General features: G+C 45.9%; 2 protein-coding genes across 2 annotated transcripts; one reads left to right on the forward strand and one right to left on the reverse strand.

Moving 5' to 3' along the window:
• Positions 1-33,574: 33,574 nt before the first annotated feature.
• CCDC69 (coiled-coil domain containing 69) lies at positions 33,575-197,467 on the forward strand. The gene is made up of 9 exons (XM_086931280.1): positions 33,575-33,797; positions 113,406-113,466; positions 154,398-154,498; positions 166,517-166,604; positions 171,040-171,113; positions 190,656-190,757; positions 191,619-191,738; positions 195,230-195,327; positions 196,470-197,467. Exons 1-9 carry the CDS (start codon positions 33,747-33,749, stop codon positions 196,642-196,644), a joined length of 870 nt encoding a protein of 289 aa, XP_086787406.1. The 5' UTR covers positions 33,575-33,746; the 3' UTR covers positions 196,645-197,467.
• Positions 197,468-207,152: 9,685 nt separating this feature from the next.
• LOC147702615 (platelet-derived growth factor receptor-like protein) lies at positions 207,153-267,123 on the reverse strand. The gene is made up of 6 exons (XM_086931281.1): positions 266,792-267,123; positions 240,464-240,785; positions 234,701-234,852; positions 232,363-232,656; positions 223,847-223,986; positions 207,153-209,128 (listed from the first exon to the last, which is right to left on the reverse strand). The coding sequence occupies exons 1-6, from the start codon at positions 266,841-266,843 to the stop codon at positions 208,877-208,879; spliced, it is 1,212 nt and encodes a 403-aa protein (XP_086787407.1). The 5' UTR covers positions 266,844-267,123; the 3' UTR covers positions 207,153-208,876.
• Between the last annotated feature and the right edge of the window lie 21,235 nt (positions 267,124-288,358).

A 288,358-nucleotide genomic window follows, 5' to 3' on the forward strand; every position in this document is an offset into this window, starting at 1 on the left:
CGGCCGTGGATCGGACCCACGAGGTTATCATGCCCGAGGGCAGGTGTCCTGAGGGGACGTAGGACGTGCAATGGTGGTGTGTGGTGCTTGTATGACTGGCTCGGGCTTGGTCGAGCCGGGGGAGAGCGGCCCGTCATGTGGCCTGTCCAACATGCGTCCCCCCCAGCTGAAGGCGGGGAGAGTTACCCATCCTCTTGGGGACTCTCTTCGTCGAGGCGGAAAAACCGGGACAGGCCATCCGCGTTGGCGTGGTCAGACCCAGGCCGGTGTTCAACGGTAAAGTCCATACCTTGCAAGGAGATGGACCAGCGTAGCAGTTTTGGGTTTTCCCCCCGCATATGCATCAACCACTGCAGGGGTCGGTGGTCAGTCTGCACCCGGAAGTGGGTGCCAAAAAGGTAGGGTCGGAGCTTCTTGAGGGCCCATACCACAGCGAAGGCTTCCCTCTCTATGGTGCTCCAGCGTTGCTCCCGTGGTAGGAGTCTCCGGCTGATGAAGGCCACCGGTTGATCAAGGCCTTCGGTGTTCACCTGGGACAGGACCGCCCCAATGCCCTGGTCGGAGGCATCCGTCTGGACGACGAACTCCCGGCTGTAGTCTGGGGCCTGGAGTACAGGAGCGGAACACATGGCGGCCTTTAGCTGTTCGAAGGCCGCTTGACACTCTGGGGTCCAGTTCACCTTCTTGGGCTGATTTTTCGACGTGAGTTCGGTGAGGGGCCCCACGATGGTACCATAGTCTTTCACGAACCTTCGGTAGTAGCCCGTGAGGCCCAGGAAGGCTCGCACCTCAGTTTGAGTGTTAGGGGGTTGCCAGTTCTGGATGGCGGCAATTTTCAGTTGAAGAGGGGCCACTAGACCGCTTCCCACTTGGTGTCCGAGGTAGGTCACTGACCCTTGTCCAATTTGACATTTGCTGGCCTTGATCGTGAGGCCAGCTCGCTGAAGGGCTTGCAACACGGCTTGGAGGTGGTGGAGGTGCTCGGTCCAGTGGTGGCTGTACACAGCGATGTCGTCCAGGTAGGCGGCGCTGAACTCTTCGAGCCCCGCCAGGACCTGATTGACGAGCCGTTGGAACGTCGCTGGGGCATTTTTCATGCCGAAGGGCATGACCGTGAAGTGATAGTGGCCATCGGGGGTGGAGAAGGCAGAACGTTCTTGTGCTCGGGGTGTGAGGCCGATCTGCCAATATCCTGCCGTTAGATCGAAGATGCTGAGGTAGCGGGCAGCACCCATTCGGTCGACCAGTTCATCTGCCCGGGGGATGGGGTGTGCGTCCGTTCTGGTGACTTCATTCAGGCCCCGGTAGTCGACACAGAACCGGAGTTCGGGTGTGGTTCCGGGGGCGGCTGCTTTGGGGACCAGTACGACCGGGCTGGCCCATGGACTGTCGGAGGGCTCGATGACCCCGAGCGTGAGCATCTTAGTTACTTCCGCCTGGATGCAGGCCCGTACCCGATCAGGTACGCGGTAGGCCCGGTGGCGGATAGGAGGGCTGTCTCCGGTGTCCACATCGTGCACACACCAGGAAGTGACACCTGGGGTGAGGGAGAACAGGCTGGCAAACCGTGATAAGAGGGCTTGGCACTCTTGGCGTTGTTCCTGGGAGAGGGTCTCCGAGAGTCGGACCCCATCCACGGAGCCGTCTTGCTCCTGGGTCCGCAAGAGGTCAGGGAGAGGCTCGGAGTCGTCCTCAACCCCGTTGTCTGTGGCCATCAAGAGGCTGAGTTCTGTTCGTGCAAAGTGGGGTTTCAGTCTGTTGGTGTGGAGGACTCGGAGCGGATTCCGGGCGGACTCCATATCGATCAGATAGGTGGCGGGTCCCTTGCGCTCGATTACTTTGAAGGGTCCCGTCCATTTGTCTTGGAGAGCGCACGGTTCTGTGGGGGACATTACCCAGACCTGTTGCCCCGGCTCGAATTCAATAGATGAGGCGTTCTGGTCATACCATCTCTTCATGTCCTCTTGACTGGCCTCTAGGTTGGCTTTCGCTAGGTCTCTGAACCGCTGGGACTGGTTGCGGAGGGTGAGGAGGTACCGGAAGACATCTGGAGGACTCTTGGCCGGAGGCAACTCCCAGCCTTCTTTGATCAGGCTGAGTGGCCCCCGTACGGGGTGCCCATAGAGCAGCTCGAATGGGCTGAAGCCTAGGGACTTCTGTGGGACCTCCCGGTAGGCGAAGAGGAGGCACGGCAGCAGCACGTCCCACTGGCGACGGAGGGGTTCTTCCAATCCCCCGATCATCCCTTTTAGAGTGCGATTGAACCGCTCAACAAGTCCGTTTCCTTGGGGGTGATAGGGGGTCGTGAAGCGGTAGGTGACCCCACACTGTTGCCAGAGGGACTTCATGTATTTGGAAATAAAGTTCGTGCCTCTGTCACTGACGACTTCTCGGGGGAACCCCACACGGGAGAAGATCCCCATCAGGGCCCTGCCGACCACTGGGGCTGTGACGGTCCGGAGAGGAATAGCCTCAGGGTAGCGGGTGGCGTGGTCCACTAGTACTAGGATGAAGCGATGGCCTTGTCTTGTACGTGGGTCTAGGGGTCCCACAATGTCTATTCCGACCCTCTCAAATGGGGTCGTGACTACGGGAAAGGGTTGCAGGGGGGCCTTTAATTTGCGGCCGCTCTTCCCACTGGCTTGGCACGTGGGGCAAGATCGGCAATGCTGGTGCACATCGTTTCTCATTTTTGGCCAGAAGAAGTGGGTCACTAGGCGGCTGTAGGTTTTATCTTGTCCCAGGTGCCCTGCCAGGGGGACATCGTGGGCCAGATTTAGCAGGAAGTCTCTAAAGCGGAGTGGCACCACTAGTACTCGGTTGGCCCCCAGCTCGGCGATTCGTTGCTCGCTGTACAGTAGGTCATTGTCCCAGTAGACCCAATGAGTTCCGGAGGTATCCCCTGCGCTTTGGGCGAGCGCTTGTTGTCGGAGTCCCTCAAGGGAGGGACAGGTCTTCTGCTCCTGACGAAATTGTTCTTGTGTGGGCCCCCCTTCTTGAGCCCACTGGTCGAGATTAGCAAGGTCGGAAGGTTGAGCAGGTTCGAGGGGGATGCCCTGGTCGGGGGTCTCGGCGGGGGCGACCGGAGGCGGAGGCGCCGGCCATTCTGGTTCTTCCGGGTGGTGGTTGGCACGGGCGGCCATAGACCGGGTGGTGACGCACGCCCAGTCTGGGACGCCCAACATCCCCAAGTGTTCTTTTCGCTCCACGGCTGCCCACGGGGAGCTTTCCAGGTCATTTCCGAGGAGGCAGTCCACGGGGGCGTCGTCTCGGACCGTTACTTTCAACATGCCGGAGACCCCTCCCCACTCAAAGGGGACGCAGGCCATCCGACACAGACTCTCCGAGTTGTCGGCTGATCGTACAGGGCAGAGAATGTTCGGTAGATATTGTTCTGGGGTCACCAGATGACAGCGGACGGCTGTCACACTGGCCCCGGTGTCTCGAAGGGCTTCGGCCCGTTGTCCATTGATGCTCACCCATTGGCTGTACTTCTGGGTGTTAGCGGGTAGGGGGACCCGCGGGACCATGTCTCTTCCCCCTAAGCACGCGAGAGTCATGGCGGCTGGCTCCCACCCTTGATACTCTTGCTCGTCTGTCTCTGGTTCCTCGGAGATCTGTTCTTCCCCTAGTGCCGCGGCGGCCACCTGGCGGGGTCTTGGGCTCGGATACTGCGGGCAGCTTGGGTCATTTGCATAGTGGCCTACTCGTTGGCATCGGTGACATGTAACATTGGCTCTGTATCCCGGTCGCGCCGGGGTGCTGCCCCGGTTGGCCGGGGGGGTGGTGCTGGTAGTGGGGGCGGCCGGAGTGTTGTCTCTTCCTCGTCCTTGGCCCCCTCCTCCTCCTCTGGATCGGTGGTAACCATTGTTGTTCCTGTTCTGCTCGTAGGACCCATTCCGGCCCACTCGGGTGATCTCCCACCGGTCAGCTTCGGCTGCGAGCTGCCGGGGATCGGTTAACTTGCTGTCGAGGAGGTGTTGGCGTAGTTCAATGAAGCAGTTGTTGGACAGATGCTCCCATACCATCAGATTGAACAACTGCTCGTAGGTCGTGACGTTGTTCCCTCTGATCCAGCCTTCGAAGGCTCGGCTGAAGTACGTTACATAGTCCACCCAAGTTGTACCTGGAATGCGTGTGCAGTCTCGGAACCTCTGACGGTACATCTCGGGCGTGAGGCCATAGCGAGTGAGGAGGGCCGCTTTCATATGGTCGTAGGAGGTCATCTGGTGGTCTGGGAGCTGTAACAGAGTATCGCGGCCCTCATTGAGGAATTTGCCCCATAGGCCGGCTCCCCAGTCGGCTCTATCGATCCGGTGCGCAGTCATCGCGATTTCATATGCCTTAAACCATTGCTGGATGTCGTCTTCTCGAAAATATTCTCGGACCACATCCTTGGGGATGTGCACTTTTTTGTCCGTGGTCCCGGGGGTGGACGGTCTGTCGGGCACCCCTAATTCTTTATTCTGTTTGCGCAGGTTGATCTCGGCTAGGTTCCGCTCGTGCTCGTACGTTAGTCTTTTTTCCTCGAGCTCCCTTTGCCTCTGTTTCTCCTCTCTTTCTTCTCGGAGGCGAAGGTGCTCTAAGTTTATTTTTTGCTCGGCCAATTTGAGTTCTATGTCCATCTTGAGTCGGGCCATTTCAAGTTCGTGTAGTCGGGCTTTTTCTCTTTCTTGGATCTCGTCTTGCGAGAGACCCGTTCTTTGCTCTTCAGGGGCCGTGTTGGTCTTTTTCGCGGTGCTTTGCTCCGGGGCTTCGACATCCCCGGTCTCTGCCCAAGATTCTAGGGCATGCTTAAAATCGTCCTTGGTACTTAGTCCGGTGGTAGCGATACCTAGTTCGATGCAGAACTGCTTTAGTTCACGATGGCTGTATTCCTCTAGCTTTTCCATTTGGAACTTCTCAGTTGATCCGCTCTCTTTAGTCGACATTGTTGTTCGTTGTGGGGTGAGCTACTCTCTGTACGTTATGCGGTGATTCGGATCGCGCCGCTGGCCACCAATGTTAGACGGACCGGGAGGGTCGGCCGAGATTACGGGGAGAGGTCTCCAGGGAGAGCCGTCTCCAACGACTGTACAGATAAGTAACTTCCCCCCCACAGACGGACACCACACAAGATTGAAGGTTAACGAGACTTTATATGCACTTCTTAGGTTACGTTGATATAATACAAGGAGGTCTGGACTCAGGGGTCCCCTCGGTTCTGATCTCTGGTTGAGGAAAAGGGTAGCGGGACAGTCTTAGTTACCAATGAGTTCAATAGCTCTCAATCCTCGAGCTCGGCGTGGTTGCTGATCGGGCCGTGGAGGAGCCAAGCAGGTCCCGAGATGGATGAAGGTTGGTCGGCGGGCCGTGGAGAAGCCAAGCAGATCCCGATATGGATGAAGGATGGTCGACGGGCCGTGGAGAAGCCAAGCAGGTCCCGATGCAGATGACAGTTACAACGGTCCGCGGCCTCGCCAGCAGATCCGGACGACGGTGAAGGATGAAGGTTACGACGGCTGTGGCAGCGCCAACAGGCAGGAGGATGGTGCACAGGACAGAGCTACGGCAGCGCCAGTAGTCCGTTCAGGATGAGTTCTTCTTTCGTCTCTCGACTCCAAGATACAACTGCCTTCCTGTTCTGGAGCTGCCCCAGTTATAGGGCTGGCGTGCTTTGATGTCCGGACCCTCGCACTTGGAGGTCGGGAGGTCCGGGATGAGGGAGTCCAGACACCCAGCAGGGGGGTGGAGCCAGCGCCCGGGGAGGCGATGGGCGAGCGGCACTGGCCGGGGGAGAACCATCGACACCTCTTTCTCCCATTGACTGGCCAAGTAGCTCGCTCGCCTCCTGGGTGGAGGGTGGTGCCGGAATGTCTGAGGCCGGGCTAGGCCCAGGGTTGAGGTCGATCGGGGGCCAGGCGGCCTCGTGGCGAAGTGTCCAAGATGGCGGCCCGGGCTGGGCGCGTGGGTCGGCCGTGGATCGGACCCACGAGGTTATCATGCCCGAGGGCAGGTGTCCTGAGGGGACGTAGGACGTGCAATGGTGGTGTGTGGTGCTTGTATGACTGGCTCGGGCTTGGTCGAGCCGGGGGAGAGCGGCCCGTCATGTGGCCTGTCCAACATGGCCTGTCCAACATTACAGTAGGTTGTGAGTAGTTGCGCTTGATTGGTTGGGGCGTCCGCTCCTTGCTGCTCCCCTCACAGAGGGCCAGCTGCCTCAAGGAAGCTCCCAAGACACGTGTTCAGCTGTTCTTTGTTTCAACTCCTGTGTGTCAGTGCACCGTGTAAGCGCACAAGCATACCCTGCTCTCTCTGGAACACTCACACTGCTGAGTCACACTCACTTTGAAGTCACTCTGCAGTCACTCTGCAGTCACTCTCACTCTGCAGTCACTCTCACTCTGCAGTAACTCTCACTCTGCAGTCACTCTGCAGTCACTCTCACACTGCAGTCACTCTGCAGTCACTCTCACACTGCAGTCACTCTGCAGTCACTCTCACTGCAGTCACTCTGCAGTCACTGTCACTCTGCAGTCACTCTGCAGTCACTGTCACTCTGCAGTCACCCTACATTCACTCTCACTCTGCAGTCACTCTCAAGTCACTCTCACTCTGCAGTCACTCTCACTCTGCAGTGACTCTCACTCTGCAGTCACTCTCACTCTGCAGTCAATCTGCATGTACTCTACTCACACTCTGCACTCACACTCTGCACTCACACTCTGCACTCACTCTCACTCTGCACTCACTCACACTCTGCACTCACTCACACTCTGCACTCACACTCTGCACACTCACTCGCACACTCACTCTGCACTCACTCTGCACTCACTCTCACTCTGCACTCACTCTGTAATTACTCTCTCTGCATTCACTCTGCACTCACTCTGCAAAAACTCTCACTCTGCACTCACTCTGCACTCACTCTACACTCACTCTGCACTCACACTCACTCTGCACTCACACTCACACTCACTCTGCACTCTGCACTCACACTCACTCTGCACTCACACTGCAGTCACACTCACTCTGCACTCACACCCTGCCGTCCCACTCTGCGCTCACTCTGAAGTCACACTCAATCTGCTCTCACTCTGCACTCACTCTGCACTCTGCACTCACATTCACTCTGCACTCACACTCACTCTGCACTCACACTGCACTCACACTCACTCGGCGCTCACACTGCAGTCACACTCACTCTGCGCTCACACTGCAGTCACACTCACTCTGCACTCACTCTGCACTCACTCTGCGCTCACTCTGCGCTCACTCTGAACTCACGCTGCAGTCACACTCACTCTGCAGTCACTCTCTCTGCATTAACTCTGCGCTCACTCTCACTCTGCAGTCACTCTCACTCTGCAGTCACTCTCACTCTGCAGTCACTCTACAGTCACTCTCACACTGCAGTCACTCTACAGTCACTCTCACTGCAGTCACTCTACAGTCACTCTCACACTGCAGTCACTCTACAGTCACTCTCACACTGCAGTCACTCTACAGTCACTCTCACTGCAGTCACTCTGCAGTAACTCTCACTCTGCAGTCACTCTCACACTGCAGTCACTCTGCAGTCACTCTCACACTGCAGTCACTCTGCAGTCACTCTCACTGCAGTCACTCTGCAGTCACTGTCACTCTGCAGTCACTCTGCAGTCACTGTCACTCTGCAGTCACTCTACATTCACTCTCACTCTGCAGTCACTCTCAAGTCACTCTCACTCTGCAGTCCCTCTCACTCTGCAGTGACTCTCACTCTGCAGTCACTCTCACTCTGCAGTCAATCTGCATGTAATCTACTCACACTCTGCACTCACACTCTGCACTCACACTCTGCACTCACTCTCACTCTGCACTCACTCTCACTCTGCACTCACTCTCACTCTGCACTCACTCACACTCTGCACACTCACTCGCACACTCACTCTGCACTCACTCTGCACTCACTCTCACTCTGCACTCACTCTGTAATTACTCTCTCTGCATTCACTCTGCACTCACTCTGCAAAAACTCTCACTCTGCACTCACTCTACACTCACTCTGCACTCACTCTGTACTCACACTCACTCTGCACTCACACTCACACTCACTCTGCACTCTGCACTCACACTCACTCTGCACTCACACTGCAGTCACACTCACTCTGCACTCACACTGCCGTCCCACTCTGCGCTCACTCTGCGCTCACTCTGCAGTCACACTCAATCTGCACTCACTCTGCACTCACATTCACTCTGCACTCACACTCACTCTGCACTCACACTGCACTCACACTCACTCTGCGCTCACACTGCAGTCACACTCACTCTGCGCTCACACTGCAGTCACACTCACTCTGCACTCACTCTGCACTCACTCTGCGCTCACTCTGAACTCACTCTGAACTCACGCTGCAGTCACACTCACTCTGCAGTCACTCTCTCTGCATTAACTCTGCGCTCACTCTCACTCTGCAGTCACTCTCACTCTGCAGTCACTCTCACTCTGCAGTCACTCTACAGTCACTCTCACACTGCAGTCACTCTACAGTCACTCTCACTGCAGTCACTCTACAGTCACTCTCACACTGCAGTCACTCTCACTGCAGTCACTCTGCAGTCACTGTCACTCTGCAGTCACTGTCACTCTGCAGTCACTCTGCAGTCACTGTCACTCTGCAGTCACTCTCACTCTGCAGTCACTCTCACTCTGCAGTCACTCTCACTCTGCAGTCACTCTCACTCTGCAGTCACACTCACTCTGCAGTCACTCTGCACTCACTATGCACACACTCTGCTCACACTCACACTCTGCACTCACACTCTGCACTCACACTCTGCACTCACACTCTGCACTCACTCTCTGCACTCACTCTCTGCACTCACTCTCTGCACATACTCTGCACATACTCTGCACTCACTCTGCACTCACTCTCATTCTGCACTCACTCTGTAGTCACTCTCTCTGCATTCACTCTGCACTCACTCTGTAGTCACTCTCACTCTGCACTCACTCTACACTCACTCTGTACTCACACTCACTCTGCACTCACAATCACACTCACTCTGCACTCACACTCACTCTGCACTCACATTGCAGTCACACTCACTCTACGCTCACACTGCCGTCACACTCACTCTGCGCTCACACTGCAGTCACACTCACTCTGCACTCACTCTGCACTCACTCTGCGCTCACTCTGAACTCACTCTGAACTCACGCTGCAGTCACACTCACTCTGCAGTCACTCTCTCTGCATTAACTCTGCGCTCACTCTCACTCTGCAGTCACTCTCACTCTGCAGTCACTCTCACTCTGCAGTCACTCTACAGTCACTCTCACACTGCAGTCACTCTACAGTCACTCTCACTGCAGTCACTCTACAGTCACTCTCACACTGCAGTCACTCTCACTGCAGTCACTCTGCAGTCACTGTCACTCTGCAGTCACTGTCACTCTGCAGTCACTCTGCAGTCACTGTCACTCTGCAGTCACTCTCACTCTGCAGTCACTCTCACTCTGCAGTCATTCTCACTCTGCAGTCACACTCACTCTGCAGTCACTCTGCACTCACTATGCACACACTCTGCTCACACTCACACTCTGCACTCACACTCTGCACTCACACTCTGCACTCACACTCTGCACTCACTCTCTGCACTCACTCTCTGCACTCACTCTCTGCACATACTCTGCACATACTCTGCACTCACTCTGCACTCACTCTCATTCTGCACTCACTCTGTAGTCACTCTCTCTGCATTCACTCTGCACTCACTCTGTAGTCACTCTCACTCTGCACTCACTCTACACTCACTCTGTACTCACACTCACTCTGCACTCACAATCACACTCACTCTGCACTCACACTCACTCTGCACTCACATTGCAGTCACACTCACTCTACGCTCACACTGCCGTCACACTCACTCTGCACTCACTCTGCGCTCACTATGCGCTCACTCTGCAGTCACACTCACTCTGCAGTAACTCTGCACTCACTCTGCACACACTCTGCTCACACTCACACTCTGCATTCACACTCTGCACTCACACTCTGCACTCACACTCTGCACTCACACTCTGCACTCACACTCTGCACTCACACTCTGCACTCACACTCTGCACTCACTCTGCACTCACTCTGCACTCACTCTCACTCTGCACTCACTCTGTAGTCACTCTCTCTGCATTCACTCTGCACTCACTCTGTAGTCACTCTCACTCTCACTCTGCACTCACTCTACACTCACTCTGCACTCAACCTCACTCTGCACTCACAATCACACTCACTCTTACTCTGCACTCACTCTGCACTCTGCACTCACACTCACTCTGCACTCACACTCACTCTGCACTCACACTGCACTCTGCACTCACACTGCACTCACACTCACTCTGCGCTCACACTGCAGTCAAACTCACTCTGCGCTCACACTGCAGTCACACTCACTCTGCGCTCACTCTGCACTCACTCTACGCTCACTCTGCACTCACTCTGTGCTCACGCTGCACTCACACTCACACTCACTCTGCACTCTGCACTCACACTCACTCTGCACTCACACTGCAGTCACACTCACTCTGCACTCACACTGCCGTCCCACTCTGCGCTCACTCTGCGCTCACTCTGCAGTCACACTCAATCTGCACTCACTCTGCACTCACATTCACTCTGCACTCACACTCACTCTGCACTCACACTGCACTCACACTCACTCTGCGCTCACACTGCAGTCACACTCACTCTGCGCTCACACTGCAGTCACACTCACTCTGCACTCACTCTGCACTCACTCTGCGCTCACTCTGCGCTCACTCTGAACTCACTCTGAACTCACGCTGCAGTCACACTCACTCTGCAGTCACTCTCTCTGCATTAACTCTGCGCTCACTCTCACTCTGCAGTCACTCTCACTCTGCAGTCACTCTCACTCTGCAGTCACTCTACAGTCACTCTCACACTGCAGTCACTCTACAGTCACTCTCACTGCAGTCACTCTACAGTCACTCTCACACTGCAGTCACTCTCACTGCAGTCACTCTGCAGTCACTGTCACTCTGCAGTCACTGTCACTCTGCAGTCACTCTGCAGTCACTGTCACTCTGCAGTCACTCTCACTCTGCAGTCACTCTCACTCTGCAGTCACTCTCACTCTGCAGTCACTCTCACTCTGCAGTCACACTCACTCTGCAGTCACTCTGCACTCACTATGCACACACTCTGCTCACACTCACACTCTGCACTCACACTCTGCACTCACACTCTGCACTCACACTCTGCACTCACTCTCTGCACTCACTCTCTGCACTCACTCTCTGCACTCACTCTCTGCACATACTCTGCACATACTCTGCACTCACTCTGCACTCACTCTCATTCTGCACTCACTCTGTAGTCACTCTCTCTGCATTCACTCTGCACTCACTCTGTAGTCACTCTCACTCTGCACTCACTCTACACTCACTCTGTACTCACACTCACTCTGCACTCACAATCACACTCACTCTGCACTCACACTCACTCTGCACTCACATTGCAGTCACACTCACTCTACGCTCACACTGCCGTCACACTCACTCTGCGCTCACACTGCAGTCACACTCACTCTGCACTCACTCTGCACTCACTCTGCGCTCACTCTGAACTCACTCTGAACTCACGCTGCAGTCACACTCACTCTGCAGTCACTCTCTCTGCATTAACTCTGCTCTCACTCTCACTCTGCAGTCACTCTCACTCTGCAGTCACTCTCACTCTGCAGTCACTCTACAGTCACTCTCACACTGCAGTCACTCTACAGTCACTCTCACTGCAGTCACTCTACAGTCACTCTCACACTGCAGTCACTCTCACTGCAGTCACTCTGCAGTCACTCTCACTCTGCAGTCACTCTCACTCTGCAGTCACTCTCACTCTGCAGTCATTCTCACTCTGCAGTCACACTCACTCTGCAGTCACTCTGCACTCACTATGCACACACTCTGCTCACACTCACACTCTGCACTCACACTCTGCACTCACACTCTGCACTCACACTCTGCACTCACTCTCTGCACTCACTCTCTGCACTCACTCTCTGCACATACTCTGCACATACTCTGCACTCACTCTGCACTCACTCTCATTCTGCACTCACTCTGTAGTCACTCTCTCTGCATTCACTCTGCACTCACTCTGTAGTCACTCTCACTCTGCACTCACTCTACACTCACTCTGTACTCACACTCACTCTGCACTCACAATCACACTCACTCTGCACTCACACTCACTCTGCACTCACATTGCAGTCACACTCACTCTACGCTCACACTGCCGTCACACTCACTCTGCACTCACTCTGCGCTCACTATGCGCTCACTCTGCAGTCACACTCACTCTGCAGTAACTCTGCACTCACTCTGCACACACTCTGCTCACACTCACACTCTGCATTCACACTCTGCACTCACACTCTGCACTCACACTCTGCACTCACACTCTGCACTCACACTCTGCACTCACACTCTGCACTCACACTCTGCACTCACACTCTGCACTCACACTCTGCACTCACACTCTGCACTCACTCTCACTCTGCACTCACTCTGTAGTCACTCTCTCTGCATTCACTCTGCACTCACTCTGTAGTCACTCTCACTCTCACTCTGCACTCACTCTACACTCACTCTGCACTCAACCTCACTCTGCACTCACAATCACACTCACTCTTACTCTGCACTCACTCTGCACTCTGCACTCACACTCACTCTGCACTCACACTGCACTCTGCACTCACACTGCACTCTGCACTCACACTGCACTCACACTCACTCTGCGCTCACACTGCAGTCAAACTCACTCTGCGCTCACACTGCAGTCACACTCACTCTGCGCTCACTCTGCACTCACTCTACGCTCACTCTGCACTCACTCTGTGCTCACGCTGCACTCACACTCACTCTGCACTTACTCTGAAGTCACTCTCTCTGCATTCACTCTGCACTCACTCTGCAGTCACTCTCACTCTGCACTCACTCTGCACTCACTCTCACTCTGCACTCACTCTCACTCACACTCACTCTGCACTCACTCTCACTCTGCACTCACACTCACTCTGCACTCACACTCACTCTGCACTCACTGTCACTCTGCACTCCCACTGCAGTCACGCTCACTCTGCACTCACTCTGCCCTCTCTGCAGTCACACTCCCTCTGCACTCACACTCACTCTGCACTCACTCTGCACTCACTCTGCACTCACCCTGCACTCACTCTGCACTCACTCTGCAGTCTCACTCAATCTGCAGTCACACTCACTCTGCACTCACTCTGCACTTACACTCACTCTGCACTCACTCTGCACTCTGCACTAACACTGCACTCTGCACTCACACTGCACTCACACTCACTCTGCGCTCATGTTAGACGGAGACCCGGAGGGTCAGCCGAGCACAGGGGAGAGGCCTCCGGTGAGGGCCGTCTCCAGCGATCGTACAGACAAGTAACTTCCCCCCCACAGATGGACACCACACCAAGATGAGTTCAACACACTTTATATACGAATCTTGAAGCAAGGTGATACGGTACAGTAGGGTCAGGACACGAGGGTCTTCTCAATTCTAGTCTCTGTAGGGGAGAGGGGTAGCGGGTCAGTCTCAGTACTGGTCCGGGACAGGTGCGGCAAGAGGGAAGCTCACAATCCTCGAGCTTGGGGATCCGCAAAGATGGGCCGCGGCAGCGCCAGCAGGCTTAGGTCGATAGTTAACAGCAAGGAGGGCCGCGGCAGCGCCAGCAGGCTACGATGATGGTTCACTTGCGAGGAGGGCCGCGGCAGCGCCAGCAGGCCAGGATGATGGTTCACAACGAGGAAGGCCGCGAGCAGCGCCAGCAGGCTACGAAGATGGTGCACGGCGAGAAAGGCCGCGGCAGCGCCAGCAGGTCAAGACGATGGTTCACGTTGCAGAGGGCCGCGGCAGCGCCAGCAGGCTTCGGAGATGGTTCACAAGAAAGGGCCGCGGCAGCGCCAGCAGGCCTTCAAGGATGAGTTCCTCACGGTGTCTCTCGACTCCAAGATACAACAGCCTTCCTGCTCTGGAGCTGCCCCAGTTATAGGTCTGGCGCCCTTTGATGTCCGGACCCTCGCACTTGGAGGTCGGGAGGTCCGGGATGAGGGAGTCCAGACACCCAGCAGGGGGGTGGAGCCAGCGCCCGGGGAGGCCGGGGGCAATTGACACCTGGCGGAGGGGAGCCATTGACACTCCTTCTCCCATTGACCCGCCAAGTGGTCTCTTCACCCCCTGGGTGGATGGTGGTGCCTCGATGTCGGGGCCTGGCCAAGCCCAGGGTTGGGGTCGAGCCGAGGCCATGCGGCCTTGTCAGGTAGTGTCCAAAGATGGCGGCTGGGCCGGGGCAGTGGTGCTGACGGGGGGCCCGGGCCAGCCGGTACTGGGGTGTTCGGGGCTGGAGCTCCGTTGTGGACAGGTCGTGGGTTGCCCCAGCGGGTTGCCGGGATGGTTCTTGTCGGGGATACAGGGAGAGCAGGGGTTCGGTCCTCGCCATGCGGGGAGGGAGCGGGCCTTCCACGAGGCCTGTCCAACAGCTCACAATGCAGTCACACTCACTCTGTGCTCATACTGCAGTCACACTCACTCTGCGCTCACTCTGCACTCACTCTGCGCTCACTCTGCACTCACTCTGCGCTCACTCTGCAGTCACACTCACTCTGCACTCACACTCACTCTGCACTCACTCTGCACTCACTCTCACTCTGCACTCACTCTGCACTCACACTCACTCTGCACTCACTCTGCACTCACACTCACTCTGCACTCACTCTGCACTCACTATCACTCTGCACTCACTCTGCACTCACTCTGCACTCACTCTGCACTCACTCTGCACTCACTCTGCGCTCACTCTGCGCTCACTCTGCACTCACTCTCACTCTGCACTCACTCTCACTCTGCACTCACTCTGCACTAACTCTGCACTCACTCTCACTCCGCACTCACTTTGCAGTCACTCTCTCTTCATTCACTCTGCGCTCACTCTGCAGTCACTCTCACTCTGCACTTACTCTCCCTCTGCACTCACACTCATTCTGCACTCTGCACTCACACTGCACTCTGCACTCACACTGCACTCACACTCACTCTGCGCTCACACTGCAGTCACACTCACTCTGCGCTCACTCTGCACTCACTCTGCACTCACTCTGCGCTCACTCTGCGCTCACTCTGCGCTCACTCTGCAATTACACTCACTCTGCACTCACACTCACTCTGCACTCACTCTGCACTCACTCTGCACTCACACTCACTCTGCACTTGCACTCACTCTGCACTCACTCTCACTCTGCACTCACACTCACTCTGTACTCACTCTGCACTCGCACTCACTCTGCACTCACTCTGCTCTCACTCTGCACTCTGCACTCACTCTGAACTCTGCACTCACTCTGAACTCTGCACTCACTCTGCACTCTGCACTCACTCTGCACTCTGAACTCACACTCTGCACACTCACTCTGCACTCTCACTCTGCACTCTCACTCTGCACTCACTCTGCACTCTCACTCTGCACTCTCACTCTGCACACTCACTCTGCACACTCACTCTGCACTCACTCTGCACTCAGTCTCTCTGCATTCACTCTGCACTCACTCTCACTGCACTCACATTCAATCTGCACTCACTCTGCACTCACTCTGCACTCACTCTGCACTCACACTCACTCTGCACTCACACTCACTCTGCACTCACACTCACTCGCACTCTGCACTCCCACTGCAGTCACGCTCACTCTGCACTCACTCTGCACTCTCTGCAATCACACTCACTCTGCAATCACTCTGCACTCACTCTCACTCTGCACTCACTCTCACTCTGCACTCACTCTGCACTCACTCTGCAGTCACACTCACTCTGCACTCACTCTGCACTCACTCTGCAGTCACACTCACTCTGCAGTCAAACTCACTCTGCACTTACTCTGCACTCACTCTCACTCTGCACTCACTCTGCACTCACACTCACTTACACTCACTCTGCACTCACTCTGCACTCACACTCTGCCTGTCACAGCGGCCCGCCCTCTCCGACCAGACAATCAAGGCTTGAGGGTAGTCGCAGTGCGGAGCCTCGCGCTCTTCACTCTTCTAGAATTCACCCGGTCCCGCTGGTCGCTGGTGCATGCGCTCCACGAAGTTCACGTGAACCAACGTACAGCAACGCTGCTGTGTTCACCCCATAGCCCCGAGAGCGACTGCCTGACACCGTGACTGCTAAAAGCAGCCCTTCGTCCGCACCCTCGGGCTCCTGAGGAGCGCACCCCGCCACCCATTTTTGCAGAGAGCTCATATCTCTGCCAAGCCCGCCAAGGAGGTCGTGACCCCCGCAGTGATTACACCAACCCAGTAGGCGGTGCTGAAACGGCCTGCAGGCTCTACGAAGGGTGAGCCTAAAGTTAAATTTTGATACAGAAGAGGTATTTGACGTGCGTAGGAGTGTGGCTCATTTAGGACGGAGTAACTAAGACACATTGAAAAAGAAAGCAAATTGCATATTTTTAACTCAAAATTAGTGTGTAGTTTTCCTCCTAAAGTGACTGTGGCATTATGTGTACCTGAATGCCGTCTTTTGATCCAGAGCTATTATGTTTTCCGGGTCCATTCTTAATTGAGTTTGTTTGGTTTTTATTCTGATGAAACTGACAGTTTAAACCCCGAGCAGGTGCGCTTTGCGCTCCAGAGACGAGCGTTACGATCACACCCAGACAGGAACAAGCAGCACTGAAAGTGATCGCTTTCGCGATGGCTATTGTTAAAAAAAAAACGCCGGAGAGTGGTGCGAGCGCGCGCGCCACTGCCAGCATATGTCTTCAATTATCTCCGCCGTGACTGCCGAGATAATTGAAGATATATGGCCTTCTGGTGCGCGTAACAGACACAAATAGGCCATAAGCAGAGCTATACGACCGCTATGGCCTATTGCGTGTTCTGTTTCTAAAGCACACGCACGCAAAGGCCAATAGCAATGCACCTAGGAAAAAACACGCACAAGCAGCGTGGAATTCCTAGGTACATTTTGAGAAGCCCTCAGAAAAGGACTGGTGAATACATCTCTGTTAGACAAATCTACTAAGTTTGGTATAAAAGGTCACTCATCAGCAAGGCAAATCTCACATACTACAAACATCGAAATATCACACATAAGCAGACTGTAAACTTGCCAGCCCTGCACCACAACATTCACAGGCAGGTGTGCATGTGGACACAGGCACACATACACACTCACACACATATTGAAGTTGTTTTTTTATTTACTTACCTGCCCATATTTTTGCCCCTGGCACACAGCTACTTTTTCGGTTTAAGCTGTTCCCTGCTCCTCTTTTCTTCACCTGGTCCAACCTGATGTGATGCTGTTTATTGCTAAGGATCCTTCTTCTGAAGGGATCTTTCCATAGTATTCTTGGATCATGATATTAAAAGAATGTAATTACTTACGTAAATATTGAGTGCTGACAATGCAGGACTCTATTTATTAGAAATTCAGCAATCACAGATGTTTTATACACCAGCGAAAATATCCTCCATTCTCCTGCAAGCATCGTCATACGACTCAAGAGATTTGCCCAGGGCTGGTACCTGGTTGGTTTTATACTAGCATGACTGGTATTTTAATGTACCGGACAGTACAACATTAGAAATGCTACCTAATGCTGCTTTTCCTCCCCTTATAAATATGGAAAGGGGCGACCATTCGGTCCCCCCGAACGTATGGTAGAGTACCACGATCCCCCCGGGAAGCCATCTTGGGCGGGAGGCGAGTCTCGGCTGGTATGCCCGAAGCGGCGTAGCCGGGGCGCGCCTTTTTCCCGCCCTGGAGTGGGTTGTCCTAGACACTGACGCGGCCGGCCACGCCCTCGGAGGCAGGCGGGGGCGGGTTTACGCCCGCCCTGAAGACGGATAAAAGGAGCAGCAAGCCAAGAAAGCATCCTCTTGTTCCTGTGCTCTGAAGCTGCACCTCCCCGCTGCACGTGAGCTCGAGACGGAACGAAGAGCCAATTTTGAGCGTTGTAATCTTTCTTTTTGTCTTACAGATACTCCGTCTGAGAATGCCCAAGAAAGTCGGAAAGCGGGTCGGTACCGATCAGATGCTCTGCATGCTCATGAAGGAGGTAGCCGATTTGAAGAAGCAGATGGCGGCTAAGGACGGGGAGGGAGGACCGAAACGGCCTTTGCCGGGAGTAGTCCCCGGTGGGAGAGGCAAGAGGTCCAGAAGGGGGGCACTTAGGGGGGAAACCCCGGTTCCCGATACCCCACTTGAGGAGCTAACCCCGGTGCCGAAGGAGGGGAATCCGATCCCCGTGGTGGTCACTCCCGTGACCGGGGAAGATATGCCTCCCGAGTTAGCGGCACAATTGGCAGCGTGGTTGGGAAAAGATAGCGAGGGCACCTCGGCTGACGACGCCCGGGCAGTAATGAGACAACTGCGGGAATCTAGGGAGGCTGCGAAGGCACCATCTTCTGTTACCCCGCCGGTTCCGGCGGCGGAAAATGCAACATGCCCAGGTTCGGCGGCAAATGCAGCTTCTGGTTCAGGTAAGCGGCCATTGCCGATCGCGGGGGAGGGGTCTGTACCTTCACGAAGGGAGAAGGTGGCTCAGCATGTTCCACTGGAAATTAAGGAAAAGATTTGGGCGAATAAGTATGTGAACATTTTTTCTTTGCTTACCGACCATTATGAGATGGAGCATGTTAAGAGCCAAAAGGAGCTCATGCATCCGAGTGTTTGGCGCGCCAAAATGGCCGCCTTTAAGGTTGACGAAAACATTGGTACTTGGGGCAGAACGTGGGGCATTTTTACCTCCATCATGGGCGAGCGCAGGCCCGAGTTGCTGACCGAGTTGCCTATTTATCAATCACGTATCATGGAGTATTCCGTAGCGTATGGGGGCAATCAGTGGTTCTGCTATGACAATATTTTTAGAAAAGCTAAAGAACACGACCCAATTCTGACTTGGGATTGTTACGACTCCGTTTCATGGCAAAAAATGGAGAGTTCAGGAATGTTGAAAGTACCATTGTTAGGAAGTAACGGGGTGAATCTTCCCGCCAATACTCTGGGACACCCTTTCGGACGGGTGCAGGTAACGAGTATCACTCGAAGCCGAGTGGCAACGCAGGTAAAAGGGGGATTTGTTGGAATTTTAACAGAGGAAAATGTACGAGGCCCCAGGGGTCATGCAAGTTCAGACATGAATGTGGGGGGTGTGGGCAGCCATCCCATCCTGAGTCCATGTGCAGAGCCAAAACGGGTGATAACGGTGGTAGGGGAAGCGCCAAACAGGTCTGAAATAGTCAGAGGGGCGCCTTTACCTACTCCGATTGATACCATGGCAATGATTCCTTGGCTCAACGAATACCCGGATCATGCTTCCGCTGGGGTGTTGCGAAACGGGTTTTCATATGGTTTCCGCATCCCAGTGGGGGATTTTCAGGGTGTAGCAAAATGTAAGAATCAACTGTCGGTCTTGCAGCATACGGCCGTGGTACAGGTAAAGATTGGGAAGGAGGTTACTCGAGGTCGAGTCGCCGGTCCATTTGATTTGCCACCGGTTGCTAACTTTGTTTGTTCCCCTTTAGGGGTGGTCCCCAAGAAGGACCCGGGTGAGTTTCGGCTGATACATAACTTGTCAGCCCCACGTGGTCTTTCCGTGAATGATGCGATAGACCCGGAAGTGTGTTCGGTGCGGTACGCATCTTTCGATGAGGCCGTCGCCATGTTGAATCGCCTGGGGCCCGGGGCGCTGATGGCAAAATCAGACATCGAGTCAGCGTTCCGGTTGCTCCCGGTACACCCAGACGATCAGCGTCTCCTTGGTTTCATGTTTCAGGGTCGCTATTACATGGATAGATGTATGCCAATGGGATGCTCTATATCTTGCGCCTATTTTGAAAAGTTCAGTTGTTTTCTGCAATGGGTCTTCACAAAGAAGACGGGTTTTCAACATGTTATGCATTATCTCGATGACTTTCTGTTCCTGGGGGCAGCCGGGGATCCAGAATGTGGACAGGCTTTAAATGAATTTTGTGTCTTAATGAACCATTTTGGTGTGCCATTGGCGCCAGGTAAGACTGTGGGTCCCTCGACTTGCCTCGAGTTTCTGGGGATCGAGCTCGACTCGGAGGAAGGTTGTTTTCGATTACCAAGAGAAAAAGTGTTAAAATTCAGGGCATCCCTTGAAACGTGTATTAGTGAGACTAAGGTTAAACTGCATCAATTGCAACAAATGGTGGGCCAGTTGAATTTTGCCCTGAGAGTAATGCCGATGGCCCGCCCCTTTTCCCGCTCGATTGCACAAGCCATGGTCGGCCTGAAGGAGGGTCATCACCGCACGAGGCTCTCGGCAGAGGTTCGCCAGGACATGCGCATTTGGTTGACATTTCTGGCGGATTTCAATGGTCGAATTGTCTGGAACAAACCGGCGGTGTCCTCCGAGGAGCTGGGGCTGTGGACAGATTCGGCAGGGAGTATTGGTTTTGGTGCCATATTCGGCACACAATGGTCGGCTCAAAAATGGCCGTCATGGTGGCACGAGTCCGGGCTGACGAGTAACATTGCTTTTCTCGAACTTTTCCCTATTTTGGTGGCCCGGAAAACTTGGCCCGAGGGGTTCCGGGATCACTCTGTGGTGTTCTGGTCTGATAACATGACCGTGGTTGAGTGTATCAATAGTCAGGCAGCACGATGCAAATGGATTCTGAGACTGCTCAAAGAAATTGTGTTATTGTGTATGCAATTGAATGTGCTATTTAAGGCAAGACATGTGCCGGGGGTAATGAACCAAGCGGCTGATGCGCTTTCTCGTTTCCGTATGCAGGCCTTCTGGGGTTTTCTGCCCACAGCGGACCCGGTGGCGGCACCATTTCCCGAAGCTCTCTGGTCTCTCGGTGCCCCGAACTACAAAACCTCGTGGGAGAGAGTTTAGCACCCAGGACGAGGAAGGCATATGAAGGGGCGTTCCGTTCCTATTGGGCCTTTTTGGGGGCTGCTAGGGGGGAGCTTTGGGGCCAGGAAGAGTTTGTAGTAAAATTTCTGCTGTCTTTACATCAGGCAGGCAAATCAGTGGCTACGGCCCAGAGGCATCGGGCCGCCATTTCCTTTATGGCAAGGGCTCATGGGATCCAGGACCCGACAGCGTCTTTCGTTGTGCAGAAAGCGCTACGTGGGTGGCAACGCCTTGAGGGTCGCAGAGTAGATGAGAGGCACCCGATAGGTCTGGATAGGTTGGCCCTGTTATTATCCGTACTCCCTGCAACGTGTTCATCCCAGTATGAAACAGTGTTATTCCGAGCCGCTTTTGCGCTAGCATTCCATGGGGCTATGCGGGTAAGCGAACTAGTGGCGAAGAACAAGCAGGATACAATGGGGGGACTGTGCCGAGAGCACATTCAGGTCAAGGGGGAGACGATGACTGTCTCGTTTGTCAGGTCCAAAACCGATCAGGGTGCGATTGGGGACTGCATAATCATACAAAGGATCCCCGGGTCTTCCATGTGCCCTGTTGTTTGCGTAGAGGAATATTTAGCGCTGAGGGTGGCATCATGGGAGGGGACCTTGTTGAGACACGCTGACGCCACCCCACTGACGAGGTTTCAGTTCCAGCGGGTGCTTGCGATGTCGATTTCGGCCGCGGGCTTGAACCCCGGCGAGTTCGGGACCCATTCCTTTCGGATAGGGGCTGCTACTGAGGCTACAGCCAGGGGTCTGAGTGTGGAGGAAGTAAAACGTGTGGGGCGTTGGTCCTCGAACTGTTATAAAAGGTATGTGCGGTTGCACATGTTGTGAAGCTGTAATGATGTACTCACGCTTCTTGTTTTTGTTTGGTTTTCAGTTGCGCAAGCTTACGAGGCGGGGCGGACTGTGCAGTCGACCCGACACCTGGGGACCAGCGGTCAGACATCACCGGCTGCGAAAAAGCAGGTGTGGGTCGTGGGCCACTCATACGTGAGGCGTGCCGCGGACGTATTCAAAGCAGGTGACATGATTCACGTGGCTGGGGAATACGGGTACAGGGTGTCCTTCTACGGAAAGGGCGGGCTCTGTATTGACCAGTTTCAATCCTTTTTCGAGGGTTTGTTAGGGCGGACAAGGTCACCGCCGTCTATAATCATAGTCCATCTTGGGGGCAACGATTTGGTGGCCACTGGTAGACGACTTCTTCTTGAGGCAATGCTTTCCACAGTAAGTTGGTTGGCAAGAAGAGTTCCAGGGTGCACAATTGCATGGTCCCATATGATCCCACGGAAAGTGTGGCGGGGGGCTATTTCGGTTTCTGCTTTGAATCATTCAGTAAGGAAAAAAAATAACAAAGTGAGTAGATTGTTTCGTTCAAGTACACTGCATTCTGTTTCGCATGCTTGTATCAAAGGGGACAGTATGTATTTGGGGGATGGGGTTCATTTGTCCCGGGTGGGGAATGAGTTACTCATAGGAGACCTCATAGCTTGGTTAAAGAGTTTAAAACATGACCTTTAGGCAGGAGTGGTTGTGGGGGGTCCGGATAGCCGGTCAACTATCCGGCCTGTGGCGGTAAGGTCATGATCGGTGAGCAGTAATTGGAAGATCCCTATGGGGGGGCGTCACCCATTACGGATGGGAGCGCTCGGGGGAGGTGGCCATTGGCCCCTCAACGGTGAGGCGGTCCCGTCTAAGGATGGGCCGCCGGAAGGAAAGGAAAGGTGGTCAAGGCCCCTTCCTGGATAGGAGGGGCTACGGGCCCTCCTGGGGAATTTCCCGGGGCCAGGACATCTGCGACGGCAGATGGGTAAGTTGTGTGGGGTTCGGGAGGGGGTTTACGCTACCTTTTAGACACCTCACACGAGTCCTCGGACGACCGTTAAATGGCGTCGAGTTCATTGGGGCCCCCGTCAAGTCCAAGGGAAATTGGTAGATGCACTTGAGGTACGCCTCTGTGCGGTCGCTCCCCTCACAAGTGAGGGTGGTATTTCTGGTTTAGGGATCTGACACCGGTTACGACCTTGCCGTTGGCCCTTAACGTTAGGATGTACAATTTCAAGTCAAATGTTTTGTAGGATGTTAGTTCGGCTAGGAGAACCTTTGTATTAGAGATCTGTTAAGGCTAGCCAAACATCGTAATGTGGAAATGAAATTGTACATAATATGAAACTGTTATTTTAATGTTTTGATTTTGTTTCATATTTTAATAAATACGGCCGGGAGGGTCACTCCCTCCTGCCTTCCAAAAGTTCAGAACCGTTTCCGGTTTCCCATCCTTGGGGATTGTGTTGAGAGGGGGTGGCGGGTATCTCGGCCATATGGAAAGGGGCGACCATTCGGTCCCCCCGAACGTATGGTAGAGTACCACGATCCCCCCGGGAAGCCATCTTGGGCGGAAGGCGAGTCTCGGCTGGTATGCCCGAAGCGGCGTAGCCGGGGCGCGCCTTTTTCCCGCCCTGGAGTGGGTTGTCCTAGACACTGACGCGGCCGGCCACGCCCTCGGAGGCAGGCGGGGGCGGGTTTACGCCTGCCCTGAAGACGGATAAAAGGAGCAGCAAGCCAAGAAAGCATCCTCTTGTTCCTGTGCTCTGAAGCTGCACCTCCCCGCTGCACGTGAGCTCGAGACGGAACGAAGAGCCAATTTTGACCCACCCACCAGCCCCTGAGGACAGCTAGTTGTTTTTGAATAAAGTTTTGGTGTGGTAACTCTATTTCTTGCAGGTTGTGATGATTGTCGTGATAATTTTTTGAATATGCAATAAAGAATGGTCATTTTCAGTATGTTTTTCAGCTAAAGTAATTTTGCACTAGTGTTGATCAGTAATCAGGCTTGTAATAAGTTATGATTGTTTTGTAATTTAGTAAGTTAGGTAGAATTGTCGTATTTATTTTGGTCGGGCGGTAAGGTCATGATCGGTGAGCAGTAATTGGAAGATCCCTATGGGGGGGCGTCACCAATTACGGATGGGAGCGCTCGGGGGAGGTGGCCATTGGCCCCTTAACGGTGAGGCGGTCCCGTCTAAGGATGGGCCGCCGGAAGGAAAGGAAAGGTGGTCAAGGCCCCTTCCTGGATAGGAGGGGCTACGGGCCCTCCTGGGGAATTTCCCGGGGCCAGGACATCTGCGACGGCAGATGGGTAAGTTGTGTGGGGTTCGGGAGGGGGTTTACGCTACCTTTTAGACACCTCACACGAGTCCTCGGACGACCGTTAAATGGCGTCGAGTTCATTGGGGCCCCCGTCAAGTCCAAGGGAAATTGGTAGATGCACTTGAGGTACGCCTCTGTGCGGTCGCTCCCCTCACAAGTGAGGGTGGTATTTCTGGTTTAGGGATCTGACACCGGTTACGACCTTGCCGTTGGCCCTTAACGTTAGGATGTACAATTTCAAGTCAAATGTTTTGTAGGATGTTAGTTCGGCTAGGAGAACCTTTGTATTAGAGATCTGTTAAGGCTAGCCAAACATCGTAATGTGGAAATGAAATTGTACATAATATGAAACTGTTATTTTAATGTTTTGATTTTGTTTCATATTTTAATAAATACGGCCGGGAGGGTCACTCCCTCCCACCTTCCAAAAGTTCAGAACCGTTTCCGGTTTCCCATCCTTGGGGATTGTGTTGAGAGGGGGTGGCGGGTATCTCGTCCATATGTACTTTGAACAGTGAATGTAAGAAGAAAACACTTTTAAAAATGTGTCTTACAAACTGCCCTAATGAACCCTGATTGATAATTGAAGTAAACAAAGAGAGAAAGGCCACGTTGATAATCAATACAGAAGATTTCCTATTAAGTTCTACTGAAAAACATGTCCAGGGTTTTGCAGAATGTTAAAAATTAACAGATAGACTGTATTTTTTTCTGGGAAAGGTGAGACTGGCCCTTAGGATAATCAAGCACTGCCCTATAGGCTGGTCTGATAGGTCCGTGTATGGGCTAGTGTTAGACGGACCGGGAGGGTCGGCCGAGGATAAGGGGAGAGGTCTCTTTATAGGCAATTCTTTAAGTTTACGATGGAATGGTACAAGGAGGTCTGGACTCAGGGGTCCCCTCGATTCTGGTCTCTGGTTTGGGAAAAGGGTAGCGGGACAGTCTTGTTACCAAAAAGATGGAAATAGCTCTCAATCCTCGAGCTCGGCGTTCTAGATGATCGGGCCGCGGCGGAGCCAGCAGGTCCCGAGATGGACGAAGGAAACGACGGTCCGCGGCGGAGCCTGCAGGTCCCGATGAAGATGATGGTTACAAACGGTCCGCGGCCACGCCAGCAGGTCCCGACGACGATGAAGGATATGAAGGTTACGAAGGTTGCGGCAGCGCCAGCAGGCAAGACGATGGTGCACGAGACAGAGCTATGGCAGCGCCAGTAGTCCGTCAAGGATGAGTTCTTCTCTGCGTCTCTCGACTCCAAGATACAACTGCCTTCCTGCTCTGGAGCTGCCCCAGTTATAGGGCTGGTGTTCTTTGATGTCCGGACCCTCGCACTTGGAGGTCGGGAGGTCCGGGATGAGGGAGTCCAGACACCCAGCAGGGGGGTGGAGCCAGCGCCCGGGGAGGCGATGGGCGAGCGGCACTTGGCGGGGGAGAGCCATCGACACCTCTTTCCCCCATTGACTTGCCAAGTAGCCCGCTCACCTCCTGGGTGGATGGTGGTGCCGGGATGTCTGAGGCCGGGCCAGGCCCAGGGTTGAGGTCGATCGGGGGCCAGGCGGCCTCGTGGTGGAGTGTCCAAGATGGCGCCCAGGATGGGCGCGCAGGCCGGCAGTGGATCGGGCCCACGAGGTCGACATGTTCGAGGGTAGGGGTCCCTGAGGGGACGGAGGACGTGTAATGGTGGTGTGTGGTACCGGCGTGACCGGGCTCGGGCCTGGTCGGGCCGGGGGAGAGCGGCCCTTCATGTGGCCTGTCCAACATGCGTCCCCCCAGCTGAAGGCGGGGAGAGTTACCCATCCTCTTGGGGACTCTCCTCGTCGAGGCGGAAGAACCGGGACAGGCCATCCGCGTTGGCGTGATCTGGCCCAGGCCGGTGTTCAACCGTGAAGTCCATCCCTTGAAGGGAGATGGACCAACGTAGTAACTTCGGGTTTTCCCCCCGCATCTGCATCAGCCACTGCAGGGGTCGGTGGTCGGTCTGCACCCGAAAGTGTGTGCCAAAGAGGTAGGGCCGGAGTTTCTTGAGGGCCCATACCACGGCGAAGGCCTCCCTCTCGATGGTGCTCCAGCGTTGTTCTCGTGGTAGGAGTCGCCTGCTGATGAAGGCCACTGGCTGATCAAGGCCTTCGGTGTTCACTTGAGACAGGACTGCCCCAATGCCATGGTCGGAGGCATCCGTCTGGACGACGAACTCCCGGCTGTAGTCGGGGGCCTGGAGCACAGGGGCGGAACACATGGCGGCTTTCAATTGTTCGAATGCTGTTTGACACTCTGGGGTCCAGTTGACTTTCTTGGGTTGATTTTTTGACGTGAGTTCTGTGAGGGGCCCCACTATAGTACCATAGTCTTTCACGAACCTTCGGTAATAGCCCGTGAGGCCCAGGAAGGCTCGTACCTCGGTCTGGGTGATGGGGAGCTGCCAGGACTGGATGGCGGCAATTTTGAGCTGCAGAGGGGCCACCAGGCCGCTTCCCACCTGGTGCCCGAGGTAGGTTACAGTCCCTTGACCAATTTGACATTTGCTGGCCTTGATCGTGAGGCCAGCTCGCTGAAGGGCTTGTAGCACTGCTCGGAGGTGGTGGAGGTGCTCGGACCAATGGTGGCTGTATACAGCGATGTCGTCTAGGTAGGCGGCGCTGAACCCTTCGAGCCCCGCCAGGACCTGATTGACGAGCCGCTGAAAGGTTGCTGGGGCATTCTTCATGCCGAAGGGCATGACCTTGAAATGGTAATGGCCATCGGGGGTGGAAAAGGCAGAACGTTCTTGGGCCCGGGGTGTGAGGCCGATTTGCCAGTAGCCCGCCGTCAGGTCGAAAATACTGAGGTAGCGGGCAGCTCCCATGCGGTCGATTAGTTCATCTGCCCGGGGGATGGGATGTGCGTCTGTTCTGGTGACCGCATTCAAGCCCCGGTAGTCGACGCAGAACCGGAGTTCCGGTGTGGTGCCAGGGGCGGCCGCTTTGGGGACCAGTACTACAGGACTGGCCCAGGGGCTGTCTGAGGGCTCGATGACCCCGAGCGTGAGCATTTTTGCTACCTCTTCCTGGATGCAGGCCCGTACCCGATCTGGCACGCGGTAGGCCCGGTGGCGGATAGGGGGGCTGTCCCCCGTGTCCACATCGTGCACACACCAGGAAGTGACACCGGGGGCGAGGGAGAACAGGCTGGCGAACTGTGACAGGAGGACTCGACACTCCTGGCGTTGCTCTCGGGTGAGGGCCTCCGAGAGTCGGACCCCATCCACGGAGCCGTCTTTCTCCCGAGTCCGTAGAAGGTCAGGGAGGGGCTCAGAGTCCTCTTCAGCCCCATTGTCTGTGGCCATCAGGAGGCTGAGTTCTGACCGCACAAAGTGGGGTTTCAGTCTGTTAGCGTGGAGGACCCGGAGGGGGTTCCGGGAAGATTCCATGTCGATGAGATAGGTGGCAGGACCCTTGCGCTCGACTACTTTGAAGGGCCCTGTCCACTTGTCTTGCAGGGCGCAGGGTTCGGTGGGGGACATCACCCATACCTGTTGCCCAGGTTCAAATTCGATGGAGGAGGCATTCCGGTCATACCACTTTTTCATGTCCTCTTGACTGGCCTCTAGGTTGGCTTTTGCCAGCTCTCTGAACCGCCGGGTCTGGTTGCGGAGGGTTAGGAGGTACCGGAAGACATCTGGTGGGTTCTTTAGAGGGGGCATCTCCCAGCCTTCCTTGACTAGGCTGAGCGGGCCCCGCACTGGGTGTCCATATAGCAGTTCAAACGGGCTGAAGCCCAGGGACTTCTGGGGAACCTCTCGATATGCGAAGAGGAGGCACGGCAGCAGCACGTCCCACTGGCGACGGAGGGGCTCTTCCAACCCCCCGATCATCCCTTTGAGCGTGCGGTTGAACCGCTCAACGAGTCCGTTTCCTTGAGGGTGATAGGGGGTCGTGAATCGGTAGGTAACCCCGCACTGTTGCCAGAGGGACTTCATATATTTAGAAATAAAGTTCGTGCCTCTGTCGCTGACGACTTCTCGGGGGAAGCCCACACGGGAGAAGATCCCCATTAGGGCCCAGCCGACTACCGGGGCTGTCACAGTTCGCAGGGGAACAGCCTCGGGGTAGCGGGTGGCGTGGTCCACTAGCACCAGGATGAATCGATGGCCTTGTTTTGTGCGCGGGTCCAGGGGCCCCACGATGTCTATCCCGACCCTCTCGAACGGGGTGGTGACCACGGGAAAAGGTTGCAGGGGGGCTTTTAGTTTGCGGCCGCTCTTTCCACTGGCTTGGCACGTGGGGCAAGATCGGCAATGCTGGTGTACATCGTTCCTCATTTTGGGCCAGAAGAAGTGGGTCACCAGATGACTGTAGGTTTTATCTTGACCCAGGTGTCCCGCCAGGGGGACATCGTGGGCCAGGTTTAGCAGAAAGTCTCTAAAACGGAGGGGCACCACTAGTACTCGGCTGGCCCCCAGCTCCGCGATTCTTTGCTCACTGTACAGCAGATCATTGTCCCAGTAGACCCAGTGAGTTCCGGAGGTATCCCCTGCGCTTTGGGCGAGCGCTTGCTGGCGGAGTCCCTCGAGGGAGGGACAGGTCTTCTGTTCTTGGCGAAATTGTTCTTGCGTGGGCCCCCCCTCTTGAGGCCACTGGTCGAGGTTAGCGAGGTCTGGAGGTTGAGCTGGTTCTGGGGGGACGTCACGGTCGGTGGTTTCGGCTGGGGCGACCGGAGGCGGTGGCGCCGGCCATTCGGGTTCCTCTGGGCGGGGGTTGGCACGGGCGGCCATGGACCGGGTGGTGACGCACGCCCAGTCCGGGACGCCTAACATCCCCAGGTGTTCTTTCCGTTCTACGGCTGCCCACGGAGAGCTTTCAAGGTCATTCCCCAGGAGGCAGTCTACGGGGGCATCGTCTCGGACCGTTACCTTCAACATGCCGGAGACCCCTCCCCATTCGAAGGGGACGCAGGCCATCCGACACAGACTTTCCGAGTTATCGGCTGAACGTACAGGGCAGAGAATGTTTGGTAGATATTGTTCTGGGGTCACCAGGTGACAGCGGACGGCTGTTACACTGGCCCCGGTGTCACGAAGGGCTTCGGCCCGGCGTCCATTGATGCTCACCCATTGGCTGTACTTCTGGGTGTTAGCGGGTAGGGGGACCCGCGGGACCATGTCTCTCCCCCCTAAGCAGGCTAGAGCCATGGCGGCTGGCTCCCATTCTTGGTGTTCCTGTTCATATTCCTCTTGTTCCTCTGAGATCTGTTCCTCCCCCAGAGCAGCAGCGGCTACTTGGCGGGGTCTTGGGCTCTGGTACTGGGGGCAGCTTGGGTCGTTTGCATAGTGGCCGACTCGTTGGCATCGATGGCACGTAACATTGGCTCGGTATCCCGGTCGCGCCGGGGTGCTGCCCCGGTTGGCCGGGGGGGTGGTGCTGGTAGCGGGGGCGACCGGAGCGTTGTCTCTTCCGCGTCCTTGGCCTCCTCCTCCTCCTCGGGGACGGTGCTGACCATTCTTGTTCCGGTTCTGTTCGTAGGACCCATTTCGGCCCACTCTGGTGATTTCCCACCGGTCAGCTTCGGCTGCGAGCTGCCGGGGATCCGTTAACTTGCTGTCGAGGAGGTGCTGGCGGAGTTCAATGAAGCAATTGTTCGACAGATGCTCCCATACCATAAGATTGAACAGTTGTTCGTAGGTTGTGACCTTGCTTCCTTTGATCCAGCCCTCGAAGGCTCGGCTGAAGTAGTTTACATAGTCCACCCAAGTTGTACCCGGGATGCGGGTGCAGTCTCGGAACCTCTGACGGTACATCTCGGGTGTGAGGCCATAGCGGGTGAGGAGTGCAGCTTTCATATGGTCATAGGAGGTCATCTGGTGGTCCGGGAGTTGCAGCAGGGCGTCGCGGCCCTCATTGAGGAATCTCCCCCATAGACCGGCTCCCCAATCGCTTCTATCGATCCGGTGTGCAGTCATAGCGATTTCATAGGCCTTAAACCATTGCTGGATGTCGTCCTCTCGGAAGTATTCTCGAACGACATCCTTGGGGATGTGTACCTTTTTCTCTGTTGCCCCTGGGGGGTGGGGTTGCTCGGACACCCCTACTTCTTTATTCTGCTTGCGTAGGTCGATTTCAGCTAGTTTCCGCTCATGTTCATATGCCAGTTTCTTTTCCTCGAGCTCCCTTTGTCTCTGTTTCTCCTCTCTTTCTTCTCGGAGACGCAGGTGCTCTAAGTTGATTTTTTGTTCGGCCAACTTAAGTTCAACGTCCATTTTGAGCCGGGCCATTTCCAGCTCGTGTAGTCGGGTTTTTTCTCGTTCCTGGATCTCGTCTTGCGAGAGACCCGTTCTTCGCTCTTCAGGGGCCGTGGTGGTTTTTGCTGCGATGCTTTGATCGGGGGTTCCGGCAGCCTCGGTTTCTGCCCAAGATTCTAGGGCATGTTTAAAATCGTCTTTGGTACTTAGTCCGGTGGTAGCGATACCTAGTTCGATGCAGAACTGCTTTAGTTCACGATGGCTGTACTCGTCCAATTTCTCCATCTGGAATTTCTCGGTTGATCCGCTTTCTTTAGTTGTCATCGTGATTCGCCGTGGGGTGAGCTACTCTCTGTACGGTTATGCGGTGATTCGGATCGCGCCGCTGGCCACCAATGTTAGACGGACCGGGAGGGTCGGCCGAGGATAAGGGGAGAGGTCTCCGGGGAGAGCCGTCTCCAGCGATCGTACAGACAAGTAACTTCCCCCCCACAGACGGACACCACACAAGGTTAAAGTTCAACGAGACTTTATAGGCAATTCTTTAAGTTTACGATGGAATGGTACAAGGAGGTCTGGACTCAGGGGTCCCCTCGATTCTGGTCTCTGGTTTGGGAAAAGGGTAGCGGGACAGTCTTGTTACCAAAAAGATGGAAATAGCTCTCAATCCTCGAGCTCGGCGTTCTAGATGATCGGGCCGCGGCGGAGCCAGCAGGTCCCGAGATGGACGAAGGAAACGACGGTCCGCGGCGGAGCCTGCAGGTCCCGATGAAGATGATGGTTACAAACGGTCCACGGCCACGCCAGCAGGTCCCGACGACGATGAAGGATATGAAGGTTACGAAGGTTGCGGCAGCGCCAGCAGGCAAGACGATGGTGCACGAGACAGAGCTATGGCAGCGCCAGTAGTCCGTCAAGGATGAGTTCTTCTCTGCGTCTCTCGACTCCAAGATACAACTGCCTTCCTGCTCTGGAGCTGCCCCAGTTATAGGGCTGGTGTTCTTTGATGTCCGGACCCTCGCACTTGGAGGTCGGGAGGTCCGGGATGAGGGAGTCCAGACACCCAGCAGGGGGGTGGAGCCAGCGCCCGGGGAGGCGATGGGCGAGCGGCACTTGGCGGGGGAGAGCCATCGACACCTCTTTCCCCCATTGACTTGCCAAGTAGCCCGCTCACCTCCTGGGTGGATGGTGGTGCCGGGATGTCTGAGGCCGGGCCAGGCCCAGGGTTGAGGTCGATCGGGGGCCAGGCGGCCTCGTGGTGGAGTGTCCAAGATGGCGCCCAGGATGGGCGCGCAGGCCGGCAGTGGATCGGGCCCACGAGGTCGACATGTTCGAGGGTAGGGGTCCCTGAGGGGACGGAGGACGTGTAATGGTGGTGTGTGGTACCGGCGTGACCGGGCTCGGGCCTGGTCGGGCCGGGGGAGAGCGGCCCTTCATGTGGCCTGTCCAACAGCTAGTTTGTGGGACTTTTTTATGCTCAGCTGGGCCAGTTTTTACTGTTGATTACCCAGATATTAAAACAAGCATTTACAACAGCAAGCTAAAATCCATGAAGCCCTCTATAACTTGCAAAATATTTATACAGGGTGTCTTTACAAGTTCAAAACTGTTCGATTTGTAAACCTGGGTCACATTTGGAGCTAATCCACTAATGTTTGGAACATGGCTGTTATTCTGTCCCAGTCCGACCCTGCAAAGGTGGTCCAGAATACGGCGGCAAGGTTGGTTCTCAATGTTCCATCTAGAACTCCCTCCCGCCCTCTACTAGCCAAGCTTCATTGGTTGCCAGTGCGGCAACGTACAAAGTTCAAAATCCTTTGTACTATTCATAGATGCCTGACAGGAAAGGGCCCTAAATATTTGACCAGAGCCTTTCAACCCTATGTGCCAGGCCGATCACTTCGATCGAGTAATCTTCATTTACTTCAGGTCCCCAAAATAAAAAAATCCCGTCAAGGAGGTCGTGCTCTGGCACATACAGGCCCTGCTCTCTGGAATTCCCTTCCCCTTGCACTTAAACTAATCACCAATCACTTATCCTTTCGTAAAACTCTCAAGACCCATCTTTTCAGCACTAATTAATCTAGTTTATGATTTCTTACCTCTGTAATGATCAGACACAGGTCCAATCCCCCTTTCCAACATGAGCGCGGAGATACCCCTTCGGGGATTTATTCAGGCGCTATAGAAGCATATAATAATAATAATAATAACCTTAATTACACTCTTAAAGACTGGCATTGGCTTCCACATCACCCATTCCATCCTAATGACTGACACGGAGTGCCACACAGGACTCGAGTCGGAGTACTATGCGGGTGGACGGCGTCACCCCACTTATTTTACAGGGTGGACGCCGTCCCCCCTTCCTAAAAGTGCCATGAAGTATTCAAGGTACTTTCAGGGTACGACAATAACAATCAAGTGTTCCATTTACATTTTGCACTTGACTAGATGTCTGCCACCATATTGCGATGGGTTGTGGCTAGCTGCCAGGTTATATCAGGTTCCAAGTGCAGCGGAACTCCCTGTAATAACAGGGGACTACTTTTGTGACGTCTCTTCCTGTTGTGACGTCACTTCCTATGACGCCACCTAACTTGGGTGTCCCCCCACTTCTTTTTTTAGGACTTGTGCCCCGGTGCCACATAAACTTCAAAAGCTTCTGTGTCACAAACAAATCAGTAATAACCAGGGCTCGAGTCGGGGTACCGCGCGGTGGCACGGCGTCCCCCCACTTATTTTTCCGGGAGCTTGATAACTGGAGCAAATGGAGCTACACATTCAGTCTTTGGCATCTCTGGGGCGAGATCGGAGCCATCTCAGAACTCTGCTCACTAGCTGGCTTCTCTGATGCAATCACATCTAAGGGGTGAGCGAGGGGAGGCATTGAGTCTGATGGTGCAAGCCACCTTTCGTGATGTCACTTCCTGTCGTGGCGTCAGTGTCCCCCTACTTCTTTTTTTTGGACTTGTGCCCTGGTAATGACCAGCCGCCCCATCTCCACCTGGCAGAAACATTCATCACCTCCGATCCGAAGTGACAAAACCCCTCCAAAAGCATCAGTAGCTGCAGAGTTGCCAAAAAAAGAAAAAAACTCGAAAAGCTACCTATATTTTCCAACCTAGAAAACAGAGCAACAAACCGTCAGCCATTAACCTTGACCCTGCTTAACATTCAGTTACTGTGTATGGCAGTACACAGACAGCCTTTGGGACGCGCTGCTCTTCTGGTGTTTACGGTGCAGAAGTTCATGACTTTGTCAGGTTCCGGGTGGGGCGCGGGGACTGATCTAAAAAGTCAGCCAGACTTGGAAAGTGCATGAAGTGGTGGAGTTCGTGCGGTGGGGCTAATGGAGCAGCATCTTTCCCTGCACCCCGAGTAACAACACCCCTCGAAGCCCGGCCGGCATGGGGTGCAAGGGCAGCAAAATGAGAGGCTGTCTGCGACCGCGGAGGAAGGTAACGGGCGGGAAATCCGCATCTTTTTTGTTTGTTTTTAGTTTCCTTTTTAAAAGTTTCGCACAAGTTGAGGAAGTGGCTGTGGATGGGGGCGGCTACGGAGGGGTGACGGAAGCCCTAGGGAGGGTATGGGGGGCTAAAGGACCGGGGGATGAGAGGAGGGCGCCGAGCCGTGCTGGTGGGGAAGGGTTATCTAGTGGAGATGTTTCCGTTATGCAGAGTCGGGGGTCGACGGATAGGGGCTCAGCAAAGATCCGATGTTAGACAGCAGAGTGGACTTTTCGTGCAGTTTAATTCTTTGTCTCGCATAAAAATACATTTTACTCGATTAACGTAACGGGAGAAGTTTGAATCGGTGCCTCTTCCAAAACACACGATCCTCCCCCACACTCCGCTGCGGTGCGAGGGCACGCACTGGCGTGGCTTCTGATAACCCCTGCCTCCTCCACGCCCCCGGATCCTACCTCCTGTCACTGATGTCAGGATCTGTCAAGCCTCCCTTTCTGTCGCGCATCCTTAAAATAGCCGGGGGGACCCTTTCTTCTGTCGAGCGCGCGGCTTTCTTCAGAACATCACAGCGACCGGAGGGAGGGCCCTGCCCTCCCCCTTAAAAGCACAACAATAGGGACTGACCCCGTGTCTTGTTTCTGGCTCCGAGAGTATATATTTTGACTATATACTGCATCAAAACAATTCCTGGAAGCCCCCAACGTCTCCTTGGAGTGTTGGCAATAACACCCGGGTAACCTGTTCCAGGGTAGTGCATAACTGTAGTGCCTGTAGTGTGTGTACACATAACAGCACGTGAAGGGGGACTTTTCAGTAATGTAGACAACAGTTGCTGAGAGCCCCTTCCATTTATTACAAGTCAGCAGTGGCTGGAATATCCCTTTTTTGTGTCTTTGGTGGATGAAATAAGACACCCATGTACTTACTCTTTAGTGCATCTCAATAACAGATTTAGTTCACCTGCTTCATCCAGCGTGTGGCTACAATAGGTGAAGGCCCAGGGTCACTTGAGTGAATTCTATAATAATAATGCACGAGGGCCCATGTCACCACAGTAGTGCTCGCCAATGATGGATGGAGCGAGCGCCTCTTTCTTCTCCACAGCGGAAAAGCGCCTTTTTCTTTGTTTTCATCAGTTCATGGAGAAATCGGTTTCAGTGTCTGACAGTAGCTTGAGGTCACTCTTCTGTAATCCATGACAGCATCCCTTGGGAACCTCCTTTCCCTTCTTGAGTTGAGGGAAGTGTTGGACAGGCCACATGAAGGGCCGCTCTCCCCCGGCTCACCCGGGCCCAAGCCCAGCCACGCTAGAGACTACACACCCCCATTGCACGTCCTCCGTCCCCTCAGGGACCCCTGCCCTCGAGCATGTTAACCTCGTGGGTCCGGTCCACTGCCGGCCCACGCGCCCAGCCCGGGCCGCCATCTTGGACACTCCACCACGAGGCCGCCTGGCCCCCGATCGACCTCAACCCTGGGCCTGGCCGGTCTCAGACATTCCGGCACCACCCTCCACCCGGGAGGTGAGCGGGCTACTTGGCAAGTCAATGGGAGAAAGAGGTGCCGATGGCTCTCCCCCGCCCAGTGCCGCTCGCCCATCGCCTCCCCGAGCGCTGGCTCCACCCCCCTGCTGGGTGTCTGGACTCCCTCATCCCGGACCTCCCGACCTCCAAGTGCGAGGGTCCGGACATCAAAGCACACCAGCCCTATAACTGGGGCAGCTCCAGAGCAGGAAGGCAGTTGTATCTTGGAGTCGAGAGACGTAAAGAGGAACTCATCCTGGACGGACTACTGGCGCTGCCGTAGCTCTGTCTTGTGCACCATCGTCCTGCCTGTTGGCGCTGCCACAGCCGTCGTAACCTTCATCTTCGTTATCACCGGGACCTGCAGGCTCCGCCGCGGACCGTCGTCCTTTCTTCATCCATCTCGGGACCTGCTTGGCTCCTCCACGGCCCGATCATCCACCACGCCGAGCTCGAGGATTGAGAGCTATTTTGAACTTACTGGTAACTAAGACTGTCCCGCTACCCTTTTCCTCAGCCAGAGATCAGAACCGAGGGGACCCCTGAGTCCAGACCTCCTTGTATCGTACCATCGTAACCTAAGAATTGCATATAAAGTCTCGTTAACCTTCAACCTTGTGTGGTGTCCGTCTGTGGGGGGGAAGTTACCTTTCTGTACAGTCGTCGGAGACGGCTCTCCCTGGAGACCTCTCCCCGTAATCTCGGCCGACCCTCCCGGTCCGTCTAACATTGGTGGCCAGCGGCGCGATCCGAATCACCGCATAACGTACAGAGAGTAGCTCACCCCACAACGAACCACAATGACAACTAAAGAAAGCGGATCAACTGAGAAGTTCCAAATGGAAAAACTAGAGGAGTACAGCCATCGTGAACTGAAGCAGTTCTGCATCGAACTAGGTATCGCTACCACCGGACTAAGCACCAAGGACGATTTTAAGCATGCCCTAGAATCTTGGGCAGAGACCGGGGATGTCGAAGCCCCCGAGCAAAGCACCGCGAAAAATACCAACACGGCCCCGGAAGGGCCAAGAACCAGTCTCTCGCAAGACGAGATCCAAGAAAGAGAAAAAACCCGACTACACGAACTAGAAATGGCCCGACTCAAGATGGACGTAGAACTCAAGTTGGCCGAACAAAAAATAAACTTAGAGCACCTGCGTCTCCGAGAAGAAAGAGAGGAGAAACAGAGGCAAAGGGAGCTCGAGGAAAAGAAACTGGCGTACGAGCACGAACGGAATCTAGCCGAGATCAACCTGCGCAAACAAAATAAAGAGTTAGGGGTGCCCGACAGACCGCACACCCCAGGGACCACGGAGAAAAAAGTACACATCCCCAAGGATGTTGTCCGAGAATATTTTCGAGAAGACGACATCCAGCAATGGTTTAAGGCCTACGAAATCGCGATGACTGCGCACCGGATCGACAGAAACGATTGGGGAGCCGGCCTATGGGGCAAATTCCTCAATGAGGGTCGCGATACCCTGTTACAGCTCCCAGACCACCAGATGACCTCCTACGACCATATGAAAGCGGCCCTCCTCACCCGCTATGGCCTCACGCCCGAAATGTACCGACAGAGGTTCAGAGACTGCACACGCATCCCGGGTACAACTTGGGTGGACTATGTAACGTACTTTAGCCGAGCCTTCGAAGGCTGGATCAGAGGGAACAACGTCACGACCTACGAGCAGCTGTTCAATCTGATGGTATGGGAGCACCTGTCCAACAATTGCTTCATTGAACTACGCCAACACCTCCTCGACAGCAAGTTAACCGATCCCCGGCAGCTCGCAGCCGAAGCTGACAGGTGGGAGATCACCAGAGTGGGCCGGAATGGATCCTACGAGCAGAACAGGAACAACAATGGTCACCACCGACCCAGAGGAGGAGGAGGGGGCCAAGGACGAGGAAGAGACAACACTCCGGCCGCCCCCGCTACCAGCACCACCCCCCCGGCCAACCGGGGCAGCACCCCGGCACGACCGGGGTATAGAGCCAACGTTACATGTCACCGATGCCAACGAGTCGGCCACTATGCGAACGACCCAAACTGCCCGCAGTATCAGAGTCCGAAACCCCGCCAGGTGGCCGCCGCGGCACTAGGGGAAGAACAGATCCCCGAGGAGCCAGAAACAGACGAGCAAGAGTATCAAGAGTGGGAGCCAGCCGCCATGACTCTCGCGTGCTTAGGGGGAAGAGACATGGTCCCGCGGGTCCCCCTACCCGCTAACACCCAGAAGTACAGCCAGTGGGTGAGCATCAATGGACAACGGGCTGAAGCCCTTCGGGACACCGGGGCCAGTGTGACAGCCGTCCGCTGTCATCTGGTGACCCCAGAACAATATCTGCCGAACATTCTCTGCCCTGTGCGATCAGCCGACAACTCAGAGAGTCTGTGTCGGATGGCCTGCGTCCCCTTTGAGTGGGGGGGGGTCTCCGGCATGTTGAAAGTGACGGTCCGAGACGACGCCCCCGTGGACTGCCTCCTCGGAAATGACCTGGAAAGCTCCCCGTGGGCAGCCGTGGAGCGAAAAGAACACTTGGGGATGTTGGGCGTCCCGGACTGGGCCTGCGTCACCACCCGGTCCATGGCCACCCGTGCCAACCATCCCCCAGAAGAACCAGAATGGCCGGCGCCACCGCCTCCGGTCGCCCCAGCCGAGACCACCGACCATGACATCCCCCTCGAGCTTGCTCAACCCTCCGACCTCGCTAACCTTGACCAGTGGGCTCAAGAAGGGGGACCCACACAAGAACAATTTCGTCAGGAACAGAAGACCTGTCCCTCCCTCGAGGGACTCCGACAACAAGCGCTCGCCCAAAGCGCCGGGGATACCTCCGGAACGCATTGGGTATACTGGGACAATGACCTGTTGTACAGCGAGCAACGAATCGCCGAGCTGGGGGCCAACCGAGTACTAGTAGTACCCCTCCGCTTCAGAGACTTCCTGCTGAATCTGGCCCACGATGTCCCCCTGGCAGGGCACCTGGGACAAGATAAAACCTACAGCCGCCTGGTGACCCACTTCTTCTGGCCCAAAATGAGAAACGATGTGCACCAGCATTGCCGATCTTGCCCCACGTGCCAAGCTAGTGGGAAGAGCGGCCGCAAACTAAAGGCCCCCCTGCAACCCTTTCCAGTAGTCACGACCCCATTTGAGAGGGTCGGAATAGACATTGTGGGACCCCTGGACCCGCGTACAAGACAAGGTCATCGCTTCATCCTGGTACTAGTGGACCACGCCACCCGCTACCCTGAGGCTATCCCTCTCCGGACCGTGACAGCCCCAGTGGTCGGCCGGGCCCTGATGGGGATCTTCTCCCGTGTGGGGTTCCCCCGAGAAGTCGTCAGCGACAGAGGCACGAACTTTATCTCGAAATACATGAAGTCCCTCTGGCAACAGTGTGGGGTCACCTACCGCTTCACGACCCCCTATCACCCCCAAGGAAACGGACTTGTTGAGCGGTTCAATCGCACGCTAAAAGGGATGATCGGGGGATTGGAAGAACCCCTCCGTCGCCAGTGGGACGTGCTGCTGCCGTGCCTCCTCTTCGCCTACCGGGAAGTCCCACAGAAGTCCCTAGGCTTCAGCCCTTTCGAACTACTATATGGGCACCCAGTGCGGGGGCCGCTCAGTCTGATCAAAGAAGGCTGGGAGATGCCTCCGGCCAAGAGTCCCCCAGATGTCTTCCGGTACCTCCTCACCCTCCGCAACCAGTCCCGGCGGTTCAGAGACCTAGCAAAAGCCAACCTAGAGGCCAGTCACGAGGACATGAAGAAATGGTATGACCAAAACGCCTCATCAATTGAATTCGAGCCGGGGCAACAGGTATGGGTGATGTCCCCCACAGAGCCATGCGCTCTCCAAGACAAATGGACGGGACCCTTCAAAGTAATCGAGCGCAAGGGTCCTGCCACCTATCTGATCGATATGGAGTCCTCCCGGAATCCGCTCCGAGTCCTCCACACCAACCGGCTGAAGCCCCACTTTGCACGAACAGAACTCAGTCTACTGATGGCCACAGACAATGGGGTTGAAGACGACTCCGAGCCTCTCCCTGACCTCTTGCGGGCCCAAGAGCGAGACGGCTCCATGGATGGGGTCAGACTCTCGGAGACCCTCACCAGAGAACAACGCCAAGAGTGCCAAGCCCTCCTGTCACAGTTCGCCAGTCTGTTCTCCCTCACCCCCGGTGTCACTTCCTGGTGTGTGCACGATGTGGACACCGGAGACAGCCCTCCTATCCGCCACCGGGCCTACCGCGTACCTGATCGAGTACGGGCCTGCATCCAGGCGGAAGTAGCTAAGATGCTCACGCTCGGGGTCATCAAGCCCTCGGACAGTCCATGGGCCAGCCCGGTCGTACTGGTCCCCAAAGCAGCCGCCCCCGGAACCACACCAGAACTCCGGTTCTGCGTCGACTACCGGGGCCTGAATGAAGTCACCAAGACGGACGCACATCCCATCCCCCGGGCAGATGAACTGGTCGACCGAATGGGAGCTGCCCGCTACCTCAGCATCTTCGACCTGACGGCAGGTTATTGGCAGATCGGCCTCACACCCCGAGCACAAGAACGGTCTGCCTTTTCCACCCCCGATGGCCACTATCATTTTACGGTCATGCCCTTCGGCATGAAAAATGCACCAGCAACTTTCCAACGGCTCGTCAACCAGGTCCTGGCGGGGCTCGAAGAGTTCAGCGCCGCCTACCTGGACGACATCGCTGTGTACAGCCACCATTGGACCGAGCACCTCCACCACCTCCGAGCAGTACTGCAAGCCCTTCAGCGAGCTGGCCTTACGATCAAGGCCAGCAAATGCCAAATCGGACAAGGGTCTGTGACCTACCTCGGACACCAGGTGGGAAGCGGCCTAGTGGCCCCTCTACAGCTGAAAATTGCCGCCATCCAGAACTGGCAGCCCCCTATCACACAAACCGAGGTGCGAGCCTTCCTGGGCCTCACGGGCTACTACCGAAGGTTCGTGAAAGACTATGGTACAATAGTGGGGCCTCTCACCGAGCTCACATCGAAGAATTCGCCCAAGAAGGTGAACTGGACCCTAGAGTGTCAAGCGGCCTTTGAACAGCTGAAGGCCGCCATGTGTTCCGCTCCTGTGCTCCAGGCCCCAGACTATAGCCGGGAGTTCGTCGTCCAGACGGACGCCTCTGACCAGGGCATTGGGGCCGTGCTGTCTCAAGTGAACAGCGAAGGCCTTGATCAACCGGTGGCCTTCATCAGTCGAAGACTCCTACCACGAGAGCAACGCTGGAGCACCATCGAGAGGGAAGCCTTCGCTGTGGTATGGGCCCTCAAGAAACTCCGACCCTACCTTTTTGGTACCCACTTTCGGGTACAAACGGACCACCGACCCCTGCAGTGGTTGATGCATATGCGGGGGGAAAACCCAAAATTGCTACGCTGGTCCATCTCTTTGCAAGGTATGGACTTCACCGTCGAACACCGGCCTGGGTCCGACCACGCCAACGCAGATGGCCTGTCCCGGTTTTTCCGCCTCGACGAGGAGAGTCCCCAAGAGGATGGGTAACTCTCCCCGCCTTCAGCTGGGGGGGACGCATGTTGGACAGGCCACATGAAGGGCCGCTCTCCCCCGGCTCACCCGGGCCCAAGCCCAGCCACGCTAGAGACTACACACCCCCATTGCACGTCCTCCGTCCCCTCAGGGACCCCTGCCCTCGAGCATGTTAACCTCGTGGGTCCGGTCCACTGCCGGCCCACGCGCCCAGCCCGGGCCGCCATCTTGGACACTCCACCACGAGGCCGCCTGGCCCCCGATCGACCTCAACCCTGGGCCTGGCCGGTCTCAGACATTCCGGCACCACCCTCCACCCGGGAGGTGAGCGGGCTACTTGGCAAGTCAATGGGAGAAAGAGGTGCCGATGGCTCTCCCCCGCCCAGTGCCGCTCGCCCATCGCCTCCCCGAGCGCTGGCTCCACCCCCCTGCTGGGTGTCTGGACTCCCTCATCCCGGACCTCCCGACCTCCAAGTGCGAGGGTCCGGACATCAAAGCACACCAGCCCTATAACTGGGGCAGCTCCAGAGCAGGAAGGCAGTTGTATCTTGGAGTCGAGAGACGTAAAGAGGAACTCATCCTGGACGGACTACTGGCGCTGCCGTAGCTCTGTCTTGTGCACCATCGTCCTGCCTGTTGGCGCTGCCACAGCCGTCGTAACCTTCATCTTCGTCATCACCGGGACCTGCAGGCTCCGCCGCGGACCGTCGTCCTTTCTTCATCCATCTCGGGACCTGCTTGGCTCCTCCACGGCCCGATCATCCACCACGCCGAGCTCGAGGATTGAGAGCTATTTTGAACTTACTGGTAACTAAGACTGTCCCGCTACCCTTTTCCTCAGCCAGAGATCAGAACCGAGGGGACCCCTGAGTCCAGACCTCCTTGTATCGTACCATCGTAACCTAAGAATTGCATATAAAGTCTCGTTAACCTTCAACCTTGTGTGGTGTCCGTCTGTGGGGGGGAAGTTACCTTTCTGTACAGTCGTCGGAGACGGCTCTCCCTGGAGACCTCTCCCCGTAATCTCGGCCGACCCTCCCGGTCCGTCTAACAGGAAGTCATTTGTTTCTTTCCTTAATAATATCAATGACCTGCTACCTGGTATGGTCAGGTCCATTGGACTCTTGTAGGGCTGGAGGAAGACATTATGTGCAATTGCTGACTAAATTATGGGGTCAGAAAAAAAAAATATGAAGCATGTAATTCATCACTGTCCGCATAGCAATCACTATGACTTCACCATCTGCCATTTTAACCTGCAGAACTGTCTGGGCAGAGCTAGCACCCCATTAACAGCAGCTTAGCCATAATTATGCAGAAAACACAGTGGCTGCAAACCCGCATCATTTCAGTAGCCCTGGGTATGGTGGATGCATTGCTTTCTGGCTCCCTGTGGACGTCGAAAGTTCTTTCACTAGTTTGTAGGATGGGGGCAGAGGGAATGTAAATAGATAGCAGGGCAGGATTCCCTGGACTGCCTGCACAAAAACACAACAAGCCTTCTGGTTCTAAGTCGCACGCCTTCACGGACCGCCTTTGTGAGCTAATGTAGTAACCACATGCCCCAGTGCCATACTTAACACTTTGAAATTTTACTTTTTATTCAACAGTTTGCTCTTTATCAAAATTATGCATTTTGCGTTACTTTTTGAAACAGGTGTGCACCTTGCATGAAACATCGCGAAAGATGATAGTGGGAGACTTTTTCGCAGAAAAACTGTTGCAAAGAAAACATTTCTGTTCAATCCCCCTCTTGTGTCAGAATCTTGCGTGAATTTTTCATGCAAATTACACGGCCAGTCAAAAAAACAAAAGATACACAAGATACCCAACCCACATTTCGCTCTGAAAGTTTAATTTCACAACCTTTCAATGAAACTATGTTACAGTTCGCCAAAAAATGCAGTCTTTTATTGGAGAAAAGGCCTAGGTTGCTGTATGTGTCACGCATGTCATGGCGCTCCTTCCACGTATGCAAAGACTTTTTCCTACCACTAAACCTCAGGCATCTTCTTGTGCGAGATTTTATCTTTTTCGATGAAAATCTGCTTTAATGAATATTGTTTCCCAGGTATGAAGTGTTATGACAGCATTTGATTGCGGTGAGACTGGTCTCCAAGGTGTGAGACTCACCTGACCAGCCAGACTGTGCTCACACTGAGTCTGAGTGTGCACATCCTGAAGTACACAAAACTCACTGAGTGTTTGGTAATCCCCATGATCGTGTTGAAATAGTAGGAAAAAAGACAAACGTGATTGTCATGCTTCTCATGGAAACAGATTTAATGTAATGCTCGTTTATTAATGTGCCTTAACATTATCACAAACAGCGCTTTGTCACTGACTTACCTTCTTTGATTTCTTTCTTGAATTAACAATTCTTCAGTGTTGTATGGATTATAGCTGACGAATAACCCCAGGTAGCACTTTCCAGGCTGGGAAATTGAATTCTTAGTGTTGCAGCTTTGTAGCAATTTAAATGTAAATACCAGGTGTTACTAGCTCTGTGGTACTCTTTTTATCATCTTCGGGAGTGGCATCAAGACAGTGTGCCTTTGTGTACGTGCTTACGTCACCCCTGGGGAATTCCACACTTTATTTCCAAGAAGTGAGAGGCACATAGAGGCACATATATAAGCAATAGACGAGCAGCTCTCTACAAGAATATGCCTGCCCTAATGTACTCTTTTACGTACTCTTACATGCCTTTCTGAATTGGACCCGGAACATAAAAAATTGAAATATTCAGAAAATATTTACGTACATTTATATCTACAGGTAGTACAAACCGGGACGACTGTGCTCTCTTTGCACTTTTACCTATAGGATCTTGTGTGTTTAGGGGCTGATTCTCAAAGTTTTTTTAAAAATACATGAAGTGTTCTCCTGTGGTACTAATTCAGGTAGTCACTGATGCTTTTGTGAATCGGTCCCTCTGGGTGGGGCGGAGGCTTGCTCTGGCTGCATTTGAGGAAAGCTTGCCCTACTGCTGAACATGCCCAGTATATGAGAGAAAACCCTTTTGCTGCTTGTGAACTTTGAGGATCAGGGTTTCGGTAATGCTGCTCATGGTGTGGGTGGATATATTTTAGTCCATGGATAATCTTGCTATGTGTAGAAAACTTGCCTCCCCTACATCCTTGGGCAGTGGAAATAATGACTGTCTGCTGATCATGCAATGTGTGAAGAAAGCTTTAATGCTAGCCGCGCTGTGTGCGTGGGACACCTGCCTATACTGTTTGTCTTGCTCTGCAGAGGAAGCACGTGATGCTCTTAACAGTGAGATGTGTGGGGGAATTTTCCCTATGACTTCAATTGTACTGTGCAATATAAACTTGCTGCACCGCTGCTTAACCTATGCGCAGAAGAATGTCCACACTTTTCCTACCCATCGTGGCAGGTCCTGCAGGAATACCCGCAGCGAACACCGCCAACCAAAATAACTATACTGCACCAACATGTTTTCCCTGCGGTGATGCTGCCAGGTAACGTTTGGAGAAGTTTCAACAGGGAAAATCATGGGTCCATGCTAAAAAGCTACTTGACCTCGTGTAGCCACCCAAGAATGGATTTACCTAGAATCTTAGATTGAGGACTTCTGTATTTGTTGTGAAGGTCTGGAAGCATGAGGCAAGGTTTGGATTTGCCTACCACCCATGGTTGCTACCAGGGTCTCCAGAAGGGCTTGGTAGCCATGCATCTTGAATAGTACAGGGAGTACAACTCTTGTCCAAAATTACCGGGATTTAAAGACAATAAGATGCCTGGGGCCTATCCACCCGGGATATCTTTACAACATAAGTGCAAAAGGGGTAAACAGTCAAAATATCGAGTTTTTAATTTCGACCTACACTTATATCGAGTTGCTAATATCGATGGGACAGAATATCGATGTCCAGAATATCGATGGCCAGAATATCGACCCTAAGGTAAGTAATATCGAAATTACTAATATCGATAGCATATATATCGATGTAAGTAATTTCGATTTACTAATATGTGTTAGAAATATAAGTTAAGTATTTAAATTAATAGTTATAATATGTGTTTAATATGTTTTTATAATTTAAAAATATATAAGAGTAAATAATATGTTTTACTACCACAGCGGGTTGTGGGTTTATAGGGGAATAGGGTGGGAAGTAATTTATTTGTAATTAAATAATTAATTTTTCAATGATTAATTTATTTTGCAATTAAATATTAATTGGCAATGATTTATTTTAATTGATTAATTGATTAATTAATTGATAATTTATGTGTATTTTTAACTAAATTATATGTTTTACTACTGGAGCGGGTTGTGGGTTTATAGGGGAATAGGGTGGGAAGTAATTTATTTGTAATATTAATTAATTTTGGGTAAAGGGGTATTTTTAGGGTTCAGGGTCAGTTTTCAGTTTTTGGGTAAAGGGGTATTTTTAGGGTTCAGGGTCAGTTTTCAGTTTTTGGGTAAAGGGGTATTTTTTGGGTTCAGGGTCAGTTTTCAGTTCTTTGGTAAAGGGGTATTTTTAGGGTTCAGGGTCAGTTTTCAGTTCTTTGGTAAAGGGGTATTTTTAGGGTTCAGGGTCAGTTTTCAGTTTATGGGTAAAGGGGTATTTTTAGGGTTCAGGGTCAGTTTTCAGTTTTTGGGTAAAGGGGTATTTTTAGGGTTCAGGGTCAGTTTTCAGTTTTTGGGTAAAGGGGTATTTTTAGGGTTCAGGGTCAGTTTTCAGTTTTTGGGTAAAGGGGTATTTTTAGGGTTCAGGGTCAGTTTTCAGTTTTTGGGTAAAGGGTATTTTTAGGGTTCAGGGTCAGTTTTCAGTTCTTTGGTAAAGGGGTATTTTTAGGGTTCAGGGTCAGTTTTCAGTTTATGGGTAAAGGGGTATTTTTAGGGTTCAGGGTCAGTTTTAGGTTTTTGGGTAAAGGGGTATTTTTAGTGTTCAGGGTCAGTTTTCCCTACTGTTGCACCCACTGGAGTGGGAATAGTAATTATTGTTAAGTAATTATATATTATATATGATTTATTAATTTTTTTTATTAAATATGTATTATTATTTTTTTTAACAAATATTACATATATTTAAATATGTTTAAGTAATTATTATGTATTATTTACAGTTTTTTTATGTTATTTTAAATAAATAAAAAATCGATATATTTAACAACGATATTTTTTACATCGATATTAAATTTTCGATATTTTGGTACTTACCATGTTGTACATAGGGCGTCGATATTTTTGCTATCGATATAATTACGCCGATATTTGTGTAGGTCGAAATTCTGTCTGTCGAAATTTTGTCATAGATCCTGCAAAAGGTGCTTTTCTAGCATAGGCGTCCATTAAAATTGGTCAATACTTAAATAAATAATCCCCTTGCTTCAGCAGGGAATCATAGTGAGATGGTGGTTGCAAGGTGCGAGTGAGATTTCTTGACAATCACAAGCCTTTTACCCCTAAAAAAACAGGACTATGTCAAGAGCTGGTGAAGAGTGAGTGGGGCTACTTCGATGCTAGAGAGCTGTGGGGCATTAAAGCTCCCAGAAGGAGGAAGGCTGATACTCCAAGTGTATGATTCATATAGAAACCATAACCTCACCATGAATCAATAAAAGTATCTGGGTAGTACTGCGTAACTGACAGCAGGGCTAGTCAATATTCCTAGTTAATAGAACTCGAACTCACAAACTTAAATAAATAGAGGAGTTCAAAATGAAGGCAAAGTTCTATAATTAACATTATTAATTCACTCAACGTTTTGTAATTCTATTAACAGAAGGATTGTAAATGTTCACCTGTACTTCTTTGTAGTCAACTGTCGTCTCAGACTTGCAGCATGGGCTGCATTCTCAGTACTGAGACCCTCGAAGCCCTCTTAACATGTATTTGACTCAACACATTTTAGGACTTAATCGGAGGAAATCCTTCCAATGAGCAGAGTTCAGCGCCTAGCATATCTGCCCCAGAGATCTGACGTGCACTATCTGGGGGTTCAAAGCCTCAAAGACAGGAAGGGCCAACTCAACCATTTATGTCCTGCTGTTTAAAAATGTGAGTTTAGTAATTAAACTTGTTATAAACCACATCCAGGTGATGCTGTTTCGCCTGTGTGTCCAAGGCACTTTTATGAACCCCTATGTTTAAAGGAATAAATCAAAATATACACATCTCGCTTAGAATTGAATTCTTTGTTGTATAAAAGAGCTAGAGAGATGCTGGCAATAGATATCTAATTTGGGCACTTGATATGGAAACCGTGTAATCAACAGGATGCAGGCTCCAGTTCTGAAGGTCGATGGTGTGTTACAATGAATTCATTTTCAGTTAATTAATCTTCAGGTCGCAGGTTCTCAGTGCCTGAAAGAAGTAGTGTGCGAGTTCTCAATGTTATATTTATTTTCTGTTTATTTGCCGAACAATTAATTTATATGTCAGCAGGAGTATCTTAAACTTGAGATGAAGTAGACAGAACAGAACCATGTATCCAGATTGCAGTAGAATCCAAATTACAAAAGCCACAATGTGATGGGCAAGCCTTAGTAACGCTGCTTAAATGACAATACGTTTAAACCCATATTTGCCCATTATAGGTGGTTCCACTCCCTGTATCACAATCCAGGACAGTAAGGAGTGCTTGATTCTCAAAGGATGAAAAATGGATGGGGTGTCAGACAGAGAATGAACAACACTTGCTTTAGAAGTGGTGGCTGGTGGCATTTTAATATTGGTGAGGAGTAAAAGGTGAAGATGAGTTTCTCATAGCGAGCAAGCAAAACGAGTGAACCTGACTGACACAAGAAGGGTTGGGGGGAGTTTGCCACCGCCTGGAGAACAGTTTTTTTTTTAAATAGTGAAAAATGTACATATTAAAGCACATTTGAATAAAGAGTGCAGTGTGGCTGGACATCACCCCAGAGCTGTCACCTGCTCGTGCCGCCAAAGGCATTCTGTCACTTTAGCCTCCCGACTTGAAAACTCCCACATTTCAGCTTGGCACTTGTAACAAAAGCAAACTTCAGCCAAACTCAACCATCCACGTGGCCAGTCCTCTCACACCATGCATGCCACCTGCCAGGGCCTGCCCTAGCTGACCATTAGACTACCCACCTGATGATCGGGTGTACCTGTCAGTTTGTTACTCAACTCTTCAAGGGCACATGCACCAGTTTATTCTCACTCTCTTCATAACAACAAAGACACCAGTGACCTAGTCAATACATTCAATCACCCAGATCCAAAATCATAAACACTTATGCAATGGGAATATCCAATTATTTACGCTACTTCTTTTCGCTAAATTAAAAAAATATCTTTCTTTCTTAAATGTTCATTCTAAGCTGAGGGAAATACCATTTTTCATTAGTTTGGAAGAGTAACATCAGGGCAGCCGTTTACAGATGTCAGAAAAATTATCTTTATTATAAACATCATCATTCAGCCATAGCTTGAGTATACATGCTCTGCTTCCTTCAAGCTACATTTCTGTAATGCAAACACTATATATATATATATATACATGCATAGACTGTAGCCTTAAGTGATGCTTGCTCTGATCGCATGCTCTAAAGTCTAAATTGAATTCAAACAGCTGATCCCTTAGAAGTCAATATTTATTTTTTGTTTTTTAAAGTAATGGTAACACACTGAATAAAACAATGGGCATGTTGTGCTTTCAAACAGAGGCTAAAGGTCTGAAACCACAAATAACACAAATGATTACTGAATCAGGCCTTCACCATTACTACACTGTGTAACGGAAGATGCTGTAGAAAATGATTTTCATGTTTTGCTTGAACACGTGCCACTGTGCCTCTCAAATTAGGCTATTCCCAGTAAATGCTCATTCTGGAGAGCTTTTAATACAGCACAAACTCGACCCGAAGTATTTTTTATTTTTTTTGCAGATTTATATAGCGCGAACTTGACCCCGAAGGTATTGGAGCGCTTTACATGAGCACCGGTTACGCAACACAAGGACATATTCATTTTCTTTCGGTAGGCACGGGGAGATTAAGTGATTTGCCCAGAATCACAGGATGTGGACACCAACCGAGGCTTGAACCTTGGTTTCCAGCACCAAAGTCGGCAGTCTAGCCAACGGACCACATCCTCTCCCCATTGGAGGGATTTACTTGAGAGCTAGTTCTATTACACAATGTCACATTCATTTGAATTGACATGGGAGATTATGTGATTTGCTGAAAATCACAAGATGTAAAGCTGACACCGAGACTCGAACCTGGTTCCCCAGTGCCAAAGTCGGCAGCTCTGACCATATTCCACAGCCTTTCCCTGATGAAAGAAAACAAAAACGACACTAATTTAGAAGCCTGTAATTCTGGCACAAACACAGAAATGCAAATTGGATGCCTTTAATTGATCTGATAGTCATCAGTTTACAGAGCGCTGCTATTGAGAGGAAAATCTCAGTGTAAAACAGAAACTCTCTTTGAATTACCATTTGCCCTACAGGTTTAGTTGGTATTACATGGCTGTGTTATACCGAGACAGCTGTTTATAGTGATCGATAGGTTGTGCTATAGAATGTGCGACTACAGATAAATGATCTGCGATGACGAGTTTGACTGGGTAGACTTGAGGAGGCGCACATTTGGTATTCGAACTACTGCCTGCCCTCTCACACACGTGTGTCTAACCTGTATTAAACTGTGGATACTAAGTTATATGTACTTGAGATTTGGTGCACCACATGAACTGTCAGGGAGCTTCATCAGCAGTTGGTTTACATATTAATATAAATATTTGTGGTAGTTTCAAATACATTGTATTAACCTTGCAAGTTCGGCCACCGGCTAAATCTTTTTTTATATTCATTAGCCACTCTTCTATATTTTCTTCATATTTATTCTGACCATTCAAGGTGATTGCTTACAATAGTTGTCCACGGCCAGCATACGGTCATAAAAACGAGAAGCCCCCCAGGCCTTGTGTCGGACACGTCATATAAGAACAGGACTGCTCCCAGGGCCGGACTGGGAACCACAACGGCCCTGGCAAAGTGCACCCCCCCCCCACACTGGGGGGGTTGGAGGTGCCACCGAGCTCTTTGCCGGGACGGTTGTCGGTCGATTTTGGTACAGGCGACGGCCCTGTAACAAAAATGTCACTCTGGGGCCCGAAACCGGCCCGTGTGGCCCACTGGGGGGTTGCCCGGTGCCCGCTATGGCCAGTCCGGCCCTGACTGCTCCCTCTGACCTCGTGCACAATGCCGTCACAGGTGCTGGGCATGAGGGGGAAAAGCAGTGTAATCACATAACATGATCAATTACTGTGTAGCTATGAAATAAAGCCACACAGTTATTGGTCCTGTCCTTTCATCCCGCCCCAGCGATAACTTGAACGCTTGGACCCACGGGGGACAGGCTAGCCTGTTCAGAGCCAATCCAGGTTTTGTTCTTATGCTTTGAAATATTTAAAGCAGCATGTGAGCACAGCAAGGATTGTTCTGAGTGGGTGGACCCAGGTCTCCAAAGGCCTTTCGCTACTGGAGTTTAAATATTCGGGATATGGTTTCCTCTAAAAAGAAAGAAAAAGACATTTACCTTAACTACTTGGATTATCATACTATGGGGAAGCGTGCAAATTGACTCGAATGGAAATTACACAACTTTAATACATAAGGAACTGGCATACCAGACTTCTTTCTATACTTATCATAAGCCCTGAGGAAGTCCCTGGATGGGACGAAACGCGTTGGCGGTTTCAAAAGTTTTTATGATGAAAAATAAAGGATGAACTGAAATACAACATCGACTCGTCATTCAAATAATCTTGCATCGTTGGATTATTCAAATAGTTATATTGTGTGTATAAAGTGTGCTGGGCTATCTTATTTGTTTACATTTGGGTTAGCGGTTTTGACTAGCTTCCCAAACCTTTGGGGATATAGGGAATTGTGCCTCCAGCCCGGTTTTGCACCTTTTTTGCTTCTCTGCCACTGAAAAGGGAGTTTAGGATTTGTGCGGGTTTCAATGTTTTTGATTCCCATTTGTGTGTACCAAATATGGTTGATAGAAGACCTGGACTGTTTTCTCTGTAATACTGGATGACACAACTTCACAGAGGCACAGTATGATTCCCTGTCAATAGAGGAAACATATTAGTATTTGATAATAAAAGAAGGGTTCTTTATAATACGTAAGTGCTGTAGAAATACCTGATGTGGTTTAGCCAGTTGAGAGGAGGTGCGCTGTAACTAGCCTGGAAATGTGCCCGATAACCAAGATGATTAACGCTCCTCTCCCCCTGAAGGTTGAATCGTAATTGTTGAACCAAAAAGGGGAAATCTGAACCCAGGTCAGGAGCCGGTTCGTTCACCAAAGCTAAATCACAGTCGGTAAATGGAATAGGTTCCAAGCAGGGATTAGTACAAGGAAGTGGGTTGAGGGAGACCAAGGGAACCAACAACGTGTGGTAACAGAATTATGGGTGCAAACCATAACGTCGAGCTAAGCAGTCAAAACAACCGGTCTTGCCAGACCCGGTGTGCTGCATCCACAAACTCTTTATAGGGCTTTGCAGGACCTGCCAGTCACCTGCCTGTCCTCTGCGGGCTGGGGCAACTTGTTTCAGACCCGAACCTGAAAGCTAGCATTTTCCAAGACTGTAGTCTCCAGTGCCCCTTTCTCCTTCTCCTCCATGTGGTATTTCCAATGCTCTCATATGTGATATTTTACCCTGAAACCTGGCAGGAGGTTGAGATGGTAAAACGGCATTATGGCATTGCCGAACAACACACTTCTTAATCCGTCTTTACACACAACCTTTTTGTTGTACATAATTTGCAGTTTTGGTCACAGCGATTTAGTCATACACATTTTTTTATGTGCTGAAGGTGAAATTAACATCTAGGCTTATAGGGTCTAAAGTACATTTCATTATAATTTAATAAATAATGTTGTTTCTTAAATTGGAAGGTAGACCACAGGAACCTGCCTGCAATTAGCTTCCACCACTGGACTCATCATCAATAGAAAATGTATCATCTAACAATTGGCAGAATAGGCTTTTGCCATGAAAGTACCAGTGAAATAGACACATTTTCACATTTTAGTCTGAAAGTCAGGTGTGTTTTGGGGATGAGGGACAGCTGGGAAGTATGAACACACGAAGGCAGGGCATTGAGCGCTTTCCTTACTTCATCCTTTGAAACCATAACATTTGAAGGAATTTGCTTACTTTCACCCGCGGTTTCACTCCATTTTACTCCCCAATTAAAAATACGCAGAGGAGCTGCCAAATAAAGGAATGTGGGTGTCTTCCTTGATCTACTCTTTTCCATAACAACAAAACGATTTTGACTTTGTGTATTTATGAATTTCCAAGATGATGATCACAAAAATTCAAAGATCTCCAGGCCCGGAAGGGCGAGAAGCACAGTTTTTATTTTTTTAATTTTAAATAATTTTTTATTTGGAGATATGACATATGCAAAAATCATACATAAGAAAAAAGGAACATAATTAACTTAACATACAGCCATGCCATAGGTCCTATTTTCAGATTTATACCCCCCCAACCACCCACCCACCCCCGGTGGATCACTACAGGGCAGGTAGAACAAAAAAACAAAACAAGGATATACATACATAATTCACTTTTATCAGGCTACCTTGGACCTTAATGCTCAGAATTCAACCAATTAGTTAAGGAACCCCAAATCTGTTCTCCCTCCCTCCGGGCCCTAACTCCTCTTCTCTTAAATACAGATATTTCCCATTTATACACATTTAGAAATTTACTAAACCATTCATGTGGAGTCGGGGGAACTGGATTCAGCCAAACTATAGCTAGGCATAGTCTCAACACAGCCATAGCGACAAAAAGTAACTTTCGGTCCGGATCGGACCTATTTTGATCGGCTATACCCAACATAATAACCTGGGGTGTCAATAATATTGTATAACAGAACACTTGTCCCAGACGCTGTTCTATTTTACATAGCAATGGAGCCAAAGGGGGGCAGGTGGCAAACATATGAATACTGTCAGCCACAAGTTCTCCACATCGGGAACAGTTTACCCCCAACGCCCCACCCCATTGATAAATACGAGAAGGGGTTATATACAAGTTGAGCCAAGTCTTAAAACATTGAACCTGGAGGTTGGCAGAAATAGTAGCAGATTGACTTTAAACTAGAGAATCCTCGCAGAGACCTTGTTCCGCATGTAACCCAACCTGCCACCGATTAAAATGCTTGGTTAAATCATCACTTCTCTTAGCATTAACCAATTTATAAATAGTGGATATAGTCGATTGGTTCCCATTGATCAATTCAACTAATTGAATACGAATCCAAGTAACAGTTCTTTTGCAGAAAAAGTCTCTGATCTGTAAGAATTTAAAAAATTGCCTATTGCCTATCCCAAAATAATGCTTTATGTATTCAAAGGTCATGAGCCCGGACTCAGAGAAAATATCCCCTATTACAATAACCCCTTGAGCTGACCACTCTTTAAAATGCCCATCCCGAAAAATTTCTGGGAGGAGAGTATTCCCTGCACAAGGAGAATATAAATGGATTCTACCAATATTAAACATTTTCCGAACTGTCGCCCAAACTTTAAAGGCACCAAGCAGAACCTTAAACCTCACCCGCTTAAAATAGGCAAAGTCAATATGTCTAAACAAAAGTCCCAGAGCCTCTTTCCCATAAATTAAATGATAAATTGAAGTGTCTGAACGATCCACATCTCCTATATCCAGTAAATCAGCAATCTGTCTCAACGTTATAGACCAATAATATAACTGAAAATTGGGTACTGTCCAGCCCCCCCTCTCTCTGGGGAGAGTCATAAATTTCAAAGCCCTTCTTGGGCGTTTTCCGGCCCATAAAAACCAAGAAGTAATCCGATCTAACTTTTTAAACCAAGTTTGATCAATCAACAAAGGGATGGCTCTGAGAAAATATAAGATCTTGGGTAAAAAAATCATTTTTATGACATTGCATCTGCCCATCAACGTCAACTGTAGATTATTGATCCGACGAGCATCAACCTTTAATTTACGTATCAAGGGATTCAGATTGATATCTACTACCTCCTCAGGTTTAGGACTAATCTCTACCCCCAGATATTTGGACTTACTAACTACACGAGGGTCAGCCAGATTGATTTTGTCGTTACATATTATTTGATTTTTTGCTTCGTTTAAGTGATAACCAGATATTGCACCGAACTGTGATGTAATTATTTGGATTTCTTGCAATGCTGCCTGCGGGGAATCAGTCAAAATGGCTAAATCATCAGCATAGCCAAGGATTTTGGTGTCCCCGCCCTTGGCCCACACCAGACGGATTAATACATCATAAAAAATGTTTTTAATTTAAGGATCGATATAGATTGCAAATAATAAAGGGGAGCAGGGTTACCCCTGCCTTGTTCCTCTGAGTATATTTATTGTTGCCAATTGAATTCCCATAACCGAAATTTGAGCTGTTGGGAGTATATACATGCTCTGAATAGCACGAATAAATGTCTCCCAAGACCATAGTGCCTCAATGTAGCCCATAAAAAAGGCCAGGAGACCCTATCAAAAGCTTTCTCCGCATCAAGCAGAATTAAAGCCATAGGGTCTCCTGTAACCTTGGTATAATCACAGTTTTTAAATGTGGATGCTACTCCGCAGTAGCTGTTGCAGCCACATCAGTCCGGGGTGAGCATAACTCGCTTAATTCCTTGTAGTGTAATGATGTATAAATACCCCCAAAGTTTGTGAGATTATGCGGAATCACGTGAGAAGAGTAATCCTGCATTTAGCGCTATTTGGTTAGCTCAAAAATGTCCCTTGTGTCCAAAATGGATGCGAGTGGCATTTTTGTGCTAAGAAATAGCCCTAAAAGCAGCAGAACCTGCATAGCGAGCATGAACAGACACTCGTGTTCGCTAAATGCGCACTTAGTGTAGGGTTTCCCCCCAGTGTACTCCTAGTATTTAGCAGTAGTTTCCTAGCGCAAAATGCACCCTAATGTACAAAATGGAAGCAAAAATGCTGAAAATAGTGCTAAATTCTACAGAACATAAGCAGCAGCTCAAACAGCCACTTACGCTTGCTAAGTAAGCTTCTGCATTAGGATTTCCCCCCCCAAATTACTCTTAAATTCCCAAGCATGCATAAACTCGTTATCGGTAATTCTGTGCCCAAGAATAACACGGAATTACCGAAATTACACCGATTACTGTGGCGTAATTGAAATTCTGCCCATGCCTAGTCTTAATGCTAGCTAATCAGTTCTATTGTTTTCTTCTGCCATGTTGGCAGGGTTGGCCAGAACGTTCTGTAGTACCTATTAAGCATGGGCGGAAAATCCGTTACGCTCACGGTTTTTGCGGATTTTCGGTAAATTCGCAATCCGCGAACGCTCGCAAATTTACCGAAAATCCGCAAATTCGCACGCAGCGGATTTTTTTTTCTTGGTGATACAATTTTGCGGCGTGCGGTGTAAGTTCACAATTGCGAACTGGTACAAAACCCTTGCGAACTGGCAGAAATCCTTGCGAACACAAAAAAAGCATTCAGCAGGTTCAAAAGTTCAAACTCATCATTAGTAACCATTCCCTGTAGTGCTTCCTGACAAGGGCCCCTCCAGAGTTCAGTTGCTAGTTGCAACAATTGTATGACCCTGCTCTGACCCTCACAGCAGGCTCATAGAATAGCTACAAGTAGGCCACAAAGGTCCTGGAAAAAAAAATTGCACTGCAACAGAAAGCAAATTACAGATAAGGAAGCAGGTGCCAGACTGGAATTTTAAAACAGTGACACATTAATAAATCAACCCCAAATTAATTCATGTCAGGTGAAGCAGGCAGGTGTGCTTGCTTTTCCCCCCCATAATCTACAGTGATGATGAACCAGAGGGTGGCATTGATGTACCAGAGGGTGGCATGGGTGAAACAGAGGGTGGCAGGGGTGAAACAGAGGGTGCTGGGAACCTGTGATGATGAACCAGACGTAGAAACAACATAATCGTGACCGTTGCGAGCCGACATGTAAGTTCGCAATTGCGAACTGGTACAAAACCCTCGCGAGCTGGCAGAAATCCTTGCGAACTGGCAGAATTCCTTGCGAACACAAAAAAAGCATTCAGCAGGTTCAAAAGTTCAAACTCATCATTAGTAACCATTCCCTGTAGTGCTTCCTGACAAGGGCCCCTCCAGAGTTCAGTTGCTAGTTGCAACAATTGTATGACCCTGCTCTGACCCTCACAGCAGGCTCATAGAATAGCTACAAGTAGGCCACAAAGGTCCTGGAAAAAAAATTGCACTGCAACAGAAAGCAAATTACAGATAAGGAAGCAGGCGCCAGACTGGAATTTTAAAACAGTGACACATTAATAAATCAACCCCAAATTAATTCATGTTAGTTGAAGCAGGCAGGTGTGCTTGCTTTTCCCCCCCCCCATAATCTACAGTGATGATGAACCAGAGGGTGGCATTGATGTACCAGAGGGTGGCATGGGTGAAACAGAGGGTGGCAGGGGTGAAACAGAGGGTGCTGGGAACCTGTGATGATGAACCAGACGTAGAAACAACATAATTGTGACGTTGCGAACCGACATGTGAGTTCGCAATTGCGAACTGGTTCAAAACCCTCGCGAACTGGCAGAAATCCTTGCGAACTGGCAGAAATCCTTGCGAACACAAAAAAAAATCAGCAAATTCGCGAGAATTCGCGGATTTTGCGGATTGCGAGTTCGCAAATTCGCGAACGCCAGATTCACAAAATTTGCCCATGCTTAGTACCTATCTCTGCGTCTCGAATGCTACTGATTCCCGGCGAAACCCAAACACAACCACTGCTGCCCCCAACTTTGAGGTCAAATCGGCATACCAAAACATTCTTTAGGAGAAGAGGGAGTTATTTTTACACCCTTTAAAAATCTTCATCCTTTCTCTTACCTTCTTAATTTCTGTATGGCTCTTCCTTTCACTAATATTCTCCCCTGGGCTCTTTTCCTGTCTGTTGCCTTTTTGTGTGCTATTCTGCCTCTCTCTGATTCTCTTTGTTTTTAACTCTACAAACTTACTTTCTATTCCCCCCTTCCTGCCTCTATTAATTTCTCTTACATCTTCCACTAGTCTCCTCCTTACTTTCCATTGCTCCCCTCATGCCTCCCCTCTCATACTTCCATAAAGTTATCTTGTTCCATCCTTTCTCTCTTTCCCCCTTTCTTCTGGAGTTTCCTGTCTCCATCTATTTCTGCTACTTTGTCTCATCCCATATCTACCCCTTTTCTCACTTTGTAACGTGTAGGGTTTCAGGAAGTTCATAAAAGAGATAAATAGAGATGATTATATGAATGTAAACCACCAGGAATCGCACGCGGTGCACATTATTCCTTAGTTTTTAGATAGTCTGTGCTGTTACAGAAAGGGCTCCATCAATACACAAATCAGCCAAGAATGCCCCAAAAGGAGCAATCCAGCCCCATCTCTTAGGGCACATCACGACTTTTAGTGAGTCGCCAGAAGTGGGATGTGCACGTCCAAACGTAGTTCACTAGGTCTGCAGTTCACTGAGTCCTAGAACGTAGGCTGTGACTCCATGATGAGGCCAAAAATGACCGGAACATGCCTGGGGTTGTCTTCATGTACACAGGAGAGGTGGATTCCCAGTTCGGGCTGGACTTTCCTCTGAGTAGCAGGGCCAGAACTGGTTTAATAGTGTGTGTCTCTCGCTGCACTCTCACAGTGAGAGAAAAATCATGGGCTGGAATGCGTCCCACGGTAATTACCAGAGGCGGAGATTACTTCGACCAAGCCATCCATCACTTTTTAATCCTGCGCCTTACACAAAGAGGATCAAGCTCCCTTCCACTGCTAATAACAGCTAGCTCAGATTTTATGTACTCCTATTTTAAGTGATGCAATATTGGTCAGGCGCCGGTGGAAATGTTTATGAGTTGACTGATATTCATAACTTCCCACATTACTAGGTGTGGCTCACTCTTATCATAATTACTGAGCGAGTGAATAATCCAAGGATGGCCTTTATGCCAGGGTATTCCCAGTCTGCTGCACCGACACAGCCTCCCCCCCCCCCCATCTCCTACCTGAACATTCCTCATACCAAGGGGTGGGTCATCTCCCCGTGCACTCCTTATAAAGCATATTTATTCTAGGGCTTTGTTGGGTGTGGATCAGACCAGTGAAGGAGCTGGAACCCTGTAAGGCTCTTGGGCTTGTTTGCAGTCACAAACCCTAACAACAGATGTCTTGTTTGCAATGCCTTCTTGTTACGTAGATAGTAGCCAGGAAACTAGACCTCGTACGCTTGACCATTAGATTGCTGATGCACATTCTCACATTTAGGCACTTTGTAGGCCATGGGGTTTTTCATTATAGAATTCATTTTGCTGAGTAGGACAACGTTTGCCAAGCTTTGCAGGTTCATGCCTGCCTGGGCAAAGATGTAAGACACGATTTCCATCAAGGGTAGATCTGGCCCTCAAACTGACTGGATATTTCGGATCTGAGTTCTAATCGTGGTGTTCCTCCATTTGTCTACGTGGTGTAATCTGTTGGGGCAAAACTTCTCTGTTTCTGGAGGAACACAGAACAACCCCACCTGGTAGTTTACCCAATAGCTTCTGTTGTAAAGTTTAGGTTTTGTGGACAATTTGTACAGGAAACTCAGTGGGGGCTTCAGCATACTGAGTTGCAGTGTATGTAAATGAAGCCCTTTTCAAATAAGTTGATTACAAAAGTATAGAAACAAAAGGTGTAAAAAAAAAAAGGCACACAACATGTATTTCTTGGTTTTTGTAAAGGTGTAGGGGAAAAGTTTTTAACATTTTGCTATCACTTTTCGGTTGTCTTGTTTATACTAGGGTTTCGTTTTTTACTTTACATTTGCTCTTTTCTTCTGCTTTAGTCAGTTTACTATTTTATTTTTCTTTATTTTATACATATTTTCTTAGGAATAACCTTTGTATTCTTTACTTTTTCTCTTCGTTTGTCCCTTCAGCCCCTTTTACCTCCTAGTGTCTTCCTCCATTCACACTCGTCTCTTGCTTCGCATCTCTTTTTCTTCCTTTTGTATTTGTTCTCTCACCAAATGCTATTGGTTGGTTGGTGAATTATTGCCTTCTATGAAGTGCTTGCATTTCTATGCATGATGGACTTTTTTACATCTCAAAATTATAATGAATAACTACATGTAAATTATGTATCTTATATAAATACATTGTATATAGAAAATAACTTTTTCGATTTGTTTCTTTATTGGAGCAAATTTGTTATGCTTTAGTCAGGACTCAAGATGAAAGTCACACCTACTGGCCTTGCCAGTGCTTGTTTTCCATAGTCTGAGACTTTGCATTGTTTTCCTCCATGGACTAACCCTCTGGCTCCCTGTAAGCAAGCCTTTGGTCTCAGCTCACCAACCAGCAGCTATGTTGGATTTTTTTTTAACTTTCAAGGTGCATTTTTCTTTTGTAATTTTTGGTAAAACACAACGTATTAACATACTTGACTGCGTTTTAGACGTTGAGCCCAACCTGTGTTCATTTTGTAATCTAATATAGTGTTATTGGACTTTTTTGTTCTATAGATTTTTTCTAGCCCACCCCTTCTGCCTGCACTACTGCAAATGTGGGCTTGCAGAGCCAGAGAACATTGAAAGAGTGGGTCAGACAAACATACTATTGCAATCGAGCAAGATTATATTTCATTGTCTGACATCTTTGTCTCATAAACTGATATTTTCTATGCAGACACGCAGCAAAATCCAAAGCAGTCTAAAAAGCTACCCACGAGTGCTCGGACACTGCCCCAGTTTGCAATTGATTCAAATTTATTTCAAACACTATATGATATTTCGGATCATATCTCAGCCCAGGGTGATGCTAGGGCCTTATGGTTCCCTCTAAGCATCATGACTTCACCTGCAGTTTTTACTAGTCGGCTAATACAAGACCTGCCTTCTTTGAACGTATAGCACTTAGTTGACATGGCGTTTATTAAGTTCTGTTTACTGTCATGCAGTAGGCGTACAAACAGTGTATATATTCGGCTATCCAGCCGAAAAATTGTAAATGTATATAGTAGGGTCCACATTCGGAGTAGCGTAGCCTGGTTCTTATTCAGAAGTCTCTATTTTTAGAGTTCTGCAGTTAGTCTAGACGCTTAGACTCACCTTTTGGCATTCGACTACAGAGGGGTATATATCATGTCTATCCTATGTAAACTTTGAAGCACAGATGCCAGGAGTGCTCCATGCTTTGTTTACTCTGGTAACCTTCCAAGCTGCAGAGCATGGCAAAAGCACGAATAGGTGATAACATCTCTTTATACAAAAATACATCATTTATAAACAGCTGCTGATACTTTATAGACAAACTGGGCGGGGTCACCTGAATATTACCTGCCTACCCCCTGAGGAAATAAGACCTGGATCTCAAAACAGGCTAAAGATGGCTCATCGAGCCAAATGTATGGCAAAAAAAGGAGCATGTTAAGAAACATATTGCAAAGTCTTTGAAACTATAAGAACCCGATAAATACTTTAGTACAGCCTCCAGACCCGCCAAACAGTTTCCCAGAAATATTTCGCCCTGCTACACAGCATTCTATCTCAGCCAGGACAGTTCCGTGTAACAGAAGAGATTGATTTTGGTGGACCCAATACCTTCCACTGAACTAACAGCTGGCCAGGAGACTGCAGTCGAGGTCCTTGGCATGCCCATGTAGTGGCTGCAGTCTGAAGTCCTTCATTTAGTTCCTGCCTTCATGCAGAGCATGCCACCAGGCTGGCAACAGATCAATGTGGTCACAAGTGAGGAAGTCTGTCGTGAAAAACAAGCCAGTGGGGATCCACCTATTGACTCCGGGCTCTGAGGAATTGTTCCTGCACACTGGCTTCTTCCTCGGTGGACCTCAGTGTATCCAGGGTCAAAGGTTAAAGCTTCTGCTAAGGACAAACACGCGCAGTATTGTTTCCACTCTTTACCTATGCGTCCCCCCTCTATCTGCAATGCAGTCACTTTTAATTAGTAATGCCTTTACTATTAACTGCCATTGTCTGTCATCACTTTACACATCTATGTATTCTATTAACTTACACTGTAAAATACGTTATCCAGGTGTGCCTTGATTACTCCTAACCCCCCCACCTTGCCGGCGGCCCTCATGGGGCCACACCTACAGCCTGTGCTGCACTTGTTTGTGGCAGGGTGCCCCCTAAATCTTACAAACACCCAAATATGGGCTGGAGAAGAAAGGGTTAAAGGTCATTATTTTTCTTTTCTCACACAAAGTAACATGTAACTTGCGGATGCGCGGATTGTTCTGGTAAATAGGTCCTTTTAACAGGCTGTTTTTCCAAGAAGTGTTCATTGAGGCCCATTAGCAGCGAATCTGGCATTCACATCTGATAGGTTATCTCTCCCCAGTGAGTGAGAGGGCAGAGATAAGCTATCTCTGGGCTGTTTAACCATGGTTGCCTAAAAGAAACCAAAGCAGAAAGCCAAGAACCAAATATTTTTTTTGCCTTTTACAACTCTGCGCTTTGACACTATGACGCGGATTACCAACATGGATTTTTCCCACTCATCAGCAAGCTGCATTGTGGGGCTTGCAGTCTGCAAAGTGATGTTGGATAACAAGCCAACATTGCATGGCGGTGCAGCCCTGCCAAGTTTCCCAGGCCCATGCCTGGTGATGTGCTACTCCAGCCCAGGTTTTTTTTTCTTGGATTCTGGGGCTTGTTGTCTAATTTATTCCATTGTAAAGCAGGACTGCCAGTCTCATAATTGAAAGAAAAGAACCTGGACTGGAGGAGCACATCACGCATGGACGTAGGAAACTGGGCAGGTAAGGAGAGGTTATTCATGACATGTAGCCCCTTACTAGGTATGTGTGACAGTTTTGCACAGTTCTATAATCCATTTCAAAAACTGTTTGTTTCACACATAAAAGTAAACTCTGCTCACATATTTTTTGAGGTTTCTCTCATTTACTATCAGTCAAAGAGAAATCCCTGGGTGCACATTAATCTGAAGATAATATTATCCTTTCACACACAGTTCATACATGCCAACTTAAACACAAGGAGAATTATAAAATCACTCTATAATACCCTAGAGTCAATTTCCACACCAAAATGTTGAAAGTTCACAATCTTATTTTAATGAGAATATAAAAAGAATTATACACACAGTGACAAGTTAAAATTTCAAAGAACAATCTTTGAAAGTAAGATAAAACCAATTATAATAGTTCATTACATATAACCAATATGCGAAAAATTCAATATAATCCTAAATAAAGGAGAAACATAAACACAGCAACTTTATAGACATATAATTCATTAAGAAACAATTTAAAAAATACAAAGCAAGAATACAGACTTTTACTCAAAAACAACCCCCTCTATTCGTTGTGGCCTATTGCTGATTTTACCACTTCCGATATCTGATCCAAAGGTCATTCATAAATGCGAGGGTGACGTCAACAGTAGCATTAGTGCATGTCTATCAGTTGCTCACTTGACCCTATTTGGATTCAATGTTGAAACACAGTGCGTCGATGCGTTTCGGTGCAAACAACAGACCGATACTGTAGCACCTTCTTCGGGACTTCTGTAATTAGGGGTCACCAGCTGAATAATATATGTAATTCGCCCTCTCCCAAGGGAGACGGGCAAACTAGCTTGCGTAGGTAGTTCTATGATCCTTTCCGGGCTTCCCAGGTTAAAGGTAAGGTTGATCCTTTTTATGTACGTGGGGGTCAACAAATATCCAACCTCTTCTCTGTTTTTCAAGTCTTAGGTTTACTTGTATTGGTATCTTAAAATTTTATAAAACCCTTCTTGAACGGGCATATGACGCTTTTGGTTCCGTCTGTGAACTGGATATGTTCTCGCGGATTGCTCCTTCGCGTGTCTGCCTCGTTCTTCTCTCATTTACTCACATCCTGCATTAAAATAAGTCTTGGCAATGTGGATCGTTTGTTTTTCTTATGTGGAGTAGAACATTTTATACCGAGCTTCACTGTACAATAATGGTACACCATGGATAGGTGCAGCACTTTTCCTAATACAAATACTTCTTTATGGGTAGTAGGCAGCAGCAGAAAGAGCATCACCCGATTCTCTCACACAATCAGTGCAGGTAGAACAGAGGTAGAGAACACACTAAAGAATAAAGGAGTAGTGCTAAATGTCTGTTGTTTAATTTTCGTAAACCGACATAAACATATTAGATGCACTAAACTCCTGCAAGAAATATTCAAGCCTGTAATAGAATTACTATACATTCATGTATAAGGGTGAAGAATGCTCACCTAATGTGGTATGTTTTATTAGTGGTTCCATATATTGGACTGGGAAGCATTCAGGAGTACCAGTGTTGACTGGTTGTAGAGTTTCCTAGTAATGGGTTTCCTAGTTTGAGTGAGGTTATGTAACTTATGTCAACATTTATGCACTCCCTTTGTTACACTGTCAGACCTATATTAAAATTGTGTGTGGATAAACTAGAAATGTGTTCACTGTGGCCTCGACCACATGATTAAAAACAGGAGCTCTGAGCAACAGACCTTGCTTCTTTTTTCCATCCACACGTTTTGGTCATTGGATATTGCTCCTTTGAGATCAAGCTGTTTCCCAAAAATATTGGTATCTCATATCAAATACTGTGAAACAACCCCTGCTTCCTAGGGCATGCTCACCCACCTCTGAAGGTGGATGGGCGATGGGGCAGACCTTGAATCAGGCCATTGGCAATGTTGCCTGTATGCAGCATGTTTCCCAACTTGCACTATGAAACGGATCAGCCCATGCTGTCTAGCCATAGTCGCAATTGACTGGATTTGGGTAGCGGGAGTGCGCAGGCCTTGAGATTAAACTGTACGTCCAACATCAGGTAATCTTCTGCCTCGCTGTAATAGAGCAGTGGTAATGAGGCCTGACTGCTGGGTCCCATAATTCCTTATAGGCCCATCTGTGTTGCTCCTGTCTGGAAAGCAGTGCAGGCTTAAAAGAATAAGTCTTGGGCCAGCCTGGACCTCCTGCTTTTTCTGTGAATGTCAGTGACGACTGTCACTTTATTATAGTTGAGCTGTGAACTTTTAAATGAAAAAGTGTATTTTGTACTATTTCACTTTATCACTTTGGATTATATCACTGCTCTGAGCTGCCTTTAGTATCTGCTGTGACAATTTTATTAATACATAAAATTAATAAAGATGCAAGTCAATTGTCTTGTTACCTCCTAGATAAGACTTTCGTTTTTATATATGGAGCAATATTATGGTCTATTATAGCATACTTAAGAGAGGCTGTTGTACAGTGTGCATCCGGAACTATTTCAAGATGCTCTCAAATATGCTGATCATGGAAAAGGAGGCACAATGAAGGAAATAGATTGCCTATGATCACTGTTTGGTGAAGCTTGTAAGTTGGGCTTGAAACCAGGTTTCCTGATTAGCCACTGGGCATTTAAGGTCCTGGATGGACATCACATTCATCCCCCCTTCTTCCCTGATGAAAATGTTATTAGTGACCAAAACGGCAAGTCAGTTGTCTTATGCCTCCTATACAATGCTTTTTACAGTTATCATAGCTGGAGCAAGATTTTGGTCTATTAAGCCATAAACAAGAGTGTTTTTTACAGTGAAAACCCTGAGGTAAATTATTTCAATTTGCTCTCAAATGTGATGTTCACTGAAAAGGAAGCAGAGGGGAAAAAGCAATTGCTCTAGGACACACAATTTGGTCAGCCTGGGAAGCTGCGATTGAAACCAGGGTCTCTGGGCGAGGGCCCCACCATTCGTTTTATCCTGCGTCCAATAAACGTTTCTGACTGATCTTGACCTGTTCTGCAAGGGTTTTAAAATGATCCCTTTAATTTGTTTGATATCATGAGGCTACAGCAGTGGAAACGCTCCTCGTCATATAAAAGCTACACCTTGGGTAAAAACAACGCACGCATCCCTCCTTCAGAGGACAGGTGCACCTAGTGACGCATCTGCACTAGCACACACACATCGGACACAGCCGTGCAAGCGCTAGTTCCTAGCAGGCATTGGACAGCATGGCTAAAGCAAAGGAAGCTTGTTCTCTCATAGAAGGCAACATGTGCAATCTTTTTTCCTCTGAACAGATCAAGCTTTGCAAAGTTGGACAAGCTTTCATCCCTCACAGAACATACATTGTCAAGGCATGAGTGACATGTAGATTACTAACGGATCTCTGGAACTAGTGCTTAACTCACTGAGAGGAATGTATAGGTGGATATGACCATGCGAGTATGCATGTTCTGACACCCTTCTCACTTAGGTGCTGTTCCTCATTAGCACCCTGAGAATTCTGCTGCTGTTACTCTGAGTCCTGTTTCTATTGATTCTTTGTTTTTCCACATAAAGAGAAAGTGCAGAAATCTAGGTCATAATTCCTTAGATCAGCCTCCTCACAGCCTAGTTAGCTATGCTCCAAACAGGATTGCAGGTGCTAACCGCTTCTAAATGGTGTTGAATGCGTGCGCATCAGGCCGTGTGCTATCCCAGCTCAGTGCTCCACCGTTTCAAAATGCTGAGGCCCGCCAGTACCTACCCCTCCGAAGGCACTCTGAAAGCTGAAACTGACACCAATTGGTCAGATATTCCACATCATGCTAATGCATGTATTGCCCCTTTCACCTTTATGGCTTCCAAGAGCAGGTCTTGTGTGAAGCTCATAATCATTTATTTTCACTAGGATAGCGCTAGTGACTAGTCCTTTTAAAGACTAGTGCCTTGGACTGTTAGCAGGATGTCTCTTAGGGCCACATGTACAAAGATTCTCATTTGCAATTTCCCAATAGCTATTTTTTGTGATTCGCTATTAGGAAATCGGAAACAGCTATACAGTACAGTGTGTTTAACACAGTTTGTGATTCCCAGTGGGTCGCAATTGACCTACCTCATTAATATTTATGAGGTAGGTCACAATTTGCAACATTGGGAAATGCTAAAAAACACAGGGTGGGTGGCCTGCTGGGGACAGCAGACCACCATGTGTCTGTTTGCTTTTAAATAAAGCAAGATTATTTTAAGGCAGCCCTTTTTCTTTAAAGAAAAATTGGATGCTCTTCAAAAACTAAAACTAAAAGTTTTCTTTAATATTTTTAAGAGTAGGCAGTGGTGTGTGGGACCATTGCCTGCTCTTAAAAAACATTGTTTGCATTCATTCACAAACAGGAAGATGTCCCTTGGCAGCCCCTTCATAATTGCGAATGGGTTATTACCAACTTAAAGTTTATGGTAAAATGCAAATGTTTTGTGACTGTATTTTGGCCGCAAAACATTCATACATACCCTTACGAGTCGCTGTTAGGAAGGGACACCCTCAACACGCCCCTTCCCAGTACCGAATCGCAAACCCATTTGGTGATTCGATTATAGGTTACTGAATCGTAAATTAGGGTTTAGTACCTGTGAAAGGGCTTTTTTGCGGTCGCAAACCGTTTGCAACAGGCTAATAGCTTTGTAAATGTGGCCCTTAGTTCGGAATGGCATGCTAATGGAGTCTCTGCTGTCCTGGACACTGTAGCTTAGATCTCTCCTGTGTACAAGAACACAGCAAGGGTTCACTTGAAAATACCATGGCAGGTGTTTATAAAGGACCAATGTTACTGAGAAAATAGGTGAAAATAGCCTTTGTGAGACAGGCAGTCATCAAAAGGTACTGACAGATTGCAGACGCATCCCAATAATCCCCACAAGGTAATCTTAGCCCAATTGTTTTGGCAGGGTAGAGTAGAGTGGGTAGTGTAATTTAGCTCTGTGTGGCAGCTGAATTTTTGTAGGGATTTGTGGGGATTTTTTACGTTTTCGAAAAGGCTGGCACTTGGTTAGTGCCTCTGGTTCTCAGCCAGTTGTGGCTAGCTGGAAACAAACGTTTGTCCCTCTGTTGTTGGTATGACTAGTATATCAAAGTGAAATTTGCCTCTGGTTGAAATGGGCTGACCTATTGTCTCATGCTGTATACAGTAGTGGGCGGAGAAGTATGAATTAGACAAATGGCTGAAGAGGGCTGACTGAAATGCCTATAAGCATAATACATAGACCTAAAAAGGATTTCAAAATTCTATACATTCTTAAACGAGTTTTGAAAGAATTTAGATAAAACAAGTACAACATTTACCTAATCCCATGTGTCTTCCCTAAAGGCTGAATATTGAAGTTCCCTAATGTTTATATTTCACATAGAGAACACAGTCGGCAATCACAAGTTATAGGCAGTGCTTAGCTGTGAGTATAGATGACATTTCCATTTTAACAGTGCTGGCACCCCTTGGCTTCCACATCTTTCTGAGTATATGCAATGGGACTGAAGGGTATCCAGCCCACTATGTTCTTTTTTTACATGGGCCCAGTATTATCATCTGTATCTCCATGCGTGCTAGCATAGGCCCAAGACCTACACACAAGCAAGCTTGCTGTAGCAGCAGCTGCATTGAATGAACACAAAATACACGCCATTTAAATAAATCGGATGTGGCTGAGGCCTGAGAGAAAGCTACGGCCACAACTGTATGCCCTAAAAAATCCAGAGATCCAAACCAAAGATTCGTGGACAAAGCCAACTGACCTGACCTTACCAAGTGTGCAACGCTTTTATTTACTTTTTTTTGCAAAGCAGATCAAATATAAAAACAATTTTCAAAAAAACATATGCTTGTTTGCAGAAAAATAAATGAGAAAAAAATTATCCCATTGCCCGACTAAATTAAAAAACACTGTGTTCTAATCTCTTAGCTGTACTGGACGCTATCAGGTCAGTTGATCAGGACAAGGCCACTGCTATGATCCTACTTGACCTGTCGGCGGCTTTTGATACTGTCTCTCATAGTTGGCTGATTGGGAAACTTCACAAAATTGAACTCCACTCTAAACCTCTTCAGTGGTTTGGATCCTTTTCAAAAGAACAGCTTGCAATCAGTCCAGTAAAGCGCTTTTAGACCCTGCCCTTATCTATCCAGATGCGGATTCCCTCATGGCTCCTCTTTTTTAACATTTATGTTTCCTCTTTGGCAAAACTGGTAAGGAAATGGGGCTTTGAGATTTCCTTAATCATGGTTGACACTCAACCGGTCCTTTCCATGGTAGAGAAATATGAGGAAACTTGGGACAATCTAACCAATTGTCTTTCAGAAATAGAAGACTAGATGAACGAGCATTGTCTGAAACTTAATGCTGAGAAATCCGAGATTTTACTATTCACGGGAGCCCACAGAATATAGGACTCCTCTTGGTGGCCCACATCTCTAGGAGAGACACTGATACCCAAGAAATCAGCCAAAAATCATCTGGAGATCCTCACTGATGACTCATTTTCAAAGAATCAGCAAATTAAGGCCACTTGCGGAAAATGCTTTGATATCCTCAAATTACTGAGATGAGTGTTCCGATGGATACAGGTCGACTGGCATAAAAGAATAGTTCAGGCCCTATTAACCAGCAGGTTGGGTTATGGTAATGCCCTATATGTGGGTATGGCCGATCATCCTTTTACCAGACATCAAGTTATTCAGTATGCAGCCACAAAACTGAGCTGCAATCTAGATAGGTACAGGCCGGCATCAGCCTGCTTGGAAACTCCATATTAAGCTTCTTTGTCATGCATACTGTAGTGTAGTTCCTATATTCCCAATAGGCTCTGCGCATTGGAAGAACATAAACAGCAGTGTAGACGTAGGACTGAGGTCATTTAGGTCTCTACTGACTATGTTAGACTTAATTAGTTTGACCAGCTAGCTCAGAGGTCACTAGAAACTTTCTCGAATGAATAGGGAGGGGTTAGCGTCCCTGATTTAGACAAGAAGGGAGTAGCTTCTGACAACAATATAACCTGACAACTTTGCTCCCCCAGAATAAGGAGTATATCTCCAGAGTCGTGTGAAAACAATAAACAGCTATTTCACTCAGTCAATTGTGCATGCTTAATTTCACCAGGGTGCAGAGAAATAGAAAGACGGGCGTTTTCAATAAAAGGTGTTATTTTATTGAGCAGTCTTTTTTCTCATGCAAGAGAAATGAATTGCCACAATTGCAATACTTATCATGAAGTAAAGTGCGTACAGTAAAAGGAGTATTATTAAATATTACTGTAAAAGCATTGATATGGTTTCTTAGCCATAAGATACTTTAAAACTGATAAAATATTTACCTACATAAAACATTGACTAACGAACTCAACTGGTGCTTCTAAGATACGCCTACCCCGGTGTACCTGACCTAAGCGTAATACGTGGAAAGGAGTAAGTAAGTTGCAGTTTGAAGTTAAGTTGGGTTTTTGCCAAGAATCTGAATCAAGAATTCTCTCTAAGGTTTGAATCAGCTCCGCACCTTGGTTATAGAATGAAGGAGGTCTTGTATCTCGTTTCTCAGGACTCGATCTCCCAGTAACCCCAAGGATGACTGGAAACCCCGGAGCTGGATTTCTCGGCGTGAGAAAAGGCAGCTTTTCCAGTGTGTCAAAGGGGAGGGGCGGCTTCCTTCTGCTCTCGCATCAGCTGGGCTTCGGATACGTAGATAGCTGCTCTGCTCCACATCACTGTGTGTTGCTTAAGGCACTCAGCCCATGTAGCCTTGCGCGTGCCAAGGCTAAACGTATAAAAAATTGTTAGAACTGGTGGCCGCTCATTTTGAAATTTGGCAGCAGCCCACTGGAAAATCTTACCCTACATCTCTGCCAACTGATGACCATCTGCAGTTTAGGGGAAAAAAATTCACTTGGCTTTTCAAAGATTAAAACATTTTGGAAGCTGAGGTCCAAACTAACAGTCAGTTCTCACAGTTGGAAAGATAAGGAGCTCTCTAGCTCCATGATATCCCTTAGGGGATGAGTGTTTGTGCTTTAGAAATGGAAATAAATGAATTAAAATAAATAAAATAGATATGTTTTTTCTTTAAAAAATTAATAGATCTCTCACTATTTATTTTCAAAATTTTCACCCCAAAAATCTAATAAAAAATATGTTACACGAAAGTCGTAGACATAGTTTAATAAAAAATGTATTAAATAGGTTTTAAGTATAACAATAATAATAAACATTGTATTATGTGTTTTATTACCAACTCGAACCCCACCTACCCTGTAGCAAGGAGAGGAGGCAATAGAGAAGCTAAATATAGGAGATTAGAAACACGCTTTATTGTAGAATTGGATACCAAAACACCAGGGGGTCTGAATACCAGCGAAGAGTTATACACCTGCTTAGAACTGCTTAGAACTTAACTAGACGATTAGGAATGAATTATGCTGTATATAAAATCATAACATCAAATAGCTCTTACTAATAATTTTTCTCAATATTTGTGATACAGTTTGAGATAGATATTTAATCTAGAAATTGGTATGATCACTTGATGAACGATTATAGATGAACTTATGTTGTTGTGAAAACCTGCAAAATATACATTTGGAGTTTTAGATGATTTTCCACTGTTGCTTAAATAGGGAGAAAAATCCCATTGCACTTAGGCACTTTATAGTAACCCAATTGATTACGTTGGTAAAGACGCACATTTGCACTTTATAATCTTGCCACTTTTAATGGAACACTGCAGACAGAGCAGATTTATGAGGTAGTTAACCATGCCTTTTTATCAAATCGAGTTGTTTGTAATATGAATTCTGACATTTATGTATTTCTTTGTCTCAAAAGCCCTTGGCAGTCGTATGTCACTTTCAATTGTTGATCCTGAACTGTAGCGCAGTCATGTGATCAAGGCAGTGGGTGGCCGAAATGCGTTAATACAGATGTGTGTGTATATATATATATATATATATATATATATATGTTAGACGGACCGGGAGGGTCGGCCGAGATTACGGGGAGAGGTCTCCGGGGAGAGCCGTCTCCAACGACTGTACAGACAAGTAACTTCCCCCCCACAGACGGACACCACACAAGATTGAAGGTTAACGAGACTTTATATGCAATTCTTAGGTTACGATGATATGATACAAGGAGGTCTGGACTCAGGGGTCCCCTCGGTTCTAGTCTCTGGCTGAGGAAAGGGGTAGCGGGACAGTCTTTGTTACCAATGAGTGGAAAATAGCTCTCAATCCTCGAGCTCGGCGTTCTAGATGATCGGGCCGCGGCGGAGCCAGGCAGGTCCCGAGATGGACGAAGGAAGGGCGACGGTCCGCGGCGGAGCCTGCAGGTCCCGGTGAAGATGACGGTTACAACGGTCCGCGGCCACGCCAGCAGGTCCCGACGACGATGATGGATTTGAAGGTTGCGAAGGCTGTGGCAGCGCCAACAGGCAGGACGATGGTGCACAGGACAGAGCTACGGCAGCGCCAGTAGTCCGTCAAGGATGAGTTCCTCTTTACGTCTCTCGACTCCAAGATACAACTGCCTTCCTGCTCTGGAGCTGCCCCAGTTATAGGACTGGCGTGCTTTGATGTCCGGACCCTCGCACTTGGAGGTCGGGAGGTCCGGGATGAGGGAGTCCAGACACCCAGCAGGGGGGTGGAGCCAGCGCCCGGGGAGGCGATGGGCGAGCGGCACTTGGCGGGGGAGAGCCATCGGCACCTCTTTCTCCCATTGACTTGCCAAGTAGCCCGCTCACCTCCTGGGTGGAGGGTGGTGCCGGAATGTCTGAGGCCGGGCTAGGCCCAGGGTTGAGGTCGATCGGGGGCCAGGCGGCCTCGTGGTGAAGTGTCCAAGATGGCGGCCCAGGCTGGGCGCGTGGGCCGGCAGTGGATCGGACCCACGAGGTTAACGTGCTCGAGGGCAGGGGCCCTGAGAGGACGGAGGACGTGCAATGGTGGTGTGTGGTACTTGCGTGACGGGACTCAGGCCTGGTTGGGCCGGGGGAGAGCGGCCCTTCATGTGGCCTGTCCAACATGCGTCCCCCCCAGCTGAAGGCGGGGAGAGTTACCCATCCTCTTGGGGACTCTCCTCGTCGAGGCGGAAAAACCGGGACAGGCCATCCGCGTTGGCGTGATCTGGCCCAGGCCGGTGTTCGACTGTGAAGTCCATACCTTGCAAGGAGATGGACCAGCGTAGCAACTTTGGGTTTTCCCCCCGCATATGCATCAGCCACTGCAGGGGTCGGTGGTCGGTCTGCACCCGAAAGTGGGTGCCAAAAAGGTAGGGCCGGAGCTTCTTGAGGGCCCATACCACAGCGAAGGCTTCCCTCTCTATGGTGCTCCAGCGTTGCTCCCGTGGTAGGAGTCTCCGGCTGATGAAGGCCACCGGTTGATCAAGGCCTTCGGTGTTCACTTGAGACAGGACCGCCCCAATGCCCTGGTCGGAGGCGTCCGTCTGGACGACGAACTCCCGGCTGTAGTCTGGGGCCTGGAGCACAGGAGCGGAACACATGGCGGCCTTCAATTGTTCGAATGCAGTTTGACACTCTGGGGTCCAGTTGACTTTCTTGGGCTGATTCTTTGACGTGAGTTCTGTGAGGGGCCCCACTATGGTACCATAGTCTTTCACGAACCTTCGGTAATAGCCCGTGAGGCCCAGGAAGGCTCGTACCTCGGTTTGGGTGATGGGGGGCTGCCAGTCCTGGATGGCGGCAATTTTCAGCTGTAGAGGGGCCACTAGGCCGCTTCCCACCTGGTGTCCGAGGTAGGTCACAGACCCTTGCCCAATTTGACACTTGCTGGCCTTGATCGTGAGGCCAGCTCGCTGAAGGGCTTGCAGCACTGCTCGGAGGTGGTGGAGGTGCTCGGTCCAATGGTGGCTGTATACAGCGATGTCGTCTAGGTAGGCGGCGCTGAATCCTTCGAGCCCCGCCAGGACCTGATTGACGAGCCGTTGGAATGTTGCTGGGGCATTCTTCATGCCGAAGGGCATGACCGTGAAATGGTAATGGCCATCGGGGGTGGAGAAGGCAGAACGTTCTTGCGCTCGGGGTGTGAGGCCGATCTGCCAATAGCCTGCTGTCAGGTCGAAGATGCTGAGGTAGCGGGCAGCTCCCATTCGGTCGACCAGTTCATCTGCCCGGGGGATGGGATGTGCGTCTGTTCTGGTGACCGCATTCAAGCCCCGGTAGTCGACGCAGAACCGGAGTTCTGGTGTGGTGCCGGGGGCAGCTGCTTTGGGGACCAGTACGACAGGGCTGGCCCAGGGACTGTCTGAGGGCTCGATGACCCCGAGCGTGAGCATCTTGGCTACTTCTGCCTGGATGCAGGCCCGTACCCGATCTGGCACGCGGTAGGCCCGGTGGCGGATAGGGGGGCTGTCCCCGGTGTCCACATCGTGCACACACCAGGAAGTGACACCTGGGGTGAGGGAGAACAGGCTGGCGAACTGTGACAGGAGGGCTTGACACTCTTGGCGTTGTTCTCTGGTGAGGGTCTCCGAGAGTCGGACCCCATCCACGGAGCCGTCTTGCTCCTGAGTCCGTAGGAGGTCAGGGAGAGGCTCGGAGTCTTCTTCAACCCCATTGTCTGTGGCCATCAGGAGGCTGAGCTCTGTTCGTACAAAGTGGGGCTTTAGTCTGTTAGCGTGGAGGACCCGGAGAGGGTTCCGGGAGGATTCCATGTCGATGAGATAGGTGGCAGGACCCTTGCGCTTGATTACTTTGAAGGGCCCCGTCCATTTGTCTTGTAGAGCGCATGGCTCCGTGGGGGACATTACCCATACCTGTTGGCCAGGTTCGAATTCAATGGATGAGGCATTCTGGTCATACCATTTTTTCATGTCCTCTTGACTGGCCTCTAGGTTGGCTTTCGCTAGTTCTCTGAACCGCCGGGTCTGGTTGCGGAGGGTGAGGAGGTACCGGAAGACATCTGGAGGGTTTTTTAACGGAGGCATCTCCCAGCCCTCTTTGACTAGGCTGAGCGGCCCCCGCACTGGGTGTCCATATAGCAGTTCAAATGGGCTGAAGCCTAGGGATTTCTGAGGGACCTCTCGGTAGGCGAAGAGGAGGCACGGCAGCAGCACATCCCACTGGCGACGGAGGGGCTCTTCCAACCGCCCGATCATCCCCTTTAGCGTGCGGTTGAACCGCTCAACAAGTCCGTTCCCTTGGGGGTGATAGGGGGTCGTGAATCGGTAGGTGACCCCGCACTGCTGCCAGAGGGATTTCATGTATTTAGAGATAAAGTTCGTGCCTCTGTCGCTGACGACTTCTCGGGGGAAGCCCACACGGGAGAAGATCCCCATCAGAGCCCGGCCGACTACCGGGGCTGTCACAGTCCGCAGAGGAACAGCCTCAGGGTAGCGGGTGGCGTGGTCCACTAGCACCAAGATGAATCGATGGCCTTGTTTTGTGCGCGGGTCCAGGGGCCCCACAATGTCTATTCCGACCCTCTCAAATGGGGTAGTGACCACAGGGAAAGGTTGCAGGGGGGCCTTTAGTTTGCGGCCGCTCTTTCCACTGGCTTGGCACGTGGGGCAAGATCGGCAATGCTGGTGCACATCGTTCCTCATTTTGGGCCAGAAGAAGTGGGTCACTAGGCGACTGTAAGTTTTATCTTGTCCCAGGTGCCCTGCCAGGGGGACATCGTGGGCCAGGTTTAGCAGAAAGTCTCTAAAGCGGAGGGGCACCACTAATACTCTGTTGGCCCCCAGCTCGGCGATTCTTTGCTCGCTGTACAGCAGATCATTGTCCCAGTAGACCCAATGAGTTCCGGAGGTATCCCCTGCGCTTTGGGCGAGCGCTTGCTGGCGGAGTCCCTCGAGGGAGGGACAGGTCTTCTGTTCTTGGCGAAATTGTTCTTGCGTGGGCCCCCCCTCTTGAGGCCACTGGTCGAGGTTAGCGAGGTCGGAGGGTTGAGCTGGTTCGGAGGGGATGTCATGGTCGGTGGTTTCGGCTGGGGCGACCGGAGGCGGTGGCGCCGGCCATTCGGGTTCTTCTGGGCGGTGGTTGGCACGGGCGGCCATGGACCGGGTGGTGACGCACGCCCAGTCTGGGACGCCTAACATCCCCAGGTGTTCTTTTCGCTCCACGGCTGCCCACGGAGAGCTTTCAAGGTCATTTCCAAGGAGGCAGTCTACGGGGGCGTCGTCTCGGACTGTTACTTTCAACATGCCGGAGACCCCTCCCCATTCGAAAGGGACGCAGGCCATCCGACACAAACTTTCCGAGTTATCGGCTGATCGTACAGGGCAGAGAATGTTCGGTAAATACTGTTCTGGGGCCACCAGGTGACAGCGGACGGCTGTTACACTGGCCCCGGTGTCACGAAGGGCTTCGGCCCGGCGCCCATTGATGCTCACCCATTGGCTGTACTTCTGGGTGTTAGCGGGTAGGGGGACCCGCGGGACCATGTCTTTCCCCCCTAAGCATGCCAGAGCCATGGCGGCTGGCTCCCACTCTTGATGCTCTTGTTCGTATTCTTCCTGCTCCTCGGAGATCTGTTCTTCCCCTAGGGCCGCAGCGGCCACTTGGCAGGGTCTTGGGCTCTGGTACTGTGGGCAGTTTGGGTCGTTTGCGTAGTGGCCGACTCGTTGGCATCGGTGACACGTGACATTGGCTCTGTACCCCGGTCGCGCCGGGGTGCTGCCCCGGTTGGCCGGGGGGGTGGTGCTGGTTGCGGGGGCGGCCGGAGCGTTGTCTCTTCCTCGTCCTTGGCCCCCTCCTCCTCCTCTGGGTCGGTGCTGACCATTGTTGTTCCGGTTCTGTTCGTAGAACCCATTCCGGCCCACTCTGGTGATTTCCCACCGGTCAGCTTCCGCTGCGAGCTGCCGGGGATCTGTTAACTTGCTGTCGAGGAGGTGCTGGCGGAGTTCAATGAAGCAATTGTTCGACAGATGCTCCCATACCATCAGATTGAACAGTTGTTCGTAGGTCGTGACATTGCTTCCTCTGATCCAGCCCTCGAAGGCTCGGCTAAAGTAGGTTACGTAGTCCACCCAAGTGGTACCCGGGATGCGGGTGCAGTCTCGGAACCTCTGACGGTACATCTCGGGTGTGAGGCCATAGCGGGTGAGGAGGGCCGCTTTCATATGGTCATAGGAGGTCATCTGGTGGTCCGGGAGTTGTAGCAGGGTATCGCGGCCCTCATTGAGGAATCTCCCCCATAGACCGGCTCCCCAATCGCTTCTATCGATCCGGTGTGCAGTCATAGCGATTTCATAGGCCTTAAACCATTGCTGGATGTCGTCTTCTCGGAAATATTCTCGGACAACATCCTTGGGGATGTGTACCTTTTTCTCTGTGGCCCCTGAGGTGTGGGGTCGCTCGGGCACCCCTGCTTCTTTATTCTGCTTGCGCAGGTTGATCTCGGCTAGGTTCCGTTCGTGTTCGTACGCCAGTTTCTTTTCCTCGAGCTCCCTTTGTCTCTGTTTCTCTTCTCTTTCTTCTCGGAGACGCAGGTGCTCTAAGTTGATTTTTTGTTCGGCCAGCTTGAGTTCAATGTCCATCTTGAGTCGGGCCATTTCCAGCTCGTGTAGTCGGGTTCTTTCTCTTTCCTGGATCTCGTCTTGCGAGAGACCCGTTCTTTGCCCTTCAGGGGCCGTGGTTGTTTTTTCTGCGGTGCTTTGATCGGGGGTTCTGACAGCCCCGGTCTCTGCCCAAGATTCTAGGGCATGCTTGAAATCATCTTTGGTGCTTAGTCCGGTGGTAGCGATACCCAGTTCGATGCAGAATTGTTTTAGTTCACGATGGCTGTACTCCTCTAGTTTCTCCATTTGGAACTTCTCGGTTGATCCGCTTTCTTTAGTTGTCATTGCGATTTCGTCGTGGGGTGAGCTACTCTCTGTACGTTATGCGGTGATTCGAATCGCGCCGCTGGCCACCAATGTTAGACGGACCGGGAGGGTCGGCCGAGATTACGGGGAGAGGTCTCCGGGGAGAGCCGTCTCCAACGACTGTACAGACAAGTAACTTCCCCCCCACAGACGGACACCACACAAGATTGAAGGTTAACGAGACTTTATATGCAATTCTTAGGTTACGATGATATGATACAAGGAGGTCTGGACTCAGGGGTCCCCTCGGTTCTAGTCTCTGGCTGAGGAAAGGGGTAGCGGGACAGTCTTTGTTACCAATGAGTGGAAAATAGCTCTCAATCCTCGAGCTCGGCGTTCTAGATGATCGGGCCGCGGCGGAGCCAGGCAGGTCCCGAGATGGACGAAGGAAGGGCGACGGTCCGCGGCGGAGCCTGCAGGTCCCGGTGAAGATGACGGTTACAACGGTCCGCGGCCACGCCAGCAGGTCCCGACGACGATGATGGATTTGAAGGTTGCGAAGGCTGTGGCAGCGCCAACAGGCAGGACGATGGTGCACAGGACAGAGCTACGGCAGCGCCAGTAGTCCGTCAAGGATGAGTTCCTCTTTACGTCTCTCGACTCCAAGATACAACTGCCTTCCTGCTCTGGAGCTGCCCCAGTTATAGGGCTGGCGTGCTTTGATGTCCGGACCCTCGCACTTGGAGGTCGGGAGGTCCGGGATGAGGGAGTCCAGACACCCAGCAGGGGGGTGGAGCCAGCGCCCGGGGAGGCGATGGGCGAGCGGCACTTGGCGGGGGAGAGCCATCGGCACCTCTTTCTCCCATTGACTTGCCAAGTAGCCCGCTCACCTCCTGGGTGGAGGGTGGTGCCGGAATGTCTGAGGCCGGGCTAGGCCCAGGGTTGAGGTCGATCGGGGGCCAGGCGGCCTCGTGGTGAAGTGTCCAAGATGGCGGCCCAGGCTGGGCGCGTGGGCCGGCAGTGGATCGGACCCACGAGGTTAACGTGCTCGAGGGCAGGGGCCCTGAGAGGACGGAGGACGTGCAATGGTGGTGTGTGGTACTTGCGTGACGGGACTCAGGCCTGGTTGGGCCGGGGGAGAGCGGCCCTTCATGTGGCCTGTCCAACAATATATAACGAAACAATTAGAAAAGCTATTAATCTCTGGTATAGAACTGGCTTATTAACAAAGGATGAATTTAAGTTCTTAAATGTATCACATCCCATCACTCCACTTTTTTATTTGTTACCCAAAATTCACAAATGCACTTCCCCTGTCCCGGGTCGTCCCATCATCTCCGCTCAGGGCAGCATGAATGAAAACATTTCTAAGTATGTGGATTTTTTTCTTCAATCACATATGTTTTCTCTTCCTTCCTTTTTGAAAGACACTACAGATTTTTTGGTTAAGGTCAGTCAAATCACTTGGGGTCCTGATTTTTGTTTCCTGGTGATGGATATTGAGGCACTTTACACCAGCATCAACCATCACCAGGGCCTAGAGCAGTTAAATATTTCCTGGATGGACGAGAGGCAGCATTGAGAGATCACAACCTCATGCTGTTGGAAATGATACGTTTATGCCTCTCCAATAATTATTTCCAATTTGGAAAGGATTTTTACCATCATGAACGCGGGGTGGCCATGGGTTCATGCTTCTCCCCCAGCTACTCATGTCTCCATGTTGGCTGGTGGGAGAGGCATGTCCTGGGGGTCACCCATGCACATTGGCTTCCCCATCTAGCGCATTATTGGTGCTTTATTGATGATATTTTTATCGTCTTGCGGGGCACCAAAGAACAGGCTGCTTCATTTGTTGATGACATTAATGTCAATGACAGGAATTTAAAATGTACTGCAAATATAACATCTGTTTCCGCTGAATTTTTGGATGTCCAAGTCTATATTGATCATGACACCATACACACCAAACTCCACAGGAAGAGCACTGCGGGTAATTCGATCTTGCATGCCCGCAGTGCTCATCCTCCACACGCTATCAACAGCATCCCTTTGGGTGAATTCATCCGGATCAAACGTATTTGCAGTAGTCCTGATGTCTTAGACAAATGCTTAACGGAATCCAGGATAAGGTTCCTAAAACGTGGCTACAGCAAAGTCATTTTGGACCAGGCTCTTGCCAAGGTACTTGCTCGCCCTCGTGAGGAACTCTTAATCTCTAGAAACAATGAGATTCCTGAATCCAACGAACAGGGCTCTGTTCGTTTTATCACCAACTTTTGTTCCCAAACATCCAAGATCGGCAATATCATCAGATCGGGGTGGCCAATTGTATTAACTGATGTGATTCTGGCTCCATTTTTACCTAAATCACCAGCTATTACTTTCAGGAGGGCTCCGTCTATGAAAGATTCACTGGATCGAACCCAACCTGAACATTCACCCAAAACCAATTGGCTTAACAGACCAGGTTTTTTCAGGTGCACCTCCTGTCGTGCCTGCACTTTTGCAGTCAACGGTACACATTATGCTTCGGCTTTCAATGACAGGTTGATTCCAATACGTGAACATCTGACATGTCGCAGTGACTTTGTAGTTTACCAGCTAACCTGCACATGCTCTTTATCTTATATTGGAAGCACCAAATTACCAGCGAATCAGCGCATTTTGCAGCACATCAGGGCCATAGTCAACTCTGATATGAACTATCCAGTGGCTCGCCACTTTAAAGCGGTGCATGATAAGAAATTAAAAGATCTCACATACACCCTATTGTGTTCTGTAGCCAATCCGGGCAGAGGTGGTGACCGCGAAAAATTGTTACGCCAAAGGGAAGCATATTTCATATTGCTGCTTGATACCCGGTCCCCTGCAGGATTAAATGCGTTTGATGAATTACATCACCTTCTATAAATTGTGTGTATTTTGCCTTAGCCTGTATGAACGTAGTTTTCTTTCTTATTTGATTTGTTTCCATGGTGATTTGCTGTTGCTGACTATTACTCTCAAATTTGAAATATCAAAATGTGAAATTGCTTCTGTTTTGTTCTCTCTTGTAGGTTTCCGAATTGAGTTTTCTGTAGCCTGATAATTTTTTCATTTGATCATGAAATTGTTTTTAAGCATTTGCACTTTAGCACTGTGGCACTTTGTTGACACTCAGACATATTATGCATTAGTGATAGGAATGTTGACAACCAGCCCAGGGAGCATAACTTGTTTGTTTTATCGTTTTTAGAATGTTTCTATGCATTAGCATTAGATTTCCAGGGCACTTGCTGTATTTACATTTTGCTATGTTGAAACTTAAGATTTGTTCCACATTTTGGTTTATGTATATAAACCTAGATGAGACCAACAGAATCAATTTATTTCAGTTGATTCACTCCCTGAATGTGTTTGTCAGTCTGATTATGTGACGCCATCCTTATATGTCATTTGAGCACTATGCTCTAACTGTGTCTTTATGTTCACTTATCAAAAACATCATTGTTTTGCACTATTGCTTTCACTGTGAATTGGTGGCCCATTTGCTTTGTTGCAACCCTTGCGTCCTGTTTTTTTAGGCGCTAGGGCTTTTAATTTCAATTTAATGCACTGCCTACTCCTGACGCGTCATGTGATCAAGCTCCGCCTGCGGAGCGAAACGCGTCAGGGAGGGCACTTGCTCTTTTCACTTTGCTGGAATAAAGATGGATTACTGGCACAGGAACTTGTGATGTGGCTTTTTGGTGTTTGCTACGATCGAGTAAGAACACCCATCATTGGAGTAGAGGTCTACGCCTGTTGAAACCGCTACATTTGGCGGTCAGGAGTCTTCGTTCAATATATATATATATATATATATATATATATATATATATATAGTAACCCATTTGTTTAAAAACATTTTTTTTATTACATTCTGGGGGAACCCTCCTAAACTCTACCATTTTTTCTAATCATACCACTCTATTCCCTTACCCACCCTTAAACCCTAAAAATACCCTTAACACCCTATGCCCGTACCCTCCCCTAAACCCCAAAGACACCCTTACCGCCCTATACCTCTACCCATCCCTAAACCCTAAAAAATACCCTTACTACCCAATAAACCCTAAAACACCCTTACCATTCTATACCCCAATTCATCACTACCCCCTAAAAATACCCTTACCAGCCTATAACCCTATCCAACCCTAAACCATAAATATTCCCTTACCATCCTATAGTATTACCCACCCTAAACCCTAAAACAACCTTACCGCCTAATACCCTTACCTACCCCTAAACCCTAAAAACACCCTCACCACCCATTACCCATACCCATCGCTTAACACTAAAAATACGCTTAATACCCTCTACCCACCCACCCCAAAGCCTAAAATACCCTTACCCATACCCATTCCCACCTTTAATCCCTAAATTAAATTTTATACACACACACACACATACTCTTATCTTAATATACTTAACTTTCGTTATAAAAGCATGCATGGTAAAGGCATATTCATGGTAAAGGCATTGTGTGGTAGAGGATGCATGGTAAAAGCATCCTGTTATAAAGACAGCTTTGTAAAGGTGTTCTCTCTCCACACCCCCCAAAGCCCCATGAAGAAACCCTTAAATATATTACCAGAAATTGTGAGTGTTACCCATTCTTTTCTCATTCTGGAACGGGAGCTAATCAAGCTATGTGTGGAAGAAAATCTATGACCGTTTCCAGGCTGGGAAGGTGTCAGGAATGAGTTTGTGAATACCAACAAGCTCATTGCTTGCCGGCCGTCCATAAAATCTCACGGTAAACCATGCATCGATCCTACCTCACTCCACCTCTTTAATTAGGTTTAATACTGTCTAAATGTATGTCGTCATGTGGTGCAATTCTACAATCATAAAACCATTCCCGCCTGGCAGCGATCCTTTTATGGAAACAAAAGTTTACTGGCCTAACTGGCTTTGAGAGTTAAACGTATAATATTTATTTGTGCACTTTAGCATTTGTGACACACTAGGTGCCATCCACGTGGCCCCTTAGCAGGGTTGATGACTGCCAGGTGTGCAGAGGGTCTGGAGATTTAAGAAGATCCAGAGACAGGCATTGGGACAGAGTGCAGAAGGAGAAAGTCCTTCTCCGTGGTAAAAACACAGGAGCAGTGTAGAGGGCAGTGCACGAGTCTGCCCAGGCATGGCGAAAGACTCCTAGAAGAATTGTACACAAGCCACCTTACCAAAGGGGAGGAGAAAGGAGTGTCACAAGGGGAAGGGAGGATGGTAAATACTACTGATAGTCGAGAGGAGCTGGAGAAAGGACTGTGCATTGGGAGAGAATGGGCCCGTAAGACAGGTTCAAAGACAACAAATAGAAAGGGATACATTTAAATGCCACACTTTGACCACCATGCTGTAGTTATTCACGTACAGCGTGCTCTACTTCAGATATTAATATCACACGTAGACCACCCCAGACACACAGACCGAGGGATAACTCACAGCGTTAGTGATAAATGAGTTTTTGTGAGCAACAGCTCATCATTTTTTAACCCCAATGTTTTTTTCTAGGAAAGTATGTATACTGATTTGTGAACAATATGATCCAGGTCCTGTGAAAAATGAGATATTTTCTCAGGTACAGTCCCACACATGAGGGAACATATCCCCGGTACATAACACACAGCCCACAACATGGCATTACTGCATGTCTGCAAGCTGATTGCAAGATCGGCAGATGATATACATTGCCCATCAGAGGTGTCAGTTTGTCTCAAATATTCCTCTTACTGTGTGGTGTTTAATAGGCTGTGCTTCATAGGCATATTTGCTTATTTATGATAGTGTTTTTGAGAGCACTAAACTGAGTGTTTGGCCATCTTAGAGGGAGTGCACAGATGAAGGACTAACAGGAGGCAATATGAGTAGAAACTAAAACCCCTGTCAACCTTGCAGTTTAGATTTTGTGAAACCACCTCACATAAATACATATGAACATTGATGGCTCAGAGGATTATGGTTTTCATTTAAATTCTTTATTTTTTTCTACAAAAATTAATTTTTCTATATAACCCCTGCAGGAAAGTAGGATCTATTTTCATGGTCACCCCTACTTTTTGCTGGTGTCATGTTTTACTGACTAGTCTGTCTGTGATCCTGCTTATCAGGACCCAAGACTCTCTGCTTCTTCCCTAAATGGGACATGGTGAGAACTTACACTCCAAATGGGCTACTGGTGCACCCTGATAAGTTGCTAGTGTATTGTACTAAGGTACCCAGGGCATAGGTACACCAAGGGTCTACCATGGGCTGAAGCATGTATTATGCCACCCATGATAGACCACTCAAACTGTGACTGCATGCCTGCCACTGCAGCCTGTGTAAGCTGATGCTAGCAACATACGACAGATATACACTTCCTTATATCTGAGGTCACTGCACTTAAAACCTTCAAGTCACTCCTATGACAGGCCTTTCAATCCTGTTGCTCAGTTCTAAGTGTGAGGGTGCCCCTGCATGAGCAGGACACCCCTACAGCCTTCGGGGTCCATTCTCCCGGATTCTAAGTGCATCAGCTATTAAGATACATAGAGTGGCCATGTTTCATTACGTGACGCCAATTTCTAAATTTGCTGTAACGAACCCTGTCGTGTTTGGTATCAGTAAAGCTCCTCCGAGAGGCCCTCGGTGCTCCTGGTACCAGTCTGATAGACCCGGACACCAACTATGTCTGCCGCCAACCAGAGACACCATTCTACCCTCCTGCTGCTTAGCCAAGCTTGAGCAGAGGAAGACAGGACAACCTGTCACAGGGAGGTGTGACCACCTTCCAGACAGGACCTAGTGTATTGGGACAGGGTGGGGGCACTTGCGAGCTCCCCTCAGACTGATTGAAGGGCACATTCATTCCACTGCTCACATTCAGGGAACTACTTTGTATTTTTATTTCAGCAGTCCTGTGTGTGCAGGTTTTTTCTTACTATCTTTCTTATGTGCTGCTTCCATCCTCAAAATACCACCCTGCTGCCACCCCTTCACTCCCCCGTGAGCTCCATGTTGCTCCCTCCAACCCAAGCTCCTCTGTTGTTTCCACAACCCAGGCTTTTTTGCCCCTCCTCCTCCCCAGTCTCCTCTATTGCCATCTCCCACATGTTATCTTCTTTCCAACTGGCTCTCCCTACCTGCCACTCCATCCCCTGCCCTTTCCATCCAGATGCAAAATATGTTCTTTTTATGTTCATCCTTTGGAGAGCCCAGCACCTGCTGTGTGCTGCTGGTCGCCCTCTATTAAAAAAGTGCTTTATCTAAGGATCACATATTTTAGCATTTCAAGTGGCACTGCCGTTATGGACTGGTAAATAAAAATAGAAAATGGCGGATAAATGGCAACCTTCTCACTCAATATGCTCAAGCATGTGTGGTGATGCCTGCACGTTAATACGTCATCATAATAGTCTGCCATCGCGTCTTGACGCCCAAGCACACGTACAGGTTAATGCTGCACCGGATCCACAAAAACATTAAAAAACCGAAAGGTAGAAAAGGCTAGAACTGTTGGCTTTGCCACTGCTTATTTTTCTGAACTTAATACAAGTAGATGCATTAAGTTGAAGGTAGGCCTGATAATTAGAATTCAGTTGTGTGCGCTCAAATGGTAACCATGTATAAGTGTATCAGTGAGATTAGCATACAGACGCTAACACGGCCCCCCTCCCCCTCTCCACCTGAAACAAAAACTAGCAACAAGAGCGACCAAAGTAGGTGGTTTATGCTTCCCGTCTACTTGGGGTTAATGCTATTTCCTTTGTCAATTGTCGACCTACATAGCAATTTCTAAATTTCACATTGCACTATAAGGCGCGCCTCCTGTCTGCCGCCCCAGCTAAAATAATTTAACGGTGACTGGAAAAAACGAAAACAATAGATGCAGGTGCAAGCAGTGGGAGTACATCTCACACTGAAACATGAACGTGTAAGCAGCTTCCCACAAACACAACCGTGCAACACGACAGGCCCCTCGTCCATCAGTAGCACAGTGTGGGCGGCATAGGTGACTGTTACTCTATCTGTTTTCTTGTGCATTTGCTTATCTCCAATGCCCCCCTTTTCTGGTGTACTTTATTGCTGAAATTCCTTATTATATTTAATAGGAGAAGGGTTTTCCTCATATTGAACATTCACCAAATGTAGATTCAGCAACTTTGGGTCTTCAGCAATGTTCCCTCTAATATTTTTCCTCTGTGTGCGGCAGTGTAAGGTCTATGTGCGCCGCAGCCAAGGCTATGTGCGCCAGTAACCAGACCGCGCGTGTGGGTGCAGCGCCAAATATCACTCCAAACTTGCTTAAAAAAGTGAAAAGACAGTGCATTTTCTCACGAACAGATCCAAGTGAATGTTGTTAAGGCAGGTTTGAAACCGTCCCACATGTCAATTTGAAACCTTGGCAGCTATGTTGCTGCCTTTCTTTTCCTAATAGACCTGGGCTGTGGGTTGATTGTGTGCATTTGTTCAAGTTTTCATGTTAATTTCAGCTCATGATGGGCGCTGCGATTAACATGAAAACTTTAACAAATGCAGTTTCAGGGCTGGGTTAGGGTAGGGCCGCAACAGGCTTTCAACTAACGCATTTTAATGCTAGTGTCCACATCACAGCATTAAAATGCATTAGTCCCGTATTCTAGCGCCCCTCTGACAATACTGCGATTTAAGTACACTGCCAATGGGGCAGCACCAGTACGCTAAAATTGTGTAACATATGAGCATGCAACTGCAGCTTCAAATTTAAAATGATATGCGTCAGAGATAGAATATTAAGGAACAGCGCTGCGCAGGCCTGGCCGCTATCAATTTTAGGCAACAATAAAAATGTCATGATAACTCCGGTGAATAATGTTCTTCCTAGAGATAGCTGGAGTTTTGTCAAGTGGAAGTTTTGACTCATAGAAAGGTAGCTCAGAGGATTAATGTGCCTGCTGCCAATAACATGTACCATGCAGATCATAAAGTGCACATAAAGTAAATGGGTCAGTGGGTTACTGCTTTTGTCAGTGAGATCCTTTTGATACTTGCAGTTTATATGTCAAAATCCTAAAATAGAACATTAAGCAATTAACTTTCATATTTTCCCCAGTCTGATTACCTTATTGTTGCAGAAAGGGTTAATTTGAATAGAAATAAATTCTGGTTATTAGAGAACCCGCAATCATGATATTACATTCTAATTTCAATGTGCTTCTCCAAACCAATCACTATTAAACTATACTGCCTACTAGTATGGATATCATGTCACTCCTACACATTGTAGTCCTTTGTCTCATGTAACATTTCCTATACAAAGATTTACACACATATGAATAATTGTCTCCGTGTCAGAAGTGTGATGTAAAGTGCTCTGCCACCCTTCACTGGTATGAGCAGCGCTGTAAATCAATTTAAATTCATCTGAGCGAGAGTATGGTTATGGAGACTTGAGGGGCACTGTTAAAGGGTGGTAGTGAGGGAATCGGTGGCGGAGGGAGCCACTGAGAGGGCACCAACAAACATTGTTGCACAGTGCTCCACCAGCGCTCATTCCGCCATTGCCCTTGAGGCCGTCCGCCTCACCCATTGGTCCCTCCATTGGCCCTGTTTCAGCAGTAGTAGGTGTAACTCACCAGGGGTCGACAATGCATGATTTGCAAGCACACCAAACTAAGTTCACAATCTTCACAGTCGCTCTGCTTCATGCTCAAGCACTTTTATTTTGTGCTGCCTGCTTTGGGGCCACTGGAATTATGCACCAGTGGAGGACAAAATTATGCCACAGTGTTAACTAAATTATGCAGCAAAAAAGAGGCTGGAATGTAATGCAGTATATTTTATGATACTTTATAATTTTTACTGACGCTAACAGTCTCTGGAAAAATGTTGCCTTATTAGTAGTAGCACAAGTGTAACATATAAATCCAGCAGTGACAAAGGTGATCAGTCAACCTTTGCAAAGGGCCGTCCACTTTGCAGAAACACAATTCCCATATTTTAGCAACATCTGATCCATTTGAGCTACAAACGATTTATTAGTTAAAATCGTCAAATTCTGCAGCACATGATGCATTATGCTGTATATATTGCAGAACCAGAATTATATAGCAAACGTTTGCAAACTAGGATATTTTGCCATTCATGCTTAACTGCTCTTGTGGAAAAAGGGAGAAGTGCTGATGACAGAAATTGCATGGCTCGGAGACAAATGGTTTTAGTCCTTCCAAGTACCATGTATCAGGCGTTACACTAACGCATTTCAGTTTGGTGCTCCGCATTACCGTACTGAAACGAATTGTCAGGCATATGCATAGTCAGCGTGTCAGCATCTGTCACTGTACTGAAGGCTGCCTAAAAGTGTGGCAGCTCGCAGCGCGCCTACCGTGGTGGGCGCAGGCAGGCTTGGAGCTCGCCTGAAGGCTAATACTCACTGCTTCAATGTAGCAGAAATAATTCATTATACTGTGTCTTGGTGCCGCAGGGAGGATGTCACATCCTGCTGCCAGCAGGAGTTGAGTTTGTTGAAAACTATGCAGGTGGCGCCAAATTCAAGCTTGGCGATCTCAGCATCGCGCTGCCTACTGCAGCTCACAGTAGCCCGAGCCACAGACTGTGTACTGTCAGCTCCCTGTCGAATTCAATTACTCATTACCGCAGCCAAGGAAGACCGAGAGGAGTGAGAGACACTGGTGCTGTGGCAACCTCAACAGCCCCACCACTAAGCAGCCCTTTAGCCCTGCTACGTACCATGTCTTCGGCAGTGCTCATCTCCCGTCACCTATACAGTCCTGCATTACATTCAGGAGCTGCACTGGAGACTGAATACTGCAGTGCCCCGGGAGAAGGAGCTGCGGAGCCTGCTGTCTGAGGTACAACACACACGTTTGTCTGATGTCCCCCTTCATCCCCCTTCATCCCCCTGACATTCCCCCTTTGTTTGTGTGCCCCCCCTTCTTACATTAGGCGCTTGCCAGACTGCCAGCTTGTATTATGGTGCTCATTGGGTGCTGGCAGTAGTTGTGTATTCAAGCTTGTGTGCAAATATGGCAAAACAGGCATGCGGCTACTGCAAGGTGTCCCGCTAATTGCACAGTGTGATATGGCTAATGATTTGGAGATCGCAGCATGGTTATGTCTGCCTGTGAGTTGTAGGACTCACTGTCCATCCTCGACGACACTGGGGGAGGGCTGGGGACCGGCGGTAAACCTGAATTGCTGCAGCTGCAGTGACTCAGGCCTGAGCCTGCAAGTTCCTCCAGCCTTGGCAGAGACTGCATCACTACCTCCAATGGTGCGGCACCACCACCGCAGTCTGAATTGACTCCCATCTGCGGCCGCAGCCTAATTAAATTAAAGTATCTAGCCTGTAAGTGGCAGAGCACGATCAGGCAGCTGCAGGCGGCGTTGCCTCCTGGTGCTCAGAAGGTGACAAAGGTGGCTCAACTGGCACCCTGTAATGTGTATAACTAACTGAGTGTTTCATGTTGTTGGTGCCTCTCTGACATTGATTCCCTGTTGGCAGGTAACTCGCATAACGTCATAGAGGCCCAGGCCCAGACCCTACGCTCTACTGATTTTGCTGGGAAGGAGTGAACCACCACTAAGGCTGACAATCTCTGTATGGCAAAGGCTGGAAGCATAAGCCTCAAAACAACACACAACCGAGAACAACATCTCCTGAGCATGTGTGAAACGCCTTGATTTAATATATTGCAAAGGAGCTCTCTGACATTTTTATGATTCTAAGTATATGACTTAGACATGCCTCTGATAAATGGAAGTCGGTAAACAATTATTCCTAACGCTGTGCACCAGTTAATTCAGAGTTTCCCAATCCTTAAATGAATGTAATTTTTCATATTTATATGTTTCTCTCATCTTCATAACTTGATTTTGCTTGTAAGAAAGTATCACTCATACTCATTAACATATCACTCATAATTACTCTGAAATTATGAAAATGTCACACATGGCAATCTGCAACCTGGGCAGCTATGTGGTTTGCCCTTCAGCATATGCACCTGGAAGCAAATGTGTATTTATTTTTTATTTTTATTTTTATTTGAATAGTTTTATATAGCGCTAGCTAGACCCGGGGGTATCAGAGCGCTTTACATGAGGTTAAACAGTGTTACAAAGTTACATTAGTTACAAAAGCTTAGCATAGAATAAGGAAAAAACTGTGTTGCACAATTACATCCGTTGCTTTAGCATTAAATAACATAGAAAACAAGATCAATGGGGCATAGAGGGTAATGGGGGGGGGGACAAGTAAAGGGGATTGAATGCAGGTCGGGTCTCAGCAGACTGGTCAAGGAGAGAAGACTCAGGGGACACCAGAAAGTCAGAGTTAACAAACCGGTAGGGCTATTCGTGATGATCCACATCCAGAGCTGGAATTCCTCAGTGCCTCGGGTCACACGCAATTAGAAATGGAACGGGTCCGAGGAAGGGGGCGAAAAAGGTGCTAAACCGTGATCAACAAGAAGAGAGGGGTGAAAGGTGACTCAAAAGGAGGTTGATTTAGGACAATGGTAAATGCCGCGTTTGTAGGCTTTCTGCATTTCTTATCTTAAAAGAGCGCAGCTGTGGGGTGCCTTTGTTAACGTTTTCATGTTTATGGCAGCGTCCATGAGCTGCAATTAACATGAAAACTTTAAAAAAAAAAGAAAGGCACAGTCACACCCTACAGACCAGCTCTAGTAAGACAAGAAATGTAGCAAGTCTACAAACACAGCGTTTGCTTTTAGGTGATTCTAAAAGCACACGCTGTGTTTGGTGCCGCATTTCTGTTGTGGCTGTAGGGCATATTGTTGCTTTTGTTTAAAGCATTCATGTTAATCGCAGCTCGTGATGGGCTCTGCAATTAACACGAATGCTTTAAACAAAAGCACACAATGAGGGGGAAGCGCTTGTTAAATGCCTCTTCCTCAGCATGTAGGAAATGCCCGTTTTTCGCGTTGCTTCGGTAGCGCGAATGCTCAGAGAGTTGTGTGCGCGCCACAGACACAGCAGTGCGCGCTCGGGGGCACTGATATGCGCGTTCGCCCAGCCGCGCAGGTTCCAGGGAACACTGGTCTTCAGGCTTGTGGTCTCCGTTTTGGTTCTTCCGGTGAAGTAGAGCTCGATTGTTGTACACCCAGCGGAGGAGCTGTTCTTGAAATTCACTTCTTTGAAGGGGTGACAGAAACCGAGGGTTTGTGAAATCGCAAATTTAGGATCAAAGCCACATTTGCAGGATGGTGCCCACTGGAAATGAAGGAAGGTGTCTGCTTGCTCACCAAATTCCCCATTCCTGAACCACTGGTTCTGCCTTGTTGTCCCTCTAGTATACAGTGGACTTAGTTCAGAGCAGCATCCTGAGAGGTGGTGAGGCCTGTCAGCACATTGGAAGATTCCTTGAAGAGCCAGCAGCTCTGAATGATGGGGCGATGACAGGGTCCGCTGCATGTTTGTTGCACTTTCAAAGGTGGACACAGAGTGCTCCTTGATCAGACAATGCAAATCTAATTATTTGCACAGTTGTAGGCAGTGGAAATTTCAGGTCAGGATTAAAAGGCTCATTGGCCGAATTAGATGGGGGTTCCACTATTGTAATAGCAAGTAGTTGAGAAGGTTAAGCTTTTGATGCTTTTTCGCTATAAAAAAAGTCAAATAAATACATAAGGTGAATTGGTGTAGTTGAGATGGGCCCAATTATGAGAATGCTCACACTATACAAATAAAGCTGTCTCTAGGTGTCACACAGCTACATGCGGGGATATCTTGCCTTTAATTAGTTCTGTTGGTATTATATATATTGTCTTCTGCATTAGGAGTACACCTCATTAGAGAAATCGTTTATTTTCTGGGTGCGAGTGAAGTTCTTTGGTGAGTGGGAAGTGTGTTCATGGTAATGGAACTCTTGACCTGGACATTTTGTGATGGTTTCCCCATCCCTGAACCCGCTCGCCATCCAGCATGCCAATTGCAAGCGATTTGGTGTGAGATCCCCCCAAACTCTAGTCTCGACCCTCTGAAACTCCATGTCTTCCAACTAAGACCTGAGGGTTATTTTCTGAGTTTCAGGAAAGGATTGAAACCTTGAAACCAAAATGACATGTTTTGGCCTACTCAAACAAAGTATCTGGTGTACACCTAAGCTTTTAAAACGTTCCCCTCTTTCTGTGCTCCTGTTTTATTGTGGACTTCGTAGGTGTATATTTAAATATTAAGCTGTTAAAACACAATTTCAACTTTCAATATCATAAGTTACGACTTCATGGTCATTGGTTGTTCATGTGGTGCTACATTAACTCACGTTATGCTTCAGTGTAATACCTAAGAAAGCATTTCACTCGTGCTTTGAGCTCATCAGAGTGGGTTAGCAGTGCCAGGATGTAGGTAGTTAAATATTCCATGCACCATAATAACTCGGTCCTATTTTAATTAAGTCTGTACCGGAAGGAACTAGCTCTAGTTTTCACTATCAACAAGCAAAACACACAAATTCAGAAATATGTGTCATAGTTGCACCTCAGAAACCTTACATCAATGTTCTTCAGCAGAGTGCTTTGACTTCTATAGCCTTCTCTTGCATTGTGAACCATGTGGTGATATGTATCACCGCGATGAGGCATTAACTCTTCCTGTCTTCAGTCACTGCAAACCCTGATGTGATACAACATGTGCCTCTGCTCTGCTTCCCGCCAGTGTCCCGGAATAATGAACGTGAACTTCCCTCTTTCTATGCACTTTCAACCTAGTATTGATGTCAAGAAGTACTGAACTGTAAACAAAAGGCCCAAAATGAGCAAGCTTTGGTAAAACCAAACTGTATGGCTTGAACTTTGAGTCCTAACTAAAACGTTAATAAAGCCTGCTACAGGGTAAAAAAATAAACAAAAAACATCTTCTATATACAATACATCAGGAAATTAAAAAAAAAAGGTGTGTGATAATTCATTGTACCTCTTGAGATATATAAAATAGCCCATCATGCATTGCAATGCAGGCGCACTGAATAGGGAGTGGAATGATACACCAAACAACCAGTAGGTTTGTTGGTCTTAGTAAGATAGTTCCTGCGGGTTCAGGTTGCACGGATCTCACTCAGCTGTGAATAGTTAACTTGGCTGTTGGCGCTTGCAGTTTAGCCTTACCTGTGGCTGCTAACTCCTTAACTATTACTGTATCTATCCATCTGTCTTATCTGTTTTAAACCATTTCACCTAGGGACTTTCTTGTACTTCTGTGTGCACATTTAGTTTCTTGCCGTTAACATTTCAATAATTAAAAATAAAAGAAACTTAAACTACTCTTTAAGTATTGAACGAGAGTGTAATCAGTTTTACCATTCAGCATCTTTACCCTCTTCTCTCAGCCCGTTTCTTTTCATAACATTAGGAATAATTTGACAGAACTTTGTCCTCTTGAGCCGCTCTTATGTACACTTTCACTTTTATACAGCGTTGCTCTTTGATCCGCGCTGCCATATGCTTCCACTCCCCATTGCACTCTCCCTTGCACATTTACTTTCAACGCCATCCACATTGCTCTTTCTCCGTTTGCAACCCTCCTGCATCCTCTGTGTTGCTTTCTCCTGCGCCATCTGAGTTGCTTACACCTGTGCACCTGTGTTGATAGCCCCGAGCTGTATTCTTTCCCCGAGGGCCATTATTCCCACCAACCCCTTTTGTTGTTGTTGTTGTTTGTTTTTACCAATCCAACTTGGATCAGTAAACAAAACAAAACGAAAACGCGTGCTTTATTTTGCGAGCATGTGCATCTTTGGTGCTAGTGCCTACGAATTGACAGAATTGACCAAGTATGCCCCCCCCCCCGTTTATTAGCCATGCTGCATAGCAACATGTATGCTGAGCAACATATCTGAAACCCTTAGCAAACCCAATAGGTACCAAAGGTGATCTTTGTTGGCTTTGCCAATGCTTGTTTTATTATTGTGTTCGGTTACAGAACTGCACAGCTCACACTGTGATATTCTGCTTTCGAGACTAATCTGTCCTGCGCTTGCATCACTGTTGTCCCTTACCCACGGCCACTCAGACAGAGCACATTGCTCTTTACTGATAAAAAGAACAGCAGTTTCCAAAACAAAACATTGTTTACAACCGTTGTTATGCCGCCCCATCTTCCCTTTTATCAGCACTCCTGTGAGACGCACTGTGCTGCAGACCGTCATCCGGCTTGGCTTGTGCCTCTGGAGATGTGCTACCAGGGCTGCGAGCATGGAGTATTTTTAGGTTAAGCCTGGGCAGCGCATGCGCCGCTCTTCGAGGCATGCTGTATTGAGGTATAAAAATAGCGAAATTGTTGCTTTTGATTGATAGATAGGCTTAGTAGTCCCTCCTTGGTATCGCCTTGTCTGTATTTGTAACCTCCCATAAGGACTGGATTTTTACTTGTGTTGTTACACGGTCTGCTTTATCCAGTCTGTGCAAAAAGAACAATTGATGGACAGAATGCAGAACAATGTCCTACATTCACCCCAGTACAGAGATCTGGGCCTAAAACCATCGTTTTTTTGCTCCCCATGCAATTCCAGTTTGAACCCAGCCATATGCAAATCAGTCTTGACCCTGCACCTAATGGGAACAGTCCAGCCCGAAATGCCTGGCCAGGTCGTCCCTGGACTAGAAACCAGCATCTTCTGACAGGATAGCTTGACTCCAGTAGCATGGGGAGCACGGGACCCACGTCTGGGCATACCTGTCCCACTCGGGTGATAAATGCAAAAAGAAGTCCATCATCTCCTTGGGTTTGCTTCGTTCCCCTTAAGTTGGCAGGGTATGCCCAGACGTGGGTCCCTTGCTCACTTTGCCACTGGATTCATGCTAGCCTGGCTGATGAGGACTGTTAGCCCGAAACCTGTCCCAGGATGCTTGTTTCCGGTCCAGGGGATACATGGCTTGGCAGTTCGGGCTGGACTGAGGCACAGAGTCAAGTCTGATTTATATATTGCTGTGTCTGAACTGGGATGGCTAAAGAACGATGATGGATTCAACCCAGATCTGTGACTGGGGGTGAGTGTCTGAAAAGTTTCAGTACTCCGTCCATCATCTCCTTGTGTTTGCTTTTATCTAATCTGTGAGCACTATTTTCTTTAACCACTTAACCACGGTAGCAATTCCGCTGCGGTGCGGCGGTTTAGCGAAGTGGGCGGGCCGCGTCGGCCAATGGAGGTGCGCAGCACTAGGGAGGTAGTGCTCACCATGGCTGTTGGCCGACAAACGCATGGAAGGGGTTAATGATCTTCCACTATTCCACTCACAACGTGCTTTCCTACAAGGCAGCAACCCGACCGCTTAGTAATGGTTGCAGGCCGCTTTAACTATAGCAGCCGTGCTTTTTTATTAAATTTGCAGTGTGGTTTGCTTTAACTATAGCAGCCATGCTTCTTCATTAATTTTATTTTCCAGCACGGTCTGCGTTAACTTTAGGTGCAGCGCTACATTGTTTCTTTTTTTTTTGAGGTGGGGCTGAAAGCACCCCATACCACGCTTTCACTTTAATGGTGGTCGCATCCCCTTTCCTTAGAAGTGGCTCGCTGTAACCTGAATAAGGCGAGCAGCATCTAAAGGAAAGGGCGTGACCTCCATTACAGGCCCCCTGCATCATCTCCCCAAAATAATCTTCGCTATACTGCTGAGCAGCTGAGACAGCTAAATGGAACTTTAGGAGGGAATTGTCCCTATTCCATCTCCCTCTGTAAGCTAGCCCTTGACTGTTCTTATTGTCCGTTTAAGTTTCTGCCCTCTCTTCCCACCCCCCTTCCTGCCCAGAAAGTATATAATATGCTGCTATTAAATTGCAGTTCACTGCCCCTGTACACTGCGGATATCTCTCGTCTCCCAAAAGATTTTGGGCCAGAAGTGCTGTTTCTCACTGAAACTTGGCTCAATACAGCCTCAGAGCCCGATATTGTTCAAGCTCTCCCCCCCCCCGGGATATCTTATTCAGAGACTGGACAGACCGACAGGCAAGGGCGGCGGTATCGCCATCATTTATAAACATAACCTCACCTGCCGCTTGTTTGGGAGTCTGGTAGAAGACTGCGAGAACCTCCATTTTTCAATTGGGTTCACTCCCACCTCTCCCTTTCAGGTATTCTTATCTACCGTCCGCCCGTACCTAACGGCAAATTCTGCAAATCACTACTGGAAGCAGGGCTGGACTGGGAACAGAAACCGGCCCTGGCAAACAGCTTAGCCTCCCCCGTACTCCTCCCTGGGGTGAGGGGGAGTGAAGATGAGCAGTTTGTGTGGGCCGGTTTCTGACGATTTTGTTCTGGGGGCCGATAATGCTGACCCCCGGTAACAAAAATGGCCCCCAGGTGCCCAAAACCGTCCCCCACCCCAGCAGTTTACCGGGGAAATGGCCGGTGCCCGCTATGGCCAGTATGGCCCTGACTGGGAGCAGCTGCAAACCTTGCCAGCACTGCTGCTAATCTTACTCTGTTAGGAGATTTTAATCTGCATTTTGATGACCTCACTTTCCCAGCCGTAACAGAACTGTTCCAGGATCTTGCGGCATATCAGCTCACTCAGAAGGTTCTGTCCGCGACTCAAGTTAAAGAACACCTCCTTGACCCTATATTTTCAAATCAGGAGGATATATCTGGGAAATAGCCCATTCCCCTACCCTGGTCTGACCACTCCTTGATTCCGTTCTCAGGGAACCCTATAAGTATGGCTCTCCATACTCGACCTACGCGAGCTTTGTCCCATCTCTAGACTAAACTCCCCTTAGACAAGTGGGTCCTGGAACTGGAAAGGTCGAACCTAACCCCGAATATCAATCCGGCTGTCACCAATGAAAGTTTCAACAGCTGTTTAGAGGGCACTCTCGACCAGGTCGTTCCGAAAAAGCTGATTCAGATGAAAGGAAGGCTGATTAAGACGGCCTGGTATTCGACCAAACTTCGGGAGTTAAAACTGAACTGTAAAAAAATAGAAAAAGCATTGATCAAACGTCTTCTCCCCAGCAAGAAATTGGATTAAATGGAGGCAGTTAGTACCTATAAAGCAGAAATCAAAAGGGCTCAGTCTTCGTACTATGAGGAGAGGATTTCCCTTACTTCCAACTCTCCACGGGAAACCTTACGCATTCCGAAAAAATTACTTAAAGCCCCCCTCCCTCCAGACATTCCGGATGTGTAAGGACGTCGATGCAATGAACACGCAGACGATTTTTATCATAAAATCCAATCCATATACCTCTCCTTTCCCCCAGTTGATAACTACTCCAACCTCCATCAGGAGGATAGTAGTCTGTCAGATCTGGGACATTCCATGGAGGTCTCACCCCCTATTAACCATGAATCATTCCAGGCTATTTCAACACTGGTTAAGAGTGGATCGCCCTGTGATCTGGCTCCACCCAATGTTCTGAAGCAGGCAGCTAATATAGTTTCTCCAACCATTATTGACATGATCAATGCCTTGTTCTCCAGGGGTATAGTCCGTCCCCGGTGGAAAAGGGCTATGGTAAAATCGCTCCTGAAGAACCCTAATTTGGATCTGGACTCCTTGAGCAACTATCGTCCCATCTCGCTACTTCTAGGGATCAGCAAGATAGCGGAGAAATATGTTAACCTCACACTCTCTACTCACCTGGAATCTCATAAACTTCTCCACTCCTCTCAAACTGGCTTTCGACCGCGCCAAGGCACAGAAACTTCATTACTATCAGTAGTCGAGAAATCCAGAAAGATCCTTGATGCAAGAGGATCCTCTGCTGTGATTCTCTTAGACTTGAGCGCAGCTTTCGATATGCTTTACCACCAAATCTTGGTTCACCGACTTAGAGGTCTGGGGGAAACCGGTACAGCATTATTGTGGCTGCAGTCTTTCTTGGAGGAAAGATCTTTCCAGGTGTTTGAGGGTGAGGCAATCTCAAAAGTTCTGCCTCTTCATTGTGGAGTTCTTCAGGGATCATCCCTGAGCCCCACTCTTTTTAATGCTTACATGGCTCCACTGGCGGATATTGTGCTTCCTTTTGTGGTTCACATAGTTACCTTTGCTGATGACACTCAATTGGTTGTGTCACTGAATCATCCCGACCAGGTGTCTATGGGCCTTCGCCCCTGCATCGAGGAAGTCGCCAAGTGGACGAACCTCTCACATTTGAAATCGAATGGCGATAAGACCGAGCTTATGGTTCTTGGAGATCCTACCAATTTTAAAGCAAGCACTATGTGGCAAGTCTGTATGGGCCAGGCCCCTGTCCCTAAGACAGAGATAAAGAATCTGGGGTTCTGGCTGGACCAGGACCTTAGTATCAAAGTTCAGGCCAGGAAGGTTGCAGCCTCTTGTTATGGCATCCTCAGGATGCTCCATAAAGTGCTCTCCCTTCTTGCCTTCCTGGCTAGAAAGCTGATGATTCAGGCACTCGTTTTGTCTCGGATTGACTATGGAAACGCCTTATATTTAGGCGTGCCAAGCTCTGCAATTGTAAAACTTCAGATTGTGCAGAACTGTGCAGCAAGAATGCTCATGGGGATCCGGTGTCGCCACTCTGCAGGGCTGGCCTTGCAGTCCCTCCACTGGCTTCCTATTCAGGAAAGAATCTACTTCAAGGCCCTGTGCATTGCTCACAGGTCGTTTGGAGGGAATGGTCCTCCAATTAATCTCTCCTTGGTCCGGCCCTATCAGGCTAATAGGCAACTGCGTTCAGACTAGCTTTTTCTCGCAGATGTTCCCAGGATCAAAAAGGCCAGAAGCGGTGGGCGGCTTTTTTCTTACAATGCCGCCAGACTGTGGAACTCGCTTCCTCTGCCCTTGCGGAAGGAACACAACCATTTGGCATTCCGCCAACTGCTAAAGACTTGGCTTTTCCCCTAGGTGCTCCTTCTGCCTCTTTGAACTGCCTTCAGCGTTGGGATGCCTCCGGGTAGCTACGCGCTTTAGAAGTGCTATTTCATTCATTCATTCATTCAGTACAGTGGTCTTGTGTTTGCGAGAGTTTGAGCTACTGGCATTATAAATAACAATGCCTTTTGTATGTGTGTTGGTTTTCAAAACACATACATAAAAGGCATTGTTATTTACAATGCCAATTGCTTCAAGTCTTGCAAATGCGAGACCTATTGCATTGAAAAAGCGTGTTGTTTCTATTACCGTGCTGCAGCTTTTTGAAGCTCCGCTCATTTGTTCATTCAGTGCTACCAGTGTCGGGCCATGTCTGGGCAGTTACCCCGGCCCTTACAGTCTTCACATTTGGTTCCATGGGAACAACCTCATAGTTTCTCTCTCAGAGCTTTTTTCATTGTTAGTTAGCAAGACTTCTTCCTATTTCAGGTAAATTTTTACTTGGGACTAAGATTTCATGTCAGCACTGGGGAGCAAATAAATAGCTCCAAACAGAGCTTAGCATTCTCTCATTTCAAACTCATGCTCATTGTTAGGCTTACCACATAGAATTGTTTTCATTTTGTGGTTGCGGCCTGTGCTAACACACCCCTGGGCAGAATCTTCTGTCTAATGGGGTGTAAATTAATTTATTACCATGGTGCCCTTCATGCTGCATGCATATATGTGATGTTATTTTTCTGATTTTAATCACTTCAGCCTTCTCCCTTGTTACTCTAATCATATGTTAAATTAGCTTTTTGATAATGATCTTCTTTTTGACCACTCTGCTATCCTTTCAACCCTTCCATCTCACCCTTTGCATAAACTTTTCCTTCTGTCCCCTTCAAGCCCCTTCCGATCCTTTTTTTCCGCTACCACCTTAATGGAGAGTGGTTGGAGCTGGAACCAAGTCACCCTCCAGGCCAGAATGCAGTTTGGCTTTCTGTCAAGGAAGGAAGCATTGTTAGACTTCAAACCAGGGGCGTAACACAGGCCCCCGCAGGCCCCGCACTGCGGGGGGGCCTCGGGCCCCCCACGCTCCAGGGGGCCCCCCACGCTCAGCAGAGCCAGAAATCCCCTTGTCATCATTAATTAAATGGTGTGTGCACGCCCGTGCACGCACTATTGAATTAATGAAGACAAGAGGCTTGCTCGCTCCGCTTAGTGAGGGGGCCCCTGGAGCACCACGATCTCTCTTCTGGCTCTTGTCTTGATGCACTCCCGGGCCCCGGCCTCTGAGCTGAGGCCCTCCTCTTCATTCATTAAATGGTGCGCGGTGCGCGTTGCGCAGTTGTCTCCGCGACTGAGCACCTCGCGGCCTTCAGGGTGGGTGGGGCTGGAGTGGTGACTATAGTCAGACAGTCATGCGCATTGAGCAGCGCAACTAAAAGAGCGCGTGACCAGTGAGGCAAGGGCGGCATCCCGGCACTGAGACTACTAGAAGTACCTTGTGGCGCCGGCCCCTGCTTGCCTTGCTCCGTCTTCTGCTGCCCGCTCGTGCCTGCTGCCACTTAAGATGCAGCTGCAGGCTAGACCTCGGCTCAGGTGAGTCAGTCTGCCTGAGGCAGTAGTGGTCCGTGGCGAGGAGTCCGAGGCCAGGGTGGGATCGTGAGATCATTAGAATCAATCATAGCATCAAGGGGCCCAGCCGGGAATAAACGTAACACCAAATGTAGCACATGCCCCCGTGCTGCAAGGGATGGGGGCGCGCTCCAGGGAACCCCTCACTCTGTGGAGCCAGCAAGCCTCTTCAATCTTTATTAATTAAATGGTGTGCATGCTTTGTGCGATCATCCTTGTTTATACTGCCTGTCATTCTTTAATGTGCATCCCCTTTTATTATGGTGTGTTAACACCAATCTGCTGATTTTGGGGGGTTGAGGAGGTGTGGAGGGGGACAACCAAACAGGCAAAATTCGAAACTCTGGCGCCAATAAAAGTAAACACCAAGGACCGTGTATTTTAATCGCACAGCTAGTTTAGCGGTTCGAAGCACTGGACTGCTGCTATATGTGATCTTCTGTCACAGATTACTAGTATGGCGGCGCTACAAATGGCCGAGAGCACGTCCTCAACAGCCCCCAGGGTCATGTGCTCCGCTCCTATTAATCTCCCCCACAGACTCACACGTCATGCAACTGCCCCCAGAAATCCATTAGCACATAAAAGGCCAAGCAAAAACATTACTCAGCTGATTTTACGCTACTACACCTCTCCAACCAGCTTTCTCCCGCCTAAAAGCAACCTGCCTTAAACTTTAACACAGACTCCGACTGTGCAGCCCAGCCCTAGGAAATAACAGCCATCGCTAATCTAAACACGCACCACTCCCACCCTACAAAATAAAGCATTTAGCACACTCTGGTTTGATTCACCCGCACCTCAGAAACAATTCCAAACAACATTAATTTTCAAACACGAGTGCAAGACATCACTGCCCCAGATGGCGCACACACACCGCAGCATGCATTCACACAGTAGCGCAAGTCATGTACAGACTCCACATGGTCTTCAGTGCCCAGCTATCACTTACACTCCCCTAAATATGTAACTTTCCTGAAGCCCCCTACCCAGCGTGATAAGCACACGTGCCACCCAAACAGTATGAACACAGCCCAACCCCCTCATAGCCTACTATCCTGATACATCAATCACTTAAATAACATCTCACACGTTATATGTCCAGCACTCAGGCAAACACACCAGTCAACAAGCATTGGCATAGCTAATGGGTCTCACCTTTGGGGCCTTTTAAGTATTTAGTTTTGCAGCACAATATCCTTGCTGCAACAACATCAACTGTTGCATGGCTAAACACTTTTAAGTTCCCAAAGGCGATACCTAGTGGCTATGCCAATGCAAGCATTACACTGCAATAAGTCTTGCAACTGCGAGTTTTTGAGCTATTGGCATTGTATAAGGCAATTCTTTTAAAAAATTAAAAAAGGCATTGTCATTTACAATAGCAAAAGCAACACCTATTGCATTGCAGAGCGCGGTGTCCGTGAAGACGGCGCCGCGCTCATTAAAGGAATAAAAAAGTGTGGTGTCCCTGAAGCGAGGGCCGCGCTTTGGCTTTTGGCTGGATTAGAGATCAACTCCCGCTGGGCAGCTCCTATAAGGTGCTAGGTACTCCTGGTAGGCTGCCCGCTGGGCTGGTTCTGTGCCTTCGTGAGAGATGTACCTGCCCGAGTTATGGGTGTACTTGTCAGGCGTGCTATCACTGGGGTAGTACTGTTAGTACAGAGAGCATCTTCCGAGACATTTGGGTGCTCTTTCCCTATTGAGGGGGGCACTGAGGTATGTATCTGCTGTGTGGTTGTCTGCACCTCTGAGTGAGATGCTTCCATTAGCTGCAGTGGGGAACTGCTAGGTGTGGCTGCTTTTTGAGGGTGGTGCTGGTACCTGTTTCAGGGTTTTCTGTTAGGGGGGGGTAAGGAGCACTGGCTTCTGCTACAGATGTCATGCTACGGCAGGGTGCAGATAATTGTTGGGGGGTCTAGTGACTATTGTCACCTATGAGAGTGAGTTACTGGTACGTGTTTGGGTCTCCTGCTGGTGAAAGGATGGATAGATGAATGGATGAACAAATGGGTGGGTGAAAGGATGTGTGGGTGAAAGGATGAATGAATGAGTGGGTGAAAGGATGGGTGGGTGGGTGAAAGGATGGCTGAGTATTTGAAAGTCTGAAAGGGTGGATGATGGATGGATGGGTGAAAGGATTGCAGAGTAAATAAAAATTTGAGAATATGGATGGATGGACAGATGGATAGCAGAGTAAGAGGAAATCCGAGTTGATAGAAAGGTGGATGAAAAGGTGGCAGATTAAATAGAAATGTGAGCGGATAGATGGATGGTCTGGGTGGGTGGGCCGAAAGGGTGGCAGGTTAAATAAAAACCCGAGAGGATGGGTGGGTGAGTGAAAGGAGAGTAGAGTAAATGGAAATCTATGAAGATGGACCGATGAGTGGATGATGGATGGAGGGAGGGGTGAATGGATGGGTGTATGGCAGAGTAAATGCAAATCTGAGATGGATGAATGGCAGAATAAATGGAAACCATAGATGATGGATGGCAAAGTGAATAGAAATCTGAGAGGCTGTAAACATAGACAAAATGTCAATTGATAGATGAAAGGCTTTATTGATGAATGGGTCAGTCCATGGGTGGCTGTATGAATGAATGGATGGATGGATGAATGCATAGGTGATAGATGTGTGAACGGATGGGTGGATGGAATAGCCAGTGGCTGGAAGAAATGATGAAAGACTGAATGAGGGAAGAAAGAATGCATGGGTGATATAATGTAAAGATGAAATGATAGATAGAGGTTGAATGGTAGGGTGAAATAAAAGATGCTTGGATGGAAGAGACAAGGGAGCGTTTCTAGGGAGGGTTTGGCCCACTTGCTTTGGTTCAAAGTAGGAGTCAGTTAACTTTTTTGGCTATTCTCTAACATTTAAGTACACTTAATTATTTACGATGTTTTGATAAAATGGCACAATGGAAGTACAGAGTTGCTTCAGTGCGCTAGGGTGTAAGACCACAGTCAAGTGTTTAGTCCGAAAGTTTACATAGACGAGGGTGGAAAGGCAGGATGCTGCCACTCAATTTAGGCAGTATTCGGTCGAAATGCTTAACAAAAGAGAACAGTATGTCTCTGCTTTCAAAACATAAGGCTGTGTTTAGAGGAAAGGATACTCGTCACAAAGTGGTAAAAATACCATTCATCGTATTACAAGTGTCAAAAAGCTATAATGCACTTGTTACGTGGCAGCCGGGACATTGGCCGTCTTTATGACGGAGTAAAATGTCCGCCAAACTCCGAATAAGTCCCCTAACTTGCCGTGCTGACTTTACCTCGGATAGCCACACTCTACAACAGCGGCTGCTGCTCAAAGGCATAACTACACAGACATGCTCTCGCCCACTAAATGCATTTGTTCCGCCACAGACACCCACCCACGTGCTGTAATGTAAGTGGGCAGAAGTGCGTACATGCAGCGAGCACATGCAAGCACAATGGGCTGTGTGGTTTTTTTTTTTGTATTGAACTCTGACAGACCCTTTTCCTGCTCGTTGGTTGTAAGCATCTTGCGGAGGCCAACCAAGGTGGTGGACATAAAAAAAACAAACTGAAAAGGGAAGAAACGAACGGAAGCGGAAAGAAACTGCATGAATGTATGATAGAGCAACAGCTAGAAACTCAAGAGAAAGGGTGGAGAAAGAAGCAAGAGCAGCAGTGCATGGAAGAAAAGGTTGTGAGAACATCATGGAAAGCAGGACAGCAAAATAGAATACAAAGTGGAGATAGTGTGGTAGCAAATATTGGGGCTAGGGAAGAAAACAAGGGCATGAAAGACTCCGACAAAGAAGGAGCGCGGAGAGTAGACAGAGTGTAAGACATTCGGTAGGTAGACGAGCCAGAGTCTGGAGGGAGGAGAGGCAATGCTGAAAGTCTGAGCCAATGAGATAGCAATGCACATACCCGAAAAGAATGATCACCAACACTGCATACACTCTAGCACGAAAGCTCTATACCAACAATTTATGGACACTGCCAACAATGCATATACAAGCACGAAAACCCATCTAACAATGCAACACAAGCACTTAGAATCTATTTACTAAGGATGCTTATGCCCATGAACACTAGAATAGTAAACCTACATAGGAAAACACCAAGAACGTCTCTGCAAACACTGCATATACGAAAAGCTGCCCCTAAATAGATACTAAATGCTCGGTCCGCCAGTAAGGTGCATGCCAAAATGTAGACCTTTGCTAATAGCACTATAGGTAAGAGTAGAATTGATATTATCCTTTAGCAGTATATCTGTTCGAATGCGAAGGTCTATTCCTTCATATGCTCATGGTACATACAGAGGCCAGCCATCCCTAAACACCACCTTCAAGAGACAGTAGGGCTTTACACACTGCACAAAATCACACACTAGAGACTCCTTCATTGCACAAAAAACATCACTGGGGGAGGGAGGGTCACAACTGAAAACACCATGGGCTCTCACTTATTGAACATGAATACAGATATGGCGTACAGCAAGGAGGGAGCAACTGGACAGATGTCAAGGATTAGCTTTTAACAGTTAAAGTTTGCAAAAAAGGGGTAAAATTCAAATGAATGGATGATTTCGGGATCTTGTGTTTTTAGCCAATCCAAGGCCCATAAATCGAATTTGTTAATGACAAAAGTTTGCAACAACCTCTAATATTTTATGGGCCTGGCAATCGCACTCGTAATAGCATAAAATACTTTAAGTAATGCATAAAAATACCTGTGTGTAACTCACACACTGGTATGTTACCAGATAACGATTACGTCATTGCTTTAACTCAGCACAACTTTGCTTTTAGCAATATGTTTTCCAGCCTATATTTAACTGGCAAATAAAAGTGACTTGTACATTTTAGTTCATTTTATAAACTAGGTACCCAGTTAGCAATTTCACTATGGCAGTCATTATGAAAATGTTATACTATTTCAAACCCTACATTTGCTTTATGCCAGCATTCCTGCCCACCCTACTTTTCCTCTGACTAACAATCTAGTTCTGTGTTTCCGGGCCTCTTGTCTCAGCCCTGCATAAAAGATGCTCATGAATAATACTGTTTGGCAATGTCATGAGAGAGGGGTGTAGGTGGTAGGCTGACATGGGACAAGGAAATAGAGAAAGAGAAATTAGTGGAAACACCTTGCTAAAGGGACAAATAGAAAAAGTGATTATGAGCGAAAGAGAAATTAAGGATGTGAAATAGAAGATGGGTATATGAAAGAAAGACTGGAAGGAAAGAAGCATGAAAGGAAATAAGGGAGAAAAGGCAGGATGGAAGGGAGAAAGGAATGATGAAAGAATTAATGAATAGAGTAGTGGAAGAATTGATAGTGGGAATGTTGAAATGGTGGATAGGATGGTGAAAGATCAAATGGTTAAAGGGTGAATGAACTGAAGGGTGTAAAATAGATAGATTGGGAAGAATGAATAGTTTAAATAATGTGTGGATTATTCCATGGATATAATGATTGAAGAATGCATGAAATAAAGGCTATAAATATGTATATATGAAAGGACTACAGTCTTCTGATCGCATCCACCTGTCACTGTCAGGGTTGGTGAACAGCAGTGGGAGCATGTCCCACTATAAAAATGCAAACAGCACTGCGTCGTGGTCACACACATAGGAAAGCTCGCATTCTGAGATATAGTTGCCGTAGTAGTTTATTCAAAAGTTTATTCAAAAGACTGACGTGTTTTGACCGGAATGGTCTTTGTGGTGTTATTACTGATATTTATATGTGTTGATCGTCTTCATTGCTTAATTGTGCCTGCAAGAAAGTGTCACTCTTAGTCGTTGAAATGTCTAATTAGACTGAAATTATGAAGATGTCACACATGGCATGCAGATAATTCACCAATTCTACTTCTCTTAACTTTTGCACAATACTGAGTTATATCTTGTGTACTTCTCATGTATATTGTCAGTCGAGTTTTTATGGAATTGCAGGCTTGAGTTTATAGTTGTTCTTTGTTCTTCAGCCATAGTTAGTTCCTGAGACAATAAGAACCGACCTTGGCATTGTTGTGATTGCTGCTTCAGTTAAATAATCTGCTTTTGACAGTCTTTTTACAAATGGCATAGCATGTATGTTAAGAGCGTTTCCTACTTTCTCATTAGAACTTAGCGAGACAATAAAGAGGCATTTCATTTAAATGTTGGTGGTTTAAAATCAAAATATAATAGATTCCCGGGTGGTAGGGCAAAGTGGTTGGTGGTTGGTGGTTGGTGGTGGGACGGGCCGCCGCGTGGGCCCCCTCCATGTGCTTTGCAGGGGGGCCCCCTCAAGTTTCGTTACGCCACTGCTTCAAACCATTACCTTAGTGAATTCACATTATCCACTTTCAACCTGTCTAGCTGATGACATTTCTATTTTTCCCTTTCCTTCTTGTCTTCTCAAAGCGGCACCCCACTTAAATCTATGCACCTTGTAAAGCTAGGAATTTACCAGGGAAACCTACAATCAGTGTCCCTTGGTTTGCATTTGTAACTTTCTCCCTTCTTCAACTTCTTGAAAGGTCTGATACCCCCCCTTCCATAGAACACTCAGGCCTGCACACCCCAAGAACTTGGAGGAGACACCTGATTTCCTAAGCTCCGGCAACAAAAATCTCACGTTCTTTTACCTCCTGGTGATATTAAAGGCCTACTATAGAAAAACTAAGAATGTATGTAAACTCAAATGTTGTAGTGATTCATCTCTTTCCCTTTGCTGGTATAACTTTTTAAATCACATAGTGAGAGTTTTGGTGTTCCTCCTTCTGTGTGGGCTTGAAAGGGTACTCGGCGGGCCCATGCAGTACTTAGATGACTTCCAAATGAAGTATTGTCTTCTCCTAGGACCAATTCTCGAAGGAGCCGAGCTATCCAGTTAACGACAATATTCTAAGCTTTACAGCCCGTAACAGTTTCTAAGTCCTTATGAATTCTACCAGGTTGATGTAGCGATCTGATCTTTTCCTACAGCTCATTCAGTCACTGAGATGCTAAAGATTGACCTTGTGTATTACTTTAGAAGTTTTAATATCTATAACTTAAAGTATGCATTTTAAGTGTGATTTAGCATATAATGTAGGCTGTGGATGGCTCGAGCGAGGCTTTGAAATAGCAATTTCCTTGAGTTTTCCTGTCCTAGTTCAGGAGACTACAATACCTTGTCCTTTTGCTCCTTCTCTTCTTTTCACGTGCAAAATGGAAACATCTGAATCACTGCTGGAATCTCATTGCTTGCTTGTTCTAGCAGAGTAAGAATTGATATAGGTAATCTTATCTCGAGCCTCAAATCAAGACATATGTGGCATAATCAATCGGCTGCATACTCATTCTTTTATGCCACCCCAGGACCTGTATCGAGACAATTTACCTATGGCTTTCTGTAGAAATTCTAGTCTGTCTGTCCCCTTTTTCCCAGCTAACTCTTCTTGGCAAGAGAGGAAAACTCCGGCAAGTTGGTTTTAAAAAAAATCTTTTTATTGAAAATGTGTTGCCAATTTTACGTACAGGGCACGGCAATATGTTACATCAAAACTAAATATAGTATTTGTTTCACTTTTTCTTCTCCGTTAACTGTTCAGCCACAATACAATGAAGATGTAAATCAATCAACATACTTCAGATCTTTCTAGTACATACAGTCTCTTGTATATCGCACCAATTTATAATAATGATTACCCAACAGACAGAAAATGAAAAAATTAGAACTAAAAATGGGGTTAAAGGAAAAACAGCTAAGGAGCGAGACTCACATTTTATTGTCCAGTACACAATAAGCATATATAATTCTAATGCTATAATTCTAACATTTCAGTCCATGCTCCCTTCTTTCCATCGAGTAATGGTATTCCAGATCTGTTTACCAAGCTTCCTTCCCTTTTTCCCCTTCCTTGCATAAATCTCAGTCTCCAAGTTATATATTGTTAATAATTTGGCCAACCAGTGATGAAATGAAGGTGGCATAGGGTCCAGCCATGCAGATGCAATGCAGAGTCTCATAACTGACATAGCAACAAACAAGAGTTCCCCCCCCACCCTGCAGTTGCCCCTCATCCTCCTTCACTCCCAAGAGAATTATCGAGGGGGTTAAAAGAATATCAGTTCCTAATGTTCTATTTATAAAGCCCTTGATGCCTTTTTCGAGTAGTTGCAGGTGAGGGCATGCTGCAAAAACATGTAACAGATCTGCATTTAAACGTCCGCACCTAAAACAACTAGTTCCTGTTGTGCCTCCCCACTGAGCTATCTTTGCAGGTGTGTGGTAACAATGGTATATAGTTTTGTAGTGTTGTGCCTGGAGAGGCGCTGAGCACAGCAGTGTATATCCCTTTTCTAGAGACGTGTAAAAACTTTCCTCACTAATATCCAAACTGTTTTTCCATTTTTTTGCCCATTTTTCAGTATCATCCTCCTTTGAGATTATCAATTCAGCGTAAAATCTCTTTATTGTACAATCCTCCCCTGCTTGAATCACTTCCATAATTGGGTTTTTGCTGAATCCTGATGGTCCTCCCTTTTTGTTGTGCAAAAAACTCCTTATTTGTAGATATTTGTAAAATTGTCTATTGTCTAGAGCATACTTTGCCTGTAGTTCAGAAAACTGGTAGACCCCTTGCTGTCCTAACACATCTCCTACCCTTCTAACTCATTTCCTTTCCCATTCTGTAAATATAGGGCCAGCGAAAACCTCCTCTGGCAGATTTGGATTTTCTTTCAATCTAGTATAGAAATTATACCTCCCCAGCCCAAACCTTTTGGCGAAAGCTTTCCAAACTGCATGAGCCGCAATAAGCGTCTTGAACCGTGTCCTTTTGAAGTAACTAGGCTCCGTATATTTCAGCAGTACGTTCTCAGCTTCTGACCCCAATATCAGGCCATATATTGCCAATGAGCCAAACTCACTCCATCCTTCGGACTCTGCCCCTCCCACCAAGCCTACCATATATTGCAAAGCTGCTGCCCAATAATATAGCTTTAAATCTGGCAGTGCCCACCCACCCCTCTCTCGTGGAAGTGTCATAAACCTGAGTGCCCTCTTGGTTTTCCCCTTTGCCCAAATGAATCTATTAATCAAATATTCGATATTCTTAAACAGCTTGGCCTCAAATAATAGGGGTATTGCTCTGAAAAAATAAAGGAACTTAGGTAAAACCAGCATCTTTACTACGTTTGTCCGCCCCACGATAGATAGGTGTAAGTTATCTAATCTATCCAAGTCCTTCCGCACTTTATTAATTAGAGGTGTTATATTCTTTTCCACTAAGCTATCTAGGTCGGCCGAGATAGTCACCCCTAAGTATGTTCCTGCCTTAATCACTCGGCCATCTGTACAGATAGTGTGACAATTTTTAATTATCTGTGTCTTAGCAGTGTTAAGTTTATAGCCCGAAATCTCCCCAAACCTCAAGGCCTCAATTTCAACTTGGGCAATAGCCTCCGTTGGTGTCGGTGGAATCACTGCAACGTCATCGGCGTATGCTAATATTTTACACTGGCCAGTTCGTGTAAGTAATGGCGTTATTAATTCACACATCTCTATTCTACGGATCAGTGGGTCCATATACATGTCGAATAGCAGTGGGGAGCAAGGGCATCCTTGCCTCGTACCTCTCCTTATCCGAAATTGTCCTGTGGACCCCCCATTCTCCCGCACGGAGGCCACTGGGTCTACATATAGTGCCTGGATTGCTTTAACGAATCGTTTTTTTACACTTGATCTTTCCATTACATGCCACAGGTAGTCCCAGGAGACCCGATCAAATGCTTTTTCCGCGTCTAGCAACATGACCGCCATCGGGTCCCCTGAGACTTCTGTAGCATCAAATAAAGTTATCACCTTACGTGTGTGATGGGTAGTGCCCCTTCCAGGTATGAAGCCATGCTGGTTCTTACTCACGACTTTATCTATTATCCTAGCATATCTTGTTGGTAACACTTTAGAGAATGCCTTAGTATCCGTATTCATTAGGGTGATGGGCCTATATGATCCAGGTTCTTCCGAAGGCTTCCCTTTTTTCAAAATTATCACAATTTCCGCGCCCCCCCCAATGTCCAGGAATAGATTCACCTATCTGTGCCTGTGCAAGTTGTTTTTGAGGGTTCATTCTATCTTCAGAAGTATCAGTATCAATATTGATTTATTTAGCTAGATTCACTTCCTACATAGCCTCTAAAGTAGCTTGTTTTTCTCCCTATAATTTTTTCCCAGGTAGTAGACATGTTTCCCATTGCTCTGCAGTCTTTCCCCCCTCTTTTTCAATGTGGATTCCCCTCCCACGAACAATGATGTGTGTGTTCAAGACCAAAAGAAAAGTGTAGTGCAGCAGTGAAGAAAGGTATGTCCCTGGTAAAGAAAAAGTTCGTTTTAATAGAGTCCAGCCTGAGACCAAGACAGTTGTCATTGATTGAAGGTTTCTGATGGGCAATGCTTGTTGTATTTAGGGTAGATTATAATATGCGAGGCAGAAATAGGGTACCTGATGTGTTGCTACATGCATTCTGGAGTCTTATCTAATATGAAGCTCTCTTTGTGTTATGCGTGTTGTCATAATATTGTGTAGGGTATTGATCTTCAGAAGCAGGTTCACCACTGGACAGCTGTAATGTGCAGAAATGTGAGAACAAATTTAGTAAGTTATTTCGGCAAATTTCAAAATAAATTGTTGTACTGTTGTCTATATTTGCAGGATCTATAGGGCTAGCAGGAGCACAATGATGGCAGAGGCATTGGGGAGAATGACCTTTTGAATACAGTCCCTCCATTTGCCGCTCTTTCCTGATCTAGGGAACCATGAACACTTTATTTTGTCATAGGGCATAAGAAGGCAGGAGCTGCAGGGAAGCAGAGGCCATGCACAGTAATGGTTGAGGGTTACGGAAGAAAGGGACACAGGGATTAAAGTGCACAGGGAAACGAAGAGGAATACACAAGTATGGAACACAGGGGCTGTGTCAGGGGTCTTCATCATTGTGTCCATAACTGCTCCCCTGAATATCTCCATTGTTCAGGGACACATGGAGGTAGGTTGCACAGTGAGGTGCAGGCGCTCCTTACGAAGGGCACACTGTGTGTAACATAACGTCTAAAAATATCTGTTCAGATTTCAACTTCAGACATGTGTGCTTTATCACAAGGCATACATATGATCCAGAACAGGCCTCCAGAACTCCTCCCCCTTTTAAGAGGCAGGGACATGCTCTAGGACTGAGGAAGATCACAATTGCTGCGATCTGATTTTAAAGGGGAAGGTTGACAAAAGCAAATAGAACCTGCCAAATCGCATATAAATGAGGCTGGAGTACTGCAACCTCTGGGCTGGGGTTATTTTGGGTGTGACACTCCCAAATAAATACATTCTTGGCTTGGTAGATGTATCTGGTGGCCCTGATTTGGGTCTCCTCTATCTGTGTTAGCTGTTCTTGTTGTCCCGATTCCACCAAGAGGTTTTATCTTGTTAATTATTTTGAATCACAAATTTAAATATATATAGTGACTGGTTTACCAAAAAAACTAGTATATCTGCTCCCAAAGAAATACTCCTTGAATGGATGCAAATGTACTATTTTTTGTAATTCTCAGACATTGGCAGTAGTAGACTTCAGTCTCAGGTTTCCAGGTATACTATTGACAAACACCTGAAAATTAGGGTCCTGATTCAGGGTTTGGTTGACAGGGTGGCAGAGAACCTTTCGTCAGCTGCCTAGCCTTTACTCTGCTCTCCAAATTTGTAGACGTCCTCTGCCCATAGGGACATCTCTATGCATTGTTGGGAACTGCTGTCATAGTGGTGCCTGTTAGTGTAGGAAAAGCTTGATGGAAAAATCTGCCAAGCATGTCAAAAATAAATGCCTAAAGCGGGAGTTTGTTTTTGAAAAATAAACAATTATGACCCCCCACACTGTGGGAGTATTCTCCCACTCTGTGGTGGTCATTATTTTACTAAAATATTTTACTATTCCTCATTAGCAGTATATGTATTTTTTGTCTGGCAGTCCATTCTAAATAGGATGGATCATTGGATAGTTTACCTCTAAGAAGCCCCTACTGACCGTCACATATAGTTGTACACCGGTGGAGAATTGGTGTAAAACCTGCAGTCTGCCATTGCAACAGGATACTCTGTCTGCCAAACTGTAAACCAGCCCCATAGGACCACTTAATTTAAATGTATACTGACCCTGCTCCCCATGGGAGCAGTCAATCCCGAACCTTGGTGATCTTACCCAATCAACCTGCAGCCCACTGTTTTTTTATTTTGGAAATTTGATATTTTCCCCCCTCGATTTCACTGAAGAAGCTCTTCCGCTGTCTCTGGCCACCCCGTACAAGACCACTGAATTGCATTAGTATTGCCTCTGCAAACAGAACTTCCTGTAAGAGACTCCGTCACACCTGCTGGTGATTCCATGACCATCTGATCGCAATGGAGACTGATCTCTGAGCGAGTTGCCTAACTTCCAGTGCTGATGAAGGATGGTTTGTGGCATGAGGGATCATTCCATGATGAGAGACTGTGGGTGGAGCTTCTTTTTTTATTTGGTTGGTTGACTGCTTGCATCTTGATGCGATGTTCCCAAGCTGGAAGATGCTCCTCCCCCCAGCTCTGCCTCCCCTCCCCAATGATATTACTGCACCTGGTCATATTTCTAACAGATTGGGCGATCTCGGTTGTGCTCCAACTTGTATCCCTGGAATGTTATAACCAGACATGATATCAAGCTGCACCAGACAATGCATTAGGACTCGCTGCTGCAGACGCTCAAACCCTCCTGACCCTCTGCTACTAAACCTACACACACTCACACAATGCCCTAGATGAACACGCTCGCATTCCCTATGTGGCATATATATATATATATATATATATATATATATATATATATATATATATATATATATATATTTTATCTGCTGCAAGGACATTGGCAAGAAGGAAGACAAATGTGACAGCAAGTCTGTTTCAGCTTTCTTAATTGGTCACCAAGAGGCTGCATTTTAAATATCTTACAAGATTAAGACTCCTGTTGCAGTCCGGCGCATTTCCGACAAAGTCCGCCCATCATCCTAATGGCCCCTATGTGTCTCCTCTTGATTCAGTTTTATAGAGGGAAAATTGAAAGAGAGCTGCTGCTAAACAGTACGAACATGAATTTAATAGAACACTTACGTTTTTCTCCTTTTACTGAACCTGCAGTTTTAATTAAATGCATACCAAAAAGGTTACATCATATCTGGGAGACTTTGCATTGTATAACCTGAGAGCATTCGCCATGGGTCGTCTCTAACTTTGTCTCAGTTTAATTTAGATCCCTGCCTTCCTAGTGGTGTAAAGAATGTCCTGAAATAGCTTTATCAGCTACATCTTAGAAGGCCGGTGGTATAAACCTCTAGATGCAGTGTCTGGCCTGCCTGCTGGAGTGCTGTTTAATACGGTTTGAGAACATATTTTTTGAACGAATTATTGTAAATTAATTTGTTTCTAGAAATATGTAGTCATTACTGCCAGGCCCAACATCACATATTTTATAGATTTTCCAATTCAATTTATTTGAACATATTGAACGCAGTTAACAAATGTAATTCTTGAAAGACAGCTATGCACCAAGCATTGCCTTTTCCTGCAAATCTAGAGACCGAAGTGTAGGCGGGATGGTCGGAATCCTGGACTAGAAGCCCACCTTTCACATTGGGTCTAATTGTGTGATCCTTGGCAGACAACCTACGTCCCTGTACTTCACTGCCCTTAACTGTCTTTAACTGTAAACCTTTAGAACACAAGCAAATCGCCCTAGAATTAAGCTTATTGACATAGATTGACATATAGATGAATAGACCGCATATGGTTACATGTCATCTAGCGTTTGGTTTACAAGGGCGGTCCTTCCATGGCTCAGCTCACGCTTTCACTCAAGCCGAGCTCCTGACTCTGCTCTCCCTTTGAATTTGGTGGCTTGCCAAACTGTAACCTACATTACAATGTAGAAACGCGTACTGGTGCCCTTAGGATATTGTTCTCTGCAGATATGTGCACAAATGTATTCAGTGTTTCATTAATTTACTTGTAATTCTGGTGTGTATCACAGATACATAAATAAATGCAATAAAAGAGGAAATGGACTCTAACAGTAAGAATACATGGAGAAAGAACTACCAACTGACTGAAATGTACATATATTATCCAAAGGTACTTTAGTGACCCGGAACTGCTTGGATACCACCCGTTGTCTCACTGTGGCCAGGAAGTGTCTTTCTTTCATTCTGTCCCGCCACTCACAGCATGTAGTGTAATGTAACAAATGATCAGACTAGATATTATTGTCTTAATTTGCACCGGAAGGAATGTACAGAGTTTCATATGCGAGTTGCAGGTTTCCATATATATTATCATTCCATTTATACAGGCACTACTAAAGATTTCGGTGTCTGTTTGTTATGTTATGCATTGAATTTTTGGCTTCATAAACAAATGACCTCTCTTGGTATATGGGTTATATTTTTACTGTTCAGCGTTTAAACCCCAAAAACCCCTGTTTTTCTGCTTTATCTCCTCAGAAGAGGAAGACGAAAACGGACCAAAACGAACTAGATGTCCAAGAGTTGACAAATTTGAAGGGTGAGTGAAAGCTTCATTTATTTGGCACCAGTTTTCTTGTCAAGCAGTCGGTAATGTAAAAATCATTTATATATATATTTTGTTTTATGGCATAGGGCGATTTAAACATTCTTCCATTGAATAACTTTGGTTTAAGAGTCCTCGTCCTCGTCTTCGTCTTCATCTGAATTGTATTTTTTTCAATTTCCAAATTTTAATTTGAAAAAACTGTTGTAGCCGGCTGTCCTTTCTAAAACCTGAATAATAAATTAAATCAAAAGTTTGCTATTTGAACGTGTTGGCCCCTTCAGTGGTTCAGAGATAGAGTGGAACTTGGACGTAAAAAAGAAGTGGAAAGGGTAAGTGCAAAGTGTACGACCGGGGGTGGGTCCAGAATTGGCGGATGCTTATAAAGTAATATACTAAATCCTTTAAGGCCAGATGCATCAAAGGGTTTTTCCCATTCTGTGTCTATGGGAAAATGTGTTCATGCTTATGGCCCTTAGTTGTGTTAAAGTGTTCCACTTTAAGACTACTGGGATTAGGGGCGTAACAAAGGCTCCTGCAGCCCACACGGTGCGGGGGCCCCGAGCTGCAGGGGCCCCTTAAGCACACTGTACCCTTACACTCACAGACGCAGCGGCATCCGTGGCTTGACCTCGCTGCTCCAGCAAGCTCGGGGCTTGCAGAAGTCTTCTGGCAGCCTCACCCAACTTTTGCTAGAACAATGTTTCATTATTGCGCTTTTCAAACTCTGCCGCGCAGCCTCTGACTGTCAGCTTGACGTCATTGCTAGTAACGTCATATCCTTCTTTTGGAGTGTGGCGAGTTTGTTTTGCGAGCGGCTGGCTGCCTGGCTATTTTGAGGAGGTGCTGCAGAGAAGCGCTGTAAATAATCAAGGCGCAGGCTGTGGCGCTCTCAGAACTGCCTGCTGCAGTTTGCACCGTGCCTCTGGGGTGCTCCGTCCTGCTGATACTGTGGGCCTGCTGCTGTGCTGAAGGTAAGATGCTGCCGTACTGGGCAGAGTATGAGCGGGAATACTGCACACATGTCCGGGCATCTTCAAACATAAACAGAGGCACATGCACATCTGTAAGACAGTGTGTGAAGACAGAGCCGGATATTGAGCAGAGTCTACCTTACTGTAGAAGGAAGGGACATGGGACAAGATGAACCTGCGGGTCTCGTTTCTCGTGGTCTTCCTTGTTTAGCTATAAAAACAAGCATTAGAAATGCAATAGGTCTCGCAGCATTAGAGTTAGTGCTTTTAGAATTGTTTATATCTTTTTTGTTTTAAATCTTTTGCATTTTATTTTTTGTAGGCAATGCAAAAGATTTACAAATCAAAAAAGCAATAAGCAAATGTAAAATCTTTAAGTAAAAATCCTGCGAGACCTATTGCACTGTGTGAGGGTGAGGTGTTGAGGGTGAGTGAGGGTGGGGGTGAGTGAGGAGTTGAGTGTGAGTGAGGTGTTGAGGGTGAGTGAGGTGTTGAGGGTGAGTGAGGTGTTGAGGGTGAGTGTTAGTGAGAGTGAGTGAGGGTGAGAGTGTTATTGTGAGTTAGGGTGAGGTGTTGAGGGTGGATGAGGGTGAGGGTGAGGTGTTGAGGATGAGTGAGGATGAGTGAGGGTGTGCATTTGAAGGGGAGGCGTTGAAGGTGAGTGCGGATGATTGATAGTGAGTGTGAGTGAGGTGTTGAGGGTGAGGTGTTGAAGGTGAGGAGTTGAAGGCGAGGCGTTGAGGGTGAGTGAGGGTGAGGGTGAGTGAGGGTGAGGGTGAGTGAGGGTGAGTGAGGGTGAGTGAGGGTGAGGGTGAGTGAGGGTGAGGGTGAGTGAGGGTGATGTGTCGAGGGTGAGTGAGGGTGAGGCTGAGTTATTGTGAGTAAGTGTGAGGATGAGTGAGGGTGAGAGTTCGAGGGTGAGTGAGGGTGAGTGAGGGTGAGGGGTTGAGGGTGAGTGAGGGTGATGCTGAGGGGTTGAGGGTGAGTGAGGGGTTGAGGGTGAGTGAGGGTGAGGGATTGAGGGTGAGTGAGGGTGAGGGATTGAGGGTGAGTGAGGGTGAGGGGTTGAGGGTGAGTGATTGAGGATGAGTGAGGGTGAGGGGTTGAGGATGAGGGGTTGAGGGTGAGTGAGGGTGAGGGGTTGAGGGTGAGGGGTTGAGGGTGAGTGAGGGTGAGGGGTTGAGGGTGAGTGAGGGTGAGGGGTTGAGGGTGAGTGAGGGTGAGTGAGGGTGAGGGGTTGAGGGTGAGGGTGAGTGAGTGAAGGTGAAGGGTTGAGGGTGAGTGAGGGTGAGTGAGGGTGGGTGAGTGAGTGAGGGTGAGTGAGGGTGAGGGGTTGAGGGTGAGGGTGAGTGTGGGTGAGGGTGAGTGAGGATGAGTGAGGGTGAGTGAGGGTGAGGATGAGTGAGGGTGAGGATGAGTGAGGGTGAGTGATGGTGAGGGTGAGTGAGGGTGAGGGTGAGTGAGATCTTGGTCTGGAGGTAGGAGGCAATGGGTTGTTTTGCAAAAAAGCAGTTGAATGTTGACTGGAAGAGCGTGAATCTTAAGTCCAAATATTAAGTACATTCTCGTCGGTCAACAATGAGGATTTACAATTCAATATCCACCATGGGTTACGAGTGGCTTAGATTACAGCTCGGCGACTTTAAAATTCAGTACAAAGTATTAGATGTCCTTTGTCTGCTAAAATGCTAGGATGGACATTAAAATACAGAATCATTCGCTGAGACTGTTACAGAAAGACATTGACTATCACTGGAACAGAAGTTGAGGCACCTCTTTACTTGCTTAAGAATGCGTGACATAATACTAAAGAAACTGTTCAAATTTTTAAAGTACACTGACCTCAATAACACCTTAAACGCAGCCAAGTAGTAACATGCGCTCTTGCTAAGTCCATGTGCAATCTGTAATATACGTATATATTCAGGCCTATGAAATCGAGCTATGGTGAGGGTTTCAACAAATGAAACTATATGTACATCCGACAGTGCAAAATCACTAGAAACTAAGCTAAACAATAAAAAGGACAATACATAATCGGGTAGAATGCGGCAAAACATTACCTTTTAAATTATGTTTTGTTGGTGGAAGGCTAATGAAAAGGCAGTGTATTAAAAAATAATGCAGCATTATAGAGTAATTTGCGAGAAAGGCCATCTATGAGGATATTTACCCCGCACTACTCAAAGGCATGACCAATTTAATAATATCATGAAAACAACTACACGAGGCATCGGAGTGAGAACAGCCTCTAAAACAAGCTGCATTGTCGAGCCTATGGATATCGAGGCCCTTCGGCAAGGGAGATGCCACAGCCTGCTTCGGTAACTGAAGTCGATGATGCTGGATAAACACAGTGCGCAGCAACGCCTGTCGCCAGCCTATCAAATTACAGGGGAAAAGTGCTGTGTTCATCCTGCTCCTGGGAGGCCAGCATCGGACAGCTCGAAGTTAATATGACATGGAATCACTAATGCAAGGGCTCAAATAAGGATTATGTTCAAAGTACTGGCCCATCAGAAAATCAAAGAAAGAGTAATTCTGAAAACGAACGCCGTAACATCTGCGCACATTCTAGCTTTACCAGCGTTAAGGGCTGACCCCTGCTATGATGCAACCACAGCCAGAAAACTGAAACCAAGGGCGCCTCCTCTGCGCAGGGAACAAACAAAGCAACCCGGCTGGCTGTGGTGAGTCCGTGGACTCTGCTTCAAATCACCATAAAATGCCACGTGTTTTACAACTGAACATCCTTCATTCGAAATGTAGATAGCGAACTATGGTAGACCTTTAAGAGACGCAATGTCACTCTGCTTCTGCCAAGACCCGAAAAGCTAGCATCCCAATTTGTTTTCATTCACACTACCTATCTTAAGCTAGTGGAAATTAAGGAAAACAAGACGGACGGACGGAGGGGAGGGGGGAGGAGAAATGCGACACGAAGGGGAGGGGGCGGAGCGGGTTAAATTATACAAACAACAAGCTGGAGGGAAGAGAGGGGAGGGGGGAGGAGAAATGCGGCAGGCAGGCAGGGGAGGAGAGGAGGAGGGGGGAGGAGAGTAGGGGAGGCACGGGACTGAGTAGTCCGAAAAGAGGGTTTAAACCTCAGCGAAATCAATTTAAAATACAGGGCACTTACGTTTCAAATGGCAGCCCTGCCTTGAAATCGTGCAAATCATAATGCACTCAAGCTGCCAGTGATGACCAAGAAAAGAAACAACAAGCTTCTCAGCAGTGGCCGCAGGCTGCCAGTGGGAGGGAACGAGCGAACATATGGCGAGCGGCGGGAAGGGGAAGGGGCGGAACAGGGGAGGGGGCGGAACGGGGGAGGGGGCGGAGAGGGGACATGCACGCGCCCGTGACTTTTAAGGTCAATGCGCATGCGCATAAGCTTAATGCGCATGCGCATTGACCTTAAAAGTCACGGGCACTGCAAGGAATCGCCACGATTCCTTGCAGTGTGGATAAAGTGTGGATAACTCGCTATAGTCTCGCCTTGCTCGATGCGCATGCGCATCGACAGGCGAGACCTAAAAAGCTGACTTCGCTCTGTCCGAACAGGGAAGGCAATGGTGAAAAACAATGTGTGTATAAGTTTTGGAGCACAATAATAAGAGGCTTTCAGCAGTTATTACAAAATCTACATTTCCCTAAAAATATATATTTCTAGTTGTGTGTTAGAATATTACATCAGAACTATCGTCAGGCATAAATACTCTGTTTTAAATATCGCCCACAAAGATACTGCCATTATGTGTAATTTGTACTTGTAAAGAGCACTAATACCCCAACTGGGGTGTCCTGGCGCATACCGCTGTGAAACCCTTCCTGGCTTTTCCCTGTGAAATGTCCTCTCCTGGGTACCCCCAAGGTGAAGGCAGGCATCCCAGCGCTGTTGGGGCTGTTGTGGAGATTAAGCAAGCTACTGCCCAGAGTTGCAGAGTGGGACCCATGATTAGAATAGGCACTGAGGCGAGAATTATCAGGTCCGAGGAAATTGACCCCAAGACTTGCCGAGGCAGGAATTGAACCCTGGTCTCGGGCCAGCCCTCTGCATCAGGGTCTGCCGCTCTAACCATTGAGCCACACTTCTCCATGTGTCTTCTATTAACTCTCATGAGGCAATATTTTTGTAAATACGAATTAAATCGCTGTCAATTGCAGATTTCAGCAAACGAGGTCAGAAAGAAATATACGATAATAAAGCTTACAGCAGCATGATATACTACTGCTTTCAATACATAGTATCCCGTTCCAAAAACATGCAATATATAAAATAAATAAACGCATGCTATGGAGTTCTGGTGACAGTTACACACCACTGTGACAAAAGTCCCACTTTGGAATTACAAAACCAGGGGTGTGAGGTCACCCATGTCTAATTTCCTGCCATTGGAAGTCTAGCTGTACACCTAGCTGCATTCCCTGCTGTCACAAGGGGCATGGCAAACCGTCTACGTTTGAGCACAATTGCCAACAGTCCATTCCTGGAGCCTCAATCATCGAAAGATGTGAGTTATGGGACTCATGAAAGCCATTAAGGTACGGTTTTTCTCAGCCCCATGGAGCCTCAAAGACGTTCCTCTTCATTATCCAGGGATAAATAAGTATCCACATAGCACTATGATGTGTTTTCTTTTTAAAAAGCACGTTACCAGTTACGTTTCAATACTTAGTGAGACATGCTCTTTTTTATTATTTATGTTGTAGTTTACACCCATTGTAACTTTAATTTTCATTTAAACTTTTTTGTTTAAATTAAATGAATAAATAATAATTTAGATCTGATGTGGTGCTTTCCAGGCTCGAACCTTGGTTTCCCAGCTCCAAAGTCGGCAGTCTAGCCGTGAGACCACATGCTCTCCCCTACCTCTAAATAAAAGAAGTGATTTTGCTATGGGTGCCAAATAAGTCACGTTTGCTACTTGCGAATTGTAGCGTTGGCCTCAATGTGCTGAATTCCATCATATGTTACGTTTTCAACAAGAAATGGGGACACAGTGATCAGAATTGCCTTGTGAAGATTTGGTTTAAATGCGCCTGACTGTGGTAAACTGAGGAAATTCGGTGCATGTATCTCAACGGGAATTAGTTTGCAATAAATAAAAATATATTAAGCGCTGGGGCCCAACGTATTTCCGAGGAGCCCACCACGAGCGCTGCTGAGTACCAAGGCTGCGAAGTCTTGCCTCCACCTCATGGGTCTGACGCTCTGCTCTGTGCATGTTCCTTTTCATCCAAGCTTTTCCGCGTGTCACTGTTTTCTTATCTTACGCTTCCTCAGTTTCTCCCTTTTCTGCCTTTCTCTCTTTGCTGCTTTGGATCAAAGTCTGATGTTAAAAAAAACTGGCTCTCAAAATAAGTGATGGTGCCACGCCTGTAACCGCCGGTACAAATTAAGGACTGGTTATCAGGAAATGCACAATCTCTTTCCGATAAATCACTGGTGTGACGGGCCTCCATTTTTTATTCTCTTCACCTCACAGCACTAGACGCCTGAGTTAATGACCACATCCTGTGTCTTTGCTGGATTTTCCTGGGTATGGCCGGGTCGAGGAAAATGAGGCATAGTCAAATAAGGTAATTCCCTGAGGTTACACCATTTGGTCAAGCAGGAAATCCAGAAGCGATCCCAGGTTTTCTGGTTGTGGAATGGCGTCCTTTTCTCCAATTTTACATTACATGTTTGCTTTGCCTCCGCATTTTTGAGGAGCTAAATCAAAACATTATGCTAGGTGAAACACGTATTCAATAATAAATCAAATAGAAACAAGATTTTCAAGAAAATGGTAACTAAGGCAAGTAGTGGAGGAACAGAAACCACATAAAAAGTTTGGATTGCGATTCAAAGAGGCCCGCAAGTGACCCAAAGCCAGAAATCTGTCTCGAAGCTTGAGAGGCCCCTTTCCTTTCACAGTTGTCTTTAATGTGCACTGCACACTGCTCCTTCTTCTGACTGCTTCATACAAGGTGATGCGGAAGACGTGACCTGGGGGAGGAGGAAGTATAATAGAGTTTGGATGGGAAGGCAGCGACCCAATGATCAAGGCAAATAGGAAACACTAACAATGGAGAGGCTGGTACCATGGCAAGTAACATAGAAAACATAGTGAAAAAGCAGATGACACAGAGATATCTGTAACTAACTGCTGTGATGCTTTGCCGACCACCACGTTTGCAATGGTACTTACTGCAGTAGGCACTTTGTTGAAAGACAGTGAGATCAATTATGGTGTCTGGGCGCTTTGGTACCACCGAAGGGTGGAGAGGATAAAGTAGTAGCCTTCATGGGGTGCAGATGCAGCAATTAAGGCAAACTACACTGCAAGGACCAGGGGGGCTTCCAGTTCCACAATTTAATACAAAGGCAAACTGCATCATCGGCGATTTTGCAGCAACAGTCTCCTGCCTCAGTCACTTTCAGCAGCTGCACTTCCTCTATGTCTTGCGCAGTGAGGGGTGTGTGCCCTAAAACTACCAGGGAGCGCCCCCAAAACCCCAGAGAATGCCTGTCTCCAGCACTCACAGCAACCTCCCTTGTTTCGTTAAGTATTAGGGTTCTTGCAGTTGGAGCGCTCACACCAACCTGCAGCATGAGCACTTGACTGTGCTTGCAAGAGTGAGCACAGGGTACTGCTCTAGGCACTTACACAATTTGTAGCACAATATGCCCTACCAGTCAGTACTTCGCAGCACACTTCATCGGGAAGCTTGGGGAAACCTGCACTTGCAGCGGCGGCACTTAGAGCAGTATTAATAATCCACATTTGTAAAGTGCACAATCACCCGTAAGGGTCTCTAGGCGCTGGGGGCCGTCAGGAAGATTAAGTAAGCTATTGCCCAGAGTCACATGGTGCTGGGCTAATCTGTCGCCGGCCCTGGGGATCGAACCGTGATCCCCAGATTCCGGAGTCAGTCACCCTGGCCGCGGCGCCATTTACAGTACTTGTGTCAGCCTAGCACCTGTTGCATCAGGTGCTTCCTATGGCGTGTGGGCACCTGCAGCTGCCCTCTTACACTGCAGAGAGCCCCCCTCACCCAACACAACCCTTCAGGGGTCCTACATATGCACCATGGGAGAGTGCAAGCTGGATAACCTTGTAAAACAACACATGTGGTGCGCGCTGAGTGAACAATCAAAAAATAACGCGGTTACTCTGTAATGTGAGCGCTGGGATAAAGAGCGCAGATAGAGGGGTTTCACATGAGAAGCGATGATTAGCCTCCAAATTAGCTGATGAGGATCCTGTATATTTGCTGTATGACCTGCATGGCCAGACACATGTAATCACTCATAATGATCACGTCCGCTGAGGATCGTGTAAACAAACCTCTGTGCACTTCTTTTGACTTTCACTCACACACAAGACACTGTTTGTGTTTAAGGAGCGAGATTTATATTTATTTTTTTAGCATCTCTGTAAGACAGTGACATTTCAAATGCCATGCACATTCTGTCGGGTGGGGGCAAAGTTCATTTGTACGGCCATAAAGACCCCGTAAAAAAGCCCAGCGCACCCTTCTCGTGGCCCTCCATGACTCGCATGTGAGATGAAGATTACTGATAACTAATTGGTGGACGGTGGAAGGGGTGGCCGGGCTGCAGGGGGTTGGGGGGGGCCTTCATTGTGCTTTGCAGGGAGGCCCCCTCAAGTTTCATTACGCCACTGACTGGGATTGTGAATTCAGATTACCCCTCAAAAATGTTGGGACAAAATATTGCAGAGTATTTCCCCTCTGCATCGGAGCCTTGCTTTATCTCACCCCGGTTACTTTCCCCACATACATAACCCCTTCGCCTCAATTCTGCAGTGCTTTCAACGTAGGCCTCGCATTACCTCATTTGTCGGAGATCCCTTGCCATAGCAGCACTGTGTGTCAGTTGTCAAGTGCTGCATCAGAACCCACATCGAGCCGCAAAGAATGCATGACTCCAAACAAGAGTGGCCCACAGCATGTGCAGACTGGCCTGGTTCAGAAACCATGGCCGCATTGTGTTTCACGTGCCACCCCATGAGTGTGTCCATTTCTGCACCTTCCCATTCAGCACTGTTGTGCATGTGTAGGGTGGTGTGGCTTTACCCAGATACCATGTGGTCCAAGTGTTAATGCCCCCCCCCCCATTGCGTTGCTCTGGACAGGCCCCTGTAACTGTGGCTTCGAGTAAGCTGTGGGATTGGCCTCCCCTTGTATTATGAACTGTGTTTACTGGGGGATTGTACAGTAATGCACGAAGTGGTACTTTGTTCCCATCACTCTTCTACAACATCGTAACCAAGCCATGGATTATCCTGCACGAAGAGTAGAATTGTGTTCAGGCAGCGGGGTGCTGAGAGACTGTAGGAAAGACTGGAGGACACGATGAGTTGAATTGTAGCAGGAGTTTATTAGAGACACGTCCTGTTAAGTCCAGTGCATCAGTTCATAATACCACAATTCTAAACCCAGATCTCAGCATGTACATTCAAAAGATGCTGCACAAGGCATGTGCACAACAGCCAGAGACAGCCACGAGATGTCACAGGCAAAGCCATAGCCACGTGCCATCCCGTGGTCACAGATAACAATATGAGCAGTATACAACACACCTCCCTTCCTGTAAATAAAAAAAAACAAAAACAAAAAAAAAAAAAAACTATGCAGTAGTAAATCTTAACATATGACAAAATTCTAGTAGTGAACAAGAAAAGAAAATAATAACCTAAGCAAACCTAAAATTTTAATTCATGACAAAGTCCTTGTATCTCTCAGGGAGACGGTGAGGCCTCAGACATTTTTTTGAAACCACAGTGGAAGGAGAAGACCTTACATCCTCAGGGTTCCCATTCTCATTCAAAAGACATCCTGAAGATGTTCCCGCATTACCAGATTCAAAATCAAGAAAAACATTGCTGTCATCGCTTGACACGACACCCCCACTCAGCATACCTTGACCTTTAAACACAGAAACTCTGTTCAAGTTCCAAACACTTCCATCCTCAATTCTGACAGCATGCTTGAAAACTTCAATAACTTCCATGGGACCGGACCAAATTTGACCCCCTTTCGGGACACCTTCCTTTCTTTTAATACGGACAAAATCTCCAACTGAGATGACATGTTTGCTAACAGATCCCTGCTTTGCTTCCATCCTTTCCTTCATCTTATCCTTATATGCGCTGACTCTATCTCGAACCAACTCATAATCTACCCTTGAGGAAACTCCATTCTCACCTAAACTTTTTTTTAGCCACCATGGAGTTAAACGAGTACTGGGTTTACGACCCCTTAAAAGTTCAAATGGACTTACCAAAGTGACAGAGTTAGGAGATGTCCTATAAGACAGTAGCATAGACTGAAGGGCATTACGCCAGTTTAATTGACCTTTAACAGAAAGCTGGATCGCCTCCTTTACAACTCTGTTGAATCTTTCAACTTGGCCATTGGCTTCAGGGTGGAACACAGCAATCCTATTGTGCAAAATCCCACATTTGGTGATAAAGCCTTGAAAATCCTTACTAATAAACTGTGGTCCATTGTCCGTCACTATCTCTTCTGGGATTCCTTCCCTGCAAAATACATCATCCAAGAACTCTATTACGTTCTTGGTTGTTATCTCTTTGACCATTTTTACCTCTGGCCACTTTGAGAAGTAATCTATTAAGACCATTCCAAATCTCTCACGCTCAGGTAGAACAGAAAATGGACCAATGAAATCAAGACCTAATTTCTGCCACATTCTGGACACTTCTGGACAAAGTGTTCCACACAACCATCCACTCCTGGCCACCAAAAGAAATCTTTCACGCGTCTCCTGGTAAAAGAAATTCCTAAGTGCCCTTCATGGGCAATACTAATAATAGTATTTCTTAAAGCAAAAGGAGGAATGAATTTGTCACCTCGCATTAGAACCCCATTTTCAACCGCTAACTCATCTTGAATTTTGGCGTAACTCATCATATCGCCTGAAAACTTCCTTTGTTCAGGCCATCCTTGTAGAATGTAATTCTTAACCTGAGTCAATTCAACACTCTTCTCCATTTCTCTTGCCCAGGACTCTTTACTCAAATCAAACTTCTCCCCAAACACTAGCATGATGTCTTGCGAAGTGAACGCAACCTCACATTCGTCATTGTCAGGTGGAAGATCGCAGGGAGTGTGCAACCTAGACATACAGTCAGCATGAATGTTGGTTTTCCCCTTTACATACACCATCTCAAAATGAAAAGACTGTAGCCTGGATGCCAACCTGGCTAAGCGAGCTGATAAAGTTCGACCTCCACCTGGTGCCATCATGTAAATGAGAGGCTTATGGTCCGTCTTGATAACGAATTTTGTTCCCCACAAAAATGTTTTAAAGTGTTCGGCTGCCCAAACTGATGCCAATAGTTCTCTTTCAATAACTGAATAGTGTTTTTCAGCGTCCCTCAAAGCCCTTGAAGCATAGGCGATTACCCATTCTTTTCCGCAGTCATTCTGCATGAGCACGGCTCCTAGTCCTGTGCTACTTGCATCTACCATGATGGTACACTTTTTCCCAATGACAAAAGGTCTTAAACAAGGTGCATTCACAACATACGCTTTAAGATTCTGAAATGCCTCTGTCATAACATCAGACCATAAGAACCTTGCGTTCTTCTTTAGAAGTGGTCTAAAGGAATCAACTTTGGAAGAAAAATTTGGAATAAATTTAGCATAGAATTCTATTAATCCTAAAAAAGCTACCAATTGTTCCTTTGAAACGGGCACAGGAGCTTTAATGATGCTCTCTATGTGTTTTTGCTTAGGTCTGATCCCAGAACCACTTATGGAATGTCCCAAATATTCCACTTCTCTTTCTCTTATTTTACATTTATCAAGACGAAGAGTAAGACCTTTAGAAGACAAGGCGGAAATGACATTCCTTAAATTAATATCATGCTCCTCTACATTTTTCCCAAATACAAGAATATCGTCTTGAAAGGCGATTGCCCCTGTCAACCCTTCAAGTGTCTCTTTCATAAGTCTTTGGAAGACGGAGGCAGCACTAGCCAACCCAAAAGGCATGCGTTTGTATCTAAAGAGGCCTTCTGGCGTAATAAAAGCCGTCAAATTTTTGGAATCATCATCTAGAACTACTTGATGATAGGCGCTTGCCAAATCTATACACGAAAAAATCACAGCACCTCCCAATGTTGAAACCATCTCATGCAAATTTGGCAAGGGATGAGCATCCACCCAAATAGAGTTGTTTAAACTGCGAAGGTCAACACAGAGTCTCAACTCGCCGTTGGATTTGACCGAAATGACGATCGGGGAAACCCACGGGGAGGACTGAATGGGCTCAATGATGTCCTTGTCACATAAATCTTTGAGAAGCACCTTAAGTTTATCCCTGTAAGTAAGAGGGACGTTCCTGACTCTGTGCCGAACAGGAACAACACCATCGTTGAGTTTGATGGTATGTTTAAAACCCAAAAACTGACCGAGTTTTCCACTGAAAACACGAGGAAACTCAGACTTTAGATTATCAACCATAAGCTCACGATCTGGATCATTGGTGTTAGTAACAGAGTAAACAGGGGGATTAGCTCTAGGGTCTATCTTAATGCCCAATTGATCTTGATGTGGCCATCCTAACAAGGGTTGGCCAGACTTAGCGACGTATATTTTACCGTATGTGGATTCCCCTGAGAAGGTGATTTTCCCCCAAAAATAACCTACCAATTCAATCCTGTGTACGGTGTAACCCCCTGGAGAAATGTCGGATTCAAGTAGAATTTTGTTGGGCCAATTTTTTTTTACAACATCTAAACCCAATAATGTATACCATGCACAGGTGTCCACAAAAATGTTAATTGTTCTCCCCTCTATAATCACATCAGAGGATGGGAATTTACTTACACCTTCACTACCACAAATATTAATAACTGTATTAATATCATTTTCATTAGAATCGTATTCATCAAAATCTTGAACTATGTTAACTTTTTTCGTGGTAGATTTACAAAACTTTGTTAAATGCCCTTTCTTATTGCATTTCATACACATTTTATCAAGGGCAGGGCAAACTTTAGAATTTGCTAAATGGTTTGGACTTCCACATCTGAAACAAATCCACTGAGTGTTGCTCTTCTTATCACTTTTAGTGTACTTAAATTTTGAGTCACTCTTATTACTAGCAGAATCACTTCTAGAAGTAAATGGTTTCCTGAATTTCTCTCCTTCTTTGGAAACGCTAAAGACATCTCCCTTTTCATTCCCTCTTATCTCCTTTACGAATTTCTCGGAATGTTCAATCGACCTTGCAATGTCAATGGCTGCATTTAGAGACATATCCGAGGTTGTCCAAAGTCTTTCCTGGACCTTTTTATTATTTGTTCTCATCAGTATTTGGTCTCTTAGTACCTGTTCATAAGTTATGTGTTCAAAATCACATGTTACGGCAAGAGATCTGAGAGATGATACAAAGTCATCAATTGGCTCATCTGCAGATTGTTTGCGAGAATAGAAAATAAATCTCTCCATAACAACGTTCTTTTTCTTTCCAAATCTAATTTTTAGTTGTTCTGCTGCACATTCATATACATCTTTTTCTCCAGGATTAGTTAAAGCTGGAAGAGTTACAAATTCTTTTAATCCAATTCCACCTAGGCAATGTTTTAAAAGAGATAATTTCCTCTCAGGTTCACATTCAGTGCCATCCATAACCTCAACATAGGCTAGAAAAACAGGTTCCCATATTTCCCACTCCATGGGGGGGTCACCTTTATTAGCCAAAAACGAAGGAGGAGGAACAATTCCACTCATGTCAGAATTGTAAAACAATTACTTTGATGTGTAAAGAAATTATGTTCTGAAAGTCTAATCAAAAGTACTTTTAATATCAGGCAAATACCTTTGTATGGGGTCGAGTTGATAGACGATCGAGTTGATCGAGTTGAATGTATTTCAGGAGGCAGAACAACTTGAAAATAGAAAAAAACGGTGAAAAAAGAAACAATCCGATGATGGTTACCAACTTAAGATGGCCGCCGTAGAAATCGCTTTCTCTTTAGAGAAAATTGCCCTTGTCTTGGCAGCGTGTGACGTGAGGACGCCTTCGCGTGGTGCGCGCATGCGCACGTGACGTTAGAAGCTCGTAGAGTAGACAGAAGCGCGCGCTGGGAACTCGCGCTATGAGACAGTCTTCAGAGCCTGAAAAACGCTGAAAATGCGTTTAAATACCTTCGAAACAGAAGGACGAGTCGTCGGAGTAGCTGCGAAGGACCGCTTGCGTCGCTGCGAAGATCTTCAGATCGAGTAGGCCAGGGAAGTATTCGTTGAAAATTACCTTCCTTTCTTTTTTTTTAAAATTGTTGACGAAATTTTAAATAAGGTGATGAGAACGACCTTTCACCCTCGTCGCCAGTGTAGGAAAGACTGGAGGACACGATGAGTTGAATTGTAGCAGGAGTTTATTAGAGACACGTCCTGTTAAGTCCAGTGCATCAGTTCATAATACCACAATTCTAAACCCAGATCTCAGCATGTACATTCAAAAGATGCTGCACAAGGCATGTGCACAACAGCCAGAGACAGCCACGAGATGTCACAGGCAAAGCCATAGCCACGTGCCATCTCGTGGTCACAGATAACAATATGAGCAGTATACAACAGAGACCCTTCCGACAGAAGAGATCACAGGCTCTCTTGTTGGGTCTTGCCAGTGGATGTTGCCGTTCACCCTCTTCCTACATTGAGGAAAGTTTCGGACAACTCCAGGTTAAATATGTGCAACCCAGGCAGGGACTTGTTGGCTGGTAGAATATCTACGTCAGCTATAATTACAGTGCTTCTGTTCATTTGCTAACAGTTCATCTCATGCAAAAAAATATAAACACCGTTCTAACTTGCCTCTCGTAGACATCCCCAGATGAACGGTGGTGAACCCTTTATTCCGGTATTCACACAAAAGCGAGGGTGGATATACATACAGAGTTGTGGGTTTCTTGACGCTGCCTTGTCCAGGATTTCAGTAATGCTCCATAGGCCATACCAAGACACCGCGGTGGTTCAGAGAGCTGCAGTTGGAGAGGGCTGACCGGATGTGCAGAGCGGTCCCTGGCTTGTTTCATGCTGTCTGTGCAGTGCTTCAGTGTGTACTGCCGCCTTCACTCTGCTCTGATGCTGTGCCAACTACCCCCATCCCTTCACAGTGAGCTGCAGCTCGAAACCAGGGCTTGACATCTTATCTTCTAACTGCGTGAGAATGCTGTGCACACCCGTTTCTGCTTACCTCAACATCTGCCTGGCTACCTCCGAAAAGCCGAGCAAGAATCGTATTATCGTATTCTGTTTTGTGCATAGGTCTGTCGTGCTGCTGCATTCTGCACTCACCACATTTTATAGTGCCCACTTGCACTGTTTTTAGCGGGGTGAAACGGATATTGCAGTGTGGTCTAAAGTTTCACAAAGGTATATGTTGTATATTTATACTTTCTTCAATATGACTACTTGGTGTCTGTAGTCCTTTCTTAGTGTTCTTATTTTACCAGTCTTCCATACTACCTAAGAGTGTTCTATCTGTGATGTGAAGATTCCAGCCTTGGCAGTTGATGGTCTGGTCAGCTGTGAAGTTTACTGCTCTGCTGTCTTATCTTGTCTAACTTAATAAATATATCTTAATAATCTGAAGACGTGTCTTGCTACCTACCTAATCTACTTACAACAGTATATATTCGCGAGCGAATGTAAGCAAGTTCCAAACACCTTAGTTCAAGGAACACATTTGACGAATTTGGAGTTGAAGAAGCCTTTAATTAGGCCTTTAATTAGGCCAGCATAAATGTTATATGGCAGTTACTGGTGTACACACACGCCTTTGAAACCCCACAGCACTCTTCCTCAGAGAAAAATCTTTGAAAGAAAGACCTCGTGTGAGGTCCTCAAAGCGTACACATATGTCTGTGACATTAATGTATCTCTTGCGTTGGTCCATTTTTTGATCTCATGTATAATATTTGATGAAGCACAGGGTCGGAGGTGCTGGATATAGTGACAAACGCAGGGTGCGCAGACGATCAGCACTTTGATTGAGTAGCCAGAGGCTTTGAAGAATGTGTTAGAATGAAGTTTTATAACACAGTACATACAATTACCATGTACACATATTTACTGCAATAGTGGATGATTCCGCAGCTGTCTCCCAGCCTCCATGGATAAGTTATGTTTGACATCTTCTGCAGCTTAAAATCCTTGCTCTGCATAGAACAAGCATATGCATGACTCCCCGCCGATGATAATATGCAAGACGGGGGCTTCCACGCCATGTATGTGAGGCTTAAACAGGTGAGGCATCTCACTCTCCTTTACCTGAGCGAATATCTGGTCCATGTATCAGGTGTACGAAGGCACTGACGATAAAGTGAAGTTCAGAACCCTCCAAACGAACGTTTTATGAGCAGCATCGTTATAAAAATGAAAGGGTCTGCTAGGATTTTCTCATTGGGTGGCACATTCAATAGGGCTTGCACCTTCAACAACGTCCATTCGCCACATCACCTCCTAATCACCCAGTGCCCTCTCTCCACCTCTTACTTTGCAACATATTTCTCCTCTAAGGTCACAAACTTTATGGCCACCTTTTGACACACTCTTAGCAGTACTATCCCAGAGTCATATACGCCACTTTCAGCGGTCACTGACAACACTAGCCTGCCCTCGCTGAACTCATACCTGTACTGAAAAATGCAAGCCCTGCTCGCCCATCACCTAACCCTTTCATCCCAAAAACATCCCCCTCTCCTGCTCACTCAACAAACGCCCTCTCCTGCCTCAAGTCACTCTGCTTCTCTCTCAGACTCGGTTATTACCCTGCGATGCTTCACATTGTCCAACCCTTACTCCAGAAACCCACCCCAAATCCGTCCAGCAAACTATCACGACCCTACCTCTCTGAAAGTCTGAAACCCTTGGCTTTAACTGCCTCGCCACCTTTCTTACTTCTCTTAATCTATTTCCCCCTTCCAAACTGGCTGTAGAACTCGACATTCCTCTAACACCTCACTCTGTCCCATATCCAGCTTCATAACGTCTTCACACCATAAGGACCTATCATTCATTGGAATACTTCTTTGCCTCTCAGTTACTTTTGAAACTGTCACCCACACTGGTCTCTTCTCTGCATTCACCACACTAGCGATAACTAACCAAGCACTTACCTAGCTTTCCTTCTATGTCTCTAATCAGTGTTCATTGGCATGCTGTTTACCAGTGCCCTGCTCTATAACTTTCCAGTGGATGCTTCTCAAGGCTCAGATCTGGAACAGTTACACATGTCTCTGTTCTCTCTGTACTCCGCATCCCGTGGTGACATCATCTTTAGTTTATATGCTAATGCCACAAAATGTTCTCCTCCTTCCAACATCCCTTCTCTGGCTCCAGTCCAGATTCTCTGGCTCTCGCCAGTGGTGAATCACTCCTCTAACACAGAAGTTATTCCCTTCATTGCTAAATCGGAATCTTCACATCTGACAGTTCCATTTCTGTTTCCTCTCAACACACTCATTCCAACATATTCGGCCACAAACCCTGACATCCATTTCAATTCTACAGAGTCTCTACCATCCTACGTCACTTCCTAGCTGCCACCACCAGATCCCAATGTCCAGAAACGAACCCCACATTCACTTCCACTCCCTCCACCAAAACACTGCTTAGCACACATGTCTTGAGAAAGGTACAGCCTGCCTGGCCAGACTTCCTCTAAACACACTTCAATTCTGAGCTTTGACATAAGAACCCTTCATAACAAACAAAGTGCACCTCCAATACCCTATCATTATCGCCAAATTAGAAGGATATGTGAAAAAAAACTGGACAACATACACATTACTACTACAGGTTTTAAAAGCTATCAGTAAGCTATAACCCAGCTGCCTAGCTCAGATATTTTAGGGTACGTACCTATAACAACCTTTGCTCAACTAAGCTAAGATGTCCATTAAACTCCCTGGGCTGCTTCTTCATTCTGGTATTTTTAACTAATAGAGCCATACTGTTTGAATCGTCTGAACTGTGCTACAACTCTTATCGTTCTGCCTTAAATACCCACTCGTGCATGAAAGTGTCCACACGTAATGCCTACTAACCCCAACCCCCCAAGGCTCCATCCTTTGCCCAAGTGCAAGTATGTGGATGTGTGCAGTGATTTCAGCATCAAAGAAAAGAGCTGCAAATAGAGAGTTTGCATTTTTGAAGAAATCTGTTCCTTCGCAGAGATATTGTGTGTTAGAGGCGCCAATAAAATGAATGAATACAGTTTGATCTGAGTGTGTGAATCAATGAATGATTCTGGCTTATCTGTTTGGCACGGTCTTCAGAATCTGACTTTAGTGATGTGCTTGACCTGAAGGAACCGCAGAGTATTGGATTTTCCAAGGTTTAAAAGGATGATAACATCCCCTCATCAAAAATGGGTGGTGCCTCTTCCCATGCTAATATCAGGTAAAATAGGTTAGTCAAAGTAATGCTGAGTTCAGCCATAAATAGTTCCAGTGCTTTGATGCCATCGCCAAAAGTGAGAGGGAAAGGGGCGAGTTAGGCTAGGGCAACACTATATGCAGGGGTGAAGATGTCTCCCAGAGCACCCCTTTACCATCCTATTAGGATTGTCTTCATGTATTTGCTCATTGTGTGGACAAACTGATCAAGGGCTCTCTGTGTTTACTTAAATAGTAATCTATACACATTTCACTGTGGAAGTAACATACATATTTGTTTCAATTTAATGTCACTTAAATCACCTCCTGTTTAACAGACATGCTCATGTATGAACTAAAAGTAATGGGTGATCCTGATAATCAGCCTTACACTGGTGCACCTGTGATTGCACACCTACCTGGTGATGTTTTTATTCTGATGAGTGCAATAATCAAGGCACAGTGAAACAGTACAGTTGATTTTCGTAGCGCAGAGGAACATCCATTTCCAGCCCAGAACCGAGTCGTTAACAGTGGTCATCACCCAATCACAGGAAGTCCACATTGCATGTTATCACAGCTGAACAATAAAAGGTGCACTAAAGGAAAGCAAGCAGCAGCAGCGGGTAATGCAAGTCCTGCAAGAATTAATTCCAAAGATCAGTTTAGGGGCACCACTGATACATGGTGTAGCTAAAAACGGAGTTATGGCTCTGGTTCAAATGCGCAAAACAAATGAAACTCTCCAGTTATGGTCGCCAGCACACACAACACATGCCATAATTTACGTCGCCCACCATGTTTTCTTTACTGTTGGCAATTTGGTGTTTTGTGCATGGAAGTCAGTGAGAGTTGTGGTTTGTGTTCTTTGCCCTGGTGACCATAACTGGCAAATTTCATTGGGCTTGTCGATTTGGGTCAGAACCATAACTCAGGTTAAACTATGTTTTTTTTCAGGGAATTTCGCAATTTTTATGATGTACTTAATTTGTAACCCCTGCTGCACATGGCCTTCCTGTGTGCTCCATCGGGATTGGATGCAGAGCCTGGCCTTTCTCAACCCTGTCGCCCAATGTGCCCAACCTGCCACAGTTGAATAGCATTTGCTGCACACGACCGTTGGACATTTGCAGTTCGAGTTTGGTGGTCAACCTCTACAAAAAGCCATGCACACCAATGAGTTTGCTTGCATGGCCTGGTATATAACGAGCCCCTGTGTCATACCCACTATGGGTGGCCAACATATAGGCTGGCCCTTAAAGCATCGCCTGTGGGCAGGTATTCCTTTTTCGCTCTTTTTTTGGGGGGGGTGGGGGGATTTGTGAATCTAGAAAAGGATTTTTGGATCTGAATCAAGCTTAAGCCCTGGCTAACTTGAACCCAGGGCAAGCTTCATCGACCCATGATGCTCCCTTCATGGACTCTCCATGATTGGCAGCCGGTTCTGCGGTACTGATACATGTGCTGTGGACTCTGCTGCCATTTTAATTGTCTAGGATTGGTGGATCTCGAAACAGATTTGGGAATCCCGCACCTCAAGGAGTGGACATTTAAGGGTCCCTGCATTATTTTCTAAGATCCTGGAGAAGCACAGGAATCAACAAATGTTATTGTTTGTTGAAGTGAAGTATTTTCTTCACCCTTCTCAATGTGGCTTTAGCTGGTCACAGCATGGAATACATCTTGCTGGGAATCACAAAGGAACTTGCGCTACATCTTGATAGAGGTGGTGCAGCAGCGTTGATTTTACTTTATCTCAGTGCCGCATTTGACACTGTATCGCACTAGCTGCTTCTGCAAGGACTGGAGGCTATGAATGTTAGAGACTTGGCTTGACCTGGCTAGATTAATTTTTGCAAGATCAGATTTTTCAGGTTTTCACCACAAACCATACCTCCAGCTCACATCCTGTACCCTCAAGTGTACGCCAGGGGTTGGCTCTCAGTTCTTTGCTATTCAACATTTATGTACGTCCCCTGGCGGACATTGTGGAAAGTTGTGGTCTCTCTCTTTTTTTTCATATGCCGATGATACTCAGTTTATCTTTCTCCTTCCACCTAAGGAAGATCACAGCTCTGACACCCTGAATATTTGTCTTTTGAAGGTGGCTACCTGGATAAGCAACAACTCCCTTCAATTAAAGGGAGACAAGACAGAAGTTTTGTTAGTGGGCAATAACCCTCTTCTTTGGCAGCTCATCACTGGTCAGACATCCTTGGTACTCCTCCAGTCCCTGTTTCTGTAGTTACAAACTTGAGTTTTGGGCTTGATTATGAGCTTTCAATTAATCAAAAAAAATTCAAAGGTAGCCTCCACCTGTTCTGGTGTTTGACTGTGGCTTAGGAAAATTATTTGGTTACTGTCTGTTATTGCCCAAAAAATAGCAATTCAGGCATTGATTCTGTCTGGATTGGTCTTTGGTAACATTCTTCATCTTAGGGCCTCCAAGGCCTTACTCAAATGTCAGCAGAGTCTCCAGCATGCAACAACGAGATTCTTATTCTATTTCTTCAAAGATTTTTCCCTGTCCAATCTTCTTCGAGACCTCCTCTGGTTTCCGGTGGAAAAGGGTATCCACTTTAAAGCATTGTGCTGTATGCACAAAGGTATGTCAAACTATGATCCACAGTTTCTAAGATCATTGGTGATTATCCCATTCGATCTGGATCCCGAGGTCACCAGAATTAAATTCAGGACCTGTATGTTGAACATTGCGGCCTGGATGAGGGACAATCTCCTCCAGTTGAACTCTAATAGGACTGAGATCCTCCTGTTCGGGAAGGCGGAAGAACTATGGACTCCGGAGTAGTGGCCGGTGGAACTGGGGGAGTATCCCCACCCCACTAAGCAGGTCGGGAACCTGGGAATCCTGATGGACAGCAACCTTTCTTCTGAAGAGCATGTCAAATCACTGTCTAGCTCTTGTTTTGGCATTTTGAAAATGCTAAGGAAAGTCTTTCCTTGGATCCCTGTGGAGGCAGGAAAAACTCTCATTCAGGCGTTGATTGTGAGTAGGCTGGACTTCGGTAATTCCCTACTAGTCTGAGCCAGAGAAGATCTGTTCTCTAGGCTCCAGGTACTGCAGAATACTGCAGCCAGAATGGTTTTGAATAAACCGAGACATACTCCATCTCGTCCTCTGCTGCAGTCTCTGCATTGGTTACCTGTGTAGAAGAGAGCAGTCTTTAAAATTTTGATGTTGGTGTTTAAGGCTAGGCAGGGCCTGGGCCCGGCCTACCTAAAAAAGAAGGTAAGAGCATATGTGCCGGGGCGTCAACTAAGATCCAGCAACCAAAATCTTTTGGCCCCGTGCAAAATCAAGAAAGGGAGACTGGGCGGGCGGGCTTTTTCTTATCTAGTCCATTGGAATAGGCTACCGGAATCACTTTGTGGTTGCACCTCCCTGGCACACTTAAAAAAGAGCCTAAAGACCTGGATGTTTTAGTATGCCTTGGCCGTCCAACGGGCCTGCTTTTCTGTATTGCCGGGCGCCGAGAGATCCCCTTAGAGATGATTCGCCGCGCCATACAAATGTTAAATAAATAAATTGGTGACACACTACCATCCCAGCCTTTCTGTCTGACCAAACAATAGTAATTTCTTTGTAGTTCCCAGAATCATGAGAACCCGATAGCAAGGCCGGACTGGGAACCAAAACCGGCCCTGGCAAACTGCTCATCCGGTCCCCCTCCCCTGGAGGGCGAGGGGTGCAGCCGAGCTGTTTGCGAAGGCCCGTTTTGGCCCATTTTGTTGCAGGGGGCCAATATTGACGGTCCCCGGTAAAATAAATGGCCCCCTAGGGGCCCAATACCGGCCCTTACCCTGGCAGCCCACTGGGGACAAGCCCGGTGCCTGCTACAGCCAGTCCGGCCATGCCCGATAGGGCGGTCTGTTGTGACGTCATTCCAGCATTCCACGGCGGTGCGTGGAGCGGAACTGATGTCCTGTTGCTTATGTTTGTAGACTGACCCTCGTCGCCAAGAACATGTTGTAGCCACAACATGAGACAAAGTGGTGTGTCGATAACTAGCTTTATTAACATAAGCAACAGGACATCAGCGCGCCCGCTGCCTGCAGTCAGCCTGTGAGAACTGACAGCTCGCATCCGGCGCTCGGCATAGAACCTTCGGCATTCCAGCATTCCACGGCGGTGCGTGGAGCGGAATGACGTCACAACAGGGTCACTCTTTCTCTTGTCTGGATTCTAACTTCTGGAATGCACTACCTGTTTCTATGAGAACGTGTCACTACTTCAGTGTTTTTTTTAAGCTTCTATCTACCTGGCTATTCTTAATCTAATTCTGTTGTACCGTTCTGATGCCTTCCTTACACATGTATGGCAATGGGAAACCCTGTCTGGTAGGTTTGCGCTCTATAAAACTATATCATAAGAGCAACAACAAACCGCTGCCACCATGGAGAGACAGACACTGGGCCACTTCACTATGCAGAGGTTCTTTGAGGAGAATCTGGACATCTTCAGTGAAGCTGGCCCACTCTGTGCCAAATGAGAAGAGAATGCTGACTCCCCAAGTGTCCCCGTCCACCAGCCCTGCCTGGAGGTTATCGGCTCTGATTCCTCGGAGCCCAAACAGATGCCAGAAGAAGAAGAGGGTGAAGGCAGTTCATCCACCTCACTACAGAACAGCCCTCCCATCAAGATGATGCATGAGTACTGCTTACACACAAACTAACAAGCCACACAAATGGCAGCATGCCAGGGTGCAGCACTACACACACGGGTGTCGGCATATAGCCCAACACATAAGTCACCACTACTTCAAAGTGCACCACCACCTTTTGGGCTCCAGTCAAAATCAAGGTGAGGTGTCGGAGCCAAGATAGGATTCATCCAATACGCTTGTTCCCACCAGCCTACCTTGCTGCGGAAGCACGTAAAGAGACTTTGAAACTGAAATCCTTGTCCACGCCTCAACCACACGCAGTGCTGAAATCTCTGTCAGCCCGGAGATCCACTTCGACAGGCGACCCGAAAAATTCAAGTGGCCCACCCTTGTGAAGCTTCAGGAGAAACGTGACTGGAGACAAAAGACCATTGCCTTCCACCCCCAAACAGGGAACATTTCTGCTGGCGCCGGTGCAGTGGTGCCCACGAAATACAGGCTTGCTTTTGAGGACAGATTCAAGCCAGATCCCCCTTTGGGATCCCAGCTCCTGCGCCTAGGAAGGCGCCTATCAACAAGGCCACCAGCCTTCCACCTCCACCACCATCCAGACCATCACCACCCACAACCCCTCCTTTTTGCTTCCCTCTGGGGTCACCACAGTCCCTTTCGGCGACAGGCAGTCCTAGTACCTACTCTCCTGTAGAGGACGTTGATGCCTCCCTGTACACACACCTCACTGATGGTCCCTGGGAAGACTATGATGTACAACCCCCTGGGACCTCGACATTGAGCATATCTCAGTCACAACACCACTGCATACCATGGGGTCATCTTATGCACAGCTGCCTAGACATGCACATCACACCTGAAGAAGATGTCATCCTGATAGAGACACTCTCCAAGACGGAGCATTCCCTCCAATCCTACCCTTGATAAAGGGCATGCCAAAGGCTGCCCCAAAGACATTCAAGGGAATGGTAAAGTTCTGGGTTGTCACACCCATGACTGAGAAGAATTACAAACACCCTGTTACCGCTTGTATTTTAGAGGGCATGATCCCCAGATTCCCAGGTGTTTGGCACCACTTGTAACTGAACAGGTGCACAGGCCACAGGTGAACCCAGACTCCTCCCATATTCCAGATAAGGAGTTCAGGTGCATTCATGCTGCAGGCTCTATGACCACCCTCCCCAGTGTATAGGAAGAGGTGGAAAGAGATAGTGGCAGAGGGGAATCTCATTTCCTACACTAGTCTCCGTTATGCCCCTGATGCTGCCGCCACCTCACAAGCTGCTCAAATGGCCGCACACCGTGGCACAACTCAGATTGATCAAAAGTTACTGAAAATGCAGTTACACCTGTTACACGCAGTGGAAGGCCCTTGCAAAGGTTGACTAGTCCCCTTTCTGTTGCTAATTGCTGTATTTAAGTGTTAAACTGGTACTAATGAGGTGAAACATTTGCCTCTACGAAGTCATGTTATCACAAAAGGAGCCATATTACCCTAAATCATCTGCTTTGTCTTGCTGCATGATTAGGCAACTCTGCCACATAATTTGGGCCTCCTCTGCCACATAATTCCAGTAGCCCTGGATATAATTTAGGAAAGGCGTTTCCTACATTGGACAATAGATGGCTGTGAGGATGCTGTAGTCCACATGTTGCTGTGTACACAATGGTTTTCACGTCTTCTGGTAATGTGTACACATTTCATTCATGCAAAGTATTCTGCCTTCAGTTTATGTAAACCTCTCTTTCAACAGACCCAAAATACCATGGGTTGTGTGTATGACACGGTGGCCGCTGCCACGTAACTAAAGTAGGGGTGAGGGGGTGGATGGGACACAGAATAATAAAAACCCTTTTTTTAACATGTCGACGCCGTCAACCTCTGTGTCCTTCTCCGGCTCTTCTCCTGGCAGTCACTGGGGCGCAGGCTCCCCACCCAATCCCGGTGCTGCTCTCAAAAGCATGAGAGCAGCCTGGTTTGCTACTCAGGCAGTGCTGTTTTTCCAACACAGCTGTGCAACACAGCTGGGTTGGAGAATCCTAAGTTTCCCACTGGCCATTCGGCTACTACACAGCCGGGATATTTTCAAGAGAAAACTAAAGACCTGACTCTTTAACAGCTAATCTAGCTGCCTGTTTGATCCCCCTCTGCCTAGCGCCGGGACACTCTGCTGAGTAGCTGTGCGCTTTACGAAACAATATAACATAACATAAGTGTGCATGTCTGTTTGGCCTGCTGAGGGCGGCGTCCAAACCGACATGCGCACTTTACAGTGCACATCACTCCTCTGCCTGCCATGGTCCAGCTCCTCCCTACCCCGTCCTACACTGGCATCGGCTTAGTAAGTCAGCGGAAAATAAAATAACAGTATTGTTTTATTATCATTTTATTTTTCGCTGACTGACTGTACAAATGGGGTGACTCTCCTCCGCCATTACAGAGGAGCCACCCCTGGTTGACATTGCCATGGTTACGAGCCTTCATTTACGAATGGTACTTGTTGTAAAGATTTATAATACAGATGACAGGATACTTCTGGTTGGTTATAAGTAGATTTAATGTGAGACACAGCTGAGTACAATCCTCGCCAGCTGACCAGACCACACCAACTGACACTCATGGAATTCTCCAGGTAGAAGTCAGAACATACATAGGCATTGTGGTAGAGAGGGAACAAGAAAACACAAAGAAAGGACTAAGACAAAAGACAAGCACATTACATGAAGAATCAATGTACAACACATCTCCCTCCTTTATAGAAAAGAAAATAAATAAAGGAAAACACAGATTACAATACAAGAGACTGCAACAACAGCCACAAAGACAAAAGAGAATTCAGAGACACAGGATGAAAAGAGAAGAGTGAGATGAAACAAGACACTCGATCAAGACATGGGTACCACACTAGAAATCCGAAATATCATTACACTCCATCCCCCTCCCTTAGGGAAACCAAAACAAGGTTTAAAAGAAAGAAAATCTATCCAACAAGGAAGGAAGCTCACGCCCACAACCTCCCCAAACACCATAGGGTAAAGACCCTATTAATCAAAGGTAGGCATAAACATAGACCTTTGGGAGAGACACAACATACCACAGGATAGATAACCTGGGAACTAATATAGGTATTGATCACTCACCAACACCACACCCTTCATTGTAGGCTACACCGCATGACAGCACAGGATGGTTAACCTGGAGATTGACTAACTTCCAATAATATCTCTCCAAAGAAGGGTACAAAACAGAATTCAAACCCTGAAACCAAACCTACAGCATGCCCTACAAAGGGTATACCATGGGTACCAACAGGCCCCACACCCTTCCCAAAGAAGGGTACACCAATGTGTAAAAACACCGCCATAGGAAAGTACAACAACAACAAAATTCAATACACTTTCCTCGCTAACCCCAATAACACAGGGTTCGCACCCTGGAACTTATACACCAACATGACCTACATGGGGTATACCATGGGTACTAACTGGTCCCACACCCTTCCCAAAGAAGGGTACACCATTGGGTAAAATGCACCGCCATGTGAAAGTAGAGCCACAACAGCCCTCAAAACACTTTGCACACTGACCCCCAAAACGCATGTTTTACATAGGGTATACCAAGGGAACCAACAGGCCCCACACCCTCCCCAAGGGAGGGTACACCATTGGGTAAAATGCACCGCCATAGGAAAGTAGAGCCACACCAGCTCTTAAAACATATTCCACACTGACCCCCAAAACACTCAAAAGGGTTCTACATGGGGTATACCGTGGGTGCCAACAGGCCCCACACCCTCCCCAAAGGAGGGTACACCATTGGGTAAAAGACACCGCCATGGGAAAGTAGAAGTAGAGCCACACCAGCTCTCAAAACACATTCCACACTGACCCCCGAAACACTCAGAAGGGTACTACATAGGGTATACCATGGGTACTAACGGGCCCCACACCCTCCCCAAAGGAGGGTACACTATTGGGTAAAAGACACCGCCATGGGAAAATAGAAGTAGAGTTACACCAGCTCTCACAACACATTCCACACTGATCCCCAATACACTCAAAAGGCTGAACACAGCAGGAAAAACATATAAGCCCTCCTAAATAGAGTACATCAGAGGAGATGACCCTGCAGACTAGAATGGGGCACCAGATATCCTCATAATAAACAAAACAGGAAAACAGACCCAAAGAACCGTCATCACATAACTGGTGTTGAACTAGTTCAGGCATTCTCGTATCACAATCATGCAACAATTACTAACAAACTCAGTGACCTAACCACCAACAATACAACAAAACAGGGTGACAACAATTCATACACTCACACGCCCTACATAGAGTATCCCATGGGAACCAACCGGCCCCACCCCCTTCCCAAAGAAGGGTACACCATTGGGTAAAAGACACCGCCGTGGGGAAAGAACAGCCACACACTTTCCACATTGACCCCCAATATTCAAGCTACAACAAAAGTTGCACAAGGTTCACACCTTGGAATTTACACACCAACACGCTCTACATAGAATATACCATGGGAACCAACCGGCCCCACCCCCTCCCCAAAGGAGGGTACACCACCCCCTCCCCAAAGAAGGGTACACCAATGGGTAAAACACACCGCCATGGGAAAGAACAGCCACACACTTTCCACATTGACCCCTAAAATACAAGCTAATGAGCTACTTAACAACAAGACACAACAGCTCATAGTCCTGGTTCCTCTCAGAACCTCTCCCTGGTTCCTCTCAGAACCTCTCTGTAATAACTCGCTGTCACAAATCCTTAGACCTGGAAGATCTTGAAACTCTTCAGTCTCAAATTTACTTCTTGGAATCGTTCCAACAAGGATTCCTCACCTTGCTTCAGTGACATGCTTCAGGACTCACAGTCCTAATTCAGATTTTACTAAGTTTTGAAGTCACCATCAGAACAATTTCTTTCCCGGCCACATGACAGTAAACTTCGTCCTCTCCCAGCTGGACACTGAAATCCAAGACTTTTTTTTTTTTTAGTCCCGAGACACACATCGACCTTTTCCCGTAACTAACTCGGATTCTTCATCAACATTATGGACCTACAGTCCAGAGACTCACTTACAACTTGCTGACCGGAGTCTCTCATTTGGGACCATTGTCCCCTATTATAGACCTACCAACAAGAGACTCACTTGGGACTTGCCATCCCGAGTCTCCCCAGGAACCTTTTCCCGTTACCGAATTTATTGTCCAGCGACTCACCGTGGACTTGCTGTTTAGAGTCTTTCCAGGAACCTTTGTCCCCCCCCGTTGCGGACTTACAGTCCAAAGACTCACCTGAGACTTACTGTCTAGAGTCTCTCCAGGAACCATTGTCCCCATTGCGAACTAACTGTCCTGAGTCCCATTTGAGACTTTTGATCTCCGTCGCATACTTTTGTCCATGCTCTCCAACTTGGTACAGAAACATTACGCTCCATTTTACTTACGTCCTTTAGGATTTTCCGCATACTTTCCTCTTTGTTTTTTTTTCTTTTTATAAACTCCATGTACTATTAGATATTAACTTTTTCCTTAAGTTCTTAGACCTTTAAATCCTATAAACATTCCTGCACTGAAATGTCCTTCTGACAAAACTACAGGTTCCTTGTGATGGCACTCGTTTTGACTTCAGTCAAAGATAAATACTTAATTCATCCACAAGATGGCTCTGTTGTGAAGGAAATCTCACTAAGACGGTCACCGAATACACATTGAGGAGTACAGTTCTGCAGAATTATAAGACATTAACTCATTTGATGAATCAAGTCAAGACTAGAACATATGAGCTGGGTTACCTTTACTGTGTGTAAAGACTTTGAAACACAGTAAATTGTTACCGAATCAAGCTCAAACTAGTCAAATAATGACATGCGCTGACTCAGGAAAATGACAAGGCAAAGATGAAGAGCATGAAAACGGAGCTTTGATCCTCGCTCTCTATCAATGCCCATAAGACACGAAGAATATTTTGGATGTCGACTTCTTCTCACTCGCTTACCTATACCTCGGCATGAAGTTAGTAGCACGTAGTTGCTCAAAACACTCGGTTTTAGCGCTCCCAATTTGCGCCACACACGAGGAAATACTTAGAAACGTGCTTCTCCTCCGTTACGTTGTGCTCCCGTAGCCCCGTTGCCATGGAAACAGAAACACAGTAAACACAAAATGGATGCTCACGTCGCGTTGTGACGTCTCCTCTTGCGCGATGACACACTGAAGGCACCCAGGCTTCTTCGAGAAAGAGGCTGGATACGCAATCACGCCTAAGAGCAGGCAGCTTCGCTGAATCACACGGAGATTCCATCACGTCATCAGTTATGAAAGTGGCATGATGGAGAGCAGGTCGGCGCAGGGGCAAACAAACGGTTGCAGACAAACGGTACACGAAGGCAAACAAATTCCAAAGTTTAAGACTCACGGTAGAAGAACTTGGGGATTGCTTCATGTATTCCTTTCTCCGTTTACATCTGTAATTCACTCGTTTTTGGCAGCATGTAACCGCTTATTCACAGGAGAAAATTTCTTGAACCGATTTTCTTAAAGTTAATGGTTCCTTTCCATTCATGAAAAGAGTTACACAGCATTGGCAATTACCTTTCTTCATGGTTTTATCTGGTTATTTGGGATGTAGTTCATTTCAACTGTAATCGCCACTTTAGACAGGTTTCTTAAATTCTTTTCAAACTTGTAGGCAGTTCCTTTTTCCTTGCTTTCAGCTGCAGCTGGTTGTAAAGTAATTTAGTTTGACTTTTGCTGCCAGTTTAAACATGTTGCTTAAAATCACGAGGCGCCACAAAAACATCAGATTAAATTCGTGCCATTTCTGTAATTCGTGCCGTTTCTCTTGTTAAGCACTTTATTTTAAACAAACATGAAGCAGAGATGAAGTTCTTTGAACCGATTTCCTGCAGTTTACTATGAGTTTCTTTGCATTACCTTGCTCGTGGTTAAAACTGCAGCTATTACAAACTTGGTTCAGTTCAAGTCTTATTGCCACTTTAGACAAGATTCTTTTCACTAAAATTTCCGGTTGTTTTCGCCAATTCTCACTGCGCTGCGGCGGTTTTCTTCTATTCTTACTGCTCAACCAATCTTCCCGGTTACATTGCCGCTTTTATTTTCCCTCACCACACTTCTTGCCACTTTGAACACGGCGCTATACTGCCAGCGATAAGAAGGGTACTCTCAGTTCCTTACTTTTTCTAGTTTCATTTGAGTTTTTCTTCTTTTACCTTTATCTCCGGCTTAGATTGTCGCTGGTAGTAGATAGGAGGGTCGCAGTGGGTTCTTTTCTGCGAGGTGTAGCTCAGGCTGTGTTAGATGATTTCTTCTCTGGTCTGGTCAGCTTTAAACGTCGCCAAAATGTTGTAAAGATTTATAATACAGATGACAGGATACTTCTGGTTGGTTATAAGTAGATTTAATGTGAGACACAGCTGAGTACAATCCTCGCCAGCTGACCAGACCACACCAACTGACACTCATGGAATTCTCCAGGTAGAAGTCAGAACATACATAGGCATTGTGGTAGAGAGGGAACAAGAAAACACAAAGAAAGGACTAAGACAAAAGACAAGCACATTACATGAAGAATCAATGTACAACAGTACTCCCACTAAGGTGGTTACAACTGGGTCTCTCTTATCTCTAGTATAGAGTTGCTCCAGGAATGGGGGGAAAAAACATTTTAGGATTACATTTGTCGAGAGAGTATTTAAATGATTTACCAATCCTTATTGTGTAATCCGTGTTTATCGCTTTTCTTAACCCTTCTCTTATTCAGATCATCGGTTAGTATTACTCTATGCTATTTTTAGACTTCCAACAGGATTAAGGGTTTTCTTTGAAATAGCTTTATTGTATTGAGCATGCGTATGTTTTTTGATATATGTATATGTCTTGCACAGTTCGTAATTATACCGCATGGACGGCCGATTTGAGCAGGAAACTCTCAATTCAGTACAGGATAGGCAACAAAAGGAAAAAAAAACCCCATAATCTATTCAGGATTGTGATTTGGTGAATCACGCGCCCTGAAGAAAATAACAAGTAATGTTAACGCCACAACCTGACACAAACACCCTATACCCTGAAACAACCACAAAAGTGCATAGTATTCCTGTAAACTCTACTGAACACCCGGCTCCGCCATAAAATGTACACAAATTTAATACAAACATTCAAAAGGTGCAATACAGGATAATCAAAGTGAAAATGCATAAAGTCAATCCAATGACGGCTCTCAGTAAGAGGGTAATACATAAGAATAGGGAAAATCTAAAATATTTCAGCCCCCAAATGAACAGCAAAATCATGAATAAATTGGACACCATCCCTACATCGGAGAGTCATCTGGCTCACCCCAGAATTGAGTTTTTTTCTATAAGAAATATTCTAATAGACTAACATTGAATGTGCACATTTCATCATGGTGTGAGCAAAAGGATGACAATTCCTGCAAATCAGAACATTGAAATGAAGAACATCATACAGCCTTGCCACCTAAGCACTGTTTCCCTCCATGAATAAAGATCCACTCCCATCTATGCTTATGTCATCTGTAGATGTCTTCACAAACTAGTTACAAAACAACAGTGTACTATTGTGAATGAATGCAATTCAGCGAGCAGATAATAAAAACCTTGAATGAAAGTTACATTACTGAACGCATGCTACAGTCTTCTTCAAGAACAGTGAAATTCGAAAATAAACAAACATGACGCTTGAATTTGTCAGCAGAAAAGTAAACCGTGAATGCGCCATTTTAAAACCTCCATTTTGAATAAGATGGCTTTGAGACCCCGTTAGCTTAAGCCAGGAAAATGCACTTGAACATTCCTATCAAATGTATTTCAAAGGCAATGGCATCATATAATTGCACACCTATACATTCAAGTGTAGATCACCACTGCACATTTTTAATAATGCACAAATAATATGAAATGCACTAAAACCTCTACAAGCCTAACATCAGATTGAATGGTGGATATGCCATTGGTACACCACTGTGTCAAGAACAGTCAAGTAGACGGAGAACCCTGGTGTATTCTGACCAGTTGCCTCCACCATGTAGTAACAGAGACTATATTTCAACTTAACAGAAAGATAGCAGAAATTGATATTTGCTCTTACGACTGTAAACAAGGGCTGGAACAGATAAACACGAGGACATTCCTTTACATTCAGAGTGTAATCCACTTATTTATAGATACAAGATCCTTGTCACATCCATATCCCTCTTCACTTCCTTTTGGATTTGTCGAAAGGAGTAAACAAATCCTCCTCTTCCCAAGATTTATAAACAATCCTTGTGATGTAATTACCCATTATGATTAGGGCTCCCGTTTTTCTGGTATTTATTTTTTTGCCATTTCCGTCTGTATTTATCCATGTTTATTTTTTGGGTAATTTTTCTTTATTTATCCACTTTTATTTTTGCTACAAGCAAAAGACGACGCTAAAGCTAGTATTTTTCCACATTTATTTAAATTGACAATGCACACATGCGCTCAGTTGTTATGTGAGGCCACTGTCAATGTACGCTAGGAGAGACCTCGGAGGGCAATGGCTGCTTGCATGGATGAGGGAATCCATTTTGAGGAATTTCAATCAATTGCTTGGCTAGGGCTGTGCTGTAGGGGATTAGTGTTCTATTTGTCGACTGTAAGGATGAATGTACAGATCTCTAGGTAGCTGCCTCCCCTGCAGTGTTTCACAAACCAGTCAAAACATCCATGCCAAGCACTCACATTGCGCTGACTAGTTTCCAAGTGATCAGACCTTATTAGCATGGATTGTACAGGTTCCTGGATTACACAGTGGGGCCATCTCTCCCAAAAGGCGCACAACACCCATTTGGCTCAAAGGGCTCCAGTCCCCCCATCCTGATTTAAATGCAGGCAGTAGCAAGAACCTCTGGGGTAGTAGTGAACAGCCATGAGGGGCTAGAGAGCAGGGATTATACTAGTGAAGGTCGTCCAGCCTGTGGCTGGAGGAGATTCTTTTCCTTTGTGAGCTGCTGGACTGAGCAGTCTTGAGCAAAGCCTGCCTATTCGCTTTAATACTGACAGACACATTGGATAAGATCATAGCTCTACCAGGAAAGATATATTTTGATTTTAGTGACATGAGCATTAAGAGCAAAATAGTGAAAACTTAAGTTAATATTAAAGAAAAAGCTGGTCTACAACACTTTTGTTGTTAGAGAGCGTTTATGTGTACGTGCCTTTCTATCTGCAGAGTCTTTGTGCGTGTTACTATGGGTATTGAGACTGTCTTACTTTGCTTGGCTGCCTCTCTTTATTCCTGGACTTGGTGGTGAATCTGTGTCAAATGGTAATTGAGGACTGATTTATAGCATGTACTAGATAACTCATAGGCCCCCCCCACCCACCCCCCATCCCCTTGTGGTGGGTCAGCCTGGGCTGAGACAGCTTCCCGGGCGCACACACCGCCGCACCCGAGTACTTCACAGGTCTTCAAAAAGACCATTCACTTGTTAACAAGGCTTTGTTGTTTTTCTCACCCCTTCTTAGAGCCCCTGCATCTCCACTGCCCTCAAACTTTCCTTCAAAGCACGCTCCGGGATGATTTTGTTAAAGACTGGCATCGCAGCATTGCACGCATTCACAAATGCTTGATTTATTGTGTCTGGCATCACACGTGATGTAGATTGTCTTGTGCACCGAAGCCCGGCAAAATGAACTAGTATTTTACCATTTCTAAATATAAATACAGACAAAGGAAATATAGTTTTCTGTCTGCATTTATATGTATAAATCTGTAAAAACGGAAAACCGGGAGCCCTAATTATGATTAGTCCTGCCTTTTAAAAATGGGCATTAAGAAGCAGGGCAAGTAGCTGAGTTTGTTTCCCTATTCTGTATCATGAAGCCTCCGTTGGGGGCAATAGGCACATTTGAGAATGTCGCAGGTAAGACTTGAGCATTTAATAAGACCTCTGCGCTGGACTTGTGTATGGCTATAGAGTCTCACTGCTAGTCGAGGAATGCTTTGGTTTACAGTTTATATAGTCTGAGAAATATTTACAAGCTTGCATTATTATGGCTTTCAATAGGTTATCTTCATGCCCAGGAAAGCATGTGGATTCATAATTTAATTGAGTGTAGAAGCAAATGGAGAGCGTTCCAGACATACCATTCTTGGTTGTGTGTGTGTCACCAAACCCAATCAGTCTGTTGACCTGTATAAAGGACCGTAAGAAACTTTGATATACAAGGTTTAACCCAAGTAATGAGTGTTAGTCAGGGGTTTGGCATTGTCCCAGTAACCTATCTCTTGATTCCTAGATTTTGCAGATTAACTATTATGAGACTCCACCACCCAGTGCCATTACTTAAAATGCCATTACTTAAAATGAGGAATATTCTCTCCTTGCCCTGCTTAAATCATTGTTACTGTATTTGATGCCATACGACCTGTACTCTAAACTCTGTGATAACTGTTTAGTTGAAGCCTCGGTTGCTAGGTTATCAAAGACGGTACAAAAGGGGGTGGTGATGGACGGAGTATCTGAATCAATCAAACACTCACACCCAGTCAAAAGATCTGGGTTTAATCCATCACCGTTCTTTAGCCCACTCTGCCACCCCAGTTCAGACATGGCTATATGCAAATCAGTCTGACCCTGTGCCTCATGGGAACAGTCCAGCCCGAACTGCCAAGCCATGTCTTCCCTGGACCGGAAACAAGCTTCCGAGGACCAGTGTCTGGCATTCCAGCCGTCTTCAGCCCAGCTTGCTTGAATCCAGTGGCAAAGTGAGCAAGGGACTCACGTCTGAGCATACCCTGCCACACTTATGGCGGCCAAAAGCTGTACAAAAGGGGGTGGTGATGGACGGAGCATCTGAATCAATCAAACACTCACACCCAGTCAAAAGATCTGGATTTAATCCATCACTGTTCTTTAGCCCACTCTGCCACCCCAGTTCATACATGGCTATATGTATAGTTTATCAAAGAAGCATTCATTATTCCACTTTTGACGTCAGCTGTCGATCCTAAGGTCTTGAGCAACTTGTGGCATATATCTCTATTTCCCTTTTCTTCTACTATTCTGGAAACTGAATGGAATAATCAGTTATCTATAATTGTAGAAGAGCACAGCATTCTTGATCGAACATCAAATGGGGTTCCATCCTAAACACAGGACCAAGATAGTTCATATTGCAGTATCTACTGCAATTCAGAAGTTACTAAATAAAGGGGATAGTGCGGCGCTAATTGTTTAGTTCTGAGTGATGCATTTGACTCTTTTTCTCTGTCCACTCTTCTCCATCGCTTGTACTTGCTGGGTATCGGCAACTCTATACATGCTAGGCTTTCTTTTTTCTTTAGAGCACCACACTCGGAGTGTTTTTCTTTCTTCTCTCAGTTCCTCACGACATTGGTTGTGGTGTAATGCGCCTCATAAATCTTCACTAAGTCCCCTCTTTTTGTTATTTAGCTTACTGCTTGATCTTGTTTGCAGATTTGGCTCGTCATCGATGTCCTATGCACATCATTATTTCTTTTGCTGACCAGATTTACACAATCCCTGACCATGTTCGAACTTGTCTTTCCGTCGTTGTACCTTGGATGAAGACCAAAGTCCTTAAACTGAATGGACAAGACAGAAATGCTGCTGTTTGGCAGCACTTCCTGGATCTGCTCCACACGCTGGTTGCCTCCAAAATTGGGAGTAGCATGTACTCCCTCGTATTGTGCAAAAAATGTAGGCCTCAATTTTATTTCTCTCACACTTTTGTGAAGCAAATTAATTCCCTCTCCTCTTTGTACTGTTTACGAGTGCTGCAGAAAATTGAACTGGTGCTTCCACCTGATATCCATACATCTTTGGCTAAGGCGATCATTCTTTACTGCAAACTCTCTGTCTTGGTCTCCATGTATTTCTGATATTGCATATTCAGCTAATTCAGCATCTTGCAATCAGATTTGTGCTAAACCTACCCCATGCTGCCCTTTATCTGCTCATCCAGGACCAATCACTGGCTTCCTGTGGACAAACGTCTAATTTTTAAACGTTGGCGCCGAGCACCCTTTTCAGGGTACAGCCGCACCTTCTAAATATTCTTCATCATTATTAGTGCTCTCCACTGTATTATCATGGAGTACACGTTGTTGGTACCAGGATTTGATAGGGACTTTTCATCTCCTTCTCAAAGGACTGTTGCTTTGTAGTCATATACAGTCATGACATTAAAAAAAAATCCCACCTTTGAAGAAGGCTGTGCTCAAGAAGTGTTACCTGCCATAACCACAAACCATGCAGCCATATAGTACATCTAAAGAAGATAGCCCAAATAGAGGTGTTTCCTATAGTCGGAAAAAGCGTATACATTCTTTTTATGTGTGACTGTTGTAAAAAACTTTTATGAATCTATAATTTTGTGCATTATTAACAAATTAGATAAATACAATTTGTCCTAAATCCTAAACACACACACAGATTTAATGTGATTACCTTTAAAACTCGTTTTTTTTAATGATGTGTATTGGTGTGTTTTTTAATATATATAGATTAGGCCACATCTCTGTGAAAGACACCCTTTTGACTAAGATGGATGTCATATGTCACTCACTCTGTGCCCGCCCTACACCCATCCTATTCCCACAAGCTTCACAGTACACAGTCAAGCTGAAATATATTAGGATATTACCATTGTTATTTTCATTTTCTTCATGGTTAACTTTCTGTAGCTCGAAAGTTATTGGGAACATGTCGCCATGTTTACCATATCTTCAGTTTCTTCACTGAGACCTATTAATTCAAATAGTGTGACGCTGTAAATGTATCTTGATTGTTCAAACATGTCCGGAGGACATTAGCATAGAGGGTGGTAAATAATTATTCATGTGGTAGGATAATGCTTTGGTGTTAAGGTAATGTGATGATTATTCTTATGGTGCTCTGATTTACTGAAGAAATTAAACATTTGTGCACACCATAGAGATTCTGCAAGTATTGTGTATAAAAACCTCTTGATAATTGAGGGTGAGCCAGAGATTTGGAAAAGATTTACCTGTTTTGCTAGGGATGTTGTCCAATTCTTTTTTGATTTTGTTGCCCATTGAGACTTGGAATATTTTCAGATTTTTAGAAACTCTGTATTACTCTGCATTTGAGACCTTTCATTGCATTAATTCTGAATCACTAGTTTTTGAATTGTGTAATAAAACCCTTTAACTTTTCATTGAGCTAGAACTCAGATATTGATTAGGTTCATTTAATCCTAAATTAATAAGGTACTGTATTATGCTTGATTTTGGTGTCTCGGGAGGTGCTGTAATGCGGGAACACATTGTCTTATGAAATAGACATTTAACACTGTCTCTGGTCCAGTAAATTGTGGGAAATCTGATTGAGGTAACCTTTGAGGTGTCTCAATTTTGGGTTATCCTTTTGCTCTCACACTGTTATGCTCTTCGTAGCATTTCTTTCTGTATTATTTCACAGTACTGTTTTCATTTTATGCCGTGGACTAACTGTCACTACACCAGGCCAATGGGGTTGAAAAATTCAGTTTCTTTCAAATGCTACCCAGAATAAAAATCACTGGATGCTTGATTTCACTAGATGTTTTGTTAGTATTTTTGCAGATTTGTTTTGTTTTGTTTGGGTAGCCCTTGTGTGTTCTGGTTGCAGTGCTTATGCTACCAAACACAGTCTAATGAACACATACATAATGCTTTAGTAATGCTTGGTGCCTCACACAGCAAACCTGAGCCAGATCAATCAATCAGGGTTTTTAAAGCGCAACTACTCACCCGTAAATGTAAATGTAAATTGATACTTGTATAGCGCACTACTCACCCGCAAGGGTCTGAAGGCGCTTGTATGAATACCGCTGTGGAACCCATCCTGGCTTTCCCTGTGAGGCGTCCACTCCTGGGCACCCCCAAGGTGGAGGCCAGGCATCCTTAGCGTTGTGGGGGCCGTTGTGGAGATTAAGCAAGCTATTGCCCAGAGTTGCAGAGTGGGACTCCATGATTGGAATAGGCACCGAGGCGAGAATTATCAGGTCTGTGGAATTTTTTTAGCCCAAGACCCGCCGAGGCGGGGAATTGAACCCTGGTCCCGGGATAGACCTCTGCATCAGGGTCTCCCGCTCTAACCATTGAGCCACACTTCTCCACTCCCGTGAGGGTCTCAAAGCACTAGCGGGAAGGGGGCGGCTCCATTGTGTGCTGGGGTCACCTGAAGAGCCAGGTGACATTTGAAATATCACCCATACATTAAAATGAATATTGTCGTAGTGATCTTTGTCCATAACTTTGGGCTTGTGTTCTGATGCACAGTAGCTAGCCAGTATACCTTTTGATCTGGCAAATTCCCTCACCACTTGCAGTGGACAAATAAGTCATCCATTGAACCCAGGGAGGCTATTCTGGGAGGTCTACAGAAGTATTCAACTTTTTGTGGATGCTGCACCAAGCTATTCCTATGTGTTACTCAAAATGGAGACTCTGCTGCCAAGCCCGACAGCAACTCCTCCGAGGTTTGAGCCTAGTCTGTGGAGACCCACCCCAGGTAAATCCATCTTGGAGTAATGCTGCTCCAGTGTTCTTTGTCTGCTGCAGTGTATTTTCGCTGTGAGACAAGGCCATGTGTTTGCACTGGAGTCAAGAGACCCTGGTATGGCCACTCACTGTAATGCCCTTGGATTAAAGGGAGAGGGGAGCGTTTCTAAGCCAGAGAACAGATTTCACATTGTATTCTGTTGTCGGAGTATTTGGTGATTCCACATTTCTCCAGGTTGCGATGCCCATCAACTACCTTCTTCTGACATTCTATGATCTTTCGTGCCCTGTTAAACCCTCACTAAGAGCGGTAGGCTGAAACTCACCCCCTTAGGGACGAGGGTAGACCCATAAATATAGAAGCTGTACTTCGATGGAACACATGAACTCCTTTATAACTGTCCTCCATGATGTTTTCAAGCTTAGATCCAGCCTGTGTTGCCCACCTGACTCTCCATTCAGTCACTGACATAAACCCCAGGTTCCAACAAGTTGGCCTTTGAGCACATAATATTTTCAGTGCGCTCATCCAAGCGATGGAAAGTGCTTCCTCGGCCCCTTTGAAAAGAAACCACTTGGATCTACTCCCTTGAATCCCACCTTTGCCTGGCTCAAGATCACGTCCTCTTACCATGCTCACCCTGAAACAGAATATCCCGTCTGTACTTTTGAGTTTTGGTGTAAAGTAAACCACCAACCTACTGCGAGGTGTGCCTTTTCTACCCAAGTGAAATGAGAATGGCAGCTGACAGGGCTAACGGGCAACACTTCCCGCTGTTTCAGGGGCTCACATCTGCTCTTACCAACCTAAAATGCAACCCTATGCTGTTAATGATCCTACTGGCCTGGGCAGTCTTGTTCAGTGGCAGTTTGTCTGCCTCGGCTGGATGTTGTGACTGAACTGGCCCATGCAAGGGGACGCAGAGGAAACTGCTAAAAAGCGATTACAGGACACATAGGAATAATGGGATTTGTTTCACGCTGTGATTTGATGCTCTTTCCTGGGGATATTTATAAACTATGCAGTGGAGTGAGGATTTTACAGCCATTGCTGAAGGCGCGCAGAGCTCTACCAGGCTTTACCAGAGAGGAGAGAAAGATCCACACTGAGGTATTAGCACAGAAAAAGACAGTAATAAATTCACCACTTCTCCATCATTTGTAAACAGTACTCAGATATTCAGAATTTAGCTTCTGAATGTGAAAGCAGTAGGGGTTGGCTATTTAAGAAACAGGATTGTCTTAATTTTAATTCTTCCATCCTCACCATCCTGAGCTCAAACAAATTCTCTTGGTGAACATTCTGCTGCCCCGGTTATAGTATACAGCACCTTTGAGGACCTCTAAAGACCTCTAAAGACAGTTCATTCCTTGTCCTGCAATCTCTGGTATTAAAGACACTGCTCCAAGAGACCTGTGGTATTTGTGCACTTTCTAAGTGTTATTAACATTACATAACATGACAGGGCACTGCCAAAGAACGAGTGCTTTAGGTGGCACAGTGACTTCTGAGGCATTACCAACAAGAGACATCTTCAGTGGCGGCTCCTCCACTAAGGCGGAGGAGCATTGCCCCACTGCCAGGATGCAGCAAAAGAAAGGAAACAACATTATAATAATGGAATGTTATTATCATTTTAGTTTGTCCTCCTGCTGCGGCAGCGTGCGTGATAGGGCGGGGTTGCAGAGCAGGGAAGGAGTGGTAGAACACTCCTGTGCGCAATGACTGTTTGGCCGGACCTTTCGGGCCGCCCTAAACAGTCATGCGCACTTCCCTGTTCTCCATGCAGGCTGCATTACAACCTGCATGGAGAACATGCCAACTCCTCCAGCCCCTGGCTTGGTGCGAGTCACTGCGCTCAGACCAATCACAACACTGAACTCCAGCATAGTTATTAGCTTTGGGGTGGGAGCCTGGCTGCCTGCTTCTTTTTTTACCTGAAGTCAGACACAGGCGAGCAGGAGAGAAGATGCGGCAACCTGGCAGCAGCAAGGTAAGTGTTATTTTAATTAAAAAATGTTAATGCAGCCTGGGACCCCGTGTGTCCGACTCCCCTCCACCCAACCACGAGCCGTGCCGTCCGCAGCCTGCCCCTGCTCATCCTGCATCAGAAAGATCATCCTGGAGCACTATTCGGTAACCCCAGAGCAGAAAACTGTGCTCTGGTGATGGTTGATAGAAACAGAATTAACACCCTTTTTGTTGTGCATCTCTACATGTGCCAAAGGCCATGAATCGCCCAGGCATTAAGTATGAAAAACAAGTATTAATGCGATAGAGAAGAAACAAGCAGATTCTGCAGTGCCTGCTTTCTGATGTGTGTCTCTGTTTTGCAGATGGGTCATCTTCAGTCCACGTGGGGCCTGAGAACAATAATTCAGGCTCCCAAGAAAAGCACCAGCAGGAATGTGAACGCCTCCAAAAGGAACAGGAAGAGGTAAGAATACAGGCGAAGAAGAGCCCGTCACAGGTATGATAAATGTACCCTCACCCCTAATCAGAGAGATATCTTCATTGATCCTCATCAGGGCTGTTACCCAGCAATCTTTCAAGAAACACCCCAAAATCACTAGAAAGTGTGATTATGAGAACTCATTATATAAGTCATTGGTATTGAAGGGAGACCAGTTGGTTGGTCATGGTACTCAAATACTTTTGTATAAAGGATCCGCAGTGCTAACCGTGAAAGCATACTCGTTCTGTGATTTGTGGGCCTTTTTGTATCATGTATTGTGGCTGTAGTTGTAGAGTTGCTACCCGACTTTCTAACGAACGTTTTTGTCTCTGGTGAAGACGCCAGTTTCCATCTTTCTTTTTAGGGTCATAATCTCTACTAATCTTCGAGTTTTGTCTATGCTACATATTGGATCTTGTACTGAGTAATTCAGTCGAACTCATTGTACACATACAAAAAATGCACAAACATTGTTTTAAATACGTTGATCACTATACCTGGTTTAATTGTGTAGCTTTTACTGGAGCACTTGTCATCAGTCAAGTCACTGTTGTAGCACACACAATTACAAATATATATATTGTTCTGATGCAAAATGTTTTGTCACATCCCATGTTTTTCTTACTGTTTGGATCTGCCTCTAAATTGATCATACTTGACTAATTCTTCATTGTGCTCTTGATACAAATATTTGTATCGCTCCCCTGAACTCCATTTAAATAATGAAATATATCCATAGGAATCTCTGTTCTCTTTTGACATCCACATTTCCAGGCTCTGTACAATGTATTTTCAATGGGGTGAAGTAGTAGCTGCAGAGACATGTCATTTGCGAACTTGTAGCTCCTTGGGGTGGCCGGGCCTGCTCTTTCGCGTAGTAATCGCACTTGCCTTTCCTGGTGGCGCATCTTTGATGCAGAATGTTGTGAATGATGCCTCAATGGGCGAAGCCTAGCAACAGACATTATTGCTATTTACACGAGGATCGCAGTCTCCTTTGGGAGGATCTGCAGCTGACTGCATTTGTAGCATAGTTACCTCCTCCAGGTTGACCGCTGTTACATGCTCACCGCCTCCTGCAAGCAGGCATGAGATGCATCTGGCAGTTTCCTGGAGCTGTGTGGGCTGTGTGTATTTGAAATATTTTCTAATCTGGGTTCACCTGCTGTGCCAAGTATGTGTTCAGTGCTTTGACCATGCCCTGAAATGTGCCCTCAGTTCCAGTTTTTAGCAGCTTTAAGAGGATTTTAAGCACATTTTCCCACAGGAGGAGGTGTTTTATGGTCTCATCATGTCTTTACTTGCTGCCAGCAACCCTTGCCACCCATAAGCTCCACCACGCTGTGATAGTAAATGGGCTGTGTGGCCATACAGCCATTTTGCATCATCGTTCCTTTGATTTCAGTTTGTCTGGTTGCTGTGGGAGGCTCCTTCTACTCCCTACTGGCAAAAGTTATTTTATCATCTAAGTTTACATGCCAACATGTTTTCCCCAAAAGGGGCAGAATTTTTCAGGTTTTGAAACCAATCCCACCATTATTCTTCAGCTGGCAGTAATATTCCAGGTGTGGGCACCATCATGCCTTCGCGTGAATTCTCCCCGTATGTCACAAAAAACAAAACTTTCTATACCAGGGTCAGCAGTGCTTCATGGTGCAGCCTCCCATTCTGTGTCTGATAACTGTAAATGAAGCAAAACCTAGACGTCAATGACTTTATCACAATATTGTCACCTAGCCTTTTACAAAATCCTCTCACTTTGCAGTCAGAGAAATAAAAGTACTCACCAGTTTCCGAATAAGCAGCAATTTGTCAGAAGCCATAGCCTGACGTTGGACCTTTGTCTTTGAACTCACAGCAAATTTGACAAGATAAGCGCAAAATTTAAAGGCATCTTTATTAGTTATTAACCTTCTAAACTTCGGCATAATTATTTTGGGGGGTGCTGTACCACCCCTACTTCCAGCGCATCTGCCTGCTGACCATTCTTATGCACGATGTCTAGGTTACGCAGTTGTCCATAATAAAGCTGCTTTCCTCCCCTATCAACTGAAGTCACTCAACGCCTCTTTCCCCAGGCTGTGTCTCTGTGCTCAGGTCTGACAGTGCAGTTTGTGTGCTGCATTTGCTTTTGGCTCCTTTGTTCGAGTGCTACAGGTGAGGTGAGGGACCATCGTGAGACCTTTGGTCTGGAAAAGAAGACTACAACTGCCCTCCCTAAACCAAACCAAAGCATTATTAAAAAAATGATACAATGACAGACACCATTCTTGCGTTAGAGAATGTCCACATTCTCTGGCCATATATATTATACGTTATAAACACGACATCAAGTTGAAAAACATTTTTCATTATACACAAAATATATACACCATCTTTTGACTAATACAAACAATCTCCTACCAACTTAGTCTCACATTCCATTAAGAGTCTTGAATGACCACCCTCAGTTCCTAGTGGCATCGCATAATTCAATTTACTTGAGCCCGGGTAATTTTTTGAGTCCCTCAACAGATTGTTGTTTACAAGGCGAACTCTCCACTGACTCAAGCTAGAGGGAGCTAGGGCCAGCAAAGCAGCTGACCCCCCAAAAGAACCATGCCAGAGAAACCCAATAAAGGGAAACCTCATAGCACCCAATCAGGGGGCTAAGCCTGGGCAACTGGGGCATACCTTGGTCTAGGGCTATGGACCGTTGCGGTAGCAGATGTCCCCGGCCCTTCACTAATGATAGTTGCACCCTTGCCTCGAGTTATTCTAAAAAATCAATAATATTCTAAATCCGCCTTTGCTTAGATCTGTGATGCCCCGCATTGGCAACCTGCTTTGTGGTCAAAACATGACTTCTAAACCACCACAGGAATGGTTAGTTCCCTCACCAACCATTAATCCCCCCAGGGGCCACCACCTAATGATGTGCTAAATGCTGAATTGCGAAAGCCACCAAGTTTGCTACTGAAGGTTTGTTACCCGAGCAGACAGACTTCCTCCTTGTGTAAAAATGCCTCCTCCAAAGGCAATCATGGCAAATTGTCTCTAGCCATGCTGTGTCGAGCATTTGTTTTAACCTGTTGTTCAAACGCCTGACTGATTCGTTCAACCCCTTCACAGACCGCCCAAATCTCCAGACTCTCCTCGGGATGATGTGCAACCATGCTATGGCTATGCTCGGGAATCGTTTACACAACCATGAGATTTCCATCAGCAGGGCCTTGAACTGGGAACTTCTGCCCTCCGCAGCCAGATCATTGCCGCCTATATGAAGAATGATGAATGCCGGTGGCGGTAGCCCACAGGTTGCAACTTCCTTGACCGCCCCTTCCGACCAAGTGAAACTGAAGAACCACGTCTGCTGGCCATCTGCTCAAACGACTCCAGATGAAAGTTGACTTTGCACCACGCACAAAGAATGACCAAGAGCCCACACATTGGCAGTAGCCGTGTGCCCTAATATAGATAAATGGGGGAAAAACATTGTCATTACTCCAACGGTCCCATGAGCGCCCCTGTGCCTATAACATATTAAGCCGCACATGGCGTTTGTAGCAATCCGACTTCCACCTGCCAATCCTCTTAACTGCTTCTGCATTAAGCCCCACCCCAACAGCAGATATTGCTGCACCAATCTTAAAGGAATGTGGGCTGAAAATATCCTGGATGCCCAGTACTGTCAGAGCTTTGCGCATAACATAAGTAAACTGGTACTTTGTCAGAGGTACACCCGTATCATAAACCAGTAATGAAGCTGATGCCACCCTAGGACATATCTGCTAGAATGCATATACTGCTGTGACTGGACACCCTGAAAATCTACCACCTATCCTCAGAATCACTTGATCCCCTTTTCCTTGTTGGTCTGTTTTAGAGGGTGGTATGGTGACTACCAAATTGCCCTCTAGCAGGAGAGTTGACTTAGTAATATTCCACCGTGGATGTCCTACTTGGATCCCATCACAATTCCAGAGAGCCTAAAAGCCCTTTAGAACATGAGAGGCAAGGTTACCTCATCCCCAGCCCCGCGTACCGTGTCCAAGACCCTTATGATCTTCTCTAGTTTATCCACATCTATGGGGCACCTTTGATACGGGTGTACCCCTTCAACCTTTCCCATCCCTTCAAGGCCTGCTTACTCAAAAAGGAATGTGAATGATACAAGTCTCCCCCTAATTTGGCAAAGAGAGGACTTCCACTAAGTGCTGCCTAGCTGAGGCCACAGAACTACCCTGAAATATCTTCCATAACTGAGTAGGACGAAAATACTATGTAATAGTTTTTGGTTTTTCAACGTTGAAGGATATAGTGATACAAAATATTGTGCACCTTATCTTTGTTTCCTTGAAATTCGCTTTGCAAACTTTCAGTCAACAAAATGGCCGATGAAGATAATCCCGTGGCCAGTGAAGCTACAGGCTACAACGCCGTACAAGCATTAAACTTTACAGGTCTCCAAGAGACCGACGAGGATGCTATAAGCATTCCAGAAACTTTAAGGAAAGCCATCACTATAAAACTTATACGAAATGGCCTATCATCAATAGGTGGTAGGGTAGTTTTTCTGATAGAGGCACACAAATATCACCAGACAGAGGTATTCTATTCTTGGATAATCTTCCCTGAAGCAATTCCAAGAACAAAAGTGTTTCACTTCTACAAAGAAGATGAACCACCAGAGGAATACATTCCTTTTGAGGACATTGAAATTCCACTAACATACCAAGAGCATGCGCTCTGGTTTAAAGGGGCCCTAAAACATATAAATCACATTACCAGGCTCGGTCCACTAGGTAGACCAGGAGCAACATGGCCGGTATTAGCCAGCTATACACCACATCCTGCCATTGAAGAAATGTCAGATGCGAAACTATTAGTTCAACTCAAAGAGCTAATCAAAATCTATAGACAATTGGTTCAATATGTCATGTGGACTTTCATGGTTCAAACAGCAATAATGATTCCACAGCATCCCCCTTACCAGGGGGACACAAATAAAATTACACCACAGACTTCACACTCAGTCGTTGGTAAATTACCCGCAAAAAGGGAACAAATTCCCTTCTGCATAGCTTAAAGAATTACTCAAATAGAGGCAGTATTTCCTGGTACGACCCATCATGAGAAACACAGTATTCTAACAATCTGTTTACCAATGGGGATCGCACCACACCCGGAGGACTGCGACACTTGGGTTACAGTCTTTACTGCAATCTACACTAAAACACATGGTGTTCCTTTCTATGGCGGTAATACCTGACGTCCTGAAACAGATTCAAAATGAATACGGGGCAGAGCCCGTTCTAAATCTAGGTATGAAATTGCTGAAAGATTTCAAACAGGTCTCAACAATATTAGCTAATATTAAAGGTGAAGCAGCATCCGTGGCGATCCGCCAAAAGCTAAGAGAATTTGATGTAACTGAGCAACCACATGAACTGGCCAGAAAATTGAAAAATCCTATGAGGAATTAGGCAGAGACCGCTTGGGTGGGAAACCAGTTAAACCTCAACTGTCAGAAAGTCCTGAAAAGGTCTTTATGAAAAACACTCCTACTCCTCCTAAAAAGAAGTGGGAGGACACTAAACAGACTTCTAAAGAGAAACGTTCTCAATCCTGAGGTAGGTCTCCTCAAAAGGAGCCTTCTGAAAGGAGGTATAACCTCAGGAATAGGGATAATTTGAGAAAACCTGATAGATATTATTATACTGATACACGTTCCTCTCGTACCTTTCAGACTTCATCACAGAAATCCGAAAGAAGAGGACGGTCCGCAAACAAAGAAGAACGTGTGAAGTCCAAAGACGATCAATACGTTCCAAAAAATAAGAAAACTCAATTCACCAAAAAGAAGGTAGCAGGTCTAAAAATCAGACATGCTGATGATCTTGAGGACACAACTCAAGAACGGGGAATGGGCTCAAACGATGTTGGACAGCGCAGCAGAAGTCACCATAGCTCGCAAGAACTTAAAAGATCAGACCAAAATGTCACCGATTGATTGCTGAATTGCTCAGTCCAGATATGCAAGGCCACCAAGATTGGAAACAGTTCTGAAAAGTTGATGTTGCTTCCCAACCCTGACTCAAATCAAGTTTGGGGCCAGGCCTATGTCCACTACTTATTGCCCAATATAGCTCCGAAATCAGTACTGCCTGCTGCATCCATGAATAATCCAAAATCACGACTTGATCGCAAAAAATTGTGAAGAATGACAACCAATTCCTGTTTCAGGTCTGCTGGCAGGCGTGTTCTATAATGTTTTTCCTTCAATCTGGAAATAGTCTGAGCTAAGGAGTGTGAGAAGGGGTGGCCCTTTGGTATTATACGTAGAGCAGAATTGAGTATCAGTACTTGTAGCTGGTGTAAGGTGACCATCTGTACTCCCAAGCAAGACTCCAGTGAAGCTCTGAAAGCTTTTACTTTTTTTAATGGCAATCTACATTTCCCTTTAATGGAATTGATTTCTATCCCTAGGAAAATCAAGGTCAAAGCTGGCCAGCAGTCTTTTCAGGGGTACCCAAACTCAGACATTGAAGCCTTGAAGTTTGCTAGGAACTTGGCACACTTGTTGGGATCACCCAGCCCCAAGAATAGGAAGTCATACAAATAGTGAATGAGCAAAGCAAATCCAGATGCCTTAGTAAAGACCCCTTCCAGGAATGTGCTGAATTGTTCAAAATAAGCACAAGAGACTGAGCAGCCCATGTGCATACACCTGTCGTAGTAGAACTTCGCTTGGAAATGAAAGCCCAACAAATGAAAGCCATCAGGGTGGACTGGCAACAAACAAAATGCTGACTGTCTGCTTTTGCTAACAGGGCTCCTGGACCTAGCTATCGTAACAGTTCAAGAGCCCCATCTAGGTACGCATATTTGACAGAGGACAGGGCAGGGTTGATGGCGTTGTTAACAGAAGCCCCTCTAGGAGCTAGAAGATTGTGAATTAGCCTAAATTCCCTTGATCTTTTTTGGGACCCAACCGCAAGGGAGAGCAGGCGATATCTGGAAAAGTTGCTGTGGGTACATATTTACCCGGGTTCATAAACAGTAGTGAGAGTGAGGAGGGATTATCAAACACTGGGTACAGGACTCCTTTGTTTATGCCCACTTTTAGTTTGAACTTCTTAAAGCATTTGAACTCTGGGTGCTCTGCCGTCCCACAAAAGGAACAATTGTGCTTACATTTGCAAGACCCCTGTGGTCTGGACCATGCCTTCTTATTATATGCTCAACATGCCCCTTTCCACTCTTCCCCCTCCCGTCGCCTGACGAAATGTCATCTGGCCACTGCCCTCTGGCTTCTTCAACATCAACCAGTGCAACCATGCATTCACATCCGTTTGATCCCAAAACATCCCTGGGTTTGAAGCTTTCTTCAACCTGAAAGCTTTATCGTATTCCTCCCAGCAGGACCCTACCAAAGTCCTCATAAGCACCCACTATTTTGTTCATTTAGTAGGGATGTCTGTGGACCCAACTCAAGGTGTTTCTCAAGGAGAACCGACTGATAAATAGGAAAACCCTTAATCCTGTTCATTATTGTCTCCTCAACTTTGGCTTCTTCCATTTATGTGAACAGCCTTTAGATTCCTTGGTGTTCTCATCTGGTGGTTGAACCACCGTGAGTTCAAACACATAAACATATGCCCCTTTCCTTCTTTTTGCCTTCATGTCTTCAGATATGTGGACGCCTAACTGATCCCTAGGAGAAAGGACCTGATCATGGGCACTGCTGGTGTTAGCTGCTTCCTCATCTTTAGTCCCTGCTGCCGACCCTCAATTGCCGTGGATGCCCCGGCCAATGGTGTAGTGGGGAGACCAGCTCAGGCGTCCCAGGCTGTGTATTCACTGGTCCTAGCTGCTGGGTAGAAGCACTGAGGCCATTCTGGGAGACTGCCCCGCCCCAGGTTGAATTTGTGAATTACCCCCCCACCCCCCCACTGGGCAATTTTCGGCTGTCAATTGCACCCCCTCCCCTACCTTTACTGCTGGGCCTTGATTGCCTGGTTGTGAAAGCCATGGTGGCACCCTGGCTAAACTACTCACAAGGTCATTTCTATCTGAACTTGCCCCGGTCAGCCCCACTGTCTGCCGCCCTCTCTTCTAGCAGTCTGGCCTCAGTTGAAGACTGACTGGGCGTGGGGGATAGATACCCCTGCGTGTGTCTGGTCTGCCCATGTTGCCTCGCCTCCCTTCATTATTCCCGTCCTTGCTCTCTTTTTAACTGGTGGGAAGGCCGCACCCACCCGTACGGTATCAGTGGGTACTTCTGCACTGGGCCCTGGCTGTGGACCTGCCTCCTTCTGAAACAGGGAGGGCAGTGCAGGTTGAAGCAGGGCTAGTGCTTAATCTGAAGCAAACCTCACAATTCAGCATAACTCAGCCCCCAGCGCCATAACAAAGCCTACAGGATTATCTGAGCTGCAACCGAGAACAACAAAACTAGAATTTGAGGTGATGTTTAACAATTATGCCCTTAAGTCACCCCTAGCGCCGTACAAAAAACCTGGATGTTTATCTGAGTGTCAGCAAAGAATAACAAAGCAATTTCTCACTAATGCGAGTGCTTAGTGCCACCTACTGCCCAAATACGGAACCACCTACAACAACATAAAATAGATTGAACGTTATCAGAGCCCCACTCCCTGTGCAAAACAGATGATTAATATCAATAAAAATGCCACCTGTAGGAGAAGTCAAGAACCAATCCCACCCAACCAAGAGCCCAATCGTTGGACAATGCCAGGCGCCTGCTCCCCGTCCCCGCCTCCCCTACCCCATTCCTTTGCAACAGCGACCTCAAGAACCCGAGGAATCAGACGATGGGACCAGCCGAGCGCGGAATCCCCTGCAAATAATGGGGCCTGCCATCACCGCAGTCCCCAGGCAGAGGCAACCGTCCGGTCGAATGCAGATGGACAGGGAGACATGTCCAATTATGAAAAGAGCAGTCCCAGGAGGAAGCAGGCGATAAGCAGAGCAACGAGGTTGTTCAGACAAAAGAAACTACTCCGTGGTTTGTTTGGGGCCTCGTGCGACGGCAGTACTCCAGGGGCAGGCAGGCAGCAAGGTGATGTAAGATATTGGTTCATTTAACAATTTAAGCGTGTTGTAAACAGGGACAATTTTAGGATTGGGGGGGGGCAAACTGAAAGTGAATTTGTGAGACCCCTCTAATTTACATATAGCATGACCCATTAAGGGCTGTTTGCATCTCAATAGATGACCCTAAAGCTGCTTTATGCAGTCCCTCCCTCACGGCGAACAGCCTTTACAACGTGGGTATTACCACGCGCTACCATTACAACGCTGCTATTACAACGCAAGTCGTTACAACGACTTGCACTGGAGGGCGCTGTTGGATAGGGAATAGTTTAATTTTCTATTCCAACTCCTTCCCTACTGTAACGTGGGCTAGAGTTGGAATAGAAAATGAAACCCTCCCTCACAGTCCCCTACAAGATACAACCCTCCCTCACAGTCCCCTACAAGCAACTCTTTCACACCTCACAAATGGCTGAGGGAGTGAGGGTTGCTTATCTTGTGAGTGGGTAACCTACTGGGTCACTAAACTGCGGGACAATCGCCGCCCTGTAGTCAGGGTCGAACTGGCACATAAAATAGGCCTAGGCACAAAAATATAAGAGGCCCTCATTTGCAAACCACATTTCGTAAAATGTGTCCCACATTTGCCAATCAGGCCAGTTTTGAACTTGTAAAGACACACTGTATAGTTATTTTGCAAGGCATGGGAAGTTGCATGCATTTGTGATTGTTGTACTATCAGGAAAATTAACAGTATAAACCGGTCCACCTGGCCATAAAACAGGCCCACAAACTGCTAAATAGCTGGCCCACACACTGGACTGTCAGACCAGCCCAGCAGGCACTGCCTGGTTTTCCTATAGGCCAGACCAACACAGCCCATGGTGCCTCTTTACGGCCAGCAGGGCAGAACAAACCTGCAGACTCTGTCTCCTTGCAATATGAGGGTCTCCCTAACCCAGGTCTCACCACCCTGCACCATCTCTGTAAGGCTCAGAGGAGGGGGGCCTCCCATGGGCCCACTTGCAATGCTACTTCTCTCCTAATTGGACAGGCATGGGTCACGAGAAGACTGGTGTGCCATGACCTGGCTGTGTCGCACTCGTGCAGGGCTCCATGTGGATGGGCAGGGGCGTGGGGCCCTGGGCAACTGTCTATGACTAGCGCCGGCCCCGTTTGTCAAATAAGTGGCTGCACCACATGAGCCGAGCACTTGCCATACAAACGTACTCAAACATACTGCATCTCCCAATGTCCTACTTCATATGCCATGACACACGTCTGCCCACCCCATTATGCAGGGGCGATCTGGAGTGCCACGTGGGCTTAGGTGATAGGACCACTAAAAAATGACTCACACTCACTGCTGCTAGCAGTCAGAAGCCCATGTGCGGCCATGAGGCCCTTCATTTATATCCTCTGGCTGTGCCCGGCCTACGAGCGCAGTGTGGTACATCCATGTTAATTGGTCAAGCTCAGTAGCGGCCGGGTGGCTCACTACTTCCCTTTCCCACTTTGCTCCGAATCCACCTACTGGATGCTATACACAAAGTCCTTGAGTCTCTGATTTGGCTTTGGGTGGGGCGTACATCATATTGCTGACTTCGGGATCTGTCTGGCCCATCTTCAGGATTTTTTTCCCCCTTGGGACCTGGTTGTGTGCACATCACACCTGATCTGACCGTGAGATTGTTCATCAGGCGGTGGTTGTTGGTCATGGGGACTTTCTTTTGCCGTGAGTTCTCCAGGACCTCTTCCTTCTCATTTCTCTCCCTCCAGGAGTATCCACCTGCTTGAACCAGGAAATGTTCCGGGTTACTGTCACTTCTTTGTAGTCAGTCATTATTGTGGCTTCCACTTCTACACACTTGATTCGATTGGTGTCCTGAATTTCCGTCCTCGCCAGCGATCCTTCATGAGCAGCTGAACACCTCACCCTAGCCAGCAGTGGGCCGCTTTCCTTTTGATACTTGCCCTTGCATTGTTCTGTACCCGGCTATTCTGGGTCCCATGAGGATCATACTCAGGTAGGGTCCACTCGAGGGGTACTGGAATTGTATCGCGCCAATAGCCCCTTAGCAAGAGAGTACATGGGGGCATTGGGTGGGGCAGTGGGGAGTGCCTCTGTAGTCCCGCAAGAAATGATGTAGGCTGAGCTCCAGGCTCAGCCCTTCATGTACAGCAATCTGCGAAGCCTTGCTTAATGTCCGCATAAATGCTCCACCGCCCCATTCGCGTGTGGCCACTGCGGTGTGATTCTACGCCGCCATATGCCCAAGTGACCGAGCAGATCCTGGAACGGGTGGCTCACTACACCCAAGTACCAGTCACGTATCTATAAGGGCTGCACAGCTAACCGCTGGCCCCTCGAAGGCCAGTTCATTTCCACATAATAAACTGAACTATGTGCTGCGGTATTTGGCAGTTGATTAAAGCCCCATCACCCGCTGCAATACTGTAGTCAGTGCCTGCGAATCGACGCAATACCCTGTTTTTTGCAACCACAACAAACCTCCCCTTTTCTTACCACACTGCCTCACCTCCAGCAACTGAACAGAACACGTCTTACTACTTTATTTATTGATTCCACTATTTGTATGAAAGTAGCCATGTTGCGGCTAAAGCAGAGTTAAACATTTCTGAAGGACTCCCAAAGACTATATTTGGTCATTTGTTGCGGTAGTCTGCCACCAAGTGGACAGAAGTGGTACAGTGTAAGTATGACTTCCTAAATTCAAGTCGGCACCATACTTAGGAATGACACTTTTGCTGCTCGGTGTGAAACTCTCACAACACAAGTTGAAAAGTAATTTTTGTATTGAAGGTCAGTACTGCAAATGATTGCCTTTTGTTGATGCTGTTATTTCGACTTTTAAGTACATTCAAATGTTAAATCTTCATATGATCACTGATATTGTACGCTGCCCCGTGTTGACCTGTCGCCCTTTGCTTGTGTCTCAGGCGGCGAAGGAAAGAGAAGCAGAGATAGCGAGGCGCCTGACAGAGCAAGCCGAAGCCCTGAGAACGGACCATGAGAGCCAATGCAAGGGTAAAGATTGTCACCAAGGATTGGGAAGAGGATATCCGTGCACCCCGCCAGGGTCGGATTGGGAACACAATTAGGCCCGGGCACCAAAAGAAAAAGTGGCCCACCTTTGTTGATAATGACCTTTCATGAAACGTTGTGTAACTTTGGGAGAAATATCTGATAAATGAAGCGTTCTACGCTTGTGCGGTCGCTATCATTGGCCAAGACTAGACACACCACTAAACCTACCATTATTCCACTGCAACTCACCCTCCGGTCTCCTCACCTGGTCTTCAGGCCCATACATTTATCTACTTTGGATGCCTGAATGTGTTAGTCACCTATTGGTCCCTTAGTCAGTGCTCCCCCAAAGACCCCTGAATATGCTGTATTATATCAGGCCACGAGTCAGAGAACCATCCGCATCCATTGTGTCTGGAGGCTTCTTTTCAACTTCAAGGAACTAAGGGTCTTCCGCTTTTGGTTTTCACTCAGGAAACTCTTTGCAAGCAATGTCTTCGGAGATTACATACTACTTCATACTTGATGTCTTTTGTTTTGTGGGTAGAGACTTGATCTAATTCTGGAAAAGCTGCAGGAATTCACTCAAATGCCTTCCCTTCTCTCTATACCCCTTTCTTACTTGCTGTGTACACCTCTCTCATTCCGTTATCACTTTTTGTCCCACTCCAAGGGGCATATTATCAAGGGGGTTTATCTCCGCTTTTTTGGCTTTAAAAGCCAAGAAAGCGGAGATAAAATTATCTCCCTATTACCTAGCTGTCGCTCACACCAGTAAGCGACAGCTAGTAGGAGATATCGACCATCTTGGGCCCCACTTTGCATGTCAGTGATATTTATCACTAATGACCTGCAAAGTGGGCGTGCCAAGATGTTAGCGACTGGAAACAGTCGCTAACATCGCTATCTCCTATTACCAACTTTTGGAGATATTCGCGCTAAGCGCGAATATCTCCAAAAGCTAACACCTGCCCCGAGCAGTTCATAGCCATGTTATCCAATGGGGGGTGGATAACATGGCTAAGAGCATTAGCTCGGTAATGCATGAATATCGTTGACTTTTCAGCGATATTCATGCATTGCGGCCGATTTTTATCGCATTTGCGATAAACCTTGGTAATACCAAGGTTTATTTGCAATAAAAATCGCCGCAGCTTAGCGGTAAATCTTTGTCTCTAACCAAGCAATAGCGATAATTATCGCTATTGCTTGGTAATATGCCCCCTAGTTCTTCCCTTTTCTCTCATACTCTACTTCTTTTTCCTCTCCTTGGTGTCTCTCTTTCTACCTATGTGCTTCACTCAGTCTCTCATATTTCCGCACTCTCTTTTCCTTTCTTTCTCTCTGTCTACAAATCCCCCTGTCTATCCCACTCCTAACTCCCTTGTGGGCTCTGTTTTTTTTGAGATATTTGTATATCTCTCGGACCCTTATTCCTCATGTCATTTTGCATCTCTCCTTTAAGATTTATTTCATTTCTCTGTCTTGCAAACCTTTCCTTTTTCTCCTTTCTTGCTTTCTCCTATCAGCATCTTTCACATCCCTCTGTCCCATGAATTTCTTTGTACTATACTTAATGTTATATTCTTATGTGTCCCCTTTATTGCTTTGCAGCAGACAGTAACCGAAATTCCTCATGTGCCTGTAGGGAGTGTTTAAACCGAAGGAGAATCCACAGGTGGAATTTCCTTTACCATTCCATCCCTTTGATGAAGGAAATTCTACTGGTGGATTGTATTCTACATTTAGCATTACCTCCTGTAATGCCAGCCACCTCTCAAATAAGCCGTAGCCTAAGGGAGTGAATTAGGATAGGGCATATGGGTAGTAACCATCCGTCCTTTTTGCTCGTAGACCAGGAAATGTTTGCCACCCTCATCTGCTTTCCTCTCCTCTCCATTATTTCCTTTGCCATTCACTTTTTTGTAGTTTTATATAGAGCACACTCTACCCAAAGGTTTTGAAGTCATTTACATGTACACATTCGTTTTTTAACCACATCCGTGCGGTACGATTTACCGCCGGGTGCTGAGCCCTAATGGAAACGGGCGTGGTCATGTCGGAACGGCTCCGTCATGAGCACAGCTCAACCGATGCTCATGACGGAACCATTCCGTCATTAGCATCGAAAGGGTTAAGGAGAACATTGTGTGTACATTTTTGAAGGGATTAGATTGGCAAGTGTCCAAGGGAGAAGGTATAGTTGAAAAGTATCACTCCACAAAGTACTACTGGGGTTAGTCACATCCGGCTTTTTGTTTTGGAAAAGCAGAGAACCAGATTACGAAACTGTGGCCCTAGTGGTTTAAAAAATACAAGACAAAGACGTTGGACTAGATAAACAATTGATTGCTAAATATATTCGTTTAAACCAAGAAAAATCCAAAACAAGGAGAGATTACACATGTATGTTTACACTTGCTTTGTGTTGGCGATTAGGTTAGGATTCATAAGCCTGGGTATGTGGATAATGTCTTTCCAAGTTTGAAAAACCAATTAGAGTAGTCAATGCAAATATTGTCAGTGTGGTAATGAAAGAAAGATGGCTGTGTTTGGAATGTGAGATGTGTTGCTAAGTGCAGGGAGGAAGGAGTGAAAATTAGGGCTAGCAAATGCTCACACTCGTTGCTTGCAAAAACAACAATTAATGGACGGAATGTTGCACAATGGCAAAACATTCACCCCCAGTCACAGATCTGGGTTTAATCCATCGTTATTTTGCACACCAGACCACCCCAGCTCAGACATGGCCATATGCAAATCAGTCTTGACCCTGTGCCTCATGGGAACAGTCCAGCCCGAACTGCCAAGCCATGTCTTTCCTGGACCGGATACAAGCATCCTAGGACCGGTTTCTGGCTATCAGCCGTCATCAGCCAGGATAGCTTGAGCCCAGTGGCCTGGAGAGCATGGGACTCACGTCTGAGCATACCCATCCCACTCGGGGGTGACAAATGCAAAAACAACAATTGATGGACGGAATGTTGCACAATGGCAAAACATTCACCCCCAGTCACAGATCTGGGTTTAATCCATCGTTATTTTGCTCACCAGACCACCCCAGTTCAGACATGGCCATATGCAAATCAGTCTTGACCCTGTGCCTCATGGGAACAGTCCAGCCCGAACTACCAAGCCATGTCTTCCCTGGACCGGAATCAAGCATCCTAGGACCGGTTTCTGGCTATCAGCCGTCATCAGCCAGGATAGCTTGACTCCAGTGGCCTGGAGAGCATGGTACTCACGTCTGAGCATACCCATCCCACTCTGTCCATCACCTGTTGTTTTTGCATTAGTCACCCCGAGTGGGACGGGTATGCTCAGACGTGAGTCCCGTGCTCTCCATGCCACTGGAATCAAGCTATCCAGGCTGATGAGAGTTGAAAGCCCGAAACCGGTCCTTGGATGCTTGTTTCTAGTCCAGGGAGGACCTGGCTTGGCAGTTCGGGCTGGACTGTACCCATGGGGCACAGGGTCAAGACTGATTTACATATGGCTGGGTTCAAACTGGAATGGCATGGTGAGCAAAAAAACGATGAATTTAGGCCCAGATCTCTGTATTGGGGTGAATTTATGACATTGTTCTGCATTATGTCCATCACCTGTTGCTTTTGCATTAGTCACGCTCGTTGCTTGGCTGAATGCTAAACAGGGATGATCCTAATGATTTGGAATATCCAGGACACCGTGTAATGCTGCTGATGGCAATGGTATAGAGTAAAGTTCAACTATGGACACCGCAACAGCACAGGTAAATCAAAGAGGCGGTATTAGGGTACCTTCTGTGAAACTACGGGACTCGAAGTGAAGTTTTCTTGTCAGTTTACTTTTATTTTTTAAATAACTTAATAGCTTTCATAATTTCCTTTCTTTCTCATTAAGAGAAATAACACACCACATTCCTTTCTTTCAAAAGTCTTTGTATTTCATGATTTCATATAGAATGTTTATTCCACAGTGCGCTTCCGATTGCCTAGATAAAGTACAATTTTGTAGTTTGAGATTGTCAGTAGACCCACAGTCGGTATTGTTTTTATTTATAAGACATCAATTAAAACAAAATTTTTACCTTCTATTTGAGTTTCTCAATTACCAAAAACAATTTCTGCCTTCTTTAAATTGACAATCCAAATGATGTGAGTGTTTCTATCCATATGTCATCCGAAAGAGGATCGGAGGATACTTGAAGAGGTGGTGCTTGCAGTGTGCAAACCCTAACGGCAATGGCACAAGGGTTTTGGTTCTAACTGGGTCATCGCTGATAAAGTAGGTGAATAACTGAGCAGCCAAGATCCGGCGTTGCAAGTGTAGTCTGAGCGAAGAATAGATCCTGAGTCACCTCTGGATTTCACTCAATGACCCTAAATCGATGAACTGATGCCTTGTTCGCCCGGTCTAAACTCACTTGCTCTCTTGTGTTGTTTTGCCTCTGCAGAGCTTCAGCGGGTACATGATCAGGAGAAGGCCTCCATGGTGGAAGAGTTCCAAACAACGCAGGCGGCGCTCCAGGTCTCTGAGCTGCATCTCAATCCTAAATTATTCCTGAGGGAGATGGCGCTATTTAGCCGAGGGATATGTCGTAGAGGGGGGGGGTCCAGAGGTAAAAAGACATGTGAAGTTTCAATGGCGCAGTTTTTTAACCTTGGATGTGACCGTATTCTAAATGTAGTATGAGAAAAGTTCTGCTCGAAATGTACCATCAAGCTTTCCAGCAGAAGGTTAAACAAGTATACTCAGATTATTATTATTGTTACTTTGTGGCATTGTAGCGCTTGACTTTGGTTGCCAGCTGAGGCGTGCATTTTTGGTTTGAAGTGTGTTGGATGCTGTTTAACCAATGTGGTAAGGATTCGGTGGCACACAGGAAGCTGCCACTCTTGCTAAGATTCGTGCACATTCAGTCTGCCACTTAGGGCACTTGTGGCAGGAAGAATTGTAACCTAGATTGGGTAATGAATGCCTCTGTACCACTATCCATTGCATTAGTATAGTGCTACTGGGCTGGTTGTGTAAGCTGCCGCAAGGAACATAGTTGACTTGGGTCTCTTTTAGGTAGATTGGGTTGGTTTTATAATTATAAAAATTCCGGCTTTGGCCAATAGAGGCCAAAGTCTAGTTGAATGTCTGTCTCCAGGGAATCATCTATCAAGGACCACTCCACCGATAAAACAATCGGTGCTGCAGGTTCTATTGATGGACCCTGCTGCAAGAGCTGGCCATGCAAAGGTAACACCACAAATCATGTGCTGTTGTACAGGAGCATACATACATACATGCCTAGGGCTGTATGAAGTTTGAGGAGGAATTTAAGAGCACATTGAAGAATCCATCTGATAGGAGATGGTCAGTTGGAGCAGCTGTGAATTTCATTTGGGATGTGGTGATTAGTGGGAGCATCTATGGATTCTATTTGGTATGTGAGGGTTAGTGGTAGCAGCTATGAATTCTATCTAGTATGTGATGGTTAGTGGGAGCAGTTGTGGAGTCCATCTGGTATGTGATGGTTAGTGGGAACAGCTATTGATTCCATCTGGTATGTGATGGTTAGTGGGATTAACTGTGGACTCCATATGATCTATGATGGTTAGTGGTAGCAGCTATGGATTCTATGTAGTATTTGATGGTTTGTGGGAGCAGCTATGGATTCCATCTCGTATGTGATGGTTAGTAGGAACAGCTGTGGATTTCATCTGGTTTGTGATGGTTAGTGGGAGCAGCTATGTGGAGTCAAGTAATGATGCTGCAGCTAGAAAGAGTCTGCAACAAGAAAGAATCTTGAGATGCAGGCATGAGTGTTCCACCTGCCTTTGACGTGAAGGGTTTATGTTTGTAAGGAGGTTTGGGTACACAGTCAAAATATCGAGTCTTTTATGTCGACATACAGAAATGTCGACTTGTAAATATCGGATGTAAGAAATATTGATGTTTTGTATATCGATGTAAAAAATATCGATTTTGCTTAGTGTGTGAAATATCGAGGTAAGTAATGTTGAAATTAAAAATATCTATGTAAAATATAGTTTTAGAATGTGTTTTATGTTATTTTTTTAGTATAATATTGTTTTAAGATGTATATAATAACGTTTTATTTTTATAATTGTTTTAGGAGCGGGATGTTGGGTTTATAGTGTTTTAAAATATTTATAATTAATTATTCAAAATTTCAAATTTGAATAGGAAATTTACATTTGAATTTTTGAAATTATTAATACATTTTAGGAGCAGGATGTTGGGTTTTTAGGGGATAAGGGTGAGGAGTGTTTTAAAATATTTATATTTAATTAATAAAACTTAGAAAATAAATTAGGATATTCATTATATAAATTTAAAAAAAATTATTACATTTTAGGAGTGGGATGCTGTGTTTATAGGGGATAAGGGTGGGGAGTATTTTAAAATATTTATAATTTTTTAAATACATTTCGAAAGTTCAATACGAAATTCATTTAAGAAATTTTGAATTTAAATATTTTGGAGTTAGATGTTTGATTTATAGGGGAAAAGGTGGGGAGTGTTATACAAATTTGATATTAATTTAATTACAATTTAAAAAAAGTAGGAAATTAATTCAATTAATTTCTAATGTTATATAAACTTTTAGGAGTGGGATGTTGAGTTTATATGGGATAATATTTGAGAGTGTGTTTACATATATATAAATAAATATTTATATGTATTAAAATTCTTTTTTGTATTTAAAATTATAAAAATATGTAAATATTTTAGTAAGTATTTAAATTATTTTAATTTGGAGTGTGAATAGTAAATTAATTAGGTTTATTGTCTAGCACCTACGCCAATTTAATGTAAATTGGAGTGGGAATAGTAAATTAAAATGGTTCAGTGTCCGGCACCTACCCCAATTTAATGTAGATTGGAGTGGGAATAGTAAATTAATTAGGCTTATTGTCCAGCACCTACCTTAATTTAATGTAGATTGGAGTGGGAATAGTAAATTAATTAGGTTTAGTGTCCAGCACCTACCCCAATTTAATGTCGATTGGAGTGGGAATATTAAATTAATTAAGTTTATTGTCCAGCACCTACCTCAATTTAATTTATATTGGAGTGGGAATAGTAAATTAATTAGGTTTATTGTCCAGTACCTACTCCAATTTAATGTAAATTAGAGTGGGAATAGTAAATTAATTAGGTTCAGTGTCCAGCACCTACCTCAATTTAATGTAGATTAGAGTGGGAATAGTAAATTAATTAGGTTTAGTGTCCAGCATCTACCTCAATTTAATGTAGATTGGAGTGGGAATAGTACATTAATTAGGTTTATTGTCCAGCACCTACCCCAATTTAATGTAGATTGGAGTGGGAATAGTAAATTAATTAGGTTCAGTATCCAGCACCTACCCCAATTTATTGTAGATTGGAGAGGGAATAGTAAATTAATTAGGTTTATTGTCCAGCACCTACCTCAATTTAATGTAGATTGGAGTGGGAAGAGTAAATTAATTAGGTTTATTGTCCAGCACCTACCCCCAATTTAATGTAGATTGGAGTGGGAATAGTAAATTAATTAGGTTTATTGTCCAACACCTACCTCAATTTAATGTAGATTGGAGTAGGAATAGTACATTAATTAGGTTTTATTGTCCAGCATCTAACTCAATTTAATGTAGTTTGGAGTGGGAATAGTAAATTAATTAGGTTCAGTTTCCAGCACCTACCCTAATTTAATTTTGAGTGGAGTGGGAGTAGTTTTTTAATTAGGCTCAGTATGTAATATTTTTTATATTTACATATATAAAGTGTTTTATGTTTAATTTAAATTATATTGTAAGTCATATTTAAGTTATTAATTTATAAATGCTATAATATGTTATTATTATTATTGAAAGCAAATTGTATATATGTTCTAAATAAATGTACTTATTATGTTTTTTATTATGTTTACATTTTCAACTATATATTAAAAATAAAAAGAATAACTTTTAGAAATATTTGAAATAATAGTAATGTTAAGGTAGTAAAAAGAAATAATACATTTTATTTGCACATTTTTTATTATATAACTTAGTGTACATAAGTAAATCAAAATATTTGTGTCAAATAAATAGTAGAAATGTCATACTAATATACAAGTATATGTATTTCTTTATTTTATACAAATAATTTTTCATTTGTATAGATGTTGGAAAAAGTACATTATAGGACAATGAAAACAATATTGTGAATATAAATATATTTTACATGTGTTTATATTTTGTTCATATACTTTGCATTTGTATTCATTTTTACACATTTTTAATTAATACATATTTTGGTACATGTTTAACATATTAGTTTCACATTTAAATCAGGTTATATATTTTAACATAAATTCAAAAATATTTAATTACATGATATACTGTTCATATTTTAATATACAGTTTGTTCTATAATAACGTTTTTCAGAATTATAATATAAAAGACATGTATTTAGTTTATTAATATTGCATTATTAATATTAATAATTATTACATGTTATGATATTCATTTGGTACAAATAAATAAAATGTACACATTCATTTAGTACGTTTTTTTAACATACATATTTTTTATAATTATAATAAATATTATTAGGTAATACTATTTATTATTATAATTGTACAATATATGAATAAAATATTATATTTAAAAACAATATACAATTTCAAAATAATTAGAATAATGTTATTTTAATTTTAAAAATATTATTTAATGCAAAATAAATTATTTTGTCATTTATTTCACTTTTTTTGTTGACATCTTTATTTGGGTCTTTTATTTTGTAACCGCTCGTTGTCTTTTTGGGTTATTTGGGAAGATAGAAGCTCGCAGTTGGGAGCTGCTTCGCATCTGAGGAGGTAAGAGTTATTTTCTTTAAATCAAAACTGTTTTAAGTGTGTTTGGAAGGTAGTAGTGTTGTATTCAGGGTGTTTGGAGTTGCCCTTTAGAAGGTATGGTATTTGTAGTTGTTAATTTAAATATTCATTTTTATCGACGTATTTTGCATTTACGGCCTAGTTAGAATATGTGTTTTTGTATGTATTTACTTTACTTTTGTGTTAATGATGTATGTAATGGTGTTTTAAACTGTATTAGTTGAACTTTTGTGTGGGCGGAAATGTTTATGTTTCTCTATTAGGTTTTTGGAGAAAGAATTTCGTTTTATGGAGTTTTGCATTTTTTTACTAAAAGGAAGTGTATTTTAGTTGTTTAAACTAATATTTTACACTTCCTTTATTTTTCCGTTTTCCTGGAGCGATTTTTAGTCTTTTTTTAACATTTTCGGGTTTTTTATGGATATTGAATTATCGATTTGTTTTGGATGTTCGAGTTTTTGGCACAGTTGTATTTTTGCATTTTGTTGGGGGATCTATTTTTATATATTATGGATTTATAACTACCAGGATTATTTTGGAGGAGTTGGATTTTTGTATTACAGCAGTGCAAAAGGTGTGTTTTTTATTATATTTTATTGTGGGTGGGAAAATCCTTTACTTTTATATTGCTGTTGTTTTGTTGTTTAATTATTTTGTCTATATTAAAAAAAAATATGATATATGCGACAAAATAATAATTTTTTTATTAAAGAAAAAGTATATATTTATATTTAACCACCGTCTGCCTCTAATTTCCCCACGCCACATTACCATGGTGGGGGGACCCCGGCGGACGGGAAGACCGTCCACCGGTTTTCCGCCGGTAGGCAATCCGCCCGATTGCATACCGGGCGGAAAACCAATTTATATGGTGGCGGTGTATGGTAGACACCTCCATCCATATTACTATGAGGGCGGGGATGTGCCACTACGGAAAGACAGGTGTTTTTAACATTAGGGGCCCGTAGCGGGCCCCCAGGGATTCTGGGGAGTGGGGGTGCACATGGGGGGGTACCCATGGTACCCCCCAGCAGTTCCATGCACAACATGGCAGGCACCGCGCGATACCTGCCATGTTGTGCATTGAAGTGTACAGCAAGCCTACCTGGCATTGTGGCGGGCGGTGCTGACTGCACCGCCTGCCACAACGACAGGAATGCTGGATGCGCCCGCCACTGTAGCGGGCGCATCCTAATGTCCCCAATGGGACCCCCGCCCTTATCGCGGGCGGTCACGTTTTGCGTTGGGATGTCCGCCCGCCATCCTAATGTGCCCCTAAGTGTCGATTTTTGTAAATGTCTCCACAGAAATTGGTTGAAGTGGAAATAACATCCTTGTATAGATGTGTGAGGGTATATGTTGAGGATGGAGTTTATCATGGCTTGTTCAAAGTCAATCACTATTTTTTGGGGGAAAGAAGTCTGTTGTTTCTTACAATTTCTGTGTATGTTGAAGTTTGTTTGTTTGGTAACAAACATTATATAAAAGGAATGCAAGTGTTAAGGTAGTTTCCATGTACAGTATATAGTTGACAGAATGGCTTAGGGCATATGCTAATTGGCTTTCTTTTAATTTCTTTATATTGTTTGCTGTAGCAAACATAATTATCCTTTTATCTTTATTGTTGTTGTCATAGAAGATGAAATGTTCTACATTATGAGTTATGGTTAGTTTAGGGGGAATTATAACCTCTTGAAAAGTTTTAGGTGTAGGTATTGTTGGTCCTGTAGATTTCTTTGTTCTAGCTATAGTTCTTTTAATAGAAGATATTGTGGGTTATTGCCCTCTTGCTTCTCTAGGTACTTTAGGTAGTAGTTCTTTAAGGATTACACTTGTTGGTAGTTCTGAGGTGCTACTTAATTCTTTAATGTTTTCTAGAGTAGCTCTAACCTCTATTTCTGAGATATTTGGTGGATGGTTGTGCTCACTTGTATGTATTACACTTGTTTCCCTGGTTGTTGAACGCCCATAACATTTGTTTGAGTAATACTTAGAACACTTCCAGTTTACTTTAAGCCCTGTTTGTTTTTCCTGGGTATAAACATACCCCATATACCACAACAACAATTTCCCTTTCTGAGATGTAATGAATTTGGCATCTTCAGTCATTGTGGAGTTCTAAAATCTAGAAAAAATGTATATAAAATTATATGAAAATCTATTTTAGACCTTAGCTATGAGTAATAATATATGCAGTTTTAGTATATACTTACCAACTATAATTTAGTTGACTTTGAATGTAGATTTGTCCTTGTTTGGTGAATGCTGTTCTGTTTTTTAGTGGTCTGTGAAAATAAAGTTAAGTATATTTTAGTCTATGCTTACATTTATATGTGGTGTTGGCATTTTGTAGGACACAGTATTTTATAACTAATGTTTTACTTTTATATATTAAATATTTTCTACAAGTTATAAAAAAGTTGGAAAGCTATGTACAAAAGTTTATCTTAAACAATGTTATACAGTATGCATGAATAATAGTCAATGTACATTTATTATATACTTACCAACTGTTATTTAGTTGCAGTTGAATGTAGATGTTTTCCTAATTTGTTGCTGCTGTTCTTTTTTAAGTGTTCTGTGAAAAGAAAGTAGAGTATATTTAATGCTATGTTTTTTATTTATATGTGGTGGTGGCTTTTTTTAGGACTAAGTTTACATTCTCTATATTTTAGAAACATTTTATTAACATTTTTTACAAGATTTAAAAGTCTTATTGGAGTTGGTATGATGGTTAGACATTTTAGGTGTTTGGTTCTGTTTTAGTTATACTACAAAAATAAATAAATGCAAAGTATATTTACTTTTGCAATAAGCTGTTTTTGCAAGTTGGATATGTTCTTATTTTTTTATAGTTAGATCTGTTGTGGAAATCTAAAGAGATAAAACATATAATTTAGTTTTTTTAGTAAGCAATTAAAATGTAGGTTACATTTAAATTGACAGTTTATTTAAACATGTTTATTTACTTACTTTTTGTCATTTGTAGTTGGCTTTATTTTAGAAGAGTCTCTGAGGGTGTAGAAAATCTGGCAGAGTTTCTCCTTCCTGATTTTTTCATTGAAGGTGTAATAGTTTTCAGTTTAGTTCTTTATATAATGAGTATTTAATTCTTTGTATGTTATTGGTCAGATTTATTTATTTGTGTTTCTATTGGTTCAATTGATTTTCTTTTAGTTTGTTCATTATTTTAGTTGAATGTAAATTGGTAATGCCGAGAATTTGTATTTTTTATTGTTTGATGAAGGGCATTATGAAGGTATATTCTTTAAATAAAGGTATTTTATTTATTTTAAGTAGTGTAGATGTTGAGTGTATTTGTTTTTCATGTTTTTTGTTACTGTAGTAGCTTTTATTTAACTTATGTTGTATATATTGTGAAAGTTATGTTTGTTTCATATTTTAAATGTGATATCAGTGTATATGTTAATTATTTGAATTATAGTGTGGAAAATACTATTTTCCATGTATTTTTGAGTTGTCGATATTTTGTTATTGTCGATAATATTGATGTCTATATTTTTGTTCTCGATATTTTTGATATGTGCTATGTTTATTTAGAATCTTCGATATTTTGGTTTACGATATTTGTGTTAGCGATTTTTGTGTAGTCGATATCTTTGCATTACGATATTGTGTTATCGATATTTTTGTAGTTTTATAAATAAGTATAGAACGTCGATTTTTTTGTTATCGATATTTAGGACTCGATATTTGTGTATGTCGATTTTTTTCATTTTCAATAATATGTCAGTGATTCTGAGGGTTTTGGGGTCAAGGTTTTTATGAGGTTATGTGTTTGTTTCGGTTTCACAGGTGTATTCCTGGTTGGGTTAATCTTGTATGCAATATAGTGGACGGTTTTGAAAATTCTGAGATGCAGGTAGGGTCTGCAGGTTTCAGATCTCACTGGATCATTTGTCCATAACTACTGAACAATTAAGTTCCTCCATGAGCACCTAACATAAGCCCAGGCTAAGTGAGAACGTGAACATGGCCTTGGTCCAGAAGAGTTGGAACTTTAGAAGGAGAGCAGCCTCCTCCCCATATGGAGTTGGCGGAGCAGATTTTTTTTTTTTTGTATATTTTTATTAGCAAAACATAAAAAGGGGAGCAGTAATACATACAGATGAAATAATATGCATTGCATGGACCATGAGAGCAAAGCAGGCTTATCCGTTATGCAAATTATCTACACAGAATACATGAATGGACACATCAGTAGTCATAATCTCCACACGTCTGAGCAGTATCATTCTGAGGCACTATCATTGTCTGCAATATTTGGAGGCTCACAGATATTACCACGAAACTTATTCCAAGCCCCCCAAATTTTCTCCCATTTCTTGGGGCACCCCCGGTGCAGGAATACCGACTTCTCCGCCGCCATCATTTCGTCCATGTCCTTGCACCACTTACGGAGGGTAGGCAGTGTCTCTGAGCCCCACAGTAAGGCGATGTTACGTTTTGCCACCATCATGCCCAACATGACCCAATCCTGCTGACGCCGATTTAAGTCGTTTGGTTCCCACACATTCAACAAACAACGACGGGGCTCGAGCACAAGGGAAACCTCAATAGCCTGGGAAATTGTACGCATGACTGCCGTCCAGTATGCTGCTATGTGTTTGCAGTCCCATATGGTATGATAAAACGTCCCCTCATCCCCACAGTGTCGTAAGTAATATTTATGTGAGGTTGGCCCTATCTTGAATAACGCTGTTCTAGTATAATATGTACGATGTAATATTTTAAGTTGGACCAGTTGTAACCTCGAGGGGATGGCTGTTTCCCGGGGGGACGATGGGGCCTCATCCACTCAGACTCATCAAAGTCGCCCACGTCTCCGGCCCAGTTCCGTCTTAGTGTGGACGTCATATCAGGAAGGTTATTTATCAATTTCCGGTAGGTCAAGGAAGTGGCTTTATCTGGCATGTGTTCCGTCAGAAGCCTATCTTCTAGAGGGGAGAATTCTTGTAACTCGGTATCTGCCGGTATGACTGACTGGAGTGCATGTCTGATTTGGAGGTATCTGAATCTCTCGTTCTGAGTCATTTCGTACTGTGTTTGGAGGTGGGAGAATTCTACCATCTTACCTCTCTTCCAAAGGTCACCTACCACTGAAATGCCTATGTTATCCCAGTTGCGGAACCCCGCGCTGTTGCAGAGGGAGCCCAACCTATAGGAGTCCCATAAAGGTGTCATTAGTGTGATCATCCCAGTGCAGTTGAGGCGTCTATTCGCCTTATACCAAAGTTGTACCGAATGCCGCGTGGGCCCAATTAGGTCCGGGGGCATGCGGCGGCTATAGAGGTTACCCAACAACCCTCTGCTCTCCAAGCACTGTCTATCAGCTAGGTATGCTGGTTCAGTGTGCGGGGCATGCAACCAATAATTTATCTGTTTGAGATGGGCCGCCCAGTAGTATAATTCCACTTTGGGAAGCGCTATACCCTCATCATACCTGCTCTTTGTTAATTTAGCTTGTGCAATACACAATAGATTAGATACAGTAGAGGCAATAGTCTTAAAATAGGAGTCAGGAAGCAGAAATGGTGTATTCTCGAGGATATATAGAAAGCGCAGGAGCACCATCATTTTGTATAGCTCCGACTTACCCAGAAGTGTAAGAGGGAGAGTCCGCCATATCTTAACGTCACGCTTAAAGCGCTCTAACTGGGGACTAAGATTTAAAGTCAAAAATTTGTTTGGGTCTGATGTATTATAAATACCCAGGTATTTAAATACCGTCGTAGTAGTGCGCAGGGGGCAACTCGCGGGCAGAATGGGAGGAGGGCCGGTCAGGACATGTAGAACGGACTTGGACCAATTGATTCTATAACCAGACACTCTTCCAAACTTCTCACACACGTTCAGTAATTCTAGGATAGATTTCTTGGGGGAGGTGAGGTATAGCAAGATATCATCCGCATATAGGGATATGCGGTCTTCCCACGTGCTGGTCCAGGAAAGGCCCTTAATGGAGGGTTCCCATCGGATCCAAATTGCAAGTGGCTCCAGAAACAGCGCGAAGAGCAGCGGGGACAACGGGCATCCCTGCCGCGTACCCCTGCCAAGCGGAAAGTCACGGGAGACATGTCCATTGGCCGCAACATGTGCCAAGGGCTTATTGTAAAGGAGGCGAACCCAGGCACAGAATTTCGGACCGAAGCCCATGTGGCGAAGCACGGCAAACAAGTAAGGCCATTCCACAGTATCAAACACCATAGTGGCGTCCAAGGAGAGAATGACCGCAGGTTCCCGGATATACGACTGACGTTCCAGGACTGCGTAGAGCCTGCGCAAATTAAGTGCCTGCTTCGGTGTGGCATGAAGCCGGACTGGTCCGGGTGCACTAAAGAGGAGAGGTGAGGAGTCAGCTGTAGTGCCAGAAGTTTGGCCAGGATCTTTGGTTCTGCGTTTATCAGGGAGATGAAGCGATAGGACGCACAGTCCGTCACTGGTCTGCCAGGTTTATGGATCGCGACGATTGTGGTGAGTCGCTGGTCTTTTGGCAGTTCTCCTGTTTCAAGACTGTCAAGAAACATCCCAAGCAAGAAGGGAGCAGAGGTCTGTGCTGTCTTTTTATACAGTTCCACTGGGAATCTTTTAGGTCCCAGCGCCTTCCCCGACGCAAGTGAATAGGTTGCAGCCTGTAACTCCTCTGTGGTGATGTCTGCCTCCAACAGGAGTATTGCCTCAGGGGAAAGACGGGGAATAGATAGATCTTTGATATAGTCATATGCCTCCTCAGACGTGAAGGACGCCTGGGAGCCATATAATTATTCATAATGATTGGCCAGTATGTCCACTATACCATCTGGCTCAGAGGTCACGAAACCAGTGGGGGAAAGCAGTTGCGCTATGACCCTGTTCGCCCTTTCCTTCCTATCCAGCCAAGCCAGCATCTTTCCCGCTTTATCTCCCAGTTCGTATACCCTATGTCTAGTTGCTTGGAGGCGAGCCATCACATTCTCCCTCTGATACGCCACACACGCCGCCTGTTTAAGTTGGACCTCAAGGGTGGCTGCATCATCTGCTCTGTCATTGCGGCGGCTAATTCCTCCTCAAGGTTGTCTAACTCCGCCCTCTGCGCCCGCTTGTGACCTGTAATTGAGGCTATTGCTTGCCCACGTAGGGCTACCTTATAGGCTTCCCAGAGCCTGCTAGGGGAGACCACAGTGCCTGCATTCTCTTGAAAGAATAGTTTGGTAGTGGCTATGAGGTGCTTCATAATGGGGCGAACATGTAGAAATCCTGCATAAATCGGGAACATACGCTTTCTGGGAGCTTGATTATGTGTGTACTTGAGCAGCAACGGGGAGTGGTCCGATATACCCCTTGGGCGAATAAGTACCTCTTCTATTCCCGTCAGGCCGTCTGCTGAGGTTAGGAAATAGTCAATGCGAGTGTGGCAGTTGTGGACCCCGGAGTAAAAAGTGTACTGCCGCTCGTCAGGGTGTTTGTATCGCCAACTACCAGTAAGTCCCATAGCTTCCGTGAAACCAAGGAGACGTTGTCCACCCTGTTTCCCTGAACTGGTGGGAAATCTGTCCATCGTATCATTCATTATATCATTAAAGTCGCCCCCTATGAGCAGTGTTGCAGCTGGTAGTGCTAGTAGGAATGTTGTGAGGGCAGAGTGGGCTTGTGCATGTAGGGCCGGAGGGATATAGATAGAGACCAAATTAAATAAACGCCCTTCCCATTGACATGTCAGTGCTGCGAAGCGGCACTGGTCGTCAGTTCGCTTATGTTGTATTATCAGCGGAAAACTCTTTCTGATAAGTATCCCCGTACCTCTAGAACCCGAGGAAAACTCAGCGTGCGCCACCATTTGGTATCCCCATCTATCCATGGCCTTGACAGCCGAACCCATTAAGTGCTTTTCTTGTAGGAGCGCCACTGCGGGCCACAACTCTTCAAATTCTGGAGCACCAAACCCCTCTTCATTTTGTCTCCTAACCCTTGGACATTCCATGACATTACAGTTAAGGCTTAGATTCCTGTGAAACATGTTCCGCCATCAGTCTTTTCAAAGTGTGTCAAGTATGTAAAGCCACATATGCTACACATAGATCAATCATGAAAGGAGAGTATTGCCCCAAAAACATTGCGTTTAACCAAAAACAAAACATGTGTTCCCTTACACAAACTCCCACACCCCCCTCCCTTCCTCCCTGCCTAGCAAGCCTAGAACTACGCGACACCCCAACTCAGCAGAGTGCTTTAACCCACCCAAAATTGCAATACTTGCGTATCGGGGGTAATGAGTTCCGTAGGGCTCCGGCCCTTCTAAGATTTTAAGGCCTGCCTCAGTCCATAACCCTAGAACGGCACAGTCCGGAAAAGGTCACAGTGCCACCCAATGTGGCCTGGAACGCCGGTGCATCTGTAGAGTCTATTCTTCCTCCAATGGTGTCACCTGGCTCGATCCACGGCCACTGGGAGCCTGCTTCTCCGACTCTTCTTCTCTTCTCTGCTGCGACGGGAGCCATTTCCTCGCTCAGCACGGCCCACCGGACGCCACCCCCGAGCCAGTCCATAGCCATCTCTGGCGTATCAAAGAACTAGGTACGGTCTCCAGCCACCACTCTGAGCTTTGCAGGGAAAAGCATTGAATATGGTAGTTCCTTTTCACGAAGAGGTTTTTTGACGTCAAAGAAGCTTCGCCTATGCCTTGAAACAGCTGCAGTGTAATCAGGGAAGACGTTAACATTAGAGTTCAAAATGCGTATTGGAGGTGAAATGCGTCTCTGTCTCTAAAATTGAAGAGTCTGGCCAGTACTGGCCGAGGGCGTGCCCCCGGCTTTGGTCTTCCTCCTGGTAACCTGTGGGCACACTCCACCGAGAAGAAATGAGAGTCCCTTCGGTTGTAGTTTAGATTTAATCAGCTCCTCCACGTATAAGTCCATCGCCTGGGCGCCTTCCGATTCTGGAATGCCTATATTTCGGACTTTGTTCCGTCTTGCGCGTCCTTCTTGATCATCGAGCTTGTCAGCGAGCAGTTTGTTCTCTTTTTCAAGGTGAGCAACCGCAACCTGGACCTCTGAAGTATCCACTACCAACGATTTAGCCACCACCTCTACCTCTTTCACCCTGACCGCCATTTTGTGGAGGTCCGCACATAACAGGGATACATCAGTGGATATTGTGCCAACAGTAGTCTGGACGTTAGCAAGAGCTCGCATGACGTCCTCGAGCGTGATTTTTGAGGTTCCCTCTTCTGTATCTGGCGCCTTATGTTGTGTGGAGCGTCCTTCCGGTGCGGTGGGGGAGTTCTTACCATATGCATATTTTTCCAATTTTTGTTGTGTGGTCTGGTTTTTGGGACCCCTTCCCGCCATGGCTCAATCGATCGGGGGTGGTTCCTGGGGCCCAAGACCGCCCGCAGTAGGAGGTGCTGGTAGGCTGCTTCCAAGGTGACCAGGAGGACGTATCATCCTGTAAAAGTATAGCAATGTGCCTGTGTGCCTCTCCTCAGGAAACAAATTCCGGTAAAGGTATGGCATTGTCAAGGGATTGTACGCTGAAGATGGCAGTGTGACAGCAGGGCCCTGTCCCCTGCCAGCGCAACTAAGACCCTCCTGGATAGGTCCCAGAGCAACGTCAGTTCATGTAAGGGACCGAGTACTGCGATCCATCACCCACCTAGGCCCCGGCGCCAAAGATGGAGGGAGGGGGGGCGCAAGTCCACCGGACCCAATCCCCGGTAGAAACAGAGAGTAGAATATGGCACCGCACCTCTCCAAGTCGTCTGGCCGAAGCTGTGGGGCACAAGGCAGGGCGGAGCCGCTGGGGGGCAGCGCCGATCAATTCCTCGGCATTTGGTGGCGTTATTCCGAGAAGCATGTGGCAGCCGCGGCCTGGCCCGGCTCTCAAAATGGCCCCTTTCCGGCCGGTAGTTAGGTCAGTTGGCCCCAGGCAGCAGGGGCGTCGCGGATTGTAGAGCCCGTGAAGAGGACCTAGAGGCAGGAGGTCTTTAGGGGGAGCAGGAGGTGTGTCCAGAGTTCATAGCGCGGGGTTTGTGCTCGGATCGCAGCCGCGCACCGCTTCGCTTCACGGTGATCTCCGCGCCGGGCGCTTGCAGCACCACAGTCCCCAGTCTGGCCGCCGTACTCAGGCGTTCCTCTTCAAAGGGCGATTTCAGCCGTTGGGAAGAATGGATTTTCACCGGAGTTCTTCCGGGCGCCGCCACTCAGGCTCGGACGTCGGCTCCATCTGTCGGAGCCCTGCAATTGCCGGATATGTATGCGGATAGCTGTGATGGGCAAGGATAACCCCGGAGCTCAAAAACTAAGCGGCCATCTTAATCGGCCGTCAGGTACGCCCGCCAAAGGGGGAGCAGATTTTAATGTAAGCATGTAAAGTATGAAACAATTCATCTTGGTACTGAGCTCATTATTAACCTACTTATAACTCCAGTGACTGGACAAATCCTGCCATGGTGGTATTTGAGTATACCCGGGGCCTCTGTATGGTAATACGCCAAAGTAAAAGGCTGTACTAATTGTGTACGTCTCACGGATGTGCAGGGTACAAAAGTCATCAACTTTTTCCTGCATAGCACCGCCAAGTAAAAGAGACCAATTTGAGACCTGTGGATAACTTACCACCATCCTTCAGCAATCTGAACTGAGTACAGGTCATGGTTGTAGTGGGAAACTTAAAGAAATACTTGTTTACCTAACAAAAAATAAAACAATTAAAGGGTGAAAGCATGAAGAGACATAGGAAAAATATTTACATTCACAGACGCCCATGGTGTAAAGTATCACATGCGGAGCTGGAAAAATGTAATTGGTTGCAGACTGCATAGTTCTTCACGGTTCCCGAAGGCCTTGGAAAGGTTTTGCCAGACCTTTGTGCAGAGGCCTTTCACACTCCCACACACTGAGAGAATGTAGCTCAAGCAGTGGGGGGGGGGGGGGGTGGAGGTAGTTTAGAGGGAGCTGGTCTCTTTCTTCAGGGCCTCTATTATTGTTCATTGAGTTACTTAATTCATCCCATTACATTGCTTGCTACTTGCTCAGAGTTTGAGCTTGTTGGCCCAGCTCACAGAAAAAACATTTTCCACATTTCTTTACCCTGTGTTCACACTTATGGGCTCTGGACTTTCTTCTCTACCATTAGCCTTAAGCTAGGTCTTCTTGTCTGTGACACACCTTCTTACACATAGGATATGAAAACTTAGTGTTGCATCGAAACAACGCACCATTATTATTATTATTATTATTAAGGAAATTTCTAAAGCGCCTGGTTACGCGCACCGGCGTGTCCCCGCTCTGTGGTGAGAGAACAGTGAGGAGGCCAAAAGCCACTAATCAAGTGTAGAGCGGAACAAATGGGTTTTAAGAGCTCTACGGAACTTGGCCTCTGAAGGTTCAAGACGCAGCTCCATCGGGAGCCTGTTCCAGCTCTTAGCTGCAAGGTGTCTAAAAGATCTACCTCCCATTCGCACCTTCTTAATTTTGGGAACAACTACCAAGCCAACACCAGTGGATCTGAGTATCCGATTAGGTCTATAAGGTGTGATAAGACTCAATAAGGGGGTGGGCGCCTTGCCCCCAATAATGCCGTGACATATGCATAGCGCCTTAAAAGCAATCCTCTCCTTGACAGGAAGCCAGTGGAGAGTTTTCAAGGCGGCTTTGGAGGCTGCTCTTCTGGGGAGCCTCAATACCAGCCGGGCTGCGGCATTCTGTAACACCTGCAGGCGATTCAGACCTTTAACCGTGGTCCCCAGATAGAGAAGGTTAGCATAATCTAGTCGTGAGGTTACAAGGGCGTGCACCAGCATCCGCCTCGCACCAACAGGAAGCAAATCCAGAGTCTTCCGCAGATTTTTAAGGACGCCAACACATGTCCCAACCACACGGCCAATCTGGGGAGTGAATGAAAGGTCTGAATCAAACATTACCCCAAGATTTTTAGCCTGCTGACAAGGTACAGGAGTGGTGCCTAGGCATGCCGGCCACCATGCCGATGACCACACAGACGGACCACCCCCCCACCACGAGCACCTCAGTTTTGGCACCATTCAGCTTCAGGCAGTTGTTAGACATCCAGGAGGCAAGCTCCTGCACGCAGGCACTGAAGTTAGATGCCGCATCCTCAGGCGCTCGTGACAGCGAGATGACCAGCTGAGTGTGACACAATTTGCAGGCCATGGCTCTCCACGATGTTTGCTACGGGGGACACATATAGGTTAAACAGGGTTGGGCTCAAGGCAAAGCCCTGCGGCACTCCTTGATCCAAGTTGATCATACAGGAGTAATACTCCCCCTGTCTAACCTGAAAGCCCCTATTGGACAGAAAAGATTGGATCCACTTCAGCGCAGTCCCCATGACTCCACCCTTGTTCAGACACTGTAGAAAGGTGAAATGTGCTACAGTGTCGAACGCAGCACTCAAATCGAGTAAGATGAGGGCCATCGTCGGTCCTTCATCTACCCCTTGTCTGATGGTTTCAGTGGCCATAAGCAGCGCCGACTCAGTTGAGTGACAAGAGCGAAAGCCAAACTGAGTTGGATGAAGCACGTTTGCCTTCTCCACATGAGCCGTCAACTGAAGATAAGCCACCTTGTTGCATTCAGAAAAGCACTTATTTATGTAAGTAGATCCAGTAGACGTTGGTATTCTTAAGTAGGTATTTATTGGTTAAAATTGGTAAAAAGGAAGGTAAGAAGGAGGCCCCACCGGGAGCAGCATCCAGCTGCTCAGCCCACTCAATCAAACTGACTACACATTCAAACCATGCACACAGGAACATTCCAATGACATCACACACACAGGCTGAGCAGCAGGGAAAGAGATGATCAGGATATAACACACCTTCTCTGCCACTTTGGCCAAGTAGGGTAGGAGAGAAATAGGGCGGAGGTTTTCCAATCTTTCCCAGCTAACATTTAACTTTTTTTGAAGCGGAAGTACCACTGCTTGCTTCCATCTATCAGGTTCGGTATGAGTACTAAACGATAGATCCAGGACATCCCTAATATAGGGCTCCAGGATCTCGATACTCCCTGCGAGCAGCTTAGGCGACGCAGGGTCTCGGGGGGATCCTGAATTGATGGAGCGGCATATCTGTATCAGGCTATTTTCACCCACAACATCCTGTTCTATCTCTCTGAAATCATAGCCCCTTCTGTCTCCTCCTGAAAAAGCGGAGTATATAGCAGCCACCTTTTCAGAGAAGAAGGCAGCGATCCGATTACAAGATTCCGCTGAAACACTAGACGGATCAGCAGATGATCCATGGAAAGAAATTTCTTTATAGATTTTAAATAGCTCCTTAATAGAATTTTCAGCTTCCCCTATACTTCCTGCGAAATATTTGGCCTTGGAACGCCTGATTAAACTGTTATAGTCTCTCCGTTTAGCCCTATATTCCTGCTTAGCCTGATCAAGAAAGGCAACCCTCCATCGCCTTTCGTGTTGTTTACATTCCGCCTTCGCTCGGCGGAGTTAGTCGCTAAACCAGGGGGCGGATTTCTGAGGTCTGCTACCAGGGTTTTTTAAGCACAGCGGAGCGGTAGCTTCCAAAGCATCACTGATACGACATTCCAGTCTATCGGATGCAGAATTGGCATCCTAACCTCCAGGTCTACCTCCTTTGACCAGGGCAGTGTCGAACTTGGCTTTGGAGAAAGCTGCCCATTTCCGACAGGGGTATTTTGGGTTGGCCCGCTCTTGGGTGTTTGTTGCCGGAACACTTATAACAAAGGGTACTAAAAAGTGATCGGACCAGGGAATCGGTATAGGGGTATTTACCTCAATGTCCTCCCAGTTGGCAAAGATAGGGTCCAATAAGTGGCCCTTTTGATGGGTGGGGGCCTGAAATCTAAGGTGGAGTTGAAAAGCATGCAATTCCTGACAGAAATCAGTGGCTCCCTTGTCCCGTGGGTCGTCCAAATGCAAGTTAAGGTCACCCAATAGCAAAAACATGTCCCTACGTCGGGCCGCTTCCGTCATGCCTTCTATCAGACTGGTGGTAAAACGAGCGAAAGGGCCCGGAGAGCGATAAATCATGAAGCCCTTCACTGTGTTACCTGCATTAACCTTTATAGAGAAGGCTCCTGCCTCACTATCCACAGTAGTGAGTGGTACCAGTTGACAGCATAGCGGAAGTTTAGAGATCATCGCTATTCCACCACCTCTACCCACAGGTCTATCCAACCTTACCATGGTATAGCCTCCCAGAAGGGAGGCGACTACATCTGGCTCGGAGTTGGAATCAAGCCATGTCTCGGTGAGGAATAGAAGGTCAAATTTCATCTCCATGAGCAGATCATATATATCCAATTTATATAGATCTAACATTTAGTAGTCCGCTTTAAAGCCTTAGGTCTTCAGCCTTCTTAGTGTCTCTAGTACACCAAGTATATTTGCACTCTTTGCAGCTATTATCCTCTTCAGCCCTCAAGCTATGAAGGCAGGCCTTAGCGGTCTTGGGACATAGTGCGCGGAGTTGACATGAGCTCCACCGTATTAATGCCACATTTTGTCCAGGGGTTATGGCCCCTGCCCCCGTCCGGCCGCGGACGGGCGCAGACGGGCTTGCCTTTGGCGTGCCGCTTGCGCGCGTCCGCTGCGCTGACTTTTCTGCACAGGCAAGAAGAGATGTTGGAATGGGTTGAAAAACTGACTCTAAAAATCCATGGCTCTGTTGGCCTTGTCACAAAAAGGGAGACTTGTTTGGGCTGTTGCATATCCACAATGCCATCACAGTCCCAAGAGCTATAGCCTCGTAGGATTAGAGCTTGGCAAATGTTCTCTTTAAATAGTAATGAATTAAACTGCTGGACAAACCATTCAACCCACTCCTAAAGGAGGGACCTCCACCTTCCGAATCTAGTTCAGCCTGTGTACTTGTAAATGTCCCCCCACTTAACTGCAAATACATGCCCCTTGCAGGTAGCAAGGCCCAGTACACAGCTCTGCATCCCCTCCAAACCTTGTATAATCAGATGGAACTGCAATCATTTAGGGAAAGTGGTCAACTGTGAATTTTTATGGTTGCAAGATGGAGGACACAGACTCAAGAAAAAGGTTGTAACCATAAACTGCATCTCCCTCCTCACCTTCCAGCAGGAGTAATGAGCGGTCAGCTGTGTTTCACGTTGTGCTAAGGCCCCTCATCGGGCGCTTTATCGGTCAGAGGGCCTGAATTAACATTGGACTGCTTTTCCTTCAGGCTCAGCTGGATCAGCTGAATTCACAGGTCCTGTCCTTTCGGGAGAAGATGAAAAGGGTGGAGGAGTCGGTCCTGAATCAAGACTACAAGAGGCACATCCAGGTGAGCAGGTGAATGCATTCATGGCTGCATGTTGATGGCCATTAAGGTGAGCTGGCATGAGAAATCGTGTCAACAGGCACAGGATTTTAGGTTTGCATTCAGAAGAATAGACATGATCTTTCAGGAGAGTAGATGCATACATTCAGACAGGCTCTGGTACAGACACCAGTGCTTGCTTGACTCAGGAAATGAGCGTAACATCTTAGGTGGGAAAAATCTCAACTCTGACAAGAGCAAGTACATCTTAGATTAGCACCAGTATATTACATTCAGTACAGCTAAGGCAAGTGTGTGTCACACTTAAACCGGCATCGGAAGCACTTAAGCAAGTGTTGGCACAGCTCAGGCAGGCACCTCATCGCTCAGAGAAGAAAAGCTAGGTCAGTTGGCCCCAGTTTTGCAGCTCTTGTTGGTGTTCCAGCACATGGACCACAGAGGTTTGACAGTGAACTATGACCCGGAATCACAATTCTACTCTGCTATCCTCCTCCCATGTCCATAACAGAGAAAACACCCCCTGCAGAACTCCCTTCACTTCGAGTCCTGGGTTACACAAAAAGCTTTGTTAATGTACTGTGTTTGTAACTTTGAAAATGCCTGCAATTGTCTCTGGTGATGCACACCACTCCTGACCTAGCTCACTGTTTGTTATTCCAGAATGAATTCTGTCCTTTTCTGCAGTGCTTGATGGCTCTTGCACTCTTTTCTGTATGAACCTCAATCCTGGCCTTGAGTACATCTGTGTTACATCACACCAGCATAGCTCTGCCTGTGCACCTCAATCCAGACATTGAGGAGCCTCAGCCTCTGCAGCAAGGATCTTCCGCATCTCTGATCCCTTGCCTCTCTTTTCTCCCCCAGGAGTACGGAAGCCCGGGCCAGTTCTGGGAGCAGGAGCTGCAGAGCCTGCACTTTGTCATCGAGATGAAGAATGAGAAGCTGCATGCGCTGGAGAAGAAGCTGCTGAACCTCACCCTGGTGGTATGTGCGGGTTCCTTTCCTTACTCCCCCGGGTACCAGTGTCTGTGGAAATGCACCCCTTGAACCTCACCGGGGTGGTATGCATGGGTTCTTTACCTTAGACCCCTGGGTACCTGTGTCTGTGGAAATGCACCCCATGAACCTCACCATGGTGGTTCTTTTCCTTACACTCCTGGGTACCAGTGTCTGTGGAAATGCACCCTTGAACCTCACCCTGGTGGTACGCATGGGTTCTTTTTTTACACCCCTGGGAACCAGTGTTTTTGTAAATGTGCCACTTGAACCTCACCCTGGTGGTATGCATGAATTCTTTACCTTACACCCCTCAGTATCAGGTTCTTTTCCTTACACCCCCTGGGTACCAGTGTCTGTGGAATCTGCCCCTTGAACTTCACGCTAGTTTTACACAAGGGTTCCTTTCCTTACACCCCCTGGGTACCAGTGTCTGTGGAAATGCACCCCTTGAACCTCACCCGGGTGGTATGCATAGTTTCTTTACCTCACACCCCTGAGTATCCATGTCTGTGGAAATCTGACCCTTGAACCTCACCCTAGGGGTACACATGGGTTCTTTACCTTACACCCCTTAGTATCAGGTTCCTTTCCTTACATCCCCTGGGTACCAGTGTCTGCGGAAATCTGCCCCTTGAACCTCACCCTAGTTTTACGCAAGGGTTCCTTTTCTTACAACCCCTGGGTACCAGTGTCTGTAGAAATGCACCCCTTGAACCTCACCTGGGTGGTATGCATGGGTTCTTTACCTCACACCCCTGAGTATCAGTGTCTGTGGAAATCTGACCCTTGAACCTCACCCTGGTGGTATGCATGGGTTCCTTTCCTTACACCCCCTGGGTACCATTGTCTGTGGAAATGCTCCCCTTGAACCTCACCATGGTGGTACACATGGGTACCTTTCCTTACACCCCCTGAGTACCAGTGTCTGTGGAAATGCACCCCTTGAACCTTACCCGGGTGGTATGTATGGGTTCTTTACCTTCCACCCCTGAGTATCCGTGTCTGTGGAAATCTGACCCTTGAACCTCACCCTAGTAATACGCATGGGTTCCTTTCCTTACACCCCCGGGTACCAGTGTCTGTGGAAATGCACCCCTAGAACCTCACTGTGGTAATACACATGGGTTATTTTCCTTACACCCCCTGGGTACCAGTGTCTGTGGAAATGCACCCCTTGAACCTCACCCTAGTGGTATGCATGAGATGCTTACCTTACACACCCTGGGTACCAGTGGAAATGCACCCCTTGAACCTCACCCGGGTGGTATGCAAGAGTTCTTTTCCTTACACCCCCTGCGTACCAGTGTCTTTGGAAATGTGCCCCTTGAACCTCACCCTGGTGGTATGCGTAGCTGCTTTACCTTACACCCCCTGGGTACCAGTGTCTGAGGAAATGTGCCCCTCGCCTTCTCTACTCAAAGCTGCCGGAGGATGAACATCTCTTGGTGTGGATAGAAGGGTAAAGGCCAGGAAGGGGTCCATGGCCACTAATGTTCCATCATCCGCTGAGGCGACAGGTCAGAGGAGAACCACAGCCTCCAGGCTAAGCAGAGGTAAAACACATAGAAGTCGAGTACATTGAAATGCACAATGAGTGCACTAAGATTTCATTTAAAGTCACTTTGTTGGAGAAACTTGAACTCTTATCCTCAGCCGTTTCACGTTATACATGTAGTTATACGTAACTAACTCGGTAATGTATCCTGTATCCAAATTACCACAGTTCACCCCATAAGAAAGTGACAAAGGCTCTTGGGCTCCGTAGCCCCTCCCCGACCTCAATCTCACTCCATTAACCTAATGGCTCAACTATTCAAAAGAAGTTAGTGTCCTCTGTGAATTGTTATAGCCCTCCTTGTTGACTCCTTTGACTGGCACCAAAGCCGCCCCTTCCACTCACCCAAGGGGCAGCGTTGGCCTCAATCTATCTATGCCATTCCCCCGTTAGCTAAATCGATTATAAAACGCAAATGGCCCCTATCTGGCAATAACAGCCTTGTACTTTTCCCAAATATGATAGCACTCCTCTGCTTTTTGCCTAGGTTTGCATCATAGAAATACCATTTACATACTCACATAGAACATGTCTCTGTCGTCAGCGAGTTAATCATGCAGTTGCAAATCTAGTATATACCTTCCTCATTAGAACATGCCTCAGATCATAGCCTCTCTTAATGGTCGAGTGTCCACAACCTTAAAACAATAGGTGAGTTTCACCACCTCCACTAAAGGAAGTGAGCCTTGCTCTTGGGCATGCTTTTTCCCTCTGCTGGCCTTACCTGATGGAATGGCTGTAGCCATCAACGAGCAAGGAAAGCGCATTGTATCAGCTATCTACACCGCCACCCAATGGGCCATGGCTGAGAGAGGGAGGCACCACGGGCTCCTCTTGGAGTACCAGGAAGCAGCAAACCCTGGAGACTGCTTAGGTCTAAAGAAGAAGCCGTTTACAGAGGCAACCCAGGGGAACTCGCGTATTTGTCATCCTGCAGCTTGGCCTTGCAAAACTAGTTAAGCAAACAATCTTCAAATTCATGACCCTTCCCGACTACTCCCTAAACATGTTTACCCTCCCTTCTTGGACTTGTGACACCCTCCACTCGAATGAGGTCGTTTTCTACACCTCGAGGTTGAACTTAATGTCCAGATCTGAGTCGCCTGCATGGTCTCACAGTAAGCGTTTCTCACAAATGTGCAGACCACTCCTTCATCCTGATCCAAAACCATCTTTTCTGGCAGTTATACCCCCAGGAGACAGGACGGACTGTGTTCTACAAATATAATATCACACTAATACAAAATAAATCATTATCACAAGCATTCCTCATCTGGCAATACGAAACAAATGGGGTTTTCTTTTCTGCTCAATCTCTGCGGGTGTTGTACTCTGGTGTTCCTTTCGCTAAGGTCACTGTGTCACTTACTGCACCGTGACTGGCCAGCCTCGACACAATAGTGTGAGCCCCATAATTCGCAATGTGCCTTGTGCCACATGCACGTGCCTCATCAGTCCGCTTCAACAGGAAATGCAGTATTAAAATGACTGCAGTGCAAAGTAAAAAATCGAATAAAATGCTTGCATTCTATGGGAAATTTGTGCTATCTCCTTTAACACTCAGCTGCCTCACTCTTACATTAACAGTAGACTCCCGCGAACACCATCTGGCACACACGAGTCCCATAGGGCTCACATCCCTCTCCTATCTAGACATGAAAGACTTGACAATATGAAAATATAAATGCTAAATTATCCCAAAAAAAACAACATTCACCTAAGAAAAGTGGATGGCAGTTTTTTAAATACATTTATTTCCAATGTTGTGTATATTTGGGGGGGTGGGGGGAACACAGTATGAACTTTCTTCTTCATTAAATTTCCTACCACTCAAGACTGTATCAGACTTGCTGTGTCTGTGCTTTTGACATAAGCACTCAGCTCTTCCCTTTTATCTTCTCTTTCTGTGGGGCCATTGCAGATGGAGAGAAACCTGTCGCTGGAGGAGAAGGTGTCTGCTCTTCAACAGGACAATGAAAATTTGCATGTTCAGATCCAGAACCACGTATCCGTCACAAGGTATGACAAATGAACCTATTTACGGTCCTTGCAAAGTAGTTGGTTGCACCATTGCTTATAGCACACTCCAGCCGGTTATATCCTATTGATGGGAACATAGATTGTTAATGTCAAGTATTGGGTGCCCTACTATTTGATATGCAAACAAATGATGGATGGAATGCTGAATAAATCATACATTCACCCCAGTCAAGAGATCTGGGTTAAATGAATTGTTCTTTTGCTCACCATGCCACCCCAGTTTAGACCCAGCCATATGCAAATCAGTCTTGACCCTGTGCCTCATGGGAACAGTTGAAACCGAACTGCCAAGCCAGGTCTTCCCTGGACAGGAAACAAGCATCATGGGACTGGTTTCTGGGTATTACCCTTCATCTACCAGGCTAGCTTGAATCCAGTGGCACATTGAGCAAGGGACCCACATCTGGGCATACCCATCCCACTTAGGGTGAAAAGTGCTACGCAAACAAATGATGGACGGAATGCTGAATAAATCATACATTTACCCCCAGTCAAGAAATCTGGGTTAACTCCATCATTCTTTTGCTCACCATGCCACCCCAGTTTAGACCCAGCCATATGCAAATCAGTCTAGAGCGTGTGCCTCATGGGAACAGTCCAAACCTAACTGCCACCCTGGACCGGAAACAAGCATCCTGGGACCGATTTCTGGGTATTATTATTTGATGGCAGGTTTGTCTTGTCTTGTATGTTGCCCGCGCTGTAAATGCCAAATATTTGGTGCATAGTCTGGGTTTGTGATATGTACTTTGGCACCCTGACTGGTGTTCATATTGTTTGGAAAACAAACTGGTACTCCTGTTTTGTGTATTTTCGGGGCCCATCTTATTTCCTAGAATGATTTTGACATTGTGTTTTGTGCCCAGAGAAGTTATGTTTTCTTGTGTGATGCCTAGGCTGTGAATTTCATGGTCAGGACTTAGAATGGGTACCATATTGAGTTTTTGCTCAGACGGGTCATTTCTTTTTCTTCGGAGGCGAGAACTGTCTCAATTAGAACCTTCTATGTCAGGACAGCAAGCTTACCTTCGTATGTGGTGGGCGTGGGGACTGAAGACTCCTATATTTTGGACAGGTGTAGCCTCTGTAGCTGTGGATCATGATGTCCTTCTGTTTTACAGGCAGATGTCTGAGGAACTGCAGTCCATGCAAGAAGCGTTAGAGCGAGAGACGCTAGCCAGGCAACAGGCTCACCATGAGAAGGAAGAGCTGCTCTATCGGGTTCTTAACAACAAGACATTGCCAGCCTTTCAGCTTTCTAATGTTGCAGCAGAGGTACCACTCCTTGCAACGTAGAAACCAACCACAAATGTGAGAGGATGGCAGAAAGCAATGAAGATGACTAGCAAAAGACACTTAATGCTAGTCTGAAACTTTCCTGTGCTTGGATCCTCACCGTAGAGTCCAAAACACCTCCAAGAGGTACAGTAATGAGAACGTGGTATATAGAACTTTGGGTGTGTGTTTTCTTTTAAGCAAGGCAGTATTTTGCTTCTTGGTTCAGCTTACTGACTGAAATTTCACGCCTTTGGAAGGATCTGCATAGGAGACACAGCATGGTGGTCAAAGACACCCTGCCACCTTTTTTATCTTGGTGGAGTTGGCTGTAGAAGTGAGTCCAGTGGCAGCCAAACAACACACAGCAGAGAGTTGCACTGTATTTTCATTTACAGTTTGTCGTGATTGTCATGGAATGGAAAAACCACGCAGCACCTATGCATGTCTCCTGTCACTCGCCATCAAGATGACTTTGCATGAATCCTTACACTCCAAGCTCAACCTGGTAACGCAAGGGAAAAGGAGACATTCCCCAAGCCATGCAGACAATCATCATTATTGCTGACATCTTCCTCCACCTGGTGTTTCTGTAATATCTTCCTTTTACCTGGCTGGACATGCCAGCTACAAGCACTGGCTGGCGCTGAAAGGAGTAGTCATGTTTTCCATAACAAATCTGTTTAATCACCCACTCCACCCAATGATTCATAAACTGTATTTAAATTTTTTTAAATAAGCTCAAATGTCTCTGATGGACTTCAGCACAAAAAGTAGGGCGCATTGTCCAACTCCTTATGTCAAGGAATGAAGCAAAGAGACTGAAATAAACCGTTTTTATCACCCTGTGGCTTTATCTTCCTTGGGTTGGGGGATGTGGGAATTGTGAAGCAGTATTACAGGCTCTGTCAGATAAAGGATGAGATTCATAAACGTACAGGAATAATATGAGCAGAACAATGTATTTGTAGCATGTGTGGCTGTAGAGTGCTTAATTTGTGCCGGTACTTTCCGGTGCTCAGCACCGGCTCTTATTTGATAGGGCCGGGTCTACATATCACCACCACACATCTGCAACTGACTCCGCACGACATACAATTGGTCATACTGGCAGGCAATGTGAATGTGAATGTCAGTCAGTATATCACATTAAGGGCCCGATGTAGGTGGCCAATACCGGTCGGAAACGGCCGAAATTCGGCCGTTTCCGACCGGTATTTGGCCTTTTGAGATGTAGAGGACCTTTTTTCTCCGATTCGGTATTTTACTGATTCTGTAAAATTACCGAATCGGAAAAATACCGAATCGGTAAGTTTACCGATTTTAAAAAATCGGTATGTAGGTGGGACTACTTTCAGTCCCACAGGCCCTTCAGATTCCGTATTTTAACACCCAATCCAATTGGGTGTTAAAATACCGAATCCAGGTGTGCATGCACATGTGTGCATGCACACCTATGCCATGTGACAGACAGACATGCCCTTAGGGCATGTCTGTGTGCCACATGGCACACAAGCCAGTATTGGGGGTGCTAGAGGGTGTCAAAGTGACACCCCCTGCACCCTTGCAGAAATCGGTAATTACCGAATCGGTAAATACCGATTCGGTAATGCACATTGATTCCTATGGGCTTCAAGGCCCATAGGAATCAATGGGGGATACCGATTCGGTATTTACAGAATCGGTAAATACCGAATCTTACAGATTCGGTATTTACCGATTCTGAAATACCCACATCTCCCCCCCTCCAATTTACCACTTCTTAAATACCGAATCGGTATGATTCGGTATTTAAGAAGTGGTAAATTGGAGTTTACCTACATCGGGCCCTAAATTACCTCAGTCTCGGCACGCAACACATATGTAATAATTTGCTTTAGGCGCCGCAGCCCTTACGTGTTGTTGTCAATGGGTGGGCCGCGGGCACAGGACACTGATTGGACAGGGGGCTGGATTTGGTTATGTGCAGCGTGCAGGCAGCATGCGTGTGTATTTTTTTCAGTTTGTCACGCCCCAGCACACGCGCACGCACGTCCACGCCATCACTCAATAGGGATTCACAGGCAGTTAGTTAGCCCGCCTTGGAATGCAGACAGCAGCAGGCCTGGGCCACCTATTGAAGACAGGCAGGCAGGCAGGCCGGTGCCCGGCCGCCCACCACCACCAGAAGTAATCGTAAGTAGCAACGCTGCTTTTTTTTAAATTTTGGACTGGAGCTTGGTGAGTAGCGTTACAGTGTCTACAACTGCAAATGAAAGTCAAGGGTGTGGTAGGCGTCCGATAGCTCCATCTCCCGCTGGGTGATGAAGTCGGGCTCTCCTAGGTCACTGTAAAGGTCCTGTAGGTATACGTTTGCTTTTTGTTCGGCAGGAAAGACTTTTATTCTTTTATGTGATCTGTTCGTAAAGATGTGCATATATGTTCTGCACCACTGTTTACATGTATATTGTACATAGCCTATACAAAAGCCAGCCCTATCGATTTGGTCAATGATTTTTCATTTTGAACTATATGCAACCGATTGCATTTTTTAAGTTGCACCACCGTACTTTTCTTTGATCGAATTTCACTTCTTGTCAGACGTATTCCTGGGAAAGCCAGTGGCTCCGACTGATGGATTCTTGGGTGAAAGTTCAGCAAAGCTTTTATCTCTGTGGGTAGTGTGAGCAAAGCCCTATAATGAGCACCACAACACGCTAAATCAATTACCATCCAAGAAACGTAAAGCCGAGTTGTCTTTCAGACCCTACGCTCAAGAATTCATTCCGTGCCAGCCCTATACTCCAAGGGGTTCAGGTATTTCTGCAACAGGTGCTGCTTATCCGAAGGGGGTCCTGAGCACAATTGTTTGACAAATCGACACCAAAAGAGCTTCTGATAGGAGCTCTGGAGCCGGCCATAAGAATGTTAAACCTCTCCTTAATCTGCAGAAAAAACGCCCTTACGTTAGCAATGCACTTCTATTAATTACGTTATCAGCGAGTGGTGCCATTCTCCCACTTAAAGATAGTGAACATTTTCCAGCAAAAATCCCAAACCCTACAGGATTAGCCAATCAATGTATTGGTAGAATCTTACTCCGCAGTCTGCATGTATTTGAAAATTAAGAAATTTGGCTCGCATGTCTTGTTTCCTGAGGCTATGCTGCACCGGCCATTCATACCTGTCATCCAGCAGACCAGCCTTTTCCTGGTGCTGGCAATCAGTAGAGAAGACGTTTGCATGTTTCCCTCACCTGGGCCAGTAGGCCTCCCAGGCAGCGTTGGGTCATGGCTGCAAGGCTGGGGCCCCTCCCCCTAGGCTTGCATCTGTACCGTAAACCATGGCTGCGAGGCCTACTGGGTACCCCTACCATGGCATTGTACTTGCATACGGGCAGTGCCGACTCCGGAGGCATGATTGCTCAGGGCAGGCCTTAGAGAGTGGACTTCACAGCTCACTTGGTGGAAGTGGGTGGGGCTGAGAGAAGTGGATGTGGCCTCCTAAAAAAAAAAATTGAGCACCTGCACTTCATATTTTACTAATTAAGCACTGCGTAGATTCACATGCTCTGCATACTCTTGCCGTCTAGTCTTGGATTTGGATGTTTGCAACTGGTTTTTCTTCAAATAGGTTTGAGTCACAAGACCCCCATGGTCCTCAGTGTACCAGCACACAGTCTCCCCTTCAGATTGTGTTCGTCTGCCTTGGGCTCATACATTAGGGAACACTGCTCTGGGAACATTGTATTGCACACCAGTTTTCTCATTACTAGCTACTCACACTTCTAACCCCGCAACAAAACTAACGTTCCTGCCTACCTAATGATCCTTTATGCAACACCAGGACTTCAAAACTGAGGTCACCGACTTTTACCCTTCGACGCACTGTGCCTCCTGGCTCCAGAGCTCGATTAACCTCGAGTCTTCTCAATCATCTGTTGGAGAATGCACCTTTTAAATGTCCCTTTGGTCAGGAGCATCTGTACAGGCCCCATGATGGACTACATGCGCCAAAGAAATTACAATTGACATGAACAAGCCAAAGTCCACCCATAAGTGGGGGTGGGCCCATTCCCTTCAATTCTCTGAACTGTCGACACACAACAACATTCACCTGTGAATGGAGCACTTGCTAGGAGTGGAGCATAACATTTTGGACATGCTCAGCAGGACCCATCAACAAGTCCATATGTGGGAACTCCACCCACAAGTCCTTCAGAAGTACTCGGATCGGTGGTGGACCCTGACCATCAACTTGTTGGCAACTTTTGAAAATACAGAATGCATAACCTTCACTTCCAGGAATCCACACTCACAGCCCATGGGCCGAGCACTACAGAAGAGCTGGCTGCACCAACCTGGGCAAGGCAGCCCTGGTACTCAGGGCTCCTAGAGATGTTAATCAATCCCACAAGAAGTTCCAGCTAAGGCCAGACTTTCTAACTCAGCAAAGGGGCCAGCTCAGTCACCCAGAATCCAGACAGCAGTACCTTGTGATCTGGCACCCATGTTCCTAACGTTCGGCTATCTCAAACTTTCATGGGAAAGCATACTTATATTGTGAGAGGAGTGAAAGCCTACTACTCGAGCCTGTTATGCAGTCATGTGAAACATTTATATACTAGTACATCTCCAAGCAGTTAAACCCTTTTAAGGCAGTTGTCTGTTACCTTCTACACCCATAAAAGGCAGTCCTTACAAAAACAGACAACACTAATTTTTTTAAAGGTTAGTCATTAAGGCCTTTATGGAGTTTCTTAAGAGGTTATGTGTGGAACCTCAATGTGGTCCCCAAACGACTCCGCCCTTACACTTATGTGACCTACGGTTCTTGACTTGGAAGTGGGCCTTTAGCCTAGGATAAATTTGTGTTACACCACCGAAATTCACGTGATTTCACTAATTTTACATTCCTCTTGTTATGTAAAAGTGCCAAAATTGTGCTAATTACACCACTTCGCATAATAGAAGGCTAAAAATGTACCATTAATGCTCTGTTCATGATGAAAACTTACTGCGAATGATGGATTGAGAGTGGCTGTTGTTCTCAAGGCTTATATTTTTTTGCACTTTTTCACAAAATACATTCTCACGTTCAAAGTGTACATGAGGACGATTTCCCCTATGAAATACAGCACTAAATTCCAGTTTTGCATTTCACATATTTAAGCATATTTTTGTGTAATTTTGTTGAAATATTGCATAATTGTGCAAAAGCAAATTATGCAAATGTCACATACTCCTAGTAGCCTTACTGGCTGCAGTCATCTCCCTCAGATGTTTTAGTGAGCTTTAGACTTTTACAATACACGAATCTTTCATCTTGGTTCGCAAAGATAGGGTAGTCCTTTGTACCAACCCCAAATTGCTACATTTGACTCATCTTTTCACATGAGCCAGACCAGTGACCTGCCAGTCTTTTTCTTGCAGCCAGATACTGTAGAAAGTGCCCACACCATAGAGGTTAAAGTGGTGCTCCTGTGCTATATTGATAGAACTAAGACATTCTTGCAGTCCAGTTAAATTTATTAGCTTGTGCCAATCTTCACAGGGGTAGATCCCTTTCTAAAGCAGGTATTGCATGATGGATCATCAAGTGCATTCAACCGTTTTATGCTGAGGCCAATTGCACACTCCCTGTGCCCTCTAGAGCTCACTCCAAACACCAAAAGGAGCCCCCTTAGCTTTTCTAAGTAATATGCCTTTAGGAGATATCTTCAAACAATATTGCATAGACTTTCTAGCATGTCCACACGCTCTAATTGGCCAAGCTGTCCAAAGAACACTGTTCTGCTTGCTAATTTTGAAGAGGAACTGCTTTGTATCTACAGCTGCGCATGCTACAAACGGAAAATGTTTCTTAGCCTGTTACCATCTATTTGTAGCCTGTAGTGCTGTAGACTCACTTGTGCCCACCATCCTGCCCAGAAGCTAGCGATGATGACAAATGTACTCTGTCCTTTTCACTCTATTTAGTATGCACAGCATACTCTATCTCTGTCTTTGACACTACTCAGCCGCTGAGTAGAAAACAATCTGATGTGGAGCCAGCATTATGGTGCATTGTGGACCAAGAGTGGAGTCACAACAAGTCTTGTGACTCAAACTCATTCGAAAAAAACAAGCTGCAATCATGCGATCATGCCAGCATGGTGAGAGGAACATGCAGAGCATGTGAATCTATAGCTCTACAAGTTATGAACAGATGGTTACAGGGTAATATTTTCCATACGCTGTATAATATATAAAGGGAAAGAAAAAACATTAAACTTGATGGGCCACTTGTAATCGACGAGCTCTCCTTTAAATGAATCCCTAGCACTTGTAGCCTAGAACTGTGATTAACTAGTGATATTTATTGTTTTCCATGAGACACCAGGAGTTTCCCAGCAAACAAAAAATTACTTTATTGGCAAGGCATCTGTATTGGCCACATGGGTTCTGGGTAGCCATTCTCCTACGTCTCTGACAGCAGAGGCACAGGCACAGAGCTGGCCATACCAATGATGTGCTTTGAAAAAAACACCAAAATGTGAGGGAAGGACCCAGAGATCGGGTGACTAGGAAATAACCAGTGGACTATAAGAGCACTTTACAAGCCAGATGCTGTGCCCCGTGCCTCCTGTGCATGGCCACAGCCTTGCCTATCAGGCACTGTGTGCAGGAATATTGGGCAGATTGTGTTGTCAAAGGCCCTGACTTGTGCTGCTGACCTTTCACGATGCACTGAGGTGCATAAGCATTGTGCATAGCCGCAAACACTGTGGGCTAAGGTGTTGGGCACGGAACAGCTCTGCTGGCTCACAAATTGACAGAAAGATACAGGCCACGGCCACTGGGTGCTCAGGGCACCCTCATTAGTAGGGGAAACAGCCAGGGCTAGTAGGCATGTGGCCAAAGTCCATGCCATATATCCCTGGGAACTAGTGACCGATTTTTGGGACGCTGGTCATGGCCCAAAGATACCCACAAGGTCACGTAATTTTCATATTTTGTATTCATTCCTTAACACCCCATCAACTGACATATTTGTAAGGGTATATATATATATATATATATATATATATATATATATCTGCTTTCAGTTGCAATTGCCACTATTTTGGTAATAGATGGCAGAAACGGTGCATAGATGGGTTACATCTTGTGTTTGTTCGTACCGTAGACCGTAGAAAATATTTTTAGCAACATCTCTGCACCTTGGATAATCCTTGAGGACATGTCTCTTACTTCCTGTTTCTCTGCTATCACACTTGGTGCAAAGGATCGCCTCTTTTCCTCCTCGTTGTGGTGACCTGTTTCCAGCTCCATTTTGTGGGCACCTCGGGCCGTATCATACATATAGCGATTTTTCCTTGTTTCCACCGGGTGACCTTTTAAACGGTGTGACTGGCGCAAATAAGGAAAATGCGCTGCACTGCAACGAATGTGCTGCCCACAGGGCAGCCGCAAACTCGCGCTGCTCTGGGGGCAGCGTATTCATGTGAAAAACGGAGTGGCTCCTTTGAAGCTGCTCCGTGTTTCACTGTGAAGGGGGCAACCCGCCTGCACTTTTAAAGGGGATTAGAGATACCCTTTCAGGTGGGTGCAGTGAGTGACTGCACCCACCTGCAAGGGGATGCCTGGGGGTGTCCATGGGACCACCTTTACCCCCTCCAGAGGGCTGCCTTCAGGGGGTACACTGAGATAGAGCACTGTCTGTGAGCCTCCTGGGGGCTTCTTTGCCTCTGCGCCCACATCTCTAATACGGCGCAGGCACAGAGGCAAAGGAATTCCCTCATTTACATGAGGCCATGCCCCAATGTAAAATAGGAAACACCGTCTGATGATGGCACTGGCGCTTTATGTTGCCTAACTCTAACGGTATTACAGAAAGGGATGCACAAGCATCTGCGGCCCCTTCGGAAATACCAAAGTGCCCAGGGGTAAGCATGTGCCGGAAATCCGTTACGCTCGCGGATTTTGCGCATTTTTGGGAAATCCGCAATCCGTGAATTTTGCGGATTTCCCGCAAAATCCGCAAAAAATAATCCTCGAGCGTAACGGGTTCAAACTATGCAACTATTTTACAATGGCACCAGCAAGCTGCCAGCGCCGTTGTAAAATAGTTACAAAGTTAGCTTGCACAGGAACCACTAGATAAAACGAAGCAGGTGCTGCTTTATTTTATCTAAGTGCTTCCTGTGCAAGCTAACTTTGTAACTATTTTACAACTGCGCTGGCAGCTTGCTGGCTCCATTGTAAAATAGTTGCATGGCTGGGCACAGGTCTGCAGCTCACTCAAGGGACCCCTGCGCCCTTCGGGGCGATTGCATAGTAACACACACATGGTCGCTCGAACTAGTTGATGCTCAAATTCAGTGACTCATTCATTAGCCCGAAAACAATCGTGAGCGTCGTCGAGGCTGGACAGGTGTGCCTTCTTCCCAAGTCTACCGTGGAAAATCAGCTGTGATGCTGGATAGGCTTTGCATCCTTGACTTTCACGAGCGCAATACCCGTGCTGTTCCTGTGACCAGGAGCTTCTTTCTCTTCATCTGCTGAACTGATCTTTCTCTGACCTTTTATTCACACAAGAGGCACATACCCTACTGGGCACATTGTGTTCGCACGGGTTTCTGCAAGTTCGCACGCGTTTTGTACAATTTCGCAATTTGTGAAATTGTACAAAACCCTCGCGAACTTGCAGAAACCCGTGCGAACATAAAAAAAAAAAATCCGCAAATTCGCGGGAATTTGCGGATTTTGCAGATTGCGAGTTCGCAAATCCGCAAAATTCGTGAACGCGAGATTCGCAAAATTCACCCATACTTACCCAGGGGGCGTGTAAAGCAGGTGCAAACGCCAGTTGCACTACTGAGGCACTTCTGTTATATGGCCCCTGGTCTCTTACCAGTGTGCAGCTGCAGGGTGGACCCGTGAAAGAGGTTAGATAGTCTTGGAACAGTACAGTGCTCTGTAGTGGCTGTAAGGTGACAACATGGCACTGCATAAAACTCCCATAGATAGTCTGCTGGAGTGTAGTGCCAGTGCAGGGATCTATAACAATGCAGACTGGCTTTTCTCTGTCGCTGCCTTCGCAGTGGGTGCTGTTGCTATCACCAAGGACACCAAGTTCCACGCTGCTCGGCCCTAAGGCAAATTTAAATAATAACAATTAGTGGGCCAGGGTGTAGGTATTTACTAATATTTATTTAGCTTCGTCTGTAACAAGTTGAATAATACACGTGTAAAGTGTTAATTGTAAAATATAGAAGTTACACAGTTCTACAGACATCATTGCATCTAGATAATAATTGTTGATATATATATATTTTAATCCTTTTTGTAGGGCTCTTGCACCATGAGGATCACACTTCACAGTCCGTTGAGTATTGAGGTAATAAAGCTGAACACAGTTGGGTCAGAAACTTTGCGGAGTAGTCTCGGGAGTGAGTGGGACACATGTTCAGCCAGGTCTACACTGAAGAGGTGGGCATTATTTACCTGTGTTTCCATTTTATATATGTGTATTACATACATTTTGACATGTGCAAAATATCAACTTCGCTTTAATTTCCCCAGATATTATTACCTTTGGTGGTATCCCTGCCCTGACAACTCACTATAATGTGTTTTTTTTCTCAATTAGACTCTTGCTATTGATAGGGGCAAATCTCTCATGTCTAGGGTAGTGGTGCACCTTGCAAATGTCTGTGAATGCTCAGAGTTTGCATTCTTATGTGTGTTCACCAACTTTGTAAGGGACCCCCTGCAAAGAACTCCTCTCCGCGCCACTCAATGCAGATTTGCTCACCTGCCATTCTAGGGTAAAATTATGGCAAGGAACTCGTGAATTTAAAGTCATGTGCCCGCCATCTTGGGTTGCAAATGTCTTTGTGACTGAAGCACAGTGAGTAGAGACAGATTACCTCTGGTTTAGGAAAGCCATTAAAATGTGCTGCTTCCCAAATCCTAAAGTGAGCTCTGAGCCAATGCAGTAGTTGTTGTTCTGTACATTGGGCAGCACAGAGATTGCCACCTGCTGCTGAACACTGCTCTGATAAATACCTCTTAACACAACAGCGCGCCACATTCCAGAAACGTGGTACAAGTGAAAAACAGCTTTGCTGCATGTGTAAGAACACTAGGGCACAACATGGCACACATGTATTTCACGCTATTTTTACTGTAGGTATAAAAAAAATAAGGAAAATATGTTTTGTCCACTCTTCAAATGTAGAAGATGGAACTAAGTCTCAAGCAGAACATCAATTTGATATTTTTTCAGAAATAGCAAAGCAGTGCAGATCAATATACTCTTTTATATTTGAAGGAGTATTGGTTAGGATTCATTTGTTGGAATTTCTATAGGACTTCCGAAATAATTTAGAAGCAATGAATGTTTAGCAGTGTGCCCACAATCCATTTCCTCCAATTCTACCCTGGTACAAAATATCTCTTTGTTGCACAACAACCCTGGCATGCATTTCACTTTTGAAACGTTAGTGTTTAGCGGCCTAAGGTGCGCTAATTCTATAGGCGTTTTTGTAATGGGACAGAAATTATTTTTATTTTATTTTATTTAATGCGATTTTATGTAGCGCGAACATTACCCGAAGGTGTCAGAGCGCTTTACATAAGAACCAGTTGCGATACATAAGGATTTAGGATTACATGCGTTACATAAAAGATGCAAGCAGAAAAAATTGCAAATGTACAAGTTATAAAGTCACAAAGGGAAGAGATATAAACAGAAATAAATTGCAAATGTACAAGTAGTAAAGTCACTCAAGGAAGGGATACGAATGGATAAACTCTTAAGAGTCACATGGGAATGGTGATGCACCAAACATATTAATCTTATATGTTCTTCCCCTGATGTGGATTTTAACAGTGATTCCAGGTCACAGAACTTACGAATGAGTAAACGTCACAGGAAGAAATAAAACTCTTGGTCTGCCATGCGTGTGTAATCCATCTCAAAGTGTATCGACAGAGCGTGCAGCGTCCCCCTGGCTTGAGTTGAGTGAGTAATATGGCTGGGAGGACGGGCTCTGGGCTCACTGATGCAAATAAACCAGGAGAGTTCCTGACAGGTCCTGGTGGAAGCACAGACCGGTGCTCCAGTGCCATCTAGGGCTCAGTGGTAGTATTGCGTGCCTGTGGCCGCCCAGAGACAGACCTCTAAGTCTAACAAGGCTTATGCATGAAACCCAGGTCACAAACAATGCAGTTTGCGTATTTTGCACACCAATTGACCAGAGGCCGCTTTTTTTTTTGCAATGCTACTGAAATACAACTAATTAGCTGAATTTGAAAACACCCATTCTCGGGCGGTCACTGAAACGTATGCATTGAAAAATGCCATGAGGAGGGATCTTTGATCCTCAGAATAAGTTTGCTGGATTTTTGGTGTGCAGATACTGCGATTCTGGCCTGTATCCACACACCAAAATCCAGCAACTTGTATTCCCAGAATGGTGAAAAACAACCCCGACCCAAGAATACGGAGACCTTTTCACTGGGTTTCCCCTGATGGTCAGAAGCAGAACAGGTGGAAGTTGTCAGCTGGAGGACCAGTGGATCTTGAGGTTGAGGGGTAAGAGGTTAGGACAGTGTAAGCCGAGGAAACACATTTTCTGTCTTCTGCTACCACACCCCACCCCGCCCCCCACGCACACTAGCTCCCGTGGCACTAAAGAAGTTGGTCAAGTCCTGGCCTATGCTCCCGCCTGCTACCACTGCCAGAGTCCCAGCAGCGTTTTGATTGGGTGCAGGTTTGCACGTGCTGAAATCGGTCCAGTGTCTGTGGACTCACAATTACCTGGCCCAGAGGCATTGGCTGCCTGCAGTGGCCCAGAGCAGTTTCCCACCCAGAGTTAACAATCTGGGAGGAATACAGCAACTTGTAACAAAGACTTGTTTGACTTGCACAGTACTTTTAGTGCATTACAACATACCTTTGTGTGGTCGCTAAGCCTTGGATTTTGCAACTCGTCTGCTTTGCGACTGCAAACTGTTTGTATATCAGGCCCTAGTTGGACTTCCACATCGCCTAAGCCCCTGTAGTGAGCAGCAGCTGGTGCAGGAGGAACACCTGCTGTCCGGTCATCACATGATGACGTTGGCTGAGGCCCCGGTGGGAACAGATAGACACTGATGCAGCAGTGATAGCCAGTTGATGTCCACATTACGCTTTAGAAATCTTGTTAACGTAACATAACTGTAGCTGTGAAAGTGAGGGTTCTTTGATGTGGAATGCCTGGCTGCTGACAATGGTGTGTACTGTCCTATTTCCCAGAGTTCTTATATTGCACAGTGCGTGCCGCCCTTCGAGTTGGAACATCAGCAGCAACGGGCAGCACAGTGACATGGGTAGACACAGTTGTGGTGCCCTGGAGGTTCTGGGCACGGCAGGTGTAGGTCCCCTCATCCACAGGCCGTACCCCATCAACGCTGAGGCTGCTCTCTGACTCCTGCACCATCTGCCCCCCGCGGCGCACCAGGTTTGTGCTCTCACGTACGTATGGAGGGCGTCCAATCTAAGGAGGAAAAGGAAAGATAGATAGATACAGGATTAGTGAGCAATGGAAGTACATTACTTTATTATAACCTGGTGGGCCCAGCATAGTCAATACTCTTGTCAGGAAATTAACCTTAGAAATAACTTTTGATAGATTTCCCCCCCTTTAGCTGGGTTTATAGCATGTATAGGAATGCTATAAGACATTTTAGCTCAAGCCACACTAAATGCTTCTAGAGTGCAACAGTACCATGCCCATGCGATGTGAGAACTGCGACCATAACACAGGGGCAGTGACATTCATCTCTACAGTAAACTGATATTACCAGGTACCGAGGGGGCCGCAATATAGATGTGCTGCGGAGCCCAGCATGCGTTTGCACCCGCTTCGCATGCCCCGGGGCACTTTGGTATTACAGAAGGGGTTGCAGATTCTTGTGCACCCCCGTCTGTAATACTGAAAGCGCTGGTGCACATACAGCGCAAGCGCCAGTACTTCCTCAAGAGGATGTTCCCCCATTGGCAATGGGTGTGTCCCATGCAAATGAGGGAATCCCTTTGCCTCTGCGCCAGCGCTCTTTTACAGATGTGGGTGCATAGGCAAAGAAGCTATCAGGAGGTGCACTAACAATACGCCACCGACAGGGTGGCACACTATCAGTGTACCCCCTGATTACAACCCTCTGGCAGGGGAAAGGGGGTCCAATTGACCCCAGACATCCCCTTGCAGGCGTGTGCAGTCACTCACTGCACCCGCCTGCAAGGGGATTGCTAATCTCCTTTAAAAGTGCAGGCATGTGCCACCTGCGCTGTGAAAATACAGAGTGGCTTCAAAGCTGCCGATCTGTTTTTGCATGAATGCGCTGCCCTGGGGGAAGTGTAAGTTTGCGCCTGCCTTGGGGGCAGTGCATTTACCCTAATACGATGAATTTTCTTTGATTGTGCCGGCAGCACTTTTCAAAATGTGCAGTTTGTATAATATGGCCCCAGGAAGAGAAGGGCTACACCTCCAACTTCATCTGCCGCTCATTCTGGGGCGAGCTCATTCTATATGTGGCATTTCCTCAGCATAGACATACTCAGGTGACCAGGTAGGAGCTCTGGTTGTTCCCTAGGTGTAGGGGACCCTGAAACACCACAAGGGTGGGCTCTGGGGGATGCTGCTTAACTAAAATGATCACTAGCTCCGGGTTGTGGCAGTTGTAGACAGGTAATGTGTGTGACGTCATACTGATGCTCCGGGGATGGTTCAGGCACACAATATGCATCAACTGGAGCTTTCTTCCTTGAAGCGATTGGTGGGCAGCCTCTCTCAGGATGATACGATATATAATGATCCCTTTGACAAGGGCTCAGTGAGCAGCAGGTGTTTTTTACCTGAGGTCCTAAGAAAAGTGAGGACCTGCTGATGGGGTTCTTTTCAACCCGCAGCCCCACTGCAGGAGGACACACAAGCAGCGGCATGTTGTTCTCATTCTTTGGGATCTTGACACATTTTAGAGTATCTGGGTATATTTTGCCTAATGGACTCTAATTACTAGGACTGCTTCAGAACACCTGAACATCAACTTTCAATTAACTCTGTTCAGGATAAGGATTATTTTCTGTTTTTTTGCCAAGAACTGTTTTCCATGTTATCTGTGCCATCACAGCTCCCACCAATTCCCCACTGGCCCATCTGGTGCCAGGCTGGGTCCATGCGGCATTTGCGTCACCTACTCACCAACTATCTTACCAAGGCTGGAATCATACTTAAGCAGCTACTAAATGCAGCACCGTGAACCTTACAGCACACCTTCAAAGTGTGCTAAGTGGGTGGAACTTTGGGAAAATTGCAAAGGAGTTAATTTACCTCAGATACTCTCCTGATCTCTGTGTGTGTGTTTATATATATATTCACTGGAAAAACCATAGGTTTAACAACAGTTATAGTTAGCTGGAAATTTTACGGACATAAAACCATTGAAATTCCCACGTTATAGTTAGTTGGACTCACTATAACTTGCGCGCCTGCAATGCACTGCTGATGACGTCACATATTACATCACTCATGACATGGTCAGTGACATCACTCATGACATCACTGATGACACCATCCAGTAAATGTGTGTCTTTCTGAAAAATAAATATGTTTTATATATATATGTAAAGGTCGATGGACGAATAAATGTTTAAATACGTGTGTAAATGGATGTTTTTTGAATAACATATTGATTGGTTAACTGGCTTATAAAGTGTATCTTAGTGAATACATATATTAGCGAGTAATTTTAAAATATTTAAATATGTATCAGTGTTTCACTTTGTGTATAAGTGGCTGCATGGGTTGGTGACTGACTCACTGTTTGTATGTGTTTTGAAGACAGCATATGTGCAGGACTGTATGGGTGGATGAGTGTGTATATGTGTGTGTGTGTGTGTGTTAGTGAATGAATTTAGAAAAAAGTTTGCAAACCCTGTCTTAGTTATGGTAGGTTAGATATCCTAAAACATATCTCCTGGATACAGTTTACCATTAGAAAGTAGTATGGTTATTTCTAACCTGACGCCAGGGTAAATGGAAAATTAGTACCAAAAGCACGGCAGGGCAAAGTAGACAAAAGGACAATGCAGTTGCTTATGATTAATAACACTAAGTGAACAAAATTTGTCAAAAGTCAAACATAAAAATGTATTACCTCCCGAACGGGTTACAATCTAAAAAATTGTTAAAAACAATTAATACAAGCCACCAACAGTGGTCAAATCATACATCAGTATGTGGTCAAGGGTAAAACAGTCATATCTAGTCAAGAGTGAAAACAGTCGACGCGGCGTTTCGGTGCTTTGTTTAATCTTCACACCTTCTTCAGGACATTCACAACAATTGACTTGGTATCTGTGGTATTTTTCGGACGAGTATATCAATTCTTTTCCGCTGATTTATAATGATTTCTTAGCGGTTCTAAACTCACTGGAGCTTCAATGTAAATGCACGGGTATTCAGTGTGCACGGAGGGGCCACCGAAGATGAAGGACATAAAATCCTAGGAGGATATGGACCTGTTGTTATTTCAGGTTCATCATAGTACTCTCGACCCTCGATAATTGCCGATTCAGAATACTCTTCTTGAATTTGAAGAGAAACTATGTGACTCTTTTTTAGAAATTCCGGCCTTTAGAAATGTCCGTTGATGCCTTCGTGATGACTCGAATCATCACGAAGGCATCAACGGACACGAGAGCACGGAGGAGCAGGGAGGCCGGAATTTCTAAAAACGAGTCACATAGTTTCTCTTCAAATTCAAGAAGAGTATTCTGAATCGGCAATTATCAAGGGTCGAGAGTACTATGATGAACCTGAAATAACAACAGGTCCATATCCTCCTAGGATTTTACGTCCTTCATCTTCGGTGGCCCCTCCGTGCACACTGAATACCCGTGCATTTACATTGAAGCTCCAGTGAGTTTAGAACCGCTAAGAAATCATTATAAATCAGCGGAAAAGAATTGATATACTCGTCCGAAAAATACCACAGATACCAAGTCAATTGTTGTGAATGTCCTGAAGAAGGTGTGAAGATTAAACAAAGCACCGAAACGCCGCGTCGACTGTTTTCACTCTTGACTAGATATGACTGTTTTACCCTTGACCACATACTGATGTATGATTTGACCACTGTTGGTGGCTTGTATTAATTGTTTTTAACAATTTTTTAGATTGTAACCCGTTCGGGAGGTAATACATTTTTATGTTTGACTTTTGACAAATTTTGTTCACTTAGTGTTATTAATCATAAGCAACTGCATTGTCCTTTTGTCTACTTTGCCCTGCCGTGCTTTTGGTACTAATTTTCCATTTACCCTGGCGTCAGGTTAGAAATAACCATACTACTTTCTAATGGTAAACTGTATCCAGGAGATATGTTTTAGGATATCTAACCTATCATAACTAAGACAGGGTTTGCAAACTTTTTTCTAACGTCAAGATCCCCCTCCCTGTCAGATTTCACAGGGGACCCTCCATCTTTTGGATGTTAGTGAATGAATGCCTGCCTCACTAGTGTCTTTATGAGTAACTACATATGTTTTAATCTAGTATACGTGAGTATTGATGTATATAAGTGAGTATATGTGAGAGTGAGAGATTGAAAGAGTTCCTGTTTAAATAAGTATGTGTTTCTATAAGTGATTGTTTAAGAGAGTAAGCATGTGTAAGTTTCCTTAGAAGTAATGTGCTAGTGTGTGTATAGCTGTATATGCAAATAAATGGATGTTCAATAGTTTATTTGCATGTGTGAGTATGTGTGTGAGTAACTTTTGGATGACTGTCGGTGTGTAACAGGATGTATATGTGTATCACTACATATGATGAGTGAGTATATGTATGAGTGACTATATAGAACTGTTGCTGAATGAGAGGATGTGTATATAGATGGTGGAATTACTGATTTGGTTGTTGTAACTGGTATGGGTATCTCCATTTTTTTGAAAATGTTAGTTTCTATTTTTGAATGTGTTTCAAGGGTTACATTACACTGAAAGGAGGTCTGTCAGTCTGTCACAAGGATGGTGTCATGAGTGATGTCACTGACCATGTCATGAGTGATGTAATATGTGACGTCGTCAGCAGTGCATTGCAGGCGCGCAAGTTATAGTGAGTCCAACTAACTATAACGTGGGAATTTCAATGGTTTTATGTCAGTAACATTTCCAGCTAACTATAACTGGTGTGAAACCTATGGTTTTTTCAGTGAATTTAATAGGTTTTTTAAATGCTAATTCCTAACTATAACTGGTGTGAAACCTATGGTTTTTTCAGTGAATTTCATAGGTTTTTTAAATGCAAATTCCTAACTGTAACTGGTGTGAAACCTATGGTTTTTTCAGTGATTTTCAAAGGTTTTTTAATAGCAAATGTCTAGAGCTATGAAATGTAATATTTTTTATAATGAATCCTATATTGTATATTTATGTGATACAATTTTTTTTATGTATATTGTTCATGGTTTTTTTGGGGGGGTTTTTTTTGCCCTGGAGCGCTCCCGGTGCGCGTCCCGGTGAGCGCACCGGTAAGCGCAGTCTTGCGGCGCGTACTGGTGAGCGTCCCATTAGCGCTATTGCCGCAAACGAAAATATCATCGTGACGTATCGCGTAGCCGCGTCCGTGTGATACGCACAGCGTAAACGCACCCAGAAGCACTCGAGCGCATACGATCGCGCAACGTAAGCATCCGACGCGCTTACGTGACGCGCCCCTGGGCGCGCCCGGGGCGCGTAGCGTAAGCGCGTCGGGTCATGTGACCTAAAAATAACACTTTTTATTGGTTCAGGACAGTTTTGGTTTCCAAATGATGAAAGCCCTGGTCATTTGACCTGAAAATAACACTTTTCATTGGTTCAGGACAGTTTTTTTTTCCTAATGATGAAAGCCCCCACCTTTTTGCCTCATTCTCACTTTGTACTTTGAGTGAAGAAGACCTGTTGAAAGACCTCTCTGTACCTTTTTGGACTGAAAAATGGCTTCAGTAGCAGCAGCAGCAGAGCATCTCAGCCACCACCACCACCACCACCAAGAGGACCACCACAACACCACAGTGGTGGAGATGAAGAGGAGGAGGAGGAGGAGGAGGAGGAGGAGGAGGAGGGGAGGAGGACGTTCCTGCCAGAAAATAATACCCCATATAGGCCAAAGCAGCATATTATCTGGGAGTTTTTTTCCATCCCAAAGGTCCTCAAAAAAGTGAATGCGCCTAGGGTTACTTGCCTAATCTGTGGCACTGAACTTTCAAGGGGGAACCCTAACAAGAAGTACTCTTTTGGCAATAACACCATGATTCGCCACATGCAACGACGGCATCCTAACAACTATGCTGCGGCAGAGGTCCGAGAACTGGCCAGAAACCCTCCCCAATCTTCACCCAGCACCTCCAAAAGAAAGCAACCCACTCCATCGGGTCCAGAGAGAAGGGAGATGGTCCCAAACATACAACCCCAGTTTGGGCAATACAAAATCACTTGTATATTTTGTGGTAAAACAATTACCTATGGTGAGCAAAGCATAAAGCTCATCAACCGTGCTGGTGACAACCACAATTGCCCCAAAAAACCTTAATTTTTTACTGATTTTTTTTTTTGCTCCAGTTGACCGTTTACAATTCCCTGTTTTTTGTTTCTCCCCATAAAAATAACAAAAAAAATATAAAATTGTTCATAAAAGCCAAAAAAGTACAAAATGTTCAAAAAAACAATAAAAAAATATAAAACAACAAAAAGAAGAAAAAAACAGTTCTTTTTAGAACTACCTCCAATTTATTAAAAAATGCTTCATTTTAAAAAAAATCTGTCATTCTTTATTCCTTATGGTATGCTCCCCGGTACGCTCCCCGGTGCACGTACCGGGCGCTCCCCCGCGCAAATCGAAAAAATTATTATTATTTTTTTTGCCCCGCGGGGCCCTTTTATGCCCCCCAAATCAAACCTAGGGGGTCAGGGGAGGTCTACTCTGCCCCCTTTTGGTCATTTCCCCCTTTGTTTTTGCCACCTCTTGTGTCTCGATCCTACCGAGACACAAGATGGTGGCCGCTCCGGACTGTTTGGAATGTTGACAGACACCCAAGAGCCAATCAGGTTTCCGCGCGCGAACTCGCGTAGCGCGCTGGAGCGCGCCCCGGTGCGTGCTTATAGATATATATATTTTTTTTAACCTAAATTACTCAAAATCAACTGGAACACATATCTTGAGACATAGCAAAGGCACATCGGGCAACCAGTCCCTACAATTTTGCCAAGTTTGGTGGAAATCCATTCAGCCGCTCGGGCTAAAAGTGAGTTTGACCGCCCTATGGAAATTAACATGGGGAAAACACGTTTTGGGACCTCCCTTTTATCTCTGCCCCCGCTTGACGAATCCCCCCCAAACTTTCAAGTAAGGAGCGGAGCTTCGCGAGGCAAATTTGAGGAAAATGTCAGGCAGATTCCTCAACTGGCGCCAAAGTTATTCCCAATAGAATGTTGCGAATTCCCTATACAAAATCCTAACTATAACTACCTACTGGCGATCGCCAGTAGGTAATTATATATATATATATATATACACACACACACATATATGTGTATATATATATATATATATATATATATATATATATATATATATATACACATATATGTATGTATAGATTACTTACTGGCAGTCGCCGGTAGGTAGTTATAGTTAGGACCTAGTTTCCATAGGAAATACGCAACATTCTATTTGGAATAACTTTGGCCCCTGGTTGACGAATCTTCGCAAATTTCTCAAAGAAGATGTGGCGCTCCGCTCCTTCCCTGAAAATTTCGGGGTGATTCGTGAAGTGGGTGCCGAGAAAAAAGGGGGGTCCCAAAACGTGTTTTCCCCATGCAATTTTCCATAGGGACCTTCAGACACGGCTACAGCCCGAACTGCTGAACAGAATTACACCAAATTTGGCAAAAAGGTAGAGTTTGTTTCGCAGATCACGCTTTTTGTTAAATGGTGTAAATCCGTTCAGTAGTTCCTGAGAAAATCAAAAGTAAAATCAAGTACGGTCCCGAGCACGAGCTTTATGCTAATTGGCTGTCAACACTCCAAACCAGGAAGTGTTGGCAGCCATCTTGTGCCTCGGTAGAACCAAATAAACAGAAAAAGAAACACAAAAAACACGAAAAGGGGCTGGGTAGAAACACCCTGACCCCAAGGCCTGCTTAGGGGTTCCCACAAGGACCCCCAAGGCCAAAAAGAAAATCACAGGATACGCGTAGGGTATGCGTATCTGATACAAAAGAAACAAAGTGCGGCTCCTGCGCTTTTATGTAAATTAGCCCCCGGGGGGGGCAAATCCTGGGGACTTCATGCAAATAAAGGGTGGGGGGGCCCAATCCCCCCCACACTGCCCGGGGACTGCAACCCCGGGGCAAAGTACGTATTATAGCGGGGGTACACGCCCCCCCCGCAGCCCCGGGGACCGCCATCCCCGGGGACCACCACCCCCGGGGCTTAATTGTATAATGATGGGGAGCCTCTAAGACCCCCTGAGCCCCGGGGACCGCCACCCCTGGGGCTTTAATATAAAGAATGCAGGGGGCTCAAGGCCCCCCCGCAGCCCCGGGGACCACCACCCCTGGGGCTTAATTGTATAATGATGGGGGGCCTCTAAGGCCCCCCGAGCCCCGGGGACCGCCACCCTCGGGGCTTTAATATAAAGTATGCGGGGGGCTCATGGCCCCCCGCAGCCCCGGGGACCTCCACCCCGGGGCTTAATTGTATAATGATGGGGGGCCTCTAAGGCCCCCTGAGCCCCGGGGACCGCCACCCCGGGGCTATAATATAAAGTATGCAGGCGGCTCACGGCCCCCCGCTGCCCTGGGGACCGCCACCCCCGGGGGCTTCTTTTTAAAATAATTTACAAATAAACCTGTGTGGGCAGGCTCAAGCATCCCCACCCCACCCCCACCCCCACATGCCCCAGGGACTGCCACCTCACCGGGGCTATAAAATTTATAGGGGGGTCCGGGACCCCCGGGGCTTTGAACTGTTGGGAGAGGGGGCCGTGCGGCCCACTTGCTGGAGCCTTGTGGTGGCCCTGGGGACCGCCACCCCCCAGGTCTGGCTCCTGCAGTGTCCCGGGGTGCCTACCCCCGGGATACTGCTGTTTACTATGGTAGGGTGGGAGCCTAGCGGCTCCCACCCTTCCATAGCAAACTGCTTTGGTTTTTGAATGAGAGAGCAGGAAACCTGCTCTCTCTTTCAAAAACCAAAGCTGATTGCTTTTCTGCCTGGGGAGAAGCATGCTAGCTGCTCCCCAAGCAGAAATGCAATGCCGGCTTCCCGCAGGATGCGGGGAGCCGGCAGGGACGGTGGGGGGCTTGGGGACCCCCCACGGTCCCCAACGGATAAGGCCAGGCCCCATGGGATGGGGTCCCTGGGGCCAGAAGTTGCCCGGGAAGGGGGCCACATGCCCCCTCCCCAAATAATACATAAAAAAAGGAAGTGGGCTGGCCCTGGGGGGACGGGGTCCCCGGAGCCTTAAGTGGCCTGATGAGGAGGGCTATGCAGCCCCCTGCTTAAAAAAAAAAAAATGTGTCATGCCCTGGGGGATGGGGTCCCCGGGGCCTGGATTAGCCACGGGAGGCGGGCCATGCGGCCCCCTTCCCGTTAAAAAAAATGTATACTTTTTGGGGGTCAGGCCCTGGAGGATGGGGTCCCAAAAAAAAAGAAAAATAAGGGGAGCTACACAGCCCCCCCTTCTTAAAAACTTTAAAGAACGGGATCGGGGAGGAGGCCTGCCGCGTTTGCAGAGGGGGAAGTAATTCCCCTTGAATACTGGGGGGCCCTGGGGGCCAAGTAGCTCACCAGGAACCTCCAGTATCCGCCACGGGGCTGCGTTGCAGAGAGGTGTAAAAGGGGCGTGGCCACATTACACCTATACATTAAAAAATATATTTAAAAAATCTATATTTTTAAAAATAATTTTCAATTTATTTTAAAAATATGTAATGTAATTTAAAAAATGAAATATCTCAAAATAAATACTTTAAAACAATGTAGTAAATCAGTATAAAAAAATATAACAATTAATACATTAAAAAATTATCATTTACAAAGCCTTAGAAATTCACTGAAAAAACCACAGGTTTCAGCCACGTTATAGTTAGGAATTAGCATTTAAAAAACCTTAGAAATTCACAGAAAAAAACATAGGTTTCACACATGTTATAGTTAGCTGGACATTTCACACAAAACCATTGAAATTCCCCCGTTATATTTAGTTCAGCTAACTATAACTCACGCGCCCGCAATGCACTGCTGATGACGTCACATATTACATCACTAATGACATGGTCAGTGACATCACTGATGACATCACCAATGACATCACTGATGACATCATCCTTGTGAAAGAGTGGCAGACCTCCCACCCTAATATAACCTTTGATACACACATTCAAAAATAGAAACTAACATTTTAAAAAAAATAGTGATACCAATTCCAGTTACAACAAACTATTCAGTAATTCCAGCATCTACATACACATCCACTCATTCACCAACAGTTCTATAAACTCACTCATCATATGTACACATACACCTATACATCCTGTTACACACCGATACTCATCCATAGAGTTACTCACACACATACTCCCACATGCAAATAAACTATCAAACATCCATTTACTTGCATATATAGCTATACACACACCACTACACATACTTCTACATAGACGTACACATACTTACTCTGGTATACAATCACTTATAGAAACACATACTTATATACTTATTTATACAGGAACTCTTCCAACATAGACTCACTTATAAACATCAATACTCACATATACTAGTTTAAAACATATGTAGTTACTCATAAAGATACTATTGAGACAGTCATTCACTCACTAACACACCCATACACACTCCTCCACCCATACAGTCCTGCACACATGCTGTCTTCAAAACACATACAAACAGTGAGTCAGTCATTCATACATCTGTGCGCTAAGTAACACCCCACCAAACCATACAGACACTCATTCTGATACTAAAAAAAAAACCAACTAATAACCTATATAGACACTCATGTAGCTACTCACCTACCCATGCAGCCACTTATACACAAAGTGAGACACTGATCCAGATATTTACATATTTAAACATTACACGCTAATACATGTATTCACAAAGATATACATAATAAGTCAGTTATACAATCAATTTTACAAAAAAAACATCCATTTAGACACTTATTTACCCATTAATTCTTCCATCGACCTTTAGATATACATATATAAAAAAAAATATTTTTCAGAAAGACACACATTCGGATGATGTCATTTGAGATGTCATCAGTGATGTCATCAGTGATGTCACTGATCATGTCATGAGTGATGTAATATGTGACATCATCAGCAGTGCATTGCAGGGGCGCGAGTTATAGTTAGCTGAACTATCTATAACGGGGGACTTTCAATGGTTTTGTATGAGTGAAATTCCCAGCTAACTAGAACGTTGCTGAAACCTATGGTTTTTTCAGTGAATATAAATATATTCTCTCTCTCTCTCTCTCTCTCTCTTTCTTTCTTGCTTGCTTTCTTTCTTCCAAGGTAAATAAACTCCAGGTCAAGGGTTTGCTTGGCGAGACTCCACCACTGGGAATCAAGTGGTTCCTCTCCTCCAAATGGGTCAAGGGGGCCATAAGTTTGGCTGGGCTGAAAACTCTAAATGAACAAGATCATTCAACCAGATTACCACATATGATAGGTGTGAGAAAGTGGTGGCTCTGTAGGTCAGTCTTTAACCGGTTATTAGTTTTGCCCATCAGAAATGAGAGGGAGCTGCTGTGCTTAAATATGAGCCTGTGGTTGCCGGAGGGTGCCACCAGCACTCATTTTTGGGGCCTGGCATTTGCTTTTCCTCATCAGACCTAGAGCAAGACAGAAAAAAAACACACAAGGAAGTAGGAAGAGAAAGACTCAAAAACAGTAATAATAAAGGCAGAAAACAGGAATCTGCAAGAATGATATAAAGGGACAGTGAGCGTTTGGTGGTAGATTAAAGAGGAATGAAGTGGAATCAAGACTATGCAGTCTTGGTATTCGGCACGCTGGCATTCTATACCGCCGGACCACAGGCTTCTGAGTAAAACTGCAGGCCCCAGCACTGATTCTCTTACAAATTAAGCACTGGAGAGCTGCACGGGTAACACACAGACCAGTTAATACACCTATCGAGCAGTATTACCAGTCAGTCATGTTATTCTCAGTCTAAAAATGTTCATATAATAGATATCTTTAGAACCCATCAAATAATGTTAAGTACATGAGCGTGTGAGTCACAGGTTTTCCCTTTACTAGCCTCAGTTATTCCTTTGAAACAGGCAAACACCAAGCCATTTGGTAGAGCAAAGATGAATATAGGAACGGCTTCTGCTGAACAAAGAAAGTGAACCAGCCTAACTGATCATCGTCAAAGCTTTGTTGACAGGAGTGCTAACCGGGGTTTCTACACATTTTGCAAAGGGTATACTGGAACGTGTCGAGCGGGAAACATTTTAATGGAATTATTAGCATAGACACATGCACCAGATGGAACTAGGTTGTAGACTACTTTTGTGCACATATTCTTAAGTGCAAGGTGCTAAATCTGAATTCTGTTGAGATTATGCATTTGTGGAATGGTACACAGCATGCAAACTTGATTGTCTACCCAGGGTACATTTAAGTATTGTCCATGCTACTCTGCTGCCAGTTAACTGAGCAATATTATTGACCCAGCCCCAATAGTGTGCTTGGCAAATTGTGTGAAAATAGTGAAATCAAAGTATATGATATTGTGATAAAAGTCTTATGTGTCTAGGCTGTAGCAAGCACCATTTCAACTCGAGACATCTATGCTATAGAGAAGGGTGTGTAACAAAGACTAATGCTGTAAATCAAAGGACAGTGCTCAAAGTAATTTCTGGGTGCAAGCTAGAGCTTGGAAGAGCTAAAGGATTTCCTTAAACCTTAGGTGAAAGCACTACAACGCCTGTAAGTACTGCACCTATGGTGACAGCTGGCCACACATTCTGATGTGATGGACTAAAGTGCCGAGAAATTGATTAGCAACGAGAAGCCTTTTTCTGTCTCCTACCTCAAGTGAGTTATTCAAGGTATGCTTACTTTTTTCAATTGAGCATCCACATTTCCAGTTCAGAAAATGAGTACATAAAAAAAACATATCTGGGCCCCTGTCCCAACCTCAGTTCACCAATGAAAACAATGCTTTGGGTTTCTTCCATGTGCCAATACATAGTAATACACTTTTGAGTAGGTTAATGTTGAGTCCGTTGTCACCTCCTAGCCAGTTAGCAGTGGGTCGTGCTGTTCTCTATCCTGCCAGCAGCATAGTCCTCACAGACCAGACTTAGACCACCACTGGCAGAGGCGTCCCCTTTAATCACACTGTAAACATCACTCATGTTATTTAAAATATGATTAAATAGTATTGATGCAAGTATGGATCCCTGGTGAACCCCTTCAATAATGATGATTTGTACAACGAGTCCGTCGGACAATGAAAACGTGCCTTACTTTTGGTATGCTGGTGTCACATAACACAAATAACTTTAAGTATGGTCGGCGGCAATGTTTAACGACCTACTTGGATATCTTGCTCTGAAATAGCAAATAAAACAAACCAGAAATATCCAAGGGTCTAAAAATTAATAATGGAGAACACTAAATAATTCTCTTGAAAACCACTACCGCCATATACAGATACCGAAAAAAAGGAATATACATTAAGTTTCCGGATTCCCATCACTCACCGGCATGGTGACATGCTTCATGATCTGGGTCTCCTCTGAAAGTCAACCTGGTGACTCTAAGGGCTACAACTCCATCATAGTGGTGGAGGGGCACGGGGATGTTTTCATTTCCTTTCAAAAGGAAGATATCTATCTAAATTACCAGATGTGAGCAGTGGAGTGTATGGGAAATGTATGCAGTGCAACCTTGATATGAGAGATTAAAATTGAACCACGACAGACCCAATATTTATTTTTGTCCACCGTAACCCAACTCAAAAAATAGCTGTCTATGATTATTATGGGGTCAACATGTTTCAGCACATGTGGACAACGATCTGTCCTGTGCCTACGTCAGGACCCACCAAACCAATTTGTTTTGCAACTGCAATAAGTGAAGATAAAAAATGTGAATAATTCAAGTACGCTTGAAACGGTTGGAAACAATACAACCGGGTGCCCTGATTTGTGGTGTGTACAATCCTTCCTCAAAGACACTCGTATATCTAGAGATATCTGAAAGAATAGGAGGGATTACAATCTAAAGAAATCAAAAGAAAATAAAGTGTTCTCAATGCTGAAGACATAGTGGCAGTAACGTTGCCAGTTATCATAATCCATCTAAGGACATCCGTCACTTATTCTTCCCTCGTGTTTTTGAGGAGACTACCTCACCCCACCAGGCAACAGCTCAGGGGAAAGGAGGCACCGCCAGATCAATTCTAGAATCTCTTGGGAAGAGATCTGAAAGTTCCATTGAAAAAGCTTAGCTCTATCTGATGCATCCAGTGCTTTTTAAGGACAAAGAAAGCATGTTCCTTGTCCAGAAAGACATATTTTAAAATAATTGGCAAAACGAATCCATGATGGATGAAGCGTATGCCTCTGCAAAAACCTTCTTGTACTGGGCTCTTAACATCTTCCTCTTCTCCCAAGATAAAAGCTCTATATAAAATCAGTTTTGCAAATATTGTGTCTGTTACTCACGGCAATAAGGCTGGGGAGTAGGCTGGATGGTAGTTCACGGGCATCATTTTAGGACATTTATGTGGCTTGCCATTATTTCTAGGTATGCCAGTATTGGGGTATTTTACAAAGAAAGAATACTGCATTACATTCAGTCTGCAAAAACATGTCGCCCAGGAGACCACTCCTGGTCTAAATAATTCTGCAGATAGACTGGCAAGATAGAAATACTTGAGCAAGCACCTCATCTTATGGACCATCAGCAGCCTGTATTCCAGACACCAGAGAAGAAGACCACATCTATACACAAATCCGCTGCTCTGAAAACTACATTGAAGAGTTCACCTACCAGCACCTATTTGTGGGGTCCTACAATCCTCCTCGGATTGAGATCACGAACCACCTACCCTGGATTCTACACCTGCAGCCACAAGAGTTCACCTGCAACAAATGTTCTCAGAATTCTCAGTGCAGAGCACACTTACCTTCTGTCCTGGGTACTCCCAGGCAAAATCAACGCTTATTTCTGGCTCTCCCAGGACAGTGCAGGTCACAACAAAGCTCTCTCCGGCACGTATGGAGCTCACCGAGGACTGGATCGTGGCTTTTGGAGCCGATGAGGGAACTAGAGACCAAAATTATAAGGATAAGTTATAAAAAAGGCAGCGTTAGAAAGAAGAAAAAGAAGCACACTATGTGAGAACATCCTAAAATGGCTGATGTTGAAAGTCCTTTTAGTCTTCTGAACAGCACTCAGGGCAACATAACTGTGGCACTGTGACGTCTAGACCAAGAGCCACACCTGCCTGTATACTTTTTCAATACAACATTTTACAATGCCAAAAAATATAAACGTACGTACTCATCACACGTGCAAATATACAAATCCTATAGGAGCAAGCCATAGCACACCCGCAATCATCTCCTGGGTGCTGTATTTGCTTTCCTCTGCAAAGCAGGGAGTGTGCCGGAGTATTCCTCTCCCATGCTGTTTTGGGAGATTAATGGAGATATAAGAACACTGCAGTGTGACCAGATGACGCCCTGGCAAGTCTTCATTGCCAGGGTTGTGGTACATCATCAATGACGTTGTTCTGACTAACATGTGAATGGAACCCGTCCAACTGGGGCAGAAAAAAGGATCAGTGTAGAACTTATGAACCCTTGTAAAACAAAGTGTTAAAAAATAATCTTCATTCACCGTGATATGTAACATAATGTAGTGTTGGAAATAAATTGAACTCTTGCCTTAAAAAGTACATATAAAATTGTACGTTACCTTTGCTCCTTCAGATGAGAAGCCTTCAATGTATATTTAAATAGAATATCTAGTAAAATGCAAATCTAAAATGATAAGCAGACTAAAGCATTTTTATCATGCTGGAAATTAAAAGATCGATGCTAACCTCAAATATGATATGCATATTATGATTTTATCTGTTTTGAATACTAAGGGCCTTATTTAGAGTTAAGCAGTGGGATTCTCCATCACAAACTTGGCAGATGCCCCATATTACAATGCATTATAACCTATGGCAATTGTAATATGGCGGACAGGACATTTTCCATGCTTTGATGGAGTATCCTGTCTGCTAAATTCTGAATATGGTCCTAGGTTTTTATTGTATGCTAAATTTTCAAAGTGTTATTTCATTCGAATAGCATGGTTTCAAATTTGGTCTACTGGCCTGGATTCCAGTGCTATTAGATGGGTTTATGAAAAGTGAAGAAAGACTTGCTTTGCATCCTTCTTCAAGATGTGACAGTGTGGTCCTGCTTGTATCTAAACCAACTGCTAGCGTATTTTACCTCAGCTGTGCATTATGCCAGGAGAGGACATCCAGAAGAAAGTCTTTAGCAATGGCCAAGAAAAAAAAATACATCCTTTCGAAATATCTCAGTCTAGGATGAGGGTGTATATACTTTGCCGCTTGTAGAACCTTTCTGTTTCTGTGTATTAGTCAGCTTGGACTTATCTTATTGATCTCTCTATAAACTAGTTACATCAGAGACATACCAAATGTGTACCAAGTGTGGAAGATGCAGATAGAAAGAGCATCTTCAGGAATGTCGAAGTACGGCACAAGTTGTGTCAGAACTTTTTACGTTAGTTAAACTTTATCTCAGCTGAGACTTGTGTCTGCAAAGTGCATCCAGCATTAAAAATCTACAAAAAAAGGCATAATTGGAAACAATATTATCAGCAGCCTCACTTGTATGGTGTCCCCCCATGGAAAAGATGAGTTGTCTCCATGTTGGGAGTTTTTGTTTAATTTGATTTCTGAAGACCAAAGACACGTAAGGCACTGGCTTTAATTAGAAAAACCATCTGAGACCCCATATCAACTATGTTTACAGGCACAGTGCATAAAGAGCCAGTCATACATAACAACTGAACACTAGCACAAGTATGCTAAGTAGAGTTTCACAGTCAGTGGCTACTTGTAAACCAGAAACTGATAAATCCCTTCCTTCAGGGTGGTGTAATATTTAAGGCTCGTACTCACACTTCAGCGAACTTTGGTTTGATTCTCGAGATATCTGCATGGCATAACTCCCTGAACATTTACAATCAGGTAATTAGATGATTTTGCAATCTGTGTATTTAGCTTGGTGCCTTGCCGGTTCTCTTATTAGTGATATTACTTCAATGTTCTGTGTCAATACGCTTAAGTTCACCTTTGGTTAGTTCAGTTGTACTGGACTAGAAAGCGATGCCGAAGGATATCTCTGGTCATGTTTTTTTGTTGTACGTATACTATGCTTCATGCATCACCACAGGTAACGTCACAGTGCTGTAACTGTTACATGTATGGTACACGATTGTTGTAGGATGGTTTTGGTTATCTTATATTCTGTAATATATATTCGGGAGAATGATGACCCTGAATGAGGATTTGAACTATAAGCTATATTAGAAAGTACATTTTGCTAGTCCAGGTTGAGGCCATAATGAGAAAACACACAATATGTGAGTTTAGCCAGTACAATGCAGTTCACATTATTGAAAGATGCTGGTTTTAGGATATTGGAGTTTCAGATTTTTATTTTCCTTATGATTCTTAGTGAAGATGGGTTTATTGAGTCATTGTGATCCCGTGATATATGTTGTAGGATATCATTTGGGCTTGATGCAATACTGATGATAAGAGGAGAATTATAGGAAATTGGCTAAAAACAGCTATAGGTGATTGAGTAATTTATTTTAAAACTATTTCCAAGGAGTCGTTTTTTTATATTAATAATATTCTATAAAGTAAATCGGATTCTTAAATATTTGAATTATCTTAGGACACAATCTTTGCGCTATCTCAATGATGAGACATGGATAAATGGGTGCATGGGAGATGAATAATATGAACAACCGGGGTCTACTCCTTATACCTGAAGAAATATTAAGGTATTTTTATGGACAAATCCTTTCCCCCGATTAAGTCCTTCTAACGATTTATCATAAATTACTTTGTGATTTTATTTTGGTACTTGGACGAACAATAATACTATACATCTTTCCCGCAAGTTTATTCCAAATAAATGTGGGAACTGATTAAATTGCTCTGTGTTTGAAGAACTTCACAGGATGCATTAAGGAGATTAGCTCCTAAGGTTAATTCAATTGGAAACATTAACATCATATTGTCTCTCTAATTGAAATAAGTGCGTGCCTCCTCTCAAATGATTTTATGAGGACTGTTCAAGGAAAGTCCTGATATGTGGGGGTAATACTGCGAGTTGTACAACCGAAGTCAATGCACAAGTGACATTCACCGCATTACAGGTGTCACTATGCACTATCAAACCGGTGTATATGGATTATTTTTAATAAATAGTAGTGGATGACAGCTATGTTTAGATGCATTAACTAGTCTGAATTGCAGCCACCATTAGTTCTTAATGATACGGACTCTGAAGTGTTTAGCCATCACATAATTCTTAAGCAGTGCTCATCTACTGATGTAACTATGGGAGCGGGACACTATTGCACATGTATGTGTGTGTGTTCTATGCATCAGCTTATTTTGTATCCTTCCAACATGAAGAAATGTGTGATGCAAACACAGTTCTGCCACGTATTTCATCGTGTAAAACAGTCTCCAGAATTACTAGTTGTTGAACTTTCACAAAGTGCACTCTTACAAACTGAAAGCGGGAGTACACGGCTTACAGTGTATGCGCTAGCTTGCACAGTTAGTGCATTCATTGCAGATAGTCATCTTTTACTGCTGGTGGAGCGCAGGAGCCCTGCCTGTTCTGAGCATTACAGGTAAGCTCACACAATGTGTGCTTACCGGGCCCACAGCCATATTCTAGGCATAAATATTTTGTGTGTTTATGTTCACAAGTGCTGCCAAGGTGCACACATACCTGAATGCTCCCCCAATATGTTCCATTACTCATGTATGAGTCACCTTTTACGGGCCACCAACAGAAAGACTCTCCTTGCTTGGTCTGTTGGCAGCTGTACAGATAGGCCTGTAAATACATTAATTGTTTAGGTCTGCGTCCTATTCATTGCACCACTTTCATTTTCCCTCAGACATGATACTAGAGAGCCTTCTTTCCCTATCAACTAAGCTGCTTGCCTCCATTATTTAAGACTTCAGCGTGCATCCTAGCCTCACTTCTACAATAGTTGAACCTTTTTAAAGCCTTGCACTGTATGCCTGCAGTCAGTCCAACCACATTTAGTGAATATTGCATGATGTACCCGTCCATAAGTGCTCCTCCTAGCGCTTACTGATAGTCTTTTACTCAGACATTTTCAGATTGCTGCCTTCCATACTGTAGGAAGGTATGATCTGCTTTCATGGTTACCCCCACTTTTGCTGATGTCATTGTGTTTTTCTGACTAGTCTGACTGGAATCCTGCTAATCAGGACCCCAAGTCTCTGTGCTTCCTCCCTAAATTGGACTATGGTGAGTACTTAGGTACTCCCCAGATTGGTTACTGGTGTACCCTTGCAAGTCTCTAGTATATGGTACTAAGGTCCCCCATGGGCTGAAGCCATGGGAGACCTCTCAAATTGTGACTAGAGGCCTGCCATTGCAGCCTGTGTAAGGTGGTGCTAGCACCACTTACGAAAGATATGTGTTCTTATATCTGAGGTCAGAACACTTAAAACATATATATTTCACCCCTAAGGCCCGCCTTTCAATCCTGAAGGCAGGGTGCTTGGTTATAAGTGTGAGGGTGCCCCTTCATGAGCAGGACGCACCTACAATTCCTAGAGTCCAATCTCCAGGCATTGTAAGTGCATCAGCCATTACGATTCATAGAGTAGCCATGCGTCATTACACGATGGCTAACTCTAAACTGGCTGTAATGAACCCTGGCATGTTTGGTATCACACATGTTGGAATCATACCCCAACACCTGTGTTGGAGGTATGATTCCAGGCACTGTGGGGCTCCTCCGGGAAGCCCTTCATGCTCTCGGAACCAGTCTTCCAGAGTCTGACAGCAAGATATGGCTGCTGCCGACCACAGACACAATTCTGCCCTCCTGCTGCTGCTCACTTTGCCACTGGATTTAAGCAAGCCGGGCTGAAGACGGCTGGTATGCCAGAAACCGGTCCTCGGAAGCTTGTTTCCGGTCCAGGGAAGACATGGCTTGGAAGTTTGGGCTGGACTGTTCCCATGAGGCACAGGGTCAGACTGATTTGCATATAGCCATGTCTGAACTGGGGTGTCAGAGTGGGCTAAAGAACGGTGATGGATTAAATCCAGATCTTTTGACTGGGTGTGAGTGTTTGATTGATTAAGATGCTCCGTCCATCACCACCCCCTTTTGTACCGCTAAGCCAAGCTCAAGCAGGGGAAGGTAGGACAATAGGTTTCCTGTCACAGGGATGTGTGACCACCTCCCAGACAGAACTTAGTGTATTGGGCCAGGGTGGGGGAACTTGCCAGTGCCACTAGACTGCTTTGAAGAGCACATTTTGTGCCCTCCTTGTATACTCCAGTTGGAACCAGTTTAGGGAGCCGTTGGCTCCTGCTCTGGTGCGAAACTGGACAAAGGACATAGGAGTATGCTCCACACTGTCTGGCCCCTCCTTTGGGAGGGATCGCTGAATTGTCCCAACCCTCTCCTCAGGGTACTTAAGGGCTTACCTGTGGGTGGGTCTTTAGATTCATCGTGGGACAAGATTCAGATCCGAAACCACTTCATCTTCAACCGTTTGGACTTCGTTTTGGGAATCAAGACTGCACCGGGAAGACTCCTGCTACTCCTGATCTCATTGTCCTGCCAGTCTGCTGCGTTGTTTGTGCTTGTGCTCCATACCGGTTCTTCTCCAAGACACCCAAAGGAATCTCCCTTGGAGTGAAGGAGTAGGCGGCCGATCCTTTAGCTTCCTAGCTGCCAAGCTATGGAATAGCCTTCCCGAAGCTATCCGCGGTATGCAAGACCTTTTTGCCTTCAGAAAGGCTGTCAAAACTCATCTCTTTCAATAATTTTTTTCTTCTCTCCGCACCTCCAACTCTCTGCATTCTGTCTGCTTGCAGCGCCGGGACGCCCCTTGGCTGGGGCAGCCGCACGCTATACAAATCACTATAACATTAACATTAACATTAACTCCCCGGCATCTGCAGGCACCGTAAGGAAGCTGACCGGTTTCCTGTTCCTTAGCTCCCACGTTCTCCGAAAGGTTCAGCAACACAGGTGGTGGTTTTGCAATTCCCTCGAGGCCTGTACTGTCTTTCCCTATAAGTTTGAAGCCAGTATCCCTCGTCTGAATCACTGGGGCAGTCCCTCTGTGCATAGCGCCAACTTGCTGTTACCAAGGATTGTTGACTCTGTTCACCAGAGACCTTCAGGCTCCAAGAAGCTCCAGCCTCCAGCATCTCTTGTTGCCAAGATCTTAGTCCTCACCTGATCCTCTGCACAGTGGGCCTTCATAATTGGTGAGCTGCTCAAGGTCCTCTTGCAACTCCTGTGCCTCCTGCCTGAGGTCCTCTTGAGGGTCTTCTTTGCTCCAATGGGCTCCTCCATTTGCTCGTGGCATACTCTGACTTCTCTGCTTGTGGCGAGTCCCTTGGACATTGCTGGTCTGGACAATGCACCTTTTTCGTCTGCAACTTTTGTTGCCGCTGCAAAGGTTGCTGGTGCTCCAGCCGGACACCGAACCCCTGGCTCTTGGCATCTGACGTTGGACAGCTTGTGAACAGCTCCTGGTCTTCCACAGTAGCGCCTGGTCCGCACAGCTACAGTGCCAAGGTCATCGTCAACTCTCCTGCATCTTCGGACATCGGTGAACATACATCTTCCGTGCCTCTTGGTCACTCCTGAGTGTCATAGACTCTGTCCCCTCTGCTTGAAGGTACATCTCTTCCTGAATCCACCCTTGGGTTCCACTGGACTCTTTCAGCTCCTTTGCCAGTGGCATCTTTACTGAAGTCCTCCATTGTGGGCTATGGCGGTGTCAGACGTCACTTTGCACCTATGCACCCAGCTTCCCTGGTGTAGGTATCCTCGTTCCAGAGGTATCCATGGGTGGGGTAACTCTCCAACCTTCCATCTTCCACAGGGTTTCTTAAGGGTCCTCTGGGAAGGGTCCTTCTTGAAATTTGCAAACAAACGTCCCCATTGACTTGTATGGAGTATGCCGTCGGATTCCCCAGTACTTACCTTGGGTGGTTCCTTGGGTCCCTGTCTCTTCTAAGTCTTCGGGGTCCAGTGTGGACTTAGATCATGGTTCTCATTCCACTTTATTAGTATATGGTATGGCTTCCCCCTAGGGACCTCTGTGTATTTGTGCTAATTACGTGTTCTATTACAGAAGTTTTGTGTGTACTGTGATTATATCTTCGGGGAGGAGATATTGAAATGCATTAGTGAGTGTTTATAATGAATACATATTTTTATAACTCCCTGTGTGGCTCTCTCTCAGTTCACCTTCACTCTATGATTAGTACTTGTAAAACAATCTGCTTTACACTCCTTCTGGACTACGCCTGAAGGCTGTTCTCCGCATCTACTACTTAGCGAGCTTTCTAAGGTTATCTAAAACCACTGAAATCACCATAAGGGTTGTCTGGATTAGTGCAGGGTGCTTCACTTAAATAAGTGTGCACCATACACTAAGACAGCCTCAAACACATACATACATGCATCCCTGTGATAAATGCCCACCGTTCACTACCACCTTCAATGATTGCCACCTTATGACTTTCAATACCATGCCATGCCATCCACCCATTCGTTCTTAAAGTATTGTGGCACGGCTTCTCCTACTTATCCCCTGTACCTGGAGTTTAATAGAGTCTCAGCTCACAGTCTTTATGGCGTACTGCAGAGTATCGTAATCTGATGTAGCGCAAACCACATACAGTGCACGCTCACATTCTTGTGGTCTGGCAATCTGCCACGATGATGTTTAATTTAGTATGTACGTTGTTCCCTGCTGAATGAAATGAATAAATCCTTTCTTCCACGTTCCTAGCTCGCTACATGTGTTCAAGTTCACGATATTTTGTTGCGGAAACTAGTGCTCTGGCTAATAGCTGCCTTGGTCATCATGGGGGTAAATGTAGCTAATTGTGCGTCAGTTGTATTACTGACTGTCCCCTTGCAAAAGAAGAATATGAAGGGATGAAATCGTCCTCTACAATACCTGTGAAAGGACCCTCAATCACCTTTTATCATCTGAGTTTCTTGCAAGAAAGTGAACTAGACTCTTCATCTCAGGATCTTGGCCTTTCTAGTCCCTATTATTTCATCAATGTCACACCCTCCAAGTCTTTAGTTTGATTTGCCGGGTGGCCATATCTAGTAGTTTAAACCATCTCCTTATCTATAGCCTATCCATAAATGGCCTCTTCCTGAATCTTCCCCCTACATGCCCATCCTTGTTTTCTCATTGAATATACTGTGAATCCTGCACTCTGATTGTTGGATGTCACTGTGTATTCGGTTCTATGTTTCCACTAATGTGAAACGAATTATTGGGAGGTGAATCTTACAGGTCCCACCCATTGGCCACACATAGGATCAAAGACTCACAGTTGACGTAGATGAGCATGTACTTGGTGGAGATCTGCCGTAGCCCGTTGAGCTCTGCCATACAGTATAGAGACCCTGCGAGGGATGGGTGTGGTCGGTAGATGATGAAGCCTTTCTTCACGTCGAAGGAGATATGCACACCATCCACAGCCACGTCTTCGGGCGGGAACTCGCGATGCAGGGTTACTTTGGCCAATGGACTTGTGACCTGGCAGGGCAGCAAGCTGGGCCGGTTAGTCCGCAGCTGGACCACTTCATAGTAATCCTCAGTGGGCACGAAGAGCTCTCGAGGGTCTGAGGGAGCAAAAGACAGATGTTAACTTTTCGGCTTACCAGATGTCAAGTAGTACTCCAAACAGCACATGGTTTCCTTGAATATTCTATGACCGCTCATTGTTCCTAGAAAACATCTGGTCCCGCTGTGCTTTTACGGGACAGTGGGCCTGGTGTATGCAACTGATGTAAAACAGCAGAATTCACAGCTCTCATGGATGAATACCAGTGAACCAGGTCCTAGTTTTGCCAAATTTTGGAATGCAGTAGTCAGGCTGGACCGCAATTAAACTACATACATTGTTACAACATTTGTTTAAACCTCTGAAACAGTTGCCATTATTTTTTAAGTATAAGCGGGATGCCATTGATTAATTGGCACACGATTCCACAGCAGCTGGTACCACCCACGTCACCCTACTATAGGAATGGCCCGAAAGTCCTTGGTTTATCATTTTGTAAGGTATTTCTAAGATATTTTTAAATAGTTAAATACTCCAGAACTCTGCTTAAAAAAGAAAACAGATGCACAGCGCCACCAGTTGGGGACTCTCGTAAATAAGTAACTGTGCTTGCACATGTGTGTTGGGCCAAGCAGTGGCAAACACTGGCACAAATTAAGCACTGGGTTAAGCATTTGAAAACTGGCAAGAGTCTCTGACAACTGGGTATGTAAACTTACAGAAACAGAGTCTGGGAGCCGTTGTGCCTCATCTATTACGTAGAAAGAGGTGTATCAGACATTTGATCAGAGTCAGCCACAGAACAGAGATATTGAGTGGTCATACATTAAGACCGGAGTGAAGAAGATGTAATATCCAGCATTGAAAATTATTTGTCAGTGCACAAAATTCGGCTGTGGAATTAGCTGACAGTTTATGTAGTTATTGCTCAGGCTCTGATGATGCCAGACTGTGTGAGTTGCTTAGCCAGTACAGGCCTATTAACTCATGTCACTTTGCATTCCAGTTCTTGTAGATCTGCATTTATAATGGAAAAAGGAAACAGAATAATTCCAGGCTGCAAAGCAATCCAAGCCAGGCTGATTCGAACTTGGCTTGGGACTGCTTGAAATCCTGGACCTTGCAACCTTAGTCGAAGTTTCCAAAACCAGTAGTTGGATGAGTGATTGCAGACTTGTGTCATTGGTGGATACCAACAAATCTGACTCATTCAACCGGGTGGCACAGACACTGGGAACGGGAAACATTCGGTCTATAGCAAAAAGCCACCAACAAAAACCAGACACCGGGGAATAGAAATATGCACAAAGAGTACACTGAAAATCTTATTCCACAGGGACACAGAGACTCTGGGGCAGGGATGCTGGGGTGCATGGACACTGAACTAGAGGCACAGGGACAGAGGAAGAGAGATCTCACAAATATTGGGAACAGATGCAGAACAATGAAAATTAGATCTGAAGGAAACCCCTAATGCTCTCAGAAACCCACCCTCAAAACAGCCCAACATTCTTAAGGTTTGACAATTGCTGATGTGTTTTACTCAATCACAAAGTAAAATAACATTACTAAGGCGTGCTATGGATGTCCTTTTCATTGGGAGTCTTGGGATCAACAAACATTTAATCCGCCATTCTTTGCAAGAAGCGGGCCCATGGACATTGGAGGAATTGTGTTCACGACCAAGACCAAAATTTTCAATTTAATTTTCTCTAAAGGCAAATCCACCTTTGTCCACAGGGCCACAGCAAACCATGCGCCACCACTGCATTAATAAATTATCTTCAATAACAATCTGAGTACTCAAAGGTATTTCCCTTTGTCTGATAGTTGAGGAACGAAGTAAACCAACAAGGAGAGAGAGCCCTGTGCTATCCCTTACAATACTAAAAGGGATGTGAGAATGAAGTCTGAATTCCTTCTTTCCCTAACATGGTAAACACTTTTCCAGTTATTTCAAGATAGATACATTTTAATAAACAACGTCATTTTTGTTGTAATTAAATTGGAAAGTTGGTTCTTCATGAAGCAACACAGCTGAACCTATGGTTCAGTCTGCATCAGTCCAACAAGTCATCCCTGACATGGCTCCCCAATGATACCTGTGATAAAGACGAAGGTCTTGCCCATCCTCTCCTCTCCTCCATGGCATTCGGGGCTGTCGCAGAGGTAGGATCCACAGCCGTATTCTCCAGTGTCCGCGGCTGTAGAGTTCACCACCAGCAGCTGGCTATACCGCTCGAAGTGTTTTATTCTGCAAGGGAGACATTGTCAGTCAGAGAGATTTCATGTTACAGTGAACTAATGAACTCCGTCGTCAGTCAGCCAAGATCTTCTTCTGGTCACGCAGACGTATTACAATCAGGCATAATGCAGCAGAACTATCTCTCAAATCGCACAAACTCAAGTCTCTCACACCAGAGCTGTGCCTTATGATAGATAGTAGTTTGTCTTAATTTCATAGAAATTGAAATGTAATTTAAAGAGTGAAAATGGAAAATCAAATTCCCTACTTTCTGACCACTTGATATATATTGATATTTTGTCATAATACTGGTGCAATATAGTTTCAAAATTATTTTCTTTACCTTGTCAAATATAATTTATCATTTCTATATAGTACACCAAGAAACTTAAAGCCACCAGTCCTAAAAAATACCGACTGATTTTCTTTTAACCACAAAAGATTAATCATTGTCCTAGTCATACAAACAACAATGAAGAATTATTCTCCTGGCGAAAGAGGGGCATATTTACAGGCAACTGACGTAGTGCGGTGCTGCAAGCCATCTAGGTTCGCCAAGCTGCGTCATTGGAAAAGTGCAGGGATGCATCGTATTTACAGCACAGGAAAGCACAGGGGTGTGCCTGTGCTTTCCTCTGTGCTGGCGCACAATTGGTGCCTACCTCCATTGCAGGCTTCCTTGCACCATTGTGCGCTGCGTTGCAAGGATGAATGTTTTTGTGCAGGAAGGCACACCTTCTGTACAAAAACAATAATTGATGGAGTTTTCCTCATTGTATGTGTGGTGCAGAATGCAGCACACATAGAAACAAAAACAATGAGGAGAAAAAGAGCTATTTCTCCCCATTAAGCCTCGCCTTTGGGGGGGGGGGGTATGATTTTGATGCATTCCCAGGTTTACAAGTCCTTGTAAATCTGGGAATGCATCAAAAGCCATGGGAGTTGCATGGGAATTTGCTTTAGTCAAGATTTAGAGACCCTTTTCAAGTCTTCACTTTGCAGTGACATCCTCCACAGCATCAATCGGCAAAAACAGTAAGGAAGCTCAATGAATGGACCACTGTGGCCGGAGGAAAGAAATGCGGAGGCACACTGCGCTGGGGCCATCCAGATTCTGCTAAAAGTCGTTCACCTCAAAAGCCATGGTCTGTGTAAAGGTCTTCAGCTAAGGTGAACACTGACCTGATCATTTCAATTTTACCCCCGAAAAAAGAGATCATTACAGAGCTGTGGTTAAGATTTGGTACTGAATAGAATACATACCTAATCAAAACGTTCTTTGTTAATAGCGACAACTTCCTGAATGCTATTAGCCGCCTTGCTGTGAAGGAAGAACACTCCAGCCTGACCAATGGCTTATTTGGAAACTTTAATTAGGTTAATGTCAACTCTGGGCATAGTGCTGATATCAGGACTTTTTTTGGGCATACAAGTAGCTCAGGTATTAAACAGGAAGCAGAAAGACGTGTACAGTAAGGTCAGAAAATCAGGGAATTATGGATACTAAACGATGGATACAGACGCTGCGTGCCAATTCTCAAAGGTAAGTAAACTTTTGAATAAGTTCACTACTTTTTGTTTTTTGCACTTTTGTAGTAACTTACAACTATGTAGTAATTTACACTTTTGTAGTACATTCTGTGTTACACATGGCATGCCACTGGTACTGCAAAGCCTCCCATAGAAATAAAGGAGGTATAATAAATATTTTGTATACAAAAAATAAATATGTACTTTTTATAGATGTTATTGTTAATTTATATTTTGTTATATTTTTAACAATTTTATAGAACTTAATGTAACATTATTCCCTATGGGGTTTCATTTTAAGTATGTACTTCCAAAAAGTCAGACATAATTGTGATTTTCAGCATGTGGGTAGCAGCTCAGATGCATCTGTCAATCTGTTTTATTTTTGGATATCTTGGATGAAGGCACATAATCAGACACTGGAGGAGATGGCATTGAACCACAAAGCCAAGAATATGTTTAACTTTAATTTAGAGTGCCATTGTGCTAATTGATGTGGGCCAATTTCAAATTATATGGTTTGACAACTTCACAATAACGCTCAAGGCATTAGTTAAGATCTGGATTACAGCAGAGTACAAAGTTCCCCAGAGATGGTGTGAATACGTGGAGATAAGGGTGGGTAGGTATAGTCAATAACGTGACTGGGAAGATTCCCTAGTCGGAACTTGGAGAGCCTCATACACCCAGAGTATTAGGTGTGGAACACACCCTTACTGGAGGGTATCCAGTGTCATCATCGACTCACTGCTCCTCGACAGACCGGCGCTGCAATGTCTGCCGGAGTACCAAAAGGTACTTTTTTAGCGGGGTTCTTTAGTTCCTTGCCGATGGTGGGTGTAGGTGAGGAGATAGAGTGGTGTAGTCAGTGAAAACGTGAGTGGAAATAAAAAGGGTAAAACAGTCCACACTGAATTTTATTACCGTGGCTGGTTCCCTGGTTAAAAGGGGTGAGAGGGGAACTAGAGACCGTAAAAAGTTTACAGAACTCTAACTCAACCCCCTGGTGTGGTCAACATGTTTCTCGCCAGATGGCGATTCGTCAGGACCTAAATACAGTACTACACAGAATAACAAAGATGAGCTAAATGTTCATACAATATGTAGAAGGTAGATACAACCTCTCTCATTCGGAGGAAAAGAGAGCCTCGGGGTCCTGCTCTATTTAGGCGACCCTAGGGGGGATTGGATCAGGCCTCGCAGCGTACTCCCGTGAGGCCAGCGCATTGAAGTTACTGGAACCTTCGTAATCGCGCTGGAGTGGCGGCACACCTACCCCTCACGCTCGTGGCACCTGGTCAGGGTGCGGAGCAGCTGGTTAAGATCTATCAGGCCAAGTGCATTTAAGAGACATCTTATGGGAGCGATATCTAGAAATATGTGCCCATAAAAGAACTCCAGATCATAAAAAATAAATTCCTTATTGTCTATTATGTGTCCCCCAAAGTACATTGACTTTTTGTGTGCGTGAGGAGATGAGATTCAAGAATCTTAGTGATCAGATGGCCTTGTCCATTGTTGAGCTGGATCAGGATATGGGCCAAAGAGGAGCTTAGCCTGACCACTTAATACTCAGGTTATGTTTGCTACTTGATCATGCTTTAAAAGTCCAGTTTCAAGAACATTAGGGATTCATTTCTCAAGTTGGGATGGGGGGGGGAGGGCTATTTTCTAACCCTGAGGGTATTCATAGAGTGGATTATAAATGGGTGAAGGAACACTATTTCGAAGGGAATACATGGTTAAGAGAGGAGTCTGAATTGCTTGATTCCTCTGTTAAAAAGTATGCAATGTTAGCTACCTCCCAGGATAAGGAGCTCCTTTTAGCTCTGTTGAAAAACAATATCCCGGGGTCCCTATGGCTGGGGAAATTGTACTCTGCAGGATACAATGCATTTTATCATGTTTTGTAAATTGTATACTGCGCCCAGGTAAACTCTTATTGCCCCATTACTTAAAGACAGAAACTTTTCACAAGTTCACACTGCCCGCTTTGTTTTTTACAGATGCTACTTGATGAGGCCATGCTTTTAAATGTTGTATGTTTTAGGAGCTATAATTAACCTTAGGAGTTCACAGGAAGATCAATTGTGCTGCTATTTTTCAGTTGTGTCTTTTATTTGATTTAATTTTTATAAAGTACAAACCTTTGCCCGGAGTCTTCTTGGTGCTGCCTATGACCGGAAAGGAAACAGAGGAATTTCACAGAATTTCAGGATAGCTAGTCAATATTCAGAGTGAAACGCCAGGTCTTTAAAGCCTTCCTGAACTTAAGCAATGAGGTACCACTTTTCAGCTCCAGAGGTAGATGGTTCCAGTATAATTTGTGCAACTTATCAAGCCTTCTAAACCTGTCTTTGTAGAATGTATTGTTTTTATATATTGTATTTATTATTCTGATGTATGCTTTTATGGTTCAAAATGTAACTGAATAAAGATATATATTGATATTGATTTTGACCAGTTATGGTATTAAGAAATCCCTAACTTTCAGCTCACATCGGTTTGCATGGGTGCTCTCATTGTTCTCATATCCCGCAACATAACTGATGCACGTTAAAATGAAACACCCCGCAACCCCTCACAGTGGATAACTGACAAAGCTGTAGGTCACAAGCATTCACATTATTGTGTTTTACACCTTTTTTCCTTTTGTGCCAGCAATGCACTCACCAGTCATTTGCTTGTGACCTATATTCCCCAATCTTTCATTACTTATCTTGATTAAATCGCTGCACTATGATGATACAGCACAATAGCATGTTAGTTATGTTTTATGGTACTGTGCTTTTAGTTCATATATTGATATAATGTATAGTGCTTTTCCTTAGGTCTATAGGGACATCCATACGTAAAACAATAAGAATTCCCTTGAGATTCTTCAAACGCTGTCAGTAATCATGGGAACACAGATCTCTGAGACAGAGCATCACATCTCGGAATCCAGGGAGCTCGATTCTCCATCACCAAGGACACTGGCCGGAAACAAGTTGGGTCCTCACTGTCAGAGCATAGCATCTCGGGTACATATCAAATTGCCCATAACAATCATGTATGCAATAAAGTTCTGTAGCTATTTCATTGGCAGACCTTTAGGGGCTGATTGCAGTTAGTAAAGTAATAAGAAGAATTATAAAAAAAAGAACAATATTTCTTCTCATAATATTTATTTCTGTTCATAGCTAAAGTAATTTTGATATAGTACCTTCATTTTGCATATATTCTGCACTAGTTTTACTTCTAACAGGTGACCACCTGACTCTTGGTCATAACGGACATTGAAAAGTCCAGAATTGGATGCAACTACAAATCTTTGAGTTCAGATGCACTACTGTAATTACTTCAATGTAGCAAAATGAAACTACAACACCCAGAATGTAGCTGATTATCACTCAAACATACAGGACTGGATACAATGTCTGAAGTGGCCTGGAGAGAGGTGCTCAACCTAGCTTCTAATAAAAACCCTCTAATAATACCCAAGACCTTGTAAGCTCTTGCAGGTAACGAATGCTCCTAACATGGATCCTCCAGGTAAATTTGGAAGAGGTTCACAAACCTGTGCATTTTCCCTATTCGAAATGGTCAGATGATATACCTGCGCTTCCTGGAGGCAAATCTCCCCGCTGTGACCTGGAATGACCCGGTACACAACAGCAAAGAAGGTTACTCTCTGAGAGATTGCAAGAGGTGATTGATTGCTTTCTTTAAGACACTGGGTGCCATACCGGCCTTCAACGAAGTATTCAGAATCTGCACAATGGAAGGAGAGGAAACACAATAAAAATCTTTGAGCCATCAGTCGTCATGGGGAGACCCAGATTTTTGGGACAATAAACAGGGTATTAAGCAGAGACAAAGAAACATGGTCAAACTGACTGAGCTTGGCCAAGACTGGATTACTGTTGAGTGGCCACGCATTGATGAAGTTACTGGTGTCAGTAGCAGAAATATGACAAATAGTAGGTTTATCTTACTTCTATGCAAAGAATTATGAAGTTTTCTCATAGGATTTTGAATCCAGCATTATGCATAGCAAACAGAAAGCTTTTTTCTTTTCTGTTGAACAAGTGTGCACTGCATGATTTACCTTAGGCGCCCATCTTCGTCCTCCTCCAGGTTTTCTGGGTACCTCCACCGGACAGATCTTCCTTTGCAGCGTAGATCAAGGACATCTCCTGCTGACACAGTCAACATTTCCCCCACCTTCTTGAACTGTCCCCTCTGCAGCACCTGAGAAAGAATGCTCTCTTCTGGGCCTCCAATGCTGGGAGTGGTGGTAGCTTTGGGTTTAGGCTTTGTAGCAGTTGGTTTGGGTTGTTTGCCGGGGGGTTTGAGAACTTTTTGTACATCTTTCTTGGGTTTCTTTTCCACCTTCTTCTCCACTGCCTTATCCACTGGTGCACATTCAGCTGAAAGGAGAAAATGCAATTTAGATAAAACTGTGTTAGCCAGTCACCACACCTGAGCTGAAGCAGCTTCACTGCCTCTTTCTGGGATGGTCGGCACTTATAAAGTGGTGGATTTGAACCCCCCACTCAATAATTGAGGTGGGATCTCCTACCCTCCCTCTGTAAGCTTGTGAATCTTATGATCATATACCGAAAGTGAGAGAGCTAATCATTAACACCAATTATTTTATTAGTGTATGTTTTTTATTTAAAAGTTTCACTTCATGATAGTAACACTATTTTGATCAATTGGCTCCTGTGACACCCAAGTTCATGCTGCACACATCATTATATGGAGAGGCATAGCAGATGCTGGTATACATGTTTTGTCTTTCAATATAGTAAAGTTATGTTATGTTAATGAAATTTATATCTAGGCACAACAACTACCCAAAAGGTTTTCCCGGCGCCTGGCGGAAGTGACAAAGGATAGGGGAGTAGCACTTACTGATTAAAAAGCCAGGTTTTAAGAGACTTATGAAAAGTGTAATATTCATCTGAGTGCGAAGTGACAGAGGAAGAGAATTCCACAGAACAGGGCCCAAATAGGAGAAAGAACGGCCACCCATGCGGGAAAGTCTGACCTTTGACACTTGGAATTTAACCTGAGTAGCGGATCTGAGAGTACGAGAAGGCAGATAGAGATGGACTAAATTTTGCACATACATGGGAGCCATGCCGTGCTTAATTCTGAACATATAATTCAGAGTTTTAAACCTAATCTGATTTTCAACTCTTAACCAATGAAGGTCTCTGAAGGAGGTGGAGATAGAAGCTGTTCTAGGAGTTCGGCAAAGCAGTCTGGCCGCAGAGTTATGTACTCTCTGTAGCTTTCGAATTACATCTTTATTAGCTCCAAGATAGAGGGTGTTGCCGTAGTCCAGCCTAAATGTAACAAGGGCCTGGACTACGGTTCTCTGAGTAGGGCTAGCAAGCATCCACACATTTTTTCTCAGCCACTTTAGAATGGTGAAACATGTTGCAGCAACCTTCGTAGCTTGGTGAAGCATAGATAGTGAGTCATCAATAATAAATCAAAGGTTGCGAACATGATGGGAAGGCTGCGGTACTGCACCCATTTCTGTGGGCCAATGTTGTGGACCCCAGAGCACTTTGTCTTTTCCCAGTACCAAGACGTCTGTGGTCATTCTAGTTGGGGAGGGGCACAGTTTCCTGTAGCGTTGTACTTCTAGAAAGCATTGAACATCTATGTCTACGTGCTTGCAAATTTTTTGAGTCAGTTGAATCTGGAGAATCTCATGGGCAGTATGTCTGAAACCGTCCGTATGTCAAGGGTGCATCAAACAACATTCTTTTAGTTGTTCAAAAGCAACGACTAGTTTGCAGCTCGCATGTTTTCTTCTAAGAAGCTTTTGTTTTCCTCTAAGAAGAAGCTTCTCTTCTGTGTCGTTGCCGCACAGATATTAAATAACACACGTGCAAGGTGCTGAATCCCTGTAAAACAATAAACCAATTTCATCAGTATTTGGGCTAGATTTCTAAGACCCCTCTACAGTCAGGATTTTCATATGTACAAATTTAAACATAAAATCTCTTCCTGGGCCGTATTACGTATTGGCATTGTTTGAGCCCAGCGCATCTTAGAAAGGTGTGCCTGGTGCAAACAATGCCATTGCACCCTATTATGGTGAATGCGGTGCCCTGGGGACAGCTGCGAACTTGCGCTGCCCTGGGGGAAGGGCCTTCATGTGAAAATACGGAGCAGCTGCTCTGTGTTTTCACAGTGCAGGCGTGCCGCCTGCACTTTCAAAGGGGATTCGAGATCCCCTAGCAGGCGGATGCTGTCAGAGACTGTATGCGACTGCAAGGGGATGTCTGAAGGGTCCATGGGACCCCCTTTACCTCCTGCAGAGGGCTGCTTTCAGGGGATGCACTGACAGTGCGCCACTTTTTAAATGGAGCACTGTCAGTGCACCTCCCGAGTGCTTCTTTGACTCTGCGCCGGCATCTATATTATGGCCTGGGCGCAGTCAAAGGAATTCTCTCATTTGCATAGGGCACGCCCCTAGGCAAATGAGGAAACACCCTCTTTTGATAGCGCTGGCGCTTTAAGTGCGCCAACACTATCGGTATTATAGAAGGGGACGCACAAGCGTCTATGCCCCCTTCTATAATACCAAAGTACCCCGGGGTGCACAAAGTGGGCGCCAACCGCCTGTTGCACTCCCGGGGCACCTTATGTAATATGGCCCCTAGTGTCTTCACAAGGAGTTGCAAGCTAATCAACATTGGTGAATTCTGCTCTTTGCGCAAATGTTTCTAGATTTGATGTTACAGAGCAAACTTGGCAGTCATTTTGCACACCTGATGAAGCAACAAAAATGTTTTTTTCCAATCTCTCTTTGTTAGTAAATGTACGGCCTGACTTCATTTCAGAACCAGAAGGCAAAAAAGCATTGGCAAAGCCAAGGTCAGACATGTGTTAGTTGTCTTGACCAAAATATAGAAAAAACCATGCTCAGTGATAAAAACAAAATTAAAAGATTACTTTCTGTATACAATGCACATATTAAACAAAGAATGTAAAGTGTGATGATCCAGTGTACTTTTGAAATGTAAAATAGTTCCTCATGCATTACAATGAAGCACTCTATAGGATGTGGAATGCTACACCAGAGAGACAGTTGCATGAAATTAGAGAAAAATACTTTCTGGTCTAAGCCAAATTCCACTCTGTATATTTTAAAGTATTATTAACAATAGATATTACAGGCGTCTTCTTTGTCAGGTCAGACATATTGGGGAGACACATAAACCTTCATAAAATATAATCAGACTGAAGTTCTGGTAAAACATTTTCCTTTGCTCAGCATAGGTACCAGGTATGGCCTCTGTTCCTATAACCTCCATGAACTGCACGTGCTAAGCCACACTGCAGCAGAATTGCATTTATTAAGGTGTTAAAGATTATACACCCACCATTATTAACAAATGACTGTCACAAGCCTATGGTTAGTAAGAAAATGATTCATTTTGTCCCGCCAGCCCTCCCCTTAGACACATGTAAAAGTGTCAGACTTGCACAAATTATTATATTTTAAGCCTAGGAACTGAGCCTTGTGTGGGCACTCTAAGGAAAGAGTGAGAAGAGTAAAGAAGGGCCATTATTCATTATTTACATGCCACAAATAGTCTTGCCACCCTCTTTATGCTAACACCCCAAGGCATCTGTGAAGCTGGTCACGAACGTGTTGAGAAAATTCATTGGTCCAAAACAAATGGGATTGTCATAGCAGAAGTGGGTGAAAATCCAGTGCGGTAGCAAAACGTGGGAAATGTGCTTGTTATTTTTCTCCCGCGAAGTGGAACGGAGGCTGATCTGCTGCTCTGCGGGCTGAAAAAAGCCCAAAGGCCCTGTTGCATACAGAGACAATATGAGGGGCCAGGAAATGCATGTAAATGTAAATGTAAATGTAAATGTATAGGCATTTATATAGCGCACTACTTACCCGTAGGGTCCCAAGGCGCTTCGACCGCTGCGAAACCCTTCCTGGCTTCCCTGAGAGATGGCCCCTTAATGGGTATCTCCAGGGTGAGACCAGGCATCCCCGGCGGTCTGGTGGGGCCGTTGGTGAAGATGAGGCAAGCTAATGCCCAGAGTTGCCGAGTGTGATCGCTGATCAGAGTGGGCACCGAGGCGAGAGAATTATCGAGTCCGCTGACCCTGGTCCAGAAACCTGCCGCGCCGGGAATCGAACCCTGGTCCCGGGCCGTCCTCTGCTCTCGGGTCTGCCGCCTCTAACCAGTGAGCCACACTACTTCACTTGTCGCCTAATGCTAGCTTAATTAAGGTAAATATGCTGCCTGGACACTGGCCAGTGCACTTCAAAGAACTTCCCTGGTATAAAGGGCCAGTCTGGCCCTCAAGCAGGCGCGCGCTGCACACAAGCACTCCTGATGGGAAAGCTGCTTTGAAGAGCACTATCAGGGGTCGATCACTGTAATTAAATGAATGTAATTACATTGTCAAGTTTCTTACATTGGTGGACGGCACAAGAAATACTTGTGCTGTGCATTCCAGATTGTGCGCAATTCTTGTTCTGCAGGCCATTTCACCGGCATTCCTCCTTTTTAGGTGTCACCTACCATGCAGCACAAGCTGTCTTATTGTGAAAATTCCTCCTGTCAGCCTTGAGTGGGCATGGAGCCTGCCTGCCCACTGCTTACTTACTGTTACTCTTGTTTGCCTGCTTTGTATATTATGTTAATCGAATGTGTAAAGCGCAACTTCATTAAGTGATCTCTTGGCACCAAAGTGATACTGTGTCTAGGAAGGCATCCAGGCTACCCTACTGCATCTCAGAGGCCTGTGTAACCAGCCATGTCTTTAGACATTTCCGAAAGAAATTCAAGTCCCCAGCCACGCGAATCTTCGCAGGCAGATAGTTCCACATGGTAGGGGTCGTCAAACTCCTACCTCCAGGCCTTCTTTTCTGATATATGGGAACATCCAGTTGGTTTGCATGAACAGATCTCAGATTACAAGAAGGAACATATTTCTTGATCTTAGCCACAAATTTGGGTGTAAGAACGTTGGTACCGTAAACACCACGCAACATAGCTTGAATTATATCCGTGTTTCAAGGGAAGCCAGTGAAGCTTCTAGAACAGAGCTGTGACATGGGTGTGTCTAGGGAAAAAGAAACAAGCATTTACAATGCAATGGTCTCGGCATTGTTAAAGTTAGAGCTATTGGCATTGCTCATGACATTATTTATGTTTTTGTTTTTAAAACATAAATAAATGGCATTGTCATTTACAATGCCAATAGCTTAATCTCTCGCAAATGCAAGACCTATCGCATTTGCACCCACATAGAGCCACACACACAAAGCCGCCCACACACACACATACAGAGCCACCCACACAGAGTCACCCACACACACACACACACACACAGAGCCACCCACACGCACCCACCCACACACAGAGTCACCCACACACAACTCTCTGCCCAGTAACGCCCTAGGGAACAGAGGCACGAAAAACCGGATCACAAGCAGGGCACAGAGGCACGAAGGCACAAAAACCGGATCACAAGCAAGCGCAAGCAACGAAGGGGGGGGGCAGGACAGCAAGCACAACCAATGATGGGGGGCAGGACAGCAAGCACAAGCAACGAGGGGGCAGGGGAGCAGGACAGCAAGCAGAACCAACGAGGGGGCAGGGGAGCAACACAGCAAGCACAACCAACGAGGGGGCAGGGGAGCAACACAAAAACCGGATCACAAGCAGGGAACAGAGGCGCAAGCAGGGAACAGAGGCACAAAAACCGTATCACAAGTAAGCACAACGAGGGGGGGGGCAGGACAGCAAGCACAAGCAACGAGTGGGGGGGGGGGACAGGACAGCAAGCACAACCAACGAGGGGGCAGGGGAGCAACACAAAAACCGGAGCGTTGAAATGCTCCCGTACCGTGAAGTGGGGTACTGGAGGATTTTTGGACGAGACTATTGATTTTGTCTTCCATTAGCTCAAGTAACTCTGAGTTCAGGCTTAACCTCCTTGTAGGCCTGCTGAATAATAATCCCTATGAGAATAGCAAAGATGTGCCTCCAGTTAGCACCATCGACACATAAGGACAGTTGTGCATAATGTGCCCCACACTGATTTTCTGAAGTGAAAGTCTTTTAAATTGCAAACCTGTTCTGAACCCTAGCAGGTCACAATATTATAGCAGCTCTGACTTCCCCTTCCAGGTAACGCAGACAGTATAGGCCAATACCTGCTGCACTTCAATTACTGCAGGTAGGGCAGGTTTAAAGACTATGCCCATTATGACTGGTGTAGGTTGTGCCTTGTGTAGTGGGACTTATGCATGATTATAGTGTGTACCACACAAAGGGTGTGGAAGCTAAGAAGACGAAAACTCTGGCGGAATTTTAACAACTGCGACAGCTTCTTCGAGAAGAGGAAGACGCCACTCTCGCAAGACTGGAGGAGATTCAGAAAAAAATCACCAGGACAGAAAAAGCAAATACAATTAAACGACTTCAGGAAATTTCATCCTTCGATGCCCTGATCAGAGAGGTAGATTCGAAGTGTGAGCAACCGGCAGAGGAGCTGCTAAAGGAGGTCAGGAGCACCCTGAGAAAGTGTGAAAATGAAACGTTTAAAGAACAAGAAAAAACGACCAATGAGGACCACCTTTAGCTAGTGGCTTTATGTGTTATTTAGCCATGTATCACAGGCACCGAAGAACAACACTACCCCGATCCCACATATGCAAAAGGAACATACACAAGTCACGGCGCAGAGTAACACGCAGTCACAATCACAGGCTTAGGGTTACATCCAAACAGACATGACACAAGCGCAGAAACGCACACAGGCTTCAAGGCGAATCCTTCATGTGCATGTACACACACACAGTGGTGAGCACACACCTCACAAAAGGCAGATGTCACAGGCTCTTTTATTGTGCGAAATACAGACATTATAGCAGAATTAAACCATCTATTTTTATTATTATCCCTGTCTGGACAACACACATGGTTTGCTAATATGTCCGGTACAAAATATTGTTTTTAAAAAAAATCAATTTCAGGAAATATGTGTGACCTGTACGTGATAAGAACGAGTGCCCTTTAAAGGAGTTTTACTACATTGGAATATTTGTTTATTCTCAATAGAACAGTTTTCTCTGCAGTGCAAACCTACTAATTTCTTAGGCAATGACATCTGTGGAAGGCGCCTTACTCTTGTTAAAAAGAGCAGTTTCATGGCCTTGTAATTCACACGATCAGTTAGTTATAGTGCAGGATTTTTTTAGATGTGTTTTGGCAGTCTTTCTTGCTCTGGTTAATTGCCCTGGTAGGCCACGGAATTGTCAGGGCACATCGCGCTGCTTTATTAAAGTAGAAATTCCGCCAGAATCTGTTGTGCCCCAGATCACACGTGGTAACCGTTTTTCTCTGTTCCCAGGTGAAGATCTGGTTCCAGAACGAGCGCTCCAAGTTCAAGAAGCTGATGAAGCAGGGAGGCGCTGGTCTGGATAGCAGCGCCCTCGCCAACGGGCGGGCCCTGGCTGCCAGCTCGCCCCCGGTGTGGAACACGGCCGGCTCTGGCGGAAAGGGCTCTTCGGGAGGCCCGGGTGCCGACATCCCCAGCTACACCTCGTTGTACCCTTCGGCACACCAGGAGGCCATGCAGCAGCTGCAGCTCATGTGAGCAAGGCAGCACGGCAGAACTGGAGGCACTGAGCCCGAGGGCGGAGGGGGTGAGGGGCAGGACCCCGGCAGCAGACACCCCTCGCCCCCACAGCCTGTGCATAACTCCCGTGCGCTCTGCGGTTGTTTTTTGTCGGGGTAATGGGCACCAGCGAGGAAATGAACTGGGAGGGGTCTGGGGGTATTTATTGACAACTCGGACTTGAAAAGTCTATCGATGAAGCACTGTTCGAAACACACAACTGAAGTACTGTTGAAAAAGAAGACGCTTTTTAAAACTTTTACATTGACTTTTCTACGTTTACAGAAGAACGGGAGCGTACCGGAGCGGTATTTTATAATTTTGTTGTTACATGTCCAATGGTGATAGATGAAATGCGATGTATTGCTGCCGGGACCAGGCACTTTGCCTGACTCGCGGCACACCGAGTGCCTCCCCCAAGGAGGAGTGCCAATAATGGACAGTTTGTGTCACTTCAGCTTTAACCCCTACAGAGGTGTCCCCAGGTGCGCGCTCCGAGCCGCGGCCCGCTGTACATACCCGTTGCTGTTCTGTAAACACACTGCACATGTTTAGCCTCGTCTGTTTTTGTTCGTGTGCCGTGAAGCCTGTGGATTCGCGGATCCGTGTCAAATCCGGAATATGTGATTGCCGAAGCGGCAGTGTTTTCGTGTTCTTTATGTCAAAGCTTAGTTTTCTATTGAAAATGTTAATTTATTGATTTGTATCTTTAAACAATCTGTACATAGATTATAAAGTTTCTTTATTGGCGTTAAAATATGGGTTCGAAAAAAGGACATTGTGTTGTTTTTTTAATATTAGCAACTGTCTTCCATTTGTTGTGTTTGCTGCAATTCTCATTTTCAGGCCTATAAATGTACCAGTCACAGAGGACACATCTGTACAACCCTGTCGCACAATCGAAGCAGCCAAACCGCAGCCGGAGGTCACTTGAATCCAGTCGGTGATGTGTTTTCCTGAGTCAATAAACGTGAATTGTAAAAGAGCGCGGCTTGTAACCTGACTGCACCGCGCCTGGCTTCAGCTGTGTAGGGCATCTGTGGGGTGTGTGCGGCGTGGAGAGCCCGCTGCCCTAACCGGCAGCATAATCTGAGCAGCAGCGTCCTCTGGAGCTTCGACTCACAAGCTCAGCGTGGGAGGGCTTCAAGGCCCGCTTCTGAGCGCATCTCGACACCTACCGACATGGGGCTAGAAACCCGGAACAGCACCAGGCGTGCACGGCTCAGCGGACAGGCGAAGCCTCTCTTTCCACCACCGCCGACCCTACACAGTCCCTAAGGTATAACGGGCACACGTTTGATTAAAGGCCCTGTATAGCGCCTCTCTGTGTGTTTGCGTATCCGTGTACCGCTGGGCGTTTCACAGTGTCCGCCCCTTATAGGAATGTACGGTTAAGAATGGATTCACAAGTTTTCCTTGATATTATAACACAGTAGATAGAGCGTTGCCGACTTGAGAAACAAGCACATGCAAAGCAATGGAGGGGGGGTGGGAACGCAGACACGGACAGTGGGAGGCGGGGGAGGGCAGGACAGCAAGCATGAACAAGGGGGGGGGGCAGGACAGCAAGCACGAACAACGGGGGGGGCAGGACAGCAAGCACTCACCTGAGGACGACTTCTTCCGGCGGCGGTCGGGGGAAATGGCAAAACAAAAGCGCCGGCAAAAAAAAATTAAAAAAAGTAAGCGCCCACCTCCGAATGACGATGAAAAAGGGGCGGGACTTTAAAAAAAGCAAGAAACGCCCACGAATCTGCTCAAGCCCCGAGTGACACACATCTCTTCCAATGGCTAGCCTTCATTTATGAAGCTAGCCAATGGAAGAGAGAGGCAGGTTAAAGCCCCACTGTAGAAGTCCTAAAATCTTCGGCTCCGCCCACTGCTTCGCAGTGTGACGGTAGCCTCGACCTAAAAACAACCTTGCTGCCTCGTTCTGAATCACTTGGAGTTTATGCAAGATGGCATTAGGCAGAACTGCATAGGTTGCATTGGAGTATGCCTAGATGTGATTGAAGCCATCACTATCAGTTTGTGAGCTTCAATCATCAGAAAAGGAGCAATTTTGCTCAACATTTTTAGGAACATGAACATAGACACCAGTGAGTTCACTTAAGCATGCATTAGAAGACTTCCATTGACCACAACCCCCAAGCTCTTGTCAGGAGGTGAGGGAGACGGTAATGGGAATAATTCATTAGGCCAATAATGATAATCCCAAATACAGGTCCTGTTATTCATTAATGCTCCATCTGTCTAGCAATATATCTAATTGTAAATTGCAAGAGTGCATACCCGGAAGGTGTTCCATCTAAGTGGAACACTAGCTGTGAGTCCTTAGCGTAATTACTCTACAGCCTTTATCTAGCCGTTCCGCAATGAGGGGCCTTTTGCATAAATTGAATAATTATGGGGCCAACGAGGATCCTTGAGGAACCCTCACATTCCGACTTATTTGATTGCGATGTAAAAGGTAGGGGTGGGTGGAACTTTGCGGAGCTTCACTCTGCGGAATTCCGCCTAGCTACATAAAAACTATATGTGATTCCGTGGAGTTTTGCCCACCTCTAATATATCCTTAATGCACCCAAACAACGTATCTAGACACCCACCTTGGGGCAACAGATGGGTAAATACTGAAGGAAGTCCTCTGTTAAGGTGCAGTGGGGGCTTTTCAGAGAACTCTGATAATGCAACTGGATATTGCAGCGTTGCCCTCAGGAAAGAGTAAATTGTAGCATGTGAATAATCAAGTTAGTTATGTCTCAGGAGTATTTTCTCCCTCCCTTTCGTCAATTTGAATTTCTTCTTTTGCACATTTCCTGTGCCCATCCACTCGGACGCGGTGTTTCTTTAAATTGTAGGCTGCTTTCAGTACAACTCGAGACACTCACTAGGTCACAGGGGGTTTGACAATGAGCTCACACAGCTCTGTAGGGTGTCTTTTTTAAATACATTCCGCAAAAAGATGCCCCGTTTCAAAATAACAAGCTTCCCGGCCCTTTCGGCGAAATAATAAAACATGCAGCCATTCTAACATGTTCTTTTCAGTCAGAAATATGTGCATGCATAACCCTTACTCGACTGAAAAATATAACATGTTCTAAATAGACAGACATGTTACATGATTTGTACATGGGTAGTTGGATGCAATAATGAATATTGTAGCATCGCATTGTGCCTAATGCAGGCCTAATGATAATTACGCACTTATATAGCGCACGACTACCCGGAGGCATCTCGGCGCTTGTACGTATACCGATGAAGAACCCTTCCTGGCCTTTCCTTGTGAGGAGCCCACTCCTGGGCACCCCAAAGGTGAAGTCAGGCATCCTCAGCGTTGTTGGGGTCGTTGTAGAGATTAAGCAAGCTATTGCCCAGAGGTGCACAGTGGGGCTCATGATCAGAATAGGCACTGAGGCGAGAATTATCAGGTCCGAGGAAATTGAACCCTGGTCCTGGCCAGACTACTGCATCAGGGTCTGCCGCTCTAACCATTGAGCCACACTTCTCTACTCTACTGTTGAGCAGTCGTAGTTTTTGTAGATAACAGAACTGAAGCACAGCAACACAAGCTGAAGCAATTTTCCTAGGATCGAACAACTTCATCAAATATAGAAAGGGGGAAACGAGCCCTTCCTTCTCCCAACTTCTGAACTATACAATCCGCAGACTGCTAGTGATACCTGTCTTTCACCCTTCGCGGAACAGCAACTTTAACAGGATTGACTGCATACCAAGTTTATCTTTCGGTCAGGTAGAGAACTGCATCTGCCTTTCTCTAACCCTATACTTTTCCTGTACGAAGCCTACTTTTACTTTTTATAAGTCGTATTGCCTGTTATTTTCTAAAAGATTTTGTTTTATAAATCGCTTTCATCTGTTTTGCAAGATGTTGGCACGCTTGGAGGCCACTATGCAGCCATGCACTTCTTTGGTCGCTAATGCACAACCCTACATTGTATGTCTACAAAGCACTTGGCAGCCGCAAACTAACTACTCCCCTACGCTCCCTGCTGGAGTTGAACTACTTGCTGTCCTTAAAGGTGCTGTTGTAGTGGTAGTGGATGATGTCCCCGATTTTCACCACCTGCAGTCAAACCTTAGGCACGTCATAGCGGTCTATGACCACATCCTCTAGTGGCGTGGGGTCCCCAAGGGCATGCAGGGTGGACAGGCTGAGGAGCAGCTGCAGCGGGAGGATTCTGGAAAGTTCCAGGTTCTGGAGGTGCTGCAAGGTCTCGCGGGGAAGAATGAGAGGGTGGCCTCTATGTTGATCCTCTGCCCCTGCTTATTGTTTTCCTCCTCTCACTCTCTCTCACCCTGGAATATCCAACAATTCTACAGATTATGAGGCCTGTGAGGTACGGTGCCCCAGGGCTGGCCCACACACAGTGCAAGAGGCTAAGACGAGCTCTTCAAACATTGCAAGACCAGTAACCAACAACGTGCAGACATCAAACAACCTCAGAACAAGCCGGCAGCAATGAAGGGCACACACACAAGGGGGCCAGTGACACTTGACAGAGCCAGAGCAGCCAGAGAACATCACTGCTACAGTGCCATCTTCAGGAGAAGATGACGCCCCACACGCTGCTTCACATGCAGTGAAAAAGTTGCACCTGATCCTTTTGCATGCCTAGAAAACCCGGTTATGCTGATTTATTCCACCAGCAGAGCTGCAGAATTTAATAGTAATTCAATGTTAGAATAGTAACGCGGAATTACTATATTCCTCCAATTCCGCTGTTGACATTACAAATTCCACCCATCCCTAGGATAAGACCCTAATCTAACCAATTGTGCACGGTCCTCAAGAAAAGATTGAATCTATTGAAATGCACTGTCTTGTGTACCAGCTTCCTTTACCCGGTCGATCATGATTTTGTGGTTGACCGTGTCGGAGCCCACAGAAAGGTCTAACAGTACCAGCGCAACATCTTTTCCGGGATCTTCTTTTCATCTTAATTCATCTAAACTGTAGCAATTACGGATTCTGTTATATATAGAGGATGAAAGACAGCTTGAAGAGAGTGAAGAAGCCCTGTGTCCTGCAAGTACTTACACAGTTCAAGGGCCACGTGAGCCACTAAGAATTTTCTCAGAAAAGGGAGCAGAGAGATGGGTTTGTAATTTTTGAGTACCATTGGATTAACTACCAGCTTTTTAAGCAAGGGGTTAACTTCTACAAGTTTAATGGTACTTGGTACAATACCTTATTAGAGAGATTTAACAAAGGTGGGTATATTACAGTAGTAATTTCTTTCAATAGAGCTGTAGGGCAGGGTTCCTTTGGAGAACCTGTTTGTACTTTAGAAGATTGAACACCTAATCTGCTCTCATCAATTCCCGGAAAATGTGTTAATATCTTCTTAATATACTCATTATTATTATCCCTTGATATCAAGGGGCATGTACGGATACTATCCTTAATTCTCTGCATTATATCAATAAAGAAGTTGCTATGTTTGTTGCAGAGTTCCTGGAAAACGATCACTTTGGCTGCTACTGTTTCTGGGGAGGTAAGTTCCTCAAGGATTTTAGAAGGTTTCTCTTTGTTTATTAGATGCTTCAACAATGCTATAGGTGTAGTAGTTTGATTTATTTAAAACAACATTGCTTTATATTCAGTTAAAACCTTCTTATATTTTATTTCTAGTTCTTCCTCATATTTCCTTCTCCTCTGTTGCTCTAAGTATCATAGTTTAAGTTTGACCTCCTTAAATTATTTTGTGAACCATGGTGCCAATTTAGCCCTAGAGGATGTACAGTGACTTTGTAAAGGCACATGGGAGTCAGCCACTGTTAGCCAGTTTGTGAACTCTCATTCAACCTCTAGAACAGAGTCCCTCACAGTAGGTTTAGTCTGCTGAAGAGAGTATGCCAAGACGCTTATTTGATTAGTTTCCATTTATGTACGACTCTGGTCATAGATCACAGAGTGAAAGGGGCCCTCTATATTGGGAACACAAACTCAATCAAATGATGGTCAAAGCAATTACATAGTTTAATTTTGGTATTATGAAACAATCGGAGAGAGAGAGGGTGTAAGGCACTCTTATTCCCCCGGGTTACGTATGCAAAACAAAAGAAGAGTGTCAAATGCAAAGGTGTCTATATGAAGACACAGAGGCAAAGACTGTGAAAAGGACTATAGAAAGAAACCCTCTTGTTGACACATTGGAGACCTTCAAGGGTTTTGTGGGAAGCCCTCACTCACCAACCTGGTTGGTGACATGCTTCATCATCGGGCCCACTAGGAGAAACCGAGTGCTTCCATGGTGTGCTACAACGCCAGATTACTGCGGAGCTGGATTTTGTGACAGTGATGTGAAAAAGTGATATTAAAAATGTCTAATGCTGTACCATTCAAAATAATTTATTTATTGGTCAGTTTAGACATGGTTAAAAATGGATATGTGTGGAAAAACTACCACAAATTATGATGGGAGTTTCCACTTAAAGTGGGGTCAACATGTTTCTGCCCTTTCTAAGTGTAACGATTACGTGGGCATTCGTCAGGACCGTGTAGCGTGTACCTCGGCGGTATGGGCGTGCTAAGGCCCACCCTACCAGAGGACGTGAAAGTTAAAAACTGTTTTATGTGTCAAAAAAAGTGCAAAATAGAACACAAACCACAAGTTGTGGGATTTACCTCCACTCAGAGGAACCTGTGAAGTTTCTTTAGTAAAAGATCCACGCCCTATGGGTATCGGGAGGGGGGTGGAGGTGAAAATGGCACACCGCCCACAACGCCTGGCACCCGCTTGGCACCTAGCTTCTCCTGCTCCGGACCCCATGGATGAATTTTGGTATTAGCCATATCAATATTATGTGTACAAATTAAGGGCTTGATTACGAGTTTGACAGACAGCATTACTCTGCCACGAACGAGGCGGATAGCCCATCCGGCAAATGATAATTCCATTATATCCTATGGAACTTGCAATACGGCGGACAAATTACCTCAACCATTTGCTAACCATAGTTGGCCATATAGTGCAGGGGACGGTAGACAAGAAGACAAAGAATAGAACTTTTGTTTGAATCCATTTAAAAAAATTACAGATGTACCATTTCTGTGGGTTTGCAGTGGAGCTTGACAACCGTTAACTGTTTACTTATAATAGTAGCAACTCCTCCTCCTATTCATTATCCATCTCAATTTACATGGAGTAGATAGTATACCTCAGGGATAGCTTCCAATATTTCAAGTGTAGAATCCTTGATCAACCAGCACAGCACTCCATGAGTAATAACAAGTCAGGTTTAAAGTGCATTAGATAATCATTCACTTCCAGCCTATATTTACTAAGAGACCAAGTATTTAAATTTGCCATCTTAATTTCATGTACCAAAGTTTCCCTGCTTAAGCTGCGTATGCAATTTTTCGAAAGATTTCTAGAGGGTTTATTCCGGTTATCCTCAATGATGTGTACGAGTTGTTAGAAATTGAGTTACTGGTTGACTGGGGTGTGAGCCCTGGTCCAGCAGCAACCACAATCCTAGTCAGGTAAGGCACACGCAAACTCCAAATTAACCTGTGCTCAACCCCCTGGTGGCTTTGCACAGAGCAGTCAGGCTTAACTTAGAGGCAAGTTATACAGCAAGGAGATTTTTACATTTACCAGGGAGGTTGGGCGCACACCTGTATATCCGCAAAGTAGAGAGCACGGTGAAGTGGTTGGTACAGGCAAAAGGGCGAGCGGTAATCTCACACAACCGCTCAAGGTTGGACCAAGAAGATCCACACAAATAACAATAGAACAACAATGCCCTTGCACTATACAAATTTAGAACATTTTAGTAATGATATTGTTGAAAGAGATGATCAGTTAGTATACATCCACACTTTCGGAGTGACTTTAAGAGAATCAATTATCCAAGTTCAGGTACAAGAGTTCAAAAAAGAAATGTTCTGTTCCTGGTGTTAAGTAAACGTTTATTGTTCCTTTGGTAATGCCAACACGTGTTTCATCGCAGGGAACACACTGCGAATCTTCAGGGCCTCATGAAGAAAGTATGACAATAGTGTTGGAAATGTCAGTTTCCAGACACTGCTTTGGTTAAGTATTCCGGGTGGTTCGAAATCTGTGACACGCTGCCTGCGTGGTTAAAGGATCTTGATCAATAGTGGTGTATGTCGTTACCGGGAGGAGTCGACGAGTGTTTTAGGGGGGTGTGAATTATGACATTCTATTTCCTTAAAGGCGGGTACACCTTGTTCGCGCTGAACTCCCTCCTGAGGTTCCCGGTGCCGTTTTCCAATGACGGTGAATTGGAAAACGGCAACACAGTGCTGCGATACGTCGATTCTGGTCAGGTTTGCGCTTCCAGTGATTAATTAGCAAAAGAAGGAGTGCCGGTGCCCTTAGCTCTGCTCAGAAGCTGCGGCCGGCTCTATTACATGTCAGCCCACCAAATGCCAAGCCTGAATAGTCTGGAATTCACCTCATGCCTCTTTGATCATCTACCAGACACTTCCTGCCCCTTTATTCCCCTCTTGTAGGTTCCTGCTTTCTTTGTTTGTGACGCTTGTCGATCTATCTCTGCCTCTGTCTTTCCACTTTGTGTGGTTTCTTTCTCTCTTGAAGTGTCTGATGAGGGAAAATGTGTCGGTCCCCAAAAATGAATGCCAGTGTGGCCCACCAGCAACCAAGACTCAAATTAAGCAATGCTCCTTAACCATCATTTTCTGCATAGATGTGGCTTGGTGGGATATCACTAAAATTTAAGCACAAATGAGGACCCTAGTTGCACCCTGCATGGACACCGCCATTAGATTGCAGGACGGCAGAAGCCAGGACAATAATGCTCTTTTAACAACACCTGGAAAACCATACAAATAGTTATAGATTGGAATCCACATTTTCCTTAACTATGCGTGCATAATTGAGAGCCCCAGCTCTAACTTCCATTGGATTGTGAAGAGGAGACACAGGCATGGGCAGGTATCATTTTTGTCAGAGTTGAATGAGGTAAGCCGGATAGGTTCTAATATTCTTACTGCTCACAGTAAGAATATTAACGAAGGGCAATTAACACCTGTTAATTGCCCTTATCAACATTATTAAGAGTGGAGCAGAAAACAACAGTTGACAATACCCTCTATAGATGAATTTCAGTCATCAAACATGACTTTACCATGCCTATTTTGCAACGTGTTGACCTTTACATACTGTTGTATTACATTGTGGTACTTTACCACACATTGGCTGTGGTAATGTCTGATATTCTTATTTTATAGCCATATCTATACATCAATTCACAAGTTAGAGTTATCGCAAGTAACTATAACTTGTTCACTAAAGTAACAATAACTCACGCTCTATGTAAAGTGTTATTATGACATTTCAGACGTCATTAAGGATGTTATCAATGCAGTCATTGAACATCTCATGAGTGATGTAATATGTGAGGGTGTATGGTGAGAGCACCAGTTATAGTTACTTTAAGGCACAAGTTACAGTCACTTGAGATAATTATTATTGGTGAATCTAGATGGGTTTGTGTTTTTACCGAACTACACAATCCCTTAAATGTTTGGTTGTTTCAGTGAATTTCTAAGATTTTTCTTAATATAAAGTAATTTTTCAGTTTTTACAGTAGCGCTGTTCAATTTTCCTATGGAAAATTGCATGGGGAAAACACATTTTAATGATCACTTCCTTTTTCTCAACCCTCGCTCTATCACCTGAAACTTTTTAGGAAGAAGCTGAGGTAGATGAGACTTTTTTGGAAAGTTTTATGAAGATTCATCAAAGAGCGCCAAAGATATAAGCAAGCCCAAAAAAATCAATTTCATATGGAAATGTGGTCCTAACTAGAACAAGTGGCGACCGCCACTCAGTAATATATATGTATCTATATATCTCGTCACTGTGTAGAGATCTAAGTTTCCGTGATACATTGTTTTTTGTTTTGCTAATAACTTTGGCGCATTTTGATAAATGTTCACAAAACTTTAAACAAAAAAGTTCATGTACCTCAGCTCGTTCCTAGAAAGTGTCTGGGTGTTCTGTCAAGTAGGAGTCAACAGAAAGGGGAGTCCCAAAACACTTTTTGACCATACAATTTCCATAGGGAATTTAAGGCAGCGCTACAGACAAAAAGAAGCTGACCAGCATTACATCAGATTTGGCAGAAGGCTAGATCTTTACCCAGAAAAGCGTACTTTTATGTGATTTGATATAAATCTGTACAGTAGTTTTTAGAAATGAAGGGTCAAAATTTATAGAGAGGAACCACAAATTCAAATAGAGCAGTCCGATTAGCCATGAGGGCTTTTGTCCACGTCAGCCTTTTACTCTAGTGGGAGCGAAACAGTCCCTCAAGAACTTGCGTTGTTTGACTGGACGCAACAGTTTCAAAAACTTTTTGGCCCCCATTACATGGACACAGGGATCTGTACCAATGTGCCAAAAATAAAAATAAAAACCTATAATAAGGGGCAAGGCAGGGAAACCGTGACCCCAAGGGACCATCCTTATGTCAAATAAAATACAAACTTGGGCCACTGCTATCCTACAAACCCCCTCAAGAAAATTAAAGTATGGCACAGCCTTCAGACTGTGCAGAACTGTTTATGGACAGTGAACTCCCAGTACACTATGAAGGCCTATGAAATGGGCAAGCCTCTACTATGCACAGTCTGCATTCAGTTCGCAAACTGGGTGTATAGGCCACTCTCTCTAGAGACCGAAGCTCCATTAGATGGGCAAGCCCCTAGTACACACAGTCAGTGCTGAATGCGTAGACTGTCAGTAGAACCCACTTTTTCCAGACAGTTAAGCACCATTAGGTAGGCAAGCCATTACTAAGCAGAGTCTGCGGTCAGAGCCCACTCCCTCCAGACATACAAGCGCTATCAAGTAGGTAAGCACCTAATATGCAAAGTCTCTGCTCAGAGTGCAGACACTGTGCATAGAGCCCACTCCCTCCAAAGACTCAAGCTCCATTAGGTGGGCAACCCCCTAAGATGTGTAGTCCTTGCTCAGTGCTCAGACTCTGCATACAGCCCACTTCCTACAGACCAGGAGCCCTATTAGGTGGGCAAGTCCAACTATGGACAGTCAGTGCTCCAACTATGCATAGCGCCCACTCCCCCGAGGCACACAGTTCACATTTGGTAGGTAAGCCTCTGCCATGCACAGTCATCGATGCAAGCTAACCCCCATTAAGTGGGCAAGCCCTTATTATGCATAATCTGGAGTCAGTGCGCAGACTCTGCATACAGTCCACTCTCTCCAGGCCCCAAAGCCCCTTTCAGTGGGCAAACCATTACCACGCACAGGATGCACTTTCTGCAATGCTCTTTATGGAAAGCCATCTCGGTCTAGACACCCAAGCACTATTAGGTAGGTTAGCCGCTACTTCACAGGGGCTGCTTTCTCTGTGCAGCTCTGCACAAAGAGCTCCCTCCCTCCACATACTCAATACTTATTTCATAGCCAAAGGGGTACTACATGCAGTTAGGCAGTTTAGTAATATTTTACTTTATGTTAAAACACCCTTGAAATTTATTGAAAACAAATAAAGGTTAAAGTGATGTTATAGTTGTAATAATTTATTCTTTTATGTTTAAAAAAACCAAGAAATTCACTGAAAAAACTAAGGCTAAAGTGACATTACAGTTAGGTCCAGTAATAATATCGTACTTTATGTTGGAAAATAAACCTTAGAAGTTCAATTAAAAAAACAAAGATTAATGTGAAGGTATGGTTATGTGAATTTGTTAGTTACAAAAATATATTTTAAACTAACACTGAAATTCACCAGTTGTATTTTACTGAGCTAAGTATAATTTGCACCCCTGCCCTGCACTGCTTATGACCTCACACGACATGTTTAATGACATTTTTGATGACTTCACTGATGACTACTCAAATGACATTTTTGATGAACCCAAAAAACTCTTGCCACCTGTTACCACTGCCCCAAAACCCCTAAAACCCCCGCCATTAACCTTTACCACCCTCTTTTTTTAAGTTACACAAAAATGATGTCATTTTTTTTAAACACCTTCTTGGTATAGTCCTTCGTTGTAAGGTGCCTAAAAATGGTACTTACCTGCATTGCAAAGACTAGAATTACAACGTCCTTTGCGTTAAAGACTGACTAGTAAATGTCACATACCCTGCAGATGCTGTTAACTACAGCTAGCACATTGACTGGAGCCAAAATGATTACATTTACTATATGAATAGTCATTATTGGTATAATAATCACAAACACTTGTTTAGGCAGGATATGTTGCTTCCCTGGGAATGTATTCCGCCCATTGTTTACCATTGACTTTGTGTTTTGTAACTCACAGTTGCTTTTTTCAATTTGATAGCTTTATTTGTTTTAGGCTTTCCCGCTTTAGGGAGTCCCTCCCATGAAGCCTAGCCTGTTAACTGTATTCTTTCACAAATGTTTGCTTTCTGTAACCAGTCCTATAAATGTTGTTCTTCTCTTGATGTAGAGAGCCTCTACATGAGCCTCCCTCAACAGAAAACTCTGGATACTTTGGAAACAATAATCTTTGATTGTAATTGGGACTACAAAACCCCAAGGCATTTTGTTTTAGAATGCCGCAGGATGGCCCTCACAGAGAATTACTTTCAATATAATGACACCATATACCAACAATGCCATCGAACTTCCATGGGAAGTACGTTCGCTCCAAGTGTAGCGGGGCTCTACGTGAGCGATTTTGAGTCCACATACATCAACAACAACACCAACCCCTACCACGAACAGATTTTATTCTGGCGTCGTTATATTGACGATATTATCGTAATCTGGGAAGGAGACATGAACAGCTTTAACAACTTCCACGCCTGGCTTAATACCAAAGACGAATGGTTAAAGTTAAACTTTACGGCAGACAACCACCAACTAGACTTCCTGGACATCACAATCTATGCAGAGAACCAAAATTACAAACCAGGACTTACAATAAACCCACTTCAAAAAACAGTTTACTGTCGTATCAAAGCTTCCATCCCAGGCCCCTTAGGGAAAATCTCCCCTACAGTCAATTTCTGAGACTACGTCGGAATTGTAGTAAAACTTCAGAATACAAGGCACAAGCGAATGAACTATGCGGAAAATCAAAACAGAGAGATTACCCTCAACAAATCATTGAAAAATGCAGAAAGAGGGCGAGAAATCAAAACAGAGAGAGTCTCCTAGAATCAACACCCAAACCGACTGAACCTGACTTAATGACCTGCGTTACCACCTATGGCCCAGCAAGCAACAGCATCAAAAAGATTGTTAATAAAAACGGGGGAATTCTAACTTCTGCAAACATAAATTGGCCGAAACCAAGGTTTGCATGCAAAAGAACGCGGAATCTGAAGGACATTTTGGTCCACACAAGACCACCGCCCAAAAAACTAACAACAGCAACCAATCTTCTATGGAATGCCACCCCGGTGAAGGGACATTTCCCATGTGGATCATGTTCAGTATGCCCAATAGCGAAAGCAACTAAAGAAATACAACTTACACCAGACTTCAAGTGGAAATTACTGAGCCACACAAACTGTAACACCAGCCATGTGATCTACATGATCACATGCACATGTGATAAGCGCTACATAGGCATGACTTGTAGGAAAGTCAAACAACGCCTGCGTGAACATCGCAGTAATGTAAAATGCAAAATAATCACCACCAAGATGTCAAGTCACTATTTGGAAGCAGGACACACAGTAAATGACCTTAACTGGGTAATCTTGGAGACACTGGGCAACAAAGACCATAACGCAGAAAAAATCCTATTTGAAAAGGAGCAGAGGTGGGTCCAAAGAAGGATTAAATGATAATATTCCGTGGGGAAGCATGTACAAATAATTCTCCCCATGAAACTGTGATTTTCCTGATTCATAAGAAGTTGCCGGAAAAGAGTGATCACAAAGCATCGTGTCAAGATGGGTCTGTAACATCCTGTTAAAATAAGCCCAGGGCACTGGGCAACTCCTACACTGGTAAGACATAAGGTTCACTAAATATGCAGAGTGGACATAGCCATAAGAAAGTAGACAGATAGCCCATTGTTCCTACACATACCACACACTCAGATAATGATGGAATAATAACCACCACTCGCTTTTCTAAACCAAGAAGCTTACTAATACATTCCAGATATTACTGAAAAAAGTTTTAATCAGGTTGACATAGTCTTTCTACAGTGGCGACAGTGACTCTGAGATATGACTACAAACATGGGTTCGAGAAACCTTGTTCGTTTCAGATAATCGTCAGGTAAATAACATTTGGCCAACTTAATATTCCCATTCATGAGGATAATATTCCCCTGAAATGTGAAAGATGAAAAAAATAAAAGAGTCAATCGAGGCAACAGAGTCTCTCTACGGTTACTACTGTACCTAAGAGATAAGACACAAACCTGGAAGAGAATCCAACTTCCCGAGCCCAGGCGGCAGAGTCCGCACAAGCCGTGCCTTAGGAGACTGCAGGTAGCGTGGAGTAAGTGAACCTCGCCGACGAAACCGTAATGTTATTTGTTCCTTTACACATTTAAAAACTTTGTATCGTTATTACAGATGGTCTCCCTGACCCACTGGGACTCGGTTGAGGTTTAACCACATCGCTGCTGTGCATTTCCCCCTCCTGTGCTGTTTTATGATGAAGCCTATTGTTCATGACGAGCTCAACTCGTCATCAGCACAGTTCCACTGTGCCTCATGACGAGCTGAGCTCGTCATGAGCATGGAAGGGGTTAAGAAACCAATAACACAGGTACGTGAAAAATCGAAAATTTACTTAACGCTACCCATTCGACAATCAGACGGAGCAACTTGGGCATTAGAACGGCAAAAGTATAAAAAAGGCGATGAATGTATGCCATAAGTTGGGCCATAAGCCGATACAACACACAGTTAATAAACCAAGCTGGATTGAGAGATGAACGTTAAGAAGGGCATTAATTCTAAATACCGGCGGTTTGTTTAATTGAAATAAAACGAACGATTAAATTAGATAAATATAGACAAAGTAGAGGTTGCATAACCTTTGTAATTATAGTATGAGCACCTGAATGGATAAACTAACACAGAGCCATACGTCTGCCATAAAAGAGCGATCACCTGAATGGGCAAACAAATACAAAGTCTTGATATAAAAAAATACTGAGTTTAAATGGAATACCGAAGAAAATGCGCGTCTTAATGAAAGGGAGACAAATTCTATAGAGACATCTCTTCACATTAAGAGCAATAGAAAAAGATTGTGACAGCCATTGTAGAGAGAGAGTTTACCCTGAACATAAGCTGGGGATGGTCTATTGAAGTATTGTTTTTAAGTGCTACGCTACAATTAGCGCTCTAAATGTTCCTGGTACAATGCACCAGTTAACTAGTTCTATATAAACCCACCTCCCCTACCCTATTGTCTAGTTTGTCTATTTGTTACCTACAGGTACTGAGCGACCTCAAGGAGTAATCAGAAATCTCCTTAAAAAAAGAATAGCCCTTTAGGAAGTACCTAGATTGCCAAAAAGACTAAGAGACGCCCTTGGTCCCTTCACTGTCTACACCTTGGCCCTGAAGAAAGCCCCATTGATCTATCGGCTATAGAGGGCTGAAACATGTCGACCTACTTCACTCATCACTTTGTGAGAGAGTCATAATCACTTACATTATTTTTAATATCTCTAAACCCAGAATAATAAAATTTATGAATCTGGATAGAAGGGATTTTTAACCTTTTCACCTCACTTTTCACAACCACATCACTGGTCACTACTGCTCTTAACTAAGGGTAAAACCTCCAGGTGGAGGGTGCATAACAACAGAAGCCAATGATTATGCACACATGTGAGAGGGAAAGCAGAGAACCAAGATATACCGCTTACATTACCATCGAAGTCACGTGCATGAGGGTTTTTTATTGGGACTAGTAAGAACGAACTGATGAGAGGTGTTACCTCGAAACCGGTCCGGTCCTCGGATGCTTGATTCCGTTCTGGGAAGGACATGGCTTTTGTAGTTCGGACTGGACTGTTCCCATGGGGCAACAGGGTCAGAGCTGATTTGCATATCGCCATTGTCTAACCCAGGGTGGTGTGGAGTGCAAAAAAACGATGGATTTGGGCCCAGATTTTTTGACTGGGGGAATGTGTGACATTGATCCACATTCGGTCCATCACTTGTTGTTTTTGCAATTGCCGCCCTAAGTGCGCTGGGGATGCCCAGACGTGGGTCCCAGGCACTCCACACCACTTGGAGTCAAGCTAGCCGGGCTGATGAGAGGTGTTACCTCGAAACCGGTCCGGTCCTCGGATGCTTGATTCCGTTCTGGGAAGGACATGGCTTTTGTAGTTCGGACTGGACTGTTCCCATGGGGCAACAGGGTCAGAGCTGATTTGCATATCGCCATTGTCTAACCCAGGGTGGTGTGGAGTGCAAAAAAACGATGGATTTGGGCCCAGATCTTTTGACTGGGGGAATGTGTGACATTGATCCACATTCGGTCCATCACTTGTTGTTTTTAGTAAGAACGAACTGGCATACCCTAGTTATGCAGGACAAGTGATCCTTTTCTCATGATCATATCATATTGAACTTAAGGAAACCGAAAGGATCACATATTCCTTCTCCACCCCCCCCCCCCCCCCTTAGATATTTGACAATTGCTGTGCATTCAAAGACAGAGGCCAAATATCAGGCTCTGTCTTTCAGGAGCTTGGTGTTTACTTTTGTTTCTCTTACTTCAAAGTGAGTGATTTTATCTGAAAACCTGAGGTTGTGAAAGGACAGGCTTTTTTTCTAGCACAGAACAACATTTTAATGTCTTTAAATGAATCATGCAAATATTTCAGAATCTATCAGAACTATGAACGCACAAATGAAGAACTATTTTTGTAATTCTGAAGTGTGCTGGAAACACTGCTCTACAACACTCCATTCTATGACACTACACTATACTCTGTGGCACTCCATTCTATAACACTCCACTCTATGACACTGCACTCCACTCTATGCAACTCCCTCTATGCCATTCCAAACCACTTTACTCCACTTTCCTTTTCCCCACTGTATGCCACCTCACTCATTGACACTCTATGCCATTCCATTCTGCGACACTGTATTCCACTGTACACCCTTCCAGTGTACGCCCCTCCACTGTACGTCCCTCCATTGTGCACCCCACTATAACAATCCACTCTACCACTCCATTCCACTCTATACTACTCTACAACACTCCACTCTACACCATTCTAGTCTACAACACTTTACTCTATGACACTCATCTCCACTTTACTCCACTCTACAGCCCTCCACTCTATGCCGCTCCATGCCATTCCCCTCTATAATACTCTACAACACTCCTCTCCACGCACCTCTATGCCACTAACTTTTAGCCATGCTGAACAGCAGCCACACTGGTTTACAACCTGCCTAAAGCACATTGGCAAAACCATTAGATGTGCTTAGACGAGACCTAATGGCTTTGCCAATTCATGTTTTATTGTATTTTTTTTTGTTGCAATCTTTCTGCTGGTGTCAGTGTGTGCGACTCGAGGAGAGCGCCACGACAGCCACTGGGACAATGTTGTGCGGTAGACAAGAGAAATTGCAACAAAAAGTTTAAGTAAGTGGATCTCCAACGTGGGCCACGATGCATAAAAAGGGAAACTCATTTTGTACTTTCATTTTAAAAAAAGTCACAACTTTAAACATGCCAAATCCATTGATCCTCTTTAGAACAACCTACTAAACCACAAGAAATGAACTGTTTACTTCTAACAGTTCATGAACTCTGAATTACATAACAGCCTTCATTGTTATCCGAGCTCGGGCTTGAACAAACCTTTACTTGTGCCACAGACCAGGAATGTGCCAACGCTGCCAAACGAGGACACATTGAGTTATGAAGGAATGGAGGGGCCTATATTAGGGGCTGTGCGACTAGAGAGGGGTGGGTGTCCTGAATGGAGATCGGTGGGCAGGGGAGGCAAAGGCGGGATCTACGAGGATATTGAACAGGAAAATGTCATTGTATGAGGGTAGCAGTAGCACGGTGGGGTGTGGCAATGCAGGGTGGAAGCTAGGCTGAGCCTGCAAATTCATAAAACCAGGCAAGCGGACTGGGTGTGGGCATATCAAATTCATTAAATTTGCTCTTGTTTAATAATTGTGTGAAATTTTTACAACATTCTGCAAAATTTCATTTAATGCCAAACTGCCATTTTGCGCTTTATTTCGACGTAAAATTAAATGGACGTGAGGAAACATTTGGAGTTAAAAAAAACACCAGCATTTTAAGCCGCTGAACATGTTCTGCTTGTTCGTAATGTTCTCGGGCGCTTAGGCTATTTTTTTGCCGCGAACTGCGCATAATTATGCAACAAACGTAAAGCAAAAATACCCAAGATTATGCCTGCGTACCAGAAATGTCATATGCCAGCCTGGAGTATTGAAGTGTGCGGTATGACGATAGAAGCACATGTTCGACGACCAAATCTCATAGGGAGCACCGTCGGCAGACGGCAGGCTTGGCTTGTAAGCAAACAACTCTGCATTCTGGGACTTGTAGTTTTGGAATTAACATTGAACCTATCCTCCTGTAAACTTAAGACTTCAAAGAGCTCTTAAAACGTCAGACATGACATTATGTGTTGCACATAGCAATAACATGTGATCACTAAATAGCCAGGCATGAGAAGGGTATGGACTGGATACGATAGCGCGTAAGAAGTGAACAAAGAGGCTGTCTGAGAAAACTGAAGGTCAGTGCTTACCAAGGAGGAAGAGGAGGGTGCAGGTCATTAGCAAGGGCCGCTGCAGCTTCATGGCTCGTCACTCTCGGATGCCTGCTCGAAGCTGCTGGTGGAAAGGGCTCGGGCCGTTCTGGGAGAATGTCTGCAGCCTCTGTGCCTGCTCGGGGCACGCGACCGATAACACGGAGGCAGGGAGACCTGAGCTGTGGGGGAGGAGGGTACTATGTTTTTACAAGAAAACAGAAAAAAGCAAGCTATTTCCTTCTTTAAACAAGAACCCTTTCACACCAAAGCGCTGAGCTCAGAGCCTGGCTCTGAGGAGCCTCTCGGAGCAAGAGGGTTTACAGACTCCCAGGCGCGCCGGGGTGGGGCACTTGCAGCCAAAATGACCCATGTTTTCATCTATTAGATGGTATAAAGATCTCCGGTTGGTTTTCTATGCAGTCTGGGATTTGTGGTCCTGTTTATCCCGTTATAAAAATCAGTATTTCTGGCTCCAGAATACAAATAATAAATCTGTCGTGGGTGTCGGCGAGTCTCTCAGGTATTGTCTTCTGAAACCCGGGAGCTCATTACGAGGCCTTCAGTGAGCACTCACTGACTGACGCTTGCTTGAAGCCAACAACAATTTTCCTTCTGTCAGTTGAAATTTCGTTTTAACTGTCTTAACTCCGGGAAGAGCGCCTTCAGCCAGGGATTACCGGCTGCCAGGTAAATGTATGGTTTGAGTGGCATTTTTTTAGGTCAAGCTTAGAGAAAAGGTTGCCTATTCCACTAGCCTCTTGTTTCTTTCTTTAAAAAAGAATACACAAATGCATATATAGACGAGGTTTGGTCATTCCTCATCATTCATTGGTCTGTTAAACTGTCATATTTTGCATGAGGCACCAGGTCAGTCTACTTCGGCCATTGGCTTTCATGCATTCTGGGGGATGGCGTTTTGCCTCTTCACATATGCATATCCTCCTAAGCAGCACCGCACTTCAACGCCAAGGCTATAGGGCCCATTTATCTCATAATTTTTGTAATTTTTTTTTACTTTTAAACTATTAGTTTCTATTTCGCATGTTAGCAAAAAAATGTAAGATTTACAAAGGCCAGGCCTTTTGTCTTTGCTCATGTTTGTTTAAAATTACAGCCGGATGACCTGTAAGGGTCACACATGATGACATGCCACATAGCTAGCAGCCAATGAAAAAGGAGAAGGAATAGCAGTGAATCAGCATATCGGCAGGCGCGAATGCAATCCATTTTGAAATGGACAGCACAGTTTGGTGCTTGTAGTTCTGCCTGTAGTATGGGGAAAGCAAAACTACTAGTACAGCAATGCAAATAAAGGACCAGGAGTGGGCGAGCTACTTGCACCTGGCAATGGGCAATATGAGATCATTCTTAAGTCCTGAGCTTATTAGCTACCAAGTGATGTCTAGCACCAGTGTTTTTAATTGAAATGTGTTTTTATGTGGTCCCCGGGCAGTCGGATGCTACTGGGCAGTACTATCCCATGTGTCTACTGTTGTTTACCTGTGATCCACTCCAAGCAGCCAAGAGACTGCCTCTGGGAACTGTTAGCATGGGTAACATCTAAAATCGTACATTCCTAAAGTCACCTTAAGAGCAAGCCTGTTGGTGGGTGGATCGGGGACAGTACTAAACTATAATTTCATGAGGCAATGTGTCCCAACATCAGCTAAAAATCAGCATATCAAAAATACAGTCAATTTAGGAAGGATAGACTCAATAAGGGAGTTCTAGCGTGTAATTCAAACAGCTAGAAAGATTTACTGCAAAAATTCAAATGGGTACATATAGAAATTGTAAGTACTGATACATTAAATCATTGTCATGAAGCCTGTCAGCATTAGGACAATACAAAATAGGCAAAGTGAAGAATGATTCTGTGTCGCAAATGAGCAGCAAAATTAGACCGCATCAATAGCAGTACTGGAAAGTGTTGTAAAGTAAAATAGTTGTCACGAAGTGGTTTCATGTAGAGGTTTATTTGTAAAGTTCCAAGATGGTGGTTACAGGTTCAAGTCCAAATCAGAGCTGGTTCAGAGCCCCACCAGGAGCTGCATCTTCGCTGCTCAGCCCACTCTCACCAACTGACACTCTTCCAATCAACCAGGCACACCAACATTCCACACAGTCATCAAGCATCCAAAGGTTCCATACATACACACATACACACTGGCTGAGCAGCATAAATGTAAGTACTACAGAAAGTCTTTGGCTCACACCTGTATTTGAGGGTTTATATAGGAAATCTCATAGGAATACATTAAAAGGGCAGCTTCATCATGGTGTGAGCAAAGGTGTTAACATTTCTGCAAATCAAGTCACAGAAATATTAGGCTTCATACAGTGCCGCTTCCCCTCACCACCTAAGCACTATCACACTAAATGAATACATTCAGCCCTCTCTATGTTAATACCATTTGGAGATGGCAGAAAAACTAGTTGCAAAACAACATTGAACTATTGTGAATGAATGCAATACAGCGAGCAGGCTGAAGAAACCTTGAACTTGAACTTTCAGCTAAAGCTTTTCCTGAGCTGGATCAGACACTCTTCCTTGCTGCTGCTGATGACTCTACAACAGTTCTTCATTCAGATTCTCCAATTGACACCGGTTACTGGTACCTTCTCCTGGATCTTCACTTTAATGTTATGTTATGTTATGTTATTCGGAATTTGTCAAGCGCACGGTCACCCAGAGGTTTCATGGCGCTAGTGATTAATGTCATTAGGAACTTCACCCACTTCTCCAGTTTCAGAATTCACTTCTCTAACTTCACTTCTAACATCCCCCCCAATCTGGATCCATGCTGCAAACTTGAGCTTGACTTTGTTAATCAGTGGTTGTTGTCACAACCTCTTCATTCACCCTTCTTGTGTGAGCTGCGTGGATCCACTATTGGCTTCCAGTACACCGTATAGCAGCATTAGTCATAAGCACAACTTGATATGGTCCTTTCTATCTTGCCTTAATGCAGCTCCTACTAACGTGCTTGTTAACTGGGGCTCAATCTCCTGGTTGAAGTAGATGGTGATTACACAAAAATTGCCCATTAAGATAGATGCCTTTAGGAAAATGCTGAGTTCTGCACAAGAATATTCAATAGCTTGACTTTAATGTGACGTATTTAGATACTTTCATACATGCAGAATGTACCATGTTTATATAAGGTATTATTTTCATCAGCTACATATTCTTGATAAACTAGAACTGAACTTACTTCTCCTTCATGTGTTCATATAATAGTGAATAGAACATTTTGTTTTACCAATAAACATATGCTCATAAGAGATTGACTACTATTACCTAACTGGGGATATGCATTGTAACTGTTTCTGTCTTAGCTTAGTTCATTGTTCCCCAGTGAAACATGATGAGTAAATAGACTGAACACTGGAAGATTCTTCCCCGGGAACCAAAGCTAGCTTTCCCCAGTTGTACAAATGTTAGCATGAGATGATACGTTTCTGATAATGGACTGTGAGCTTCACATTTTTGTCCTGAGAAAGAAGGAATGATTACGCTTATGAATGAAGGATGTCTTTCCATTGGACAAATCTAGTTGGGAAAAGCAGCATTGTAATAACATGTTTTTATGTATTTTATAATGCTGCATGTTTCTAGTCAGTTAGCAACTATTCGTGCAATTCTTTCCATGAGCATCTATTCCTGCTGTCCCCTTCTGTATTCTTCTCTTGACCACTTGCTGTGAGCTACTGTTGATGGTGATTGCTGTTGCCTGACACTTTGCTGGTGATGATTTCTTTCATCTGTCCTGACTGGTACAGTTACTGATGCTCTCACAATAAGAAGTTACAGAGGAAAAATAATTGATCAGGTTGCCCTCCACTCAATTCGTACACCAAAAGCAACCAGACCTGATCAATGCACGCACTGCCTCTCAATATCTTTCCGAGAAGGTATGGGAATTAATTTTATATATCCCACCAACAATCCTTCATTTTGTCACAGGTATTGTCTCAACTCTTTCAAGCCAGACTTCATTCAATTAAAACAACCTTCAAATTAAAAGTCACTTTATTTATTTATTTATTGAATTTGTAGAGCGCGACAGCTACCCAATCGGGTTTCCCGGCGCTGACAAGACAGTGGGAAGGTGACCGAAAGAACTCACATACTGGAGAATTTATTTATTAAAAAGCCGGGTCTTGATGGCCCTGCGGAAACGAAAATAATTGCTCTCTGCACGAATATTGTCACTGTGTCTATAACAAATACCCTCCACTTAAACAGGTGTATAGGAAACAAAAATGTCTGAAAAAACAAGATAGTACTGCACGTGTGCTACACCATAGGAGCTTGCTGGTTGGTTCTCACCAGCTGTGCCCCCGTTTCTCATCGTCGGTAACTATCTCGCATGAAAAAAATAAGTGTCCAGAAAAAAAAGTGAAAGGAATGTGTTCCGTGAATGCCACAAACACCAACCAACCACATAAAGTTTAAAATTGAAATAGACACTTATGTTGTCCAAATTCGCATGTGCAAACTTACGAGATTTGTCTCGTTCCGCAACGCTCGTCCGTCTGCACATCCAAATTTGGACAACATAAGTGACTCCTGAGAAAGGGCTCACTGTAGAATTGAGTTCCTGTCACTGTGCATACACGTTTTTGATCATTCCACTTTGTCTACAATGAAGCGTAATTGACTTAGTGCCCAAAAGCCACAGGGGTATCTCTGCCACAAAGATTTTTTAAGGGAAAAGTTGTGGTTTCCTATACTGGATCAACTAGTAGAAGAAGTACTTCAGTCATGTCACATATGCCAATGGACTTCTAGAGAAAGAGGAATAGAAGAATTACACATGTCAGAGTTGCCAGATGCTGTGTGGGCTAATGTAGCAATGGATTTTTATGGATCGTTTTGAACTGCCCTTAATTTTGCACATTCTGCATAGGAGTCTGTTTGGCTGGGGCAACAAACAATGTCTGCCCCTGATTTGCATTTTTTTTGCATCTGGGGAACATCATCATTCTGGAGTCTAACTGGATTCTGCCTACACGCCTGTGCCAGATTTTACAGTATACATGACAAGCAGTGCTCTTCTTCATCAAAATAATATTTGCTTTCACTCCAGAACTAACAATCTACTACAATACTGAGAATTCACCATCTCATTTCCAATTCTGACACCCTGTATTTCAGAATTGTCAGACTCCATAAAATCTGAATCAGAACCCATCATCTAACTTCTTCTGCTTCTCTGAATCTGCTTTATCTCCTCAATCATCAACTTCTCTGAGTCTTTTTCTGCCTTGCCTTAATACAGTCACTGCAATATTTAGCATGCTCCAAGATCTCGTCAATACTCTTGGACAGCCAGCACATTTTACTTTGCTGAATATGAGAACTAAGTAAACCCAAAATGAAAGGCAATACAAATCTACTAACACCTTCTTTACCGGGCTCTTCAACTGCACTGTAATTGCTATAAATCTGCATAAGCCTCTCATAATAAGAATGCACTGACTCCTTCAGCTGTTGTGTAGCTGTCCAGATTTTGCCATGTTCACTTTCTTCTCTAGCACTTTCTTTTTGGAAAGCCCGATCACCACTCTGTTCTTGTGAGAAAAAACTTCATCTAGAGCATTGTTTGATGTAATTCTAGCTGGTTCCTCAGTGGCCAAGCAATAGCAGCCTTACATTCTGTTAAAAAATCACTAGTACCACCAATCTCAAATAACATATCCAAATCAATCCATAGCATTATATAAACCGTCACCAATCTGTGAACCTCTTTGTACTACTTTGTAGTATCTTCATGTTGTGTTATTATATACTTTATCTTGTTCCTAGCTGCTCAGCCAGTGTGAGTGTTGTGTGTGGAATGTTGATGTGAGGGCCATGAGTGGAATGCTTGGGTGACTGGGTATGAGTGGTGACCGTTGGTGGAAGGACTGAGCAGCTAGCAGGCTGCTCCTGGTTGGGCTGCTGTACAGGATCTAAGCTACATGTTTATCTACATGAATAAACCTATCTGATCAACATCTACCAGTGTGGACTGTGTTACTACATTTATTTTGGCAACGAAGATGGGATTTGCTCACAATCTACAGTGAGTAGAAGAGTCTATATGGAAATAAATGAAGCCACAAAGGAAACTGGAACAGCACGCATTGAAGCCCCACCAGTGTCCATTAGATCGGACAGCCCCTACTCAAATGTGCTGTACTTTGTTTAATCTGGAGGCAACTACGAAAACTGACATCTCATCTTATATGGACGCTGTACACATTGTGGTTCTGTAGTTCGAGGGTCCGTGGTTTGGAGATTCTGAACCCGTTCAATGAAGGTCGTCGGATATAGACGATTTTCGTATCAGCGGACCGCAAACCACGAGTGTGGTGTGTACAAGTGTTTTCGTAATAATCGAACAATGAGAACACTACGTATTCAGGGATTTTGTTTGAAACCTCGGGTTCCATTTTGTGTGCGGCAGCCATTTTGTGTGGTTGCCCTCACATAGGCCGATGACTATGGACGAACGAGTCCTTGGGACACGCACACCTTAGCTGACTTTTGTGTGACCTGGCCGAACTGACTCCCTTGCCCGAGGCTGACCTCGCTGAGCCAGTTCCTTGTTAAGCAGCTGGTCAGATAAAGATCAAAGAGCAGGACATTGCTGAGTTTATGGTACACTGCACCCACCCTTCTATCTTGCTTCTCATCTGCTTCTGTTCCTTCCTTTATGGCCTAATCACTGATTTGGGTTGAGGTCTTTATGATGGGTTTGTCCGGCCTGATCGAACAGGATATTGGAATTTGCTTGGTCATTTTTTGGTGGGCTGGACAACGGAAAGTGGGATTGTCGTCATGCGATATGTTTGAAATGTCACTGTTCCTATTGGTCAGTTTGTATGTAATTGATGCTAGCCAGGAATGTGATTTTTGGCATAAAAGACGATGCTCCGCTCCTTGAATTTGTGCAGTCTCTAGCGAACCACCCGTGTTGTGCTTCGTAGACCTCTGTTCCTGGTTGCAGCCAATAAATTTGGTCTTTGACGTCATCAAGAAGTGTCCCATGTCTCTGTTTGCCGAGGCAGGGGAATCCGAAGACATCGGGAGTTAACCCTGGCGCCGCTGGGTTCTAAAACCCTGTTCTTCAGTTGGCGCCCAACGTGGAGCGACTTCAGCGGTACCGGTCGAAGCCCGAAGATCGTGAGGAGCTTCGTGTGGAAATTATGGAGGAAGGCCTGCCACTTCATCGACCCCTGTATGTCGTTGTGGTCCGAAAGTCTATGCTGCAAGGCTCCCCACTTTCCGACGGCTACGAAGGACTGCTGCCCTGACTGCCACCCTGTCTTGGAGCCATTAGACGATTTGTAGAGCGAGACAATAGACGGGTCTTCTGGTGACGCCATCGACATTTCTGTTAAGTATGAGTGGAACGTCTCCCAGTGCTTAGTTTTGTTTGGGTATCCTTCGGGATCGCTTTGATTTGGTTCCTGCAGGCCCCAAAGCTGAGGGATTCGTGTTTTCACAAGACTATCGTTTTGAGATTTCCCTATAAGTTTGAAGCTAGACTAGTGAGCGAAGATGCCTGGTCTTAGCAGACTTGGAAAGATATTTGGTTTTGGTTGTACTAGGGATTCCCGGTTGGAGGATTAGTGTCCGGTTCCTCCGATTGGAACTCCGACCTATGAGCTCTACGTAAAACATGGAGTGGGCCTCATCGCGTATAATGAAATATGGGTTAGATATACCAGGAAAGACGGTGTCCTACAGTGGCCCCGTTATGGTAGCTTTGAAACAGAGATTTTAGATAATCTCGAAGTTAAACTGCTCAAGAAAAAAGCCCGGCCGGCGATGTTTGACTCTTTCCGCTTATGGCGAAAAGAAGCCAAACAGAAAGAAATTAAGTTAGCGAAGAAAAATAAACGTGAACGAGGTATGTCAATGGTGCAAGCTGCTATGCAGTTTAGGGATAATGAGGAAGAACAAGAGAGCGAACATATGCTTAGGCAGTGTAAATTAGCGGTAGAGAAGTGCTACCCAGCTTTGCCGCCTAAACAGCAAGAAGAGAAGAAAGATCTTGTGAAAGATCCTTTAATGACGCACCTATTGAGTTCGCCACCCCCTTATGCGCAGGATGCTACGGCACCCCCGCCACCAGTTGTAGTTGCGCAACCTCCGGTTGCTTTGCCACCAGCGATTCCTCCACAGCCAGCTCTTCTTCCGTTGGCTACTATTCCTTTGGTGCAGCCTTTTCAAGGGCCGCCACCTTTGCTACCACCTTCGTCTGCTATTCCCACGCCTGTCTTGTATACTCCTCCTGTCTCGTCTCTGGTTTCCTCTCATTCTGCTCCGTCTCCTTTTCTTTTGTCACCTTCTCCTTCTGCTCGACAGAGAATGACTGCTGCAATTGCTAGTCTCTTTTCTCCTTTGTTGGGTTCATTGGTATGTCTCCTGTTGTCGAGCGTAGGCAATTGCGTAGTCAGTTGCCTAGTCCTGATGAAAGGACAGTGTTAGATAACTTGGCGCGTAAATGGGTTACATATCCTACGCATTATGATCTTGAGGGTGTTATGGATGTTTTCCAGCAATGGGAAGCACCAAAACAACGGTACGTTTTCGATATGAAGTGTTCTTTCCTTCGTGAACAATGGGAAGATAGTGAGGTAGGTCAAACTCCGCCTGAGTTGTACGTTCTGAGTTTGCGAAAGGGACTGTTGTGGGTCTCGGGATTGAGAAAGCAGTTGGGACGTTGTTGTCATTACGGATTGCATCTTCTTCTGAGCGATTGTTTGAGCCTGATTCGTCAGTTAGGCGAAAGGCGCGTCAATATCCGATGCGTGAGGTTCCTCCACTTTGGAGACCTGGCGATGCAGCTGCTAATCCAGCTATTCCGCCACACTTTCAGTGTGTCTGGGTACATGTTTCTTGGAAGCGTGCTGAAGTCTTAGCGCTTAAGCAGACTTTGCCTGACCGCGCAAAAATCCAGCAGGGTGCTATAAGCTAACTCAGACTGTGGGTTCATGTATCCTGAATGTGGCAGACATAGATATGTTGTTTGGGAATGTTGTTCCACAGCCTATTTGGGGAAAGATTCGTCACACGGATCATGCGCATGAATTAGGTGATACATGGAATAATCTTAGAGATGCAGATAATAGACAAGTAGGTGGTGCTAAGCCTGAGGATTTGATTACTGAACTCCCTGGTAGGATTATTAATTATGTTAAGACTTTAATGCCTGAAGTGCGTGTTAATTGGGACAAATTGTCTGCGTGCAAGCAGAAGAAAGACGAAACTGTGTCTGACTTTTTCACGCAGTTCGAAGAGACCTTTGTAGACCACAGTGGTCAGGATATGAGTACTGAAGGTGGTCAAAGGTTGTTCGTCGACAAATTTGTTCATAATTTGCTTCCAGAATTGTGCAATAGGTTGAAGGATTCTGAGAGTGCTTGGGCTGTTTTCAAGTCGGCTCAGATTTTAGCTACTGCCCAGTACTATGAAAATAGGAACAAGGATGAGATAGAGAAAGCGGAGAAGAAGACTAAGGAGTTGAAGACTAAAGTTCTTCTACAGCAAGCTTATCCGCCCCGTAATAATCAGCTCGATTATCAGCAGCCTCAGCAATATCAGAGAAACTCGCAAAGGTTCGAGTCTTCTCAACAGCGTTTTCCTGTAGGCCCTAATCAGTGTGCGTATTGCAAAGAAGAGGGCCATTTTAAGGGTAGTTGTACGGTTCTGTTACAGCACACAAATGGTGCTTCTGGTGTGGGAGGTCGAGGTGCTCAACAAGTGCCTAGAGGTAGAGGTCGTGGTCAGAACACGCGTTCTTTGCCTCCACAGAATTCTATGAATAGCTTTGATCAGCAGAATGGTGCGTCTAGTAGGACGCCACAGTACTATGCAGACGATTATTACGCTGAAGGTGAGGAAGTGAATGGTAATGATTGCTAGGACAGCCATAGACAAAGAGAGGGAGTTGTTTCAGTAGATCAGAGTGGACCTTATGTTGAAGTGATTGCATCAGGTGTGTCAGAGCCTTTTCTGTTGGATACTGGTGTTGCAAAGAGTTCTATTATGCACTCTAAACTCCCTGGCGCACCTTTGTCTGGCTTAAAGAATGTTTCAGTAGGTTTTTCAGGCGCCCCGGTTACGAATCCGATTTCTACTCCGTTGTCTCTTTCTGTTGGGCCTCGTAGATTCGAGGCACCCCTCATTTTGACGACCGGTTGTGGTGAGAACTTGTTGGGATTGGACTTGTTAAAGAGATTGTATACGACGCTATATTGTTCTCCTTCGGGAGTACATCTTACGTTAGGTGAAAGAGTGATCTCTCCGATGTATATATCTAAAGATCGACTTCCACCTGAATTGTCTTCACTCCCTGATTCTCTTTGGGCTACTGGTCCGAACTATGTAGGCCTTTTAGAGATTCCGCCATATGTTGTGACGTTGAAAGCGAATGCTAGGTTACCACGCATTCCACAGTACCGTATCTCGAGTGATGGTGAGAGAGCACTTTTGGCGATCATCTATGATCTGATTGAAAAAGGTGTGATTGAGGAAATGAGAGGTAATGTGTGCAATAGTCTGGTTTTGCCTGTTCTAAAGAGAACTGATTCTTCACTGCCTCCTGTATATAGGTTCGTGATTGATCTTCGCGTGGTGAATAAGATCGTTATTCCGCAATTTCCTGTTGTACCTGATATCACCGCTTTATTGACTTTGATCCCGGCTACAGCCACGTAGTTTTCTGTGATTGACTTGAAGAATGCTTTCTTCAGCATCCCGATTGCCGTGGAAAGTAGAGACATCTTTGGCTTCTCTTTAGGAGGATGAAGCTTCCGCTTTAAGCGCGCTCCTCAAGGCTATCGCGAAAGTCCATCGATCTATAGTCAAGCTTTGAAGACGCAACTTGATTTGTTGGTTTCACCTGATGGTGCTCCTCTTATTCAGTACGTTGATGACTTGTTAGTTGCTGCTGACAATGAAGAGATTTGTAGAGAGGCTACTTTGTCGTTGTTACGCCACTTGTCTGATTTTCATCATAAAGTTTCTCTTTTGAAGTTGCAATATTGTCGACAAGAAGTTACCTACTTAGGTCACCTCTTATCGAAGGAGGGAAGGAAACTGACCCCAGAAAGAATTCAAGCCATTGCGAAAATGAGTGTACCTACGACACAGAGAGAAGTACGTGCGTTTTTGGGTATTACGCCATACTGTAGACAGTGGATCCCTAATTTTTCATTGTTAGCGAAACCTTTGATAGCTCTTACTGTTAAATATACTCCAAATCCTATTCCTTGAACTGACGAATGTCAAAAGAGCTTTTCAGAATTACGCAATGCGTTGTGTTCGGCTCCTGTGTTGGGTACTCCCGACTACAGCAAACGTTTCACTTAGTATGTCCAGGAGAGAGAGGGATGTGCATTGTCAGTCTTAACTCAACAGTTTGGCGATAATCAGCGTCCATGTGCTTATTTTTCGTCGACTTTGGATTCGGTAGCTAGAGCATTGCCGAGTTGCCTGAGAGCTACAGCAGCAGCGGCTGTTTCGATTCGACAGTCTGCTGGTTTGGTTATGGACAATACACTGATTGTGATGGTTCCACATGCAGTGGATACCTTGTTGAATCGTACCAAGACACAGCACTTAACTAGTGCTCGATTGTCGGGTTACGAATTGACCTTGTTAGCGAGTCATGTGCATATTAAGAGATGCAACACGTTGAATCCAGCCACGTTGTTGCCGATTTCAATTGAGTCAGATGACACGGAACAACATGATTGTTTCCTTAGAACTGAGGAAGAAACAAAAGGGAGGATAGACCTTAGGGATACTCCTCTTTCAGAGTGTGATGGTACTTTGTGGGTTGATGGTTCGTGATTCAAGCTTCTGAATGGTGATACGACTGCGGCATATGCTGTTACGACTTTGCATACGATTGTTGAAGCTGCACGTATCCCACATAATTCAGCGCAAGCAGCAGAGTTGATTGCATTGACGAGAGCGTGTGTGTTGGCGAAAGGTAAACGAGTGACTGTGTATACTGACAACTAAATAAAACATAAAATAGCAACGGGTCAAAAATGGGGAATAGAACTATCTAGAGAAACTGTGTAATCTCAACGGGGGTACAATAACGAAATCCACAGAGAGTAATTTGTGGTGAAAAAATTGTGTTCCCATCAGATACCCGTCCTGTACCGCCCTACATCATTTGGGATCCTTCACCTGAAGGAAGTGGTAAACATCCACTCTGGATTAGGGAGATTGTAGTTTAACCTGGTCAAGGACTACTCAAATGTGATGGTAATAATGATGGTATCAGGGGGTAGTCTGACTAGCAGTGCAGGAAATAATGATAAAGTGACTGTGCTGTGTCCAAAAAGTGAATGGTTAAGATTGGGTTGTGGAAGTGGAAAGAACAATTTTAATAAGATCCTATCCACACCCAAGAATAAAAAACAGTGCAAGTAGTGTTTAACAAATAACTACTTAGATGGATTGTAGGTCGACATGTTTCTGCAGTTGGTGTGGGGTCAAAAGATCCCCTCCTGATTCATCAGGACCTTAATATGATGCTACTGCTAATATGTACAAAGAAGTGTGAAAAAACAAACAAAATTCATATCACCCAATTTGTGGGGAATTCGCTCTCCACCTCACCTGGCTACAGCTCAGGTAAAAATGGAGCACCGCTCTGTCCGTCGGTACTCCGGACATCCGTCTTGGCTGTCTTTGTGGGAGGTGTATACTGACAGCCAGTATGCATTTGGTGTGGCTCATAGTTTTGGACGTTTGTGGAGAGAGCGTGGGTTCCTGACTTCGCATGGGACGAAAATCCAGCATGGTCAGTTGGTGAATGAACTCCTTGAATCTCTTACTTTGCCATTGCAAGTAGCGATTGTGAAATGCAGTGCGCATAAGAAAGTCACAGATGATGTTGGTCGCGGAAATGCGTTTGCAGATGAGGTCGTGAAAGAAACTGCGAGAAATGTGATGAGTCGAATGTATGTTGCAGGTCCGGCGAGATGGGTTCCAGATAGAAGTATGTGTGAAGATACGATTGAGAGTGTGAAATCCATTCAAGCTGAAGCTACAGAGAAAGAGTTGAATGAATGGAGAGAGAGTAGGGGTAGATTGGATTCGAATGGTTGTTGGATTGATTTGTCAGAGCATCAAAGATGGTTGTTACCTGATGCGTATGTGTTTCCAGTTGTTACAATGGCTAATGGAATGGCACATATCAGCGTTAAAGGGATTTGCAAGTTATTGGCCCCGGTTTGGCAGAATGCTGGAATTCCTAAATGTGCAGAGAATCTGGAAAAGAACTGCATTGTATGTTTGATGTACAATCCTGGTAAGGGAATTCCAACTCCAGCTGGTCATTTTGCTCCTCCAACGTATCCGTTCGAAGCTTTGCAGCTAGATTTCATCCACATGGAGAGGTGCAACAACCTGAAGTATGTGTTAGTGGTTGTTTGCTCTTTTTCTAGATGGGTGGAAGCTTACCCTTTGAAGGACAATACTGCCTTGTCCACAGCGAAAGCCCTTATTAAGGAATTCTTCCCTAGGTATGGTTTGACGAGAATGATCTGGAGTGACAATGGGAGTGAATTTGTGGGTCAAGTGATGAAGAGAGTATGTGATGGGTTAGGTAATATAACGGTGATGGATCAAGCCCTGATCTTTGGACTGGGTAAGAGTGGTCTGCTTAATTCAGACACTCTGTTCATCACCATCCCCTTTTCTGAATCGTTTTTGGCCACTATAGGTGTGACAGGGTATACTCAGACATGAGTCCCTTTCTCACTGCTCCATCAGGATTCAAGCAAGCCGGGCCGAAGACGGCTGAAATGCCAGAAACCGGTCCCCGGTAGCTTGTCTCCTTTCTGGTGAAGAATTGGCTTGGGAGTTTAGTCTGCTCTGTTCCCATGATGCACTGGGCCAGGGACAGACTGATTTGCATATAGCCAGGTTCTGAGCTGGGATGGTGCAGTGAGATAAATAACGGTGATGGATCAAGCCCTGATCTTTGGACTGGGTAAGAGTGGTCTGCTTAATTCAGACACTCTGTTCATCACCACCCCCTTTTCTGAATCGTTTTTGGCCACTATAGGTGTGGCAGGGTACACTCAGACATGAGTCCCTTTCTCACTGCACCTTCAGGATTCAAGCAAGCCGGGCCGAAGACGGCTGAAATGCCAGAAACCGGTCCCCGGTAGCTTGTCTCCTTTCTGGTGAAGAATTGGCTTGGTAGTTTAGTCTGCCCTGTTCCCATGATGCACTGGGCCAGGGACAGACTGATTTGCATATAGCCAGGTTCTGAGCTGGGATGGTGCAGTGAGATAAATAACGGTGATGGATCAAGCCCTGATCTTTGGACTGGGTAAGAGTGGTCTGCTTAATTCAGACACTCTGTTCATCACCACCCCCTTTTCTGAATCGTTTTTGGCCACTATAGGTGTGGCAGGGTATACTCAGACATGAGTCCCTTTCTCACTGCACCATCAGAATTCAAGCAAGCCGGGCCGAAGACGGCTGAATTGCAAGAAACCGGTCCCCGGTAGCTTGTCTCCTTTCTGGTGAAGAATTGGCTTGGTAGTTTAGTCTGCCCTGTTCCCATCATGCACTGGGCCAGGGACAGACTGATTTGCATATAGCCAGGTTCTGAGCTGGGATGGTGCAGTGAGATAAATAACGGTGATGGATCAAGCCCTGATCTTTGGACTGGGTAAGAGTGGTCTGCTTAATTCAGACACTCTGTTCATCACCACCCCCTTTTCTGAATCATTTCTGGCCACTATAGGTGTGGCAGGGTATACTCAGACATGAGTCCCTTTCTCACTGCACCATCAGGATTCAAGCAAGCCGGGCCGAAGACGGCTGAAATGCCAGAAACTGGTCCCCGGTAGCTTGTCTCCTTTCTGGTGAAGAATTGGCTTGGTAGTTTAGTCTGGCCTGTTCCCATGATGCACTGGGCCAGGGACAGACTGATTTGCATATAGCCAGGTTCTGAGCTGGGACGGTGCAGTTAGATAAATAACGGTGATGGATCAAGCCCTGATCTTTGGACTGGGTAAGAGTGGTCTGCTTAATTCAGACACTCTGTTCATCACCACCCCCCTTTTCTGAATCGGGTTAGGTATAAGGCAGAAGTTCCACGCTGCAAATCACCCCCAATCAGCTGGTTTAGTCGAGTGCTATAATGGCAATCTCAAATTAAAGTTGGCCAAAATCCAAGCGAGCTCTGGTTTACAATGGCCAAATGCTTTGCCTCTAGCCCTTCTGTCCACTAGAATGACTGTGCATTCACGAATGGGTTTGAGTCCGTATGAGGTCGTGTTTGGCTGCCCTGCGAACATTTGGGGTGTGCCAAGACCGACAAAGTTCAGTGAGATTGAATATCCTGTGTTACTCGATTACTTGTATGAATTGACGGCTAAATTGCGTGTTTTGCATCAACAGGTTCATGACACTCTGCCACAGCCTTCTGAAGATATAGGTCACGCCATCGAACCTGGAAGCTGGGTCCTGATTAAGAATTTTCAGCGGACCAAGAACGAGCAGCCCCGCTGGACAGGACCCTTCCTCGTGTTGTTGTCGGCGTACACTGCAAAAGGGCTCCTTTGCCCTTGCCGTACGACCGGTGGGTCCAGAAGGGACTTCCAGACTCTGAGACTAAGACAGTGCCTCGTTTTCTACCATTCAGCGATGCCTGTTTGATTGGAACAAACACTGAGAAAGAAAGTGATGATCTTCTTCAAGAAGCTGTGCCTCCCTTTGGAGGATCGGGTTTTAGATGGCCACGTCCCAGACAGTACCATCTCCTTAATATACAAGAAGCTCATTAATAATAGAACTGACCAGCTCGAGAAGCTCCGGGCTGCCTGGACGGCCGACGGACTTGAATTGGACGACGAGGACTGGCAGTCTGCTGTGTCCTCCCCTAAGGAGGTGGCTATTCCTGCAAGACTTCGCTTTGTCCAATTGAAAATCCTCCATCGCGTGTATCTTACTGGAATGCGTCTGGTGCGAATGGGTCTGGTTTCGGATGGTCGATGCAAGCGTGGGTGTGGGATGGATGGTACCTTTCTCCACGTTCTCTGGGAATGTCCGGTGATTGTAGCGTACTGGTCCAGGGTGCATGATGTGATGAGCCGTGTCACGGGGGTCCCATTGATTCCTGAGGCGCGTCGTTGTCTCTTGAATGTATGGGAACCGTCTGACTGCACTGCTGCCCAGACACTTTGGGTCACCCTTGGCAATATGATCGCGAAGAGGGATATTGCGCAGCTTTGGGGCTCCCCTAGACCGCCAGTGTTAAGTGCCTGGAAGGAGAACATGGACTGGTCCATGTTCCGAGAGAAGACGGTATATGAGGCCCGGGGGCGTCCGGGGAAGTGGTCCAGAGTTTGGGCTCCCTGGAATGTTTATCGTGGAGATATCTGTTCTCCCCCACTTGACTACGAGGTCCCTCTTCCCTCCTCTCCGTGATTTACGTTCCTTTCCTATTCTCACCACATGCCTCTCTTGCGCGCGCCACCCCCCCCTCGCCTTCGTCGTTTCTCCTATATTCATCCCCCCCCCCCCCACCTCCAGCAACCCATGCCACTATGATACCATGTGTTTGTTTGTTAGTGTTCACTTCGACAAAAACATAAAATTAAACCTTTCTTATCCTATTTGTCTGATGTTACGCTCTTGCCGATAATGTTGATTTTAGAGATTGCTCCAGCAACGTGCTGCCTCATATTGCACTTCTCGCTCAGCCTGTTTTTTGTCATAGCGGCCGGCCCCGCGGGGTTGTAGGCAGACGCTGTGTACTGTGCATTTGTAAATAAAGGTTTAAAAAAAAAAAAAAAAAAAAAAAAAAGAAGCTGTGCCTCCATTGAACCGCTTGAACACTACAGAGCCTGAACTTTTGTTCTGTGAACAAACATTGCCTGGCAAAGACCGTTATAATTTGCGAGACAAATAAAGAAATAAAGTTTCTTTTTATGATTTTTCTGTTTGCAGGTTAACTCTCCTCCGAGGAACTACTTTGATTTTTGTTTTTCGGACCGCCATTAGGGTCCAGCTGTAGGGTCACGGTTGACAAGTCTTTGGAGTGCAAGCCGGAGACACTACTCGAAGGTTCTGGTTGGCCTAAGGGAGTTGCCCTGGGCTGACAGAGGCATTCCTTAGCATAGAACACCCTACCATCGTGAGCAGCATATCAGTGAGAATGGAGTTTTTCGAGATGGAGAGACCTGTTGAGAGAATAAGCTTTAAGAGCAAAATTTGCCAACTGATGACTCGAAAACTATTTTTAATATTATGTTTATTCATGTTGCTTAGCTTATTGATATTTTTAATTGGTTATGTGACATTCTCTTTTAAAGTGACGTTCATGCCCACTACGCAACCTATACCTCCTCCTACTATTTCTTCTCATTCTTTTCACCCTTTGCCCGAACATGAAATAGTTAGAAGATTGGAATTTGCTAACAATTCCTTAATTCAACTTTTGCACCAACACCAGCTAGTTATGAACACGACAAATTGTTGGATTTGTGGCCTAATGCCCCATACGACCGATAAAGGTATTCCGTACTTGGTTTTGCCTTTCAGCCTTAATGGTTCTATTTGGGCATATAGAACGATGTTCATTTATGCCCATAGTGTCTATCCTCAACGTTCAGCGAAAGATAATCCGAAGAATAGTGCTCTGGCCAAGGGTATAGTCGACATGGTCAAAGGAACTAGTTCATATGAGACTATTCCGAGAGATGAGAGACAACCATACATTGGTTGGAACGTTACTGGATATGGAGTTAGTCTGAGTGCTAACCAGCGAGCGAAAAGTTCTCCACCGATTTGGATAGTGCCCCATCAGGGTAGCTATTGTCTGCAAGGTAATGGCAAGAATCCAAGAGCTCAGTTAGGGAAGAGTGTTTGCACTGAGAGTTATGTATTTGCGTCTCAGACTTCCCCAGTGTTCTTAGCAGCTAAGGGTACCTATTTCATCTGCTACGACAAAGCGTATACATGGTTGCCCCCTGACTTCTCGGGCCCATGTTTTGTTTCTTTCCTGTTGCCTCCCACTTTTTCAGTTGCCGCAGATTACCATAAGATGAGAGTTGCTAGAGGTGTCTTCAGCAAGGAAGATATCGCAGGGCAAGAATTGGAAGATTTCTTTAAGGGTTTGCTAACAGTAGGAACATTCGCCAGTTGACGAGAGTGGTTGAGTCCACCATAGTCAAAACTGCCGGTGCCCTTAGTAACTTGACTGCTGAGCTCCAGTCGGATCGACTTATGACACTTCAGAATAGAGTTGCTTTTGATGTCATACTTGCAGACAAAGGTGGAGTGTGTAAACTGATTCAATCGAGCTGCTGTGTTTTCATTCCAGACAACGCTCCGACAGTCTTCCAGGCCATTTCCAGACTACATAAGATCTCCGACTCTGTACATATAGACAAGGGAGATTAGTCGTTGATGGGATGGTTTTGGGGATTGATATCCACGTGGGGATGGAAGGTTCTGATGGTCATTGGGATGATCTTAGCTATCCTTTTCCTGTTCTGTCTCTGTGTACAGTGTGCTCCTGCTATTTGTGGCCTCTGTGCTACTTCGAGAGAGAGGTGCTAAGTACTAGGATGATGCTACAGCAACATATCGATGATCTGATGAATATAGACCTGGATTCAGACTGACATGGGTTTGGGTTTATTGCCTATGTAAGGGCAAAAGGAGGGTCTGTGGTTCCGTAGTTCGAGGGTCCGTGGTTCGGAGATTCTGAACCCGTTCAATGAAGGTCCTCGGATATAGACGATTTTGGTATCAGCGGACCGCAAACCACGAGTGTGGTGTGTACGAGTGTTTTCATAATAATCGACCAATGAGAACACTACGTATTGAGGGATTTTGTTTGAACCCTCGGGTTCCATTTTGTGTGCGGCAGCCATTTTGTGTGGTTGCCCTCACATAGGCCGATGACTATGGCCGAACGAGTCCTTGGGACACGTACACCTTAGCTGACTTTTGTGTGACCTGGCCGAACTGACTCCCTTGCCCGAGGCTGACCTCGCTGAGCCAGTTCCTTGTTAAGTAGCTGGTCAGATAAAGATCAAAGAGCAGGACATTGCTGAGTTTATGGTACACTGCACCCATCCTTCTATCTTGCTTCTCATCTGCTTCTGTTCCTTCCTTTATGGCCTAATCACTGATTTGGGTTGAGGTCTTTATGATGGGTTTGTCCGGTCTGATCGAACAGGATATTGGAATTTGCTTGGTCATTTCTGGTGGGCTGGACAACAGAAAGTGGGATTGTCGTCATGCGATATGGTTGAAATGTCACTGTTCCTATTGGTCAGTTTGTATGTAATTGATGCTAACCAGGAATGTGATTTTTGGCATAAAAGACGATGCTCCGCTCCTTGAATTTGTGCAGTCTCTAGCGAACCACCCGTGTTGTGCTTTGTAGACCTCTGTTCCTGGTTGCAGCCAATAAATTTGGTCTTTGACGTCATCAAGAAGTGTCCTGTGTCTCTGTTTGCCGAGGCAGGGGAATCCGAAGACATCGGGCGTTATCCCTGGCGCCGCTGGGTTCTAAAACCCGGTTCTTCAACATTGAGTTTCATATTATATGGATGCTGCACACATTGAGACATTGGACGTTTGGATCTACAAGCCTTTCAACCTGCATTTCATGCTTCTTCCAACCTGCATTTGCTGAATCTTACAGAGGAATTAATTTGTTAGAGGCATGATGGTTACTGTCTCAATCTGAGGACCTCCTTGTCATGGCTGTGCAGTGTTTCTTATGCTAGAGGTGAGCCGAGTTAAAAAGGACGGACACCTCCTATCTGAATGTGAATTCATTGGATTTAAAAAGGGACAGATGGTAATCAATTTACACTTAATCTTGTCGAATTGAAGCTAGAAGTAACTTCTGTTTATGGTATCAGTTTTGTGGAATGACTGTCACTGTAGATTTATGAATTTGGATTCACAAATGCATCCGATTGTGCGCAGGGTTATGATTGACTATTTACGTGGACACAGCGTCAATTTTGCACTTTAATTCAAAAGTGTACTACATCTATGCTGCAACGAGTTATGTACGGTGAGCCAATTTTTGTCTTGATTTTTTATTTGTAAGTTGAGAGTTTTCAACTCTGTACCATTGACAGTTAAACCGCTACGGTGTGGTTTAAATCCTGGTATGAGTCGCAGGTAGCGCGTGCAGACCGACCTGCATTCTGCAGTCGTGCAGAAACATTTCCTCGTGTTCAGTCTTCTGATGTCCTTGTTGTTTGACATAGGAACTCTGCTTTGGATGATTTCAAGCACGCTAACACCGGGAGCCAACCGGCGTGGCATCCTCTACATGCAGCCATTTTCTTTTTGGATGAAATGGTTTACTGCAGGGCGCTAACAGTGGCTGAACAATTGGGCCGGCAGTAAGTTTATGCTAACCCCTCAATAGTGTATTATGGATGGGTATCTGGCTGCAGCGCCTTCTCTGAATACTAGAGATTTAGCTGTTTTATGGTTGCGCTGTACGGGTTCTCTTGTGTTCCAAGATACTTCTGCCTGTGTGGATCCCACCAACTTTGTGGCAATGTTTTTGTGTACTTTCTTCAGGTATCGATTTGGCACATTGTTGTATTGTGGCTGTTGTAGTTTACACATTTCTCCTCATACAGCTGTCATGGACCAACATGGTCAGTGACTCATTTTCTTTTTGGTGGTGGCATACAGCTTTATATTATGACGGTTTCAGGTTTCACGTGCCAGTAGCTTTGATGTCATTATTATTAATGTGATGTATTTGATACATGCTTATTGTGTTAGGTTGTGTATAGGCATGTTTAGCATTTGGTTTCCTCACCAAAAAGGTGTGTCTTGCCTAGTACACTCGGGTGAGTGGTCGCTCACCGGTGAATAGCTAGTTGAATTGTACTCAAGACAGTATGTTGCATATGTGTATGCCTTTACATTGTTATTCACCAGGGTGTCATATTGCAATATGTAGGGTGGGAGTTACTGTCCATACAGTCTATTGCATATATTGGTTGCGTTTGACTTGCCTTTTCCTATTGTTGTATCCCTTATCTTGGGATGGGAATGGGTTTTTGTCCCATATCCTCACTTTTACGATTTATGTATCCCTTACTTTGGGATAGGAATGGGTTTTAGTTTCATGTCCACATTTTTACGATTCATGTATCCTTTACTTTGGGATAGGAATGGGTTTTAGTCTCATATTCACATTTTTGACATGTGTACCCTTACATGAGGGATGGATTAAGGGGTTTGTTCTCCTTTTTATCACAATCTTTGTAGTTTACGCGCAATTTGGTTGCAAGTGTTCTACACCTTGTGTGCGTAAGCCACCATGTGCCTCACATTCAATTTTTTTGTTGCAAGGGTTTTATACCTTGTGTGCATAAGCCACCATGTGCCGCACATTCGTTTGGTTGTAGTGAGTGTTTTTCACTACATTTCTCTGGGGGTTTTCGTTGTCCCTTGTTTGAACGGGGCAGGAATTTGGGTTATAGTCCCCTTTTCCACATTTTCACAATTTTAACTTTGTCTTTCTCTCT

This window comes from Lissotriton vulgaris, chromosome 7 (assembly GCF_964263255.1).
Source record: "Lissotriton vulgaris chromosome 7, aLisVul1.2, whole genome shotgun sequence".
In the NCBI taxonomy this organism is placed as follows: domain Eukaryota; kingdom Metazoa; phylum Chordata; class Amphibia; order Caudata; family Salamandridae; genus Lissotriton; species Lissotriton vulgaris.

Coding starts and splice junctions, on each gene's coding strand:
- CCDC69 (XM_086931280.1), top strand. CDS start 33,747: ATGGGGTGCAAGGGCAGCAAAATGAGAGGCTGTCTGCGACCGCGGAGG. Junction 113,467..154,397: donor AGAGTTGACAAATTTGAAGG/GTGAGTGAAAGC, acceptor TCTGTTTTGCAG/ATGGGTCATCTTCAGTCCAC. Junction 171,114..190,655: donor CAACGCAGGCGGCGCTCCAG/GTCTCTGAGCTG, acceptor CTTTTCCTTCAG/GCTCAGCTGGATCAGCTGAA.
- LOC147702615 (XM_086931281.1), bottom strand. CDS start 266,843: ATGAAGCTGCAGCGGCCCTTGCTAATGACCTGCACCCTCCTCTTCCTC. Junction 240,786..266,791: donor CACCCTCCTCTTCCTCCTTG/GTAAGCACTGAC, acceptor TTCTCCTTTCAG/CTGAATGTGCACCAGTGGAT. Junction 223,987..232,362: donor CATGCTCATCTACGTCAACT/GTGAGTCTTTGA, acceptor TTTGGTCTCTAG/TTCCCTCATCGGCTCCAAAA.